This window comes from Brienomyrus brachyistius, chromosome 5, assembly GCF_023856365.1.
Source record: "Brienomyrus brachyistius isolate T26 chromosome 5, BBRACH_0.4, whole genome shotgun sequence".
In the NCBI taxonomy this organism is placed as follows: domain Eukaryota; kingdom Metazoa; phylum Chordata; class Actinopteri; order Osteoglossiformes; family Mormyridae; genus Brienomyrus; species Brienomyrus brachyistius.
This window is the reverse complement of record NC_064537.1, coordinates 35642182-35929169: the sequence shown is the minus strand read 5'-3', so window position 1 is coordinate 35929169 and position 286988 is coordinate 35642182. Positions and strand designations below refer to the sequence as shown.

Genomic DNA, 286988 nt, shown 5'->3' with positions numbered 1-286988 from the left:
AGGGACGTCACTGGTGGTGGTCGGGTGTGCTGGATATCTTGATAGATTGAGGTCTCCAGGCATCACCCCCAGGAGGAGTAAGGGAAATAAAATGTACAATTAGGCATAGTAGAGGAGGCTATTGGCAGTGCTAAAAGCTAGGTGAGTACAATATGAAGTGCAATCTGCAAGCTCCGGCAGATATGGCTATGGCAGCATCAGTAGGAGGGAGAGGCAAGTGGGAATGCCGGCATGGGGAGTCCCTGAAATGTCAGCACTCCAGTTCCACAAGAGATTGGAAAGCTAGAGTGACAGCACTGACAATCCAGTTCATCCAAAGCCAATGGCACCGATCCCCACCCAGCTCTACACCTCACACTACAGGTCTGACTGGGAGTGAAGAGTTAGCTAGGGCTAGAACTAGTGTCCCTATACGCTAAACTAAACAGGTGTGTTTTTAGTCTGGACTTGAATATTGAGAGTGAACCTGAAACCCGCACATCCGGTGGAAGACCATTCCACAGCAGTGGAGCTTTGTAGGAGAAAGCTCTGCAGCCTGCCGTAGCTCTTTCTACCCTAGGCACTAACAGATATCCCATGGCTTGAGAGCGAAGCAAGCGTGGAGGGTTGTATGTGGTCAGCAGTTCACTAAGGTATTCTGGTGCAAGGCCATTTAGTGCTTTATAAGTTAATAGCAGTATTTTATAGTCAATTCGAGACTTAACTGGCAGCCAATGAAGAGAGGATAAGACCGGTGTAATATGATCAAATTTTTTAGTGTTTGTTAGAACTCTGGCTGCAGCATTCTGTACCATCTGAAGTTTATGCAAGGATCCAGACGGGCAACCCGATAGGAGGGCATTACAGTAATCCAGTCTGGAGCTTACGAAGGCATGTATTAGTTTTTCTGCATCATTAAGTGAGAGCATCTTACGAAGCTTGGCTATGTTCCGTAGATGATAAAATGCAGTTCTAGTAATACTTCTTATGTGAGCATCAAAGCATAGATCTGAATCGACAAGAACGCCAAGATTTCTAACTACCATGTTAGGTTGTGTAGGAAGGTTACCAACGTTGAGGTGGTGGAACTTATTTCTAGCAGCCTTGGGACCAATTACCAGAACTTCTGTTTTTTCTGTGTTTAACATAAGGAAATTTTTTGCCATCCAGCACTGGATATCTAATAGACAGTCTTCTAACCGAGATAGCAGTGATATATCATCAGGGTTAACAGATATGTACAACTGTGTATCATCTGCATAACAATGAAACCCAATACCATGATTTCTAATAATGTTACCAAGAGGTAGCATGTATAGGGTAAACAGTAGCGGGCCCAGGACTGATCCCTGTGGGACACCATATTCAACTTTAGTGGCCTTGGATGATTCATTGTTTACATGGGCATACTGATAGCGATCAGACAAATATGAGCGGAACCAAGAGAGCGCTGTCCCTGTAATGCCAACTACACCTTCTAACCGGTCCAAGAGGATATTATGGTCCACAGTATCGAACGCTGCAGTTAAATCTAGCAATACCAACAGAGATACACAGCCACGGTCAGAAGCCACAAGTAGATCATTCATTACTTTGACTAGAGCAGTTTCTGTGCTATGGTTTGGTCTAAAGCCAGACTGATATAATTCATTGGCATTAGTTTTTTGTAGGAAAGAGGACAACTGACGAACTACAACCTTTTCCATGATCTTTGAAATGAAAGGAAGATTTGAGATAGGTCTATAGTTTCCTAAAACACTGGGTTCAAGATTTGGTTTCTTTAGGACGGGTCTGATAACAGCCATTTTAAAAGGTTTTGGAACATATCCAAGCCTAAGAGAAGAGTTTAACACATTTAACACGGTAGTGCCAATCTGTGGTGCAATTTCCTTGAAGAATTTTGTAGGAATTGGGTCTACAAGGCTAGTAGAGGATTTACAGGAGAAAATTAAGCTCAAAAGTTCTGAGTGTGTAATAGGAATGAATGATTCAAAGGTCTCATTATTGGTAGGCATAAGACTAGCAGGAGGCAGGCAGCCGTAAGTAGGTAAAGGTGTGCACTGTATAGTCTGTCTAATTGTAGTTATCTTACCATTAAAAAATGTAAGAAAGTCATCACTCTTAAGAGCTTGTGGGATTTGCAAGTTTAATGAGGAATTCTGTGTTATCCTAGCCACGGATTCAAATAGGAATTTAGGATTGGTTTTGTTCATGTCTATTAATCTGGAGAGATACACAGACCGAGCAGTTACTAGTGCTTGTCTGTATTTAGAGAGGCTCTCTTTCCAGGCAGATTTGAAAACTTCCAGTTTAGTTGAGCGCCATTTTCGCTCTAGCTTGCGTGATGCCTGTTTGAGTTCACGTGTATTATCAGAGTACCAGGGGGCAGGTTTGTTATTGCTATGCTTTATACTCCTAAGTGGAGCCACAAGATCTAGAGTGCTGCGAAGGGATTTTTCCATGTTTGAAGTTGCCTGTTCAAGTTCATTTACACACGATGCTTCAGATGTAAGGCTAAAGGACTGTGGAAGTTGTTTCATAAATGTTGTTGTAGTTAGTGCCTTAATAGAACGTCTGATTCTATACTTTGGAGTGGTGGTCAACAGGAGGCTATACTGGATTTCAAATGTTAACAAGTAATGATCTGAGAGCAGAGGACTCTGTGGCATAATAGACACATGTTCTACCAGGATGCCATGACTAATGATCAAATCAAGGGTATGGTTACAGACATGAGTAGGCCCGACTACATTCTGACATACACCTACAGAGTCAAGAATAGCTGCAAACGCTGTTTTTAAAGGATCATTATCCTTCTCCATATGAATGTTAAAATCACCCACAATAACGGCTTTGTCAGTACTGACCACCAGGTTTGTTAAAAAATCAGCAAATTCCTTAAGAAAATCACTGTACGGCCCAGGCGGTCTATACACAATAACCATGGTGATTTGGGGTGATGAACTAGAAAGAGATGAGCCAGCAAGGCTTAGAACAAGAGTTTCAAATGTGCTGAAACTCTCACCACATTTCTCAGACACTCCTAAGTTGGACTGAAAAATTGCAGCAACACCACCACCTTTGCGATTTGGTCGCGGGTTATGCTTATAACTGTATTCCGCTGGAGTAGATTCATTTAGTGCCATGAATTCATCTGGTTTAAGCCAGGTCTCAGTAAGGCACAGGGCACCAAGACTAAAATCAGTAATTATTTCATTTATTAATAGTGCTTTAGGGGCCAGTGATCTTATATTCAGAAGTCCAAGTTTAAGTTTAAATATTGCATCACAACTGTTTTCTAGTAACGGATTCATTGTGATTTTAATTAAGTTATTACGGCACACTCCACGGTGGAATAGTCCTCCATGATTAAAGACGCGGGGAGCAGACACAGTCTCAATGAAATGAACCCTAGGCGACGACTCTAAGCGACTAGCAGGCGGTCGGTTATGCCGGTTTGCCTGCCGCCTGGACTTGGCTCTAGTTAGTCAGCGATTTGCCTGTAGACTACGAGCTATGCTTTTAGACAGGAGGTCGGCACCAGCCCGCGAGGGGTGAATACCGTCCCTCTTCAAAAGCCCAGGCCTACCCCAGAACATCCTCCAGTTGTCTATATAACCTACACCATTTATCGGGCACCATTCCGACAGCCAGCGATGTAGCGACGATAATCTGCTGTACATTTCATCGCCACGTCTAGCAGGGATGGGGCCAGAGCACGTTACTGACACACACATCTTCTTCGCAATGTTGCACACCTCTTTAAAATTTGCCTTTGTGATCTCCGATTGCCTCAATCGGACATCATTAGTGCCGACGTGGATAACTATCTGAGAGTATTTACGTTTACTTTTAGCCAGCACTTTTAAATTTGCCGAGATGTCGGTCGCTCTGGCACCCGGGAGACAATTTACAATGGTCGCTGGAGTCGCTACTCTCACGTTTCTTAGAATAGAATCACCAATTATTAGAGCACTTTCAACAGGCGTCTCAGTGGGAGTTTCACTGAGTGGGGAGAACCTGTTGGAAACGCGGATAGGCGAATGGTGCCGGTGTAAGTTTGGTTTGGATTTGCGACTATGCCGCCGGGTCGTCACCCACTCGCCTTGCTGCGAAGGCTCTGCTGCCGGAGTACACTTCAGCAGCTGGTCAGATCGATTACATAGAGGGGATTGCTCATGTGAAGGACGTCTTGACAGAGCTCAGAGCTGTTAAGGACAGGCCAGAGGATCTGTTGTCACGGGCTACTGACATCTTTGGCGCCAATTTGGATGCATCAGATGCCATCCTGGAGAAATTGCGGGAGCCACCAGTTGATGCTACCCTGTTCAAGGACACTATGGAAAGATGTCTCTCGGCCATCATTGAAGTTCTTGAAAGACAATATAAAAAATATTTTGACAGAGATCTCCCAGAAAAACTAAGAGCAGAAACAAAATCAGCCAGAAGTCATAACATCGACGCTGAACAGATGATGGGAATGTTCAGTGCTGCACAGAAAAGAGCTCCAAATGCAACTCTGTGCTATCTGTCATCCAAAATGAGAGCACAAAAGAACAAGACCATCCAGTACCTGGATGCAATGAACAAGGAGAGGAGAGAACTGATTTTGAGAAAAGTGGTAGCGTTTGCACAACAACAAAGGAAGAGACGAAGGAGGAGGCAGAAAAACTTGATGCTGGAATTGCAGAAACGACATGCAGACAAACTCCAGGCAAAGGAGACTACTGACAGAAAAAAAGTTGAAGCCAAACTAAAGACCATGATTGGCGATGTTAGTAAGCTTGCCGAAGAATATCCTGACATGGAAGAGTTGGAACTCGAAAAGCTGACTGATCTAATTACAGCAAAAGCAGTTGGTCAGAACATTTGCCACGTTTGGTATGAAGAGGGGGAACATGTTAGATACTATGGGAGGATTGAAGAGGTGCATGGTAGTGGGAAGAGAAAAGAATATGTAGTTGGTTACTGGGGTGAAGAAGAGACCTATGATAATGCTGTGGATTTTGATATGTCAGTGTTTGCTCTATGGGTAGATCTCATCCTTCAAGACTTGACTATGTGATGTTGCATCCTTGTTATACACAGCATGGACTGTCTTGTTTCATGATATTTGAAATGATTAGAGGATTTATGTGAAAATACTTTAATAGAACTTTAAAAAGCACACCAGGGGAGGCCTTACTTTGATTATGCTGGCTGTTAGGACTTTTAAATCTTGAATTCATTGAAACGCTCTTACCAACCATGACCAAGGGCAATACAGTCTTATTCAGGAAGCTTGACAGCGACAACAGGTAAATTAATGATTTCTCTTAACATTCATCAGTTAATTACTAGGGGTGGGAATCTTTAGGTACTTCGCGATCCGATCCAATTACGATTCTGGGATCCACGATCCGATTCCAAAACGATTCTTCATATACATTTTTTTTTGCAAATATGCTTAATTTAAAATTTAAATTATATGTTTTTTGTTCATAGTTAGAATCTCTGTTTGACAGTATTTCAATTTTTAAAATGACAAAGTGAAATAAAGACTTTTATTGATTTTATTTTAACAAAATTATATCAGGATGAACAATTACTAAGAACAATTGTAACAACAAATCAACAAATGTGTTGTTTTCAGTTTGTTTAGAACCTTTTAACAAAGGAAGGAATGTCTTTTATTTATTTTTGTTTAGAACCTTTAGAATTATCTTCAGCCGCGAGCTTAAACTCATCCGTGATGTAGTGAGCCGTAATGGTGACATACGAGTCTGTTGAAATTCATGTCCATGCATCGCATGTTATTGCAATCCTGTCCATATTACTTATTGATTCTAAAATTTGAGCTTTAGTCTCCCTGTAGAGTGCGGGTATTGCAGTGTCACTGAAATAACGTCGTGACTGCACACTATTTCTTGGCTCAAGCACCTGTAACATTGAGCGAAATCCTTCGTTCCCCATTACAGAGTAAGGCCAAATCTTTGGCAATGAAACCCGCCACTGACCGTGTAATTCGTTTTGCTTTTTTAGAATTGGATGGAAGCTTTGCTACTTGCTCAAGGGTCCTTTGAGTGAAACCGGTGCTGGGCGCGATCGGGACCGAAGTCCGTTCCTGCAGCTCTGAGTGGAACCGTGTTATATGCTTCTTCATATTAGTAGTGTTCCCGAAATACTTAAATTTGGCGCGACAGACTTTGCACACAGTATGGCTTTTATCAACGACCCCTTTCTCTTTGTCTTCACAAAATCCAAAATGTTGCCACACAGTCGATTTTAAATTTGATGGTGCAGGATGTAGTTTGTCCACTGTTCAAATGAAGAGCAGCATATGTAAGAGGCGAGCGTTGTAATGTTTATTTTTCCGGCGCGCAGTCGCAATTTGATAGAACACAGAATCGATTCTGAATCTTTGAGAATCGATTTTGAATCGTTAGAGAAAGAAAAAAGATGCATCGATGCATCGATTTTTTCTCTCACCCCTATTAATTACTATATCAATTAACTATTTTTTTCAGTTTTCAGTGGCTTAGCTTACAGGAATTATGACTTGTCTTTTCCAGTCTTTCTTTAATTCAAAATACTGCCTTCTTTTTCAGTCAGCAGTTGCAAGAGGATGCCTCTGGGCCCGGCTTAGGCAAAGACGCTCAGTCTAATTATACTGTTTAACACACTAATTAATGATAACTAATTACAATTATTTGATTGTCTTAGTTGGAATGAGCAGCAGAGACTGACATCAGTCTTTCCTGAAAATTTCATCAAGATATCTTGAGTATTAAGGAAGGTACAGCAAAAAATATTTAAGAAAATGCAATTTTCGGTCACAAATTTTTATTGTTTTCTAATGGACTAATTAGGACAAAAACAATAGCCAACTTCTGGAACTAAAAATGCCTTAACTTCCTTAATATTTAACATATTCACATGATTTTTTTTTGTTTTAAATGGTTTTCCATGTACTATCCTACTGATGTACTTGTTTTCAGTTTGGTGGAGTTTGAAATTTTTGTCCACATACCTAATACTAGTATGCGTTGAGCCAGAATGAAAAGGCAGTTCGTTCCAAAAATTATTACTATTAGCCATAGTTAATTTTCATATGGAGACGTATGAAACACGTATGGTGCTTAACTTAACTATGCTAGGTTTTCTCACGGTAAAACGCAGAGAAATGGCTTGATAACTTTACCATGCGACCGTCGCGGGCAGATCCACTCACAAGCAGTCCACTTGTTGCGTGAAGCAAGGTGAAAATCCACGTAAAATAGAAAGGTAGTATTCACAATGTCAGTCTCTGTTACTCGCGAGCATGAACGACAAAGTTCGTTTATCTTCTTTAATCCACAACCGACTGACTTAGTCTCCGTTTTGCTTTAGCTTGTAGCCAGCAGGAGCAAGTCACGGCGAGAGAGCAAGAAGAAAAAAACTTAGAGACAACTTGTTAATCTCCGGCCAGACTTAAACAAAAATTTGTAATCCACAAACCCGCTGCCACCAGTGTAACGCTGACTTTGGGAACTTCAGCGTTAGCTATGTTTCAGGATGTGGGTACAGAGGTGACGTGGAGACAACATACCGTGCTAAACATGAAAGACTGACTTCTCCTTTATTCTCCTTCTCCTTTATTTTTCATACAGACAAGTAGTACCCGCTAGTAATAACAAGAACTTTATCGCTCCACTCCCAAAGCGTCATATAGTTCCCTTATCTTTAGGTAATATATATAAAAGGATCAATACTAAAATAAACATGAAATTATAAAGTAATTAATCTTAATGAAAATAAAAAAATATCGGGTGGCATGGTGGTGCAGTGGTTAGCACTGTTGCCTCACACCTGGGACCCGAGTTCGAGTCTCCGCCTGGGTCACATGTGTGCGGAGTTTGCATGTTCTCCCCATGTCGTCGTGGGGTTTCCACTGGGTACTCCGGTTTCCCCCCAGAGTCCAAAGACATGCTGAGGCTAATTGGACTTGCTAAATTGCCCCTAGGAATGCGTGTGTGAGTGTGCCCTCGGATGTCAGTGGGATTTAGGTCTTCAAAGTACTCTTTCCACCGACCCACTACGTCCCGAGCTGAGGTCAGCGGCACCCCATCCCCACCAAAAACACTGTTGATGCTGCACCACTTTCCCGCATTGAGCCGCCGGATGGTGGACCAGAATCTCCTCGAAGCCATCCGGAAGTTGTTCTCCATGGCTTCTCCAAACTCCTCCCATACCTGAGTTTTTGCCTCAGCGACCGCCGAAACCGTGTTCTGCTTAGCCTACCAGTACTCATCAGCTGCCTCCAGAGTCCCACAGGCCAAAGAGGCCCGATAGGACTCCTTCTTCAGCTTGACGGAATCCTTCACCGCCGGTGTTCAGGGATTGCCGCCGCGACAGGCACTTTACGGCCACAGCTTCGGTCAGCCGCCTCCACAATGGAGGTGTGGAACATGGCCCATTCAGACACTGTCCCCCGGGCCATGGGTGAAGTTCTACCAGAGGTAGGAGTTGAAGCTTCTTCTGACAGGGGATTCCACCAGACGTTCCAAGCAGACCCTTGAATACTCTTGGGTCTGCCAGGTCTGACCGCTTCCTCCCCCACTAGTGGAGCCGACCCACCACCAGGTGGTGATCAATTGACAGCTCCGCCCCTCTCCTCACCCGAGTGTCCAATACATGCGACCGCAAGTCCAATGACACGACCACAAAGTCGATCATTGAAATGCGGTCTAGGGAGTTCTGGTGCCAAGTGCATATATGGATTCCCTTATGCTTGAACATGGTGTTCATTATGGACAATCCATGATGAGCACAAAAGTCCAATAACAAAACACCACTCGGGTTCAGATCGGGGGGGCCGTTCCTCCCAATCACGCCCCTCCAGGTCTCATTGTCATTGCCCACATGAGTATTGAAGTCCCCCAGCAGAACAAGAGAGTCCCCGGGAGGAGTGCTCTCCAACACCCTTCCATGGACTCCAAAAAGGGTGGGTATTCTGAACTGCCGTTTGACACATAAGCGCAAACAACAGTCAGGACCCGTCCCTCCACCCAAAGGTGAAGGGAGGCTACCCTCTCGTCCACCGCGGTAAACTCCAATATACCGGCATCCAGCCAAGGACCATTAAGTATGCCCACCCCTGCTCAGCGCCTTTCCCCGTGAGCAACTCCAGAGAGGAAGCGGGTCCAACCCCCTTCAAGGAGATGGGTTCCAGAGCCCAAGCCATGTGTCGAGGTGAGCCCGACTATATCTAATCGGAACCTCACAACCTCGCACACCATCTCAGGCTCCTTCCCCACCAAAATTTGACTTTGGACAGGACTGTGGAATTGTGTAGGGCAGCGCAGAGCTCTCACAAGTAAGTCAAAGAGCTTTGTAAAACGAAAATGGCAGTGCACACTGTAAAATGAAAGGAGTGGGCCAAGAAACATCAGGCTAGACAAAATAGAATAGAAAACAGAAAAGGGGGGAGAAGGCACTTGTAAGAAATGGAAAAACAGGTAATAATTGTGGTAAAAAGAATCATTATGCAAGATGCTGCACGGCTAGTGACACAAAGAGAAAAGTCCATACAGTGGAAGAGGAATCAGAGGAACATTTCGTAGATGTAGTGCAGGCATCCCATGCAGACAAAAAGAAATGGATCGTGCCAGTTACTGTAAATGAGACTATAATACTATTTAAGTTGGACACCGGAGGCCAGGTTAACCTGTTATTATTGGCTAATTACAAAACTCTCAAAGTGAAGATTAAATACATCCAGAGAAGATAAAGGTGACTGGGTACACTGGAGAAAGCGTGCCAGTCAAAGGCAGCTGTATAGCGACATTTCAACACAGGGGCCAGATCTTAAAGGCACAGTTGCTGATTGTTGAAAAGAAAGTGCAGGCAATATTGGGCCTAACTGCATGTTGTTGGAGTACGCCAACTCCTCCAGGTCCGTAGATGAGAAGAGATCACCTAGAGGCGTGGATGAGTTAATCCAATAACCGTTTATTCCAATAACCTTTTATTCCATTTATTCCAACAGATCTGGGAAGTCTGTGATATACCGTATCCCAAGAGTTCAACTTCCTTACTATTCATGTGTGTCTTATACCCTTCTGCAAGCGGCCCCCACCCCTGTCCGTACTTTTCCACTTTCTGGAAATTTCGCCTTATCTGGTACACCATGTTATTCAGTACGTTATCCTAGCAGCTGCCATGTCTAGCAGCTGCCACCACAGCCTGCGTCAATAGGTTAATTTTGGGTACGCACAGAGCCTCCCTACGTGTCCTTGTTCCCCTGCAGTTATTGCTCTCCGCAATTCCCCCTTTTGATCTCTGAAAAGAGATCACCTGTGCGAATGGGGAAATTGCAACTCCCCCTTTTGATCTACGCTAGGAGATCACCACCTATGGTAGAAGTCTTCCTCCCTGAGCCCCTCCTCTCCGTCCAGAAGGGCGATGAGGGGCATCATGTGTGGTACACTTGGATCACACTTCTCTATGGTGGATGTGATCAGTCGTACAGACAGGGCTCGGAGGCAGGGGATGCAGCAGCACCCACACGTGACCAATATGGCAGCAAATGTAGCCAGCGAAAGCAAGAAAGAACTCATTAACCCTTTCCACTGAACGAACATTGAGACCATCCACTTATCCCAGAGGCTGCCTATGCCCGAGTACTCATGCATTGTTTTGGACAGCGTTTTTACACCAGTTTCACCTAGTCCAGATTGTCATAGCACACATACACGTTATATCCTCATATCCTCTCCATGAACTGTTTTGGCCCCTGCAGTCAATTACGTCGCATAGATCGAAGGTGAACGAGGTGGTGGAGCTCCTGGGATAGTTAAGCTCCAGGCCTCCATAATAGCTCAGACAGTCTGGCGGATTAGGCGACTCCGATGTTCGGTCAGTGGAGAATCCTAAAATCATAAACAAAACCATAATCACATGCCATATAACTTCCCCCACAATCCCCCTTTTTTATCTTAGTCGTCTCCATCCTGGTCTCGGTGGCGTGATGTCAGATGGGGCCGTCTGCTTCTTCGGCCGGACAGGGGTAGACTACCCTGCCGATCCATTATTTTTTATTTTTTATTTACCTTTATTTAACCAGGCAAGACAGATTAAGAACATGTTTCTTATTTACAACTGTGGCCTGGAAAGGGCAAAAACTATTTTAAGAAAGATACATATATACAATATAAACAAAATTACGAAAGGAAAAAGGAAAAAGAAAATAGAAAAAAAAAATAATAATAATAGTAAATAAATAAATAAAGAAATGAAGCAAGAAACAGTGAATAAGTTGCATGATTACGAAAAATGTCATAAAATATTATATAAACAATAAGAACGTTGGAGCAGCAATGAAAAGAGTAGCAGTGAGTTGGAGCGGCTAGTCTAAATAACAGTGACACAGGTCTTTATAATAAGCTGAAATCCGAGATTGGAAAGCTGATTTAGGAATGAAATTATCCAGTTTTAACATTTTCTGCAGGTCATTCCAGTCTCTAGCAGCAGCGTTCTGAAAAGACGACAGGCCAAGTACAGAAGTAGGAACTGTCCTTAGAAGGCCTTAGGAACTGTCAACAGAATCAGATTAGCAGATCGAGTATTATACACAGAAGTAGAAAAATGTAACAATTCCTGTAAGTAAGGAGGGGAAAAACCAAGGAGAGTTTTGTAAATAATCATAAGCCAATGGATTTTACGGCGGGTGTACAATGAAGACCAGTTGAGAGAAGAATACAGGGTACAATGATGGTTTTTGAAAGGAGCATTTGTTATGAACCGGATGGCAGAATGATAAAGAACGTCGAGCTTCTGAAGCAGGCCTTTGGATGCTGGTCTGTAAATAACATCACCATAGTCAAACATGGGAAGGATTGTCATTTGAACCAGAGTTTTCCTAGCAGATGATGTAAATGCAGAACGCATTCTATAATGGAACCCAAGTTTTAATTTGATCCTAGACTTCAGATTGTCAATGTGTTTTGAGAAAGATAGAGTATTATCCAGCCAAATTCCCAGATATTTGTATTCAGTAATCTGATCCAGTGGTGTCCCGTCAAGGGAACAGATACCTGGAGAGCTTGATGGAATATGACCTTTTTTACCGAACCACATAACTTTAGTTTTAGAAGTATTTAACTGAAGGTGCAAATTGGAAAGAGTCTGTTGCAAACTATTAAAACTAAGTTGGAGTTGCTGCAAGACTGTAGCAGGGGAAGGACCTGTAGAGTAAAGAATTGTATCATCAGCATAAAGATGGACAGATGAGTCTGTAACTGAATTAGCGACAGTATTAATATAAATAGAAGAAAGTGTAGGCCCAAGTATTGATCCCTGCGGGACACCATTGGTGACTGGGAGAGCCTGGGAAAGGAGTAGTTCAGATTTTACAGACTGCACTCTATCAGTAAGATAATTGGAAAACCAAGACAAGGATTTGTCAGAGATGCCTGTGTCATGAAGCCTATCAATGAGACGTTTATGATTGACAGAGTCAAAGCCCTTGGCCAAGTCAATGAAAATAGCAGCACAGTACAATTTAGAATCCAAAGCAGAATAGATATCATTTAAGACTTTAAGAGTAGCTGTTATACACCCAAACCCAGTTCTAAATCCTGATTGAACAGGTGATAAGATGTTGTGTGCTTCCAAATAATCAGTGAGTTGACCATTTACGAGTTTTTCCAAAACCTTGGAGATACATGGCAAGACAGAAATAGGCCTGTAACAATTGGGATCTGACCGGTCACCACCCTTAAAGAGGGAACACTAACGCTGACTTCCAAGCACGAGGAATTTGCCCTGTACATATAGACAAATTGAATATATCTGTGATGGGAGCATCACAGACAGTGATAATGGAAGCAGCCAATTTAAAAAAGACAGGATCCACCTCATCAGACCCAGCAGATTTATTGGAATCCAACCTGAGCAATTCATCCAGAACCTCTTCCTCTGAAAAAGCCCGCAAGGTGAAACTATGAGAGGAGGACGGAAGTATTGTAAGATGAGGGAGAGTTGGAGAAGATGCAGTAGAACAGTTAGTAGAATATATAGGTGATGAAGCAGAATTAGAAAATTCAGGGGTTAGACCAGAAGTTATAAAGTGCTTATTGAGGAGCTCCAACATACACTTCTTGTCTGATACTACAGTGTTCTCTAAGTAGAGTGAAGGAGGTAGCTTACAAGATGGTTTATTTTCCATCTCCTTTATCGTATTCCAGAATTTATTAGGATCAGAGCTACTAAGAGAAAACTGCTTCTTAAAATAGTCTGTTTTAGCCTTGCGAACGGCTTGTAAGGATTTATTTCTGAGTTGCTTAAAAACCAAACTATCTGCTGGGGATCTAGAGTGTCGTGCCTTGCGCCAGAGAGTATTTTTTTGTTGTAAGAGCATAGTGAGCTCCGGGGTAAACCACGGACTATGTCGATCCTTTACTCTAAGTCTTTTCATCGGGGCATGTTTATCAACAATAGCCCTGAAAAGCTTATAAAATAAATACCAGGCCTTGTCTACCGTTGGAACCAGCCTGATTCTTGACCAGTTAACATCAGCCGTGTCGTGTAGAAAAGCTTGGTGATTAAAATTTTTAAAAGCACGTTTGCAACAGAATCGAGTTGGTTTCTTGATGGAGCAACCATTTCGAACACATGCAGTAAAACAGTGGTCACTGATATCAGAACAAAATACCCCAGAGTTATACTTGTGAGGAGAATTAGTTAAAATAATGTCAATCAGCATAGCCTTGTCTATAGATTTGGTGTCATACCTAGTGGGGGAGCAGATAATTTGATGCAAGTTTAATGCATCGAATTGTTGAATGACTTTATCGGGTGGTTTGATCATATCCCAGTTTAAATCACCAAGAAGCACGAATTCAGTTTTGATCAAGGGCACCAACACACTGGACAATGTCGTTAAAGTACAGGTGAAATTGTTAGTGAATTCAATGTTTAGAACAAGCAAATCGAATTGCTTGGGAACTGTCTTAGATAATGCAATTGAGCACCTGAGGTGTTCTTTGATATAAATTGCCACGCCGCCACCTTTGGAGGACCTGTCCTGTCTAAATAAATTGTAGCCAGATAAATTTAAATCAGGATAAGAAATAGACTTTTTTAACCAGGTTTCAGTGATTACTAGGAATTCAGGATTTGAGCTCTCTACCCAAATATTTAAGTTAGCCATCTTTGATAGGAGGCTTCTCGAGTTTATATGAAGAAACCCCAGGCTCTTTCTGGCACAGAAGTCGTTAAAGGACAAGTCATTTAAGGCTGGGTCAGGACCAGGATTAGCATGCACGTTGCCTGAAATTATGAGTAAAAGGACAATTAGAGCCCGGCCTAGAGCTTTTAAAAGACCATATTGTCTGTTCTTAACCCTTGATCTTTGCACGCAAGATGGTAACTCAGTAGATAGACACAAAATTCTCATAAAATGACAGGAGAACAACCACAGAGGAACAGAGTGCCGGGAAGAGAACATACCTTGTGTAGATACAAACAAATCAGTATTTCTCGTTACTGATGGATTGAAATGAACAGGAGTAGTGACGGAATAACACGTAAATATCTCATTAGGTATATTGTGATCATAAAAGTGAGAGATTAAGTTTAGTGTGATGCTACTGGAGCATAAGAACAATAAAAATGGTAAAAATGCATTGTTCTTGCCAATTACAAAAAAAAATAATCAACCTGGTGGATGGGCCCGGAGGCTGACGGTGGATTACAGCGGCAAAAGGCTACTGCTGAACGGCAGGGCCCGAAGGCGGGTGGCAAAGTCTAGATGTGCTGGTACTGGATGACTAGCAGCCGGAGAGCTGGAAAGCTTGCGACCGGAGACCCAGAGAGCTAGCAGCCGGAGAGTTAGAGAGCTAGCAGCCGGAAAGCCAGAGAGCTAGCAGCCGGAGAGCCAGAGAGCTAGCAGCCGGAGAGCCAGAGAGCTAGCAGTCATAGAGCCAGAGAGCTAGCAGCCGGAGAGCCAGAGAGCTAGCAGCCGGAGAGCCAGAGAGCTAGCAGGCAAAGAGCTAGCAGCCGGAAAGCTAGAAAGCTTGCAGCCGGAGAGCCAGAGAGCTAGCAGCCGGAGAGCCAGAGAGCTAGCAGCCGGAGAGCCAGAGAGCTAGCAGCCAAAGAGCTAGCAGCCGGAGAGCCAGAGAGCTAGCAGCCGGAGAGCCAGAGAGCTAGCAGCCGGAGAGCCAGAGAGCTAGCAGCCAGAGAGCCAGAGAGCTAGCAGCCAGAGAGCCAGAGAGCTGGAAAGATCCACTCAGGTCAGGGGATTATTCTGCCCCTTTGTGGAGACCTGAGGTGGTTCTAGTTCCTCCGAACCAGAACTCTGTGCTCTCCTGGCAAGGTCCTCCTGGATCTCCGCTGCAGATCTGCCTGGCTCCTGCGTCGCAGCACACTGGCTCCAATGGAACCACGTGTCTCCTTTCCCTTTCAGCCGCACTGCGTGGGAAGTCCTCTCGGTGACTTGGACGGGGTTGGTCCACCGGGGCTCTGACCACTTCCTCTTGATGACTCTCAGGAGGACCCACTCCTCCATGTGAGGCTTGCCGGTCCCTGCTGGTGACTGCTCCTCTTGGACCTGGCAGGAAAACTCTGAAACGAGAACTTGCAATCCATCATAATATGCTTTGGCATTCCTGCCTCCCTTTTGTTCTGGCCCCCACTTCAGTTCCCTGTGGAGACCAGGGAATTGCCTCCCTGTCTGTAGCTCAAAGGGGTTGAACCCCATTCCCCGATTTACGGAGCATCTGATGGACATAAGGGCTAGGGCTAATGTGTCAACCCAATTCATTTTAGTCTGTGCACAGATTTTTGCCAATTTTTGTTTGACTGTTTGGTTCATTCGCTCCACCTTACCCTGGGATTGGGGATGGTACACTGTACCAAAAGAATGTCTGAGTCCTAGCGCAGTCTCTACTATGCGCAAATCCTTATTTTTGAAGTGGGAGCCATTGTCGGATCGCACTCTGTCCGGAAACCCATGTCGTGGGATGTACTGGTTTATCAGGAACTTGATGACTGATTGACTATCCTCCTTCCGCGTTGGCCACGCTTCTGGCCATCCCGAGAATGTGTCTACACACATTAGTACATATTGATATCCCCGCGCCGGAGTCACCATGTCTGTATAATCTATAACTATCTCCTGTCCTGGCCGAGAACAGGCCGGAAACTTTCCCTTGTCCGGTTTCACCGTTGGTCTAGGGCTGTGTAGTACGCATGTGGTACATTGGCGGACATAGTCCTGAACCATGTCCTTCAGGAAGGGATGCCACCACCCCTCCAGATTTTTTAACATCTGTCTCGTACCTACATGACCTATGCCGTGTGCCTCCTCCAGCACACCCTGCCTGATTCCTGGGGGAAGCGCCAGTCTTCCATCCGCGCTCTGCCATAACCCCTGTTCCTCCTGCGTTCCATTCTGCATCCACACTGCCTTCTCCTCTGGTGATGCCTTCTCCTGCACTTGTCCTACCCTCTCTCTCGTAAGCTCCTGTTCTCGCTTGATTTCCTCCTCTACACTCACCATTTGCCTCACCGTTTGATAGCCTACAACCCTTTTGGCCTCCTCGTCTGCGGCCTGATTTCCTCTTGCCACCATGGTCCCTGATCCCTCATGGCCTTTGCATTTGACCACCGCCACTGTCCTAGGCAGCTGTAGTGCCTCCACTAGTTCCCTCATCTCAGCCTCATGCTTAATGGGCTTGTTTCCTGCCGTTAGGAATCCTGCTCTCACCCACTGGCTCAATTCCACATGCACTGCCCCTACTGCATAGGCTGAATCCGAGTAAATGGTCACATCCTTACCTTCCCCTAATTTTAGGGCCTCAATCACAGCTACCACCTCAGCCCATTGGGCAGATTGTGGTCCTTCTAGTTGCTCAGCTTTCAGGGTCACAAAGTCATCACCCTGCCGTGCCACTACCGCATATCCTGCCTGCAGACCCCTTGTCTCATGCTTGAAGCAGCATCCATCAGTGAACCAGTCCTCCGTTCCCTCTATTTTCTCTGCCTCCAGATCTGGTCTTACTTTCTCTTCTCTGAGTACTTTATATTCACATTCGTGAGGCTCCCCCATTCCCCATCGATCCGCCATGTTTATCCCCTCATGTACAAATGTCAAATGAGGTGCCTCCAATATTTTGCTGAGTCTCTGTTGCCGGAGGGATGTCATGGTGAACATCTGCGAGTTCACATATGCCACCACACTGTGTGACGTCAGGATGTGGAGTGCATGCCCCATCACTATGTGTGCTGTCTTCTGAATGATTTTTGCCACCCCCGCTGCGTGCCGTGTGCATGCTGGGTGGCGTTTCTCTGTTGCATCTAAGCCTATGCTGACATACATCAGTACCTTCCTCTCTCCCCCTTTTTTCTGAAACAGCATGCTGTTCGGCACATTCTTTGTTTCAGAAACATCAAGATAGAAGGGGAGGGAGTAGTCTGGCAGAGCAAGGTCAGCGGCCTGCGCCAGGCACTGCCTCAGAGAGATGAACATCTCTTTTGCTGCAGTGTCCCTGTTAAGGGGGGCAGTCAGACGTCTCAGCCCATGTTCTTTCACTAGGGCCCAAAGTGGCTGTGTGAGACCTGTGTAATCAGGGATATATGTGCGGCTGAACCCTGTGAGCCCCAGGAATGACAGCATGTCTTTGACTGCCACTGGTTTTGGGTGATGCAGGATGGCAGATCGATGGGCAGGGGAAAGCCCTGTCCCTGTCCCAGAGAGCACCCTCCCAAGAAATGAAACAACCATGCGGGCAACCTGTAATTTCTCCCGGCTGACTTTGAACCCCTTCTCTGCCAAACGGCACAATACTGCCCACGTGGCCTCCAGAGCCAACTCAGGGGAGGGTGCGGCAATGAGGAGGTCGTCTACGTATTGGACCAATGTGACCCCACATCTATCGAGAAAGGTCTATATTTATCCGGCATCCGGCCCGTACCTCTTAGCAAAGGTAGTTGATGCTTTGGGAGCCTTGAGACCTTGTACTGACACGCCCCTTCGCTCTCTCCCTCTTCATCGAGGGCAAAGCCCTGAGCCTGAGCCCTCACCCTTTCCTCTAATGCTGAGGTTTCCCAGTGTAGCGCCGCCTCTATTTCGGCCATCCACTCCTCTATCTGGTCTGAGAGGGCCTTGTGCTGAGCCCTGTACTCTGGCTCGTCCTTCCATACCCCTGAAACGTGAGCCCACATTTCCACCCTTTTACTGTCCTCTAGTTCCCCTGTGTTGGTCCCTGCCCGCTGATTAGGCAAATCTACTCTCCCTTGTTCCCCTACTTGCGCTCTCATTACTCGAGCTGCAAACGCCACCTGGTCCTGTCTGCCTTCCGCCCCCACCACTTTTTGCTTTTTCCTTATCTCCTTCCTGCTTGCTTGACTCCCCTTGGGTTCCCTGCACTCCCTGCACTCAGTATCTAAGTCCGAGTCCATCTCTGATCTTTCACCTAATCCGGCATCTGAGGGGGTCGAGGTCTCCCCCCCAGCCGGATGCCCCCCTTGTACATGTATCTCCCCGGATGTAACTGTGATCATAGGGCACATATGAGCAGGTGGGGCAGAAGGGGCGACTCCTGCTCCAGTCACCTTTTTACACGCATAGGCAGGGGGCCTGTCTCCCTCTCTCGGTTCCCCCTTCTCGGGTTCTGGCTGACCCTCTCCTCTGCTCTGACCCTCACAATGTAAATGATCTGTTCCCTGCCAAAACAGGGCCAATTTCCACCATGCCATTCACTCCTGTTCCTGTCTCTTCTCCTCTCCTTTCCACTTGCTTTTCCCCATTATCCCAGCCCGATGCCTCTGTTTAGCCGCCTCGTCCCTGTGACTAGCGTGCTCCCTTTCTTTCCTCCATAATAACTCGCCCAAGGACTGTCTATCTTCTGGCTGATGCACCGAACCACAGTACACATCCTGTCTTTTGCTGCAGCTCCCGCCCTATCTCTCTCCTTCTCCTTTACTGCCTTTGGCACCGCTACTTCTACGACTTGCATTTGCCTTGATAGGGGCCCTTTTTCGACTGGGGGTGCCCGGCCCCCGTCGTCCACTTCCCTTTCGAATTCCCTGTCCATTCTGGCCTGTCTTTCTCCCTTTGCAAAACCATACATTCGGGCTAGGTTACTCCAACCACAGTCAATCCAACCACACTTTCTACACTGCTTTTTGGAAAATACAACTAACACACCACCAATACATAAACTCACACGCAACACAAGATAACACAAAATACACTATTACACTTTTTGGTATTTTGAGACCCCTAAAATACTTTTTGGTATTTTCCAAACCGGTGCTTTGAGGGCTCTATACCTCGGGATTCCAACCCGTTTTAGAGAGGCGGAACCTTACTCCTCTAGCCAAACTAGCTTTTCGGGGGTCCTGAATCCCCCGGGCCGCTCAGACCCAGCTTATCTACCGCTCGTCAGCGAATAGTGGGGTTGCCACACCAAGGACACCACAGTGGGACCCTAACCCACCGTCCTGGGACTTCAACCCAGCCTTAAGGTTCCTTTACCTAAACTCATCCGCCGCCTCAATTTACTGACGGCCCTGATAGACACTTCGGACTACTTTATTTAGTATAGCCAATATGCAGATTTTGATAAAACAGGCTCTGCTTACCTTTTATTAGTGGCGCCTGCAGCCTTCCGTGCCCATTCAGGTCTCGTCTGGTATTTGCCGAATGCCGACCTCTATCTCATCCCGGACGAGCCCCCAAATTGTTGGAGTACGCCAACTCCACCGGGTCCGTAGATGAGAAGAGATCACCTAGAGGCGTGGATGAGTTAATCCAATAACCGTTTATTCCAATAACCTTTTATTCCATTTATTCCAACAGATCTGGGAAGTCTGTAATACACCATATCCCAACAGAGTTCAACTTCCTTACTATTCATGTGTGTCTTATACCCTTCTGCAAGCGGCCCCCACCCATGTCCGTACTTTTCCACTTTCTAGCAATTTCGCCTTATCTGGTACACCATGTTATTCGGTACGTTCTCCTAGCCACCACAGCCTGCGTCAATAGGTTAATTTTGGGTATGCACAGAGCCTCCCTACGTATCCTTGTTCCCCTGCAGTTATTGCTCTCCACAATGTGAAAGGCTAAATTTAGTGAAAAGAGTGTTTGTGATTGCTACAGAGACCAATAATTATAGGGAAGTGCTCATGATTGAATATAAGGATGTTTTTGAGGGACTCAGCTGCTTACCGCTTTAACACAAGATGCGCATTAATGAGACAGTTACACCGGTAGTGCATGCCTGCCGGAAAGTTCCATTTGCGCTGAGAGAGAGACTAAATGATGAAGTTGCATGCATGGAAAGGCTGAAAATCAGAAACAAAACAATGATGAACCGAATGATTGGGTGAGTTCACTTGCAATAGTGCAAAAAAAAAATGGTGCATTGCAGATATGTTTGGATCCCAGAGATCTTAATAGAGCAGTAAAGAGAGAGCATTTCAAGTTGTCAACACATGAGGAGATCATGTCCAACTTTAAGAAAAACCATTGTGTTGTTCATCAAATTACCATGTGAATGCGATTTGAATACATGGAAATGCGGCTATTTATAATGTGAATAGCGATCTTCAGGTGAAGGCGGCACTACACGCCCCGGTTCAGGTAAAACAAATAAAGGTGACATGCTTTACTTTTTTGCCAATTTAACCTAATTTTAAAAACTTTAATACTTCTAACCATTGACATTTTGAAAAGAAGACAGATTACGGATTTAGTCGGCGTTTTTTTATGTTTCTACAATAAAATTTCAGCGAGTTATGAACTGAAATACATGAGAAAGATACGAGGCATCGCCGACAATGCCATCAACTCCAGAGGGTTAACACACCAGAGGGGAGATACCGATTTCTCCATCTTCCATAGACGGCATCATCGTCTGGGGGTCAACAAGAAAGGAACATGACACACGGCTGAGACAGGTTTTGGAGCGAACAAAAAGTGCCAACCTAAAGTTGAACATTGACAAATGTGAACTGGCTGTAAAGTCACTGACATTCATAGGAGATGTGGTGTCTGAGGAAGGGGTGAGTCCTGACCGGAGAAAACAGCCATAGCAATACGGAGAGACCTCAATATAAAGATGATGAGAGGTGTTTCTTAGGGATGGTGACTTACCTGGCAAAGTTCATCCCTAGGTTGTCCACCATATCAGCACCAGTTAGGATGTTGCTGGAACAGAATAATGAGTAGATGTGGCTAAAGCAGCAAGAGGAATGTTTTCAGACAATGAAAAAGATTCTCATCTCAGAGCCTGTGCTAAAGTTCTATGACCCAAAACGAGAGATAAGAATTTCAGCAGGTGCATCACAGATCGGACTAGAAGCTGTCCTTCTGCAGCTGCATGAAGAAACATGGCAACCAGTGGCTTATGCATCTTGGGCTCTCACTGGGGCCGAGGTCAATTATGTGCAAATCGAGAAAGAATTGCTGGCCACCATATATGCATGTGAACGTTCCCATCAGTATGTATATGGACAGGCCATTGAAGTAGAGACTGACCATAAGCCATTGGTCGCTATCATGTCCAAGCCATTGACGGACTGCCCATTGAGGTTACAGCACATGTTAATACGCCTACAGAAATATAATGTGAAGATGATGTACACACCAGGAGAATACATGTATGCTACTGGCACCCTCTTCAGAACAGTCGACAAACACGAAAGACCTGACAAAGACAAATGTGCTGACATACAGGCATATGTGGATATGATTATGGCATCACTACCTGTGTCAAGTGAAAGAACAGAATAGATCAGACAAGAAATTGAAAAGGATGAGACATTGAAAGAACTCAGAAGGATGACTGCAAGTGCATGGCCTGCACACAAAAGTGACTGTCCACTAAAAGTTCAAGACTATTGGATAGCAGCTCCACTAACGGCCCTAACCCGGGGTCCCCCTGCACGGCTGTCCTGGTCGCCGGAGGCAGAAGCCGCCTTCGTGAGGCTAAAAGAGGCATTCTGTTCAGCTCCTGTTCTCGCCCAGCCTCAACCCGACCTCCCTTTTGAGGTAGAAGTGGATGCTTCCGAAGCTGGGGTAGGGGCCGTCCTAATACAAAAGGACCCCCAGACAGGGAAACGGCACCCTTGCGCCTACTTCTCTAAGAAGCTGACCGCAGCAGAACACAACTACCCTGTGGGGGAGAGGGAGTTACTGGCCATCCGTCTAGCCCTAGAGGAATGGAGGCACTGGCTGGAGGGAGCACGCCATCCCTTCTTAGTGCTCACAGATCATCGTAATCTGGAGTACCTCCAGTCAGCTAAACGCCTCTCAGCTCGTCAATCCCGTTGGGCACAGTGGTTTTCACGGTTTTCGTTTCAGGTCCAGTATCTACCAGGGAGTCGAAACGTCAAAGCAGACGCTCTCTCACGTCAGTTCGATCCCCCTTCCTGCCCGGAAAGGACCGACCCCATCCTGAGTCCCTCATGTTTTGCGGCCACTATAACCTGGGATCTAGAGGAGAACATCCATCGGGAGAACGAGGGGAGGACCCCTCCCTCCGGCTGTCCGCCGGGGGTCCAATTCGTCACTCGTGAGTATCGCAGTGCACTACTCCTCTGGCTGCACTCCCAGCGAGGAACAGGACACCCGGGAGTGGCAGCGACCCAGCACTTAGTCTCACGCCGATACTGGTGGCCCCGTTGGAGACAGCAGGTGCAGGAGTTTCTGGAGTCCTGCCCCGAGTGCGCCCAAGCAAAGACGCCACCCCAAGCACCAGCTGGTCTACTAGTTCCCTTGCCGACCCCCGCTCGTCCGTGGTCCCACATTGCCATGGACTTTATTACGGACCTCCCCCGGTCGGCTGGAAAAACTACTATCCTAACCATAGTAGACCGCTTCTCTAAAATGTGCCGGCTGGTCTCGCTCCCAAAGCTTCCCACGGCCACAGAACTAGCGGAGATCATCATAGAGAACCTCTTTAGGTACTACGGGCTCCCCGAGGACATCGTTAGTGACAGGGGACCCCAGTTTAACTCTCGAGTGTTTAAAGAAATATGTCGTAAGCTTACCCTTAGCCTCTCCTCAGCATACCATCCTCAGTCAAACGGCTTAGCCGAACAGACAAACTAAGAGGTGGCCAAGGCCCTACGTCTGATGTGCCGGACCAACCCCTCCGAATGGGCAACTCACCTCGTTTGGGCGGAATACGCCCTCAACACTCGGGTGAGTTCAGTTTCTCACCTCTCACCCTTCCAGTGTGTCCTAGGGCACCAACCCAGGCTGTTCCCGTGGGACTCTCCGGAGGGGCCAGTCCCTGCAGTGGAAGACTGTGTACCATCGGAGCCGCCAGACATGGAGACGAGTCCAACGAGCCCTGCAGGAGCAGGCTAAAAAACGAAAGACTCAAGCGGACCGAAGACGTTGCTCTGGACCCACCTATCGGGTGGGCCAACTGGTGTGGCTCTCTACGAGGAACTTCCGCATACCTGGGTGTCGGAAACTAACTGCTCGTTTCATCGGTCCCTTCCGCATCTTGCGTCGGGTGGGACCAGTGGCGTTCCGTCTCCAGCTGCCAAAGGTATATCGTATCTGCCCCACCTTCCATATGTCTCTCCTGAAGCCGGTCAAGTACAGTCCCCTGCGTCCAGAAGCTCCGCTAGTGGTGGAACCCCCCCTGTCCGTGCCGGAAGAGGGTCCCTCCGACCGCATTCGCTCTCTTCTTGACTCCCGCTGACGTAGGGGCCGCCTGTACTATCTCGCCGACTTGGAAGGTGGGACGGCGGAAGAACGCAGCTGGCTGCCCGCCAATGCCATTCCCGACCCGGAGCTCGTAGCCGCCTTTCACCTCGCCCACCCTGCCCGTCCCGCTCCTCTCCCGCGGGGGCGTCCCCGCAAGCGGCCCCGGCCTCCAGGTGGCGGCCGTCAGGGGGGGGGTACTGTCACGCCCACACCACCAGGTGCACGGCATTAAGGGTGACGACCAGGAACATATAAACAGTCAAACAACCCCTCATTCTTGCGAAGTATTGAGCCAATGTTTACAAGCCATACTGAGCGTTTTCTTGTCCTATGTCTTCCCTTACTACCGAACCCTCTCTGTTTACCTTTTGTCCATTCCTTAACCTCCTTCCTTTTCCGTTCCAGGCCCATTCCCGATCCTGACCCTCTTGTCCCGCTGAGCCCGGCACGTTTCGTCCCCACTCCCCTGTGTGGTCCCGTCTCGTGCTTCTGTGTAGGACTGACCACCCGGCTACTGACCTTCTCGCCCGTCCACCGACCTCGCTTCTTGAACATCCCTTTTAGTACTTGTGCTTCACCAGAGCAATTAAACCTGACACTGGTTTGCAACCCTGGACCCTTGTCTTTCTGTCCTAGGCCGCCTGACACCCTCATTCTTCCACGTTTTATTTACCGCACTCTCTGAACACCTAGATGGCGCACTTGTTTTGGGGGAGACCTCAACTTTGGACTAGATAAAGAAATGGACAGGCTCAGTACAGCTGCTCAGCGCAATTGGGAATCCACAAATATAGTTAAACAGTACATGAGCAACTACGGACTTGACGATGCATGGCGTTCTCTTCACCCCACCCGTAGGGAATATACTTTCTTCTCACATGTCCATCACTCTCGTCTGGATTATTTCCTAGTCAGTAGCTCACTGCTGAGTGACATTTCAGACACAGGGATACACCCTATAGTTGTCAGTGATCATGCTCCTGTTTCTTTAACCGTAATAAATAGGAAGGCCACTCCACCAAGTAGAAACTGGAGATTTAATGCATCATTGCTTAAAGATGGAGACTTTATTAACTATTTTAAAAAAGAGTGGGCTTTATATTTAGACTATAATGACCTGCCTGGAACATCAGCATCTGTTCTCTGGGAAGCAGGCAAAGCTGTGATGAGAGGTAAAACAATCTTATCCTCATCATATAAAAAGAAAAAAGAAAACAAGTGTATTCAGGAATTAGAAGAAACCATCAAATCCTTAGAAGAAGCCTACGTTTCATCCCAGGAACAGGAAATGCTGAATAAAATATGTAAAGCAAAACTAGAATTAAATGAAATTATTAACAAAAAAACTCAATTCTTAGCACAAAGGCTTCGCTTGCAAAATTATGAATATGGTAATAAATCAGGTCAATTTTTAGCTAATCAGTTAAAAATAAATAAGGAAAAAACAACTATATGTGCTGTTAAAGACTCAAATGGGGATACAGTATATGATCCTGACAGAATAAACAATATTTTCAGGGACTTTTACAAATATTCATATTCACCACAGACAAACCCATCTAAAGATGAAATTGATCAGTTTCTTGATAGTATAACCCTTCCGAAATTATCAGACAATCAAGTGATGGCACTGGATTCTCCGCTGACTCCAGGTGAACTCCAGGAAGCCCTGAACGGTATGCCCAATCAAAAGGCGCCAGGTCCAGATGGATTTCCAGCAGAATTCTATAAAGAATTCTGGACAATTCTGGCACCAACATTCCACAGAATGTTGCAAGAAACCAGGGAAAATGGTAGGCTACCACCAAATATGAATTCTGCTAACATTAGTCTCGTGCTAAAACCAGGCAAAGACCCTACATTGCCTACCAGCTATCGTCCAATATCCCTTATTAACGCTGACCTTAAAATAATCTGCAAAGCTCTCTCAAAAAGAATAGAGAAGATAACCCCTCTCATAATTCATCCTGACCAAACTGGTTTCATAAAAGGGAGGCACTCATCAACAAATACACGAAGATTACCTAATCTGATAGACTATTCATGCAATAAAAACCTTCAAATTACAATATTGTCTCTAGATGCAGAAAAAGAATTTGATAGAGTTAACTGGAATTTTTTATTTGCAGCTTTATGCAAATTTGGTTTCGGAAACTCTTTCATGAACTGGTTAAAAATATTATATAGTTCCCCAACAGCATATGTTACGTGCCGTAAGGTTTGGGGGGGGATTGTCCTGATTGTTGAACAAGGAAGAATTAAAGAACCACCCCACAGCCTATTTCTACCGCAACCAGGTATTAATGAGGAAATGGACCCCTCCGGACTCGCCTTTTGAGTGGGCTACTGTATTTCAGGTGGTAGTCCCTGGGTTATATCGGGATTATGTGTTGTCTCTCGCTCATGACCACCCGTGTTCGGGGCATCTTGGAATTAGAAAAACCTTAAATCGACTCTTAGCATATTTTTTTTGGCCAGGTGTTAATACGGATGTGAAGAGATATTGTAAAACCTGTCAGCTGGTAGGTAAACCGAACCAAGCTATTGTACCGGTTCCATTACATCCGGTACCGGCTATTGGCGAACCTTTTGAGCGTGTGTTGATCGATTGCGTAGGTCCATTGCCAAAAACTCGTTCGGGTAACATGTATTTGTTCACCCTCTTGTGTGCCGCCACTCGTTTCCCGGAAGCTATTCCTGTCCGTAGTCTCCGGACTCCCGTCATAGTAAAGCAGTTAATTAAGTTCTTCACTACTTTTGGGCTGCCTAAGTGTGTGCAATCCGACCAAGGCACGAACTTCATGTCGAAGTTATTCGCACAAGTTGTTCGCGAGCTAGGAATACGTCATACCGTCTCCAGCGCCTATCACCCTGAGAGCCAAGGGGCGCTGGAGCGTTTCCATCAAACCTTCAAAAATATGCTTCGTACCTTTTGTTTAGATGCAGGGAGAGAGTGGGATGAGGGAGTGCCCCTTCTACTTTTTGCAATACGCGATGCTGTCCAAGAATCGACCGGGTTTAGTCCTGCTGGACTTGTCTTTGGCCACACTGTTCGAGGTCCCCTGAAGGCGTTACAGGAGCAGTGGTTATCCCCCGATGCGTCCTCCTCTACGCAGGATGTGTCCAAGTTTGTGAAATCCCTTCGGGACCGGATGTCTACAGCTAGGGAATTGGCTCGACAGTCTCTGGGAATAGCACAGAAGAAAATGAAAGGGCAATTTGATAAGTCTGCAAAACCCCGGTGTTTCCAGCCTCGTGATCGTGTCTTAGTCCTTCTCCCGTTGCCCGGTTCCTCCCTTAGCGCCCGATTCTCAGGTCCATATGTGGTACTAGAAAGGCTTAGTCTCACCAACTATGTTGTAGAGACCCCAAACCGCAGGAGGAAGACTCGCGTGTGCCACATAAATATGTTGAAACCGTACCCTGATCGCTCGGTCTCCGTCCCCTCGCCTACTTCTGTTCCGGTCCCCGCTCCTGTGGGCGTCGTGTCTCTCAGTAAGTACTCGCCAGAGACTGATGACTTGCACCTTGGTAGGAATTGTCTCCCCTGTGCTCGCCTTCCTAACTCAGAGGCTCTGCAAAACCTTACGTCCCGGCTCAGCCACTTACCTGGGTCAGCCCAAACTGACATTTTGTCCCTAGTAGATCGCTTCCGACCCCTGTTCGCTGATACCCCTTCGCGTACCCCTGCTGGAGAACATGATATCGATGTTGGTGATCACGCTCCCGTTAAGCAGCATCCCTACCGGGTCAACCCCCGGAAGAGAGCTGTGTTATCTCGAGAGACCGCTTACCTGGTAGAGACGGGTCTTGCTGTTCCCAGCAATAGTCCTTGGTGTTCCCCGTGCCTGCTTGTTCCCAAACCGGATGGGACGTTCCGGTTCTGCACGGATTATCGGAAGGTTAATGCCGTGACTCGTCCAGATGCTTACCCCCTGCCTCGTATGGAAGACTGTGTTGACCGTATCGGTTCTGCAAAATACGTGACTAAGTTGGACCTATTAAAGGGCTATTGGCAAGTTCCACTGACCCCCCGTGCTCCAGAGATTTCCGCGTTCGCTACCCCTGACACCTTCCTCCAATATACAGTCATGCCCTTCGGATTACGGAATGCCCCAGCCACCTTCCAGCGGCTGATGCATAAAGTATTATGTGGTGTCCAAAATTGTGAGGCTTACCTAGATGATGTGGTGATTTATTCCGACTCGTGGGAACAGCATGTGAGTTCCCTTGAACAGGTGTTTGTTCGGTTACAAAAGGCTTCGCTGGTGCTCAACCTCGAAAAATGTGAATTCGGACAGGGCAGGGTCAGCTATTTGGGGAAATTAGTGGGTCGAGGCGAGGTTAAGCCCCTGGACATAAAAGTCCAGGCTATCCGTTTATTCCCCGTTCCGAAGACGCCGCGAGAGCTGAAGCGGTTCCTCGGGATGGCAGGGTATTACCGTTGTTTCTGCCGAAATTTCTCAGAGGTTGTCATGCCCCTTACTCACTTGCTTCATAAGGGGGTGCCATTTGTGTGGTCCCCAGACTGCCAGAGTGCTTTCGATTCGGTGAAAATGTTGCTCAGTAGTTCCCCCGTCCTAGCTGCCCCCGACTTTGCCAAACCGTTCAAGTTAGAAGTAGATGCCAGTGGATTGGGTGCTGGTGCCGTCCTCCTGCAGGAAGACAGTCACGGGCTGAACCATCCTATATGCTACTTCTCCAAGAAATTTTTAAAACACCAGTTAGCGTATAGCACAATCGAGAAAGAAGCCCTAGCCCTCCTTTTAGCTTTACAGCATTTTGAAGTATATGTAGGGGACAGTGCTCGTCCGGTAGTGGTGTATACAGACCACAATCCTTTGGTTTTCCTCGCTCGGATGTGTAACACTAACCAGCGGTTAATGCGTTGGGCTCTCATTATCCAGGCGTTTAATTTAGAGATCGTACATAAAAAAGGGGTCACTAATCTCGTGGCTGACGCCCTCTCCCGAGCCTGATTCCGGTTCTTCCTGTCTATTAGTTACTTGTTATTTATTTTGTATGCCCGCAGTTATGGAGGATTGCGAACACCTGGCAGGTTCGCTCTTGTGTGGGGGGGTGTTACGTGCCGTAAGGTTTGGGGGGGGGTTGTCCTGATTGTTGTTCGGCTGCCTTCGTCTCCGCCTCCCGGACCTGGCCACGCCCCAAGCCTCGACGCTACTTCCGCGTTTGTGAATTGAAAAGGCCGGCGCGGGAGAGTAGCGGGAGCTCTGCTCATAGTTGGTTTTTGCGGTATTGGTTTGCTTGTGTTCTTTTGATTGATCGTGTATGACAGTTTTTGGTTTTCCGGTTTTCGTCTCTTGCCTTATCCCTCTGTACCTTTGCCTTTGGTTTTGACTGCTTTCTGGTTTGTGATCTATTGCCTTCCTCCTGACTCCTCTCTTGCTTCGCCCCTCGGATACTGTGTTTCGGCTTTGGTGTTCTGTATGTCCGTTTCTGTTAAGTGCGTAGGGAGTGACGGCTGTTTTGGTTTGCGTACGTGTTGCTTATTCTGTGTTTTGGTTAGGGAGTTAGGATTAGTCTGTGTCATTTTCTTTTCGTTTAGAGTTAGCTTAGTTTGGGACGTATTCGTTAGTGGTGTTTTGTTTATTGTTTTGCCGGTGTCACTCCCGAAGTCTGTTGCCCTATTGTGTGTGAAGGTCTTTGTGAATAAACATAAAAAAATACAAAAAAAGATCCCTTTGTGTCCCGTGTTCCCTTTTCCCATACCCTGGTTGTCTCGTTTTCCCCTCTCCTTTCCCTTTACCTTTCTGGCGGTCCTCAACCCTAGACTGAGGATCGTAACACATATGTCAGGACGAATGATCAAACATCCTCCAGTTTCTGTCTCAAGAGGGGCACCAGGCAGGGATGCCCTCTCTCCCCCTCACTATTTGCAATTTTTATTGAACCACTAGCAGCAGCAATTAGACAGGCTATAGTGATCAAAGGCATTAAATGCAGGAATATAGAACATAAGGTAAGTCTTTATGCGGATGATGTGTTACTTATTCTCCAGCATTCACAAACCACTCTTTCTGAGGTAATTACATTAATAAACTCTTTCTCAAGAGTCTCAGATTATTCAATAAATTGGTTAAAATCTACAGTTCTTCTAATTAATTGCTCCTTCCAGAATAATTCTCCCACTCCACTGCAGTCTGGAGATATTAAATATTTAGGTATTAACGTTTCACCTAGGCTGGCAGATTTAACTAAACTAAACCATACCCCACTTTTAAAAAAAGTAGAGGATGATCTGGTTAGGTGGAAGTCCCTACCCATATCACTTATGGGAAGGGTCGCCTCAATAAAAATGATGGTTTTGCCAAGAATTAATAATGTATTTGCAATGATCTCGAGCAAACCACCACCTGACTGGTTTAGATCTCTGGACTCCGCCATCTCTAAATTCCTCTGGAAAGATAAACCCCCACGTATTAGCTTAAAAACACTGCAAAGGACTAAGGACAAAGGAGGACTAGATCTGCCTAACTTTCACCACTATTTCTTAGCCAACAGGCTCCAAAACATCTCAGGATGGTTAAAACATACCCTCTTAGATGAGCCTTGGCTAGACGTAGAACAAGCACTATGCAATAATATAAAGATTTCGGATCTACCATTCATTAGCTCAAACATTAAACGACACGAATGCTTCAAAAGCATCAGTATCAGCTCTTCTCTGACAGCTGAATCTTCATTAATCCCATGCAAACGTACTCCCATCTGGAACAACCCTGATGTACTACTAAATAATAATATGATAAACTTCCCAGATTGGAGTTGTAAAGGTATTAAATACTTGGAATATATATTCGAAGGAATAGACTTTATTCCCTTTGACATATTAGTTACACGATATGGGATTAACAAGAACAAATTTTTAGAATATCAAAAAGTTAAATCTATAGTAAAAAAGAAATTAGGGTTTAATCAAATCAAATTACAAATACCACCAAGTGTGGCAGAATTCCTTCATCTAAAAACCCCCAAATTACTGTCTAAAATATACAGGACACTTTCTAAAATGGATGAGTCAATATCCCTTCCCATTGCAAAATGGGAGGCAGATCTATCAGTCAGCTGGGACCACAACTTCTGGTCTAAGATATGTTTAAAAACCTTTAAACTGATTAGAAATCCCAGTTTACAGTTAATACAATACAAAATCCTGCATAGAGTGCACTATACAGGACATCGGATGTTCAGGATGGGTTTTACGTCTTCTAACAACTGCTCACACTGTCAAGGCGACACACCTGACAGTTACATCCATGCTTTTTGGTTCTGTCCACCTACTCAGATGTTCTGGCTCAGGATCTGTGAAGACTTATCAAAGTGTCTGAAATGTACCATTCCAGCATCCCCTTCAGTCTGCTTGTTGGGCGACCTAGATGGTGTCACTACAGATTTTAACACAACCCACATGGCTTTCACCGCCTTATGCATTGCTAAGAAAACTGTCCTTATGAACTGGAAGAATAAAAATAACCTTAATATCAACCAATATAGAGACAGTTTGTTGAACCATATTAGTCTTGATACAGCTTCTGCCGCCACACTAGATCAATCTCTCTGGGCTCCTTTGATCAGCTCCATCACCTAGTGGGGGTGGGGGGTCAGGGTTTTGTCCTGCTTTGGTCAGTGTCGTTGGCATGGGGGGGCGTATTGGCTCGGGGCGTCTGGAGGTTCCCTGGGGGTGGGTTGCTGGGGGGGTTCGGCGCTGGGACTGCGGTCCTGGCCTGGATGGGGCTTTGGTGGCTCTTGGGTGGGGTCCTTCTGGCGGCTGCAGATGGCGCTGCTGGGGGAGCCTGTGCCGGCGGACGTAGGTTACCGGCCTGGCGGCCGTGCTGCTCCTGGGTAGATCCGGGGGAGGGCTTGGGGTTCTGGGGGCGCTCTGCCTCCGGGCAGGGGTTCCGGCTGGGCTGGGGGAGCTTGGGTCCTGGTAGGTGTGAGTTTGGACCCCCCGCCCTGGGTGGATTTCGGGGAACGGGGCGTGCCTATGGGGGTCAGAGGGGGAGCTGGCTCCAGAGGGCTTCCCCCCCCATTCCTTTCCTCCCCATCCCGAAGTGCCTCCCTCCTCCCGCTCCATCACACCACCACACACGTAGGGTTTTGAGGTGCAGGTGCGTGGCTGGGATACAGGGGAGGTATCCCTCCTCTGTCCCCTCGCGACCACATGTACCTCATTCATACACTACAACGTAGATACTCTCATTACTTACTCTCTCACGACACATACATTTAGGGCCTTGGGGGTGGGCACACAGAATGGCATCCAGAGGGCGGTCTGTTCATTCAGCCTTACCTCTGGTGCCAGGGCCCACATCTCAATTTTAATCGCACATAGACGTTGAGAGTTCTGGGGAGGGGCCAAGCTAACACCAACTGTTGGTCAGCAGAGGGTGGTTAGCGCCATGCCCTTCACCTGTTTTAAAAGCACTTTAGAACAACACGCACCAACACCACATCTGAGCGGGCGAAGGGAGGCATGGGGTCTTTTCACACCCCCGTTCTCTGTTCGCCATTTGGAGCTGGGGGCTGAGAGGAAGAGCTGGCCGTCTGGTCGGGGTCTGGGCTGGTGGGCTTCTCGGCTGCTGCGGGGTCCGGGGTGGTCTTCTGGTCTCCTCGCCAGAGAAAAAAATGGGGTCCACATAGAGTATATATGGGGAGTGAGAGTATGAGTACAGCGTTCATTTCTGTGTGTCTCTATGTTGGGTGAATGTGTAAATATTTGTTTATGTGTGCATGAGGATGGGAACGTATGCTTGTATATGTGTGTGCCTGTTTGTCTATACGCATGTGTCAGGTTGGGTCCTGGACTCCACCCAAAACAACATCTCGGGCTCTATTCCCCCCCGCCACACTCCCTGCCGGTGGATGGGGCCCCCGGCTGCTGGTGTGTTGGTGGTTCTCGATGTCCGGGGCTGGATGCTCGGGTGGGTGCTGGCTCACCCTCGGCGGTTGCCTGACGGGATCTGTCCCTCCTGGCTCTATCGGGCCCTTGCTGGGGGGTGGGGGGGCCCTTGGATCTCTGGGCCCAGGGCCTGGTCTGCCCAGGTGGGGCCGGCCGCCGGTGGAGCCTGCGGGCTCGCCGCCACGGCTCCCTGGGGCTCCTGCACTGTGGCTGCTGGATGGCCTCTGATTATTTTGATTGGTCGAGGGCTTATCTCTATATACCATACATGCTTATGCCAATAGGGGGCCATATGGTTTGGGAGATTGTCGTTAAACTTTAATAGAATAAAAATACATTACGTTTTTAAGGAATAATAAAACATATAGCAGGATGAATGCAAGCTAGCGCATACACGTCCAGCGGGGGTCTGTCCGGCCGTAGCCACATGTTGTTAGTAGACACAAGCGCCACGGCGTATCTTAAAAGAAGAAAGGACCAAAATGTTTTAAAGAAGAAGAAAAACTTTAGTGTTATTTTAAAAGAAAAGCAGACGGAATTTAAACAAACATGCCCGAAAGAAAGAGAAGAGCAAATTTAAACAAGCACAAGCGAAACCAATAGACATACAGCACGTAGTTGTAAAAGGAGAGCACTCATTACATTTAACCACCATGTCAAAAGAAAGGCTTTAGTGATATTTACCAGGTTGGAGAAAGCATTTAAGCAGCAAACTTTTAGAAGAAATAGGACGAAACGAGCTGGAAGCTTGGCCACATGCGACTACTCTGTTTGAACAACGCGGTCGAAACGAAAGACCGGGGTCCAGCGCTTTGCGCATGCGCACCCACGCCGACACCCACTTCAAAATGGCGACACCGGCAGAGCGCCAGTTATTTCAAATAAACCCCTACAACCATAACGTTTTTAAGTAATGAAGCACTTTTCTGCCAATGTGAATAATAAAGTAAAGCGCTCTGAGCATTTTTGACAGCAATAATCAAGGAATAACGCGGTTAATTCTTGTTTAAATGAGCGCATGCACTCTTTCTCTCTGGCTCACTCTCATGTAGCGCATGCGCGTAGATCCACACAGCATTTCCTTCAAAGAGCCAGCTCATTGCGGCAAGCAGCTGTCAAATGGCTACCAGCGGAAATTGTTGTCGTGATGCTAACCGTTGGCCCAGGACTGTGAGAAGCAGACAGCCAGCAGTTCCATCATGGCAGAATGTACACTAATTCTATATTTTATATGTTTATTTGTAAATAGTATAAAATAATCTATTTCTAATTTAAATAAAAGTCGATCTCTAACACAACACCCCCGGAATGTTTAGCTACATTTAGCGACGGGGTGGGCGGTGTAGGAACGGCCAAGAATTTAGGACACATTTAGCTGTTTGTTATTGCGCTATTTTTAATTAGTATGAGTGGGATATAAATCATTTAGACAATGGGAATTGAGGAAGAACCTAAACATCAGTGTAAACATCAATGTTTCAGCCTTAGTAATGGTTCGACAAACAGCGCAGTTCTGGTACGTACGACCGGCCCGTTTAAACAACGTGGCTGAAATGTTTGTCCGAGACTTGTGCATGCGCACTGACGCAGACACACATTTCAAAATGGCGACAACAACGGGGACACATGCTGCTCTTTTATTTCAAATAAGCCCCTTTAACCACTTCGTTTTTTAAGCAATGAAACTCTTTTCGGGTAATGTGTTATTTAAAATAAAACATCTTAAGCATTTCGACAACAAGAATAAAGGAATAACGCGGGTGATCCTTGTTAAAATAACTCTCGCTCTCTCTCTCCATGTCGCGCTTGTGCGTGCAGCAACGATACCCACGCACCACTGTCTTTTATTGAAAACAGCTGAGGCAAGTCGTTTTCTGAACTTTAAAGTGTGTATACAATAAGTAAACGTGTGTAAAAGAAGTATAAAATGTGTTATAAAGCACATAGCCAACGATAATTAATAAGTAATTTAAGCATAATAGCCCAGACGTACCATGGCCTATTGCTGGTAGAAATGGAGCTATCTTACGGCCTACAAGATAAAAGCATATGGCACCAAATTGGAATCAGTAGTCTTTAAAAGAATAAAATACATTATATGAATTTATTAATGCGATATTCTAAATGCGTTTTAAGGTATAATAATTTTAACAGGGTCACCGGACGCGTCGAGCTTTTCTAGCTAGAGAGGAAAGAGAGTCGGCCAGTTTTGAATGGTAAAAGCAGTAGTTGTGTATTGTTAACGGTTTATTTTTAACAAAATGTCCTGTTTTATATCTGTAAAAACACAGCAATTCTGTTTTTAGGGGTGATTTATGCGTATTGCATGTCTAGACATGTCGGTCAGCTAATGTCCGCGGCATTGGGACACGGGGCCTCGGCGCAAGAGCTTTTGGAGCCGTGAGCGATAAGCCTATGAGAAGGAAGCGTCAATTAAACGAAATGGCCGCCGGTTGACAAATTGTTGCAGAGTGCCTGTAACATCTCGTTTAACCGCTGGTCCTGAGTGTGAGAAGCAGAGAGACAGCATTCCCACCCCCGGCAGAAAGCACATTACCTTTATTTGTTAATCTGTTTTATTTGTAAATAGTATAAAATAATATATTTCTAATTGAAATAAAAGTTGATGTCTAACACCACAACTCTGGGACTCTAGCATAGCCCCGGACGCCCTGCTGTGGGCCTGTGGGGCTGGATGAAGTATTTAACTTCAATTGCTTAATCAGCGGGATAAAATGCAGTAACTTAAATGGGCGTATGACATCCATCCATCCATCCATCATCTTCCGCTTAATCCGGGGTCGGGTCGCGGGGGCAGCAGTCTCAGCAGGGAAGCCCAGACTTCCCTCTCCCCGGCCACTTCATCTAGCTCCTCTGGGGGATCCCGAGGCGTTCCCAGGCCAGCCGGGAGACATAGTCTCTCCAGCGTGTCCTGGGTCTTCCCCGGGGTCTCCTCCCAGTGGGACATGCCTGGAACACCTCCCCAGGGAGGCGTCCCGGAGGCATCCTAATCAGATCCCCGAGCCACCTCATCTGGCTCCTCTTGATGCGGAGGAGCAGCGGCTCTACTCTGAGTCCCTCCCGAATGACTGAGCTCCTCACCCTATCTCTAAGGGAGAGCCCAGCCACCCTGCGGAGGAAACTCATTTTGGCCGCTTGCACCTGCGATCTCATTCTTTCGGTCACTACCCATAGCTCATGACCATAGGTGAGGGTATGAACGTAGATCGACTGGTAAATCAAGAGCTTTGCCTTTTGGCTCAGCTCTCTCTTCACCATGACAGACCGATGCAGCGCCCGCATGACTGCTGACGCCGCACCGATCCACCTGTCGACCTCCCGTTCCATCGTTCCCCCACTCGTGAACAAGATCCCAAGATACTTACCCACTTGGGGGAGGACCCCATCCCCAACCTGGAGAGAGCATTCTACCCTTTTCCGGCTGAGAACCATGGTCTCGGATTTGGAGGTGCTGATTCTCATCCCAGCCGCTTCACACTCGCCTGCGAGTGAGAGCTGAAGGTCACGGTCCGATGAGGCCAACAGAACCACATCATCTGCAAAAAGCAGAGACCTAATTCTGAGGTCACCAAACCGGACACCCTCAACGCCCTGGCTGCGCCTAGAAATTCTGTCCATTTAAGCTATGAATAGAATCGGTGAGAAAGGGCAACCCTGACAGAGTCCAACCCTCACTGGAAACAAGTCCGACTTATTGCCGCCCATGCGAACCACACTCTGGCACCGGTCATACAGGGACCGAACCGCCCTTAAAAGGAAGCCCGGTACCCCATACTCCCGGAGCACTCCCCACAGGACTCCCCGAGGGACACGGTCGAATGCCCTCTCCAAGTCCACAAAACACATGTAGACTGGTTAGGCAAACTCCCATGAATCCTCCAAAACCCTGCTGAGAATATAGAGCTGGTCCACTGTTCCACGGCCAGGGCGAAAACCGCACTGCTCCTCCTGCATCCGAGGTTCGACAATCCGGCGGACCCTCCTCTCCAGGACCCCCGAATAGACCTTACCAGGGAGGCTGAGGAGTGTGATCCCCCTGTAGTTGGAGCACACCCTCCGGTCCCCCTTCTTAAAGAGGGGGACCACCGCCCCGGTCTGCCAGTCCAGAGGCACTGCCCCCGATGTCCACGCGATGCCGCAGATGCGTGTCAACCAGGACAGCCCCACAGCATCCAGAGCCTTGAGGAACTCCGGTCGAATCTCATCCACCCCCGGGGCCCGGCCACCGAGGAGCTTTTTGACCACCTCAGTGACCCCCGCCCCAGAAATAGGCGAGTCCACCCCCAAGTCCCCACACTCTGCTTCCATATCGGAACTCCTCCCACACCCGAGTTTTTGCCTCAGCAACCGCCAACCACTTGGCCTGCCGGTAGCTGTCAGCTGTGTCTGGAGTCCCACAGGCCAAAAAGGCCCGATAGGACTCCTTCTTCAGCTTGACGGCATCCCTTACCACCGCTGTCCACCAGCGGGTTCGGGGATTGCCGCCGTGACAGGCACCGACCACCTTACGGCCGCAGCTCCGGTCAGCTGCCTCCACAATGGAGGCACGGAACATGGCCCATTCGGACTCAATGTCCCCCGCCTCCCCCGGGATATGGGAGAAATTCTGCCGGAGGTAGGAGTTGAAGCTCCTTCTGACAGGGGATTCCGCCAGACGTTCCCAGCAGACCCTCACTATACGCTTGGGCCTGCCAGGCCTGGCCGGCTTCCTCCCCCACCAGCGGAGCCAACCCACCACCAGGTAGTGATCAGTTGACAGGTTTGCCCCTCTCCCCACCCTAGTGTCCAAGACATGTGGTTGCAAGTCCGATGACACGACTACAAAGTCCATCATCGAACTGCGGCCTAGGGTGTCCTGGTGCCAAGTGCACATATGGACACCCTTTTGCCTGAACATGGTGTTCATTATGGACAATCCGTGACGAGCACAGAAGTCCAATAACAAAACACCGCTTGGGTTCAGATCAGGGGGGCCGTTCCTCCCGATCACGCCCCTCCAGGTCTCACTGTCATTGCCCACGTGAGCATTGAAGTCCCCCAGCAGAACAAGAGAGTCCCCAGGAGGAGCGCTCTCCAACATCCCTTCCAAGGACTCCAAAAAGGGTGGGTATTCTGAACTGCCGTTTGGCGCATAAGCACAAACAACAGTCAGAACCCGTCCCCCCACCCAAAGGCGAAGGGAGGCTACCCTCTCTTCTACTACGGTAAACCCCAATGTACAGGCACCCAGCCTGGGGGTAATAAGTATGCCCACACCCGCTCGGCGCCTCTCCCCGTGGGCAACTCCAGAGTGGAAAAGGGTCCAATCCCCCTCAAGGAGACTGGTTCCAGAGCCGTATGACAAATTAGTATAAATTTTGAAATTAATAAGATTTAAGGAACAAAACAATTTAGTTATATTTTGTTAGTGTAATTTTCAATAAAATGCACCCAGTGCATTATTAATTTAATAGATGCAGGAACTAGTGAGCGGTATTTAGCAACATACATCAAAAACATCTTCAAGATTCCAATATGGAAGGTAACTGACAAGGTTTTCAAGCAGAATTCATAAAACAAGGCACCGCAAGGAGTCCGTTCGATTCGGAGATGGCACCGTAGTTCCGGATAGGAACTATGGTGAGCGGTATTTAGCTATGTACTTCAAAAACATTTTAAAAACTTTGTTAGACTAATACCTTAGTTATTTTAATAATTTAAGGGATAAAAAACATTTGTTGTGTTTGCCAATGTGTTATTTTAAGTAAATGCGTTATTTTCTAACAGCAAAAGCCCTGTCATGTTTTAGGTGTGAAATTATATGGACTAGCAACTGTCTCTGGGGGAGCAGCCCCGGTTAGGTACTATTAAGCAGCATTTACTGACATGCATCAAAACACATTTTTAAAAACTTTGACAGAATAAAGTCTTAGTTATTTTAATTAAACATTTACTGAAAAACGTATTTTTCACGCGCATGCACACAAACACACACCCCGGAGGTCGGGGGGCTTTAGAGTTTAACTTTAGGTTGCTGATCGCAATGTGTGAACAAACCCCAAAGCACCCTAACTTAGTCGTTTACTAACTTATCGCGAAAAAACAGACAGAAATATACTTGTAAATTTTAAAGAAAAGACATTAACTGTTTTTGTTAATGTTTAAAGGTATACAAACTACAGTTGTATCGGACATGCACACAAAAACACAAAAAAGAGTTTTCTCAATCAAAAAAACACCAGACATATATAGTTCATGTTTTTTATTAAAATGTATAAGAGTTGTTTTGTTATAGCAAAATTTTAAATTAACATGAGTGTGATATAAGTCATTTAGGCAACAAGATTTGGGGCAGAACCTAAGTAGCGGCTTGAAATGATCGATCAGGCAGACAGAAGTCTGCTTTCCTTATCTCACAAGTCGTGGAAGGGTGGGATGGGGGACACATAAGTGTGGGATAGGAACTGTGGAATCAGGCAGGGGGGTAAGAATTACCCCCGAAAAAAAAGCAAGCCAATGATATCCAAATAAAACAGTACTTTATTACAAATAAAACATGTTTTATTTGAAAGACAGAGCTGATAGCCTGTTCTAATAATCAATACAAGTATTCACATTCACCTTACAGGCAGTCTGATGAAATGCATGGACCCAAAATGAAAGTTTGTGGATATAACTTGCATTGAGTGGACAAGCACAATGCCACTCTGTATTCAAAGCTGCAACCTTGGGTATGGGAGGCAGGCAAGGAGGCTAAAAGGCATGGGTGGTAATATCTGTCGCTAGCATGTCTCTTAAGGTGTCAGGGAATGAGCTTCACTCACTGCACATCACTGTACCCACTGGCTACCATTACTTGGAATAGGTAATTTGGTGGCATATAAATTAATGAATGAAGTAATTGTGAATTAACACTCCTTAACAGATGATCTAGTAAGTGTGAAATAATCACATAAAGTAAGTGTGACTTTATGATTAGTTTGTGGTAAGCAATAGGACTTCATGATACATTTGTATTAATTTATACATGAAATCATAATGAGTCGTGAATTAGATAAGAATTACTTAAGTATTTGATTTGTACCCATACAAAGTGTTACCAATGAAACCAAGTAAGGTTTTATTTACAAAATTGTAAACTAGATGTACATTTTCACAAAACTCCAGGACAATTCGTGTCCAAGAAAACAATGTTAATTTTCTGGGACAATCCTGGGAAAAGCAGGACAGGTGGTAACCCTAGGGTATAGACTGCTCTGAAGTCTAGATGTTTTGGTACTAACACTCTGGTACCTGTCTGATTTGGTGAGCAGGATGGGTGGGATAACTGATAACACTGCTAGCCCATCTGCAGGTTCTCCTGTTATAAATATGCCACAATGGAGCCCAGATGAATCCAGATAAAGTAGAACCTTGGAACTGAAACGCCTCTTAACTCGACCAACTCGGACATCGAACAGGTATGTCTGTTGAATTTTTTTTCAACTTGTACCTTGACTGAAATCTTGAAACTCGACCGTTCTCGCTAAAACTTGATGAGTCGAGACACGTTCAGCTCTACTAATTTGGACCACGAACGAGTAACTGCAACTTGACCGAAAATTCAGAACACAATAAAACAAACCTGCTAAAACTTGTACGGATCGAGATGCGTCTCTGATGGGCTGAAACGGAGGCACACGGACCTACTGGGATACTGATGCCTTTGAATTGCTCTCAGTTTTGCGGTACCCCTCAAATGGGTTCGCCATGCGAAAGCTGTGTTCCTGTGTTCAGTGTGATTTTTTTTATGGTTTATTTACAGTATATTTAGTGATAGAGTAATCATGGCCCCTAAGTGAGCAGTGATAGCAGCAAACCAGACTAAAAGTGAAAGTAACTGTGGAACGTAAAAATGAAATTATAGCGAGACTTGAAGATGGTGCACACGTGTGTGCTCTTGCTTCAGAGTGTGGAATTGTAATTTATTTAATGTTTTTTGCTTTTGCAGGTGTGCTTTTTCATGTGTATATTAGCTTTATACTGATTGTTATTTTTTTCGTCATTAGTTAGGTATGCAGATAAGTTTAAATAGGCAATCATTTTGGGGGGGGGTGGTGGTGGAACGGATTAAATTCATTTACATTATTTTTTATGGGGAAATTTGACTTGGACCCCGACCAAATCATAACTCGATCAGTCTTCTTGAACGAATTAAGTTCGCGTTCCAAGGTACCACTGTACTAGCTGATTTGTGTACAATCAACAGCACAAGCTTTAATGAAAAGGCGTGTAGCTATACCTGGTTATAACCAATAGGGGGCGTCTGGCTGAAAACTGCTCTTTGACACTCGCAATGCATTGTGGGCCCACTGGCTCAGTCAAAAACAGACCGTGCAAAAATGGTGAGTACTTATGAGCTGATCTTAAGATACTATTAATGGCTCATTACTGCATTCGATTTTACAGACTATGCATTTATTGTGTATTGCGTAGTACAACCTTGGTCAGAGATGTTTGTGACAGATGTATAGTCTTTATTTGACTCCTTTGTTTCGCTACATGCTAGCTAATTAGCCAGCAAAACCGCCGAGATGGAGGTGGCTGGTTTGATGTCGCTCTACATGTCGCATATTTGTAAAATTGTTAATCTTCGTAGGCCTAAGCATGGCGCTCTTTGTGTGTGTTTTTAAAAGTTCATGGTAAGTTAGATGACTTTGCTATGATCTGGCGTTTATAGAGAATGCTGCGGTAGGATTGATTACCCACTGCTTACAACCTTGATGATTTAATTCGCGATCTAACTTTATTTAATTGATGCAGACAAATGAGAGTTGCGGACTGAATGTATAAAAACAAATAATCGTGTTCAGGGATGGTCATCCTGTCCGTAGCCACACGTCTAAAAACTATGTAGGGTACGTTTTTAAACACAGTGTCTGTGGTTTAAAAAGTCATTTTGAACATATGGTCTGTCGGAATTCGCCCTGTTGTTGACTCCTGATCGCGCTGAAGGCAACGATACCTCTGGTTATTAACACGGTTAATGTAATCGTAACGTTTGTTCATATTAAAAACACATGCATACATTTATGAATGAATATGAGAAATAAAAGAGATGGAATAAATGGCAGTTTATTTAATATCAAATTCAAGAGGTAATTTCAGTATTTTTGCTTACAGAGACTGTAATAAGTAAGTGCATTAACGCCTGCGGTATTTCGCCCCCAGGATGTGTTTCTTATGATCCGCCGTCACAAGACCACCATTTTCACAGACGCCAAGGAGTCCACCACTGTGTACGAGTTGAAACGGATTGTGGAGGGGATCCTTAAAAGGCCACCCGAGGACCAGAAGCTCTTCAAGGTAAAACGTGTGGGGGGGGGGGGGGGGGGGGGGGGGAGTTGGCTGTTTGGGATTTTTGTGATTCCCTGTCAACTTTTTCAGTTTCAGTTGTTTCACAGTACCCAGAAATGCTATTTAACCACACGGAGTGCTTGAAAATCTACTGTAAGTGCAGCGCACTTGTATTTATTTACTTGGCTGCTGCTTCTATCCAAAGCAATGTGTAATTGAGAAAGCGGGGTCAGTCGGTCCCTTGCTCAAAGACCCAATAATGATATCACTCTGCTGGCCAAAGTATTTGAATCAGCAGCCTTCCACTCCCAAATACAGAATCCTAACACACAGATCCACACTGCCCTACATTCAGTATTGCCCTGAGCAGTGTTCTACTCATGGTTGATGGACAGTGCTCTGGCATAACTGAATGCAATTGGTCAGCATTAATTGATTGAACCTCTTCTTGAGAAGCTACCCTTACTTAGGCTTGAAAAAAATATAACTTATTGCAGTAACACCAGTATTTCTGTTCCGGGTATGTCAAATAATGAGGTTACTGAGAATATTGTTTATTGTTTTTCTGCAGCTCTGAGTGGACATTTGCACACTTTATGGGAGATGTCTCTAAGGGTATTCATACAAGATTTTCTTTTGTGTTTATGCACAAATTATAGTATGGTTTCTGTTTATTAATTTTCAGATGGCCTGCAGTGTTAGGGTTAGTGCACACTGTCTAATTTAATGAATAAACTAGGGGTGTAATGGTATTCAAAATTAACGTTTTGGTACACGCCTCGATTATTGGGTTCAGTGTAATTTCGGTACAGCTTGAAAACAGATTTTTTTTTTAAATTATTATTAAAACTGCAAACACATAAACAGTTGTAAACCAAGTATAAGCTATAACAAAACTTAAGACACATTGTAAAAATACAAAGTGAGGGAATTTCTTTTCCTTGAACATTTCTCTTCCTCCTGTACTGATTGCTTTACACACACACATAAAAAATCAGCAATCTTGGGATTGTGAAAGGCGCTATATAAATGAAACTTATTAAGAATTCAACTAATGACTTTTTTTTTTTATCAGTTAATCTATGAATTATTGTACTGATTAGTCAATTAATCTAAATGATTTTATTGCATTGTGTGGCAAAGATAATATCTGTATAGTGCCGAAAAGCCAGCGTCCGTTATCTAAAGTCCTTCAATGTCATAGTTTGTTGTCAAAATAAAATTACCTTAAATGAAATGGTCTATTTGATAATCTGGAGGAAAATGAATCATTTAGACTAATCGAATTGGTAAAATAGTCACTAGATTAGTCCATAGAAAAATAGTCATTAGTGGCGGCCCTAGTTTGGATTTACATAGAATAGATCTGTTAGTATAGATATTAATATCATTATGAGCAGTTTATCTGGAAATATGGGAGTGTTGTGTCTGTTCTGCATTTACGAATAGTTATAAAATGTGTGTGTGTATATTTTATATATATTCTTGGCATGTTGTACTTTATATTCCATGACTTCATTTACTAACCTTTTTTTCCTGTTTTTTTTATTTTTTTATTTTTAAAGGATGACCAAATGCTTGAAGACAGTAAGACGTTAGGGGAGTGTGGCTTTACTAACCAAACTGCGAGACCCCAGGCTCCAGCCACGGTTGGACTGGCTTTTCGCCTGAGTGGTGCGTATCTATAACCTCTACTCTCTTAATAATAAACAATACCATAGGGGTGCAAAAAATTATTTTGATAGGCGATTAATCTTGTTATCAGATTATCCATTAATTGATGACTTTGGCCAAACCACAGGGTTTAATGAGAAGCGCAAATGCCTTATTTTATAAATATTGAGAGGTATTTAAGTCACACTTCTAATTAAAATTTTGGTGTGGAAAGTGTTTCTTTCTTTAAAGTGCCTTTCAGTAGTATTTTATCGGTACTTTTCCACTGTACCAGGTCTTAAAAAAATCAGTACTGCCCTTTTCCCTTTGATATCTGGTCCAGTACCACAGTACCATACAGGCTGGGGTACTGGTTTGGTACTTTAGTACTTTGGGGTGGGACTTGCAAACATATTTATAGTCGATTGGATATGCAATTAACCTGCCTCGCAAACACAAATTATAGCTGCCATTTTGAAAAACCATAGTTACGAACTTGGAAAACAATGATAAACAAAGTAAAAATAAAAAAATATTATAATAATGGATTTGTGAACAAATGAAGAGATTCAAAGATTAATTGTGATCTGGTCTGAAGAACTGCTTCAATGAGATCTGAATGGTATGACAAGAAATAAAGTACTTGTAGGGCTGCACTATTTGGACAATTTTTCTAAATATTGTGGTATGAGTTTTTTAGAACATAAGAACTATACAAACGAGAGGAGGCCATTCGGCCCATCAAGCTCGCTTGGGGAGAACTTAACTAATAGCTCAGAGTTGTTAAAATCTTATCTAGCTCTGATTTAAAGGAACCCAAGGATTCAGCTTGCACTACGTTATCAGGAAGACTATCCCATACTCTGACTACGTGCTGCGTAAAGAAGTGCTTCCTTAAATTGAGTTTGAAATGTTTTCCCGCTAATTTCCACCTATGGCCACGAGTTCGTGTATTTGAACTAATGCTGAAGTAACTATTTGGTTGAACAGCATCCAAACCTGTTAGAATCTTATATACCTGGATCATGTCCCCCCTCAGTCTCCTTTGCTTGAGACTGAACAGATTTAGCTCAAGTAACCTTTCCTCGTATGACATTCCTCTAAGATTCCTTTTGCAATATTGTGAAATTAAATTAATGCTAAATAAACTATAGTCAAATAAAACTTGCCTACAGATGTTCAATAAGTGGGTGGTGTTGCAGTGAGCCAACAAATAAACTGCTTTTGCTCAGTATCTCTGTGGAATCTAAAATGTTTCCGCACAACAGAAGGTGAATGGCTGAGTCACCAGTTCTTGTTTGCTTTCACCTCGCCCACTCATTTTGTTAAATTTCTCACAAATGCCTCTAGGACTATAGAGCCCCTAAGAGGTCAGGGTGAGAAAATATTTTTTTTTATAGTTTTTCGTTCCCACACAATACTTTTGTGATCGTCCAACCGTTGCCCACTTGCTATTTGCTGCAATGTGACGGCAAAGATAAACCTGAATAATACAGAAATGTCTTGTAAAGTGTAGTTTAAGCATTAAACTATGTACACCGTGTAATTTATATTATTATATGTTTTATGCATATTTATTAATAATTACACTGTGTCCATTTACTGCCAGTGACCTTAAACAAGACAGCTGGGCTATTAAACATGAAAAACACTGACAAACATTGAAATATATTACAAACACTGAAAGTTGTTGTTATAGCTTATAAGCATACAAAGCTAACTTTACGATGGTGTTGGAGTGAAGGTTTAAACTCAAATCCTCTTTCAAGAATATTTCAGTATAGATCTGCATAGCCACACATACATCATCAAGTAAGAATACCAGGGAGGTATACCCGAACGTGGGTTCAGATTTAAACTTTAATTTTGAGACCATGGTAAAGTTAGCTTATATTCAGATTTCCAGCTGTAATATCAAACGACAAAAGCAAGCAGTACCCCTTGGTTTTCCAAATTTCTTTGAAGGTGAATTTTAATTAATATTTCTGTGTGCACTTCACATTCAATAGCCTAGTTGGCTTGTTTGCAGTCAATGGAAGTGAGAGGACATGATAACTTTTTGGGGGGTGACAGACTTACAGGATTACTGACTGTCTCGTTGTTTTGATGGGTTAGCGATATGCTAATGTGATTTCCTATTAACAAAAACAAAAGGTGTGATACGCTGAAGTATGTCACTGCTGGTGGTTAAAAGGAGGTCACCGATTTTATTGATGATGTGACAGTTCTGAAACAATTTCAGCAAGAAGAAAATGCAGCATTTTCTTTGTGTTTCACGTGTTTGCCGTTTGTGGGCGTATACTCTGTTGTCTCGGGCCACTTCTGATTGGTGTGCATGACTGTCACATAGGAAGCATTGCATGAATTTGGAAAACTATACTCACAACAGTTTTAAACCCTGCTATATAATGTATGTCCTAAATCGCAACCTTTGCGATTTGCTAATCGCGTTGCTTCAAATCGCGATTTCGATTTGAAATCGATATATCGTTCAGCCCTAGCTTGGAGAGTGCATTCAGAGCTCATGCCAAGCAGTGGCAGTAAACTTTAAACTGATTTTTTTAAAACCTGTATCGTAAAATGGAACTGTCTGTAAAATTGCAAAGCTTGCTATATTTTCTTTTGTTGCTATGTTTTAGTTAAGTTTACTCCACATGGCATGCTTGGATTTCAACATACCGGAATTATATTACGAACTGTCATTGTTTTTCAAAATACCATATACTGTGGTATATTGTCTGGACAGTATGAAGGTATAAAAAAGATTAATCTTAGCCCTGCTGAGTATTGCGGTCTTTGCAATGTGAAAATTGCAATTTTTTTCACACCGGTGGAAAACAAATAGAAGTACCATTGACTTTGGTACTGTTTACAAGTACAAAATTATGCACTTGGTGCAGTGAGAAAAGTGCTCTACTGCAGCATATTTGACAATATTTTCAAAAGCAATGTTATTCTGGCATTTTGAAATCTTGGTGATTAAAATATCCCCAGGTGGTGGCCCTGGCTAAGTTTGTCACATGATTCCAAAATACCCCAGTGAAATGCATTTCCGTAATACCAGTCATGCCCAGTGAAAACTTAAAAGTTGTTCATAAAATTTTACCAAATTCACTATAGTGCTTTTATTTTTATTTGTTTGATTAGTTGTTGCAGCCTTAAACACAAGGACCATATGCAGCATATATATTTGTTTCACCTTTTTTTTACTTCCTAATTCTGATTTTGTTGGTCTCCTATTAATGAGAGTAGCTTTATTTTTATATCTGGAAAATTTGGCCTGTGACTATTACCTTGGCTGTATGTAATTATTTGCATAGATTGACCACAGTGGGGTTGTGTGTTGTGTGTAGCTGCAGTGTGGTTTAGCAGGGTGGCCTGTGGATGGCGTTCATTTACTGTAGTAAAATGTTGCTCAGCCGTTGGTGCAGCCACTGTGCATGTACCCCAACCCTAAACCTTAATGACCACACCAAATGGCTTCTTTTTAACCTAAACATACACTTGCTGTGCTTGCATCGTTTTTTTCTGTTCCTCTCCCGCCCAGACGAGGTTTTTGAGCCGCTGCGGCTGGATCCATTCTCCAGCCCCCCAGAGCTCCCGGACGTCATGAAACCACAGGATTCAGGCAGCACCACCAGCGAACAGGCTGTGCAATGAGGGGAGAGGAGCTAGTGAGGATGTGTGGGGAGGCTGGAGCGCGTGGCTGTCGGGGCTGGGGGAGCTCGGGTGAGGGTCAGGGGGAGCTGGAGAAAATATGGAAGAAAAGTTTTGAGAGACATGGGAGTGAGCAGCAAGGATTCAGTTGGCAAAGTTAGGTAACATCTCTGTGCTTTCTTGCTGTAGCCTTTGTATAGAGCAACCATTATTGTTTCCAAACATGTCTTCACAACCACACTTTAGAATCCATACCTGTAGACAGTTACTGTGTCTCTCATGCACTGGCATCCTGGCTAGACTTCTGTCAGCCTTTGGGATTCTGAGGAATGTGGGAGAATGTTCCAGTGCCAGCTAAACATCTACCTGTTAGGGAGGGCTGCTGTGGGGGGTGTGCGACTGTGTTCAATGTTTAATCTATTATTGTTTAGTATTGTTATGATTTGGGGGATTACTGGGTAGGTGCAGTTGTTGGTCCACTTTCAAGGTGTGCGTTTACCAACTATGGGGAGGTTAAGTGAGCCTACATTTGTTGCTGGACTGTACTTGGTGGACTTTTATGCATAGAATTTAAAATATTGCATGGCAAGATGCCATTTATAGAAATAAGGATTTTTTCCCCCCAGGCTTCCATGTCCCTGTTGTTTGGTGCCTTTTTTCCGCACCCTAATTCTGTGAGTTCCTTTTCCTTGTTTTGTTCCTTGGTCACTATTATACAATTTAGAAGGTAAAAAAAAATGTATAACAGATTTAAAGTTTCTTGCAGTATTTTGTTCTGTCAAACCAAAGATCTGGAATCTAACTTTATGTAAATTTGGAGTTAACAGTGGAAAAAATGCACTAGAACTCTAGGTCTAGGTGGTAAATTTATGGAATTCAGAACCATGACAAATTAACTCTTGACATTGACAGGGCTTGGGGATCGACTGGGATTGCCCTTAGCTGTGCCTGCTGTGTGTGAGATATGACACATGCTTTAAAAATAAATGTTATTAGTTGAATAAAGACTACTTTTTTAAAAACCTTGAGGCAGTTAAGCATGTTTTATTTGCATTTGTGTCATCTGTTGTAAGCTTTTGTGTTTTGATGAATCAAGGGAGTCTTAGTGATTTAACATCAAGCTAATTCTATGGTAGGCCTTGTTTTTTGATGCTGTGGTATTATTCAAGCAGTTTTTCATAATCCAAAAATTAAAGTGGAGGTTTTGAAGTCCATTATATTTGTCTACTCTGGTTTATGGCCATGTTTTTTTTTTCATTTTTTTCCTACATGTACATTTTTTTCCCTTCATTTTTCTATAATATACTATAATTTTATTACTAATATCAGTGTATGTAAAGTTCATATAATTGAGTCAGGCATGAGTGTACCAAGTTTAGAGTAGTTTTTGCATATTGATTAAATGGCTGTTTGTTATATACATGAAATGCATTGTAGAGTCAGTTTTACATGGGATTTTATTTTTATTTTTATTTAATTTTTTACCTGGAGTTCCCTGTTCATTATTTGATTCGCTGGGAACTGGGATGTGATGTCACTTTCTGTTTTACCATAAATATTCAATGGAGAGTTTCATTTACTGTGAGTGTGGGATGTCCCAGAAGTTTGCCATGCAGATGAATCACAATTACTCCCCCCCCCCCTTTTATTTTTGTTACAGGATACAGTGGAACACCACAGATGAATTGGTTTAATTCATGTTAAATTCAATGTCAACTAGGAAAAATTTGGGAGTCTTTGTCCCAATGGTTATGTGTTTCAGAGACTGACTGTAGATTGATGTGTTTGGTACACTCATTTAGTCTGACAGCACTGAGAAAATTCGGGATGCATTCCGTCATTGTGTCCTGTGGAAATTAAGCTTTTCTCATTTGAAGTAGATTTCCTAAATTCTCTTCGTATAATCATGGTTTAGTACATGCAGCCTTAACATTTTAATAAAATTACAGCGTTGACTATGTTTTACAAAGTTTTGAAATTATACAGTCATTTTGCATTCAAGATATCTTAAAATGTGCAATATTTAAATGTTATTTTTCAGCAGCTGATCTGTAGGCCTTGCTGCAGTTATTCAGGAAAAAAAATGAATGTGTGTTTTGTGGCTGATTTTGTCTGTTCTGAATGTAGGGTTAACTTGACTTCAATAAATTTTGTTTTGAAACAAATTTGAGTGTTTTTTTAGTTTGTCAGATGATAGCACACAGAGGGCTACAAAGCAAGACAAAATAAATTTGCCACGGCACAATTGGAGTAAATTTTGAGACTCGTGTATGCAGAGAACATAATGGAAATTATTTGATAATTAATGGACATTGACCCAGGAAATCTGATGAAGTCTGAAAAATGTAAAAAAAACTCTAGTCATAGTGTCTGGTTAAAATAATTCCCTGTAAGCACAATTAATTAAAAAGTTTTAGCCAGATAGGCCTGCATGTATTTTTTGGTTTGTTTGCAAATTGTTTTTTTTTTTTTAAATTCTGTTTTTATTTTATTTGGGAACATGTAGCTCAAAGGAATTTTGTGTTTATGTGATACACAGTAGGCTTGTGTAATATTTACTTATTTTTTGCATTATGCACCGGAGTCTGTTGATGGGACTTATTTTATTTGAAGAAGCATACTTTTAAATAAAAAATATAAATCTATTTGCCTTGATGATGTAATTCTTTATATAGCCTGCCGATAAATTGTTTTATATTGATCTTCCCGGTCACGTTGACTGGAACCAATGGAAACACTGAACATGGTGTACAGATATATTGTGAATGATCTAATGAAAAATTGCAACACATGCAGTAAAAAGTTTGTGTGGGCTTTTAAAACTAATCTAACAAGAATCAGAAATCCATGTTTGCCTGAGTGATATTGCAGGCATCTTAAAATTCAAACTTAAGTTTTTCTTCTAAATCCAGTTAGTAATATTCACTGCATACAGCATGAGTAATAAACCGAATGCTCTGAATCTTAATAGTGACTCTGAAGCTGCACCTATTCATTTAGGGGTCTATTCTTCCATCAGATGCCCAAGTCAAAAAAGTGCTTATAAAGTTATATGAGTTACGCAAATTCTTCCCTTATGAAAGTTCAAACAAGCTTACATGCTACCGCACAGATTGCAGTGTATTATTCCAAAACAATTGCTAGTCACTACCACTAAAAATGGACATTTTTACCATTAAATGTAGAATAGTTACCAATATGGATAGGCTGATCCACAGCTTCTGATACTGATATAGATTCTAATTAAAAATAAATATATTAGGGGTGTTAGATTAAAATATTTAATCGTGATTAATCGCACAACTGTCCATAGTTAATCGCAAATTAAATTGTGAATTTATCCTTTCAACATTTACCATAAAAATTTTGATGATGGGAATTTTTCAGGTGTTAATTTTCTTATCGATGTTAAAGTTGGCAAGACATGATTTCTTTAAGCAAATGTTTGCATTTATTATTGGAAATCAATTACCAACAATACACAACGACAAAGATCGTCCAAAGGTCATCAGAAACCCTCACAGGAAGAACATTTAGCGTTTTTTCAAATCATAACTTAAGAAAAACTCAAGCCCAACAACAGATTGACCCGTTGTCCTGCTAAATATTCCATATTAATTAGTCATGTAACTAAGTATAGATTATGAATCACACAATCCGCTAAAATATCCCTAGTTTTTATAAAGAAATCAAATAAAAAGAATGACTTAAATAATCAAAAAACCCACACAGGTCCAGCATTTACCAATGTTCTCATATCATACTCACCACACATGGGAACCTAAAACCCAAGAAATGATGCATCATTCAGCAATAGATACAGTAGGTGCACTGACCAGCTAATTTTTTTCATTACTTCAGTAAGGATCACTCTTGGATCCCTCATACTTCTAAAGCAAATCACACAAGAGAATTGTGTTCAATCTCACATGAGGAAAAATCTCTTTGTGCTGTTTGATAAAACCAGGATGAAAAATAAAAACAAAATGAGCCTGAAATACTGGAAAAGCAGTACAACAAAAAAAATTGAGAAACAGGATACTGGATAATGCCATTTAGTTCTCCCTCAATTTCTTTGGACACGGCAGTTAGGCTACACATCTATTTCTGTGCACCCAACCAGTTACTCAAACAGGCAAGCTGGTTTACATTGTCGGACGACAGGGCAGCTCACTACTTCTGCACAATATGCCCAGAAATGGAAGTTAACCTCTCACACGGTACTGATATGGCAGGTGTTACCAAGTACTTGCGTTCTAGGCAGGCCAGCTTAATGTGTGCCCTTTCATGTCTGGACTACCACTGCTGGGGACAATCCTCCATGCCAATAGCAGGCTCTGTCCTATAGCGCTCCAGTAATTTCTCATTAGAATCTTCCTCTTCATCAGTGTCAGACTCTGAAGCAACCATGAGAGCTGATCTTCTCTTAGGCGGCTCAGATGTCTCTGGTTGCTCTGGCTGTGTAGGCTTCTCCTCCGTAAGCATGGCATAGATTGAAACCCACACCTCAGCCTTCTCAGCTCTGTGCAGACACTTAAGGTCCTTAAACCTGGGATCAAGTGTTTTTGCAATCCTCAGTCATTCAATATTTGTTTTTTCCTTGCGTTTTTCCATGTCTCTTGTGAAAGTCCGCTTAAATTTCATTATGTAGGCTGGGTCATCCTCACAGGTCTCCATCACTCTCAGTAGATGGCACAAAGCAGGCAGCACCACTGAGCATGAAGCAAACTTGTTTCCTCCGAGAAGTTCAGTTATGTACCTACATTAATAGAGAAAAGTACTTCAGTTGGGAAATGAATCCTACCTTTATACCTGAAATCACAAAACTAAGCCACGATTTGCTCAACTCGACAGGCCTCACTCTCATTCAAAACTGTCACTCTCTACAGGCTAATTGCTTTCTCCCTCACTCACCCAGACAGACAGACATACACACACGCAGGAATGGGGACAGTCCATTTATTTCTATGGGAATAACCCTAATCCTAACTATGACAACCTTAACCCTTACCTAGTCCTAAGATCAATCATAAGCAATTGGAAAAAAATACAAAACTTTTGGCTATTTTTTTTTTTGACTGCATTCACATATTTTTATAAAATGCCCCAGTTTAAAAGGACATTATCTTCGTTCACCAGACTACATTAAAACCGACAGGTTATCTGGCTAAGCAAGAAATTCAGCTTCGTGATACAGGCCTACACATATGTGCCCTGCATTTTTTGGCCTGCTGGATGCTCCCCTGTGGGCATACTGTGAGGTGTACTGTGGGAACATTGGGCACACTGTGGGGTGTACTGTGGGCACATTGGGCACACTGTGGGGTGTACTGTGGGCATACTCTGAGGTGTACTGTAGGCACATTGGGCACACTGTGGGGTGTACTGTGGGCATACTGTGAGGTGTACTGTGGGCACATTGGGCACACTGTGGGGTGTACTGTGGGCATACTGTGGGGTGTACTGTGGGCACATTGGGCACACTGTGGGGTGTGCTGTGGGCATACTGTGAGGTGTACTGTGGGCACATTGGGCACACTGTGGGGTGTACTGTGGGCATACTGTGAGGTGTACTATGGGTACATTGGGCACACTGTGGGGTGTACTGTGGGCATACTGTGAGGTGTACTGTGGGCACATTGGGCACACTGTGGGGTGTACTGTAGGCATACTGCGGGCCTACTGTGGGGACATTGGGAGGGAGGAAAGCTGTGAAGCCACAGTGCTCCAGTGTCCCCATAAGCATCCTCTTTGGGTCTTTAACAAATAACAAAATTAATTTGGTCCTATACTACCAGTATACCACAACATTATTATTACTGCGTATGCAGAATATTTGCACTTATTGAAAGTAGCAGTAATAAATTACAAGTAATATGTTTCAAACACTTACATTTGTTCACAGACAGGTTAAATGTAAACGTAAATGTTAAACACGCGGACCCTCTTTTGTACAAGGTCTGCCCTCTATTGAGCTACAGATTAATTCTCGGTACCCTGACGCAACTTCATGTACCTACCGCCCAATCAGGTGGGAGCATGTCCATACCTATAAGTTATGGTAGGGGTGCAAACTGTGCTTAAAAGAAATGGCACTGGCACTATTTCCAAAGGGTACTGCTGCAGTGAGCGCACCTCAAATGTAACAGCAACATTATCTAAATTACTTAGTACTTAGAGCAAGCGTCCTCTCCAGCCATCTCCATACTGCTTACAACTTCCACCTCTCCCCATCCCAAGAAAACCACGACATGGAAAAATGGATGAAAGAGTAATGAATTATGTAATGAAGAAGATAAAACATTATTAATGATTATTTAATACTGTACAATTAAAAGCAGAATAACTTCTGATCATGCACTGTAACATCTCTAAAAAGGAAATGCAATGATATCAACAATGACAATAACGATTATGAGAACAGTTTTAAAAACCAACACATTTTTAAAACAAAATAATGTATAATTTAAATGTTTATAGCATACTTACATATAATATGTATACATTGTAGTAATTTGTTTCTCCGTCTATTCAATAATTTCGAGTTATTATTTTTTTGCACATAATTGGTCCAACATACAATACAACTGAAAACTGAATAACATGGCATTTGGTTGTGATTTAAACAAAAATCACACACACAACCAACAAAAAGCATTATGACAGCTTAAAACAAAAAAAAAGGCAAAATTATAAAGTACTGAGCCTAAGGAAGACCTAATAAAAATCTGTTTGGCTGCTTCACTTGGTGCCTAACCTACCAGGGTTTACTTCAAACCTCTATCATAACAAACATAACATAACATATCATAAATAGCTACTGGTGAACATAAAAAAAGTAAAATGCTTAAAATGATTGTACTGAAACCTCCTGAACAAGGGATCAAAACAGGCAGGTACACAAACACATATAATACTTAAATACAGGATTCTAATACAAATGCAGCACTGGGGTTGCTGCCCATCCCAAATCCAAGCGAGAGCAGAACATATTTTTTCTCAATATCAGAAAGCTTGTACACTTTGACCTCTGCATAAAGCTCACAAACAGTGTGGATGCCAATGTCTGAATTGGATCTGTGTACAGTGGGGCGAGATCTAAAAACCATCTCAAAAGAATGAAATTTTCATCTGTGGTGGTATCATACAAGATGTTCTCAACCAAACCAAGTTGATCAACAATCATCACACATCTTATGACAGCTAGGGATGTAACGATACACTCAACTCACGATATGATTTTCTCACGATTTTTAACAGAATTAGCTGCAGACAAATTTATTCAAGAATATTCCTTTATCTTTCTAAACTGTGCAAAACGTGTCCTCTTCTTAACAGTGCAACTGAAATTTAATAAAATACTGTTTAAAAGAAGATCCCAAATCAAAATAAGTAAATAAAAAAATATTTGCATAAATGGTAACTCTTTAAACTGCAGCTGCATAATGCTTTTATATTGCATTCCTAAAATGTTCAGTACACCTTCATAATTTATTCATTAAGTATTCAGAAATCATTCATAGACATCATGCATGTATACCTTTACATACTAACATACCTTAACAGCTGTAATATACATTAATAACAAACATTATATAATAATAACAAACATTATAATTGTATAATCATGTAATGTTTGTTATTAATGTATATTAAAGCTCTTAAGGGATGTTAGGATGTTAAAGTGTACTTGCATGCTGCTTATGAATGTTCTATAAATGCATTATGAAGGTGCACTGAATGTTCTATAAATGCGTAATGAATGCATTATGAAGGTGCACTTAATATAAAGCAGTTACCAAATAAACTAAGGCTTGCATGTGCAGCTTTTTAGCGTGGTTTGCCCTTTTATTAATTACAAAACCAACTGATGTCCGACATCTACATAAATATGTGGTGACATCTGACGTCTAACTCACGTCGTGAAATCAAATGTAATATTACACCAGTTTGTCTGTTAAAGTACTGTGAAGTACTCCTAAAGTAGCGATTCATTTTCCACATCAGCCGGTTTAAATCATCATACATTTATATAGATTTTTAACCGATTTGCGATTCATCGTTACATGCCTAATGACAGCATTTTCAATTGTGGCCCTCTTGTATTGTGTGGCTGTAGCAAGATGGTCCATGGCACTGTTGGTCCATTTAAGTGCTTTCCAGCAAGTTTATCTGGATGGTAAGTTGATTTTTTTTCTGTAAGGACTGCCTCTCTACAACATGTATTATTTGCTGGAGAATGTGTTGTGACTTTCTGACCTTTCTTTTAAGGTGGGCCAAGAAGTTTTCAAAAGGAAATGCAGACACACGATATAACGGTCCAAACCTTCTGACATCATCTGCCAGATAACATTGTACACCATCTCCTCAACCCCATACAACATCATGAACTGTCCAAGGAAGTACTTTAATATATTATCTGCATAATCACAGTAATGGACACATAGGGTAGGAGAAAGAATCAAATACATGTTTATAGACAATGTAAGGAAGTTAATATAAAGTGGAGTTGGGAGGACTTCTTTCAGTGCCACTGGACCAGTGTACAGAAGAAACTATCTAAACTCGGTAGCTTTCCAGCAGAATAATTCTGAGATCTCTGTCTTCGTGCAAACTCACAAGGTATGTGTCATGTTACGTGCTGGTTGCGATCGCTGGGCGAACGGGTGATCGCACAGGCAGGCGAGCGTGCAAGCAAGGAGCAAGCAGGCAGGCAGAATTCGGGGAACAACGGGGTTTATTCGCAGGACTCAGGGCAGGAAACATCAGACACTGACTAACATCAATGACAGACAAGGGAAACAGGTAAGACCAGGACTTAAATACAACAGGACTAAGCAACGTAATCAGACAGGGCTGGAGACAATCAGGGAAGCACACGTGGGTAATCAGGGGGTGTGGCACACATGAGGAGCCGACGAGCAGGTCATGACAGTATGTACAGTGACATCCCTATAAGTTTTTGTGAGATTGCATTGATCTTACGGGAGCCCAGTCTGTATCTCAGGTACTCTTTGATCCAAAATTTGAGCATCTTCCTTGTGACACCAATCCAAACAACATGTATATAGTCTAGCACAAATTGTATGACCTTACCCAAATTTAATTTACTTATTATTGATGATTTTCATCAAGCTGTTCTGCAAATGACTTATCTGTTCTCAGAATAGTATGTGTTTCTGGAAAAACCCCCCACATAAGAACCCTCCTGAATGCAACGATCACATCCATTATAGCCTCCATGCCCTTTTGTTTGTTTTATGAATGTCCGTGCTGGAACATCACAAATGAAGCAATCAAGGGACGACTGAAACATCCTCTCAGCTACAGTGCAGCCTTGTTCCAGAGTGAAAACCTCCTCAATAAAGTCATGCAGGTATTGATTGGGATCACGTGGTTTGCTGTTTCCACAAAAATACCCATCACAAATGGATCCCTTTCAAAAGGTAATTTACCCAAATCTGGCCAAAGCTGCTTTGGAGAACTTATTTTGGAGAAATAATGGCCGTCCATCTATGTTCACCTGCAACATGATTTTGTCAGTTTGTGATATGAGTCCTTCTTGGAACACAAATGTTCCAATATGCCAAAATGGACATATTCCCCACCATCAATTGTTTTCACCTGAATGTGAATGTGATGTTTTCATTAAAGTTCTTGAACATTTTGGAAATGTGGGGATGTGTTTATTTAAAATTTTAAAAAGGCTATCAGCTGCATTTTGTGTATCTCCGGACTCCACCCCTCAGGAGTACGTCAACGCTGTCCTTTTAAGAATCGCGTAATAAAATAGTCTGCTAATAACTGAACTTTACTGTCCACCTGATGATCTCTTCGCCACTTGAGAGCTACAATATTTTATTTATTGGACCTGTGGCATGGTTTTCCTTTACAATACAAAATTATTCCGCTAATAAGCTGGCTAGTTGTTTCACTGCTGGCATCGTTAAAACTATATTATAGACTGAATTCTGACATAGTTTTCTCTAATATTTTGTAAGGCATGCATGCACTTGCCACCTCTCCTGGTGCCGGCACCTTATCGTGGTGGAGGGGTTTGCATGTTCCAATGATCCTGGGAGCTAAGTTGCCTGGGACTTTATGTCACTGGTAGGGTCACCCAAGTCAAACAGGTCTTTGATGAGGAATCAGATGAAGTGTCGCTCATTAGACCCCTTATGATGAGTAATATCATAGATCCACATTTTCCCTCGCCCAGACGCAGGTCACCGGGGCCCCCTCGAAGCCAGGCCTGTGGGTGGGGCTCGATGGCAAGCTCCTGGTAGCCAGGCCTGCACCCATGGGACCTGGTCGGCCACAACCCATGAGTTCACCACCTGTAGGAGGGGCCAAAGGGGTCAGGTGCCATGTAAATTGGGCAGTGGTCGAAGGTGAGGACCTTGGCATTCCAATCCTTGGCTACAGAAGTTAATTCTAGGGACATGGAATGTCACCTCTCTGGTGGGGAAGGAGTCTGAGCTGGTGCGTGAGGTTGTGAGGTTCTGACTAGATATAGTCTCCTTGAGGGGGGTTGGACTCTCTTCCATTTTGGAGTTGCTCATGGGGAGAGGCGCCGAACAGGGGTGGGCATATTTATTGCCCCCTGGCTGGGTGCCTGTACATTGGGGTTTACCACGGTGGACGAAAGGGTAGCCTCCCTTAACCTTCGGGTGGAGGGACAGGTCCTGACTGTTTTTTGCGCCCAAACAAGTAGTTCAGGAGCAGTTCAGGAGTTCTTGGAAGGGGTGTTAGAGAGCGCTCCTCCTGTTCTGCTGGGGGACTTCACGTGGGCAATGACAGTGAGACCTGGAGGGGCACAATTGGGAGGAACGCCCTGATCTGAACCCGTGTGGTGTTTTGCTATTGGACTTCTGTGCCCATCACGGATTGTCCATAATGAACACCGTGTTCAAGCAAAAAGATGTCCATACGTGCACTTGGCACCAGGACTCCCTAGGCTGCAGTTCAATGATCGACTTTGTGGTTGTGTCATCGGACTAGCTGCTGCATGTACTGGACACTAGGGTGGGGAGAGGGGCAAACCTGTCAACTGATCACTACCTGGTGGTGGGTTGGCTCTGTTGGTGGGGGAAGAAGCCGGTCAGACCTGGCAGGCCCAAGCATATTGTGATGATCTGCTGGGAAAGTCTGGCGGAATCCCCTGTCAGAAGGAGCTTCAACTCCTACCTCCAGCAGAACTTCGCCCATGTCCCTGGGGGACATTGAGTCTGAATGGGCCATGTTCCGTGCCTCCATTGTAGAAGTGACTGACCGGACCTGTGGCCGTAAGATGGTTGGTGCCTGTCGCGGTGGCAATCCCCGAACCTGCTGGTGGACACTGGTGGTGAGGGATGCCATCAAGCTGAAGAAGGAGTCCTATCGGGCCTTTTTGGTCTATGGGGCTGTGGAGGCAGCTGATGAGTACCAGCGGGCTAAGCGGAACGTGGCTTCGGCGGTCGCTGAGGCAAAAACCCGGGTATGGGAGTAATTTGGCTAGGCTATGGAGAACTACTTCCAGACGGCTTCAAGGAGATTCTGGCCCACCATCCGGCAGCTCAGGGCGGGAAAGCGGTGCAGCATCTACACTGTTTATGGCGGGGATGGGGCGCTGCTGACCTCAGCTCGGGAGGTTGTGTGTTGTTGGAAGGAATACTTCAAAGGCCTCCTCAATCCCAACGGCATCCCTTCCAGTGAGGAAGCAGAGTCTTGGGACTTGTGCATGGACTCACCTATCTCTGGGGCGGAGGTCACTGAGGTGGTTAAAGAGTTCCTCGGTGGCCAGGCCCTGGGGGTGGATAAGATCCGCCCAGAGTTCCTCAAGGCTCTGGATGTTGCAGGACTGTCCTGGTTGACAAGCATCTGCAGTATCGCGTGGATATTAGGAGCAGTACCTCTGGATTGGCAGACCGGGGTGGTGGTCCCCCTTTTAATGAAGGGAGACTGAAGGATGTGTTCCAACTATAGGGGGATCACACTCCTCAGCCTCCCTGCTAAGGTCTATTTAGGGGTGCTGGGGAGGAGGGTCCGCCGAATTGTCGAATCTCGGATTCAGGAGGAGCAGTGTGGTTTTCGCCCTGGCCGTGGAACAGTGAACTAGCTCTAAACTCTCCGCAGGGTTTTGGAGGGTTCATGGGAGTTTGCCCAACCAGTCTACATGTGTTTCGTGGACTTGGAGAAGGCATTCGACCATGTCCCTTGGGGAGTCCTGTGGGGGGTGCTCCGGGAGTATGGGGTGCTGGGCTTCCTTTTAAGGGCAGTTTGGTTTGGTCCCTGTATGACCGGTGCCAGAACCAGGTCCGCATGGGAGGCAATAAGTCAGACTTGTTTCCGGTGAGGGTTGGACTCGGGGCAGCCCTTTCTCACCGATTCTATTCATAGTTTTTATGGACAGAATTTCTAAGCGCAGCCAGGGCGTTGAGAGTGTCTGGTTTGGTGACCTCAGGATTAGGTCTCTGCTTTTTGCAGATGATGTGGTTCTGTTGGCTTCATTGGACCGTGACCTTCGGCTCTCACTGGGACAGTTCGCAGCTGAGTGTGAAGTGGCTGGTATGAGAATCAGCACCTCCAAATCCGAGACCATGTTCCTTAGCTGGAAAAGGGTAGAATGCTCTCTCCGGGTTGAGGATGGGGTCCTTAAGTATCTCAGGGTCTTGTTCACGAGTGAGGGAACGATGGAACGGGAGATCGACAGGTAGATCGGTGTGGCGTCAGCAGTGATGCGGGTGCTGCATCGGTCTGTCATGGTGAAGAGAGAGCAGAGCCAAAAGGCAAAGCTCTCGATTTACCAGTCGATCTACGTTCCTACCCTCACCTATGGTCATGAGCTATGGGTAGTGACCTAAAGAATGAGATCTCGAGTGCAAGCAGCCGAAATGGGTTTCCTCCGCAGGGTGGCCGGGCTCTCCCTTAGAAATAGGGTGAGGAGCTCAGTCATTCGGGAGGGACTCAGAGTAGAGCCACTGCTCCTCCGCATTGAGAGGAGGCAAATGAGGTGGCTTGGGCATCTAATTAGGATTCCTCCTGGACGCCTACCTGGTGAGGTGTTCATGGCATGTCCCACTGGAGGAGGCCCCGGGGAAGACCCAGGACACGATGGAGGGACTACATCTCTCGGCTGACCTGGGTATGCCTCGGGATCCCCCCAGAGGAGCTGGATGAAGTGGCTGGGGAGAGGGATGTCTGGGTTTCCCTGCTGAGACTGCTGATTTTATGTTCATTTTGCAATTTGCAAGTTAATGGCGTGAGCGAGCTATATTTATGTTTGTCTTTGGTTATTCTTAGGAAAATGCCTGTGTTTTTACTGATTCATTTTATGATTTATGTGTTTTTTTTATCTAGTTTTCACGGCATGCTCAATCGAATGGATGTGCGAATAAATGTCTATGATCAGAGATCTTGTGTTCGTATTCGTTATTGAGGGGAGTTACAAGGGGGGCAACGCGGAGGGAGGGAGGGAGGGAGGGAGGGACTTGCCGCGGTGACCTCATAAGAAATTTAGGTATCATTATTATTATTATTACTACTACTACTTAATAGGCTTTGCTAGGAGCATCACTAGGGATGCACCCAGCATTTGATGATGTCTGTGCATTCCAGACTTCAGGCTGTAATTGACTGTAAAGGATTTGCAACCAAGTATTAAAAAGTGAAAGTCTGATTTATGATTGTTAATTTGTCCCATTACTTTTGGTCCCTTAAAAAGTGGGTGGCACATATACAAACTGCTGTAATTCCTACACCGTTCACCTGATTTGTATGTAAGTACTCTCAAATTAAAGCTGAAAGTCTGCAGTTAAAGCACATCTTGTTCATTTCATTTCAAATCCATTGTGGTGGTGTATAGACCCAAAAAGATTAGAATTGTGTCGATGTCCCAATATTTATGGACCTTACTGTATGTATATATATAGTACATACATATATATGTACTTCTGTTATTTTGATGATTGTTTAATGTCTATAATTAGTCTCTGTGAGAATATTCAGAGGAATTTATTTTATTTCAGATCTCAAGGCATGTTTGGTAGTGTTAAACTATTGACGGCTACCAATTAAAGCACCTATTAAAAGAAAACACCTTTTGCTCATCATTCACAAAGTCTGTTGCCTCAGTTTTTATTATGGCAATTTGCATATACTTCAGAATGTTACGAAGAGTGATCAGATGAATTGCAATTAATTGCAAAGTCCCTCTTTGCCATGAAAATGACCTTAATCTCAAAAAACAAATTTCCACGGCATTTCAGCCCTGCCAGAAAAGGACCTGCTGATGACATTTCAATGATTCTCTCATTAACACAGGTGAGAGTGTTAACGAGGACAAGGTTGGAGATCACTCTGTCATGCTGACTGAGTTAGAAGAGCAGACTGGATGCTTTAAAAGGAGAGTGATGTTTGATGATATTGTTTTTCCTCTGTTAAGCATGGTTACCTGCAAGGAAATACGTGCAGTCATCATTGCGTTGCAAAAAAAGGCTTCACAGGCAAGGATATTGCTGCTAGTTAGACTGTATCTAAATCACCCCATTTATCGGATCATTAAGAACTTCTAGGAGAGGTTCAATTCTGTGAAGAAGGCTTCAGGGAATTCAAGAAAGTCCAGCAACTGCCAGGACTATCTCCTAAAGTTCATTCAGCTGCGGGATCGGGGCACCACCAGTGCAGAGCTTGCTCAGGAATAACAGCAGGCAGGTGTGAGTGCATTTGGAGGATGGCCTGATGGCAAGAAGGGCAGCAAAGAAACCACTTCTCCCCAAAAAAAAAAAACATTAGGGACAGACTGATTTTTTGCAAAAGGTACAGGCATTGGACTGCTGAGGACTGGGGTAAAGTCATTTTATCTGATGAATACCCTGTCAGATTGTTTGGGACATCCAGAGAAAAGACTGAAAATGTGAGTGCTACCATGAGTCCTGTGTCATGCCAACAGTAAAGTCCTGAGACCATTCATGTGTGGGGTTGCTTCTCAGCCAAAGGAGTGGGCTCACTCACAATTTTGCCTAAGAACAAAGCCATGAATTAAAGAATGGTACCAAAACATCCTTGAAAGCAACTTCTCCCAGCCATCCAAGAGCAGTTTGGTGACGAACAATGCCTTTTCCAGCATGACGGAGCACTGTACCATAAGCCAAATGTGATAGATAACTAAGTGGCTCGGGGAACAAATCATCAACATTTTGGGTCTATGACCAGGAAATCCCCAGACCTTAATCCAATTGAGAACTTCTGGCCAGTCCTCAAGAGGCGGGTAGAGAAACAAGAACCCACAAATTCTGACAAACTCCAAGAATTGATTATGCAAGAATGGGCTTCTATCAGTCAGGATTTGGCCCAGAAGTTGATTGACAGCATGACAAAGCAAATTGCAGAAGTCTTGAAAAAGAAGGGCCAACACTGCAAATATTGACTCTTTTTGCATAAACTTAATGTAATTGCCAGTAAAAGCTATTAAATGCTTGAATTTATACTTAAGTATACCATAAAAACATCTGACAAAAAGATCAACAAATACTGCAGCAGCAAGCTTTGTGAAAACTTTTGGCCATACGTATACTGTCACTGATCAGTGGGTTCTACTTTGGATAAAATTTGCAGAACAGGAAGGCTAGCCACCAAAAATGAATATTAACTTTATTATACAATATTTTGAAAGTCTGAACACTGTTCTTGTTCATTTTAGCTAATTCTGTGTATATACTATCAATAACAACATTCAACTGAAAGTTGTTTAGATCTTTGGGAGTACTGCAGGAGGGACTAGAAAAAAACTAGGAAAAGCTCACCCTGATTCTCATCTTCCATCTACAATGTGGCAATAAAAAAACACACTCCCTGTAAAATCTGCAAGGTCTCAGACACACACTGACAGTACTTTAAAATACAGGATGCAGCAGCACGCTAAAATGTATTACTACTACTTAGTGCTTGGGTAGAACCTCTATGGCCAGACACTGACTCTGTGGCCTACAACACATACCACAGTCACGTTCTAAAATAGGCTACACCTTGATTTCAAAGGCTGCAGTACCTGGATATGATAAAATGTGAGAAGGCAAGCACAGCGGTCTTCATCACCTTCATAGAGCACATTTTTGTCAGGGTGAGACAAATCTTGCAATGGGTTACTGGGTTGCAGTATTAGAGGGAATGAAAGGAGGTCTGGTTACGTGAATGGGAGACAATGAGAGATGTACCTCATAGAATAACAGAACTACAACTTGTCAGGCTGATAAAAATGCACAGGAAACATAAGAAAAATAAGTCACATTAAAAAGTACTCATCAAGATTCATTAAAAAAAGTTTATTAAAGGGTAAAATGTACTGTTTTGGGACTTGAAATGTAAACATCTTTTCCCCCGAATCTCTGCATGGTCCTAATTTCACACTCTGGTTATGAACCAAAGAAACATGCAATATTTAGCACTTTTCAGCCACACACTTATTATGGCAACTCCATTTCAGAAAAAACAATACCATTGCTAATCATATTTCATAAAAGTGAATGGGAAGAAATATAGTTGATCTGTATTCAATTTGTATTGTATTTTGTACTTTATTATACCTCCTGCAACTCAAAGTAGAGCATCGAGCTAACAATGTAATGGTTGTGGGTTCAAATCCCAGGGAGCACACATAAATGGTAACCCTTCCCTCATCTTTAAATCAGTTAAATGACAATGAGTAAATTTCTCCAAGTAAAAAATGACGTTTTTTAAATCCATCAAAATAAAGTACACAGTCTTCCTAGGAAATTCTATTTCCCGTTGCATTGCTTACAATGATTTATTAAGACTGGTACATAAAAGACCACCTATATAATTATATTATATACATACATACACATGTATGTATATGTGGTTTCATGAGGCTTTTAGCCTTAGTAAGCAGGAGTAGCCTTATCTATAACCTTAATCTATATGGATTATATATAGAAATTATCTGGTAACACCTCAATGTTCAAAACAGTTTTTTTGGTTATTTGAGAAACTCAATCCAGCTCTTTAATACCTACTTAGCCACTGCTTTCTGTAACATATTGAGAGTTGCGATCTTCAGCCAAGCTAGAAATGGCTTTGGCCAGATTATTAATAGCTTCTATCTTTCTCTCTTCCAGAGCCTTCTGTTGTATCCAGAGATCCATCTTCCTCTCTTGCAATTCTAAGTATAACTGTAGAACATCCTGAGTAGGCTTTGTGGACAGCGGGGCAGGAGGTAAAGGAGGAGTGGGAAGAATAGGAGTGAATTTTTTATTGGCCATAACCGTGGCTAACTTTCCAGTCAGTTTGTCATCTCTCTGTCCATCCAGCTCATTACTGGTTTTCCCCAGGACATCATGCATGGCCTGAAAAAACTCCCAGTGAACAATCTGAGCCCCTCGCCTCTTGGCCCGTTCTGCATTCTTCCTGTAAGTCGACAACATATTCCTCCACTTGCTGTCGCATTCGTAGGACTTCACGGTGACGTCCTCCCCCGACTCTCTCAGCTTAGCGGTCACCCTTTCGGCCACAGTCGCCCACAATTTCTTCATTTTACAAACCGGCCGGCTAAACTCGCCATCCATGGACAGCCGTGTTCGCACCAGCAGCCAAGTGGCCTGCTGAGTCCAGACAAATTCTGAAAAGAGGGTGGAGATGGAGGAAGGATGTTTATTAGAGCAATTACACATTTAAAATTAAATTATACATGTTAAATTGCTGGATATTCAACCGTACGACATTTTACATTTTCATAGATATTTAATCATCACAGGTTGCAAAATAATGGGAGTTGTTAGTTTTCAGGAATATGAAATGCAGTTTACTTTATCAAATTAGCTACTCGCTAACCATTTGGCAAGACATTAAAATACATGAAGACATTAAAATACAGGACATGGATAAAATATAAATCATAAGTAAGTCAGTAGGCTAATGTACTCAGTTATCAAAACATCGTTTAACTTTTTTAAACTGTACCCTTTTTCGACTTTTCTATTTTGGCAGCAGCCGTCGGCACGTCAAAGTCGTTTTCACTTTCCATTGCCATTGTTTCGTTGGAAGCGACAATTAATTTAACTCGCCTGAGAAGGCTTATGATGTACTGGATCTTGCAAGATCTCGTCGTGGAATTTAACAACTGAAACACTACCAACAACCCTTCTGCAGAAACCAAAACGATTATTTTAACAACAACCAACTCGCTGGCAATAGTGCGACGACGCGACGGCTACGTGAGAGTCTTGAATACATATGGGGGATGTAGTTTGTAGGCCTCTTGTCGTAAGCGGAACGTAGAGAATTAAACTATACTCCCAGCATGCTTTCGGCAAACGAAGAAATGCTTTGACGTTTCATGGGAAATGTAGTACGTTTTGCCAGAGGCTATTTTTAATTATAGATTTTTTTGAGCAGAAGTCCGGAAAGTAGATTTTACACTTGCCCTGTCATTTCCGTTATCGTTGTAGTGATATCTTTTTTTGTTCGTATGGCGACTTTGTAAAATAAAATGCCTTAGCGATCGGGAAGATTGTTTTTTAACAAATAACTCAAGATTTTTATTTGTCACAGGCATGGATGTAGTTTTACATCAGCAGTGAAATGAAATTTCTGTGCAATAAACAAGTCAGAATTTAATTAAATTAACAAAATAAGTATATATAAAGAAACATAAAGTTTATAATAGTAAAGATAAAGTTATATAAAAAATATTTAAAGTGCAATCATAGGTTATTTTAGTTTTTAATTAGTGGTGTTAATGATCCCAATGACCTGGGGGTAGAAGCTTCTCCTCAGCCTTTCAGTCCCTGCTATAAGGCTCCAGAGGCACCTATCTGAGCATAGCCACTAGAACAGTGTGCAGCATGGGTGGAGAGTGTCTCTGATGATACCCAATGCCATGGACATCTGGAGGTAGATGTCCCGCAGGCTGGATAGCTCTGTCCTGGTGATTCTCTTGGCACACCATTTCACCCTCTGCAGGGCTCTACAGTCCTCAGGGTTGCAGCTATCGTGCCACACAATGATGTTCCCAGAAAGCACAGATCCCACAGTTGTGCTTTACAAAGTTTTGTTGGTCTTAAAGAAGTTCAGGTCCATGTTGTTAGCCTGGAACCACAGAGACAGTTCCTCCTTGTGTTCCAGACATTCCATCTCATCTCTGATGGAGATCAGGTCTGCCACCATTGTGTCAACCGCAAATTTCACAGTGGTATTGGAGCTGTATATGGTTGTACAGTCATGTGTACAGGGAGTAAAGCTGAGGGCTCAGAACACAACCTTGTGTGGTTTGGGTGTTAAGTATGAGGGTGTTAGAGGTGCAGCAACCAACCCTCACCAATTGCGGTCTACCAGAGAGGAATCTGAGAATCCAGTCATAGAGGGAGGAACTCAGTCCCAGCTCGTTGACATTGGTGATCAGTCTAGTAATTATGGTGTTGAAGGCAGAACTGTAGTTAATAAACATCAGCCTCGCATAGTTTCCCCTTCTGATGTCCCGGTATGAAAAGCTGGAGTGAAGGACATAAGAGATGGCATCATTCGTGCACTGGTTGGCCTGGTTGGCAAACCGAAGACGGTCTAAAGAGCTGGGTAAAGATGAACAGATGAAGTATTTGATGATCTTCTCAAAGCACTTCACCAGCACAGAGGTCAGTGTAACTGGGCGCTAATCATTTAGGCAGGCTGACTTGTTCTTCTTGGGTACAGGCACAATTGTGGATCTCTTGACTCTGTCAAGGACTGATTGAAGATGGAGGTGAATAATGGTAGAGTAGAATGATAACATGTACACAGACTACTGTTATTTCTATAGACATATCCTTAAAAACCATAATTTTGTAGCGTAATGGTTTGCTGGTGTGTCAAAAAAATGCAATTCTGCTTGATTTTTCAAGTCAGCAGTGTTGTGTGGGTATCAGGAATGGCAAAGCCACAGATAAAAGTGGCTCAATGATGAAAGAGGTGAAAGGATGCTCACTGAAGGCTGACAGTCTACAGTTAGTGAAATAACAGTCCATAAAAACATTAATGCTCACAGACCCATAAAAGAATGAACAATTGACTGATCTGACTGTGGTACTGCAAAAACAACTGCATGTGTCTTTCATGCCAGAGGTCAACATTGCTGGATGGTGGTACTGTAATGTTATCTTTTTATCGCACAATGGACCCTTTGATAAAATGAAGCCATGTTTGAATGCCACAGGACATGTGAACATCAGTGCTCAACTGGTGAATTCCTTCATGTCAGTAGAGTATTTCGGGATGATTTTTTTTCAGAAACATGATATGCAATGCTGCAAGGCTCAGATTGTCAAGGGACAGTTTCATAAACATAACTGTGAATTCAACATAATGAAATGACCTGCCCAATTATAATAACTGAACATCTAGTCAGACAAAATGGAAAGGGCAATCCAGAGGAAAAATTCATTGATAGCCAACTTGACATGGGATGCACTGTGTCAGTATGGGCCATCATGCTTGTGGAATTCTTCCTTCACCTTGTTGATTTCAGGAAGGTTGCAAGTGTCCACAAATTTATCCTCCTGGGTAGTTTCACTTCGCACCTGCTCTAAGTAGGCTCGTTGCGTGAAACAAAAGGGAGTTGTGAGTAGGATGCAATATTAGGAAGGCATGTTTTATACACACAATGTGTGTCTCCCAGTAGCAACTCCCAAGGTAAGCATATGGTAATTATATTCTCCTTTTATAGATTCAAGGGAACGAGTACGTGTTATCATCATCATTGTTTAGTCAATAAATACTGCTTTTAAAGCACAGTTATTCTATTGATTAAATTCTTAGTCACTGTTCCTGGAGTCATTTAGGTCTTAAACCAGTAAACTACACGTTAGAAGTTTTTGTTTCCATTTTAACACTAAGCAACTTATTGCATTACAGTGGGAAATTGAGAAACCCAGTAAAAAAAATTGCTCAATTACTCCTGCTACCTACTCATTTATATCAGTTCCAGTATCTCATGAGGAGACAATCATTATAATGTTTCCAGTACACTGAAACGGAAAGCATGCAGATGGGAGAAAAATATGTTCACAATTGCCTTGGAATGACTGGCCTGGTTCCTGCAGGTGACTAGATGAAAGTGAGCTCCTTGTAATGTGTGGTAGTGAAGATACCATGGGAGAATGCCTGAAAAGAAATGAGGCTGAGAGAAGCCCATGAGAGGAATTGACTCAGATTGTGTCTTGCATCACCACTAGACCGATCCCAATTGGTTCTGTAAACCACTTTGGGTGTCTTCAAAAGTGCTGTATAAATGTAACATTCATTCATTCATTCATTCATAGGAAGTAGCTCTGCAGAACTTGTCCTGTCTTTGATGCTCAGAATATGTGTGGAAACACAAGACCTTGTGCTGATTACAAATGACAGCAGAGGGAAATGATATTTGCATTAGATAAGGTATGTTAAAATTGATACCTGGAGAGATATATGCCAGTTCTGACAATTAATTTGTACCACTAGCTTGATAATCATTTGTTATATATTGACAGCTAACTCTGCTGATACTTAGGTTTGCGAGTGTATGTAGGCTGAGTTTCCAATGAATGATCAGTAACATGTGCAAATTAGCAATGTCTATGCAACACATTACATGACATTTTATGAACCTAATAGAACAGCTATTCAGAGAGAGAATTATGCTTTTTCCAGTCCATATAGTACAGAGCGTAAACGACAGACTGTTTGTCCGATGGATGCTTTAGAATGTGGATATGACAATGGTTCAAAGTTGAACTGCATGAATGTGTGGAAAACTGGAAATCACCCTTCTCTTTGCCGTCTGCTTTGGTGTGGTTTATACCTCCCCAAGGAGAGTAGCTAGACATTCTGCGCACCTTGAGAAAATGTGACCTTAGGCCCCCTGGGGGTTGACACTTTCAATTGCTCAGTTGATTTTGGGGCCCCTACAAAGTGCGGAGCCCCCTGAATTGGTCATGGTATCCATGCCTCTCTCACACCTGTACCCCACCTCCCTCTGGACTCAGTGAGGTATCCAAAGTGCTATAGAACAGAGTGTGTAAGTGGGCTGTCAAGATACAAGGAGCTGCCTTGGCACTGGGAGAGAGCCACCAAGGGAGATTATGCATAAAGCTGATGGAATTCTTAAACCTATGAATCACATCAGTGATAGAAAATTGTGATTTCAAGTCTCTAATCAAATTTGTTTTTAGTTAATCAGAGTTATCATCCATCCAGCTCACAGGAGGTGGTTTAATGAGTGGGAATGAGATTGATGATGCAGTCCAAATCAATGAACTAAGTAAATTAAGGAAAATGGTACAGTTATATCCTTTGTACATTCTCCAGTGCACAAGAGACAACTGTAAAAATTTCTACATTAGTTGTTTTCTTTTCCAATATCCAACAAACATCGGTAAAAGCCAGATTTTCAAAATTCTTCATACAATCCGCAATACCAACATGCATCTGGACCAAACAATTGATCTCACCTCCAAAACTCACTCAAACCACTTCCTACACAAAATAAGTTAATTCCACCTTAACACTGGCACCAATTCTCACTGAAAGTGTACATTGTCAGTCAACACACTAATTTAAAAAACACTAACAATAATGTAAACTGAAGCTTTCATGTTACCTCCTCTTGTAAGAACACTAAACACTGTCAGCAATTTCACTGTCAATACTGATGGCAATTCAGGTACTGATGGCAATTTGCCACAGCATCAGAGCTAGTTGAATACATATTTGCTAAGAATGAATTCCATGTACATTTGTATTTAAATATTCTTGAATCAGAAGTGGTTAGACCACTCTTCTCTTCTTTATGGATTTTCCAGCGTACAATGTGACAGCATAATTTATATTTGTGTGAAGTTCAGTGAACAGTTGAACTCTTACAAGAGTTTACAAAGGTATTGACTATGTTGTTATAATGTTCTTCATTGTTTTGTAGCATTTCTCAAATGACAATTAAAATTTGCAAAAAAAGCCCAGTTTAATCTTCACACCATACTGTCACTTCTGCACAGCAGAACATTATTTCTCATTGCTTTGTGCAAATTTCCAAATGTTTTAGTACATGTATGCAAATGGTTTTGTACAATTGTCATCATTTGGCACATTTTTCAGTTGCTTTAGTCTTGTGGGCCAAAATAGATTATGTAGTTTCCCACTGTTTTTTTGGGTGTAAAAATATTATAGGTATGGGGTCATCATGTTAAACGCTACAAGCTAAAGTTAACAAAGCTTTCAAAATGATTTAAAAATACATTCCATAAATTGCAGTGAGACGGCAATGCTGTGATTTTGCTTCCGATACAGAACATGACTTTGTAGTTTTGATGTCCTTGTATTGCCATTTTGCTGTGTTTGTGTTATGCAGCACTGTGCAGTGTATGCTTTGTTTGCTATTGTACTGTGTCTGGAGACCTGAAGAAGAAATTACATGTACATGCGAGTGCTTTCTCTTAACAATGAAATGCATATGCTGTAATGAAATGCTGTGCAATGTTGAAACTGGTGTCTTTGATGTGAATAATTATTATTTTACTACTGAAAACCAGTGTGACAATGAGAGTGTGAACCGACTATCATTCAGAATTTTGTAGCTCAGGAGCATACTTACACTGACATTTTGATAATACATCTAAGCATTATGATTGTACTTTTTACAAAACATTTGTAAAAAAAAAACATTTTAGTGGCACTGACAAATTCAAAGGTGGAATTGTTTGCTTTTGAGACAAGAGTTAATTGCTTTGGGTAAGTTGTTTTGAGAAATGCTCTTGTAGTCTTGAGAATGTTAAGCATGTTTCTTGAAAACCCCTCATCTGATATTTTAATGATACTGTTTATTCTGTACTTTATGTGTGTGTAATATTGGTGTGTTAAACAGTATGATTATGTGAAAGGACCAGTAGTACTCTATAATAATCTGTATACAAACAAAGTAAAATAAAATAACAAGAAACCATTAGTGCACTTCCAACGCATACCTGTTGTCAGGAATCCAGGCGGGATTGACACAAGGGCTTGGCATCATGCAGGCGAGGAACGGAAATGTGGACGGTCCACTTGCAGCTCGCAGGGAAACAGGGGTTTATTAAGAGAACATAAAACATAGGGAACTCTACAAATCAAAAAGAACCATGAGGGGTCAAAACTAAAAAGGGGAAAAACAAACACTAACTACAAATGGGGGAGGGAAACAAGGGACAGGTAGGTAGGTAGGTAGGTAGGTAGGTAGGTAGGTAGGTAGGCTACAAATAACAGAACATTCAACGTCAGTAACATACATCAGCAACAAACATCAATGACTCCAGAAGGAACACTGGGATCAGGAACTTAAATACAAATGGTTAACAAGGATAACGCAGGACAGGTGAAAACAATTAACAAGGACTAGTAAAACAGGCAATAGGTGACACTAATAATTAACTCAAAGAACTAAACAGGAAAACTAAGAACTGAAACAAAGAACGAACGAAAACAGAATCTATCACTGGGAATAACAAAGAATGGTAAAACACAACTAAGGCACAAAGCAAGAAACCAAAACTAAATACAAATCACAGAACTAAACTGATACAAATGAAACAGTAGGAACATAATACAAAAACAGAGGAGGTGGGATTCAAACACAAGTAGGGGAAACACTAAAGACTTGGACAATGAGAGAAGACAGGAAAGACTGGGACAAACCAGGTACTGACCTTGACACCTGTCTCTCTAACCAGTCGTGCACACAAACACTTTTCTAAAATGCACTGCTTAAACACTGTTTAATAATGTGGCACTGACTTCAGACATGGTTTTTGTTGGTCAAAAGCACAATGTTGCCTTAAAATAGCAACACGCCAACAATGTATCTGGCCATGCCTCATTTAAAAAACACCATGTCTATGAGTGGGAAACGGGCACCAAATCATTTACTGTTTTGGTGATGTACACACTTGGCTTGAAAATGGTATGAAACTAGCTTTCTGCCAGTGCAAAATAGGGCCCACAGAGTGATTTCCAGTAATAATTTCTCTTGTATAAGTTGTATGCCACATTTCCTGAGCATTAATGTTCAAGACCCTACATTATGTTTCATTTTCTTTGGCTAGACTTTTCATTATCTAACTGATGTACACACGTTTTATCTACATTCATATTTTGTTTATTTGTACTTTTATATTCTTTCTATTTTTATTTTTAATTGAAGGACCAGATACTGGAACATAAACTTAGACTCAGCTAAAATATACACTGTATGGACAAAAGTATTGGGACACCTGGCCATTACACCTACAGGAACTTTTTTGACACCCCATTCTAAATACATAGGTATTAATATGGAGTTTGTTCTTCTCCCTTTGCAGCTGTAAGAGCTGCCACTCTACCGGAAAGGCTTTCCACAAGATTTTAGCGTGTGTAGTAATTTTTGCACATTCATCCAGAAGAGCATTTGTGAGGTCAGGCACTGATGTGAAAGCATGGCCTCGCAATCTCTGTTCTACTTCATCCCAAAGGTATTCGATGGGGTTGAGATCTGGGCTCTGTGCGGGCCAGTCAAGTTGTTCCACACCAAACTCACCCAACCATGTCTTTATGGATCTTGCTTTGTGCACTGGGGCACAGTCATACTGTTCCTACAGAGGTGGAAGCATAGAATCGTCCAAAATGTATTAGCATGCTGAAACATTAAGAGTTCCTTTCACTTGAACTAAGGGGCCTAGCCCAACCCCTAAAGAACAACCCTACACCATTATCCCCTCTTTACCAAACTTTACAGCTGGCACAATGCTCTCAGGCAGGTAAGATTCTCCTGGCATCCGCCACACCCAGACTTGTCCATCAGACTGGCAGACAGAGAAGCCTGATTCATCACTCAACAAAACACTGTTTCAAGCGGTTTCCATTGCTTCAGAGTCTAATGGCGGCGTGCTTTACACTCTATTGTACACTTGGCATTGCGTTCCGTGATGTGAAGCTTGCATTCAACTGCTCTGTCGTCTGTTGTCTGAGGTGCTCTCCTTGTGCCTGTTCTGTGTGTCTGTGCTGTTCCCCGTGCTGCGTTGATGTTTTTGCTTTTGTTTCCCCAGGTTTTGTCGTGTCCTTGGTCTCGTCTCATCACTCTCCTTGCGTGCGCCCAGAGTGGGCGCCTTTAGGGGGAGGGGTACTGTCATGCCCCAATCGTCCGCTCCTTCCGTGTGCCACACCCCCTCGTTAACCCCGTGTGGATTCCCCGTGTTTACCAGCTGTTTCTGATTGTTGTCATTAGGCCAGTGTATTTAAGTCTGCATTAGATATGTTTTCCCCAGTCCGGTCAGTGAAGTCTTCCGTCAGTTTTGTGGTTTGCCTTGCATGTTTCTATAATAAATCCCTCGTTCCCCACTTCCTCACCTCCCTGCTCCTGTTTTCCTGGTCGGCGCGCATGACAGTGCACATGTTAGGAGGTGGATGAACAGTGGTAGCTAAATGTATCTAGGATCCACACTATTATGACCCAGACAGATAAATGTAAAGAAGAGAAGTATAAGATATGATAGTAGAATTAATCAGATATATAACAGAGGGGACCCAGTGTGGATTCTGATATGTGATTTGGTATTAATGGAGGTGGGGAGGCCTTCTGAAGTGGAAAAAAAAACATTTAAGAGATGTGCATAATGTTTGCTTTTTTCTTATTTCCCAATTCAGAAGATTTTTTTTGCCACAGCTAGAGCCACGAGGAGAAATCTGGTATATTCCTTATTCAACTGATAGATGTGTCCATCATCAGATAGAGTACAGGTGACAGAGGGATGCAGCAACTCAGGAAGAGTGATAAGGAATTTATGACTTCTTCACACAAATACTGGATGGGTGTGCATAGCCATAAGGCATGTAAAATAGTTGTCTGGGGTGTTAAATGTACATTGTGAACAAATATCAGACTACGCTAATCCAATTCTAAACATCCTGTGACCAGTGGGGTGGACTCCCCCCAGTCCAAATAATCTTGTTTTGTAAAAGCTGAATGTTTGCATTATTGCTCACTAAGAATGTGTTTTTACAGAAGTACAGATGTAGACATTTTTATTTCCTAAAATAATATGTAGCCTAGTTTTGAGTTTTTTTTCCTTTGGGGGGGGGGGGGGGGGGGGGTCAGGAATAAAATGTTTATTTGTAAAAACTGTGAAAATCAATGCAACATTTGGTTAAAATGGTAAACTCTTTGAAGTGACTTAAAAAATTTAAGCAGCACAGAGTTTAATAAGGTATATATTTCTTAAAATGAGATTTTTTTTTGTACAGTAAATGTCCTACCTCAACAATAGTGCGTTGATTGTATTCTTCTTGCATAAATATATGGATATTATTTTTACACATAGGTACACTGAATTATTGGATTACATGCACACATAATAAAGCAACAACTAAAGTATCAAAAACCGTGTTGATAAATTACTTATTTTACAATTAGTATCCTTGGTCTTGATAGCCATATGTCTCAGACAAAAAGTATTATTTTGTGTCTTAATGCATAGTAAAATGTTCATATTGCTTTCTATTTGTGTATATCTGTGAGCTCATATTAATTCTAGGTATGGTCTTTAATTTCGGTATCAGTATCAATTTTCACAACATTCAACAAAGGAATATTATTTTTATTCTTAATGGCTTTTCCATTAAAAAAATAGCAAGGCCAGTACTCTCAGACCATACACATTTTGAATGTATTTGACTATAGTTTGTATGCATAAAATTTAAAACACGTCATGTATGCCAAACTCACACTGAAATTCCTGAGAAATGCACAGCTTGACCTCAAATGTTCCTCCTTTAAAATACAATAGTATTAAAACAGCAGACAGTATTTGCTTAAAGATGACAGGAGGGGATTTGTGATTCATATGAATGGTTTACCATAAGCCAACCCACAACCTCTGGCCGCATCATATATGTACGAGTTGGGAGTTCAGAGCAATTCTTTTAATTTTGTATCCCAAATATGGTTTAGGAATGTATGTGGTGACGTCACCCGACTGGGAAACGGAGGACTGGGATGGACTAAGAGGGAGGGGGAGGCAACCGCAGTAATTACAACGCCTTCCCCGCTTTGTGGTGCTGCTTAGGAAAAGAAAGAATACGCCCTTTTCATATCAGAAGTTGGCGGATACCGCTATTTTAAAATCACACGGGAGCAACTCCGTCAAGCGTCTCTGCGCTATATTTTAAAACTTGCTAAAAACATTAAGTAATAATCATTGATGTCGTTGTACACCTCTTCATACATCGGGAAGAATAAAGTTTACAATTAAGGAGAATCAATGGATGATTTAGGTACGTAACATACGTTTTCTGACATGTAGTGTGAACCTTTGAATGCCACTTTGAATTAACGGGATCTTAATGCCAATGAAACCGAAAAGGAAAAGGGGTGGAGTACCGCTGCGATGGAAAAGTAAAAATCGGACTCTCTCTTTAGAGAAAAAAAAGTTTGTTTCACCTTGTGTAGGCTAATTGAAGCATATCAAAGAAGTTGTCCTTGATTTAAAACAAATTAACCCGAAGTGATTGAGAAATAAAATCCGACTGCTTTTTATGATGCATGTGTGTCTTTATGTGGAGATAGGGCACACTCGGTCTGGTACCTCGTATTTTCTAATGGAGGAAACGTTAGTCTTTCCTAACTTGCGGTCTTCATGTTCACATAACAACGCGGGATACACGTTTCAAAAGTCAAGCAATTCACATTTTATTACTTAATTTGTATCTTAGACACATTACAGTCCCTGTGGGTCTTCCAAGGCCGTTTCGGTTACACAGTTTGATGTTTATTAGAGGCTGGTATAACGGTCTTGTCAGGTTTCAGATATAAATATATGCAGATATGTTGATGGTCTAATGTTTTGGATTTATTCAAGAGAATGACATTTATTATACAAATAACGTATATACAGTTTTGTTTTGACCAGTTTTTAGTCCTTTGGTTCAACTAGCTTGAAAATGTAAAGAAAAAAAGACACGCAACGCGTTAACCTACTCAACAACTTAAACGTTTAACGTAAAAAGAATGATAAAAAGCGTACATGTATACATGTATATGTATGACAAACGATGGCAGTCTGTTTTCAATCCTAAATCGAAGGCCACCAACGACTGCTCTCACACTGAGAGGCAGAGAAGGAGAGTTTGATTTCTTTCCGTTTTGATGTTTGTATAAGTGAGCAGGAGCGAGAAGATACGATGTGAATCAGTGTCTGTTGCCCGATGAAGTGTAAACATTTCCGTATGCAATTTTGGTTGTGCTTCTGTTAGAGTATGAGGCCAAGTAAAACATTTTTGAGGCAACTCTAAATATGGTCAGAGTTCCTTTAGAGAGCGTTTCAGTGCCTTATATGAGCAGCACGTTTCTGCTTCTCTGAGTTTGTGATTCTAAACCCATGAATCATGCAGATGCTCGTGGTGCAACATCTGTGCAAAGCTGCACAAGACGGACTGTATGAGTGCTACTCATGTTTGTGTACTGATGTGCTTTTGACGCTGCAGGTTAAATACGGGAAAGCTCATTTTATTCTTGGTTTCATAAAACGCAATATACGAACAACAAAAATAAGCATAACCTCTACGACTTAATAGCATTTATGTAAGAATACTTTCTACAAATGTACAAACTACGACCAAGACATGAAAATGGCAATGGAACATTTCTGAACACTTCATTATGGTTTCTGGGAAAGGTCTGTATAATTATCATCATGTGGTAAAGACAGCTAGGGACATAAGAAACATGACAAGTGGTTACTATCAGCTGCCAACCAGTCCATCTTTCCTCCGCAGATATACCGAGCAGCCAAAATTGGCTGGAGAGAAGAGATATGGCCAGCGCTGGGTATTCAGGCGCTCTAGGCCCCTGAGCAGCATAAATCTAATTTTGTCAGTTCATTCATTTTAAAAGCATTTTAGTAGCACAGGGTATCTGGCTGCTATCTAGCTAGGTGACGTTTCATAAGAAAAGCACTGAAATACTAAAACTACTGTAAATAACTGTAATGTCATGGATGCAACCAGAGGTATTTCTTCTGATTTTTATTACTTGCTCTTTCGCGTCCCCTAAGCAAATGACGCCCTCAGCGATCATCTATGTTGGCTAAATGGTGGGCTAGCCCTGTGTTAGACAATGCCTGTATGTTGCTTAGAGATAATATTTGTTACCCCATAGATTGAAAAACATTTTTAACTTCTGCTTGAATCTGTGAATTTCACTGTATGTGTAATTTGTGGTTTATTTATAAATTCTATATTATTTTTTAACGGAAAAGTATTCAGGCACTCATATGTAATGATTTCTGCTTGCACTGCAACTGGCCAGTCTGTTTCCCTTTTTGTGTGTTTTTTTTTTATTATTATCCTTTTTTAAATTAACCTATTTCTCAGTGTCTTTTTCTCTACAATTGGCTGGCTGGCTGGCAAGCTCTCTTGCTCCAGGATTGGTCACTGTGTCTGTCTGTCTCGCCTGTCTCCCTATAGGAGTGCCTGACCTGCCTTACTCCCCTCTCAGTCCTCGTATTGTTGTGTTTGGTACGTAACTGTGCTTGTGAGAATATCTGCCTCTCTCCGTCTGTGAGTATATAATAAATGTACAGCTATTCCTTGATCTGTCTCTATATGGTTTTCCTTTTTACAGCCATCATATCTGACTGACTAGCTTGCTCTGGGTTTGACTGCATTCCTATACCAAGTGCTATTGCTGCCAAGCTTCTCGTAGTGACAGTATGAATAGGCTGTAGTATACATACTTGCGCTGGACATCATACCCACTTACCTTCAGCATTCAGAGTCAGTGGTAATCCTCTGCATCTCCTTTGCCCTCCTCTTTCTGAAGATGCACTCCTTGCTGATTTGGAGAGCTCCACCTCTCCTCTGGCCAGACGTCCTGTACTCCTCACATCTGACCCCCCTTCAGTGCCTGGTGACATTCTGGATTCTTCTATCCCAGCCTCCACTGGCATCCGGGACCCCATGCAGTCTCGACCACCACCCCCTGCCTATACTCCTCAACAGGTGAGCCAACCAGTAAGGTAGCATTAATAGGACATGTAATACAGACAGAGTGTTAAAAGGCTATGATCATTCCAGTGTATGGGTCAGCTTTCCATCCTCCTGTTGTTCTCTTTAGACTGTGTCTGCTGCAATGAAGTCCAATGCTTCCCAGAATCCAGATACAGACAAACTCTATAGGTAAAACTAATGTCTGTTTCTTCATGTCTTCATCTTAATTTCCAGTATAGCCATGTATATATTTTTTTACTTGCCGCATTTTAGTTAAGTGCTTAGCTGAAGGGCAGGGCTCTAAAGCAGGAATGACAGCCTTATTGTTGCAAATCTATGTCTGTAATGGCTATGCAGTAATGGCTAGAGCTGCAATTCTGTCAGTACACTCAATAAGAAACCGTAGTGTTATCCTTATGTCGGTGCTAGTTAATTAGCCAGGGTTTACAGCACATTGGTGTAGATACGTTTTCTTCTGGTTTCGGCCCAGCTTGTTTGTGAAGCTCCTGAAGTCTTTTCCTGTTCTTTTAGCATTGAATATTGTTCAAGGACAGTACAGTATTGGAGATCCCTCACGCTCCTTCTTACTCTTCCAGTACAGTATGCAAGCCACGCTCCCCCCGCTCGCCAGACCCCCCACCCTCCTCATCAGTATTAGGGGGCGGCCTCAGTGAACTGGACCATTTACTCCAGGAGCTCAATGCCACTCAGTTTAACATCACAGGTCAGTACCTGTAGTGACCATTATCTGTGTAAGAAAGTCTATGTGAGAATGCTATGTTTTTTTAACAGTTCTGGATTATCAGTGTCTTTATGTCACAGGTGTTGGAGGGAAATTTAAGTTGGTAATCAACCATGCAGAGGTTGTAACTTGTGACAATTAGGTAGCAACTTGTAAAATAGTTACTGCAGTATGAGGATGATGGAGAGATAGATTATGTATACTTACATCTTAGACCGATATCTACTGCACCATTTCATATCTACTGCAACTCCTTCCTTGGAAAAAAAGTTTGTTTAACCTTGTGTAGGCTAATTGAAGCATATCAAAGAAATGATCTTTTATTGATGGAGATTTGGTGTAACTGGTATTAACTATCTGACAAAGAATTCAGATGAACTGTGAACTAGTATATGGGACCCTATGTCAACCGGAAACTGGAGCAAAAATTCAACTGGAAAGGCTGCATGAGTTACACTGGGTAGCCACCTCCATCTTGTCATTAAAACCCAAAACAAAATCAAACCCCAACAAGTCTCTCTGCTCTCATTATACAGCCCCCTAAACCTGATATTTCTGGGCTGGGGCAATGGCACAGTGATGCTAGCTTTGATTTGGTTGTAGTCATAACAGAAATATTGAATACAATCAGTGTTTTGTTTCATGTTTGTTTTTAATGACTCATAAAAACGATCTCTAAATCTGTCTTGTTTTCTGCATGACAGATGAAATCCTTGCTCAATTCCCAAGCACTAAAAAGGTTGAGGGGGAAAAGCTGAAGGAAATCCAGGACTCCAGAAGTCACAATGAGCTGGGCAAAGACAAGGCCGTGCCCTCTGCCTCCATTACTGGGTACTGCAGCTGCAGTTAATACTCCCTGTCTGCATATTTCTCATACCTTCCCGAAACTATACATGTGTGCATGAGTGTCTGTGGCAAAATTTTTTATCATTGTGCGTGTTCTCAATTGCCCTGAGAAACAAGGTCCAGAAGTCCAAAGTTATAATATCATTCATTTTATAGCTAATTTATAGGAACTATAAAACTACTGTTATAGTTTTTTTTCTGGAACCAGAACCTTTTTCCCGAACCAGGGACTTTGGTCGTGTTCACGCCAGAGGAGTTCAGCCCAGCCATAGTTCCTTAGAAGCAGTTCCAGAACCTGTTTTTATTACCTACTCCAGACTAGGTTCATTCAAAAACAAACTGCTGGCAAGTCACTTGCAGTGATTGTTTGCTGATTGATTGACCACAAGCACTGGCACTAACTTGGAAGTTTTGCCGATGTGCAGAAAATGAGATGTGGCAGAGCAAAAATTGAGCAGATTTACTTATTTTGTACTGCAATTGCATTTAATGAATCAATTAATACATTTTTTGCTTGCGTCTCCATATTTCTGCATCTGAAAATTCAATATACTAATATACATTTGTCTAATATTGCTGGTGGTGAAAAGTGGTGCTAGCACTTATTAGTGGGATAGGGTTAAATTGTTTTTTTATTCTGTTGAAAACAAAAGATCAATCGCTGGCCAGATCAATCATGAACATGTTGCTGTTGAGATAATTAAAATATATGTTTTGACTGCGATCAATCCCCCGATATATAAATAGCTAAAAAAGCTACTTGTTTATCCTCCATTGTTTTCGCATGGCGGTGTAGTTTCATATGAAATTATGTGAAGTTTAAGCTAAGAACATTTTGTGTCTCCAATGCTTTTATAGCATAGGTCCCAGTTACTTTTGTCTGGTGTGAAAGCGTCACAAAGAGGTGGCCACGTGCTACAAAAGTTCCAGGTCGAGACCAGGTTCCAGAGCTTTAGTGTGAAAGCACCTATTACCACTTCGACATAATTATGTAGTTCTTAAGCTTGGTCTGTTGTGCATCATTTTTCATTCCTTTCAGTGCTGCTTTTTAGAGGTAATTTATTAAATTTAGAAATGATCGGCATCTCACTCAGGGTGTCCCCTATCTTGCGCCCTGGGCTTCTTGGATTATGCCAAAGGCTCACTGCGTAAGTGAATATGGAAAATGGGATAGATGGATGGGTACCCTATTGGGTTCATATACCTGAAATCCAAAGTCCCTCTCTGTACAGCCTGTTTTTATTTTTATTTGTGTTTATGTATATTCATGGCTCATTTGAGTCATGACCTAGTCTGTCCTTGACCCAATGGAAGCTCTGGATTACGGAGAACTGTGAAATCCATTTAAGTGACAGAGGAAAATAGTCATTCAGTGAAGTGTTGGTGTGATGTGGTGGCATAGTTAATGACACTCGTAGTGCTGCTTCCCATTTTACACACTCATGTAAAGTGTGCTTTGGGGATTCTGTCATGGTTGTGTATAATACCCTTGATCTAGCTGTGAGTCAGTGTGCACTGTTTTTACACATTCCTATACAGTATATAGGTATGCTCAGATTCGTGGTCTGTATTGGTGGTACAGTGATGTTCAGTGTGTTGGTGAGAGCCTTAATCATAAACACTTCCCTCTCTGTTCCAGACCAGTCAAGCCTTCAGCCACTTCTGCCACTTTAGAGCTGGACAAGCTCATGGCCTCCTTATCTGACTTCAGAGTACAGAGCTCAGTAAGCGTCTGTCACACTCACTTGTTTCTCTGTATGAATTATTAGTGCTTTATTCACATCAAGATGTTCATTTATCTCTCTCCCTTTCCTTGTTTCTGTCACATCCAGTAGTTTGTAATTGAACTCCCATTAACAAAGTCCTTATCTCACCCTCTGCCTGCCCCAGTCTATGTCTTTGCCCTGACAAACTCCTATAGTGGTGGGATACACATAAATTCTTCCAGCTATAGCATTTTTAGTTTGTGTCACCCCTGCAACCCTGACCAGGGTAAATGGGTAGAAGATAGATGGATAGGTAGATGGATGAGTGTAGTGTATCACTGATTGCTATTACATTTTCGCTAACATATATCAATGGTAACAAAATGGTGACAATTTAATTAAGCCAATGTCTGAAATTTCATCAATTATACAAAAAGGTCTATATTTGGATGGGTGTAGGGACCGAATGTAGACATAGTGTGTTTAAAAACCAACACCTGCAAGGTTTGATGTAGGTCTGTTTTCACACACCGAGCTTTTTGGCATCAGCTATCTCAAAATCTGTATCAGTAATTAAGTATTACTTTTCAAGATTACTTTGAGAAATTCCACAAATAGTAATTGTGCCTTGATAGGAACACCCTTTTCCTACCAGACATAATTTCTATCACTAACAGCCTGTTTTTTTGCCATGTAATTCGTAGAGCATACATTTACCTTCAAATGATCTTATATCTCACAAAGAAACAGTAGATCGAGTCTGCACGTTTTAAAAAGCTCTCTCTACTGTTCTCTTGGTACTTGGTACTCCATCCATCCATCCATCTGTCTATCTTCTAACCACTCATTGAGTATAATGATTAGTATGGCTGAACGATTTGGGGAAAATCTAATAGCGATTTTTCTGACAGATATTGCGATTAGGATTTAATTTACAATATTTTTATAATACTGGATTCAGTTTAATATTCAGTGTGTTATAGATATAATACACATGGAGCAGCATAAATCTACAAACATAAATGTAAATCAATCACAAACATAAATCTATCACAAAAGCTGCGACGGTGTTAACTTAAATAAGTGATAATAAAAACAATTCCAGTAAAATGCAAAACAATACCCCTAATAACACTAGGACCTCCGTTTCCCACATCAATGAACAGCAAACTTCTGCACTAATGTGCCATTAGTGTTAAACCCTGTTTCAGGCTTGCTGTATCCTAAATCCTAATCTCAATTTTTGCTAATCACGTTGTTTCAAATCGCAATTTTGATTTGAAATCGATAAATCATTCAGCCCCAATGATTAGGATATCTAAAAATATTAAATAAGTACCTTATAACCACCTCTAATACCTTGAAGGCTTTATTTGACTGCCAGAAGGGATTGCTCTGGTTTAAGGTCCACAATCCATCTCCCATCCTGTTTATCCACTGTTGAGGTCACCTTCACTGTGCTTCTGTGTCATCCATCTGTCTTGTGGTCACTTTTGTGTTTGTTTCCTCTTCTGTTTGTAACCTATTGTCACTTATTGAGACTGCCTGTAAGATTGATTACTCCAAACATCTCCTGTTCCATCAGCCAGTGCCTCCTGCCAAGCAGCAGGTAGTGCCAACCCCACGACAGCAAGCGATCCCCGCACCTTCTTCCTCGGGTGGCTCGTTGGACAGCATGCTGGGGCTCCTCCAGTCTGACCTGAGCAGACAAGGGGTGCCAACATCCTCCAAGGGAAACTGCTCTGCCTGTCAGAAGCCAGTGGTGGGACAGGTAGCTGAGCAGATGTTCTGCTTCTCTGTAGGGGGAACTGGAAACATCTAATATATAACTAGATGGGAGATAACAGATGTCAATGGGCTGAGTTCAGGTCTGGTCACCAAGTTACTAGGAGTAGTACACATAGAGTAATGTGTATAAAGCCATGAATGTCCAATGAATGTGGAGAAACGGTCATTGTTTGTAAATACTCTTCCTGCATCCATTGACTTATCTGTTGAAGCTAAGTAAGTGTCGTAAAAGACACAGACTTTACATGTCCAAAACCATCTATGCATGGAAAAGGCTGTCTGGAGGAGACAACCAGCTACAGCTTTAGCCAACATTATGTGAAGGCCTTCTCAAGTTGGCATTGACTGTTCTTACAGTAATGTTAATGGAATGTTATTTCCACATTTGACATTTAAAAGTTCTGTCAATGTCAACACAATAACATTATTACCTGAACATCCTTTTTAACTAAATTAATGCTGACAATTTTGTTTTATAGAATACTGTTTTTATAAAAGTGATCTATGTTTTTACTGTGATTGCCCCATCCAGCCTTAAACACGCAACCTTTGAGGTGTAAAGTGACAGTGTTACCTGATGCTCTAACATGCCTTTTATTTGCTTTTATATTATGAACCTTAGTTGTAGTAGTGGGATAATGTTCTGGGAGCATCAGGAAAACCAGACACTTTGAATATTTCCACATTTTAATCGTTAGTGGGCCATAGCTGTTAGTGGGCCATAGTTGTTAGTGGGCCATAGTTGTTAGTGGGCCATAGCTGTTAGTGGGCCATAGCTGTTGTGTCCTGATTTCTCCATCAGGTGGTGACTGCCCTGGGTCGGGTGTGGCACCCAGAGCACTTTGTGTGCATGGAGTGTGAAACCGAGCTTGGGAGCCGCAATTTCTTTGAGAAAGACGGCAGGCCATACTGTGAAGCTGACTACTTTTCGCTCTACTCCCCACACTGCGCGCACTGCAACAAGCCCATACTGAATGTGAGGCACTTTGTAATCACTGTGAGGTGCATGCCTTTAACATGTGTAGTATATATTTAAAATAATCATTTCACATATATTTTTTTTCATGTGCAAAATTAATTTTCAAGGACAGAAATAAAGTTAGTCTATTTTTTCTTGCTTCTTGTAGAAAATGGTCACTGCCCTGGACAAGAACTGGCATCCAGAGTGTTTCTGTTGTGTGAAATGTGGGGGCACCTTTGGAGATGAAGGTAAGAGCAGGTCCTATCATGGCTATATGATAATGAGGTCACCAAACAGGGCTAAGAACATGTTCCCTGCCTCTCATATTTCTGCTATATTCACCTCCCCAGGTTTCCATGACCGGGATGGACAGCAGTACTGCCAGCAGTGCTTCCTGTCCTTGTTTGCTTCACGTTGCCAAGGCTGCTCCCAGCCAATCCTGGAGAACTACATCTCTGCCCTCAACTCCCTGTGGCACCCACAGTGTTTTGTGTGCCGGGTGAGTTTCTCTGTGTTTTTCTGTCTGTGTAGATGACTTCCTGTTTGTGTGTGTGTACATGCGTGTGTCATGTATTTTCCCAGAGGTGGATTGCTCAAGTCCAGAAAGTAAAAATCCAGACAAAGATTTCGTTTCAACTAGCCAGTTAAGTATAAAGAGTCACAGTCACAGAGTATTCAACTGGTTGGTTAAAACAAAGTCTTGGTCTGGATTTTTACTTTATGGACCTGAACTACTTTTATATTTTCCTTAGTGTTTGTATGTACATAATTCTTTTTGTAAGTGTGGTTGATAGTAGGGGTCAGCAAGTACAGAATATCTATATCCATATCTGTTTAATCCACAGAATTATCCATGTCTGTATCTGGAATGGGCAGGGCTTAGTGTTGGATGTGGCCGTGGTTGAATCAAGAAGTTTGCAATTTTGTGGATATTCCCATATGAAAAAATAATGAAAGAATAAATATGACTCTTATTTGTTTTAGTATGACAGTATGAGTTTACATATACATATGTGGCTCATATAAATGTGACCACCAGATATGCTTGGACGTTATTAGTATAATATGATAGATATATTTTGAGTATACTGTAGCATTCAAAAAAAAAATTGTTGTTCATTTTGAAAATACCATCAACATACTACATGTACACTAGGTGTTCCCAGCATTTTGATGTTTGTAGAGCAGTCTACGTTGGAGTTGGGCTCAGTTGGTGATTTCACACGTCTAATCACTTCCGATGTGAACAAAATGCATGAATGCAAGGGGTCATAAAAAACTGAAAATATAGTACTGTGCAAAAGTCTTAGCCAGTCAAAGGAAATGTTTCAAACTATTTATCTGGGTGCTAAGTGTATATTTGCTCAGAAGAAAAAAAACCCAATTTAACATCAAAACACATGAAAATTAAGAGTAACACAACAAAAACTAACAATAATTTCTTCTGTTCTCCAAAAGTGACTAATATCTAGTTGTATGGTTAGATTCCCAATCAGTTCCCAAACCTCTCCTCAGGGGCACCCCAGCCATTCCAAGTATTTATTAAATTTCACAACCAATATAGTTAATTAACTAAATTACTGTTAACAAATCAGTGAGGTATCGACTTGGCTTGTGGTTGAGTCAAAAAATGCATGGGTGTATTTGATATTTATACATAATTCTCTTTGCCTGCCTAAGACTTTTGCACAGTACTGTGTGTAGTTTATTTTTTGGAAATTAACCAGCCCCTCCACAAAACCCTCAGTGTTGTACGGTTGAGTGAGATACTGGCCACGCATCAGTACCAGGGGTTGGGAACCCCTACTATGGTGTTTCTCAACCCGGTCCTTGGGAAACCCTGCACTGTCCATGGTTTCGCTCCCTCCCAGCTCCTGGATTGAGAAACACTGCCCACCATAGTATAATGTCTGGATTGGTATGACACTATGAAAAATGAGACACTAACCAGCTTACTGGAATGGCTTGTAACGGTGCATAATTGACAGTTGCTTGTTACTCATTCACCCTTGTTTGCATTTAAAATGTTAAGTCTTGGTGATAGAATTGTAGGGAGTCAGCTACAGTGTACTTAAAATAAAACTGCCCAGGCCTATATTTCACACATGTAATGCAAGTCAAACTAAAACGATCACTCAGGGATGTCTGGAAGACTTTCCCCTTCTGATGAACATGAGTGACTGGTGTCGGGCACGGAGAATATAGTGCAGTTAATGGTTATGTGGGAGAGACAGTATGTGTAGCAGGCCAGTGAGCGTCACTGCTTCCCTGAAATCCAGTGAGAAACTGGAAAGAAAACAGACATGGATATTTATCATTAAAGATCAGATGATAATCAGCATTGGAAAACCAATTTGTAGAAGATACTTGTTTCAGCCGGATGTTCAGCTCTCCCCTAGTTGATAGTACATATGCAGATTTTTTTATGTGTGTGCGTTTGTATGTATGTGTGTATTCAGTCTATCCATATATGTTTCTGTGTTTCTATGTTCCTCTGTGTGGCTTTCTGTGTTTGTGTGTGTGGGCATGCATAACTTTGGTGTTAGATGTGCATTTTTGTGCGTTTCTTGTATCAGTGTACAGCCTCCCTTGTCTGTGCATGTATGAGTTGCTCTGCGCTCTTACGGCTCCCCTTCAGGGCCAGCCGGCCTGCTTGGTAGCATTGCTGTTCGGTGTCTCCCCGCTTTCCTAATGCCACCTCCCCTGGTAAAGCCCCCCGCTCTGACAGCGCTGCTCTCCATAGGAGTGCTATACCCCTTTTGTGAATGGCAGCTTCTTCGAGCACGAGGGCCAGCCGCTATGCGAAGCACACTACCACCAGTCACGGGGCAGCGTCTGCCAGGCCTGTCAGCAGCCAATCCTGGGTCGCTGCGTCACCGCCATGGGGGCCAAGTTCCACCCCCACCACCTGGTCTGCCACTTCTGCCTGAAGCCTCTCAGCAAGGGCTGCTTCAAGGAGCAGGAGAGTAAGCCCTACTGCCATCCCTGCTTCCTCAAGCTCTTCGGGTAGGAGGGCTGGGCTGCTGTGGACCGCCGCAAGGGGACGGCTGTGGGAGTGCAAAGAAATTGCAGATGATCATGTGAGTGAGAGATATTGGAGACCATCCAGGGCGATGCTGCTGATGTTTCTGTAAAAGGCTGCCTTTATACCATATTCTTAGCCTGCACCCTTAGCACTGACCTGGGGTCAGTGTGACTGTTTGACACTAGACAGTTTAGGGTAGGCTTTGGGAAGGGTAACTGCTCTTCAGGTAATTTTTATATTCAGTAAGAAATAGTGTTTCCTCTGCTTTTCTTTTGTATTGACTTCCACTGTTTTTGAATGTGGAGTGAGGGCCCTAGATGATTGGTGTGGTTCAGACCAGCATTATAAGTTTCAGTATTAATAAGTAAATTAGTAAGATTCCAGTAATCTAGATGGTGATAAGTATATCTTTGCTACCTATTCTTATGAAATACTGTAAAGCAAGAAATATTTTTGAAATTGCAGCTAAATATGTTATTCATTTGCGCTTTTTAGTATGTAAGAATATCCAAAGTGCACTTATTTGTTGTGTAAGAAGCATGGATTTATGTTGTTTGCAATAAAAAATAAGTAGGCCTGCACATTTTTTACATGAGGAAGACTTGCCGTTTTAATTTCAGTTTGAATACAAACCCTGGATTATGCTATGATTCCTCAGTCACTTCAGTCAGTAAAAGACGCATATGAATTACATCCAAAACTGTTTCATAGGATGCTGTCTTTTCATTCACATCCATCCATGTCCTTTAGGGACTATTGTAGTCATTCTTTTTTCTGTCATATAATGTTTTAGATTATTACAAGTACAGTAAATAAAGTTAACCATCAACTAAGCATTTTCATGAACAAACCACATCAAAAATGGACTTTGTTTAAAAGCTTAATGACCTTTTTCCAGTAAAGGGGCATCTTCAGAACTCAGCATGGAGCTCTGCCTTTAAAAAACATTTTATTCACTTGTTTACTTATGTGATATTTGCGTACTAGTGACATAATTAACTGGCTATGGAAACCAAATCAAATTCATACTAGCTACCTGTTATTTATTGAATATAATAAGAATGTTAATGATATGATTTTGAGTCTTTTTCCATTTGAATAGGTTCACATTTTTACAGTAAAGATAAAGTTGAAACGTGTGTGTTCTTCCATTTCAAAGCTTTAAACCCTTTATGACTGTAGACAAACCCATACTTATGGTCTAAAGCACATTAGCCTGCATGGTGCTAAATTAGTAGAGATAAATGGGCCTATATGCCAAGCTCATCATTACTCTGCTACAGCTAAAGCGGCTGGAACAGAAACACATTAGAAACATGCAAAACGTGGCTGAGTCCAGCACAGGCAGGGGGAACGGTGTGAGAGGAGGATGCCGAATGTGACAATCGCAAAACCGCAAACTGCTACTTTGCCTTTGTGGTCAATCACTTCCAGCAGTAGATTTAGCGATAGTTACAGTCGTCTTTATTTTAAGCCATATTCTGTCAGCATTTATTGTTTTACTTCATGCTGTATCACCATGCATTGTTTTGATTATGCATTTTTAAGGAACTGGCAGCTTAGGCAGACTGAGATGTTTCCCGCTGCAGTAATTTTCCAGACTCCCTGTTTCCTGATATATTGCCATCTTGATGCAGTGCCAAAGACATTTTCAGGAAATATCCCATGTGGTTAGTGAAACATTGCTGTATATTATATGTTTTTTATTTAAGATGTGAAATTTTACTTAAAATATATTGGACATGTTGTGATGCAATTCATGATGTGGTGTACCAATGATGATAAATTTGTGTCAAAAGCCATATTTAAAGTCATACTGTTATTGATAATAAAAGATTTGTCAGTGATGATTTTATTACCCCTGAGTTGTATGGTTTATACGATATGATAGTCTGTACTTGATGGCCAAAGATGATAAAATAAACAGTTTTCTCTGTCATCATGCCTTGATCAGTACTTTATTTTCTGCAAAAGGTCAAATGATACATTATTGATTACAATTGAGGAAAAATTAACGTTTAGTATGTTTGAAATGTCTAAAAGTACTCTGTACCAAAAATCCACACATGAAATATAAGTAAAACAGATAGTGTCGATGCCGCCGCAGCTATACAGTTTCATTTTTATTAATCTAAACAATCTAAAAGAAAATACTGATCATGAAATTCAGGACATCTACACATTCCTGTTACACAGAATTTATTTGGGACATATATACTTCTTCCATCCACCCATCCAACCATTTTCTGAAACCGATTGTCATTCAGGGTTGCAGGGCGTCTGGAGCCTGCCCTAGGTGCAAGGCCGGGAATAACCCAGGACAGGGCGCCAACCCATCACTGGGCATAGACACACCAATCATTCACACAGGCATACTTATGGGCAAATTAGCAACTCCAGTTAGCCTCAGCATGTTTTTAGACGGTGGGTGGAAATCAGAATACCCAGAGGAAACCTCCTGACATGGGGAAAACATGTAAACTCCACACACATGGAGCCACGGAGAAGATTCAAACCCAGGTCCTAGAGGTGCGAAGCAACAGTGTTATCCACTGTGACACTGTGCTGCTCTGTATAACACTCTTATAAAAGGAAAATATAAAATTTAGCATTTATTAATCAAACAGCTGTATGAAGTATATCAGTAATAAAAATGGCTTTTTTTGTGGTGGTTTCCACTCACAAAAACACCATATTGGAGTTTACGGTCTTAGCAAAGCGTGGGAATTAAGTATGTTGTTGGAATTTGAATGTATAATAAGTGTTTCTGCAGCTGGCGTACTGGGAGACTGGCACCACGATTTTGGGTTTGTTGCAGTAGCTCTTTTTCTGTTTCAGCCCCATTTCTTGTTTCCTGAGTCCTGGTTCCTGTTTCTGCTTTTCCAACCCTCTGCAGTGTGTCGTACAAAGGTCTCAGTGGCTGGCAGGCAAAAGACCTGGCATTATGGATGGATGGTACAGTTTAGGGTGCCCTGTCTGTGAAAGCCAATAAATGTATTTCAAATTGTGGCATTTTCTTTGTGTTAGTATATAGTGAAAGAGTGTGTAACAGTAAAAATTCCTCCATACATCGATCCATCCACCCATCCATCCATGTTGAACTTGTAGACTATCGCAGGAATCAGAGGGCATGAGGTAAGTAGGGATGCCCTGTATGCGAAGCCATCTCAGCACACACAATCCTACACATACATTATTATACACAACTCAAACATGAGAAGAATGCAAAGCTCATCTTTAAAAATGTTACCCTTATTGATGATGGGGCACAGTGACTGTGTAGATATAGGGAGATGCTGTTTTACTATTCACAGATCCTGTACAGAATCCCCAATGTAGTGTCAATGTCCCTCAGTCAGACAGCAGTCAGACAGTGTGTCAGTGAGTTTGGCAAGATGTTTGCTTAAGGTTTGCTGTAGTGTGGCAGTAAAATACACATCCTTTCAGTGGTAAAAGGAAGCACTGTGCTCAAGGCAGTGAGAGGGGAACCGACCAGTGTGTGTTAGCTGGGGTTATGGGATAGGCTATTGGTGTCGTTTCCACGGTGGGGAGCAAGACAAAGACATGATGCCGGCTATCTCGCACTTCATCCTATGCCTGATATAACTCACAACTGTCTCCTATATAACCTCACTTGATACCTTTCTAAATTTTTATGATTATTCTATGCTCCTACTATGCTGAGAGTTATGCTTTCAGAAGGACTGGCAGCAATGTTGCCTTGTTGGTAGGGACTGAATTTCAGTCATAACATCTTGCATGCATCTTAATTTAGGTCTTCGTTATGAAAGACTACACCTTCTAAAACTGAGCTCTCAGAAGAGGAAACAAGTGACAGATCAAAGCCGAACTTATGGGGGTATGATTAGTGAATGAATTTTATAAATTACTAAACATGCTTAATGCAATTATGCAGGTGCCCTCATATGTGTGAAAACAACAAAAGATTTGAGTAAAAATTGAGACATATACACCGGTCCATCTTCTAGTTACTACTATTGGTAAGATTCACAGGGGGTAAGGGGGCTGGATGGAGCCAATCAATACGAGGTCACAAAGCAAGAGGCCCACTCTAGATGGGCTTCCAGCCCATCGCAGGGAATATAGTACAGATAGACACATGGGCGATGCTATCAGAACTATCACTGAACCATGGATTGACCTCTGCCCAGTTGTGGTTGCTATGGAGACCATTCTTCTTGAAAAACACATTTCTTTAGTATGTCACATTACTGAGGCAGTTACATATTTGCATTGTAGTGATATTTTCATTCCCACACGATATAATCTTTGCAGACCAGGGCAAATTTTTTTTACTTACTCATGGTCATGGTGAGTGTTTACAGGCCAATGCTGAGTCAGTATTGGGCCATGGTGAGTGAGTACAGGGCCATGGTAAGTGACTACAGGGCCATGCTGAGTGAATATAGGGCCATGGTGAGTGACTACAGGGCCATGCTGAGTGAGTATTGGGCCATGCTGAGTGAGTATAGGGCCATGGTGAGTGACTACATGGCCATGCTGAGTGAGTACAGGGCCAAGCTGAGTGAGTATAGTGCCATGGTGAGTGACTACAGGGCCATGCTGAGTGAGTATAGGGCCATGGTGAGTGAGTACAGGGCCATGCTGAGTGAGTATAGGGCCATGCTGAGTGAGTACAGGGCCATGCTGAGTGAGTATAAGGCCATGCTGAGTGACTACAGGGCCATGCTGAGTGAGTACAGGGCCATGCGGAGTGACTACATGTTTAACATGTGAGGGAGGGAATTAAACCTGCCACCCTGGCATGTAGCTGTGCCCTCCCAGCCTTATTTATGCATGTCATATGTAAGTGAGGATAGGCCTACTCCACATTGGACTGTTCCCAATATGGTTGCATGTTAGATGCATACACACATATCTTTCATTTAGTTTATCCTTAAATACCAAAAGATATATTTAAAGAAATGCTGTGCAGCATTGTAAAGCTTAATCTCCTCTTCACTGAATACCCCGTACACAAAGGCAGGGCAGTGCTAGAGACTTTAGGCCCCATGAAAGCATATAATATTTGGCCCCCAGCCCAGACCAATCCAATTATGTTCCAAATTTTTCTATCACCAGAAGCATCCTACTTACCCTCCCCCCACCTTTACAGTGGCTCTACATAAAGGATTTTCATTTTACTGCCTATTCAGTGCATACTTTGGCTTTGCAGTTTTGAGCTATTTTATGTTCTTTAATGAAAACAGTAACAGTCCAACATTTCTTGATTTTAGTTTTATTCCATAAAAAAATATCAAATCATGGGTCCTTATTTGCACTTCCTGGCTTACCCATTACCCTATTGGAATCTTTCTGTAAACTATATGTCCACAACTTTATGATATTTTTATTATAGCTATGTTTAGCACACAAAAACCTCCAGGATGTAATGGAAAAATAATAATATAACAATTAAATGGATTTTGATATGTCATTTCTGCATAACTTTACTGTAATATACCACATATCAATGCGTTCATTCACTATAATTATGTCTATATAATATATCAGAATAAGAAGAGAAAATGACTGCATAGCTCATAGGCTACACGTGGAGAATGCCCTGACCAGCCAGCAGAGGGCGAAAATTAACTAGAAAACTAACGACAGCTGACCAGATGCTCCTGTACTGCTCAGAAGTCAAAGGAACACACTCGGTGAAGTCAAAAGGACTGCATTACTTACATTACAGTGAAAATAAACCGCGCTTACACAGATTAGCCACATGTGCTGCTACAGGCAGATTTAACTCACAGAGGACACATCTGCTATACATCTGCACTTTATGTTATGTAATTGTTTACATACTGTAGTCTCTTTATAATGTATGTATTTCTTTGTTAACCTACATACATACAAATACATATAAATACATACAAATACGATTTTTAAAGCACTGAGATCATGAGCTGAGATCACGTACAATGAAACCCACTACACGGCCCAAGTGGAAAGTCGCAATATGGATAGCATTTTTATTTATTTGTCTTCTGTGTCTATCTTGTAATATTCTATTTACTGTAGCTATTATTATATAGTCAAGTCTCAGACAAATGCTATTTTGTTTCGTTGTGTGCCTGCATATCTTGAAATGACAAAACATATTTGACTAGACTGAAACCTGATGGTTTGTCTTGTAGTGACTTTCATAGCAGTAAATAGCTGCCCACTCCTCTTCCCCAGAATCATTACAGCAGAGCCTAGGAGTGTCACGGGCTCCAAGACCCTGTCTTAGAACAATGCACCTCAAGCCTGCCAAGGATGGCAGCATTTGTATCTGTCATGCGCTGCACACTCATCAATCCATCGCCAGTAGTCTACAAATGTGCACAAGGATCAGCAGGAAGTAGGAGAAGGAAACAGTCGAGAAAGAGGAGGACGAGTGAGATGAAGAGACCAATGGAGGAAGAGGAGTTTCAAGAATTTACAAGAAAAAAGTAGCATTCTTCTGACTTCTACTTTGCTGTTCAACATTGATTTACATATAAGAACATAAGAACTATACAAACAAGAGGAGGCCATTCGGCCCATCAAGCTCGCTTGGGGAGAACTAAACTAATAGCTCAGAGTCGTTAAAATCTTATCTAGCTCTGATTTAAAGGAACCCAAGGATTCAGCTTGCACTACATTATCAGGAAGGCTATTCCATACTCTGACTACACGCTGCGTAAAGAAGTGCTTCCTTAAACCCAGCTTGAAATGTTCTCCCGCTAATTTCCACCTATGGATTTTAATATAAACAAGGCAAAACCAAGTCAATGCTGCAGTTTATATCCGTTACTACTGGACACCTCCCTCAGCACACACTTGAGAAGCACATGGGTCCCCCTGCTGTCTGTGAAAAGCCTCCACTGTGTCCAGCGGTGGTCTGGGCTGATGTGCTGTGCCCATAGACCCCAGTCAATGGAATGTTCCAGAAAACGTAGGAACACTTTGATAGTCTTACTCCAAACTCTTGTTCCTCACATATTTCTGTGCCATCATTAGCAATACAACAATAATTCTCCACTGTATGTGCAGCACAAGCTAATTACACCCCACCCCTACTGTCTCCATTAACGTTATTGACAGACATATTAGGATTTTATCATTTTTAAATCTGAAGGCTGAAGGAATGTATTAAGGAACCAATGTGTATAGTTTCCACAGACACCATGGTTATCCACACAATCACATACACAAAGAAAACATAACTCAACAGAATGTTATCTCACCTTTCTACTCTGAGAAACCACAGACATAACATGGGACATCATACCTTTGTTCAATAAATACAAACTTCAGGCAAGTGAAGAACATAAACTTTATCTAAAAAGACTTGCAGAAACGAAAGTAATATTTCTCTTGAACTTTTTTCAGCAGTGCTCTTTAGGGCAAAAACTGTATGTGATGGACAGACATTAATAAACATTAAAATATGTCCATAACAGAAATAAACCACCATTTAGCAAATCACATGCAAAAGTCATTGAAAGATGGCACATCTGTAAAATCTATTTGTCTCTAAACTGCCAGATATGAGAGTGTGTTCTTTGGTGTGGCATCCGATCCAGGGTGTTCCCTGAATTGCTCCTGTGTATTCTGGGACAGATGCCAGTCTCATGGTGACTCTACAGTGAATAAGCCAAGAGGAATGTGGATGAATGAACATCATACTATTTAGTGTTAACAGGTACTCCAGGAGATCCTCTAATGAAGTGCAATGAGTACAAGAATGAGGCTGTACTATATTATTAATGTTAATAAACATAACTGTACATGTACCATGCCAATATGAAATGGAGATGGCATCTTTGATAAAGTATTTGCCTGATCACTGATGTCATTATATTCTACAGGCAGTGTCAAAATAGTAAATGCAGCAGAAGGAAACCTGCCTAACCATGCAAGAAAACAGACAGGAACTTCAAACACACATAACCAGGCCAGAAATTGAACCCATAATCCCTGAGGACTACCTGTGTGTGTGTGTGTATATATATATATATATACAGTACACACACACACACACACACACACACACACACATAGGTAGTCCTCGGGGATTATGGGAATTATATATATATGTATTGAAATGGTTGGCATATGTCACATTTCACATAAGTTGGTCATCACACCAGATGCATACAGTGCACAATGAGTGCAGCAAATGATAGGATGCAGGGTTTGAGAGAAAGTTGTAATACTACAGAAAATTACAGGGCAATTTTGGAATATTATTATGAGTGCAGTACATGGAGAAAAGGAATCTAATAAAAGATGTGCTATGTAGTTTAGAACTGTTATTAAATAAATTTTCAAATAAGCTGAGTTAGTCTATACAACAATATTAAGTTATATTTAGATATATGACTTTTACCTAGGGGTACCTATCAGAGTCTGGAATTGCAGAGGAAGACATTCAGGCAGATTAAGTGAATGCAGAGAAGAGCCGGACATGCTTTGCTCACTTTGCAGAGAGCTGAGATTTGATGTGATGACTAACCATGTTTCATGGTAGGGCTGCCTTTATCATCAGCTGCTATACCATCTAGACTAGACTAATCCATCTGAAGCTAAGTAGACCAGGCCCAGCCAGTACTTGGATGGGGAACCAGCTAGAAAAACTAGGTTTGTGCTGATGTAGTTGGTGTGGCCAACAGGTTAGCCCATCCAGTGCTCTATGTGGATCCCAAAACCCCAGTGCAGTGATGGGGACTCTGTGCTTTATAAAAGCTGCCACCCTTCAGAAGATACATAAAGCTGCAGTCCTGATTCCCTGAGGTTGTTAAGGACCTCTGGGTATCTTTGATTAGGGGTGGTACCCTGATGCCCTGACTAAAATTGCCCACTGTGGCCCTTTCAGATCTGACCTCAAACTCATCCCCTAAATCTCTTTTATGTATTCTCTCCTGCCCCTTCACCACTTTAGTTACTGTATGGTGATAATACCGGTCCTCTCTTCCAGACTTTTTCCTGGATTATTTCACATTTTTCTTCATGCTGATTTTTCTTCTCAGTGGCCGAGCCTTTGAGGCTTAATACACACACTTTATTACTTAACATAAACTCCATTCTGATCCACCTATCTGCCATATCTGAATGAAACCCTTATCTGGGATAACTTCACTACTGATTCAGGCTGAAATGAAAAAATACAGCCAGGCCAAATAGCAGAGAATGAGACTGTTTTACATCATGCTGAACAAGCACCTTTGCCTCCTCAGCTGAAATTTGGCATTTATTTCAGCCATTGTTACAGCCCATGAATTGAACAGCAGCTCGTCCAGTTACAATTCAGCTGTGAGCTTAATTAATACTGTCTCCCTGCCATATTGACATTCGATATGGATACTGATAATTGATAATGTTTGCTTCTCGCTGCCTTGAGACGGCTTTACCTACAGTAAATATCCTTCTCCATTTTACTTAATGCAATTCATAGCTAGTGAACAAACACTATTTGAAGGCAACTCTTTTCAATAAACCTACAGAAGGACGGACCCAAATGAGAATTCTAACTGTTCTATCTGTAGAACTTCGGATGACCTTTGTCAATTAGAAAAATACAATATGGCAAGAAAAAGATGATAATTATATAATCTTTAATTCTTTCAAGACTGAAGAGTGGGACATGCTTTTATCAGGGTCGATGCCCATCCAACCCTGCCCTTTGTGTTTATTCCCTGTTTGGCCAGCATATGTCACTGGACATCCCGCTTTCCCCCCCCTTTGTCTCATAGGCCTTCAGTCCTAGAGTGTTTTCCCTGTTCCCCAGACCACCACATAGCTCAAAGGATTGACCGTGCTGCTCAGAGGTTGAAACCCACCAGTTGTGGTATTTCAGCTGTTTATTTGTAATTATTGGTTTTCTGTTTCCCCAGCATTTATTATTACAGTATGCCTCCTTTTCCCCTGTCTAACGTTTACCCTGCTCGTGTCCTGTTCACTTCTGGTTCTGCTTTTACTTTTGTTATGTGTTAAATTATCTTAGCATGGTAAGTATATGGCTAGTTTTGGTGTTTGTTAAAGTTCATTGGTTCTGTGCTTATTAATTATGTTACTCCACCTGTTGTTTGTTGCCCAGTGCCTTTGTTGTTTGGTTAATTGTGTTATGTTCCACACCTGCCCCCTCGTTAACCCAGTTTTCTGTGTGTATTTGAGTGCCTACTTTCACTCTGTTCTTTAGTTTGTCATTGTCTATGTTACAGTGTCTTTGTTCATATTAATGTGTGTTGTCACTCTGCTTGTTACCCAGTCCTGTTTCCTGTGTTTGCTTAGTTCCTTAACTGTTAATTAATTACCATTCACCTGTGAATATTTACATGTATTTAGCAGATGGTTTTGTCCAAAGTGATGTACATGTGAGGGTCATGGAGCAGGGCCACGCAGTGTCTGTAGAACAATTGGGGTTAAGAGTCTTGCTCAAATCACTCTGCCAGCCTCAGGATTCAAACCGGTGACCTTCTGATCACAGGAGCAGAGTGTTAATCTGGAATGGAAACAAACATAATCGATTCACCACAATTTGCATTTTTGTGTTCTTTTGCACCCTGAATATGTTGAGCATGTAAAGTGAGTGCAATGTCATCCAGTTTTGCTTCCCTGCTGCTATATATTGTCCCCTGATGCTGTACACTGTCCCCTACTGCTAAACACTGTCCCCTCCGGCCTCACACTGTCCTCTGATGCTATACACTGTCTCCTACTGCTATACTCTGTCCCCTCCTGCCTCACACTGTCCCCTAATGCTGTACACGGTCCCCTACTGCTATACACTGTCCCTTACTGCCTCACACTGTCCCCTGATGCTGTACACTGTCCCCTACTGCTATACACTGTCCCCTACTGCCTCACACTGTCCCCTGATGCTGTACACTTTCCCCTACTGCTATACACTGTCCCCTACTGCCTCACACTGTCCCCGGCTGCTGCACACTGTGTTCCCTACTATCACATGGTAATAAGTAAGTAGCCCGACAGTGTGACGCTTGTGTGAGATACCCCCCGCCCCCACCCCAAGCTGTCCAGCTCTTCCTGTAATTACCAGGCTTCGTTTAAGCTTTAACACACATCTTGGTCAGTTGTATATGTCAGGCAGGTGTGCTGAAGTCACAAAGATGAATATCACATACCGCTGTCACAAAGATGAATCAGGACTCCAGCGCAGCCAAAGGTAGAGGATTCTCATGTAGGCTTTGTCCTTATTTGATGCAGACATTTGTAAATGACTCTCATGTCTTTGTATCTCATTCTCATGAGGCAGGGCATCTTGGTACAGACACCACTGTTTTTCAATAGGATAAAATGTGTGCGTTCATAGCCATATGACTGTAAAAGTCAAATGATTGTAAAAGATTTTATTAGTATTGCATTCCTTGTCAGAGGAATTGTTTATATGTCAATTGGAATCGAGAGCTACTGTACTTGCTTGCACAGAGACTGCAACAAGGCAGCAAACCTATCATTTAATATACTTTTGTTTTATCCTACTTGTATTATCCAGCTCATCCAGTTAAGTCTATAATTTAATGTTACGTATGTATTTCTGTTCTCATGTTCCATTGTCTCTGTCTTTCTGCCATGCGCCTCCTCTCTCTCTCTCTTTCTCTCTCTATATCCATCCATGTTTACAGACAGTAAAGATAAATTTAAAGCAAGCTGACAATGCCAATTTTGTGCTGTTATTGGAGAGGGGGTAGGAATGCAGGGGGAGGGGGCTCAGGGCTTGGGGCTCAGCTTAGGTTTCTGAAAACAACCACAGTTTTATATTAACATTTAAACATACAGTTCACCTAGTGGGTAAAATATCCTCATAGCTTCATATGAATTTAAATTTACTTATCTCCTTAGACATACGAGGTAGTAGACATAGGACACAGGATGATTTCAACTTTAAATACATCACTTATATAGCAGGAATACAAACACTCAACCAGGGCCATTGCTAGACATTAATATCTACTGGGGCTCAGGCCCCCCATTACTAAAATACCATCATCTTCTTGAATGCCAGCTGCGTGTAAGATATGTGCTATACAATGTGCTACTTCTTTTGTATAGTTCACTATTAATGCGACTTCCATATATATTGAAGCTGTACAGTAGGCATGGACATATAGGGCAGACTCTCAGATTTAATTTTAGGTTATCCACATTCAAAATGGATGAAGGGTTTAGGAGTTTCATCTCGTTAACATGTGCCATCCTGTTTTTAATGGGGCCAAAAGTAATTCACAATTCACTTAAAAGCTATTTCATGGACAAGTGTAAGCAATTCCTTCATTCTTTCATTATCAATTAAGCAGATAAAAGGCCTGGAGTCGAATTTGAGGTCTCTTGTTTGCATTTGGAAGATTGAGGTGTGAACATACAACATGCAGTCAAACGAACTCAGTATGCAGGTGAAACAGGCCATCCTCAGGCTGAGAAAACAAAAAAAAACATTAGAAGTGGAAAAATCCAAAGTTTGGCACATCCTGAGAAAGAAAGAAAGCATTAGTGAACTCAGCAATGCAAAAAGGCCTGGACGTCCACGGATGACAACAGTGGTGGATGATCACAGAATCATTTCCATGGTGAAGAGAAATCCCTTCGTAACAGCCAACCAAGTGAACAACACTCTCCAGGAGGTAGGCATGTCAATATCCAAGTCCACCATAAAGAGAAGATTGCATGAAAGCAAATACAGAGGGTTCACTGCAAGATGCAAGCCACTCATAAGCCTTAAGAATAGAAAGGCTAGATTGGATTGGATGAAAGTCAGCACAGTTCTGGAACCGCATTCTTTGGACAGATGAAACCAAGATCAACCTGTATCAGAATAGAATATATGGAGAAGGGCTGGAACAGCTTATGAGCTTATCATCTGTAAAACATGGTGGAGGCAGTGTGATGGCTTGGGTGTGCATGGCTGCCAGTGGCACTGGGTCTTTAGTGTTTCTTGATGATGTCACACAGGATGGAAGCAGCCGAATGAATGCTGAGGTGTTCAGAGACATCATGTCTGCTCAAATCTAGCCAAATGCAGTTAAATTCATTGAGCGGCGTTTCATGATAGAGATGGAAAATGACCCAAAACACACAGCAAAAGCAACCCAGGGCTTTATTAAAGCAAAGTGGAAATATTCTTGAATGGCCAAGTCAGTTACCTGGGGCCTGATATATAAATAGTACGTACGCACAAAAATGTTGCATACATCCATTTCCACGCTCACGTCGGGATATATAAAAATGAAACTTGGTGTAACGATACACACATTCTCACAGTAGCTCCATACACGGCGTATGCACATTTCTGCTTGGTTTTGTAAACAGACGGCACCCAGTGGCAAGTCATTGCTACTGTGGTTTCCCTTTTTAAATGCACAATTATGATGCTGACTTTATCCAATACACCAACATTAATTGTATGTTGTTTACAAATGTATGGCATGTGATTTTAATCAATTTGTAACAATAAAACAGTACAGAAAATGACCAAAATATTTCAACTGCCATGGCAGCTCTTGTGTTATTGGAAGATGTAGCTTATGGAAGAATTAGAAGAGAGCGCGTATTCAGGGATCATAGTGATTTCTTGGCCCATGATGATGACTAGTTTCTAAGTTCAGATTTCCAAGAGCAATCCTTTTGGAGTCATGTGCTGAACCGGGGCCAGCATTACAATGGCAGATGAAGAGGAATTGCGCCATACTGTATCTATTCCTTTACAAATTCTGTCCACTCTCGGGTTCTTAGCCACAGGTGCTTTTCAGCAAGAACTTGCGGACCGATCGGGTATTTCCCAGTCAACACTAAGTTGCGCCATGCCAGCTGTATGGGATGGCATAATCCGCTTGTCACCCAAATTTCCTTACACTGTGGATGAACCATCGACTGCACGCACATTGCTGTAAAGACACCTTCAGAGAACGAATTTGCTTATGTAAATAGAAAGCACTTTCACTCTATTAATGTACAAATTATTTGTGATTCAAACATGTGTCTCATTAATATTATGGCTAGATGGCCTGGCTCAACCCATGATTCGTTTATTCTCAGAAACATTAGTGTTCGAAACAAACTTGAAAAAGGGGTGGTACGTGATGGCTGGCTGCTCAGTAAGAACATTTTTCCCATTTTATAATTTGGTCCAATATTGTAAGCTTTGATTGATTTAACCATTTTACAATTCCTTAGGGGACAGTGGGTACCCACTGAAGTTGTGGCTTCTCATGCTGCTCGCAAACCCACAGAATGAACAAGAGCGGCACTATATGATGCCCAGTCTCGGGCTCGGGCGGTGGCAGAGCGCACTGTAGGGCAGGTTAGAGGCCGCTGGCGCTGCCTGGATATGACCAGTGGGGTGCTGCTATACAGTCTGCAAAAAGTGTCGCATTGTACATGCATGTAGCGTGTTGCATAATATCGCACAAAATCGTGGCTTGCCGGTATCTGAACAGCTTAGGCAAGATGAACCTGACTCTGAGTCACCAAATGGAACAGCTTTACAACTTCCTTTGAATGTACTGTAATAGCACGAATGTAAAACAGGTAACCAAACACCGCATTTATTTTTTAACAGTCTTTTAATGTATTGTTAATATCACACAGCGTATCATTTAGATGTTTTAATTCATTGGCAACATCTCTTACAGCATTCACGTTCTGGCCACTGTCTTGCAATTTGTGACTGCAGCACAGCTTCAGTCAGCACACGGCCAGACGGTCACGCCCCGGTTTCCGAGGCACGGGAATGTGTGCAGCCAGCACCCAAAGATGTGCTCGGCACAGCAGCACCATCACCGCTTGTGTCGTCCTCGGCACTGGGGGCACCTCTTGTACTACTGAGAAAAACTCACCCGCGCTGACATCGCAGGCAAAATTTCTGATAAAAGTGTGTCTTCAATCATTGCAGCAACTCATTGCTTAAAGAGTGTGAGACTAGGAATTCCGCTACCTCTACACCCTGTGGTGTTAAGACTCTTGCGGTGAGTGCCCACTCATTTTTTCACATCCACTTTAATGTCCGACCACTTCTTTTTCATTTCGGCCACCGTGTGAATTTCGGAACCAACGCTTTTAACTGACTCCGTCACTCCGTCTACTTTCGTTTATTGCTGATGCCACTACTTAAACCACCAAATAATATTACTTTTCTCGATTTCTGTTAACATGACCTCTACTTTGCACTCACTCAAATACTTCTTTTTCCCACGTGGTTTATCCATTGTTGTTTAAGAAAAACACAGAACAAGGCAGGTATTTGTACAGATTTACATATGCAGATATACATAATTATGGGTGGGTCGGGGGGCTGGCTGTGGGCTCGTTCACGTGCCTAAAATTTCACACTGATTTGGATTTATAAAGGGAATGTGCGTAGATCTGTGCTTATGCACAGTTTTGTGCATCTGGATTATTTCTTGCGTACGCACATTCCTAGTTTTGTCCGTACGCCATGTTTTAGTTTGAATTCTAGGCATATTGTTATATATAAGGCCCCTGATCTCAACCCCACTGAACATGCATTTCACTTGCTAAAGACTAAATTACAGACAGAAAGACCCTCAAAGAAACAACAACTGAAAGCTGCTGCAGTAAAGGCCTGGCAGAGCATTAAAAAGGAGGAAACCCAGCGTTTGGTCATGTCCATGAGGTCAACACTTCAGGCAGTAATTGCTTGTAAAGGGTTTTCAACTAAGTATTAGAATTGAACATTTTATTTGCAGTTATATTAATTTGTCCAATTACTTATGAGCCCCTGAAAGGAGGAGATTGTGTAGAAAAATTACTTTAGTTCCCCACATTTTTATGCATTTTTTTTGTTATATCCACTAAATTAAAGCTGAAAGTCTGCACTTCAACTGCATCTGACTTTTTTCTTTTAAAATTTATTGTGGTAATGTACAGAACTTAAAAATTGTAATACTTGGCCTTTGCCTTATGCTCCTGACTGTATATTAGAATTAGGTGATCATTGTTCACACACCCCGGCACATAGTGCATAGCAACAAAATGCATCCCCTGCTTTTAACATTGTGACATTGTGACATAGCAGCAGGCAGCCAATTCAGTACCCGGGAAGCAGTGCTTTGGGGCGGTACCTTGCTCAGGGTACCTCAGTGGTACCATGCTGGTCAGGAATTCAAACCAGCAATCTTTCAATTACAAGTGCACTTTACTGATGTCCATCTACAGGAGTCAATAATGTCCAAGTCAAATTAAAATCAAATCAAGACCTGTATTATTTAAAAGCTTCAGTCTGGTTGTGTTATCATTCTTCAATCCCAATTCTTGTTCCATGTGCCAATACACAGATTGCTGTGTGCTGGCTGCAGTGCACTGGGTCCGAAATTGATACTGCAGTGCACAGACTGTAATGTGCATGCTATGGAGTATGGACTTGGACCACAAGCTGCATGCCTCAGCTTGTATTCTGGGTTGAACTGCATTTCTTTGACATTGAGAATCAGAAAAATAAAATCCATTCTTTTCCTGTTATTATCAATCTAAATTGATAATGCCAAATGTAGGAGTTGCTAGAACTTGCACATGAGATTTTACTGGGGCAGAGCAGATCAATACTGGGGCACATGCCCCAGTAAAAGGGGTCTAACAGCATCCATGCACTCAGCAAATGCGCTTTGTGAGTCATTTTACTAAGAGCTATATTTGGCAGCCAGAAACAGCAGCACAGGAGTCCACCGTTAATGTCGTCTCTCTAAGTGACCCACACTCTGTAGGTACTTGAGGGCCTTATTCATGCTGAGAATACTTGGCAAAGTCTTATGCCCAGATACATGTTATAAAAGAACCCAGGAGCTTTGTACTCCGATTTGAAGAAGCGTTTAATGGTGTTATTTGTGTTTTAATTTATCTTCCAAATTTTCCATCCTGAAGAATATGCTTTTGTGAGTTTAGATGACTCATATCATTGAGGTAATGGTTGTAACGTCTTAATATTAAATGTAATACAAAAGTTATTGCTTACTCATAGTGCTTAATATATTATAATAGCAACCACACCTCAGATAGTCGTGTACTTAATATCTGTAAATGTCTTTCAGCAACGCAGGTTCGGGCTCTTCTGGGTGTGCTTATGCTCTTTGGCAGTAGTGGAATATCATCTCTGTGCATCTGGGGTGAGAACTGGATTTGGGGGGGGAACCCTCATGATAAATGTTTGGTATGACAGATGGCCAGTCCACCCCAGTCTGGGGTCCCAGACAGCCCTGGCAAGATGTGCACTGTAGCAGAGGCTGAATTTGTATATCTCGGGCAATGATTATGTAGATCAGGGTTGGCCAATCTTATCCGCAAAGGGCCGCTGTGTGTGCAGGTTTTTACTGCAACTCCCTAATTAGGTCACTAATTAGAGGACTGATTGGCTGAAGAGTCCTCACACCTGGGTTTGAACAGCTGACCTAAAGGTTATCCCAAAAACCTGCATACACACCAGCCATATGCGGATAAGATTGGCCACCCCTGAAGTAGATAAAGTATTTGAATTTCAAAGGCTGAAGCATTGCTGTGTTTTACAGAAAACTGAAAAGCTAAGAAGTGTTAATATGCTCCAGATTGGGCCAACATGGTGGTTCAGTGGCTGCTGTGTCTCACGCCTCTGGAGACCTGGGTTTGTGTTCTACCCGCTCTGGTTCTATGTGTGCAGAGGTTTAATTGGAGTTGTGAGAATGTTCTCGCAGATGAATGATGTGTCAGCCATGCGGTGGGTTGGTGGCCCGTCCTGGGTTATTCCTTGCCATGTGTCCATAGGCTCGGGCCCCCTACATAGGTCAACTGAGTATGGAAAATGGATGGGTGCCCAGGATGAGGCCACCATTTGTGCGATTTATAGTATACCTGCTACAGAACAGAGAGAAATGTGTAATGAATAAGACTTTGCTTACTCTCCTTATGGGACTTTGGGCCTGTGTTCTCCACCCCATCTTTTGTTGCGCTTCACCATGCAACACACTAATATCCTGTCTGGCGAGCCTCACAGCTGGATGCTTTAAGAATGAAACACAAATCAACGGCCCCATGCACTACGATTAACGTACCAGCAGATGCCAGCCGTGGGGCCCCTGTCAAACATGCAAGGTACCCAAATGCTGTAAAAGAAGGGGACTGTAAGAGCTGTGAGCGCAGGAAGTGGCCAGAATGAAGGGATCCATCTGTAAGCCTCAGCCGTGATAACGTACTACCAGCATGCCTGAAAACACACGCGAGAACACGTGTGGAAACACATGTGACAGTATGCATGAAAACATGCCTGGAAACAAGCCGGAAAACACGCTTGACAGCACACCTGACAACATGCTGGAAAACACGCCTGACAGCACACCTAACAGCACGCTTGACAGTGTACCTGATAACACACCGGATAACATGTGTGACAACACACCTGACAACACGCCGGAAAACACGCCTGACAGCACACCTAACAGCACGCTTGACAGTGTACCTGATAACACACCGGATAACATGTGTGACAACATGCCTGACAACACACCTGAGAACATGACTGACAGAATGCCTGACAACACAACAAACATTTATGACAACACGCCTGTCACTTTTGGACTGGCTCCTTTCCCTGGTTTTGTGTTCTTTATGTTTGTTTGGCAAGGAGTTGGCTTGAGGATACTTAAGGATGACCTGCAATATTCATTTTTCCTTTCTCAGCTGTATAATCTCAATACTAATCCGTGTGTGTTTCAAACAGTTTAGGTCATTTTAAAGTATTATAAAGGTTATTTATACACACACACACACACACACACACACACGCACACACACAATCACCGGCCACTTTATTAGGCAGACCTGTCCAACTGCTCGTTGACGCAAAAGTAAAACAATTCCCTAACAAATTCTTTACTTTATGTTGACATATAAAAATATGGCTTCCTGGTAACACTAAGGCTGCTATGTGATGTCCCAGGGCTACACAAAAAATATTGCAAATGCTTATCCAGCACTAGATTGCTGTGCTGAGCCTGTAACCCAGTGTTCTCCAACCCCTTTTTTTACACTTGGAGCTATTTTTAGAAATGGGGCAAAATGGTTGTTCCCCATCGATTTGTTTTACTGTTTGGGGGAGGGGCTTTATTTTGCTGACTGAAGGTGGGGGTGTTGGCTCCCCATCGGTGTATTTTGACACACAGGTAGTCGGGGCTTTGGGGACAGAAGGGTTGCCATCAACTCAAAATGTTTTGCTGAGTTGCCGGTCACTGCTGGGTGAACCCTGAATGGAAATCCAATACATCACACAAGATACAAATATGCAATACACAAAGACAAATTATACTCACTGGCCACTTTATTAGGCACACCTAAACGGTTAAAACAAAACTGTAGCACTAAAAAAAAAAAAGTTATGATGTCATTTACGACTTACTCATATGCAAATAAAGGAAAAACATTGTTCACTGATGGGGTGTGGGAGTGGGATATGCACTTCTCTGAAATGTTACAAATATCCTTGCGATCAAAAATTCTATGAATAAATGGAGCTTAATAAATAGAGTTAAAGTTAAGCTGCAGGAAAGATATAACAGAATAATTCATGCCCCTTACGTCAGGTGTGACTGTTTTATACAATAATAAGCAATGAAACACTGCCTTCTAAGACAGCCCTTTAGCATGCCAACCAAAGAGTAAATACATGTAGGCTAGTTCAAATTATGGTAATTGTTTCAAGCAGGTATTTGGTTTAATGTCTGGGAATGTGAGCTATTGGAATGGTGTTACATTAGAAAAATAGTGTTGTAGGTTTTTAGGTCAGGTATTAACCTAATACCACCTACTAGGTCTGCATTCATGGGACCAGCCTTCGCATTGTCCATTCATGGTGTTCTTGCAGGAAGCCTGGAGGACGGAGGCAGACATGAGCATATTTCAAGTGTTTGTTCAGTGAGCTGTACCCAACCCTCACCCACTCCCCATCACTCTAAGCTCCTACTTTCTATGTGTGAAGTCATCGGTCTGTGTTTACATGTCCTGTCCTCTATAAAGGAAGCATAATATATAAGAAAAACAAGGTACTGCATTATTCACCAGGCTTTACATCAATGTGTGTTTATACAGATCTCAAACGGGAGCCAAACTCTATTTCCTATTGTCCCATGTACCTGCCCAATTTGTCTTTGTGTATTGCATATTTGTATCTTGTGTGATGTATTGGATTTCCATTCAGGGTTCACCCAGCAGTGACCCAGCAAAACATTTTGAGTTGATGGCAACCCTTCCGTCCCCCAAGCCCCCACCAACCTGTGTGTCAAAATACACCGATGGGGAGCCAACACCCCCACCTTCAGTCAGCAAAATAAAGCCCCTCCCCCCAAACAGCAAAACAAATCGATGGGGAACAACCATTTTGCCCCATTTCTAAAAATAGCTCCCAGTGTAAAAAAAAGGGGTTGGAGAACACTGGGTTACAGGCTCAGCACAGCAATCCAGTGCTGGATAAGCATTTGCAAGATTTTTTGTGTAGCCCTGGGACATCACATAGCAGCCCAAAGCCCCCAAAGGCCTTAAGGTGGTATGATGGGTTAAACACTAACACAATCTATGTTGTTCTTTTACTGTTACCAGGAAGCCATAGTTTTATATGTCAGCATAAAGTAAAGAATTTGTTAGGGAATTATTTTACTTCTATTATCACTGTGTGACATTCCAGAAGTTATGAGGATCTTAAAGAATAGAGTAATACATGGGCCTGTAGACTGAACCAGCACAACGGACTCCCACATCCCACTCCCTGGGTATTTTCTTAGGCTAGCTTCCAAGTCGTACACATAGATGACATAGATGACCACATTCTCCCAGCTCAGCCATCTGAGCACTAGTGCAGCAGTGAGTGTACACTCACAGCACTTAGTTACACTCTGCTCCTCCATATGAGAAACGCTTCTCAATGTCTGTTTCTTATAATCATTAATTTCCAGAAGAATGCTTCACAGTTTTATCATGTTACCTATAAGTTTAATTTTATAATATTGGTCACAATAGAGAGCTTATTTCTTGTTTTTGCTTTGCCTTAGGAAAAAAAGGTTCAAAATCAAACCGTTGAAAGGTTTCTACAGATTCCTGCTGGATAAAATTCTAGGCTTCACTGCTTAAAATATTGCACATTACATGTTTTGCTTTTGCTGTATCTAGCATGTTATGAATAGTAAACAGAAACATATTCTGCAGTGCATGCTTTTGAATATGATGCTCACTCTGCAGTGTACTCAGCAGACTACAGTGAATACAGGCCAATGAAACAGAAGCATAAATATGCATCGTCCGGGAACCATAAATCCTCATTCTCATTTATTATAAACTGTGATGGATTAGCATCCCATCCATCCCTTGTGTTTGACCGCCTTGTTCCCAGTGCCCCTTTCCAAATGTAACCCTGCATTGGATAAGCAGTTGTAAGATGAATGGATGGATTTTTAATAAACAAATTGCCTTACACTATGAAGCAGACTGACCTGACCATTCTCTTCTCTGCAGTCTGTATGAGAACAGAAGTGTGACCATGGGACATGCTCTCAGGGGCTCTGCAAGAGCTGCAAGAACTGCTTCAGATGGATCAGAGCCTGAGGGAATGCTCCTCAGGACACTGATCTTTTGTTGGGGCATGATGAAAGCGAGAGGGAGAACACTGGAGTTTAATACTAGGGGTAGCTGACCATAGGTGAGAGGGGTTTGTCACATGACCTTGTCTCATATCAGAAGGTCCATGCCCTCCCCTCTCTCAAATGGTGTTTGGAGGATGCTTGATATGTTGCATTTATTCATTTAGCAGATGCTTTTATTCACATTGCTATCAGAGAGCAGGGTCAGTCAGTCCCTGGGAGCAACTGGGGTAATGGGCCTTGCTCTGTCTTCAAGATGGCGGCGCCCTGTTCGGCTGCGGCTGCATTAGCTCACGATAACATTGGACCACTTTTGGGTGTAAACTCAGTTAAAACTGAGACTTCGGTGATTAGCTCGCAGCATAATGTCAGTAAACTTGTGTAAGATCGCCAGCTCCTACTTGGATTATAAACATAGAGAAGCTTTCATGCCGTGGACCCAAACATCCTGGCAGAGCTACGCAGCTTTGGACTGCTACAGCCTGTGGCTGAGGCAGCAGTGGAGCTCCCTTCCCATACAAACCGGCACAGGAGAAGACGAAGACAGTGCGACAGGAAGCGCAAGCGGGGCTGTCGGGGCAGGCTAACGGCTAAGCAAAAGGTTAACCCGCTGCCGAACACCGCTTCTATCTGTTTTGCTTGCTAACGTCCGGTCCATGGAAAACAAATTGGGCTATCTAAGGCCGGATTTAACCACAAGACGAAAGGTGAGAGACTGCTGTGTTATGATTCTGGTGGAGACATGGCTGAACTCGGGTGTTTCCGACGATGCAGTTAGCTTGCCTGGGCTAACAACATTCCGGCTAGATAGGAGCCAAGTTCTTAGCAGTAAATCCCATGATGGCGGTTTACATGGACTAAATGTCCTTTGGAGTATATTTGACCCATTTCAGTTGGCTTACCAGCCAAACCTCTCCAGGGAGGACGGCATTTCCTCTGCTGTTCACCTGAGCCTAGCACATTTGGAGGACAAGAACATTCATGTACGAATGCTGTTTGTTGATTTTAGTTCAGCATTCAATACAATCATCCCCCAGCAGCTGGTGAGCAAACTGTACCCCCTGGCTATCAGCACGCCCGTGTGTAACTGGCTGCTGGGCTACCTCACTGCTAGGCCACAGTCAGTGAGAGTGGGTAACATCTTCAGCTACATCTCTCTCTCCATCGGTTTCCCTCAGGGCTGTGTCCTCAGTCCTTTGTTGTTCACGTTGCTGACTCATGACTGCTGCGTTGCATCTGCCTCAAATCACATCGTAAAATACGCAGATGACACAACAGTGGTGGGTATCATTAGGAATGATAATAACCTGCCCTATAGAGAGGAGGTGAAGCAACTGGTGGGATGGTGCAGGGATAACAACCTGATCCTGAATGTCGAGAAGACCAAGGAGATGATCATCGGCTTCAGGAGAAACCAGCCCAGTCATTCAGCACTCGTCATTGACAACAGTGTCGTGGAGGTTGTCAGCAGCATCAAATTCCTGGGTGTGCGGATAACTGGAAATCTGGACTGGTCACCAAACACAACTTCATTGGTAAAACGGGCTCAGCAGCAGTTGCATTTCCTGCGCAGGATGAAGAGAGTAAACCTTTCCTCTCCCATCCTCACCACTTTCTACCAAGGCACCACAGAGAGTGTGCTGACCAGCTGTATCTCCAACTGATTTGGCAGCTCGAACGCCTCAGACGGGAAATGGCTGCAGAGAGTGGTGAGGACTGCAGAGAGGATCATCGGGACTTCTCTTCTATCCATCCAAGACATTGCACTCAAACGCTGTCTCAGCAGAGCCCGTGACATCATCAGAGACTCCGTCCACCCCCACCACGGATTGTTCTCCCTGCTGCCGTCTGGGAAGAGGCTTTGCAGCATCAGAACCAGGACAGTCAGATTCTGTAATAGTTTCATTCCTCAAGCCATTAGACTGAACTCTTAACTCATTCCAGCCCCCCTCCAACCCCCTCCCCACACTCCATGCACATGTCACTTTTTCAAGAACTTTATGCAGTATATGTCTTGTTTTTTGCTGCTATACTGCAGTTATTATATTTTAATGTTAGTTCCACTTATATTCTATTGTCTATTTATTTATTTTTACACACTCTGTTCATCTGACAATAAAAGTTGCTATTCTATTCTATTCTATTCTATTCTATTCTATTCTATTCTATGGCTCCAACAGCGACACCATTCTGCCAGCAAAGGGATTCAGATCAGAGATTGTAAGATTAAGTGCACAAAGTCCTACTCTACTGAGCCACACACACCCCCATTGTTAAGGTGCCTATAAAATCAGTTAAGGGAGGGTTCATGCTAAGCCAAGGCTGTCAGAGATCACAGAGGTCAAGAGGTCAGACATTAACCCCACGTTGACCCCGTAAGATCAGGATTTGGGGAAACGGTGAGGAATGTATGTTGAAGGTGAGATATCTTGCATTTGTTTTCTTTTTCTAGGCAGACAAAGGGTCACTCTGTCTGTGCCTGTGCCAGGCTGCGTGTGTTGCACTGCAATCATGGAAATTCTTTGCTTCTGAAGCAGGCGGGAGGAAACATGAGTGACAGGAACTTTTAGCTCAATATTTAACCACCTTCTCAGTAATGTCCTTTGGGCTGAACTGTACATATCAGATTATTCATGAAAAATTATGCTTTTCTTTTTCACAAAAAACTTCATTGATACTGAGTTTGAGCAGAGAGCTGTAATACAGTATAATTTAATTTACATTGACGTTTGCGTTCAATGATATTTATATTTCTCTCATTTGTCTATAATAATCTTTAGAACTTTGATAGGTATAATAATAAGTAATTTATCAGCATATTATCATGTGCTATTAAATCATTTAAAAGACACCGGATGTTTATTGCTTAAATAACTATGTTTTACAATAGTTCTATCTGAAATGCTAAGTTCCAAAGAATTCAACTTGTAGTACTTTAAACTATGGTAAATAGTTTTCTGAATACTAGTAGGTTTTGCGAAAATAACTACTTGATGAACTACAGTGGCTCCCAAAGGTTTTGACACACTGTAAATACTGGTAAAATGGACACACCTTTACCTCATTGTGATCGAAACATTTTCATAACTGAGTTACAGTAAATATATTAGCTAATCCCCATGACCCAGGCCAATATAAAGCATAGAAAGCTGAGTGCACAGTAGTGCAAAGCTCTCAGTGATTCTCATATTTATGCATATTTATGAGAGGACACTTCTGTCCATTTTCCAGTGCTGGTAACACTTAATGTGTGTAGCCCTGTTTCACGTTGATTCCACACTGCTGAGCTGATGTCACCATGCAGTGCAGTGTACCAGCACCCTCTGACTAGGCAGCCGTATTTGTTTAGTCTATTCAGTTCTGACAGTCCTTCATTTGTTTTTCTTGGATCCCAGAGGTGTTTCCAACTAGGTTCTTAACCTAAGCTGATGTGATTGGATCACTGTCTTTACCCAGTCTTGGCTCTGCACTCTACCTTCTCCCCATGCATATCCATCCTTCTATGATTGTCATTTTCTCTGCCATTGTGTCCCAGTAGCCTTCCCTCTCCATTCACCACACCACTTACTGTATGTTTAACATCTGTGCACCTGAGAGCTGCAGATGTGGGGCCCTATTGAGCAGGAAGGCGGGGCTGTCTGAGCGATGGCCAATCGCAGCACTGCCTATAGAGTGACTTTCTGACCCAGATGGATATATAACATGAGGTTGAGTAGCGGGAATGTCTGTTTGAGCCTTGCGTTCCTCCGCCTGCCTGTCTGCATTTCCCAGTCTGTTCAGCATGCTAAGAAGCATGATCCTTCGATTCCTGCTCGTCTGTGGACTGGCACAAAGTTCGCTGCAAGGAGGTAAGGGTGCGAGAGCAGGTGACAAGGGAGAAGGGGTCCCGGGCTGGCCGCACTGGCGGGGCCTTCAAAGGGAAATACGTGAGGAGAAAGATTGGAGTGAAGAAATCACTCCCTCTGAACATTTTAAGAAATAACTGTATGATTTTGAAAATGTAACCTTAGTTCTCTGGTTTATTTTATACGTGTGAATACACCCTGTTGATTTGCATAATTCGAACCACTTTAATCATTTCACTGTAACCTAGAATCTTGTGAACTAAAAATCACAAGAGTAGACTGGTAAAAGTCTAGGAAAGTGCTGGATTGTTTTGTAGATAGCCAGTAAGATAAATTATGTGTGTGTGTGTATATATATATATATATATAATATATATATATATATATATATATATATAAACATCTGAGTACATATGCATTGTGTTTATATATAACATATATATAGAGTGTGTCTCGGTATCACTGTATATATATATATATATATATATATATTCACACGCACAAACACACACATATGTTTTACATATTCAAACATGTGGCCCATACAGATATATACAGGTAGTCCTCCAGGATTATGGATTCACATTCTGGCCTGGTTCTGTGTGTTTGCAGTTCCCTTGTGTTTTCTCAGTTGTTTAGGCAGGTTTCCTTCCGCTACATTTCCCATGGCATGTAAGTCTGCTTCCTGTGAGGGATGTGTCCCCTGCCCTGTGCTTCCTGGCATTTTTATACATGACGGACCAAATGAATTGTTACAATCATAGCCATAAGAGTACAGGAGCAGACTCCACCCTGGGGTTGAGGTGTCAGATAGGAGGAAACCTTAGAAAATGTAAAGAAAAGTTCCCACTGAAGCTTGTGTGTGCCTGCAACATTTCTGATGATTGTGTCAAAGCCGTAATAAAAGCAGCTTGCAGAGGCTGCTTTGTGGTCCACAGCATGCTGGCTCTTCTCCAGGCCATTGCATAACTCTGTGAAGTTGCTCCATAGTTAGGCATCTCCTCCCTTCTCACATCAAAGGAAGCAGGGCACAGGTAGCAGTGGCTGTCGAAATCTGACAGCGCTGTGAGAGGAGAGCACTAACTCACCACTGCCGCTGGGCCGCTTTGGCGGTCCCAGTATGAATGGCCTGTTATTTGCCAGGCTTCTTACTGAGAGGGGATGCAGTTAGTGCTGACTGGATGGCTGGGGAGGGGCATGCGCTTGGCTCCGCTCATTAATATAGTCGCATGTTTAATCAGCCCAATTCCAATAGTACAAGTGATGCAGTGAGATGTTATCTTTTCTCATCCAGTACAGCTCCTCACCCCTTTGGCTTGTCGAGCTGCTTAAGTGTCCTGTTACTATTTCAGAATACATGAGCACAATGATCTGTGTACCATGTCTCACATGTCTACTATGAAATGGCGGGACAAATTGAGATGAAAATAAACTAGAAAAAGCATCCAGCTCATCATTCACACCTCCGACGCGAAGTCAAACATCCTACATACAAATGATAAAATTTTTAAACTGTATAAATAATATATACACCTGTATGCATGTGTGCAGAACACAGATGCATACATATTTACACATTGCACAGGATTAGAACATCAACTCCTCTTAGCAGCATCAGCAAAGATTGTGAACAAATATGTACAAATATGTGCTCCTACATACAAATAAAAATTTTGAGAGAGAGACAGAGAGGAGACATTATTTCTGTGGGCTGTTGAAGTCTTAAGAAGCAAACAGGTATTTTATTAGTCTCTGGTGTATTTTTTGGGGCAGCAGAGAGAGCTGAACAGCCAAACAGTAAAGTAACTTCGCACCACCACCCATTGACTTTACATCACTACCTACTGACTTTTTTGGGAGTTGAGCTCTTTCATGTCTTATCCCATACAGGGTATACCCCAGCCTTTTGCCCTATAATGGACTGGCAGCCTATCCAGGGTGTACCCTGCCTTGTGTCCTATGATGGACCGATTTCCCATCCAGGGCGTACCTCAGCTGGGTGCCCTGTGATGGACTGGCATCCTGATCAGGGCGTACCCCAGTCGTGTGCCCCGTGATGGACTGGCATCCTGATCAGGATGTACCCCAGCCACGTGCCCTGTGATGGACTGGCATCCTGATCAGGGCGTACCCCAGTCGTGTGCCCTGTGATGGACTGGCATCCTGATTAGGGCGTACCTCAGTCATATGCCTTGTGATGGGCTGGCATCCTGATCAGGGCGTACCCCAGCCGTGTGCCCCGTGACAGACTGGCATCCTGATCAGGGCATACCCCATCCGTGTGCCCTGTGATGGACTGGCATCCTGATCAGGGCGTACCCCAGTCGTGTGCCCCGTGATGGACTGGCATCCTGATTAGGGCGTACCTCAGTCATGTGCCTTGTGATGGGCTGGCATCCTGATCAGGGCGTACCACAGTCGTGTGCCCTGTGATGGACTGGCATCCTGATCAGGGCGTACCCCAGTCGTGTGCCCCGTGATGGACTGGCATCCTGATTAGGGCGTACCTCAGTTATGTGCCCTGTAATGGACTGGCATCCTGATCAGGGCATACCCCATCTGTGTGCACTGTGATGGACTGGCATCCTGATCAGGGTGTACCCTAGCCCTGTGTCCCGTGACAGACTGGCATCCTGATCAGGGTGTACCCCAGCTACGTGCCCCGTGATGGACTGGCATCCTGATCAGGGCGTACCCTAGCCCTGTGTCCCGTGACAGACTGGCATCCTGATCAGGGCATACCCCATCTGTGTGCACTGTGATGGACTGGCATCCTGATCAGGGTGTACCCTAGCCCTGTGTCCCGTGACAGACTGGCATCCTGATCAGGGCGTACCCCAGCTACGTGCCCCGTGATGGACTGGCATCCTGATCAGGGCGTACCCTAGCCCTGTGTCCCGTGACAGACTGGCATCCTGATCATGGCGTACCTCAGTCATGTGCCCTGTAATGGACTGACATCCTGATCAGGGCGTACCCCAGTCATGTGCCTTGTGATGGGCTGGCATCCTGATCAGGGCGTACCCCAGTCGTGCGCCCTGATCAGGGTGTACTCCAGCTGTGTGCCCCCCATACTGTAGCTTTCCTCCCCGGCTGTAATTCTTTCACAAGGCCAGTTTCCATAGTAATCAGAGGTTCAGCACAGGCTCCATTCCTTATCTGATTCCCATCAACACTTTGCATATTTTTCTGGTGCATAGAGACTATTGTCTTGAGACATAACAGCCCAGTCTATAACTAACATCTCTTCATGCTGAGCCTCATAAACCCCTTTATCCCAAATGATCCATTATCACAAATGCCTTATGTTATCCCCAGCTGTACATCATTGTTTTTGTGTCACTCAGCTGTCAATATTTCTACAATATATGACAGCACATTCTTTTCTGCTTCTCAGGGGTTAGCCCACAGACTAGAGGTGGCGTGGGGAGGCAGCTGATGCCACCCAGAGGTGACTGTTGACCCATTTTCAGCGTTTATTGCATGGTTCTGTGTTTACTTTGAATGGGAATAAGTCACTGTGTTCATCAAATGTTCCTATAGTGGCTCTAAGGTATACAAGTGCATATTATTGCCCACCAAAAATGTTTCAACCTACAATACTGCATGTAACACTGTATGACATTTAACTATTATATTGATTGATTTATATAAATGATATTGATTTAATAATCCACACTTTAAACACAGCCACTACAATCCATACTTGTTTGTGGCATGTACCAATTGTGTAAATACCCTCAAAGTGTATAGAATAGAAAATAGAAATATTTCAATAAACAGAATTGCCTGCCATTAATAATGTTTTAATGCCTTTAGACGTCTGTTTACCTCTGATATATCTATGTGTTCCTGCTTCCTTTTGCAGGAGCCAGTGCAGCTCTTGGCATGCAGGGTAGTGCCGGGTATATGGGCAACCCCGTCAAGGCAGCAGGTGAGGCGGGACAGGCAGCTCATAGCCTCTATTATTACACCTATATAAAATATTGATTAAATAAAAATACTCAAGTCATTTATTTATGTTGAACTTTTAAAATATTATAATAGTTAGTCCAAAGTACTGCACAAGGCTAAAAAAGAATTAAAACTAACAAGACATGCTAAAACATCAAACAGAACCAACTGCTATTTGTCAAAGTACCAGGAATAATGAGGCATGATGTAAAAATACATAATAAGGTAGAAAAATAGGTCATAAAAAGAAACGTACAATACAACTAATATTAATATATACTAAATACTAAAACGTGCTATAATCATACTAAAATCTAAAGCATCAAACTAGCCCAAATGCTAAAGAGTAAAAATGAGTTTTAAGCCATGATTTACAGTAATATTGGTAATGCAGGGGGGCAGGTAGACCTGGAGGGGCCAGCTATTCCACAAAAACCCCATCACCTTTGTTTTTTAGACGACTGTGTGAGAAATAAGTGGTTTGAGGATCTAAGCCAGTGATTCCCAATTAATCCAATAAATACAATGCACAAAAATAAATATTAAGGCATAAATGTATTAAAGATGTTTGCAGGACTTTCACTTGCAGATGAATGAATAGATTAATGACAGAGTAGAAGCTTTAGTGAGGAATGAACATTTTGGCTTCAGCAAAGAGGAAAGACACAGGAACAGAAAGTGGGCATCAGGACTGGGCAGGTGCCATGAGCTCTGGGCCGTCAGGCTGCAAGGACAGATACATGAAAGTCTGTATTTTTATGAACTACCTGCAGGTGAATGCAGGGGTTTAGTTCGGGCTAAAATGATTAGCAACTGATGCTTGTGACAGTTCTGTCACTTGCTTCATATTTTGTGATATTTTTGGCAGACTAACTATTCATTATTCATCGCGTTTTTGAAATATTCAGACCTGGTGGATTTAGTGTGATTTGCATACTTGTACTTACTTTTCACTAATACTGTGATTTTCTTTTTTTTTGGTAGTAATATTTTATGGCCCTAATATATTGTATAGTAAAACAAAACCATTTCTGAATATGCAAGAACCTTTTTTTGTTACTTTGTTTGTCATTATATAACATAAATTAAAGTAATTCTGATTAGTCATGCCCTTATCCTGGCCCCGCGTTGGAATAGGTAAGTTACTGTACTGCTATGGCATGTATTTTTTCCTTTATTTGATTCCCACTGGACACACATGCTAAGGTATGCACTGGGCGCGTGTTTTCCAGGTGGATATGGGGGTCTTGGGAGGGGAGCCATTCAGCAAGGATACGGCGCCAAGCCGGCCTACACAGGTGACCTGTCACTGCCTGATTTCATTGAATGATTTTAGCCACTGTGGGTGTGCTGCTAAAATGATAATTGCTGTAAGTTTAGGTGCTGCATTTGGTTTGGGCACAGGAAGAGGGCTGGCTTTGGGCCCACAAGCGGGAAGGCAGGGACCAGGTGAGTGACTGAAACAGGACCCACACTCCAGGCCCAAGACAAGTGTGGGTACAAATGTGAAGCCTAACTGATGTTCTTTGTTTTTATAGGATATGGCAGCACTGGCTATGGATACAAAGGAAATCCTTTAGGCGGTAAGTTTGACTATAGCTAATCAAATTAAAACCACAAAATATATATCCATCCATTTTCCAAACCGCTTATCATACTGGGTCGCGGGGGGTCCGGAGCCTATTCCAGAAGCAATAGGCACGAGGCAAGGAACAACCCAGGATGGGGGTCCAGCCCATCGCAGAGCACACTCACACACCATTCACTCACACATGCACACCTACGGGCAATTTAGCAAGTCCAATTAGCCTCAGCATGTTTTTGGACTGTGGGGGGAAACCGGAGTTATAATATATATATGAGATTAAAAGAATACAGGTATTAGACTGACCCAGACAGTGATTATGATTAAATGCTAATTTTGGTGTCATTGTTAACACCAATTGTCATCGTGACATTATGGGTCATGCACACAGTGGGGAGCTTCACCCTCGTAGGCTTGTGCAGCCCAGCGTGTGATTCTGAGCCCTGCCTTGGCTTTCAGGTTATGGGCCAGGTGCTGGCGTGTTCCCCAGGCCAGGACTCGGACTCGGTGCAGGTGGGCCAGCCTGCATCACCTCGTCTGCAGTTTAATATCAACTGGTGACATGTTTTCAGAGGCTGTAAAGCTGGGCTCATTCACATACGTCTTTCTTTCAGGACTTGGAGCTGCTTTTGGAAGGAAAGGTCTAAATCCAAGTCAGTTAGATTCTTTAAGGCTCAAATGTCTGTTATTTTGTGGTTTTGCTTTGGTTATATGTTCTTTCTATTGGGGTGGGGCTGGTTAGCACTGGCAGCTTCACCTGCTTGTCCTATAGAAATGCCCCGGAATTAATGTAAAATTTCACGTGCTGTATGACTGGAGCACTAGCTGTGAAATCTGCCCCTCAGGTTATGGTGCTGCTGCCAGATATCCCAGCGGAGGCACCAAAGCAGGTAAAAAATACACCCCTGTTATCAGCACAGTCGTGTGGGTGAGGTTTGGGTACACAGAGTACAAACACCGCAGCCTCGATCTTTCTGAGAGCTGGACTTGGAGCAGGTGAGACAGCCTGGATCAGATGAGTAATTGTTTCAACTGGTTGCCACATTTCAAGAATAAAGGGAAGGATGGATTATAATTCATTTAAAAACTAATTTTATTGGTGTGTCATATTATGAGACATGTTGAAGTATCTGTTTTATGGTCTTTGTGTGTTGGTATAATGAGCATATGTAAATTACACAGTATAATGCCTGTGGTCTTCAGGTTATGCTGCTGCTGGTGGTGTGTCTGACAGGCAGGGGGCAAGACCTACTGGTAACGTCTTTTGCTTCTCGATTTTTCTGTGTATTATGCTCATAGAAAGTTTTGAGATGCTTCCTTAATTCATTAAAAAATATTACAAATTTATTGAGCTTTATAACAGAAATCATTACTTTTTTTCACTTGTTAAAAATATATTTCACATTTGAAGTGACCAGGACTTCTAAGTAAACATTAATTTCATGTAGCAATAAACTGAAACCCAAATTCAAGTTATAAAAGAGCTGTTCTGAGCTAAAACGTTCATTGATAAACTGTCTCATTGGGTGCTTCTTTAATTAGTAACACTTTTGCAATAGCATAATACATCAAACATTTCTGCTTAATATCCCTTTGGCGCCAAGGACTACAAATGCAATTAATATCAAAATGGCAAGAAAAGAACTGAATGAGACAAGTCAAAAAAACTATGACACTTAAAAAAAAGAAAATGTCTGCGAAAAATATGCAGATATGTTAAGCATTGCATTAGTTATGAAACTAATAAATTTGCAGCACTTTTACAGAATTAAGCGAGCGTCCCAAGACTTTCAGTGAGCACTGTACATATCTCTCTATATTTTTATACATATTTTTTTGTATATACAGTACTGTGTAAAAGTCTTAGAAAGCTAAAGAAAATGATGATTAAATATTATCATTAATCTTTATGTTGCTGTAAAACTATGCTATTATCCCTGTCAAAGTGTGTCAGCTTAGCCGTTTCAAAGCATCTGCTAAACTCACTCCATTATTTACATTAGTAACCATACAATACACCCATGAATTTTTTTACTCCACTGCTAACGCACCTCATATAGCTAATCAATATCTCATCGACTTTTTTAACTAATTAAGTTAATTGATTAAGTGAGCTGGTGGTGAAATTTAATAAATACATGTAATAATTGTGGTGCCCCAGAGGAGCGGTTTGGGAACTGCAGCAGTGTTCATCTAACTATCCAACTAGATACCAGTAACTTTTTGGAGAACAGAAGACATTTTTACTAGTATTTATTATCCATCCATCCATCCATCTTCTGAAACCGCTTAACCCCAAATGGGGTCGCGGGGAGGATCACAGCCTATCCCGGGAACCAACCTGGGCAGTAGCCAACGCACTGCAGAACACACACACACAGGGCCAATTTAGACTCACCAATCAACCTATCCTGCACGCTTTTGGAACGTGGGAGGAAACTGGAGCCCCCAGCTAAAATGGGGAAAGCGTGTGAACTCCACACAGAAAGGACCCAGCACTGAACCCCAGACCTTTTTCCTGTGAGGCAGCAGCGCTAACCACTGTGTCACCGTGCCACCCAAGTATTTATTACATTACTTTTAATTAGCATGTGTTTTTATGTTGAATAGTGTCTTTTGTTCTGAGCAAAGTGCATTTACTACCCAGATAAATAGCTTTAAACATTTCTTTTGACTGCCTAAGATTTTTTCACAGTACTGTATATTGTCTGATACTTTATTGTGCTGTATTAGGGAATGATTCAGTACACAGTACGGATGTCTTGCTACGTGAAATAATTTTTTTTAAGTATTAATAGTTTCTCCTGTAGTTTGAAGACACTCATTAGGCTCGCTGGCATCTCAATATTACCCACTGTGTGAGTGAGCACATGTGAGTGTGTGAATTCTGCTATGCATTGGCATCCCATCCAGTTCTGAACATTTTATATGGTTATATACATGCTTCCATAACTGCTTTGGTTGTCAGGTTATGGTGCTGGCGTTGGTTATCACAGTGGAGCTAAGGCAGCCAAACCAGGTAAAGTACAAACCAAGCAAAAGAAGAAAAGTGTTTTTTTTTGGTTTCTCTTAAGTTTGGGGTCTGTCCAGCTTACAAACCACTGATACTTATAGATATTTCATATTAAACAATTACTGAAATAATTTCACAGTTATTGAGAGAATAGCAACAAACAACAAACGGAATTTTCATATTTTTACTGTGTTGCTGCTTGATGAATGTTACATTTCAGACTGATTTGCTTTTTTGAATGTAATGTGCAATACGGTACAGTTATTTTTTAATATAAATTTTCATTTTTTTATGTGAATGAGTGTGCACATTTGTGAACAAGAGTCTGCACATTTGTGAATAGGGTGTACCCATTTGCAAAGGTCTGTATCTCATCCCCAGGTTATGGTGCTGCAGCTGGTGTTTCCAGCGGACTTGGGGTCACACCCTTTGGTAATACAAACTTCTGCACTGTTTCTCTCAGTACCAGTCCAGAATTTGAGAACACTTATTGAAAGGTTTTCGCAACTATTTTTACCAGTTAGAATATTCTGCAAATACCTTAAATAAGAAGAAAAACTAAATTAAAAAAGGCATAATATGAATAACAGGCAGGTTCTGAAAGAAAAATTCTGTTAATCTTTTCAAAATTCCTGAAAAGAGCCACTGCTTGCCTTGATAACATCTGCAGCCATATAAACCATTTGGGCTGGGTACTAGGAAGGTCAGCGGACTGAACAGGCCAGGTCTGTAGTTTGAGTTGTCCTCCACTTTTTTGTCAGATAGCTGTACATCATTCTGAGGTTCTTTTTGGATAGTTACTTTGCTGTAGAATGGAGGACTTTCCAGTGAGCCTTAATGCTGATGGAGTGCTATGCCTTTGAGGTTTGCTACAGCGGGCCGAGCTGGCTGAGATTGCCAAGGATTTGGTGCAGATCGCCAGCTCTGTCACCCCAGACCATGACACTGCCGTCTCCAAGCATGACAGGGGGGGCTGCTTCTGCTGAATTCATGTGTGTCTTACTAATTTAAATAGCTTATAGCAAATGATTGTGGTTTCAAGCAGGTATACTCCTTCTGCTACTACTGGTGTTTTGTGCCATCCATTTGATTCTCTGGATAGAAATCTTGATAAAACCCACACTCAAATCCACAATCAAATCCAAAGGAATATACAGTAGTTGTAGAATATACTTTAGAAGTAGTGTTTTTTATATCTCATCTTTAAGTCTTTTGCTCAAATTTTATATGGGAGTATTTTGAACTGTTGTATTTGCTGTTTAAAACATTTTATGGAACAAGAGACCGTTACAAAATAAGGTTTAGGTGTGGCACAGTGGTGCAGTGGTTTGCGCTGTTGCCTCACACCTCTAACACTAGGGTTCCGTGTTTGGACTTTGCATGTTGTCCCTGTGTCATCATGGGGCCAAATTGCATGTGTGAGTGAATGGTGATTGAGTGTGCCCTGTGATGGGTTGGTGCCCCATCCTGGGTTGTTCTCTACCCTGCACCTCCAGACCCCCCGATGCTCTGAATAGGACAAGCAGTTTCAGGAAATGGATGAAAATAAGGTCTAATCAAAGTCTTCTTTTTGTTGTAAATGTTAGCTATGTCCAGTAAGTCAAAGTTGACTCCAGCTATATGTTGCCTATGAGCACTGCATTTTCTGCAAGATTGTAGAATAATGAATAATGAGTGAATCAATGTTTAAAGACAGTACTGTGGTCCTCAGGGTATGGTGCTGGTGCTGGATACCCCAATGCAGCAGCTAGAACAGCCAATGCAGGTAAAACACACACTGTGGTTTGTGCTGCCACATGTCTGTTTCATAACCCAGGTCGAGCTCAAACCCTTCAGAAACTCTATAAATGATATGAGCTTGGAAGACGGATAGATTGATTGATGTTAATTCCCTTGTATATCAGTTTATGGCATTGAAAAAAAAATAATTAGTGATTTTAAAGTATTTGCAAGATAAAAATGAATTTGCTTTTGTGTTTATTGTAAATTAATTGTGTTATGTTTCCTCAAAATGACCCTTTGGTAACTTTTTTAAGTAAAAACTTCTTTTGTAAACCTTTTCGGAAACTTGGCAGATTCAGATTCCTAAGCAGATTGTTGATTGATGGTAAAGCCTGAGTGTACAGAAACTGGATCTCTGGTCCTCAGGTAACCCTGCTGCTGCTAGATATCCTAATGGCGGCAGCATTAAAGCAGCCAGTGCAGGTGAAAATATACTCCTTTGTCTATGCTGGTTTCATTTTCATGTCTGAGTAACATTCGACATTCGTAATGTTGTTTCATTTAAATTTCTCCTCAGGTTATGGTGCTGCAGTACCCCGTGTACAGGGGAGTAAACCTACAGGTAAACCCTTTCGACGTTCCTTTACTGTAAAATCTGTGAAAGTCTGTGCATTTACGTACAATCTATGTCATATGGCTTTTCCAGAATGTCAGCCTGTTTCATTATTTCTCATCTACCCCTAAGAATAAACTGCTATCGCTGTAATTGTTGTTTGTAATAGTTGTGAAAAAAATGTTATAATACGTTTACAATGATTAATGATTCATACCTTATCTGGAATTTTTCTAAAATTTTTGTAAATATCTACAGTTTGAGATTTTTTCCCATTCCTTTATGCCTTGTTTACTTTACATTTTTTAAATGTACTTTAGTGCTCTGATTGTGGAGCTAATTGCAGTATTGCTTCAATTTGTCTGTATTATTAAACTTCCATCTTTGTCCCCAGGCTCTGGTGCAGTTTCTGGATACCCCAGTGTTGGAGGTGTTAAAGGTAACTTTCAGTAATCTGCCCTTTGTCCATGTTGGGCACTTCTGATTAACCCCGCCTGATTTTTCAGTAATTTATAGTATGATGGGGGAAACCCTATACTTTCAGGTACAATGTATTTAATTTATAGAAAATTATTCTTTTATGTCTTCATGAATTCATTGTGTGCAGTTCATGGAAAACTTTGTATAACTTTTTCAAAACTGATTGTAAATCTACACTTTGCAGATTACTGAATCTGTTTTAGTTTATTCATCCCTTTATTGACATGGATCATTAACATGTATTATTTGCTCCTGAAGTTATTTAACTTGCAATGTAGCAATTTTTACTTTGTTCCTTTGATACAGATTAGCCTCAAATTCAATTTGGGGCTCATTTAACAGCAATGTCTCTTACCGGAAATTATGACCTATATACTCAAGATAATCCACAGATTTTGTAGTGAGCAGTTTAGTCTAGGACCCATTTCTTTCTTCTGAACTCCACACACCAATAGTATCATTGTGCAGAAGATACCAGCATAGTCTACCCCAGCGATATCTTCTGCACAGTGATATGATTGGTGTGTGGAGTTCAGTAGAAGGAAATAGTTACTACATTCAACTGCTCACTACAAAGTCTGTGGATTATCATAAGTAATGAAACTCATGATTTATGGTAAGAAACATTGCTGTTGAATTTTTCAAATGTACTTTTCTGGTGCTTTAATCACCACAGAAAGAATGTCATTAACTCCCAATATACTCAAGAGAAGCCTGAATCAGAACTAGGCAACTAACAGCAGAACGACCCAGATTGACAGAGTTATGAGTTAATTTATGAGTCACATCAATTTCCGGCATGGTACTGTAGATTAATAGCAACATGTCACGATCTGTCGAAGACGGGGAAGGCAAACAAGCAGGGAAGCAGGCTGGATGCAGGCAAAGTCGGGCAAACGGGGATATATTGGGTAGACGGGGAGCAGGAAACATCATACGCAGACTAACATCAATGACAGACACTGAACTGAGGCAAGACGGGGACTGAAATAGACCAGACAACAGGGTACAGCTGGGTACAATCAGGGAAGCACACGTGGATAATCAGGGGGCGTGGCATACACGAGGATCGTATGAGCTGGGCGTGACACAACGCATATTTTAAGGTATATTAGCTGTTCACAAAAGAAAGCGAAGGAGTAATAAAAATTGTTCTTTAGAGGATTAAAGATAATAGAAGATGAAGGTTGACGTAAACTAAGAAAATTTGTTTACTCTGTGAAGATACAAAAAACTTACAAATTTTTTCTCCATTTCATGTTCTGGTGGTAAAGTCAATAACACACCGGAGCCTGTTACTTTATATACACTGACATTCATATCATCCTCAGGTTATGGTGCTGTAGCGGGTGTCCCCAGTGGACAGGGGGTAAAACCCACAGGTAATAGCCCACATTCAACGGTGTGTTTCACTTATACTTGTACCCTGCTCTGTCTTGGGGAGAGTAGATTGCTGTTTCTAACTTGCCCATAAAGGTGAGTGTACTGTACACACCCTGCAATGGCCTGGTATGCCATCCAGCCCTAACACACAGGTAAAGCCCATTTACCATGCCAAGTGTCAGTTTTAAGTGCATGAAATGAAAATGGTGCGATTCTGTTTGTAACAGTGCTCTTTTCAACTGCCATATTTTGTTTCCATGGTCCAGAACATCACAGTGCATGTAGTAGCGGAAGTTTGGAATGATCATTTGAAATTTCAGTACTTGTGGCTCAAAAATTGAAGATATTCTTTGTAACTAAAGTAATTGATTTTTGTTAAGATTTTCTCGTATGCTAATAGAATATGTGTGACATGTTGCTGCGGATGTAACCTGTATATGAACCCTTGTTGTCTGCAGGTTATGGTGCTGCTGCTGGATATCCCAATAAAGGAGGGCTCAAGGTGGCCAGACCAGGTACAAACTCATTACTGTCAATCTTGCGAGCAGGTGCTGGAAAGGCTAATTCAATGTATATTTTCATGAAAGTGAATCAGGACTACAGATGGCTGATGTGGCATTAATAGAGTTTGTGGGAATGGAAGTACTGATAGCTTTGACCTGATAGTGCTGGAAGTTATGTACAACAATCATTACTTTGTGTTCTTTAGGTTATGGTGCTGTTGCTGGATATCCCAATATTGGAGCCAAAACAGCCAAGCCAGGTGGGATAACCAATGGTGAAGCAATCTTCACGGTTTAACTGATTTTTGGAGACTGATGTGTTTGGCCATTGGCACCCTTCCTTTGTCTCTTGAGTTGATATCAACTGCTATTGAATCAAACTTTGTTCTTATAAATTGAATGTTAATAAATAATTTAACTGGGGGCAGCATGTGGCTCAGTGGGCTACTCCTCTGTGCCTGTGGTTTAAGTCGGCCCTTGCCATGCCTGCTGGTCCTTGAGCAAGGCCCTTAAAGCCCAGCTCCTTGGGTGCTGCTATGGGTGGCTGCCCTTTGCAGCCAGTTTGCTCTCATCTACAGAAAGCCAGTGGGGGGAGGTGTAATGAGAATTTCCCCACAGGGATCAATAGAGAATCAATCAATCAATCAATCAATCAATCAATCAAGCTATCTATCTATCTATCTATCTATCTATCTATCTATCTATCTATCTATCTATCTAATAATTATTATTATAACAGTGTGATGTCATAAAAATTATACAGGTTCCTCCATGAGAATGAAATTGTAGTCTTCATTGTGTGTGATGTCTTTAATGTTATTTTAGCTTTCGCATACCAGTGAACTTCATTGAATAGTTAACAAATATCAGCACATAACCATCAGGCATCATTTGTAATCTTGTCAAAGGACATTTTGTGTCTTGAAATACAGTGAGAGTGTGCTTGAATAGTTGCATCACCATGTCTGTATCACCATAAATCATTACTTGCAACATGTGTTTCCTTGGAATCTAATATAATAATAAGAATAGAATGAACCAGTGGATGATGTTGCTATTCTGCTTACTAGGTTATGGGACGAAAGCTGGTCTACCCAAAGGAGAGGTGCCTGAATCAGCAAACACAGGTAAGTCATCAATGTCTCATATGAAAATCTAATGAATATCTTAGCTGTTTGTCATTTCATAACGGTGTATAGCGGTTTACCTTAATGAAATTACTCTATTTAACCTTCTACTTGGATTATGTTCAAATGAAAGACGACATCTACTTCATTGTTTTTGCAGAGCTTAAATATTCTTGTTCCCTCTATATAGAAATAATTTTATATTCACTGTCTGTTTATTCCTCAGTATGTTGGCATTCATTTTTAGTTACTCAACATGTTTTTTTTTTTTTGTTTAGACCTGCCTCACTGGGATTGTTTGTCAGTTGACTGTTTTGTGGTTCCCAGGTTATCATGTTGGAGGTTTTGGGTCTAAAGGACAGGTCACTAAGGGCTTGGGAATGGGCATGCCCACTGGAAAGAACTACAAAAATATGGCAATGTTGCCTCAAGTGCAGGGCACTCAGGGTCTGGTCTCTTCAGGTCCTCAAAGACAAAGTACTAAAGGTGTGGCTCCTGCAATGCCTGAAGCCCAGAGCACTAAGGGTTTAGGAACGGGCATGCCCACTGGGAAGAGATACAAAAATGTGCCCATGATGCCTCTGGAACAGGGCACTAAGGGTCTTGACTCTTCGGGTCTTCAAAGACAAAGTACTAAAGGTGTGTCTCCTGCAATGTCTGAAGCCCAGATGACTAAGGGCTTAGGAACGGGCATGCCCACTGGGAAGAGCTACAAAAATGTGCCCATGATGCCTCTGGAACAGGGCATTCTGGGTCTGGTCTCTTCAGGTCCTCAAGGACAAAGTACTAAAGGTGTGTCTCCTGCAATGCCTGAAGCCCAGAGCACTAAGGGCCTAGGAACGGGCATGCCCACTGGGAAGAGCTACAAAAATGTGGCCATCATGCCTTTGGAACAGAACATGAAAGGTTTTATGGGTCCTGAAGGACAGAATATGATGGGTGTGACTTCTGAAGTGCCTGAAGTACAGGGAACTAAAGGCAGTGGAGCTGGTGTGGCTGCTGGAAAGGGAATGGCTGTGGTACCTGAGGATCAGGGTTCAAAAGGAGTGGCCCAGGAGGCTAGAAGGACTGGGCCAATATTACCAGAGGGACAAGTGACTACTATCGGTAAACCTCCACTCCTATTTTGTTATTTGTTTGTTCTTTTCTTCTAACCTGTGTCCTAATCCATGTGTTAGTCCATGTGTCTCAATTTGTTGTCCCATTTGTTGTTATTTTATTATATTGTTGTTGCTTAATATATTAGCCTTCACTGTACTTGTAATTTCTATCTATACTATAGATAAGTTTCTGCTGTGAGAGAGTTGACTTGATTATCCACCCTTTACTACAGGAGTAATAAACATGCGCCATAAGAAGCTTTAGTGAAACTGATGGTATATCAGTCAATTGGAACTTCACACTAGTGAAGTGTTACTCTTAAATGGTTACTACTTCTAATCATATAATTTCCACCAGTTGAATGGCATCGTCGGTTGAGTAACATCTCTAAAAGTCTGTTGCTAGGCTTCTATTGTCTAAGTCAGTTTATTGCTAGATGCTTTCTCAGGAATCGCTGCCTTTGTACCCATGTTTAGAGAGCTGGCTATATTCTCTAAAGTTCAGTCAATAACATATGGTTTTAGCATTGGTCCGCTGGCGCTGTCTCCACCACTGCTGCAGACGTTTTAGTATGTAAAGCGACAACTCAAAAACCGTACGATGGAACTTTTTCAAATGCGCAGGCTTTGTGTGAGTGTATTTGCCAGATTTCTTTCAACCTTTGCAGAGATGTTGAACTGATCAAATTTTGAGACAAACTGCATCAAAACTGAAGCAACACCATATAGTGATAGCAAAGAAATGGTCAGCTCAGACATTTGATCTTGTCATCATGATAACTCAAAAATTATTTTCCCAATAATTTCCAAAATTTGCGCATATGACTGAAGATCTGGACTGGTTCAAATGTTGCGACAAAGTGCACCAAAATTGAAGCGATGGTGCTTAGTGACAGCAAAGACAAGGATGAGATGATTAGAGGCTTATCCTTGTAAATAGGATCAATCTCTCTGTTATTATTTGTTCTATTTACTATACTTGAACTTGAAGGATCTTATTACCACTTCACAATAACATTTTATGGATGAAAATCTAGCTAAAAAGTAATACTTGGTCAGATTCAAGTCACGTTGTAATTGCAGCAACAAAGGGCAGCAAAATAGGAACTGCAAACTAGAGGGCAGCCAAGAAACGTTATTGCTAGTCATCATCTTGTGAATGCAGCCATCTGCCATCTAAAGTTATTCTATAGATCATTATGTAAGCTTCCCAGGAAAATTGTGCGGGTCTGTAATAGTAAAACTGTGTGGAGCAAGATCATTTTATAAATATTCTATGAATGTTTGTTTTTTTCTTTTCTTGTTGCCAGCCTCCCCCATTTGGCATATTTTATTGGTTGTAATCCGGTACCTGGTTGGCTGGAAGCGTATCTTGGGGAACTTGGCAAAATTTATTGTGGGAGGATTTAATTGTGTTACAGTTTATTTCTTTTGGAGCTGTGAGGAGAGTGTGTAAGGTAGGCTTTTAATAATATTTTCTTTAGGTTGCAGTATTTTCATTCAAAAAAATTTATCACACATAATGCTCCAGAGTCGCCAGATAAATAGCTTGACGACCGTGCACTACGACCCCAAGCTTCACTCTCAACTGTGTGTGTGTGTGTGTGTGTGTGTCTGACAAAGGCAGTAATTAACCATTAAAAATGTGAGTTCAGCCATCAGGCAAGAAAAAGTCACTTGTGTGCTAATATCCCTTGTTGTTTTGTGGGCAAGGAATTGGTTTACTCTAAGTGAAAGAGCCAAGAGTAAAAATATTTTAATTGTAAATACTGTTCTTGTGGATTTTAGATAATCCAATGTATATACTGTAAATAAGAACATTATTTTTTGTTCAGTATTTTATTGTGCAAAAGGAAGTGTAGTCATGCAGTTAAGGGTCTTCGTAAACATGAGGATTTGAGTTGGCACCAGTCATAAATTATGCAATTTGAGAAATAAAATGTTACGCAAATTGAAAAGTAAAAGGTTATGTCAGGTTCAGCTAATATGGGATGAGATTTGTCTCATATTTTCAGATTGCAGTATTCTCCTCCGAATAAGTTAAATCGTAGTGGACTTGGGGAGGTAAGGGAGTGGCCTCTGTTATTTTTAAAAATCAAAAGTCATGATTGATAGTTTGATAACAAAGGTGTGCGTCTCTAGTTAGTCAAACACAACAACCTAATGAGGAAAAACTGAGATTCTGTAAAAGCTAATTAATGTAAATAATGTAATATAAAGCAAAAAAGTAATGTAAACCTCATTTAAATAAAAAGGGAAAATCATAAAAAATGTAAATATGTAAATGAGAGCTACATGACCACAAAGTGTAGTTTTTGTCCATTAAAGTGCAGGAGAAGAAATTTGGAATGGAAGACATATTATACATCATTATGAAGATATGGGCTCAGAGACATATGCATGTACTGTTATCAAGTACAGTGTTAAGCTTTAGATAACCATAACATCTAATTTCCACCATAGAATTAACTGAAGATTTATTTAAACAAGTGCTACTGTAGGTATAGCTGAATAACACCAAGTTGGATTAGGAGGCAGATTATGAATAATTACAGATTTTAGCAAATAAATTTACTATTGTACAACCCCAAGTATTCACACACTTCACTTCAGCTTTTAGCTTCGCAGTAAGATTTCATTTAACAAATAACAATGGTAACCACCTAGTAAGTGGGTAAAGATTCTGTAAATTGTCATATAAATGGAATGTGCAATAAATGAATGAGTATACTTTAAAACCTCCATATCATGACAAGGGCTCACAGCATTCAGGGAAAAACACAGTAACTTTTACATTTCCAGGCAATCCATGCAGTACTTCTAGAAATTGTACAAGTTGATCAGTGAGGAATGAGTATGGCTTTGATAGCAGAACCAAATGACAATACCATTTTTTCCTATGGCACCAAATCTAGTTGGTTAATGGTTTTAGCCTGTGGTCAACTGCCATGATAGTTGTTAAAGGTGTCTTGAAAAAAGTTGCTTTAACTTGCTCTACAACCTGGATTTTTGACATTGCTAACATTAGCAACAACTGAACACTTGGAACCTTAATTGATTTTTTAAATTTGCACAAGCTAACAGAGTTTGGCCAGTCTTGAAGATTTTTAGTGGTGTGAAACTTCAATTTCCTATGATGTTTTAATACTGTGATTGAATTGTTATATCAGCAGATGCTGTAACTGCCAGATACAATGGAGACAGAACATTTCTATTCTGTCTCCTGTTTTATTGTATGTGTTCTCCATGTGCTCTTGAATTGTTTTGTTATTGTCTATCTAAATTTTCTCTGCTTGTAAAGAAGCCTTCAATGAAATGTGGTTTATCAATGAGTCAGGACAATGATCATGTGGTAACAGGGGGCCAGACCAACAAAAGTGGTCTGTATTTCAACAAAAACTTCAAATCCAGTATTTTGACAAGGGTCTTAATCATTTTTATAATCAACATGTTGGTAATTTAGTCATTTGTATGTTTTGTGTGGAATATTCTCTCATGCCCACAATTTACGTTGTTGTGTACTTTACACATGGGGTACTTCATACCCATCAGGGTAATTAATGTAAATATCTATAAAAAGTACTTTCTTTTATATTTTGTGTCAGCAGCCTAGTTAGTATTCCAAATCCATGCATATAGCTGAGTTGTACTCAGCTTTGTCTGTTTAATGATGTAACAATAATTTGTGATTCTTCATGTTTCTACACAGCACCTGCTTAACACTGTTACTGGTATTTTAGATCATGATTTTATGCATTTGTACTTGTGTCAGTGTAGCTCTCTAAAGTGGTGGACTATTGTGTTCTCAAAATCCACAATCAATTTAAGCTTCTACTCTTTGGGAACTGGACACATTGCTGCAGATGGATTACTGTAGTGCTACAGTGCCACAAGAATGACAATTTAAAATTGGTAATAGTACTAATAATGTGTCATGTTAGCACTTAACCAACAGAGTGCTTGATCTCCACATGAAGGGGGATGAGGGAGTCAGACCAAGTGAAGCTCCACTTTTCTTTGACTTGGTGCCCCATATCATGCTTGATTCATCTGTCTTAGGCACATTTGTATAAGTCCTAGAAAGTTTTGGTGTCTGAACCAACTAATTTCTTTTTGTCATTCTGTCCCTCTTAAACATGTACAGGATGTTGTTTCATTTGTGTTACTTGGTGTGTGTCAATCTGTGTTTCACTGACCCTTCGATTCATTTGTCTTTTGTGTTGAGTGATAATGAAGATGCAGGCACCGTTTCTGCACCGAAGACAATGACTCTGTTCAGAGTCAAGTTGCCAATCTTGAATAGAGCTTACATGCAAAAGAAACATGAACTTCACACTGTGTTGTGTTTATTGTGTTCACTGCAGGATACGGTCCTGGAACCGGGAGCTACCTTGGCATGGCACTTGGCAATGGTTATGGAGCAGGTAATGATGATAGCCCGCCTGATAACTTAACAGCACCAGGCAGCAGTGAATGCTGTTGTTGCCATCATTCTGATTGCCCTCGGTTTGTATCATATTTGTAAAATAGCCATTGAATGTGAAGTAGAGAAGAGAACTTGTCAGTGTTCGTAGAACATATCAGAACGTATCATAATTACATCATAAGTACTTCAGTTAATTGAAGCTCAAGAGCTATTGAAGCTTTTCATGTCAATATTTAATAAATGCAGTATTCTTTCTGTTGGGATACTTCCTACCCATAGGGCCAATGAATGTAACTATCCATACTCATAATATATCCAGTCAGTCCTGAAATTATGATTTCTATGGACATTTTTTGTACTTTTTATGCTTCTGTTCATTTCCCTCCATAGTTACATAAAAGCTAATAAGTAAAGAATAGTGGAGAAACTTTTAATTCACTTCACTTCTACCAGTGCTGCTCAATAAAATACTTGCATGTGCATTCTTTCTGAATTACCTGCCTCTTACTAACAATAATCTGTTTGCTTGTACTCTATAAACATCCATCCATCCATCCATTTTCCAAACCGCTTATCCTACTGGGTCGCGGGGGGTCCAGAGCCTATCCTGGAAGCAATGGGCACGAGGCAGGGAACAACCCAGGATGAAGGGCCAGCCCATCGCAGGGCACACTCACACACCATTCACTCACACATGCACACCTATGGGCAATTTAGAAACTCCAATTAGCCTCAGCATGTTTTTGGACTGTGGGGGAAAACCGGAGCACCCGGAGGAAACCCCACAACGACATGGGGAGAACATGCAAACTCCACACACGTGTGACCCAGGCAGAGACTCGAACCCGGGTCCCAGAGGTGTGAGGCAACAGTGCTAACCACTGCATCACCATGCCGCCCCCACTCTATAAACAAGAACTCAGATTTATGGAATACCCGTCTAAAAATAACTAGAGTAAAGCCAAGTGAAAGGTTCTGTTAGAACAAAGGTTAAGCAGTGAATTCTACCTTATCTCTGTTGGGCAGCTCTTGCTCAAGGCGGATTTCCCCAGACCTGCTGCTATACCAGGATTTTTCCCTGAGGGCCAAATTCTATCAATAACACAAAGCCACTGCTAGGGATGGGTGATACCATTCACTTTCTTATCAATCCAATATTAAGTAAAATCAAGGTAGGAATTGCGATGTTGATCCCAATACCAAAATTCTGGGAGCTGACAATTAAAATGTCCTACTCCCTATAATATAATCATTTAAACTACTGGGTGAAAAAACATCAATATTTTGATACCAGAATCAACTCTCGAAATGAAACTGTCACAAAGAACACACACACTTACACCACTTAACCTAACTGCATACCTTGGAAGTCCCACATACAGAACATAAATTCCATCCGCACAGCACAGCGATGAGATTCATACCCCCAGCCCCAGTGGAGTCACCATTTCAACCTCTGTTATCATTCTTATTACATGTAAGCAAACTGACAGCTCACTTTGGGGTGATTTGCAGCATTTAAGTCCAACTATACTGATCTGCATGAACCATGTCCATGACCATTCCTCTGTATAACATGCCCCATTCTCCCTCCTGTGATTCTCTGACATCCCTCCAGGTGCTATTGCAGGTTATGGAAAAGGACAAGGTGCCTACCTTGGCATGGGTCTAGGTACTGGTTATGGTAATGGTAAGCACCCGACACCTTCTAGTTAGTTTAAAAGATCTATGTGGGAATGGTGAGTGCACCCACCTTCTGGATAGTTTAAAAGCTCTATGTGGGAATTTCACCGGCATTACAAACTACAGACATCTGCGTATAGTAGGTCAGCAGCAACTAATTGAATCTGAACTATTAACTACACTATGATACATTAATATTTGGCAATTTACTTTTATATTTAGAGAAAATGTACAAAATTGTTGTTCTATGTTGCAGTATTTTTTATTTTTTTTACAAAAACTAAAATATTCTTTTTTATTTATTTTTGTTTAAGGTCAAGTTGACTTAGGAAGTAAAGCAAAATCTAGAGGTATATCAGCGTTATTGTCTGTGTATTTTTCTTAAAAGGTTAATGTGAAATGATTTAATAATCAAATAGACATATAATACACTAATATTTAATATAAGGACAGGAAGTTTGTGCTGTTTAATGATTTTAAGGCTGATTTAGGTATGGAATACCCGTTTCCTCCTTATCTCAGATTAAAATGATCACTTTCTCTTGCTCACAGGCTATGGTGATGGTGTCAGCCATGGTATGAGTAAGTATTTCATTGTCATTACTTATTAAATTAATCAATCAAATATCTTTTGACTTGTGCTCCCAAGTTTATTGATAATTCTGATTCCAAAGTGTAATATTTTTCCAGGCTATCCTAGTGTGCCCACTGACCTTGCTGCACTAGGGGCTAAAGCTGGAAAAGGAGCAGGTAACTGAATAATACAATGTGTTGTTCCAGACTGAATTCTGAAAAGTAATTACAATACATAGTAATGATGGTAATAATTACAATTTCAGTGCACGATAGTAATTTTGTGCTGTAAATGCTGCAGGGACAGGCTATCCTAGTCTGCCAGTTGACCTCAGTGTCCTGGGGGCCAAAGCAGACAAGGGAGCAGGTAATTCAGTCTAATTATAAATCATATAATGTTTTCTCTTCTGCACTGTCTGCGAATGGCTTTTGTGACGTGTGGCTTATATTGTGCCAGGTGCAAGCCTCGATAACATAAATAAACGTGGGCATTATGTGTGAAAAGTATGTAGTGTATGATTTGTGGTTTCTGGTGTCACGTAGGTCTGGGGACTAGTGTCTACGATGGCCAGAGTCTCGGAGCTAGCCTTCTTGGAGGAGAGGGCAAGTCCACCAGTTATGGTGAGGGAGGACCAGAAACTGCAAGACAGAGAACAAAAGAAAGACAAGGAATAGGAAATTAATGTTCTGAAATCATTAGGCTTACCAGACTTTTGAATATCACTCATATCTTTGCATGTCTTAGTCTTTCACTCATTTTTGCTTACCAAGGATTCGGCCTTGTCTCTAGGCCCTGTTCCCTCATGCAGTGTTGTGTCTGTACCTCCAGAGGGCACTGCTAACAGCGCTGCTGCAGCTGAAACTCCTGCCCAGTTACCCTACGGGGGTCAGCCAGTGGTTTCGGCTGGGTTGGGACCTGAGGGCAAGGCGGGTGCTTACGGGGCAGGGCAGCTACCCTATGCAGGGCAACCCATCCAGCCAGCGGGGATTGGAGCCGACCCAGGACTGGCTGAATACGGTAAGAGAGAGGAGAGTCTCCAGCTGAGGTGGTATAATGGGAGAATAAAGGTTCCTATGAACCTGACCAGGATAGGCAGTTAGAAGGTGGATAGATGGTACAGTTGCTGAGCCAAGTAATTTTCTGTGTCTGTGTCAGACAGAAGGCTGGAAGTGGGTGTGGTTTATACTGGAAGTGCCATATTTTCTAACCTAATATTCACCACCAATTCAATTGCTTTGCCTTAACTTAACTAAGTTTTATGAACTGTCTGAACTACTCCCCCAGCCCCTTAACCGGGGGACATTGATCAATCAATAACTGAAAAAAAAGTTTTATAATAAAAACATTCTGTATGACATCGGACATAGAAACTGTATACCATAAAGATATACAGTCAGGCCTCGGACATTCGCGAGGTTAGGTTCCAGAACCCATCACAACTGAGAAGGATTGATGGATGTGTCACAAAAAATGGTAATATGTGTCTATTTCTGTAGTTTAAACACTAAAAAACCCTTACCAGCAGTAAGGTAAAATGGGTAAATGAATGGGACTGTAAACTTATTGACAGATGACAGAAGTCATAACCAAGGTACAATTCAATAAAATACGTAAAGGAAACATGTACTGTACGTACAGGATACAGGTATTCATTCGATTTAAAATTACGTAAAGACGTACAGAAATAATAAGTTGTAAAAATACTATCTGTGCACTTACCATGAAAAAAAGAGAGAGAACAAAAATGCATGCACACATTAAAAATATTTAATAAAACACAGAATGAAATTTTCACGGATTTGTGAATTCGCAAATCACCAAGCGCAAATGCAGGAGGGCTGACTGCATATAAAACATTCCTTCAGTTGAAGGGAATAATCATAAATTCCAATGACGCAGCATTCATGTTTGTTGATGATAATATTACTGCAATTTGCTAGGTAAACAAGAGTTACTAATGTACAACAGTAAATACATAACAGCAGTACAAGGTAAAACCTTTTCTATAATATTTCAGCAATGCATGTTTTTAACATGCAGCTAAAAATGACAAGTGATGTACAGGTTTAGGGGTATGGGATTGTATAGGGGTTTGAAAGAGACTCTTTGGGCTATACCCAGTCTCAGCACATCTGTGGGTCCTTGAGCAAGGCCCTTAACCCCCAACTCCCTGGGCGCCCCAACAGGTGGCTGACTTTCTTAGACAGCTTATTCTATGAAGAGCACATTGGATCAGTAAAGTATGGATGATAATTGCTATTATTATTTGTACATGAGGGGCGGCATGGTGGTGCAGTGGTTAGCACTGTTGCCTCACACCTGGGACCCGGCTTCGAGTCTCCGCCTGGGTCACATGTGTGTGGAGTTTGCATGTTCTCCCCATGTCATCGTGGGGTTTCCTCCGGTTTCCCCCCACGGTCCAAAAACATGCTGAGGCTAATTGGAGTTGCGAAATTGCCCGTAGGTGTGCATGTGTGCGTGACTGGTGTGTGAATGTGCTCTGCGATGGGCTGGCCCCCCATCCTGGGTTGTTCCCTGCCTCATGCCCATAGCTTACAGGATAGGCTCCGGACTCCCCGCGACCCAGTAGGATAAGTGGTTTGGAAAATGGATGGATGGATGGATGGATGTCTTAAATTGACTATCTTTAGTCAGATGTATTATGATGAATTATTCATACAGAAATATGAACTCTACTCCGAAGACATCTTAGGATTCAGAACAGATCAAGCTTTACTTTAAACAAACAAATGAGTGATCAGATTAAAACTAAAAAAGCACATGAGTGACATAAATATTTTAGCATTCCTAAAATATTATTGAGAGGTGTATTGTGATGCCCAAAAGTTAGTACTCTGTATAAATTCAGCAAATCCTTATGCTGATTAAATTCAGTCAGCAGAGCAGGGCACATGTGACTTTTGGTAACTCCTGGAAGCGATAAGCACTGAAGTGGAGGTGAAGAAAGGGACTGCTGAACAGCCACAACATCTTCTGGGAGAGGAGATATCATGGATAAGCAAGGTGAAAAGACATCAGTGGTGTGACGATACTTTTTGCAGTTTAAAGCAGGGTTGCCAACTCCCACGCATCTGGTGTGACATTCAGGCTTTCAGACTCTTTCTCGCAATAAATGTTATGTGAAATCTATATTATTCCACTATAAACCTAAAATTAGCTCATCAAAAAGTCTGCTAACCCTACATACTCTTACAAACATGAAAATGAGTGTGTAGACTTCTCTCACATTGAAAATCTCACGCCAGCCAGCTGAACATAGACAGTGACACTGTTAAAGGCCCACACATTTATTAAACAAAAGTATGTGCCAAATTTATACAGATTACTAATGTGTTAGGTGCATAGGCCAGTTCTGATAAACATAAGTTTTTTTGCACGGGCCGGATGTGTCCTGCGGGTCTTCAGTTGACACCCCTGTCTTAAAGTGACAAAGTGGCACATAAACAAAGATCTGCTGTCTCTGCCACATTTACAGTAGCTTGATAATGATTGTACTTCATGCTGCGGCAAACAGTATTTTGAAGGTCTTCTCAAGGTCTTCAAAAGCAATGCTATTCCAGCTTATGGATCTTGGCAATAAAATTTACCATGGGGGGAGGGGGGATCACTAATTTTGTTGCCAAGATTTCCAAATACTGTGGTGTTGTTTTATTGTAATACTACCTAAGCCTAGTAACTTTAAAACTGTTTGTTACAATAAATCTGCCTCTGCTGGTCTGGCGGTATGTACACAAGAGTCAGTCCACACAGTTGTTCATAGACCATAACGGAATGCAGAAGAGTGAAGTATGAACTGGGCTTAGCACACCAATGTTAACGTTGAAATGTGTTGATGTCATTATATGCAATTTATGCTGCAAGCCACAAAAATGTAACCAGGTCAACTTGGTTCAGGTTGGGGAGTATGCACTGGTATCCATGTTGCCATACACACGACACAATGAATTACCATGGCAACCCCCCCCCCCCCCACCCCAAGCTCACACACGGTCCCGTCCCACCCTCCGGAAATGGCCATCCATCCACTAGAGCCAGGTGGGTGCCCCCTTGGCCTGGTTCAGCTGCTGTCCTCAGCAATGAGGATCCTCCAAGCCAGATCACCCTCAGAGAATCGCGCCACATGGCCACAGTGTCGTAACTGATGCTCCCACACAATACAGATAATGTGCCTCATTCAGAACTTCCTGAGCAACCACTAGTTCAACACAAAGTCAAACCAACAGTACCCAAGTTCTCTCCAAAGAGACACAATACCAAAGGAGTCCAGTTTTCATCTCAGGTCACTGGATAGCGTCCACATCTCTCAGTTTGGACCAGTTTGGACATTGTCGGAAAAATCAAGATCTTTATTCACCAGCATATACCCCATAACGACTGGACCCCACGATTGACCACACCCTTGACGAACCAGAAAATCAACTAGGAAGAACGCAAAGGTTCTGTCTCCACTCTGCACAACCCCTCCAGTTCCAGTGTACAGACTGGTTATGACATTCAGCATCTTTGTGAGAATCCTGTAAAGTCTCAGGATGTCTCACTGGGCAGCTCAATCAACTGAGTTCAACACGCTTTATGAAAATTAAGAAAGGCTGCAAAGAAACTTATTCACATTTGGGTTCGATGAGAACCCTCAGTGCCAGGATGGTAGACTTCTTAGGTATAAAACCAGATGGCTCCAATTGCTGGAAGGCAAGTAAGTGATCATGACCCTAGCAAGGACCTTACCCAGCACTGAGAGCAGTGATATCCCTCTGTAGTTGCCGCAATCCAGGCGATCATCCTTTCCTTTCAAGATAGGGACAAGAAGTTTGATTTTCTAATCAGTTGGGATGACACCCGTCTCCCAAATAGAAGCAAAATGTCAGGAGGACAGTCTTATCACCAGCCTGGAGAAATTCAGATACCACCAGTCTGGCCTTTCCTACCCCTAGTGGTTCACCACTTGTGCAGTACCAGTGAGATTGGGTGGCTCACAGCTAATTGGAGGACCAGTCTCTAGAACTATGGACTCAAAGATGTCCAACATCCTTGGTGGAGAATCAACTTTAAGCAGCTGCTCAAAGGAGCCAGTCCAGCGGGTCACAACTGCAGTGTCATCCGTAAGGACTGTTCCATCACCCTCCTTGACTACGACTCTCTGAGAGAAAGATTTGGATTTGCATAATGCTTTGATTCCACTGTAAGCAGGATGTGGGTTACTAGACCATTGATGGTATGTCACTTGCTCACAGATTCTTCTAACTAATGTCTCCTTATCTGCGCTTAGGGCCCTCGCAGCCATACTTCTCAAATACCGTTATAGACCAGAGTTGCCTTCAAGCTGTGCACTGTGACTTCTCTTAATTATACCCTGCGAGATAAAACATCTCTTTCTGCAATCACCGGCAACACCAACACAACCTTCAGCAGCCATCAGTCTTGTCATGGAAGGTCTCCCAAAACATATTAGAATTCAAAGTTCTGCAAGTCTGCAAATTCCTCACATAAATTGTGCGCAAACTCATTAGGAACATCTTGATCTTGGAATTTGACCATGTCCAACATCATTCTCCTAGTACTGTAGGTGGTAGTCTTATGGACCTAAGCTAAATCTTAAGCTATTTACTTAGCAACCACAAGATTGTGGTCATAATTCACAAATTGGGCACTTTTACAGACCCTGCAGTTCTGTATGAGCCTCCAGCATCTGCCGATGAGGATGTGATCTATCTTCTTCATCACACCACCAGTATTGGAGTACCAAGTCCAACAATGCGGCTCATGGTGCTGGAATCAGGATCCAGCAACCAGTGACCCACAGCCCCAGACCTTTTGTATAGTTAAGTAACATGGAGCCACTTTCACCACAGTGGTCAGACCTACATTATGGGGACCAACACAATCCTCATAGCCAGCCCTGTCAGTGCCAGTAGTCACACTGAAAGTCATCCATGACCAGAGGACAGGACATAGGTACCCGTCACCCACCAAGCAAAGATCAGAATAAAATGTCTCCTTCATCGAAACATCACTCGGACCACAGTCGGAGTATACACTGAGACAAACAGTCACATAATCCAGAGAGTGCCCGAGTCTCATGGTATGCTTGTTGAAAGGGGTGACATCGAACACCATTGGCCAATCTGCCTTCCTGTGGGTGGCTGCAGTACAGCTACTTCCATGGATAGCAGAAAAGAGTCCTGTCTGCTTTGTCGGAGCTGTGTGAGGTTTTTATGGTGACTGGAGTGCCAATTCCTGCCACCAACCCCCAAATTTTTCTCTGCAAGTTGGAGGACTGCTTGCAAGGCCAGATGCAAATTAATATCATACCCAGGAAAATGTAGTTGTTGCAGTCCTAATCTCTATCCTCTTTTCGACAAAATTATGAATTGCATGGAGATAAAACACCAAATGAAAAGGCATTTCATGTTTACATGTTGTGACTGATTTTCTTTGTGTAGAAGACCTGGTAAATGATATATGTTTCATTGCAGGTGGAGTCAGTGCTGAACTAGGAACCGAAACTACAACAGGCAAATATGGTAAAGCCCTTATTTTATTATCCTTATTGTCATTTGCTCTGCAGGTTCTGTAATTCAGTTTAACCTACATTCTTGCAGTACATCTGTATAAAGTAATGGATATACATTTTTGAGGCTAAGCACAGTGCTCACATTTTTGTTTTCAAAAATAAATATATAAATGAAGATAATATCAAGAATAGATTTACACTATGGTGATGAAGAGAATATGCAGTATGCAGGAAATACTGTTTCATCGTTATATTTCTTTTCTTTTCTTAGTGGGTGGCAGCCAGCTCCTTTTCAATGGCGCCCCCATCATTCCCACTGGCCTGGATGGTAAGGACCACATGTCCCTCTTTACTTGACTTCTGGCCAGGAGGGTTCCTGCTCCTTTGACTTCTCCTCACATCCTCTGAAGTTTCCCTTAGCAGCTCTTCTCTGTCCTTGCTGATCTCCTTGTTCTATCAATGTCCACCTTTAGACTTCTCTCAGTAGCAATGTTTTGGCACTTTGAAGGCAGACATGTGCAGGCACTCTCCCATGTCAAGGTGTGTGACTTCTCACCTGCTCTGGAAGGCAGAGCTGGGCCAAAAGAAAACTAGGAAAAGGCCACCATCAGTCCAGCGCCAAAGCCAGCTAAACTAGATAGAATTACTGATTGACAGAATAAAATAGATGCCTAAGAGTCTCATGTTACCGTATTATCTCCAATTGGCTGATGGAAGAATATTGAAAGAAAATCAGAATAAACCCAATTTTGTTGTTCACTTCTTCAGAAACAACTTTAAGAGACGTACAATAGAATAATACTATTGTATGTATGATTCTTGTGGCAGCCCTCCTTTAACGGAGAGCAAGGGCTGTGTGGATAAGTACCTGTTGCCAAACCTAGTGAAAACATGAGAGCTTAACTGTAGCTAGATTTATTTACATAATAATGGATGTTCGGATAAACCGAACCTCCAGGTATACAATAAAATAGATGACTGCAAATGACTACTTCTTGTATAAGTTCAAGTTCAATGACGGGTAGGGAACAAATTATGGCACAGGAAAAAACAGCAGAATCAAAGGCAAGGTAACCATGATTTTTTTCCAACAATGCATTGCAGAAAAAATATTAATGTAAGGTCCATTTCCAACTTTCTGGCTACTTACATTTTCTATCCTTCTTATTCACTTTCCCAAAGGTTACAGTATTCCATATAGAGGAAACTCAATTTTATAGAAAAAAATCTGTGACTGCAATCAAAAAACTAAAAATGTTTAAAGTTGTATATTTTGTTTGATTACTTATGGTTATAATTATATCTGAGTAGGGGGTTAAGGCTGCCATTGTTGGGATTTTCCCATAGAAATTAATGTATGTGGGTGTGTGTGTGTGCATGTGTGTGTGTTTTTATTTTAATTGCATTGTGGTTGCAGTGTCTTGCTCCCTCAGTGTAATGCGTTGTATTCATTCAGGAAATGGTGGTTTGCAGTATGGAGCTCAACCACTTGTATCTTATGTAAAAACAGCTGGAAAATATGGTGAGCTCTTATTGTAATGTTTGTCCATGACCATTATAATATAATATATATCCTTAGATATACCACCCCTCTACTATTTGTACCAGCTGCCGCCATCAGGCACAGCAAGGACACCTGTTGGCATGGCCACCCTTACCCCCACCCTCCCCACGCTAAGAGCATGGCATTCGACCTATCTATGTATGGCTCTGTAAATCACATATCTATCTATCTATCTATCTATCTATCTATCTATCTATCTATCTATCTATCTATCTATCTATCTATCTATCTATCTATCTATCTATCTATCTATCTATCTGTCTGTCTGTCTGTCTGTCTATCCATCTATCTATCTATCTATCTATCTATCTATCTATCTATCTATCTATCTATCTATCTATCTATCTATCTATCTATCTATCTCACAGGTAACACTGGATTGCCATACAGTAGCCAGCCCCTCGGTTTGGGGGCTGATGGGAAATTGCCGAGCACATACGGTGAGCCTCGCCTTTCATTTTTTCAGTCTCTTATAAGCCACCAGGAGGCATTTTTCTCACTCTCCCGCCTCTCACAGGGAATGCTGGCCTGCCATACTACCTACAGCCATTTGGGCTTGGGACTGATGTGAAATCTGCAGCAAAATACGGTAAAGTGCACCAGTCTGCTTGCTGATGTGTCTGTTTTCGTTTCTTTGCCTTACTTTGATTTCTGATGATTATAGGGCTCAGTAAGGCAGGAAATGCCAGGCTGTCTTAAGGAGTGCAGTTATACGGTTATCATACCACCCGATGCAAAATCTGCTTTGAAATATTTAGCATTTATTTACTTAGCAGATACTTTTATCCAGAGCGATGTACAATCAAGGAAGCAGGGTCAGTGAATGTTCCTGGAGAAACTGGGATTAAGGGCTTTGCTAAAGCAACCAACAGGGATGCCACTCTGCCACTTATAGGATCTGGACCTGCAACCTTCTGTTCACTTCTTCAGAAACAACTTTAAGAGAAGTACAATAGAATAATACTATTGTATGTATGATTCTTGTGGCAGCCCTCCTTTAACGGAGAGCAAGGGCTGTGTGGATAAGTAGTTTGTCCTGATTGCAGTGTTACTCTTTTCTGATTACAGCGTTTCTGATTACTCTGCCCTGTTGCCAAACCTAGTGAAAACATGAGAGCTTAACTGTAGCTAGATTTATTTACGTAATAATGGACACCTGGCAGAGTCACACCCAAATACAGAGGCGTCCACCTATGACTGCATTTGTTTCCCAAATCATTCTAAATTATATTTTTTTCACTTTATCTCAGGAAACAGCGGTTTGACAACCCAGCCATTTGGATCGGAAGCAGATGGAAGGTCTGCTGGTAAATATGGTACGTTCCATGTCTGTTCTTCTGAATGGAGTCTGCTTGTGTTTCCACATTCTTCCACTTTGTCATACACATGAATACACGAGTCCCATGTGATGGCAGTTTGATGGCAAAAACAATGTTTATGTTACTATACACACACATCAAGATCTATAAACGCATTCAACAGACAGTATTCCCCTGGCAATTTCTCTTTCATACAGACACCTACAAGAAAGCAGATGACATGTAAAAATGTCAATTAGCATAAAGTCACTGAGAAAAAAACAAAATGTCAGATGGAAAGATATATTCATGCAGTTATTCAGATTAATATGGTCTGGTGCCAGCTGGCAGAATGAGCTGAATGATGTAACCAGCCAACCACATTGAAATATTTTGGTATGCGGTATAAAATTAAATAATTTGCATTTACGTTTCATCTTTTACTGTTCTTTAGTTAATTCTCTTTTGTTGTTACATGTTGCCTTCATGCATCCCTTCTTTACTAGATTTGTTTTAAAATGTGTTTCTTAACCTTTTACTGTCCTGATCCACGCATTGTGCATGACTGCATATTGTACCATTCCTCCCTTATTGTGTTTATTTCTCTCTTCTCCTTCTGTATGACTTCCTAACCTTATTTGTGACACCTCCATATATTCCTGGCATAATAATTTCTCACATGTCTCATTCTTCTTTCCTATCCATCTTCAAAATACTAACTCCCATCATCCCCTGCACCCTCCAACCCCTTAACATCTACAGATGTCCCCTTACCCACCCCAGTCCCCACAGACCCCTCTTTTTCCCCTGGAATTCCCCCATCTCCCACTGCTGCTCTAACACCCAGCGCTGACTCATCCTCCTCAGTAACCTCTCTGCTAGGTTCTGAGGTCCCATCTGCCTCTACGCTGCCCCTCACCACTGCCAGCCCCTCCCTCCCAGCTGCAGCTGCTCCAATGCAACCCCCGCTGCCTGTGCAGGTTGGCCGGCTTGAAATTCCGCAGCCTAAGCGCTGTCCAATAAGCCCCCCATAACATCTGTGGCTGTATGTTCATGTAGGGGGTAAAGTACAGAAAGGTAACCTGTAAGGAAGGCATAAGACGACACCCCAGCATGGTGGGGAAGGGGCTCCAGGCAGGGCTTAAATATAAATGGAGCCCAGCCCAACCGCAGTCTCCTTCAACATAAATTTTTTTTTGAATGTCTCAAAATTTAGTAAAAGATTCACAGTTGAATGACTTAATAAAAAGTCAGTTTTGCTTTAAGAATCATTTTTTTTCATCAGCTTTAATAATTTTCGTTAGTAGCCATTTCTCAGAGTCCTACATGATGCCTTGAGTTCTGTTGTGTGTTTTTGTATTTTGGCTTATTTTGCTTACTGTACTGCTAGCAAAACACTTACAAGCTAGACTCTCCTAGAGTTAAAGCCCGTGTAAGAACTTCTTAGAAACAATTCATGAAATAATTGATATTTTAATGCATTTTTACAAGGACATTGCGAATGAATAAGCAAGATTTTGCATTGTTTTAAAGTTGTAACACAGCATGCCAACAAATCACAACACATTGCACCTTTAGGATTGTAAGTATAAATACAAATGATAGCATACAGTAATGTGCCTGGTGGCACATTCAAGACCCCCCCCCCCTCATCTGACACAGCTTCTTTGATTCAGATTTAATCCTGCAGGGTAGGAAATAGGGCCAAAAAAATCTGTGATTAAGAGAAGGTAAAGTATACCAGGTGCTGAAGCAAGAAAATTATGGGGTGGCTGAGGGAGGACAAAGAAATAAAGGTGTGAATTTAATTCAAAAACACTTTAAAACACCAGGACCCTTTCAAGGGCACATGACTGAATGTTAAAACTATTAACAGAATCATAATCATAACTGTTAGAAAATAGCATTTTCAAGACAAACAGAACCCTGGGAATATCTGAATCCTCAGAAAATATCAGAACATCAGTATGTTTCTACTAATTCTGCTAATGACAATGCGGCATACCAATAGTACTGATGGATTTATTTACTGTGAGATTTTTTAACTTCAGATATCAGGAATGGTATTAATAAATACTGAACATTAGAAATCAAAATAATAGAAGAGTTAGGTAGATACAGTTAAAAAAAAATTTTCAACAAGCAAACCCCAATGCTGCTGATTTTGTGGTACAAGATTGCAAGATGTACTTTGCAAAATTGATCACGGGCAAAAAAATTGTGCCTGTTGTCAGAGATAAACCCATTCATTATTTTTGTGTGGGCCAAAGATGATACAAGTGTTTTGAATGGTTAAGCTCAAAATAAATAAATCGCAGGGCCCTGATGGCATCTTACCTATAGTTTTAAGAGATGAGGAATATTATTAGCCAACCTTTAACTTTACTATTCCAGAAATCGTTATCTGCTGGTGTGGTACCTTCTGATTGGAAGTGTGCTAATATAACATCCATATTCAAAAAAGGGGATAGAAGTAATCCAGCAAACTATAGGCCAATCTGGTTAACTAGCATAACTGGAAAAATAATGGACTCTATAATCCAAGTGAAAATAATAGATTACCTGGATGCAAATAACACTCTGAGGGATAGCCAACATGTGTTTAGGAGAGGTAGATCCTGTTTAACTAATTTGGTTGGGTTCTTTGAGGAAGGTACAAGAGAAATTGATCACATAAGTGCATGGAGATTTACAATTAAATTTGAAATCTGTTGTGTCGTTATTGTTGGTTGAAAATTTTCTTTCCATTTGATTAATGAATTGCACATTTACCATTCTGCTTAGCTGGATTCTAAAGTAGAAACAAAAGAAATCAATTAGGTTCACAGTATACCATCCTGGAAATTTTATTTTTAATTATTTGTTTTACTCACTTTCTTTTTATTTGGCTGAATATTAACTGTTTATTACAGAAATATATAAACCCATTACAAATTATTAAAATAATTGACTTTTAAAAATACTTTTTCTTTGTTTAGGTGGAAAGGAAAACAAATATGGATTGAATAGGTTTTTCAGCAATGGATACCAAGGTAAGAAAACTGAGCCACCCACTTACTGGACTAATTTGTGACTATAGTGTGTAATCATATGTAATCCGTGTCTGGTATATGTATGTAATTCTGTTTTGTCATTTAAAATCTCTGGTAGATGTCAGTAGTTCAGTTTAGTCACATTCAAGTTAATTTATTTTTACATAGCGCCTTTCACAATGAAGTTACCTTAAGGTGCTTTACACCTTATAGCTTCATTTAGACAGAATAATAGAAAAACAGCAAAACAGAGGACAATGAAAAGAAATAAAGCCAGCTGACAACATAGAGGGGCATAAAACTCCCAAATTTATAATATAATCATATAAAAATTCTGATAGATGTCAGTAGGTCAGTTTAATCATATACTGTAAACTTTCTAGGAGATGTCAGTAGTCCCATTTGCTCTTCATTGGATGATGTCTTTACGTAGGGTTTAAACTGTATTGCTAATCTGTCCAAATGATATTCATCCCTTTCTCCTTTTACCTTCCTCTTTAGGTTAATTCTGCTGGCCCCAGGAAGCAGTTTTGTGTTCTTCTGTTATCAATGTGTGTGTGTGTTTGTTTAATAAGTTGCATATGATGGTTTTGTTTTCTCTTAACTGCTTGTGTCATTGGTGTTGCCACTGATTCCATCCCTCTCTGCCCTTCCTGCCTATCACTGGGGATGTATGTGTTTCTCTTTCACGTTATCGTCACCACTGCAGCTCCATAAGGACCTGGCTCCCTTCATATCTTTCCGGTGCACAGAAACTCCCGATTCTTCTGCTGTAAATTGTCGAGCTTCGTCTCTCCCCCAGTCTTTTGTTGTACATGTAATAAAATGAGTACCTGAGCTGCAGAATGAGATTTCATCAGGTGCTTAATTAATGAGGCAGATCTGAACCTGCACTCGCAAGACTTTTTGGGATTAGAATGTCATTCCCCTTACTTTGGAATTCAATGTAATGGAGAATTTTGGATGGTAAATCTTCTGGAAGCCATTAAATAAACAGAAAACCTATTTATTCTTAGTTTTTCTATGTTATTACAGTTGATGGTTACTAGTACTCTATTGCTCTTCTCACCAAGAAAGGGGTATACAGTTGGCTATCAGCATCGTATCTTATCAAATGAAATCATCCATCCATTTTCCAAACCGCTTATCCTACTGGGTCGCGGGGGGTCCAGAGCCTATCCCGGAAGCAATGGGCACAAGGCAGGGAACAACCCAGGATGGGGGGCCAGCCCATTGCAGGGCACACACCATTCACTCTCACATGCACACCTACGGGCAATTTAGCAAGTCCAATTAGCCTCAGCATGTTTTTGGACTGTGGGGGGAAACCGAAGTACCCGGAGGAAACCCTACGACGACATGGGGAGAACATGCAAACTTCACACACATGTAACCCAGGCAGAGACTCGAACCTTCTTTTTGACTCAAATTCTTTTTAGAGACTAACTCCTCCATTTACAGAGCCTACAGTCAAAGTGTAAACTATTGTATTAAATGACCAAGTATTTGCTGAAACATTTATTACCATTAACACTTTTGAGGACGAAAACTTGCCTTGTTTTTCTTCAAAAGGACACAGGGCTGAACATCTGACAATCTCATTCTCCCTGTGTTTGGTGCAGAGCATTTCTGCGTCATTTTTTGTATCTCATCCACGTTCACCAGTGGCTTTCTTTCCTTTTTGAACTTGTTTTTTAAGGATTCATACAATGCATCCTAGAAAAAATTTAAATTCACATCAGCATTTCTAAATGGATATTTACAAATTAGGTACACTACGTCAACTGTTAGTAGCAACATAACCAACAACTAGAATGGTGGGCAGTCAGCCAATTAAAGATAGTGATACCTATTTTAAAAAAACTGATTTGCATATCTAACAACATTCATAGTATCTGGCTTGCAACAATGTTAGGGACCTTTATGAAGCATATACTTAAATTTAGCATTCTTCTTTAAGTCAGTGAGACAATACTTGCATATCCAGATCCATAGCTTTCCTTCAGAAAAGAGAAACTTAGCATTACAGACTTTAGGAGCTGCATATACTGCACGTGAGATGGATACCTGGAAGTTTTAGAAAGGTCTGCAAATGTGTATTTTGTCACCAGGATTCACTGTAACACACAAATCTGACACTTGATTAACAAGTAAACTTCTTTTACAGGCAACATGCAAGTACAGTACATAGAAGATATATCTTGTTTTGTAAGTGCTGTTGCTAAAATAAAGGAATTTCAGTAAACGCGCGCGTACAAACACACACACTCCCTCACATTCATACATATGTATGCGTGTGTCATTATTTATATGTATGTATGTACGTACATGTGTGTGTGTTTGTGTGTGTGTGTATGTTTATATAAATTTAGCCTTGTATATACTGTTCTTAACATAGGGAGTACTTCCATTCCATTCATTTGTGTTTGGAGGGCCACGTCAGATACGATCAGATATACAACCATTTAGTCACTGCAGCTGCTGGGCTGCCGCATGCTGCCAGATGTAAAACAGAGTCAGAGCTGCAACTCTGGAGATATAATCTCAGTGAAAAAAAAAAGTTAGGCACCTAGACGGAGTGGTGGAAATGAAATGAATCTGCATGCGATGAAAGATCATGTGACTGTATCGTAATGATCATAATATTAGATCAAACGGACAACAGAGTTGGCAGTATGAGCACACTGCTGCTGCCATGTCAGTAGGGTGTGGCAAAATGTAAAAGTTTAGCTGAACTTGAACAGATGATCCTATTGTAAAACCACTGTAATACCATGAATCAGTTCTTTAAAAAATGCCTATTATGGAACAAAGACATACATTGTCACTTGGCTCAAATAATCAAATAGAGCGTGAATAAGCATATTTTTTACTCTGTTTTTTGTATGTGACTTCAGAGTTGCATCCTTATTGGTCAATGCAGTGAAGACTGCTGGAGGAAACCGGACTTTGCAGTTCATCATAGGTTGGGCTGCTGGGGTTATTTGACTGACAGGGGCTCGGCTTTCACTGCAAAATTGGTAGAAATTCAGATTTTAAATAAAGCCAACATTTCAAAAAGACAAAAAAACAAGTAAACCTTTAGAAATCTCAATAAGTCTGAAATTACACGACAACCGTATAACGTAACTTACACCTTTAGATGGGCTAAAGCAGACAGGAACTCCACCTGGTCTTTTATTTTTCGAAAAATTCGCTCACTCATTCTTTCAGCCATCTGCAGAAGTGTAGGCCCATCTACTTCATTATCTACAGAAAAGAGAAACAACAGCAGACAAAGATCATGGTAGAAGTGGAGAGGATTACAGGAATTCCTAAATGTATTCAATCATTACTTGAATTGTCATTAAGACCAAAGCAATATTCCACGGAACATCAAACTACAACATCTGTTGGCCAAAATCATTCATTGTAAGGCATTCCAAAGAGCATGACATTCAAAAGCTTTACCAGAGAGAAAGACCACCTACCACTATATGAGTGAGATGTGAGCAACGTCACAACCGAGAATAGTGACAGACCGACAGTAATCTTCAAAACAGAAAACTATGAAACAACATAGTAATAAACAGTTATGCAGCTAGTCTATATATATTATATTTTTGAGCTACAATGCAACAGTAATAACCCTGTTGATATTAAGTGTCTCTGCTAAGCCGTTGTGTTATTTTTATTTTTGATTAATGTCAAATACATAAGTGGAGAGTTAAGAAGGGCAATCTGAACTCCTACTACTCCCTGTGATATCTTGGATTAACACCACAGGCAACCCACACATAAATGCATGGCTATAACTGTCCATTCACACCAAAGTAAGTTGGCTAACATACTCGTATTTCAGAGTTGTTAGCCAAAGCTGAATTAAACAACATATTTGATGTTTTAGATTAGTAGGGTTAATTTACTGAGATATTCCAAGAAACTGAATATTCAACATGAGACCATGGTTGGATATTTCAAATGACTGTACTGGCTTGTTAGCCATGAGATTGTTCATTATTGCTATATCTTATCACACCTCTGTGCCCATTTCCATGGCTCATGCCCACATTTCAGATTTAACATTCTTACCTTGCTTAATTTTGAACTTCCTTGAAAGGCTGATGGATGAGAGTTATGAAGTCTTTACCATCACAACTATACATATCCAAAGCATGAAAGTCCACCTCATCTCCAGGCTTGAACACCAACAGTTCATCTGTCTCTCTGATGTGGTATGAATGAAAATGGCTTACAAATTCCACTGTTGTGAAGAGTTTTCCTACAAGAAACCAGTTTGCAGTTTGCATATGCAGAATCAGGGTTATCTTCACAAACAATGGTATCTGCTCGGCATGTACTAGATCAAGAGGAAACCCTCATCAGCATACTTGACGGAGTTCAAAATGATGCATTTACACTTCCAGAGCTTCTCATCAACAGCAACAGGTATCTCCAAACTCTGAAAATGAGCTTGCAAGTTCACGGGAAGTTCTCCCTCGCAGCTCACTGGCTGCTACTGGTACAACATCATCTGTGATGAGATTTTGAGACTGCCACTCCCAACACTGCCAAAGCTGATTTGTTTTTGCTAGAGTCTGACAAATGTTTACAAAGTTATTAGTGATTCTAGCAACTCTCTTAAAATACAAATGTTTGGCCTCAAACCTCATGCACCATTGAGACCAAGGTGACCCATATTCAAGGATGAGCCGAGGATAATGCACCTGGAAATGCAGCTTAGGTGTGAAGGAACCAGGAAACAGATTACTGAAATCTGTCAAAAACAGATTAATGAGTGAATGCAGATGACTGATCCAATGAATGCTAATGGTTGACGAAAGAATTGTCTCTCCTATTTCTCTGACCACAAGGTACAGCTGCCAAAACTTATTTTTCTCTTCAGTCTTGTTTCCTATGAGGAAAGGAAGAGTCCTGAATAATGTCCATTTCTCAGCAGCTGTTCCAGAGATATTTCCATGAAGTGCAACTTTCTCAGGTACAGTATAAGAACAGGTTTGTAGGGGCGATCAGTCTGGCCAAAAGAAAACCTCTTCAGAATGTCATTAACCTCTTGGATACCAACAGTTTTTTCCCTATGCAAGACCTTCAAAACAGACTTCAAAATAAGAGGTACAATTAGGCCTGTCGCAATAAACGATAAATCAATTAATTGCACGATAATTAAAATGAGGTCAATAATTTTTCCGGCTGCGATAATTTTCATTTGCATACTTGTTTGTTTTCCTCATGTCTCTCTCTACCAAATGGGAATATCGCCTCTTTTTAGCAAACCGGCTCATTTGGCTCAGCTCACCAGGAAGAGCTGGCTCTTTCAAAAACTCGGACAATTCTATAAACATTAATAAAACGGGTCTTGAACAGGAGTCGGCTCCCATCATTCACTAAAAAGAGTCGGCTCAAAGAGAAGTCTTGTTCACAAATGACACATCACTAGTAATGAGGCGTGAACTCTTGTGTCAGTCGGCTCTTTGCACGTCAGCTTCCGCGTTCATGGAAATGCAGCTCACTCATTTCCGGTCTGTGAAAAATGGCATTGGTTTATACATCCCGTGTACATGACTTGTCCAAACTTATGATCAACAATGTTATGATCAATCGCTTTTGTAAATCCTTCTCCAAAGTACCAATGAGTAAATTAGAGAAGAGCTTTAAGATGTTTGCCTTGTCTTACATCCACGAATACGAAGGGGAGTCTTATTCGTTCAGCTTTGTGGCTGGCGTTAGACTGAGACATGAAGAAGAAAAAAATGGTTATGATGATCATCCGATTATAATTATCAATTTCGCCCAGGCAGACGTGTTCACTATAAGCGGTAAAGTAAAATGTGGCAATAAATTATATGAATATGATAATATGCAATAATTTTTTTTTCTTGCTCGGAATTTGCCAGACTAAAGTAGCTACGGATTTGCATACGGCCTGTTGAGGCACCTGCTTTTATTCCTATGGAGTGTTTTGTTGTTAGTTAGCACTTTTTGTTTACAAAGGTCCTAACTGGCAGTTTTGCCTGTTTTCCCTGTCTGAGCCTAATGTTTAATATTTTAAGGGTGATTTTGTTTACAGAGGCTTCATAGTCCATTTTATTTATTGTTTTTGGTTGTTTTGTTTATTTATTTTGGATATGAAAAATGTCTTCCACTCCCAGTGTTAAATGTTCTTTAGAAATTAAAGTTTATTGATCGTTGAAAGGGTGTACTTGCATTAATATGGCCATTATTATTACATCAGTTGAAAATGGTCTCACAATGGCAATATTATTGTTTATCGCAATAATTCCTGGGACAATTAATCGTCCAGCAAAATTTGTTATCGTGACAGGCCTACTCTAAACAAAACCTAATTGGTTACATTGCAAACTATATAAGTCACAACAGATTGTTCTCACTCAGTCTAAAAAACTCCCTATCGTCAAATTAGTAAAATCGTTCGGATTGTCAAAAAATTACTTGTGGGACTTTCTTTTTTAAATCTGATCCCCATAGTTATTAATTTTAGATTAATAAAATAATAAAATTAAATATTTTAAATTGCCTTCTGATGGTTAAATTATTTCAAAACATTTTCCCCCGTTTTTAAATTTTATTTTATGAATACCTTTCTGCCTTCCAAAACGCTCTCGATCGTCTTCTGAGAGTGCTCTCCAAAAACCTCGTAACCCCCTCACACGAGCTACACTCTATCCGGAGTCATAGCCGCATGCGCATGCACAGATTGTGGAAGCGACAAAACCATTGGGATTTTACTCTGATATTCTGGATAACAATTAAAAATGTATTTTAAGAAAACAATTACAACGACACTTCAAGTATCACACTGAATTATACATGGGATTCTGAAGTAGGAAGACTACAATAATATTTTTTTGTAAAACATACTTAAATAAGGTTCGTTGTATTTACAAATTTGAAAAAAATCTTCTCTTTTTTCAGTGCAGCTTATGGGGAAGTAGAATTATTTTGCAAATTTACACCCCCCCCCCACCACCATCACCATCCAATAACTCAAATAAGAATTAAGGACACTTTAATATCCCAAAGAACAAAATGACTAACATGTAGAACCATCCACTACATAAAATGGTTCTTTAGTAGGTTATGGTTCTTTGTGGAACCACACAGACTTCTAAAGAACCGTTATTTTTCTGTGTGTACCTTCAATTTCAAGTCAGGGGACAGGCTCTAACTGTTGTTTTTGCTTATGCAATGAGCACCAGTTCAGAGTATCTGATCTTGGAGAGATGGGGGTGGGGTGCTGGAAGGCGCCTCCTCTGGGGACTAGGATTGGGAACCAAAAGTAGGTTCCAAATTAGAACTTATAAGAAAACACCCAATACTGGGTATCCAATCTTTTGTTTTTAAACCGTACGTATCTGTAAAGACCTGTGTGGCTATATGCCAAGACCTGTTTTAGGTGAATATGTCAACACGCAGCAGCCATTTGCTTAAACACAATCTAACATACGTGACAACCGTGTGAAAGATAGATAGTGAACATTCAAAATAAACAAGCCTTCTTCAAGAACAGAAAGTACATAGTACAGTAAAATTGCTGAAATGACAAAAAAAGCTTATGTGTCTTTTCTTCTGTTTACTAGATACAGTTTACTTAGTTTAGTTTCAGGAAGGTACTTCTCTCCAAGATGATCCTTGCGTGTGTGTGTGTGTGTGTTGAACACTAAGAACAGTTCCTAACCAAACTGAACTTTTTACACCTTTTTAAATTCTTCCCTTGGGTTTTACCTCAATTCATGCCTTACACTCTCATTGGCTGTGGCTCGTCACCGCACTCATTACCAGTACTTTTCACACTTTAAGGATTTGGCATCACCAACAGGCCCATATATTTTGCCTACCTGATATCTGACGGGCATATGCGATACATCCGTTGGGTTCCGTTGCAAGCAGTTTACACATAGCAATAAAATGCCAATTTAAAAATTGCCTCCGACCTGGGGCTTTGATTGGCAGTTTCTAAAAATTGTTGGTGAATGGAAAATTCGGACTAAAATCGTGCGGTGTGAACTTAGCATTAGTTATACTGGAAGCTGGCATTTGCACAGACTTACACCAAGCGGGAAAAACAAATCATGCAATGAGAAAGATGCATGGTGGCAATGAGAACTGGAACGTGCTCTTGCATATTTATGCATATGTAAATAATTAGATAAAAAGAATAACAACCAATACTTGTGATCTGGGTTGTCTGCTCAAACAGGTCTAGCAAATCTTTACTCGCCAGAGCATAACGAAGATTTTCTTCTGATTTCTAATTTTCTTCATCAAACATTTTTTTCATTTTAGCCATGAAATAAAAGGTAAAATGTGGCGAGCATAGAAAAAAGAAATAATAATAAATAATAATAATAATAACAAAAACATGGTTGAAACAACCTATTGTTTATTCTTAAATCAGCTATTATTGCTGAAATATTGTAAAATAACGAAGTCGGAATTGAAGCGTGTGGCACAGGTAGAGCAGTTGCTTCCGGGTTGCAAAGGGGCGGAGTCCGCTCTGCCCTCATACACAATTTCCACGAAGAACAGAAAAGCACTAGCCGGTGTCATTTCTTTGTTTTATTCACCTGTTTATATGTTAGTACAGGGGAAACTGTCGCCCGTTATGTTTTTATTAATTCATGACTAATGTTTGTTTGATTAAGTATTTTAGTGTTATTTTGAACTTTTAAGTATAAAAACGGGGATTAGACGGGTTTTCATTGTATGAGGCGGCTATCTGAGGTAAACGGTGTAATATTCGTGCAGAATTCATTGCATAATTTGTACGGCACAGAATTGATTATTCAAATGATGTGTACACGTTTGCCAGAAGCTTGATGTTGATTGGTTGATGTACACGTGATCTGTTTTATGCAAACTCACTGACAGTCAGTCGGAGTAGTTTTACCTACCTGTGCGGAGTGCTCGAATGGGGGACATGTGGGTAATGACAGTTAAACTTGGAAGGGTGTGATTGGGAGGAACAGCCTGCCCAATTTCAACTTGAATGGTGCCTTGTTTTTGGACTTTTGTGGTAACCACAGTTTGGCCATTATAAAAATTATTTTAAAACATAATGGTATTCTGAAGTGCACTTAATACCAGAGTACCCTAGGCCACAATTTTATGATTGGTTTGCAATCATATTGTTGGATCTGTGGTTGCATATTTTGGACACTCAAGTGAAAAGCGGAGCTGAGCTGTCAGCTGGTCACCATCTGGTGGTGAGTTGGATTCATTGGTAAGAGTAAATGCTGTATAGACCTGGTACACTCAAATGCATAGTGACTGTGTGTTGGGAGCATCTGTCAGAGGCCCCTGTCTCTTCAACTCGCATCTCTGGCAGAGCTTCTCTTACATCCTGAGAGGGGCTGGAGAAATTGAGCCCAAATGGACCATGTTCCGGGCCTGCATTGCTGAGGCAGCTGTGCAGAGCTGTGGCTGTAAGGTTGCTACTGCCTGTCACGGTGGCAATTCTAGAAGCTGGTGATAGACATCAGCAGTAATGGGAGCGGTCAGGTTGAAGAAGGAGGTCGTCTGAGTTTGGTTAGCTAGTGGATATCCTGAAGCTATGTACCAGCAGGCCAAGTAGAATGCTACTTTAGCAGCTGCTGAAGAAAAGACTTGGATATAGGATTTAGTTTGTTGAGGCCATGGAAAAGGACTTTTGGTTCGCCTTGAAAACATTTTGGTAAACATCAGGTGAGGGTGAAGCATGGCTGTTTACAGCAGAGATGGAGCGCTGTTGACCTCAAATGGGAATATAGTCAGGTGGTGGAAGGAGTACTTTTAGGACCTCCGGAATGTCACAGACACACCTTCCTTGGAGGAAGTAGAGCTAGACAACTCAGTGGAGGACTTGCATATCACTAGGGCTGAGGTCCTGAAGTAGTAAAAACACCCATTGGTGGTAAGGCTCCAGGGGTGGGTGAGATTCACTCCGAGTTATTGAAAGTTCTTGATGCTGTTGGGCTGTTTTGACTGACATGCCTCTTCAGCATTCATGAAGTTTGGCACAGTGCCCTTGGATTGGCAGACCGGAATGGAGGTCCCAGTCTTTAAAGAAGGGGCCTGAAGAATGCATTCCAGCTTCAGAGGCATCACACTCCTCAGCCTCCCTGGGAAGGTCAATGCCAGGGTACTGGAGAGGAGAGTCCATCTGTTGGTCAAAACTCAGATCCAGCAGAACAATGCGGATTCTGTCCTGGTCATGGAAGGCTAGACCACCTCTTCACTCTCACAAGAATACTAGAGGGATCATGGCAGTTTGCCCAACCAGCCTACACGTGTTTTGTGAACTTAGAAAAGGCATACAGTCATGTCCCTTGGGGGGTCCTGTGGAAGTGCTTCAGGAGTGTGGGGTAAAGGGTCCATTGTTATGGACTATTAGATCCCTGCATAAATGGAGTGAGAGTTTGGTTCGCTTTGCCAGCAGTAAATCCGACTCATTCCCAGTGGGTGTTGGACTCCGTCAGGGCTGCCCTTTGTCATCAGTTCTTTTCATAACTTTTATGGACAGAATTTCTAGGCATTGCCAATGGCCGGACAGTGTCCAGTTTGGTGAGCTCATGACCGAGTGGATAGGTAGATTTTATATGTAGCTGAATTATTAACCAGGAACACAGCCTGCATTCATACAAAATCATATTAAAACACAAAATTTACATTAACCCCCCCAAAGTAAAAAAGGGTTCTCATTGTTTCCGTCATCCCCAAATGGTAAAACAAAAATAGATGCTCTGGTGTACTGGATAGCTCAGCTCCCCAGATAAACACATCAGTGTGTGCATGAAATGGAAAAAAAAGTTTTAAAAATAAAATGAGCAGCATAGTAATAAGAACAAAAAAAAATATTGAAGCAGTACATTTATTCAAGAATAATATAAGAACAGCTTTGTTACAAATACAATCCTGCTAAAAAATGACAATTAACACGTTTCTTTTATCATAAATAATATAATTTTATGTTGCCAGTCCAACTTAAACTTAGAACTTAAACAAGAAAGGTTATCGATATGTGCCTCAACAAGTGACTAGAACATGTAAATAAAACAATAATCTACCTATTGTGAAGATGCAAAATGATGTTTATAGAATGTGCATTGTCACGATCGCTGTGCAGTACGCAGGCGATCGTGCGGGCAAGCAGGAAGCAGGAAGGCAGAATACGGGGCAAAACGGGAGTTTAATGCCGAAGACGGGGACCGGGAAACAGCTCACGCTTACAAACATCAATGACGGACAAGGGAAACCGGGGAGACCAGGACTTAAATACACAGGACTAATCAAAGTAACTAGACAAAGCTGGAGACGATCAGGGAAATACACGTGGGTAATCAGGGGGCGTGGCACACACGAGGAGCGGACGAGCCGGGCATGACAGTGCATGATGCATTTTAACATTCCCCCAGCAGAGGTACAGCAAGTTTGCCAATGATTAGGGAGGTCCTGACCTGGCCTACCCCGCCAGAGCGCCCTCCCACTGATCGCTGGTAGCAACACTGTTCATTCTGACAATATAGTTTGATGCAGTTTTAGTTGTAGTGTTCTGACAAAAATGCAATAGTTTTAGTCATATTTTAGTCATTTTTTTTTTAATTTCTACTCTAGTTCTAGTCAATGAAAATAGGATATTTAGGCAACTACATGCACAGTATATACAGTTAATGAAACTGACAGGTTTAGTCATATCTAAAACATAATTTTCCACATTTCTTTGAAATTTTCACTTAATTTTGTGTGTACATGTGTATACATGTTCCTATTAATATCTTTGTGGAGACCATCAATTAATTTCTATGGAAAAAAACTCTAATCACAACAATGACAACCGCTACCCAGCCCTAAACCTAACCTAGGTAACCAAACAAAATACAAGACTTACGTCTTTTTCAGTTTTTTGATTGCAGTCACAGATATTTTATAAAATTGACCTTCCTCTTGTGGGGTCCAAAAAAATGGTCCCCAAAATGTCAAAATAACAAGTTTTTATCACATTGTGGGGACATTTGGTCCCTGTAATTTGACATATACATGACCCACCAACACTCAGACACACGTCCTCTCCCTCTTGATTCCTGAAGGAAACATGCACATGCTTGAAGCACCTCAGCTCAACATTATCCAATCATCAACAACTACAATCAAGACTAACTGAAGATGCTACTTCTGGTTGAATCGATTTTCATTTCTCTTGTTGACATTTTCATCTTGTTTTTATTTGCTGATGAAAGTGTCAGTACATTTAGACAGTTTATTACAAATTAATTTGTGTTTTCTTATCCAGTGGAATCAAGTGAATTTTTTCATGTGCATCTTTAATGAAATTTGAGCACATTCCACCCAAGCTGGAAATTTTTTATGTGATATGAGCGATACATTCCGACTGAGAAATGGAAAGCTATGTGTGATCACCAGCCAGAAAAAGTTAGTGTACTATGTGATACAAAAAAAAGATCCACAAAGTATGGAAGTAATTGCATAGTATGCTATGCTTTTAAAATCTCAATTCTGACCCCAAATCAATCTTAGTTTTTTGCTCAACCCATTCATGCCAATAATAATGATATTTTACCTTAAAGGGATGAAGTAAACAGCAGAATGAATGAAACACAGTTCAGTGTGAACTGAAAAAAGTGTGTGTAAACTAGATTTTAGTTTTGTTTGTAAGTAAGTATCAGGAAAGTGGTGCAGGTACAATGTAAGTTACTGAGACTTGGCATGGAAACCTCCTTAAGTTTCAAGAGGGCGAAAAACTGAATGAAACAAAAGAGGTAAATGCAAAAATATCTGTATGGAAATTGCAATAATATTTTTTAAATAACATAACTGTCACGCCCGGCTCGTACGATCCTCGTGTGTGCCACACCCCCCTGATTATCCACATGTGCTTCCCAGATCGTACCCAGCTGCACCCTGTTATTTTGATCTGTCTTGTCTATTTCAGTCCATGTCTTGCCTTAGGTTTGGTCCGTCATTCTGTCATGGTCGCTGGTAAAAGCGGGTGATCGCACTGGCAGGAAGCAGGCAAGGCAGGCGGAATACAGGGAAAACGGGGATTTAATAGGGAGCAGGATCGAACAGCGATCAGGAACCATCTACTGACGCTAACAAACATCAATGACGGACAAAACCTAAGGTTTAACCTAAGGTTAAAAATAGACAAGACAGAGCAAAATAACGGTGCAGCTGGGTACGATCGGGGAAGCACACGTGGATAATCAGGGGGGCGTGGCACACACGAGGATCGTACGAGCCGGGCGTGACAATAACATTACTTACATTTAACATAAACATAAATCCATTACTAAAATTACATAAAAGGCTTACTTTTTGTATAAGCTGGGTGACATCTGCACCCATGTCTAGAAGGTCATGAGTTCAAATCCTGTTGCTGCTTATTTCTGCTTTACGTTCAACAGTCATCGAAGTTAAGAATTTTTTTTCTTTACAGCCCATTGTACCATATACGACCCAGTAACAGTGACATTCAGTGATTACTGACTGAATTAACCAGATTTTTTTCCACATTAAATATGGCCCCCACCGCGTTTTGAGGTTTTTGCTGTACATGCTGCAAAGATTCATCTGTCAAGCTGTGAATAGGTAAGTGGCAGAAATTTTGCATCACCAGTCATAATGTTTAGATGTTGTAGAACACGTACAACTAGGTTTTGGATGTTTTAAAATTTTTCTGACAACTGTGATGATATTCCATGTGCTCAGCATCAGCCTCAGACAAAAACAGGGAATACAGGTGGTGCACCAGATCTTACAACCCACCACAAGTAAACTTTCTGTGTGTAGGACACCTTTTTGCAGGTCTGTTCACTTGACCCGTTTCTTGATGGGTTGGCATGTTTGAAGCCTGTGTTTTATTGTCAGCACATGGTGAATGATGAAAAGGAAAACTCAATAAATGCATTTTGAAAATGAGAAAATGTTTTTCCTTCTGTTCTGTCCTTATTTCATAGGTGAAATTAACAAGTTGGAACAGCATGAACAGTCCAGTGGGTCATTTATGGCACATTTCATAACATGGACTGGGAAAGGGTTAATTTTACAAAACACCTGTTTTTGAGTTCACTGAGTCTGTATGATCATTTTAGGCAATGGACATATTTTTCCTATATTAAGGTAGCCTGGGTTCCCCAGGGTTAAGCAAAGTCCCTATCCCTACTCTCTCATCCATACTTGCTTGTAAAGCTAAAGGTTTCTGCTTAATGAATGTAATACTAGGCCTGCATTCGGTCATGCATGTATTAATGTTGTGAAACAGAGATGGACAGCTCAGGTCCAGAAAGTAAGAATCCAGGCAAAAATTTAGTTTCAACCAACCAGTTGAGTACCCTGTGACTGGTTGGTTGAAACAAATTCTTCGGCTGGATTTTTACTTTCTGGACCTGAACTTTCCACATATGCTAAACTTAGCATTAATCACATTTTTAAAAGTAATACAAGTAGCATATAGTTTGATCCTCAATGATGGTACAAGTGTACTGGTTTAAATTTGCCCAGAGACATGCTGAAGTGGGAGATTAGACTGTGCACTTCAGCCTTTTGCTTGAACGATTGAAAGTGCTCCTCTTTTCAGGCTCCGAGTCACAAGGCTTCCTTCCTAATCTAATTGGTTTAGCCAAAGCCCCCCTTTGGCTAATTATAGCAGAAAGCTGTGGTCATGTGGTCATATACTGACGGGGATTAAGCCTTACAATGATGGACAAGTAAGGCACAGAGGGAGAATGAATATTGAAAGTGTCACTTTATTAGGTAGGCCTGTTGAACTGCTCATTGAAACAAACATCTAAGCAGCCAGTTATGTCAGCAGTACAATGCATAAAATCATGCAGATACTGGGGTGTCATCTAATGTTCACATCAAATATCAAAATGGGGAATGAAGATGATATAATTAACTTTGAATGTGGCACAGTTATTGGTGCCAGTCGGGTAGGTATGAGAATTTCAGAAACTGATTTACTGGGATTTTCACACAACCATCTCTAGGATTTACAGAGAATGGGCCAAAAAAAAAGAAAACATCCAATGAGCAGTGGGTGAAAATGCCTTGTTGATGGCAGAGTTCAAAGAATAATGGTTCAAGCTGATAGAAAGGCAACAGCAACTCAAATAACCACTCGTTACAACCAAGGTATGCAGAAGAGCATTTCTGAACTCACAACGTCGAATCTAGAAACAGATGGCCTACAGCAACAGAGGACCACACTGGGTTCCACTCCTGTCAACTAAGAACAGGAAACTGAGGCTACAGTAGGCATGGGCTCAATAGTTACACAATGGAAGACTGGAAAAATGTTGCCTTCTCCATTTTGCAACAGGAGTGGATGAGTCTCCATTTCTGCTGTGACATTCAGGTGGGACAGTCAGAGTTTGGCGTAAACAACATGAAAGCGTGGATCCATCCTGCCTTGCATAGACAATTCTGGCTGTTGCAGGAAGCGTTAGGGATATTTTCTTGGCACAGTTTGGGCCCCTTAATACCAATTGAGCATCGTTTAAATGCCACAATCTACCTTAGTATTGTTGCTGACCATGTTCATCAATGGCTGTTTCCAGCAGGATAATGCTCCATGTCACAAAGCTCATATCATTTCAGGTTAGTTTCTTGACAATGAGTTCACTGCACTCAAATGGTCTCCACAGTTACCAGATCTCAATCCAATACTGCACTTATGGGTTGTGGTGGACCAGGAGATTCACACCATGATGGTACATCTGACAAATCTGCAGCCACTGCATGATGCTGTCGTGTCAACAGGGACCAAAGCCTCTGATGAATTGATAAAGAATTAAGGCACTTCTGAAGGCAAAGGGGGGTCCAAGCTGGTACTAACAAGGTGTACCTAATAAACTGGCCAGTGAGTGCATGTATATGTATGTGCTGATTATACACATATAAGTATGTAATGCACTGAAGGGGGGTGCAGATGGTCCAGGACCCTCAATAAGTAAATGACAGAGCCACAATAAGAAAGAACATAGTAGTTTGTAGTTTATTATGACTTTTTGGGGGACAACTCCTGAGTGAAATTACCATTTCAATAAAATAACTCCCTCACGTAAAGCATTAAATAAATATACCAAATGTCACATATGCCACAGTTTCTGTTTTAACTGAAGTCAGGGCATATGCGTCTTGGGTTTCGGGGTTCCAACAGTTTTTTTTTTTTTATCGTGATCCAATTCTATTTCGTTCTTTTATTCATTTATTCTTTCATTCATTGATTTCCGCAGCCTCCCCACTTACCGCACAGGATCCGCCTCCACGTCTGTCTTTCCTGGTCCATGATAGCCGGCTTGATCGCCCAGTGACACCAGTGACATAAAGGAGAGATGTACTGGAGATAGCAGATGAGAAAAGTTATGTGCATGCGATATTCTGATGTTATGCAGCCGGGAATGAGCATGGGATATACAATCGGATACTGGACTGCAGCGCTACTGTGGACTATTAACACCGGTCAATTGACAATGCAATTTTAAAAGTTCATTTTAAAAGCTACAGAAGCAAATAGTTTGCGCTATCCACGAAGGAGGCGGTACGGAATATATACGTTGCAAAATTGAAAGAAGAATCCATTTAATTGACATCGTTTTATTTTTAAAAAAGGGCATTAAATGTTTTTGTTTTTTTTGTTAAATGTGTTTTTTTGCGTTTTGTCGTGAGGGATTTAAACCAGTATCCAGCGGGCTAAGCAAAATAGCTGGATTGTCGAAGAACTGTGCAAGTTAGTGTGTTAAAAAGCTAATTTGAACTACTTCTGTTCCGTTTTTGTTAACATGGCATTCTTTAACGGACCGAGGCTATTAGACTGGGCGAATTCACCTCCACACCTGCAGTTCAACAAATACGTGCTGAAGGGATACCGCCCAGTATCTTCCGCCCAGGACTGTGTCAGGAGCCTGTTCTACCTCCACAACGAGCTGGGCAACATTTACACACATGGTAAGCCAAATAACAAAACAAATCATGAAATTCTTTCAATGCACTGTATTTTATATTTGTGCGACTGATTTACTAGTAATAGGCTAAAACAACATATATACGGCGCGTGAGCTGTAGGCGACTTATAACGTATTTCTCATCTCGAAATGAGCGGCATTATATGTGTAATTAGACCTTGAAGTATTGTGATGGATCAGTTTAAACCTTGTCCAGTTCATCCAGATAATAAAAATGGAAATCACTGAAAGGCAACCTTGTGAGTTCTTTGAAAAACATATTACAGCCGAAAAATACCAAGTTCCCAATGAAATCTTAAGATGGTTGTAGTTCTGAATTCACACCTAGTTATATTGTATGTGCTTCTTGCACCATATGAATATTTATATTTTACTTAAATTACACTAATACCTCCTTATATGGATGTGATCGTTTTCAGAACTTTAAGTTTGGAACACTAGAACCAGTATTACACCCGAAATAAAAGTTGGTTGTATTGTAAAGTGTATACAGTTCATGCCAGTTTTCTGTTATTCTTTGAAAAGCTTTTCTGTAAAAATATTTGTCACAATTACAGGAAACATAATGCCAGCGTAATGTTCCACTGTTACATCATTCTAACAACTAATATACTTTAACCAGTATATTGGGCTTAGATCCATTTCCAGGGAGGCATCAACCCATATTATTTGTTGAAGTGGATGCAATCTTTTAATTAGAATGACAGATCTGCTTAATGTGTTTACGGTAATATGTCAAGTTAATTGATACTGTGCTTTAGGAACCTTCAAGGCAGCACAGTGTGGAGAGGAGAATGGGAAAGAGCCCATGTGAGAATGCTGGATGGTGGACACACACTCCTAAATAGCTGTAACAACAGTGCCCTTAAACACAGGGCCCTTTGTAAGGCTAGAGGCCACCACCATAACAGGCATTGATGAGACAAAACCACTACATTAATCAATGTGGATTCGGGTTTCTTCAGGTTCCTCGTCATTTGCAATCAGGCACTCAAGTGACAATGATGAGAGGGGAACTTTACTGTACTGGATTGCTGGGTTACACGGAGCAAGGCTATGTCCGCAGTAATACGTTAAAAAAATTACGGGAGTTTCTGAAAAACAAGATGCGTCCGAACTACTGTTATCACAACTGCTGAAAGAAACTTCTCTGTTCACACTGTTCTGTGTAAAAAGCAAATGACGTAGCTATGAGTGGTTGTTAGTGCATAAACTATATTTCTGACATTTTCATTTGCACATTTAACCAAAGCTTTTTATAATATATTTTTTAGAAGTGCCGTACTTTATATTTTGTTTGTTGTAACTCAAGCAGAACGTGTCATTTGCACGTTTTTTGTCCAACCACATTTTTTAATATATAATTCTAGAAGTACATATTTTGAATAATTTATTTTTACTTTGATTAGTAATAAAGTTCAGCTTTTACAAACGCTTGACTGTTGATTATTCTCACACATAACCATATGTTTAAAGTAAATGCTAGTATTTTAGCAAAGGAACCATCACAGGAACAACACAGTAATTCAGATATTTAGTCACTACTCGTTTCGCTCTGTTCCCCTCACTTTTCACTCTTGTTTTACTCTAATGTTCAATGGCTAGATGTCTTTATCATAAGCTAGAGCTGCACTTAAACTTGCCTCATGTCTCGTTTTGAGCTCCACAATAGTTGTAAAGCATACAATGTACACAAAAGGCGATTTAGCTGCACACAAGTAAGCAAAACAACATATGCCACGTAGAGAAAGTCCTGTACATCCTCCATGTTCAAATGTGGCTAACTTCCCTGAAAAACAAAGGCAAAGCATTCTTCATCCCCGTGAAGAATACACTGTAAGAATTTGACTGTAAAAATATAGTAAATTACTGGCTACTAGTTGCATTACTGTCACAGTATTTGAAGCAAAATAATTACAGTATAGTATGGTGCAATGACACCAATGTACTATGAATTCACAGGTAATAGTAGAACAAATTTACTGTGATTTAATGGTTTGCTACTTTAGAATTAGAGTGGGGAACTGTGCCTACATTACAGTATTGTGTTGTGTCATTATATATTAACTGTAAAAGTAATGCAATTTAGTAGCCAGTAATTTAATTACTGTAACTTTACAGGTAAAATTATATACCTAGTTAAAATGGGTGTTAGCTGCAGTTTTACTCCAAATATAAAAAGAAATACAAAATCAATGTCCAATTAACATATTTATTCAAATGTATTTTCTTAACGTGAAATGCAAACACAACACATTTTACAGAAAATACACTGGCCAAAACCATAATTTAATAAACATTTAAATGTTTTCACTACGGAAGTGATAGGAAATTGTGCCTTAGCTTTTTTAATCAGGCATATTACATCTGAAATGCAATGTGAGAAAAATATGTTTTTAAATGTATGTTTTCTGATTTTAAGATCGACAAAAGGACAGTGATCTGCTGATTTCAACAACAGTGAAAACCTTTAAAAGTCATCAGAAACAACTGTAAACAGTACAACAAACAAACATCTATGGGATCATTAAGAGTCCAATCAGCAAACGTCTACCTTGACAACCATTCAAAATCGAAAATTTTCCTCAGAAGTGTACAGACTTGCTGGTTTAAGCTCACACACTTCTTCCTCAAGGATTTGGTCCCTGTATCAGGGTTAATGCCCAAGAAGCACCTGAAACCAAAAGGACAAGGCAAAGACTTCCAGTTTTTATAAAATTTTCAAGAAGCTGTACTAATTCCCCTTTTAACAATTCCTGGAATAAATTACAGCCAAATACACCAATTACTTAAAGTAATGCAAACCAAGCGTGAGGTAGCAAGTTACCGTAATGTCAATATTTCCCTTACAAAAAAGAAGTTATGAACGTATACTTTAAGTACTTTATAGTGTATTCTGAGTGTACTTTTATGCTGGTTATCAAGTTAACACACACAGTTTACTTTAGGTATTTTGTATTTCAGTTACTTAATAAACCTGTAGTATGCTTATGTTATAAATTTATTTCTAGTGCATTTACGTAACTGGTGGAGTGGTGAAAACATGTCTTTCAGAATAAAGGTTCTTTGTTTAAATCTGTTTGGTGGAATTTCCATGTTCTCTGTAACTAAAGATATGTAGATTAAGTGGAATTGGCTGGGGTTGTGTGTGGTTGGTTAGACTGTATATGCCCTGAGTTGGAGATGTGACTTTGCACTAAGGAAAACAGTGTGTTTTCATTTTATTCAGTGAACATGCAAGGAAGTACAGTATACTGAAGTTTTAACTGGAAGTACATTTAGCTTCCTTTTAGATGAGCCAATTTATTACAAAAATAGTACATATTATACTACATTTAAAATTCTTAAATTTCAGCATGCCGTGCTGTAATACACCTAAAAATATACTAGGAAAATACTTTTTCCATAATGGTAAACATACTTTAATACGTTCTCTATATTGTTAATGTTGTTAGCCTACTGTACGTATTCACTTACCTTTAGATAAACTCTAGAGTGGAGGCATATTGTAAATTAAAGTTATAGTAGCTTGCAAACTTTTTTCAGTTTCTGTGAATAAAAGATTTATGGTAGTGCAGGCGGAAGGCTAAATCAGAATAAAATTTTTGTGTTACTAAATAAAAATGTATTTGTGTGGACTATCAATTGAATTTTCATTTAGATTTTTAGAATTTTTCCATTACAGTATTTGATTTTTTAAAATTTTGTGCTAAATGGCCACAGTATCATACCTGCCAGTATGTACAGTTTATGGGATGTAAAGCAGTTCCTTAGGAAACATAATGCCAAGTGAAGAAGAAAAGCCTCTTTTGCTGCTGTGGGGAGTCAGTACATCCCTGAGATTCCGCTTCTGCAAAACAAAGACATCCTGGTTGAAGAAGTGGAAGTATGCCAATGGTGAACAGGCTGGAGAGCTACTAGTGGCAGCCAAAGTCACTTGATGCTGACTGCAGTCACCTTAGTCTACAATACTAGCCCACACCCTATAAAACTGGCATGAACTGGAGACTTAACCCTTAACCTAAACCTAACCCTTAGCCTATGATGTGTGCCTGCTCCCCAATAATACTGAAATGAACTGTAGGACTTAACCCTAAACCTAAACATAACCCTTAGTCTATGATGCTACCCTGCACCTCCATAACATTGGCATGAACAGAGAACTTAACCCTAACCATTTAGCATGAGTCAATAGATACCAGTAGCAAGGCAGAGACCAACTAGCTTGCTAAGTGACTTTTTTGTTTGTTTTCTCTGTGTTTGTCTCTATTAGCCCATACAGTCTTGAGAGTTTTGACTGTTGAGGGATGCTAATGGTGTTTTTTAAAGCAGTCTGTGTGGACTATGTCAGAGCAAATAACTATATGCATAAACCAAATATAGTCATCTGAGAATTAAAACAAAACTTTCTGATAGGGCGCTTTCACACCCCAGGGAACTTTTTCAGTAACCAAAACATTTTTCCGGAACCAAGAACGTTTGTCATGTTCACAATGCAGGAACGTGGCCCAGTTGTAGAACACATTTTAGTCCCTACTCCCTTCTAGATTCAGGGGCTACATCCTTTGTAGGAAGAGGTCTACATAGCCTTTGTAGACCGTGCCCTTCTAAAACTCTGCACAATGAATTTTGGGATATGTTGGGTTTCAAAGGATCCATTGTGTAGATCCTTTGCAAATCAGCAAAAGAAGGACGTTTTTGAAGGAACCTTTGAAATGGCGCAGCCTTGTTGTGCCAATGTGACGCATTCAATCTGCAAATACAGTTTTACAAGGCTGCAGGTCCTGAATTAGGACATTGCCTAGGTATTTTTCATTTGAACACAAACAACGGAGGAGGGGCTTACTTAGAGTGATAACTTGCTGATTGGTTGACCACAAGCACCAATGCTAACTTGGAAGTTGGACGTGCAAGGAAAAGAAATAGAAGTAGTGGTGCAAAAATTGAGTGGATGGAATTAGTTTTGTACGTATACTTACATTTAATAAATCAATACCTTTTTGCTTGCATCTCCATATTTCTGCATTAGAAAATAAGCAAAATACTTTTGTCTAATGTTGCCGGTGCCAGTGATGAAACTTGCCAGTGCTTCCCAGCTGCTGCTGTGAGGTGTGAAAGCAACACACGTAAGTGGCCAGGAGCTACAAAAGTTCCAGGTCGAGACAGTCCAGGAACCCGAAACCAGGAATTAGGTTCCAGAACTTTGGTGTGAAAGCGTCCATTCTGAAAAATGGTTTCGGTCATAATGTTAGCCCTGTGAAACAGTTTCTGGCACCTGTATGTGAGTTCATTTAGGCCTATTTGTTTTGAGTATGTCTGAAAAGGATTAAGGTTTCATTTCCACCCTTTTCTCTGCCTATTAAATGCTGTCACATACTGCACTGCCCTGTCCTTGATCTGAAAATGATATGTCTGCACCTAGGTTCCCTCAAATACCTGATAAGTTCATTACATTAACACTCTTACATAAGAACTGTGAGGATTAACTCAGGGGGTTTAATGATGGCTGCAGACACAGTGATATTCTAACTGTTTGTAGTTTATGACTGAAGTGAATATTTAAGCATATACCTCTCAATGAGGTGTCTCGCACCTCAGGGTTTGTGGGTTCAGTTTCGGCCTCTGGCTCTGTCTGTGGAGCTGCCATGGTCTCCTCATGTGTCTCTTCTTCCATAGCCTAGTTGGATATTCAATTGTAGAATCATAATTCTTTACAACTGAAAAACGAAGGTGTGTCACCCGTGAACTAATTTACAATGGAGGACTTCAGATTCTGGGTTGTGTGTTACAAGGATCCCAAACTTCTTGGAAGAAGAGAGGAATAATTAGGGTGAATACTGCTATTCACAAGTTTTGCCCTGAGGTGACACATGATGAAGAAGAATGTCAAGTTTGCCTTTAATTAACGTGTAATTTGAATCAGGATCAGACTGTCATATTGGACTTAAGTTCATCGTGTCTCTTGCTTAGTGGTGATTGAGCTGCTCTAGAGTTTCGGGAGGGGGAAGGAATGACATTGACTAAATCAGACAGGGTGGAGTTGGCATTTGGGCACACCTGTTCTATGAGGTAGGTGGATTAGGTGACGAGTTTATCTGCCTGCTGCCCGTTTGTGTCTCAGTGTTGCTCCTCCCACAGCCCATTTCTGATGACTATTGTCCCCCCCCCACTTATATCCCTCAGGAATCCCACTGCTCTGCTTCATGGTGCTGCTCCCCTTCTCCATCCCCTGGTCTCAGATCAGCATCACCTGGCTGGCTGTGGTTCACATCCTGGCTTGCCTGTCCCCCCACATAGGCTCTGTGCTCTACCACCTCTTCATGAACCATGAGGGCGGGGTACAGGTCTACCACACCCTGCTGGCCCTCGACATGTGCGGCATCTGCATGATCAACACATTAGGTAAGAGCAGGAGGCCCCGTGGTGGGAGGAGGGCTGCTTTCGGCTAAATGCCAGGGCCAATTCTGACTTCTCCAATAAAGACCTAGCAGGCAGTTCTCAGACTTGTATTTGTCATACTACTTGCCAAAGGCTTTAGAATGCATAAGTAATTTTATATTTTGTTTAATCTTTTCAACAGAGGTCTATCCAATCTAGGTTATTTGGTTCCTTTTCTGGTACTTTAAAATTAAACTAAAGAACACTCAGTGGTTGGCTCATGTGTCTCATAATGCCCGGCTGGGAGCTTCAGATCCTGCCCCTGCTCTGGGTGTGGGCAGCTCTCATGTCCTCCTTTTGTCTGGCTTTTGCCTCCTGCAATCCAAAAACTGAGCATGTGTGTGTGTTCCCTGTGATGGGCTGGTATTGCATCCTGGGTATTCTCCTGTCTGCCCTATCCTGCTAGGGACAGGCTTCAGTCAAGCATTATACCATGGCTCTGTGGCTTAAACAGTCTGTTCGGGCCTTCTGTTGTCATCCTACAAGGGGCCTGTCATTATGTTTGTCTAAGGCCATGACTTCATCTCCCATTCCCATCTGGAACATCTGGAACCTTTGGACTGCTGGGAGATCCAGAATACTGAAATCAGCTCAGGGCAGGAATCTGTTTAAGTTGAGCCACCTTAAGAAGCTTAGGGAAACTTGTGACGTTTCTTGGGTAAGTGAAGTGTTGTGGTTGTTAGGAACAGACTTAGTTAACAGCACTTTAGACATCTACCCACCTGCTAAGCAGTTATGCAGCTCAGGGTCACTGTGGGGGGTGTCTGCACCCTCATCGGGTTACATCTCTAGGTGTGTGGAGTTTAAGTCAAGGGAGGTGATGCTACGATTATATAATTCCTTGGTAAGACCCCACCTAGAATATTGTGTGTAAGTTTGGTCACCATACCTTAAGAAGGACACTGCTGCCTTGGAAAAAGTGCAACTCAGGGCTACGAGAATGATTCCTGGTCTTAGAGGAATGTCTTATAGCTGAGCTGAATCTGTCTAGCCTCGAGCAAAGGAGACTATGGGGGGACTTGATCCAGGTATATAAGATTGTAACAGGTCTGGATGCTGTTCAGCCAAATAGTTACTTCAATATTAGTTTAAATACTAGCACTCGTGGTCATAAGTGGAAATTAGGTAGAGATCATTTTAAAATGAATTTGAGGAAGCACTTCTTTACACAGCATGTAGTTGGAATAGTTTTCCTGCTAATGTAGCACAAGCTAAAACCTTGGGTTCCTTTAAATCAGAGCTAGATAAGATTTTAACAACTCTGAGCTATTAGTTAAGTTCACCCCAAATGAGCTTGATGGGCAGAATGGCCTCCTCTTGTTTGTAAATTTCTTATGTTCTGATCTAGTCAGCACAAGGCACAGAGCTCAATGCCATTTTAGTCCACTATGGGGCACATACATACACACACACCCATACAATACAGGCAATTCAGAGACCGTTAACTGAAAGTCTGTGGACTGTGTGAGGAAATCTGAGCACTTGGAGGAAACCCAGGCCTCACGGAGAGATCATGCCAAAACCACAAGGAGAGGGAGGAGGCAGGAATCGAACATCCAACCCCGGAGATGTGAGATAGTGCTTCCCACTGAGCCACCATGCCTCCTACATCATTTTCTGTGCTTTTCTTTTCACATTGAAACACTTCATACACACTATAGTCATCTGTGAGATTCCTGTCCATCTGCCCTGTTTTCATAACTGAAACTTCCCTTCTCTCCATCCCTCCATGCACAGGAGCACTGCATATTGTCTACATCACACTGCTATGCTACCCCTCAATCCGCAGCGCCGCCCTGCTGGCCTACATCCTGCTGTCGGCCTACGGCATCTACTGCGCGGTGACAGCACGGGACAGCATGCGTCGCCTACGCTCCTTTGCCTGGCAGGCCCTGTTCCGCTTAACGCTCTTCCTGCTGCGCCGCCTCGGTCTGGGCGTCGGTAGTCCCAGTTCACTGCGGCACTTCATCGCCATGGACGCACTGGCTGTGCTAGGGGGGGTCATCAACATCAGCCGCTTCCCCGAGCGCCTCCGCCCGGGCTTCTTTGACTACTGGCTCAACAGCCACCAGATCATGCACGTGTTGGTGGTAGGTGCCATTGTGTGCTTGCACTGGGGTGTGGTCGACGACCTCGTGTGGATCAACGGGTACCTCTGTCCATCAGACTGACAGCAAGGGCTGAGCATGTTCTGCCTTATGGCGGGAGAGCGAACTTGATGAACTACAAAAGGGAATATTCCATCCATCCATCCTTTTTGTTCCTTGTTAATGTTCCGCTTACATTTCTCAGGGTTACATGGGGGACTGGAGATGCTGGAGTACACCCAGGAGGGATGCTGGTCCATCATACTGCGCAATCACAAACTATGGGTACTTTGGAAACACAACTGCACATTGGGTGGTAACTAATGTGGCCTATGTATGTTTTAGTTTGCTATGCACAGCCTGTCACCCGGGCCCTGATATATGGTTACAAAAAGGATGGATGGATGGATGGATGGGCGATTATGCAGAAATACCACACCTGTGGTTGGTAACCTTTTTTAAAAAATAATTACACCAGCATTTGTTTACATTACAGTTGTAATTAAATTTTTTGTACAGGGAAAATGGTTCCCAAAATCTACAGCTTCTCATGGGTTCATAAAACACTTAAAAACTTTAGAATAACGGTATAATGTTTATGTTTTTTCCCTGCTGGATTTGCCATGTCTTTGCTGGGGAAATGGTCCTGAAGTCATAACCAAATCAAATCAGAAGTACCGAGATGAAAATGATACAAAACTGAAAGACCAGACACTGAGCTGTAGACTGATGATTCTCCTTTACTGTATGTGTTGTCGGCATATTTTGCACTAAACTGTATTAACGAGCGATCACACTAATTGAAATTAATCCTTATCTGTATGATATAATAGTGGCTATAATTCAATTAGTGAAAGGTCTTATCTTGTTAATGCTATAGGGACAGAATGATTGTAAAAAAAACTTGTATTGTAATACACAATAAGCGGCTTAAGTCTTCCACGTGGCACTTGTCTACTTTAACTAATTTTACTGAACAACAGTAACTCAAACCTTAAATAAGTAATGGGACTATGAGATAAATGTTTTTGGGGGACTAGCAATAACATTAATGTAAGTGGTGCTATGATTTTCTTGCAGCTAAGCAAAAAAGACAAGCAAAAATATTTCTAATCCCCTTATTTAAATCTCAGTACCTCCTGCCTTTGGATAAATTTATTTAAATGTATAAATGCAGATCATTGGAGTAATTATAGTTTATCAATTAGATATACAGCATACTATGGCTCTCTAAAGCAGCGTTTCCCGATCTGGTCCTCGGGAACCTGTTCACGATTTTGCTCCGGGGAACTGGCAGGGAGCATGGACCCCATCTGTGGGTCACCGAAGTCTGGGTTGGGAAACACTGATATAAAGAGTCCAATGATTTCCTTGAGATAGAGCCAACCCAGATTGAGTGGATGATGTGTGACATCAGAGAAAATGCTCTACTTGTATGTGACAAGAATGGTTAGTAGGGATTCTTACAACAATAGATTAACAAGTCTATCATTGCTGTAAGATTAATATTATTTTTCATATAAAGTTTCCACTGTGAAGAAAAAAAAACTCGGATTGAGAACTGGACAGAGATAATTCTATAAGAAACTAAGTTGTTACGTTCTTTAAAAGGCTTCAGAATCAAATTAAAAACAAACACATTTTAATCGGCTTATGTATTTTGCTGAATTTATACGTCATCATTAAACCTTAGTTTTCTAATGTGTACATTACACAGTCATGCCATTAACTGAAGAACTTTGTGCACAACAATGTTATTCGTCTTTCTAACAGCATAGTTTTGTGCTTTCTGGCTAAAATGTCAGGTGAAAGGTAATTAAATGGCGCCCCCCAGTGGTATTCTGTATTGTGGCGATTAAAACAGACTGTGCCAAAGCATTTTCAGAGCTGAGAAAGGGAAAGAAGCAAAACATTCCAAGCATGTTCAGAAATGCTATTTTCTGATCGTGGTTTCCGCTCGGTATGCAGCACAGAAGTGGAAGCTGTTCTGCATACTATATGTTTTGTCCTGGTTACATTTAAAATAAAAAGATGAAAGACTGAATTACACAAAAGTGAGAATGACAGATCATACCAGATTAAAGGGCATAATTAAGCTAAGGTTCTGCATTTTCTTTCTGTTCAGAATTGAAATCACTTAAACATTATCTAATAGATACTGTAAAAACAACCTGTTGTGTTTTAACATTTACCTTCCTGAAGTATGACCAATTGCAATCGTATGGCAATCTAGACATTCTTTTAGAATTGTTGTCAACGTTCTTAACCAAAAAAATAGTCTACATGTGGTCACCATAAACATTCCTGTTTATTCTGTGTCTGTGTCATATCCAGCAAATGAGGTAAAATGTGATACAGCATCTCGTTATATTAGGGCTCAGTTTTACCCTGCCCAAAGCAGGGCTGCTCAATCCTTTAGGTCAGGGATGCCCAATAATTCGATCGTGACCGACCAGTAGATTGCAAAAGTAGTGGAGGTAGATCGCGCTACATTAAAAAAATGTTTTAGATGTTAGCCTCTATCATCTGTCAACCCCTTTGGCATTCGCCACTTGATTGACGTAACGGGTGGCCAGTCCGCTTTTGCTTAAAACTTTGCTATATTAGGTTACCGAAACAAAATGCGTATGTATTGCATGCTGGTGCAAATCTCCAGCAAGCAATGAAAGTGTCCCAGCTAACCTTCCAATCTATATATACTAAAAAAGGGATATAAAAATGAGTGGGGGCAGCCGGACAAAGTAATAAACCGTAAACATATTGAATTGTATTGTCCTGTGAGGGTTCATGCACTGATGCAAGATTGAATATATATATATATATAAAATTTAAAAGTAGCTCCCAAGCCAAAAAAGTGTGGGCACCCCTGCTCTAGGTGATATAGGCATCTGCCTTAGGCACCAACTTCTAAGGGGCTTGTCTGCTGTGCCAGCACTGAACAGCTATGCAAGGTAGGGCACCCCACTATGTCTATGCATTAAAGAAAAATTTGTGAAATTATTCATCAATGTTTTTGTCCCTGTTGTGTGTTTGATCGTTCCAGCTGATGGGGAAATAGATCTTTCTTCTTTGTCATTCAAAATCAACAGTGCAATAAAGTGTATGCTCTATCCTCATTTCTTATATTAAGCCAAGGGTGACATTAAAAACACTGTGTGAGGTACCTTCAGAAATGAAGGTATTCATGGCATGAACTCCATCCACTTGCTTATTACACATGTAGCTTTGGGGAAGCCCAGAGCAAATTACAAGCAGCATAGTAGGACACCCTGAAAGGATGCCAGTAAATCATAGGGCACTCTTAGGGTGAAGCCATGAAGGGATGCCAATGCATCATAGGGGACTCATAAGATGATACAATAAAGGGATGCCAGTCCACCGTAGGGCACTCGTGGTGTGACACCAAGGAATGTCAGTGCATCATAGGGCACTTACATGGGGGCACCATGAAAGGGTGCCAGTGCATCATAGGGCACTTACATGGGGGCACCATGAAAGGGTGCCAGTGCATCATAGGGCACTTATAAGGGGGCACCATGAAAGGGTGCCAGTGCATCATAGGGCACTTACAGGGGGGCACCATGAAAGGGTGCCAGTGCATCATAGGGCACTTACAGGGGGGCACCATGAAAGGGTGCCAGTGCATCATAGGGCACTTACATGGGGGAACCATGAAAGGGTGCCAGTGCATCATAGGGCACCTACATGGGGGCACCATGAAAGGGTGCCAATGAATCATAGGAGACTTACAGGGGGGCACCATGAAAGGGTGCCAATGAATCATAGGGCACTTACAGGGGGGCACCATGAAAGGGTGCCAATGAATCATAGGGCACTTACAGGGGGGCACCATGAAAGGGTGCCAATGAATCACAGGACACTTACAGGGGGGCACCATGAAATGGTGCCAGTTTATCATAGGGCACTTACAGGGGGGCACCATGAAAGGGTGCCAGTGCATCATAGGGCACTTACATGGGGGAACCATGAAAGGGTGCCAGTGCATCATAGGGCACCTACATGGGGGCACCATGAAAGGGTGCCAATGAATCATAGGAGACTTACAGGGGGGCACCATGAAAGGGTGCCAATGAATCATAGGGCACTTACAGGGGGGCACCATGAAAGGATGCCAATGCATCATAGGGCACTTACAGGGGGGCACCATGAAAGGGTGCCAGTGCATCATAGGGCACTTACATGGGGGCACCATGAAAGGGTGCCAGTGCATCATAGGGCACTTACAATGGGGCACCATGAAAGGGTGCCAGTGCATCATAGGGCACTTACAGGGGGGCACCATGAAAGGGTGCCAGTGCATCATAGGGCACTTACATGGGGGCACCATGAAAGGGTGCCAGTGCATCATAGGGCACTTACAGGGGGGCACCATGAAAGGGTGCCAGTGCATCATAGGGCACTTACATGGGGGAACCATGAAAGGGTGCCAGTGCATCATAGGGCACCTACATGGGGGCACCATGAAAGGGTGCCAATGAATCATAGGAGACTTACAGGGGGGCACCATGAAAGGGTGCCAATGAATCATAGGGCACTTACAGGGGGGCACCATGAAAGGGTGCCAATGAATCATAGGGCACTTACAGGGGGGCACCATGAAAGGGTGCCAGTGAATCACAGGACACTTACAGGGGGGCACCATGAAATGGTGCCAGTTTATCATAGGGCACTTGCAGGGGGGCACCATGAAGGAATGCCAATGCATCATAAGAAGTAAATAGGGTGACACCCTGATGGGATGCCAGGTCATTACCGGGGATTCATAACGTGCAAATTCACCAAACATTGCCTTTAACCTGCAGGAATGAACAAGAGAATGCTGAGAGACTCTGCAGGAGTGGGATTCATATCCAAACCTGTGAGTGTGAGGCAGACATGGTACTGAGCCACTGTGCCATCCAATGATTTGAACAACCTTCTGAACCAGAGACAGACATAAGAACATAAGAACTATAGAAACGAGAGGAGGCCATTCGGCCCATCAAGCTCGCTTGGGAAGAACTTAACTAATAGCTCAGAGTCGTTAAAATCTTATCTAGCTCTGATTTAAAGGAACCCAAGGATTCAGCTTGCATTATCATTATCAGGAAGGCTATTCCATACTCTGACTATGCGCTGTGTAAAGAAGTGCTTCCTTAAATCCAGCTTGAAATGTTCTCCCGCTAATTTCCACCTATGGCCACGAATTCGTGTATTTAAACTAATGCTGAAGTAACTATTTGGTTGAACAGCATCCAAACCTGTTAGAATCTTATATACCTGGATCATGTCCCCTCTCAGTCTCCTTTGCTTGAGACTGAACAGATTTAGCTCAAGTAACCGTTCCCCGCACATGGTAACATTGTGCTTAGAAGTCCAGCTTCTATAGATGTGTATAAGGTAGAAAAAGCCACACTCAACCGTGTGCCCCATCAGTATACATTTATTAGAATTAAATATCCTCCTTTTCAAACCATCACTATTCCGAATCTGCGTGCAAACATGGCACAAAGAAACATATACAACCAGGAAGACTGTCTCAAGTTGCACTGACTTGAAGAGCAAGCTGGGTAAAGTAATCCCTTAAAGTTGCAAAGACAACTGACAAACCTCCACTATTCACTTCTCTGGTGAACTGGATTCCCACCCCTCTCTCATATCGTGGAGGTCTTCCCACCAGCACACGTGTATGGCCCACACCTGTATGGACCTCCTGACCAAGCATGTGGCCTTTCCCACAGTGTCAATTGTGTGCCCTGTGTCTTTCCCTTAGTGTGTCCATCTGTATTGGTTTATTACTCAGTGTTTTCATCCATTGCTGCTTTGTTCCTCTCTGTGCCTGTTTGTGTGCATTCCCTTTCGATCCATGCATTCTGTGTGTTACGGATGTGATGCTGGCTATGCTCCTCCCACCCCGCCAGTCTCCTATTCTTCATCAGAGCTGCTATCATCTTCCGGCTCAGACAGGTCGGCGATGGGGAATCGCAAAATGCCTGCAACTCCACTCAGCTGGTTCAGTTCTTGGGAGAAAGAAGACGAGGTAGGTCACCTGAACTTGTCTGCAGTGGTCACAGCATTCCCATCCCAATGTCCTGCATTTAAAGACTAGATACTTACGCTCTCCAGATACATGAAGACTTGAAAATATTCTGGAACAGAAACAGTACAGGACATATGCAGTGTCCATTATTATTTTTTTACAGACTAGTGACAGAAAGGCATGTTCAGTTTTGTCAGCTGTCAGGTATAAAATACTACAAATACCAACACCATGCAAGGAAAGCTGTGGGCAGAATCACACATTTCAAAATATGTTATGTTAAAAAGGTTAAGCGCTGCCTGTCGTGAAGAACACAAATGGCAGGCAGCTGTGTTGCAATCAACCTTTAAATGAATGAATTAGAAAACTTATTAGTACAGACGCTCCTCTATTTATGAACGCGTTACGGTAGAGAATGCCCATTCATAACTTGAAATGTCCGTAAGTCTTTATTCAACATCATTTTAAAGGTATACGCAAGTACAAAGAACTAGGATACTGGGGAGTACGAACGCTACGCTGCTGCGCGGTGGGAATAGCCGGCAGGAGTCATACTAGGTAGAATTGGCATGCAGAAAAAAAATTGTTGCGGATAGGAAACGGGAGCCCAACAAATACAATTTGGACTTACGGTCCTCTTCGTTCATATGTCTGAAAGTTCATAACTAGAGGAGGGTCTCTATTACAGACCTGAGGTGATGACTTGTATTAAGCCAGCAAATACAAAGCTTTTCATTCTACTAATAAACAGTCTAAAAGTATACTGTTGCTATTGTAACTGTACATCAATGTTTCTCAACTCAGTCCCTAGGGACCCCTTTATATTTTTTGCTCCATCCCAGCAAAAATGTGAAGTCTGGTATGGAGCTGGGAGAGAGCAAAAACATGGGTTGAGAAGCACCACTGATGATAAATGTGCTACTCTCCCTCCAATGTGCTGTGGAAAAGAAGTGCTGCTTTGTTTCATACATCACTGAATAGGCAAGATAGTTTTTTTTGCCTAATTTTGTTTGTGTGTGTGCACACGCTTCACATATAAACAGAGTAATTGGACTATTCCCTTTTATAAAGGTACCACCGTCAAACAGCTCTTTCCCCACTGCACCTGTCATTACCTAACTGTCCCCGCATTGTCTCTCACGCTGTCCACAAGCTTCACGTATCGACCTCGGGTTGCCACATCCTGGTGCCTGGTGAGACACACATAAAGGCTGATGACCCGGAACTGAGGTCCACTCTGCTCTAGCCACAGGATCAGCACATGCTTACCTGAAAAGCTCATCGCTGATTAACAGGATGTCAATAGCCATCGCCTCATTGGCCTTCTCCACGTGTGCCAGTCTGAAATGATTATGGTGTGCAATGTAGTTACATTTCTGCGGAGGTGCGTGTCAGGCTATGGTACATATGACTATAATTGTCAGGCTAATTGTATGTAGGACTATAACTCAGGCTTGGCTATGATAGGGTATGCTAATGCTATTGCCCATTAACAAAAACAAAAGGTATGATACGCTGAAGTAAGGTGCTGCTGGTGGTTAAAAGGAGCTCGCCGGTTCTATTGATGATAGGACCTTTCTTAAACAGTCTCAGACCATGAAGTAGGAAGTCAATTCACTTATAGCTCAGTAGCGGAATCAGTATTTTTTCCACACCGTGAATGCAATGTTTTCCTTGGGTTTCACGTGTTTGCTGTTTGGGGGGCTATACGCAGTCTTCTTGGGCTACTTCTGATTGGCGAGCATGACTGGCACGCGAGCCGCACGGCCCTTGTGATTGGTGAGAATGACTTTCTCACAGGGAGCACGGCATGAATTTGTAAAACTATTCTCACAGCAGTTTTAAACCCTGGGTCTGATGTGCTGTATAATGCATATCCTAAATTGCAGCCGCCAAATCTAGACTCGTCCATCAGATTGCCAAACAGAGAAACGTGATTCCTCACTCCAGAGAGCACGTCTCTCCACTGCTCTAAAGTCCAGTGGCGGTGTGCTTTACACCGCTACATGCGACGCTTTGCATTGCACTAGGTGATATAAGGCTTGCAGCTGCTGGGCCATGGAAACCCATTCCATGAAGTTCTCCACGCACTGTTCTTCAGCTAATCTGAAGGCCATAGGAAGTTTGGAGGTCTGTAGCTATTGACTCTGCAGACAGTTGGTGACACACGGTGTGCCTCAGCATGCATTGTCCTCGCTCTGTGATTTTATGTGACCTACCACTTCATGGCTGAGTTGCTGTTGTTCCCAATTGCTTCCACTTTGTTATAATACCACTAACAGTTGACTGTAGAATATTTAGTAGCAAGGAAATTTCACAAATGGACTTACTGCACAGGTGGCATCTTATCACGGTACCACGCTTGAATACACTCCTGAGAGTGACCCATTGTTTCACAAATGTTTGTAGATGCAGTCTGCAGGCCTAAGTGCTTCATTTAATACACCTGTGGCTATGGAAGTGATTGGAATACCTGAATTCAATGATTTGGAGGGGTGTCCCAATACTTTTGGCAATGTGGGAGACCATCAGCAAAATCCTGCATCCCCCCACATAACGGAAGAATTGTTCGTTTGTACAAGGGTAATATTCCATTAAAACAGCATTTGCCTGGTACTCCTGCTGTGTGGTAACTAGGCTGTAATGAAAAGGTATCCCATAGCATTGAGTTTCCAACTGCAGCACAATGCAACGTGTGCTATCACAGTTCATTTAGCACAACAGAAAATAAGCACAGGATGGGAGGCAGGGGGATAATGTCTGCACATGGTGTGTGGGCCAGTTCAGGAGAACCGAAATCTTTCATACTCGCAGTCAGTAGCCAGGAAAATTGAGTGACCTCAGGGGCAGACTGTTCAGGTCCAAAAAGTAAACACTCAGACCAAGATTTTGTTTAAGCCAAACAGTTGATTATAATGAATGCAAAAAGAGGTTGAAAAAAGTTGGTTTGGATTTTTACTTTCTGCACCGATAGGGTGAAGTCTCGATTGTCCAATAGAAATGCTCCTAAACTCAAGAGTTATAGGTAAATTAAACCCAGATAACTGAGAAATCCTGCTTCGTGGAACCTCCCCCTGAACTATCCACTTCTGAGTGATGTAAAATGTAAGAACAAGCAATTGTATACACAAGCCATTATGTCACTAATAAGATAACACTGTGTACGGGAAGCTGGAGATATCTGACCATACGCAAGCGTGAAACAGTAATGTGTGAAACAAATGTAAAAAGAGGTACAGCAGCAGTGTTGTCCTTATTACTACTGTTGTAGTCATTATAAATAATAATAATTTTTTTATTATTATTATTAATAATAATAATAATAATACAAAAAACGAAAATCACACCTATGTCACAATTTGCAGTAAGACTAAAGAAATGAAAAGGAACTTTGGATATTTAAGTACAGAAAATAAATTTAAAGCAGCATAAAGCTGTCGTTTCCTACCCGTAAACAGCTCTGTCTGGCTCATGCTGCAGCATCTTGTGAAAATCCTCCAGAGCTTTAACCTCCCCTGCTGCCTACGAATGAGAGGTGTTACACACGCCGTTAACTCATGCAGCTAAACCAACTGTATCATTAGGAAATCAGGCAGTCAGTGAAATTATTTATTTACAAATAAATATTCAGAAGGCATTAGAAATACTGCCAGTAGATAAGATACTTACCTTGGTGTCAGAAAGTCTACTTGTGACAGCTGGGTCAGTCAAGATTTCTTCAGGAAAAAAACATCTTGTGTAAAAGTTTCATTCCTTTCAATTTTTTATTATAGATACATACTAAGCATTTGCTGGTGCTACCTTTGCTGCCTACCTTTCAGAGAGTATTTATGCCCAGAGGAGGAGTGGACCAGCATGAATTTGGGCCTGTTCTCCAGCAGCACCTTGCAGTCCTGCCGCACTGCCTCTCGGAATAAGTAGCTAATGAACTGATCTTTCACAAAACCGGGACTGGCCACCAGGACACATTTCACCACTAAGAGAAAAAAGAAATGCACTGCTGGAGATAAAAAGGAAGAACGACATTCGTATGGAAAGTCGCAACAGAAAGCATGGTTTACCATCAAAGTTGATGTGTCTAAGTATTCCTTGCATCACTGCTTCATAGAATCTCTCTAAGGCCTGAAAGTCAATATTAATCAAGTCAAAACAAAATTCAGAGTCAGACGTATTCACCAGGGACTCAACAAGTCTGACGATTTTGTTGTGGTGAATTTGTAACAATGACTACATTTAACTATCTAATAAACACCACACAAAACTTAACATAAAAAATATGCAAGACACACAGGAATCAGACTGTATAAAATATACAATGTATGCGATACACAATATGATATAACTGAAGAACTGACATGAAATGATATCTAATTAGGTGCCCTAACTAATGGGATAACCAAGATAAGTGAATGGTCATGCTGGCCGAAACTCATGGGAGAGAATGCATGTGTTTCTCGTCACACTTAATTCCTGTGACTTTGTCGTTACCTTGTCATGTTGGGCACAGCTGCCCTTCCTCTTGCGTGGGATGGTGACCTCCACCTTCGCTCTCAGCAGGGTCATGGCAGGAGTGACCAGCACCAGATTGGCCAGGCCCTCCTGCATCACCACGGCTGCCACGTCTGCCTTCTGAGCTGGGTCACAGGCCTGCTCTGCAAAGACCACATATCAAGTCAAGTCAAGTGAGCTGTACCGTCATACCATCCATATACAGGTACACAGTGGCACAAGACAGCATTCTCCCGGGGGAGGGGAGGTTTACAGTACTTAAATTGGAAAACACTGGACAGGGGAGCTGGACACAAGGAAAACACTTTCACCAGAAGACGAAAGTCAAAATCATTTCAATCAAGCAACAAAAGATTACAAATAAAGAACCTTCAAATGCAAATTACCCAAGACAGAGACATGTACCTATTCTGTCCAACACGACACTGTCCCAAACTTTCTTGGCCAGAGTGAATTTTCTGTTCAGTTCCAGTTCTATGGTATGATATGCCCCCATCTAAGAGTGAAAGGAAGGCATTAGACCAATATTACTTTGAACAGACAGATAGGGGGCAGACAGCAGCTTTATGCCAAAGCAATGTATGTATAAAAAGCAGTTTGCATGCTTTTTAAATATACTTTAGCATACATAGCACATTTTAAGCTGGGCTCTAGAGAGAGTGAGCTGTAGTATTTTTTTTTTTATTACATATGTATGTACACGTTATTTGGATGTCTTGACTGAAATTACTTGTTAATACACCTGAATTTACAATAAAACTATCAAGGTGGAAGTGTTTGATTCATCATATTTAATAAAATAGTAATATAATAAAAATTTCATTTAAAGAGCAAACGCTAAATCGACACTTTGTATTTGAAGATTCTTTTTTTTTTTTAAGCCAAAACAGCTGTTATACCTATTTACAGTATCCTTGTTTAGGAACATCAACTTATAACCATAGTCAACTCTTTGATACCTCTAATATGTAAGAAAAAAAGTCATAAATTAATTAAGGGCTTTTCCGAGACATCCGGTTCTGGTCACATCTGTTCTAATTAGAATCAAAAGTGTCACACAATACTGAACTCATGAACAACTTTTGCCATCAGAATTATTCACTATATACCCATAGTTAGCGCTTTCTGACCTTAACATACTGGTTCTCCTGAATGTTGGTCCCTTTCACTCTCAGCTGGCAAGCCTGGGAGTCAAAGTCAATAGTCTCCACACACAGGGTAAGGGTGGTGCGTACTCGGCTGCTGCCCACGCTGCCCGTGGACGACTCTGTCTGCACCTTCCTGGGATAAGTGGGAAAACATGAGCCTGGATTTGGCAGATATCCAGCTAAGATGATACAGGACAGGGGAAGATCTCACCTGAAGGTTGAGGCCCTTAGACTGTCTCCCACCTGGAGCAGGTTGTAGGTGTGCCACATGTCCTCTGCCTCCTCGGGAATCAGTGTCACCTGTCTGAGGCATTAGACATAACAAAAACATTTATGTGACATAGACAAAGATGAAAATCTTGGTGATGCAATAAATCAGTTTCACAATTGGGGATTGAGAAAAAAAATACAATAATAAAAGTTAACAAGAACCATGTCCCGTTTTGTTTTTGAAGTTTTTCTAATATTACTTATTTAGCCTGTAGTATACTACATAGCTTATATAATATTAGAGCTCTATTGATAAGCAATCTCTATGGAGAAAAATGCGACGCGATTAGAGTAAAACATACGTTGCCGCTGGATCGTCCAAATACTACATCGTAAGATGGTTTATATTATGCCTCGATTATTTATTTATTCGTTTTTTTTTTTTTTACCGAAACAATTAAGTCATTCCCAACATTACGGATTATTCCAATACACAGCTGACGTGGTTAGGTACCCTTCAGACTCGCCAATGAACTATGGTGTCTTTTAACACATTAAATATCTGACGCAAACCTTCAGTGCTTCCAAAACCGATTACATTTAGTTTACTAGTTTTCTAAAATGTTAGATTTAGTTTAAGTGAGTAATGAACAGCTAAATGCTAGCCACGTAAGCCTGTGAGGAAAATGAGTAATGCTACATGAATCGACTTACCCTCCATTATCTTTCTCTATATCTTTATGTAAGAGCTTCATGCTGAAATAACTCCGTAATGACGATAACCTGTTGTATTTGTTGTTTAATAGTTCGTCACTTCATTGCCTTTGCCGAGCGAATACAACTATAACGAACTTTTACTTAAAAATGAATCAGTCTAACATTACGTCGCGAAAATTGTACGTCATCCTGTTACAACATGCAGGAAGAAACGATGGTTCATTCTCCGATGTCCACTATAGAGGCGTGTTCCCGCTAAATCCTAGAGGGTTTATGGGTGTTTTACAATTCGTCAAGTGTATGAGGATTGTCTTACAAATAGTTTGAGCCTTTTATGCATACTTTTAAGTCCGCATTTCTGCCGATTTTGCTTGAGGTAATTACCCATAGTTCATAGCATTGTGACGTACAGCACGGGGTTACTAGGGGAAGTCCGGAAGTGTAAACGGTAAATTAATAATTTCTTTTAATTATTGCTTACTGATGCTGTTTTGACAAGAAAATAGTACATTTATTATTTGACAATTACCTCTCGTCCACTTTGACGTGATGTGCTGTTCCATTCCTATTAATATCATATCGAGCCCTTACAGCCTCTCGCACTCAGTCTGGGAGATTCAGGGCGTATGGGGAACTTTGGGATGGGCCTGATGCGGCTTTCATCCTTTGACATCTCCGTCGACTATACAATGCAGTGCCAGATTATAATTATAGCATAATATTCCAGTGCCAGATTGTAATTTACAATGAATCTACATGAAACAATATAGTTTATCCGGATAATTTCGGATATGATTTTTACAAGTCAAACAGAACTTTAACACTACAATTCCATCCATCCATCCATTTTCCAAACCGCTTATCCTACTGGGTCGCGGGGGGTCCGGAGCCTACCCCGGAAGCTATGGGCACAAGGCAGGGAACAACCCAGGATGGGGGGGCAGCCCATCGCAGGGCACACTCACACACCATTCACTCATACATGCACTCCTACAGGCAATTTAGTAACTCCAATTAGCCTCAGCTTTGGACTCTGGGGGGAAACCGGAGTACCCGGAGGAAACGACATGGGGAGAACATGCAAACTAAACACACATGTGACCCAGGCGGAGATTCAAACCCGGGTCCCAGAGGTGTGAGGCAACCATGATATGTTTATAATGTTTTAAATTTAAAAATTACAAAAAAAATAGAAATTGAGTTTAAAAAGTTCTTAATTTATACTAGTCTCTGTGTATAATATACAAAACACATTAATAATACATTTCTATTGTTTAAAATAGTCTGGCACGTTTTTTTCTTGTGTTCACACTTTATTATGTCATTATGTCACAATAACTCACTATAAGGTGAAAGTTAAGCTGCACAATGTTACCCATTGGCCGAAATCGTGTCTGTTATTTGATACCTATGCGGAATCCTGTCCAATAAAAATCCGAGATTTCTGTTCGAATTTAACCAGCAGACCAATCGCTTACGAGCGCTTACGTCATAGAGCGCTTACGCCCTCCGAATCACTGCTCTTTGGAAGTTCTGAAACAGGAAGAAAAGAAGAAGAGGCATTACAATACGCCTCGAAATATATTCTTAAAGTGATTCACTCGGATATCTTTATATTTTCGTTGTGCTGAAAGAAAAAAAACAATTCGTTGACTCTGTTCGCTAGTATCTGGCCAATTAAAGAGTTGAGCACCCTACCCCATTGTTGGGGTCGTAGCCTGTAAGTTCGAGATATTAACGATTAAGAATAACGAAACGCGAAAAACCGACTGAAAACTACAAAGTAGTAAAATGGCGGAGCCAGAAAAATTAAATATTGATTCCATCATTCAGCGTCTTCTTGAAGGTAGGAATCGTAAAATTTCATATAACCACTGTAAAATTTCGTAAAATGACCAAATTTACTAAGATCTTGGGGAGAGTGGAAGCGTACGACGATCCTACAAGTACCTCACAGCTCCGCGTTTTTAAGTCCTTGAGGGTCTCCTGAAATGAATCTGTTACTACTGTTTGCAGTGAGATGCCGCTGCTATCTTGCATGAAATAATTGCAGGGGGTAGGTAATGATGAAAATACTGAGGAAAACATTTTGATGTTGCACGTCTCCGTTAAAAGTAGCGAGGCTGTGGATCTTGGAATGACTGACGCTTTGGATGGGAAATCACTGGCAATGTTTGTCTGTCTGGGGTAGTTGTGAAAGACCATTGTATTGTTTAGTTGTCCTGCGTGCCTTTTTAGAATGTACGTGCTTTGGAAACGATTTAGGGTAAAAACGCAAACACAGTTGAGACGCTTAATTTAATACTTTGAAGTTTATTTTTTTATTAGATATTATAGTGTTCAACTTATCCTTAAGTCAGCACTGTTGCTTCACACCCTTGGAACCTGGGTTCAAGTCTGCCAGGGTTCCCCGTGTGGAGTTTGCATGTTCTCCTCATGTCGTCTTGCCCCCCCCTAGTCCGAAAAAGATGGCTGAGGCTGATTGAAGTTATCATATTGCCTATAGGCAGGAGTGTGTGAGTGTGCCCTGTAATGGGTTGGCACCCCATCCTGGGTTGTTCCATGCCTTGTGTCCATAGTGTCCAGGATAGGTTCTAGACACCTTACAACCCTGAATAGGACAAGTGGTTTCAGGAAATGGGAGTGTGGAATTTATTTAATTTTGACATTAAGCCAAGATTGAGGAACAGGTTGATTGGACAGAACCGCCACGCAGCATAAGTTTTTAGAACAAGGGTGGCAGTATAATGGAGGAAATTGCATGTAAATTCTGAAACACCCTTAACCAGAGGGATATGTGATTGTATCATTCTGATCGTTGTGCTTGTAAGCCCCAAATTAAGCAGCTAAGGTAAAAACAGTAAGGTAGCACTCAAAGCCTGAGAGGTTGGACTTCCTGGATTTGGGTGAATCCTTCAGGTAAACAACCAGGACAAATCCCGGGCCAAGAGCTTAGTGAAAGATCCACTCAGTCTCTTCTGGGCATCTGGGTGATGCACAGGATGCATTTTCTAAGAAATGTCTTGCACTTGTATATTCTGCTTACTCCACACAAGTTCAGAACATTCTGTCATTTCATTTTTGTTTTGTTTCCTTTCATTGCATGGGCAGTTTCCCATCTTACTGTATGTGTGGGAAGGACACCTGTTTTACTTGTGATGATATGGCAGCCGATGCCAAATTAAAAGAAATTACAAAAGGAATAATAGCATGTCATACCAAACCTAATACTATGTGCAGTGCCGAGTCGACAGTTCACCTCTCTGTGGAATGTGGGAGGGAACCAGATAAAGGACCATACAAACACTGGCAGTATGCTGTGCGTAAATGTAACATTAATTATGCCTGGAAACGCCACACCTTAGTGATAAGATTACATGGAAAATGCTGTGTATGCCTGATAGACAGTGAGTGATTATGGGATTTAACCACCCTAATCCAGGTTCCAACTTGCGTGCAATACTGTAATGCTATTCAGTTTTTTTTTTTCCTTTTCTTCTGAAGTGCATTGTTTTTATTTAATCATACTTCACTGTGGTGCTTGACCCTCTACAGTTAAAGGCTCCCGGCCAGGCAAGAATGTCCAGCTTACGGAAAATGAAATTCGTGGCCTTTGTCTCAAGTCCCGTGAGATTTTCCTCAGTCAACCAATTTTGCTTGAACTTGAGGCACCACTCAAGATCTGTGGTGAGTTGAAGGGCTTGTTGGGTCATCTCAAGGTAATGATGATGATGCCATCTGTAAAATAAAATAAATAATAACCCCCCTGAAAACGACAGGTGGATTTATTTATTCTCGAGTTGAATGATGGGGTAGTTGAGTGCCTTTTCTAAAATCTAAAATGTGTGCCTCTACTATGATGTAGTTTTGGGCTTTATACTGGTTTTAATTTTCCATATGGTATGAATTTTTCATACACCACTATACCTTAGCATAGATTGAATAACAGCTGTAACTCTTCAATAGGCAGGAAATTAAATATTATTCGCTGCTAGAAGTGCTATGGATTGCTGTGCAGAGTGTATTGCGAGGGGACCCCTGTTAATGGTGCGTACCGTTCTTACTAATAGTAAAACTTTATAATGCGATAATTCTCCATATATAACCCTTCAGTATTGCAGAATTTATAGTTACTGCTTCAGTTTGTGCCTGAAAACTTAGATTATGCGTAATGATAAATTACAGGTACCTTGTAATTCTTCTCTTCACCTACCCTATCTTGTGCTCCATATCTTGGGGTCACGGTGCAGGGGCAGCCAACATGTGGTGCCCTTGGAGCTGAGGGTTAAGGGTCTTGCTCAGGGGTCTAGAGAGATGCGACTATTCTGCCTAGACCGGGCTTGAACTGGCAATCTTTAGATCACGGGCACAGAGACTTAGCCCTCTGAGCCAATCTGCAATTAAATGCATCTAGGTAAAGCAAAATCCCTAATATTATTATTTTTTCATTGGGTTCATTGGGTAATTATTAAAATCATACCAATTTAAGCAAATATTTTACCAAGAAAAATATACTGTAGTCAACAAAACATGTCTCTATGGAATTCAATGCTGTATGCTGATATAATCAATAACGTGTGACTATCTAGCTATATACACATTATTAATCTAATAAAATGAGTGAAACAATTCTTATCCAGCTAAGTGTATGGTTATAATCGATAACACATATACTGTGACACCGCCAAAAACTAACAAAAAATATTGTGACACAAATTTTTGGTCATACTGCCCAACACTTCTATGATGCTGTCTATTGAAAGACCTCCAAAACTTAGAATTGACAATTAATTAATAATTAACAGATTTCTTACAGGTATTACTGAAAAAAACATCTATGTAGCTGAACTTGAAATATGTATCATACTGTTGGCGAATCTCCTGTTTGCCTGCCTCTTTCTAAATTAAATCTTTGTTGCTATGGCTACATAGGTGATGTCCATGGACAGTACTATGACCTCTTGCGGCTCTTTGAATACGGAGGCTTTCCCCCAGAGAGCAACTACCTGTTCCTCGGGGACTATGTGGACCGAGGCAAGCAGTCGCTGGAGACCATCTGCCTGCTGCTGGCCTACAAAATAAAATTCCCTGAGAATTTCTTTCTTCTGAGGGGCAACCACGAGTGTGCCTCCATCAACCGCATCTACGGCTTTTATGATGAGTGTAAGCGAAGGGTGCTGAGGCAGTGTGACTCCATCAGCCATGTGTGTGGCTATTATAAATGAGTGTGTGTGAAGGGTGCCAGGGCTGTGCTCACACAGTGCTCTGTATGGTGTCTCACTTTCACTGTTTTGATTTAGTGGTATGTAGTGAATTCCTTAGGTACTCTAATATTTACGCTTGTTGGTACCCTTCAGGTAAAAGACGATATAACATCAAGTTATGGAAGACTTTCACTGACTGCTTCAACTGCCTTCCTGTGGCTGCGATTGTGGATGAGAAGATTTTTTGCTGCCATGGAGGTATGTTGTCCATTTCTCTTTCTCTGTGTGTGTTTTGGAAGGGTGTCTGAATGCAGGCGAGTCAATAATGTTCCCCATGGGTGTGGATTCTCTCTTGGCTGTGTCACCTTATTTTTACCAAGCAAGGTAAATGTTTTGAGGTGTCTCCTGCTAGAAACGTGATGTTTATCTCCATTCTCATGTCCAGATGCTACTATAATCAACGTCTTTGGTAGAAATGGCTTTAGTGTAGCTATGAATTATGCCCACTGAATGTCAGTACAGTCCACTGGATCAGAAACTCTCCATTAGGTGTTTAGGAAATATATTCTTAGCTGGAACACAAAATCACATAATTTCAGGTCAGTTTTTAACGAAAACAGCTAATCGTTGTTTTGCATTATGTTGATTGCACTTGACCCATAGCATTTGAATACCAGTTTCCTTTACCTCTATCTCCATGTTCTAGGTCTATCCCCAGACCTGCAGTCAATGGAGCAGGTGCGCCGGGTAATGCGTCCCACAGACGTGCCTGACCAGGGTCTGCTGTGCGACCTGCTGTGGGCCGACCCGGACAAGGATGTGCTGGGCTGGGGTGAGAATGACCGCGGAGTGTCCTTCACATTTGGAGCAGATATGGTGGCCAAATTCCTGCAGAAGCATGACATGGACCTCATCTGCAGGGCACATCAGGTCAGTAACAAAAAAATGACATACAGTTATCTGGGGCTGGACAATTTATCGATTTGAAATAGAGATCCGATTTGAAACAACGCAATTCGCAAATCTGGGATATGCATTATACAGCACATCTGACCCAGGATTTAAAACTGTCCCAAGAATAGTTTTATAAATTCATGCCATCCTCCTTGTATCACAGTCATTCTCGCCAATCAGAAGTGCTGTGCTCCTCGGTGTGCCAGTCATGCTCACCAATCAGAAGTGGCCTAAGGCGACTGTGTATATGCCCACAAACAAGAAACAGCTGCAGAATCTCATATTTTTTTTCTTTTGGAATTTTTACTTTTATTACTGTAACACAGCCACCGCTTTTGTGGTGATTGATCTATGTTCGATTCTCTGCTAAATTAAAAATATGGTATGCACATACACTAACAAATATTAAATAGTATTAATATTTGTATTTTATAATTTTATGTGATGCAAAGAAAATTTTAGTTTTTTTTTTAATGTATTTTTGACTTGCACAAAAATGTTCCCTTAATTGTTTGCGGCCAACATCAAATTTGCGAATCTGGAGGGGCAACTATAGGGCTGCACAATTTGGAGAAAATATTTAATGGTCATTTATTTGGCAAAAAAGAGCTGGGTCGCTAGCACCCCAATTAATGGTAAAGTGACTGTGTGTTCACGTGCAAACAGCGCTCGACCACCTTTTTACCCTTAGTACTGTAATAGTGTTTCCTGAAAGTTCCATGTGTGCAAGGGTTAATATTAATAGATTTTTTTGGAAAAAGGAGAGGAAAAAAAGCACCTTGGCTTGGGTACACTGCGCATCTTTGTCTCTAAACAGCTTCACTCATGTTTTAGCTGTCTCTGTGATCATGGAATCTTGTGTTCCTCACAGTAACTTTTAAATTCTTCAGTGCTGTTAATTTTAGCATTTATAATAATGAACCTGAGTGTTATTTGCAAATATTCCCATCTGCTGGGATATTCTACCCCTAACCTTTTAGAATGTGAAGGGAGGACTGTATAGTATTTATGCTCAGTGACAAATCCTGAGCACCCAGACGGAGTAATGGAAATGAAATGAATGTGCACATCATGTGACTGTATTGCAATTATTAATATATCAGGTCAAACAGACAATCGAGTTCACAGTATGGACACTCTCTGCTGGTCCCATGTCAGTAGGGTGTGCCCCCCCCCGGCCTGTATGTATGTGACAATGCAGTGTGGGAGGGAGTCATACAGCTGTTGTATTTTCTCCTGCAGCAAGTCGGTCCACAGCTGTTGTAACTGGCCCACGAGATCCTGCAGATTGGAACTGGGTCTGACTTGATGTCCTAGCTGATCCCACATTGGGGAAAGATCGGGGGACCTGGATGGCCACGGAGGGAATTCATAGTCCATAGACACCTGTGCTGCATGTGGACAGGCATTATCTTGTTGATAGACTGTATCTGGGTGCTGTCTCAGGATGGGCAAGACATGTGGATGCAGGATGTCACTGATGTAGCACTGTGCCATCAGGGTCCCCCAAATCACTACCAGAGATGACCTGATGTCATACCCTATGGCTCCCTACACCGTGATGCCAGGAATAACACTGGTTCGTCTCTCCACAATATTGCCAGGATTGGTCCTCTCCCCTCGATGCCGCCATACACGGCGGTCATCCTTTTTTAATGCAGAACTGAGATTCATCACTGAACATGGTACAGTGCTTCTTCTCATTAGTCCATGTCTCCGGCTAACGGCACCACTCCAAACACTGCCATCCCTGTGCTGGTGTTAATGGCACCCTACACATGTAACGGTGAACCAGTAGTCCGGCTGGTGCCAGTCGTTGAGACATGGTGTGAGATGACATGGGGTGTTGTGCAGAGTCCTATACCTGTGTCTTGATAGCAGGTACAGATGTGATGGGGTTTTGTAAGGCTTGGTGCACGATACAGCGATCCTCCCTTGGTGCGGTCTGTCTTAGTGGACCGGAACCTTCACAACGTGTGTGGATGCTCTCATGTGCTCATTGGTTTCAACATCGGGTGACTGCATGCCCCACATGCTGGGCAGTTGCATGATACGACCACCCGGCTTCATCCAAACCCACAATACGACCCCTATCAAACTCCGTGAAGTGCTGGTAGTGCTGTGTAATGTGTCTGAGGCATCCTCTGTCTGGTGACTAGACGTGCCAGCTCCTTGCAAAGCAAATCATTTACATACACATGCAAACCAGGTATCAAATTACAGTAAAACCTTGGATTGAAAGTAACTCCATCTGCGAGTGTTTTGCAAGATGAGCAGAAACTAAAATTTTAACTTGATAAACAAGCACGGTCTTCCAATACGAGTAGTACGTGTACACTTCGTACGCGGAGCATCATATGATCACGTCTGAGCCAATGGTTGTTCTCTCTCTCAGTGCAGGATTGTGGGTAATCATTTCCCAGGCTAGGTGTCAGTCAGCATGCCTCACTCATATAGTCAAGATTTAGTAGAAAGGCACCACCCAAATAAAGCTGTAACAGTGCGAGCAATGAATCCGTTTAACGGCAATGCAATGTTACATTTCCGCGAAATCTTCAAAAGGAGGCAAAAGCAGCTGTCACTGGATATGTTCCTGATTAGTCGCACAAAAAGAAGATTCCAATGAGCCAATAGATAGCAGGGAATCCGTTAGTTATAGTGAAAGTCGTCCTACAAAATAACCCTCCGCCTGTCCTCTCTCTCTCGTCTCCCTCACATCAGCCACACTTCTTTTCAAAGGTAAAGTGCAGGTTAGTTTGTTTTATGTATTTTCAGTTATGCTCGCAAACCAAGGTACCACTGTACATCCAAATTGGACCATTACTTCTGGGTGCTTAACTTTTTTTTTTTTTTTTTTTTTTTTTTTGGTCAGTGTATATGCTTATATCCTCACTGCCTGCACTGCATTACACACAGGCCATACGTAATTGCCTAAATAATTTTTAAATTGCTTTGTTTTAAGGGGTCTTGATATAGCAGCTACACTGTTCCATTGTGTGACTGAACAAAGCTGCATGAAAGTTGCACTGTGGCTGGGTAATCTCTACTGAAATGGAAAATTATAGCTGTTGTTTTGAGGAAATAAACTCGGACATTATCCACAGTGTGCATTTTGTAATCCCTTGGCATGCACTGTGCATATCCCTTTTGTTTTGTTTGCATTAGGGATAGTGCCAACTGAATGCACGGTGAATCCTTGTGTGTGTGAACAGTGTATTGACCCCTGGTTTCTTCTGTAGGTGGTGGAAGACGGCTATGAGTTCTTTGCAAAGCGACAGCTGGTCACACTTTTCTCAGCCCCAAACTACTGTGGCGAGTTTGATAATGCTGGAGCCATGATGAGTGTTGATGAGACACTCATGTGTTCCTTCCAGGTAAGATTTATTCCTCTTCCTGACACGGCCTGCCCGTCATTCAGGACATTCAAAGTACACCTAAGTATCCTCTTTATCCCCCCCCCCCCCAATTTCCCTCCTGCAGATCCTCAAGCCTGCAGACAAGAAGCTGTATGCTTACGGATCAGGGGGCGTGGGCTCCGGCCGGCCCGTCACACCCCCTAGGAATTCAAAGGCCGCAAACACCAAGAAATGACAGCAGCGACTTCACCCTTGCCGTGATTCTACCTCTCTGCCCTCTTCAATCCCAAATAGCTGCCAGCATAACTGCCCTTTTAGTTATTACACACTTTGTAACTGTTTTAGAGTTATGTTGTGTGTTGGTATAGGGGTTAGTATGTTTTCTTGGCACTGTGCCTTCGTTCATCTTCAGGACTTTTTCTTTTTAAACAGGGAAGCTGGGCTACACAAAGATGTGGAGGAACTTGATCTCTTCTGTGTTAGAGGCTCCATGCTATTTTAATGTTAAGCAGTTTTATATAAAGCAGAATCTGTTGGTTTGTGTGCCCTTGCTTACTGTGAATGGCATACCGATGGCAGGATTATGAACAGTCATCCTAGCACTATGTTCCCCTCCCCCACCCAGAACCAAGGAATAAAATTCTAAGGGGAAATAATTTGCATATGTAAATTGGGAGAATTGGGGAGGACTTTAATAGTAACAATGTTGGATAAAGATTAGTTAGTTTTAGATAACAGGTTTGAAAACATCTTCCATGCTGTTCTCTACCTTGGGGTGTGAACTCCCCAGTACTGTGAAGACTTAATTGGTCATGTTTGATTGTAAGGTGAAAGCTTTACACTGACTCAGAATATACAATTCTGTACACTAGTTCGTACTTAATTTTTAATGGATGGATTGGATCACAAACACAGATTTCTTTTTATAAGAAATCTGATCCTCCTGAGGTTTTTGGAGGAAATTATGGGAAAGTTATGTTGTTCAAAAACTTTTTAGAATAGTTCACGTCGTTTTACAGGCTATGAATTTAACTCTTTATAATAAAGGCACATAATCCTGTGTTCAGCCAAAACAGTTCATCCCTGGTCCGCATAAGACAAATTGATATTTTGTAACTTCACAAAAAGAATGTATTGAAAGTTCTAATTTCTAATTCCTCCAAATTGAAAATATTAACTTTTGTCATGGATTTAAGTGACTGAAAATAAATGTGCCATTCTTTATTTTGAATACTGAAGCCACTGAGAACCATGTTAATTTTAGGAAAATGTGCCAAAAAAATAAAGCAGACTTTGTATATTAAGGTAAATATCCAGGCAATATTCATTAGACATAAATGTAAGTTTTTAATGATCTTCCATTGTGCTTTATACAATCAAAATTCAAACTACGGTAAGTGCCATATCTGTGAATTTGCCCCAAATTGGTTTAAATATTTGTTTCAGTTGTATTTTTATTTTATATTGGGTGTCTTGCGTGCTTTGGTTTCTTCTTATTTTCATGTTTTATTTGATTGAAATTAGTCTCTTTTTGTAACTGCAACACTTCTGGTTGCAAATGTCAAAACTGTAGTTAGGACACAAATAAAATCAATTCCATTCAAAGTTTTATTGTCATATATACAAAGTGCAGAGTAGAATGAAATTCTTACTTGAATGCTTCCTTCAGAGACTAGACAATTAACAGAGGAGAGCAACATTAAAATAACTAACATTAAACAGACAAACAGCTGACAAATACTGTATATCATTGACAGTGCCCCAGTTGATCTTAAGAGGGAAGGTGTGAAGTGCTTTTAAAGTCTGTAGCATGTGTATTGTGTGTTAGCAATATTGCACATAATTAGGCTGACCAGATAATCCACGTCAGGGAGAACACTTCAAGCTACACCAGGCTTTACAAACTAAAAGGTGCCTCATAAACTGAGAGGCACCCGTGCTTGGCTAAATAGTTCACTTCTTGTGCTTTGACTGATTTGATTGAAAAATTAATGCAGATGTTACACATTAACATTAGTGGCAAATGCATGATTATAGTAGTCGAACCAATCAACACGCAGCAAGAACTCGGTGTTTAACAAATCCAAGTTCTTTTAATTAAAACGGTATTTTAAAAATCCTGTCCTAGCTCAACGTGTCCTCCCTGACATGGATTATCTGGTCACCCTACACATAACTTTTGTTGAACACACTGCTAGCAATCCAAACCTCTGTGTGAAAAGCAGCTACATAATGCAACGTGTAGCTATGACTGTTTTTGCTACCGACCTTTTTTATACTGTATGCTGATGTAGGTTTACTGAGAATCAGGCCGCCACAAACCGTGCTTTGACGGTCACACACACGATTACAAGCTAATAATTCAACGACAGCAGCCCAAACTTTAGTTATGTCCGAATCATTCTAAGGCTGCATTCGAAGACCAAATGTGTCACAGCAGCTCGACAATACCGTCCAGTTTTGAAGGCTCCTTCACATGCACCCTAGACACGTGTTATTCTTATGCCGAGACCCCAAGATTCATTATGCAAACCACCGAAGAACGCACCCTTTAAAGGCTACATAAACGTCATCTTTCGAAGGACGCAGCCTCCAAATTTGGGTCCAACGTTTTTCCACACAAGTCTTTCTCTAAAGACTGCAATAGGAAACTTGTTCTGACAAACAGGTCATAGGAACGTTCCCGGCACAATACAGAATCACTTCCGTTATTTTGCGCAGGCGCGTAGATGTTTCCTCTATTAATCAACATGGCTGCGCTGGTAGGAATCCGCTCGTGTCTGGTCTCGGGTAATGTCAAACTATTTTCCCCCTAAGTAGTGTAAATATTTTAATGATGAATGAATGAGAACTGGGAAAACAAATGTAAAGGTTAAAACTTGGTTTTGGTTTGAATGATGTCCATAACGTACAGAATGAACGTTAGCCAAAGCCAACTTCATTGAATGCATCTCTGCAGCACTAGTCAGTGACTAAGGTCACGTTATTGGATCAAGTAAGAAATGAAGATGGATTAGATGCTTTCTGTGCAGTTAGGTCGGCTGCTTAAAAATAGATATTTTACCGTTTTATTTTACATATGTTTTTGGTGAAGGACCTAGTGTATTGAGAAATTTAAAATCTTAGGTGCTCCTTTTTCAGGCCTGAATGTCGCGCTCATATGCACAGTTTTTTTAGTGAGATTTTTATTCAGAGGTTTTCTTTGAAGACAACACAACAAAAACAAGTAGAATCAACATATCTGATGATATGGTGGGATTTTAAAGTGATATACCCTAAAAAAAACATTGGGTAATACATTCAATGGGTTTAGATCAAGTTGTTTATGCAAAAGCAACCTTTTGCCGTAATGTATACCGCTCACGTTTTCCCGTCGCTCACAAAAAAACGGCGTTTGAAGTTAGAGTAAACGTCAGGTGCGCCATTAAATTAATCACTTCAGTTATATTGAGCCGTTGACTCCCAATAAGAAGGGTGTGCTTAAACAGGGTTTTTTTATTTTTCTTTTTAATCTAAGCAAATAAATGGGAATTCGATAACTCGGTTTCATTATAATGATCAACAGGAGTACAGAACATCAACACAAAGCACTCCAACCTAGAATACACAACATCACATTTGTAATGATATTGCATCAAGTGTGTGGTCGCATAATGAATATGGAATAAATATTCATTGTATCCATTGTATGGATATTCATCATATCCATTGTAAATTCAACCATGGGCTCAATGAAAATGAAATATACCACTGGACATGAGGACATAACTAATCGCAGAAGACAGGGTGGTACATTAGTTGCACTTTGCATGTGAGTGATTAGTATCATCTACCAGGAAGGAACACTGAAATTAGTTATGTGCAGACTCTGAGTGTTCTACAATCACTCTTTTTGAGCACATTTAATTGTACTTTGGATGTACGGGGATACAGCTGACAGGAGGGCAGTACTAGTTATCTTTTGACATGCTGTAGTCTTTGAGGTTGGTGTTAGCACACCAGGCGACTGCATTATCTGCTTCCCAAGGGTATTGTGCTTCCTTCTCATTGGAGATGGGCCGTAGCATATTTCAGGGGTTTCTGGTGCTGAGCTGTAACATGAGGCTATTTGTGAACGAGGAGAAGAGATGTGGGGTTAATACACAACTTTTGCAAAGCACATGTACTGATAACCAGAGGATAGGAGATGAGCTTGCGCACCTTCACTGACTGACATTTTTTCATGTGTGGTATAGTTGTTAAGGAGGATGTTTTTAATATATCATATATTCATCATTTTCATTAAAATCCCTGCCTGTCTAGCTCTCCAGCTCTCAACATCACGTCATCTTCTGCATATATCTTATAAGCTGGTGAGTATTCTCCTCAGAATGCAATTTGCATCACACTGAACTTATTCTGTATATTTGTATGGACCTGAAGGTAGTGTTGATAAATGCTGTTTTGTTTCTGTACTAATTGTCTTATCTTTTTGAAGTGTTCAGTCCCTCTCATCAAAAGAGACTTTGCGGCTGATGCCAAGAAGGTGTTTTCTAGAGACAAGCCTCACGTAAACATTGGCACGATTGGGCATGTCGACCATGGAAAAACTACACTCACTGCAGCCATCACCAAAGGTAAGTCTTAAACAGCAAGCTGTCAGAAATACTTATTCAGCATACTACCTATGGCAGGCCATGAAGTGTTTTATGTTTCTGCATAGCTCTGTTTTAAGACCTCCATGATGATGGATCCTTTTTTAAAGTATTGGCAGAAGCTGGAGGGACACGTTACAAGAAGTATGAGGACATAGACAATGCACCTGAGGAGAAAGCTAGGGGCATCACCATCAATGCCTCGCACGTGGAGTATGCTACTGCCAACAGACATTACGCCCATACCGACTGCCCAGGCCATGCTGACTACGTTAAGGTACTGCCAGATCAGTGTTTCCCAACCTGGTCCTCATTTTTGTTCCCTCCCTGCTCCATGGAGTCTGTCTGGCAGGGAGCTGGGAGAGAGCAAAGTCATGGACTTTAAAGTGGAAAACCTAATTGCTAGTCTCTGTGACTGTAAACACTTACATTCTACTGGATGGCAATACTTCAAGTGGTGAAATAAGGTTGCAGTTTTCTGCACTACTTTGCAGCAGAGTTTATACTACACAACAGCAGCTTGTTGCATGTTGCACTTTAAACTGCTAAAAGTACCGCCACACCAGTAACACCTTTTTACCTTGATTATCCACAATATCTCCTTTTTAAAAAAGTTGATGCAGCTGCTGAGCTGTTGCTTTCTTCACCAACGCTTGAACCTCCCTCTGAGGGATCACTTATGTCTTCCAGGATATTACCAAAACAGTAGCATGTGGCGTGATCCGCTAACTCAGTCAACCTTGCAGTGTGTTTGTTGGGCTTGGTTGGTTTTCCTTATTGACACTTTATTGAAGTTCTTCATTTTCTTATCGTTAAAATTTTAAGTCAAAATCATTTATATTCCCCAACCATACTGTACACCTTGATCTTGACCCATCACGTTAGGCTGAATGACCTCTGACCTCCGAATTCCCTTGGTAGAACATGATCACAGGTACGGCACAGTTGGATGGTTGCATTCTGGTGGTCGCAGCCACAGATGGACAAATGCCTCAGACGCGAGAGCACCTCCTGCTGGCCCGACAGATTGGCGTGGAACATGTGGTGGTGTTCATCAACAAGGTGGATGCCGTGGAGGACCGGGAGATGGTGGAACTGGTGGAGTTGGAGATCCGGGAGCTGCTGACGGAGTTTGGCTATGACGGCGAAAATACCCCTGTAGTTATTGGCTCTGCCCTCTGTGCCTTGGAGGTGAGGCATTATGGATGCGCAGGGGGAAGCTGCCAGGAGTATGAGATGACAGGTTATAAAGCGAAGGCAATGATTAGGCTACAGGATGTCGTGGGCGGGACTACTTTTATGGAAAAAACTGAAGAGAGATTTGAGTAATAATTGCTTGCTAAAAATACATTTTATTGAATACGTTTCAGTTAAAAAGGAGATTAAAGGACATCTTGTAAAGAATAATCATCCAGAATGTGCTGTTAGCCTAGTGTAAACATAGGGATAGGGCTGTTGTGATCATATTACGATATAATCGCGATTATATGGCGCCTGCACAGTCATCACCTGGGCTTTAGATAAAGGGTGAAACATTTGTCACAGATTATATCAACACACCACAACTGTCTTTTTACCTTGTTCATCCGCAATATCCTCCTCTTTTGTAAAGATGTTGTAGCTGTTGAGTTGTTCTTTTCTTCAGTGCCTCATCGCATTTTTTTTTTTATAAAACAATAGCATGTGGTGTGCTCCACTAACTGAATTTAATAAGGATACGTTGAATTTATACAGACCACTGACTTTTGAGGGTCACAATATACATGTTATTAGTATCTTAGACACACTAATAATCTGCTTACCAGGTTGTGGTCATAAATAAATGTCTGTAAAATACGGAAAAGCTGGCATCCAGACAAATATTTCACCCGTCATCTAAAGCCCTGTTGATTATTGTGCATGTGCCGTATAATCGCGATGACATCGTGACAGCCCTAGATGGGGACATTCAGAAATCAGGAACTGCTATTCCAAAGGCAGCTCAGCAGGAACTCAAAGGTACGCCCATGTTGTTCTCAGGTTGTTGAGCATTAAGGCAGAAACTATGGCCTCTGTTTGAGCATTCCTGGGTTTCCCTCAATGCTGTCTGTCTGCTTGAAGGCTCTATGGCAGAATCAATATCAGAAATCCAAAGTAGTGTTTACTGACAGTGAGTGATTACGGAACATTTACTTATGCCTGTTTGTCGTGCTCAGGGGGTCTAGTTATTTTAGGTTCATTTAGTAGTTTCTGAGAAAATGCTCCTGAGTTTTGGAGGTGCATGTTTTTCGCCGGACAGCAACGATATGCATGTGTACATGGATCACACCACTGAGCACAGGGAAAGGAGCGTCCATATTTCTTTTTAAATCATTTTTGCTTCTCTGTCTGCTCTTTCAGAGCAGGGACCCTGAGATTGGCGCCAACGCCATTCTGAAGCTCTTGGAGGTGGTGGATGGTTATGTGCCCCTGCCTAAGAGGGAGCTGGACAAACCCTTCCTGATGCCCATCGACTCCGTATACTCCATCCCTGGTGCGTGTTCTGCTCTGTGCTGTCGATGTGTCTCTGCACACCATCCAACCTAGATGGGCTGGGCGTAGAACGCTTAAGACCATGAACATGCATAAGGAGTTTGTGCTGTGCTGTACTGAGACTACTGCTGAATCTCTCTCTCTCTCTGCTTCTCTCTCTCTCTGCTTCTCTCTCTCTCTGCTTCTCTCCCTCTCTGCTTCTCTCTCTCTCTCTCACTCTCTCTGCCCCTCTGCTTCTCTCTCTGTCTCTGCTTCTCTCCCTGTCAGGTAGGGGCACGGTGGTGACTGGTACACTGGAGAGAGGTATGATCAAGAAAGGGGATGAGTGTGAGTTTGTGGGACATAATCGCGCTTTCAAGTCTGTTGTGACAGGTAAGCACTAGTTAATTATTTTCTTTGCTGTACTCTGTACAATTTCTTATATGCCGATACTTCCAACAGAATCGAATTTAATTGTTCTAATGTAAAGTATGGCTCAATCTCTTTCGTAATCCATGTATATATTTCTCATTCTCTGATTTTGATTTGCGTTTCAATTGATTTGAGCTGGTGAGTTGATTTGTCAGCTACGGCCACAGCCAATATGAAAATTTTGTCTCAGATTTTCAGCAGCTAGCAATTATGATAACCGATAGTGTTAGACTATATAAAATCATATGGTGAAAAATTAGACACCTGTAGTTTTAGTTAAATGGTACATAACTAAAATAAGATTCTCAAACAGAAGAAACAAGTAGGACAATACATATAAAAAACAAGCCACCTTATAACTTAACCTTAGTTCTGCCTGGGCCAATATGTTTGTAATTGTTGGATTTTAATCGGCCATTCAGTATATTGGCCAAGCAAAATTGGCTGACATCATCAAAATGCAGCAGTTATCAGAGCTGAAAGTCAGTAGGTTCCACTTCTCACGCATGATGCCTGTTTGCTGCCTTTACTCATAATTGCTCACCTGAGGTCTGTGTGTAGCCATTTCTTGGGTTCTGATTGTCGAGGTATGTATATTGAGCACATTCTAAGTGGTATACTATAATGGGCTGGTTAACCATAAAAGCTCCACTGATCTGAGCATTGTTATCAGTGTAGCTAGTATGGCTTTGATCGGCTCCTTCACTGATATTGCACAAGTAGCTGAGAAGTAACTGAGGAACCTGTGAATTGACAGCTGAGCTGCACAGTGAAACACTTAAGAATCAACAAGATAGTGGTGATAGGACCTTTTAGGTTCCACAATATAATATGGGTTACTATTAAGATAAGTACTAAATCTGAAGTAGACTTAATAGAGCCAATCAGCAACCACTTGGTAATTGCAAAATTCCTCTTCGAATCCAGACCAACGGAAGGTTGTCAGCATCATAGTGTTGTTACACTAGCCGTTTATAATTCCATTTCAGTTTAAATTAAAGTTTATATAACGTTTTTCACAACAGTCGCCGCACACGCTTTACATGGGTGTGTTGTGATGAATTCCTTTTATAAAAGCGCAATTATAAAGTAGTATATGCTTCAGCAGTATATAGTAGACATTACATCAGTAGCACCGGAATATCAACAATAAATGAGAATGTGTTTCACTGGCTGTGTTCATCCTGCTCAGCCATCTCATGACATTCTCTAGAATGCTGCATTGTGTGTACACAAACTCCCTGTTTGTCTCAGGCATTGAGATGTTCCACCAGTCCTTGGATCAGGCAGAAGCAGGGGACAACCTGGGGGCTTTGGTGAGGGGCCTGAAGAGGGATGATGTGAGACGAGGAATGGTTATAAGCAAACCAAGCTCCATAAAGCCACACCAAAAAGTAAAGGCCCAGGTCAGTATCAGTGATGGCCGACTCGAAGCCAACTACATGTGCACGTTGTGCATGTGTACTGAAGTCCATCACCTGTGTCTGTCTCAGGTTTACGTCCTCAGTAAAGAGGAGGGGGGTCGACACAAGCCCTTCATGACCAACTTCATGCCTGTGATGTTTTCACTCACGTGGGACATGGCCTGTAGGGTAACCCTACCCAGCGACAAGGTATCGCCACCTACAAGTTCTCCTGTATCTTCAGAATCAATGTAATTTGCAAAATCAGTGCTGATGACTTTGTTTGCAGGAAATGGTCATGCCTGGGGAGGACACCTCCCTCAGCCTCACCCTCCGACAGCCCATGGTCCTGGAAAAGGGTCAGAGGTTCACTCTGAGGGATGGAAACAAGACCATCGGAACCGGGCTGGTCACGGAAACGCTGAGCCTTACAGAGGAGGACCAGATTAACTGGGGCTAGGAGACCAGCATGACTAAGAGATGATTTAAATGGACTAGAGATGGATTACATGTCTTACAGCCACCAAGACCTGGCCAGTGCTGTTCGTTCAGATATATTTGCAAGCTTGGGTTGGCAGTTTTTGTAAACAAAAAAATAAATTGGTGATAATTCCACAGATACGGTTTCTTTACTGATCCATTATGTCTCAGTGCAGGTATTGCACTGGTACCTTCAGTGATACAGTTTACTACCCACCACAACTTTTTTCCTCTTTTTTTTTTTTTTAAATGCAAATTTGTTCCATTCCTGTTTTGGGAAACATGTACATGTGTTGCTAATTATAATATAATTACCGATTAAACTCGCTCTCAGTTCTGATTGCCTTGACGGTAAATATTGTAATCCTGTATAAATATTGCTGTTTTTTTAATTCTGAGTTAATGTTTGCATTTCTGAAATCAGACCACTAATGAAATTATGTCATTGGTGAAGGTGACCCATAACTTGTCTGACTTGTATGTGGCTGGTTGCAGTAAATCCTTCATCCCCACCTTCTTTTTGTGTATTCGCTCTTAAGTAAAGCAAGTATTCTACTGCCAACATAAATGCAAAGTGAATGTCTCAGAAAGAAAGCCATTGGCTACAAATATATCTGCACTTACAATATGTATCACCTGGCTGTGTATTGGGTAACTAAGAGCCAAATTTCAGTGGTGAAACTGCTTGACTTTATCCTCAGGCTGAAATTATGTATAGTAAAATGAGATTTTTTGCCTGAAGAGGCATAAATTTTGTTGTTGTCCAAGGAAAATGTGTCCTCTCCTCCCTTGTTAGCTTTTGCTAACTCAGATGTGACAGTGGATGGGCGTCACGTCACGGGTCTGCGCCTGGTCTCAGGGTCAGTGCTTCTTGGGACAGATTTCATGCGTCTGACCACTGATGGGTGAATGATTATGGAAAATGGATGTATGCATTAGATGTAGCATTAAAGTGGTTTTGAATAGTTTCTCAACAATGAAAAGTGAAAAAAGTTCTTAACACTAGAAATTATACTTTTTATAAGGTAAATATTGATGGAAGCTTTGGTTTAAATAACTGTATTAGTGGAAATATGTACTTTTGACCATATCTAAAATGAATCCCTTTATAGGTCTAATGTGTGATGCTCAATGGGACTCTCATGGGGTGAAGAGTGTCCGCAGCTTCTTTCAAGTTTGTGTGCAGCAGACTGAGAGAATGACAAACTTTTAGGAGATTGTCTTGTAGATGACCACTAGGTGGCAGTAGATGGTAATGCAATAAGGAAATGTGCATCTTATACACCCAGTGATAAAGCTAGCCAGTTGATCGACTTTGGGATTCCTTGTCACAGAGGGTTAGTATGGTATTGCTAGAAGCAAACCAGCTGTCGGACACCCTGCAGTATCAACTGATCTTCTCACATTAAATTTGGCCACCCCTTGTTTAGGCTATTTCTTATCTGCATATGGCTGGTGTTTATACAGGTTTTTGGGGTAACCTGTAGGTCAGCTGTTCAAACCCAGGTGTGAGGACTCCTCAGCCAATCAGTCCTCTAATTAGTAATCTAATTAGGGAGCTGCAGTGAAAACCCGCATACACACTGGCCCTTTGCGGATAAGATTGGCCACCCCTTGCCTAAACAGACGATAGAGCGTGTAATGAAGAGTACATGACATTGTTATTAATTAAGAGATCCCAGTGACAAGAAGACAAACATACCTTGACATACAAGACATATAACTTACTAACGAGCCAGTGATATAGAGGAAACAGGAATGACAGTCAGGCATAATCCGTCAGTATAAAACGAAATACGTTGGGGACTGTTGCAGGAAAAGGCACAGACGGCAGACCGGACTGCCCACTCCAGCGCCGTGCAGGAGAAGCTGGAGAAGCTTGGGCATTTAGGTTGTTCTGGGTGATGCAGAATGTGTAGACTTTGCTGTAAAATGGTGGGGGTTCAGATGATTGTGAGGGAGAGTCAGAGCTATGGAAGGGAAACAGAGTGGTCTACGTCATCCACTTGCTGAAGTGGATGGAAAGATTAATAAAAAGTAAGCTAACTTCTGTGCTTTCTGTCATTGCTCTGACGTAGAAAATAAAGCCTTTGGTTTTACATTGTACATAGGGTGGGTTTTTGATACATTCCAAATACAGAAATTTGACAGCACGATCTTTAGCTAGAACTGAGCTCGCTTGATAGCTGTTAAGATTTCAGTGAATGTGGAAATAACAGTAAAATGGCCTTCTTGGTTGATCTTATCAGTCCCCTTCAGGATTCTGTACACCTGGTCACACTGTGAGCGGCTTTGTGGAATGTGTCCTCATTTCTGTTGAGACTGGAAATTGTATCGGACTTCACTAATGCCATTGTGTCCTTTAGGTTCGATGCAGCACTATAGACAAGGTCATTTCTTTGACTTGCTTTTAAACATGGAAAGATATTCTGTTCAGGATGTAGCAGTGATGTGAGAGAAGATCTGAGACTTTGTGAGAATGGGAATAGTGAGAAGTTTAACCAAACTGTGGGGAAGTGTGAATAACAGCCATTTGGGCTTCAGTTTAAGGGAATCCCAAGGAATCGGGATGGAAGGCAGAGCTTGAGAAGCATTGTAGCAGGTTTTGGGGTCAGGCACCGCCATTATTTTTTTGGGGGTCTGTGCCTCAGAAAAACTGATGAAAATTAAGTGAATGGATGGGATGGCCGCCACTCTGGGACATCCAAATGGCTTTTGGATTTTAGCCTGATTTTTTGAGTAGACCAAATCATTTTACTGTAAATGTGGATTGTGGATCATGCAACAGAATTTTAGGTCTGAAATGATTGTGTCGCCTAAAAAGTGCTTAATGAACTGAAATGAGGGTTGCCAGCTCTCACACGCCAGGCATGACACTCATGCTTACAGATTCTTGTGCTTATGCAAGAAATCTTACAGCAATCCTGCACTTGTGGTCAGAAGTTGCATGTTGTCAGGGCCATGAATGTCACATTAATTTTGGGCTTTTAATGATTTATTTTAACCGTTATTTTTCTTGGGTTGAATGATTATATATAAAACATACATTTTCAATGATTTTTAAAAACAAGAATTGGGTGAACAAATTTGAATTTATTTTGGATTTTCTGCAATCCACACAGGTTCAAAATTATACATACTGTACAGGCTCAAATATATACATACACCCCCTTTAATATTTGGTTACATGTCTTTTAGCAAGTTGCATCTCGACCAGATGCTTTTTGTAGCCATCAACAAGCTTCTAGCATAATTCTGGCTGCATATTTGACCACTCTTCTTGGCAAAATTGGTTAAATTAGTTAATTTCAATTGTTCGGTTTCCTGATACAGACACAGCTTTCAAGCATAGTCCACAAATTTTCAATATGGTTGAAGGTAGGGCTTTGGGAAGACCATTCCAGAACCTTAACATTAGCTTGCTTTATCCATTCCAAAACCAGTTTTGATGTGTTTGGGATCATTGTCCTGTTGGAATACCCAATTGTATCCAAGTTGCAACCGTCTAGCTGTTGATTTGAGGTGAAGATGAAGAATTTGGAGGTAGTCCTCTTTCATTATTCCGTCCACTTTGTGCAATGCACCAGTGCCACTGGCAGCAAAACAGCCCCAGAGCATGATGCTGCCACCACCATGCTTGACAGTTGGTACAGTGTTCTTAGATTTGAAAGCCTCACCTTCACTCCTCCAAACATACCTCATGTTATTGCGACTAAATAGCTCAATCTTTGTCTTGTCTAACCATAAAACTTAAGCTAACATAACCAGAAGGCATTTGTCTTGTCCATGTGGGCAGCTGCAGATTTCAGTTGAGCTTGAAGGTGTTGATTTTGGAGCAGAGACTTCTGTCTTGGTCGGCACCCTCTCAGTCCATGGCGATGTGAAACTCGCTTCACTGTGGATAGTGACACTGGTATTCCAGCAGTTTCCAGTTCATGGCAGGCTTGAGCCTTGGTGGTTCCTGGGTTGTTCCTGAATATCCTAACCAAATTCCTTTGATCTGAGGGAGACAGTTTGGGTGTTCTTCCAGACCTTGGCAAAGTGGTGACACATCCTAATAACTTGTACTTACATACAGTTGTTTAAACTGATTATCTTGGAATCTGCAGTTGTTTAGATTGTTAATATAGCATTCATGTCCCTGATGAGTGTAAATAAACTTCTGACCACAACTGTATATTATTCCACTACAAACCTAAAATTAGCTATAGCAAAAGCATTGGGGCTAGTTTGCAAACCCTACAGATTATTTACAAGGTAATAAAACTGTTACATGCATGTAAATGAGTGTGGAGACTTGTCTCGAATTGATTATCTTACTGATCAAAGTTGGCCACTATGTGAATTGCTCATTCAGTCCATTTTCTCCAACATGTCCCAAAGCATTTAATAACTTAACTAGCAAGAATAATACAAATAGCCATTAAACAATTACAATTAGTTTTCTCAGATAACATGAGGGTGAGCTGGTATCCCATCCTGGGTTATTCCCTGCTTTGCACCCGTTGCTTCTGGGATAAGCTGGGGGACCTCTGTGACCCTGAAGAGGACAACTGGGAATAGAAAATGGACAGATGGATAACATAAGATTATTTAACACAAAGCCGTTTTAAAAAGTCTGTCGGAAAAAATCAGGCAGGAGACTGTGGTGATGAGGAAGCTAAGATTCCTGAAGGCATGAGAAAGAAGCCCGAGGGGCTTAGGACCAGCTGTGCCGCCCGCACCCCAACTGTACCCAGCTTCAGTTGCCATGGACTCGTTCAGTTTATGTTACCAGTCTAAATATAGAACACACATTTCTATTCTCTCCTTCTCTTTGTCCTGCTCCATAAATTCATGGCATGACAGCTTCCTCAAGCGTATTTACACATTTATTAATTTATCTATTTCTTACAGTGAGCAGTTTATCCCTAATTAGCTAATAACCTAAATTTAATCTGTCATCATATAGTTTCATCATTGAGTATAACATTACACCTACTGTGTTTTCCGTTTAATAAATGTAATTATGATGTAATTTGCTCTATATGATATTATGAATATGAATGTTCTGTCAGTGCGGCTGTTTAAAATAAGAGCTTGTGTCTGGATTTCATTGAGCTGTCTGTTTGTATTTCCCCTTTTCACGCAGTAATATTTTTCTTCGTTAATCTTTCTCTTTTTCTGACCCCTATCTTTCTCCTCTGCTTGCAGCTGTTCCAGGGGACGATGTCAGGCCGTCTCTATTAGTCACATTCATCCATCTCTGTCTCCATCATTCTCGCCTCTCTCTCTAATACTGTGTAACCCATGTAGCAAATTCCCAATTATTATGCTTTCAGACTGAAATCCTGCTGCTGGTAACATCTAAGCTCTTGTCTTGTCATGCTATCACGGGGGCCTGATGGCATCTTACCTATAGTTTTAAAAGAGATGAAGGATATTCTTAGCCAGCCTTTAACTTTAATATTCCAGAAATCGTTATCTGCAGGTGCGGTACCTGATTGGAAGCATGCTAATATATAATAGAAGTAAAGCAGCAAATTATAGGCCAATCAGTTTAACTACCATTACTGGAAAAATAATGGAAGCTATAATCCAAGTGAAAATGGTAGATTACCTGGATGCAGATAACATTCTGAGGGATAGCCAACATGGATTTAGGAGAGGTAGATCCTGTTTAAGTAATTTACTTGAGTTCTTTGAGGAAGCTATAAGAGAAACTGATCACAAAAAGGCCTACAATGTGATCTACTTAGATTTCCAGAAGGCCTTTGATGATGTCCCCCATAAATTGCTCTTGCATAAGCTCAAGGCTGCAGGGATTTTAGGAACAGTAGCAGCTTGGATCGAAAACTGGTTAACAGACAGGAAGCAGCGAGTAGTTATTAGAGGCACAATGTCACAGTGAGCCTGCGTTCATAGTGGGGTACCGCAGGGTTCAATTTTAGGACCACTATCTCTCATAATTTACATCAATGATATTGACACCAATACATACAGTAAACTGGTTAAGATGGCAAACGACACCAAGGTGGGTGGTGTAGCAGATGCTAATCTAGCGGCAGAGAGGCTACAACAGGATCTGGATTTAATTAGTGACTGGGCTGATACCTTGCAGATGAAATTTAACATAGATAAATGTCAGGTAATCCATGCAGGGAGCAGAAATATAAAGTACAGATATTTTATGGGTTCCGCAGAAATAATGGTAACTGAATACGAGAAAGACTGCCGTGTGTATGTTGATTCTTCCATGTCCCACTCTCACCAGTGTGGGGAAGCAATAAAAAAGGCCAATAGGATGTTGGGTTACAACTCTAGATGTGTGGAGTTTAAGTCAAGGCAGGTGATGCTATAATTATATAATTCCTTGATAAGACCCCACCTAGAATATTGTGTGCAGGTTTAGTCACCATACCTTAAGAAGGACATTGCTGCCTTGGAAAGGTTCAACGATGGGCTACGAGAATGATTCCTGATCTTAGAGGAATGTCTTATGAGGAGAGGTTAGCTGAGCTGAATCTGTTCAGCCTCGAGCAAAGGAGACTAAGGGGGGACATGATCCAGGTATATACTGTAAGATTGTAACAGGTCTGGATGCTGTTCAGCCAAATGGCTACTTCAATATTAGTTTAAATACTAGCACTCGTGGTCATAAGTGGAAATTAGCAGGAGAACATTTTAAAACGAAATTGAGGAAGCACTTCTTTACACAGTGTGTAGTTAGAGTATTGAATAGTCTTCCTACTAGTGCAGCACAAGCTAAAACCCTGGGTTCCTTTAAATCAGAGCTAGATAAGATTTTAACAACACTGACCTATTAGTTAAGTTCTCCCCAAACGAGCTTGATGGGCCAAATGGGCCATTTGTAAATTTCTTATGTTCTTATGATGTTGTCATCTTTATTATTTTTGTGTGAAAATGGGGTGGCTGTCTGACATAAGGTATGACTAAAGGACCTGTTCTTATGTTAACATTAATTATAGGTAATTTAACAGGGGCATAGAGTGACCTGGTGTCCATCCCAGGCAGCCTCAGGCAGGAGGAAGGGGAGCAGCCTAGACAGGATGCCAGCCCATGGCAGGATGTACATGCAATCACATAAGCACACATTATAGGCAATTCAGAGCTGGCAGTTTGCCCAGCTGAGTGTGTTCAGATTGCGGAAGGAAAGCAAAATCACACACGACACAGAGATAGCATGCAAATCCCACACACACAGCTACGGGGGGGCAGGATCCTGGGGGGGTAGTAAATTAATGGTGTAAGAGTTCACCTTATAATAATAAGCAAGGGGGGGAAACTGCTATGGGCGGCACAGGGTTGCGGGTGGGGAATGCTGTCCGTAAGTGTGCCTTTGCTCATTCTGTATCTAACCATTTCCTTCTGTGTCACCTCCTACAGAAATAACCAAGGACAACCCCAACTATTCTTAGCGGCTGCTGGTGCCAGAGAGGCAACCCCTTACTTGGATCAAAAATATCTATAAGGCACAGTGCTACCTAACGTACATGCTGGCTGCCTGTGCCAGAGAGGCAACCCCTTACTTGGATCAAAAAAAATGGAGTGCTCACTAACATATCATTAATATTGTCAGCTGGTATCTGCCATAAACCATGCTGGATCCCTCCTTCACTGCTCCTTATATCTTTTAAAAACAAACACAAAACTGCACATAAATATAAGATAGGATTAGGGAAGGAATGTATTGAGTGATAATAGATCGAAGAGCTTGGTTTTCTTTTTGTCTTTTACTGGACTGTATCATGTGTAATGTAATTAGGCATGGTATTGTGTTCTTTCTATTGGCCATTGGCCAGCTTTTCTTCCATAACTGATGGCTACAGGTTAATATCCTGTCTCCACTAATTAGAGCTAAAATTAAAGCGTTACGTAAGAGAGCACTCAAGTTGCATTGTCCAGGCACAACACTATAGAGCCTTTATTTAATGTGTATAATATAATCCATGGTAATATAACAGTGTTGGCAGTGCAATAACTCGTTTGAATGCTTCTCTGACTCTGACTGGGTGCAGGGCAGGTTTTCTCTCTATTTATCCTGGCTACAGAACAGGCTTTCTCTGTGTTTATTCCAGCTACAGGACAGGTTTTCTGTGTATATATCCTAGCTACAGGACAGGTTTTCTGTGTATTTATCCCAGTTACTGGCCTGGTTTTCTGTGTGTTTATCCTGGCTACAGGGCAGGCTTTCTCTGTGTTTATTCCAACTGCAGGGAAAGGTCAGGTTTCCTGTTTGTTTGTTCTGGCTACATGGTAGGTTTTATGTGTGTTTATTCCAGCTACAGGGCAGACTTTCTGTATGTTTCTTTGTTCTGGTTACAGGGCTGGATTTCTGTATGTTTGTTTTGGCTACAGGGCAGGCTTTCTCTGAGTTTATTCTGGCTACAGGCAGGGCTTGTCTATATTTATTCCAGCTACAGGGCAGGGTTTCTGTGTGTTTAGTCAAGCTACATGGCAGGGTTTATCTGTGTTTTTTCTGACTACAGGGCAGGTTTTCTGTGTGTTTATTCCTGCTACAGGACAGGGTTTGTGTGTGTTTATTTTGACTACAGGGCAGACTTTCTTTGTGTTTATTCCAGCTACAGGACAGGGTCTGTCTGCATTTTTTCTGGCTGCAGGGCAGGATTTCTGTGTGTTCATTCCGGCTACAGGGAACATATTCTATATGTTTACTCCAGCTACAGGGCAGGCTCTATTTGTGTTTGTTCTAGGTGCAGGGCAGGTTTTCTGTTTGTTTATTCCGGCTACAAGCTAGGGTTTTTCAGTGTCTGTTTTGGCTACAGGGCAGGCTTTCTGTGTGTTTGTTCCAGCTACAGGGCAGGATTTGTCTGTGTTTATTCCAGATATACGATAGGCTTTCTGTGTATTTACTTCAGCTAAAGGTTAAGCCTTCTGTGTGTTTATTCCTCTGCGCAATTAGTGGATTACATTATTCCACTTCTGTGGGGAGTTTTGAAATGTTTGGTGTTCCTGCCTGCTGGGCAGAATACAGCTGAGTATGGAATTATTCTGCATACCAGCCTTGGTTCTTAAAAGAGGGAGCTGGGGAGGGCAGGGGGGCAGGGGACAGAAATAACTGGCAGGTTCAATGCTGTGGGGATCACGGAGCATCATGCCTTTCCTGTTTCACACCTGTCCAGCACGAAGAAATTACAATAGTAAAATAGTAAAACATACATGTTAGCTTAATTTTTAAGGTCTGATGTGTAAACATATGGCAGTGGTCATGATCTTTGCATTTACATGGATTAAACGCATTTGGACAGTATAATAATAAATGAATCTGGCGTCTGCTTTTCTATATGTATCATACACAGAATGTTATCTTTCATTAAGTATCATAGCATATATATTGGCCCTGGAATATTCCTCTTTCCTTCCCTGCTTTCCTTTTTTCCACCTTCTCATTTTGGGCCCAGTTTCTGCCTCTTGCTCTGCTGGTGTCTCCTTCCCGTTTCATTCATCTTCCCCCTGTCAGCGGCACCTTTCCCCCCAAGCTGTTCCATCTATCATGCCTCCTATACTCCGCACACCTAATAAGGTGAGGTATCTTTGGAAATGAAAAGCCGGGAAATGGTACATGCCTGCAATGTCCTTAGAATGTACAACACTGCAGGCAGTGCCACAAAAACCTGAATAATCTGCTGCATCTTAAGCCTTATTCTGATACCAATAAAACCCCTGGCAAGAATGTCCATATTTAAGTATAATTTGTATATCCCACCACATCTGTGCTGCTTTTTTCTATAAAATTAGGAGCCATTAAGTTATATCTATGCATTTCTATGCAGGACAATATGGTGCTGCCATTTATGTTTTCACGTTTCACCTTATTTCTCCATAGCTTGCTCTGAGAGTATCCAGGCTTGATGCCACTCTAACTCCATCATACACTTCATAGGTATAGAAACAAAACATGATTTTCAATGACCAGCTGCACATTGAAATTCAGGGCAAACATTCCTAAGTTTAAAAGTTTTAAAAAACTGTAATACTAACCAGATTTAACAATATAGTGAGTGTCCTCACTGATTCTTAAGAACAATATGCATCAGCAAAATGTGGACACTGCGAAAACTGGCAAAGCCGACTGTAAACGGAGATAAACCAGTGCATACGTCATAGGACGGCTGAATGGAGCAATGTCATCTAATCAGAATCCAGTATAAGAAAATGTAAAGGAAACAGAGAGTGTAGGTCTATTCCACGCTGTGCGAAGGACAAAGTCAGGCCAAAGGTTATTCTCCCAAAATTAGAACAAATATGTGACTATTGCTGCAAGACCAATGACAGTGAGCCTCAGTCTGGTTCTGGTTCGTGCTGAGCCCAGTTTGTGGTGCGTATGCTGTTTGCAGTCTGCCTGCTGATGGTTCAAGAACATCTGCCATTTCAGTTATTACTAGAACTGACACTTTAACAATGTTAAAATTTGCATGGTTGTGTAAATACTATCACCACAGCTAGTATTAAAATGTTCAACAGCATTTACTATTACATTGCGTGTCATGACCTCTGATATAAGTACACTGCTGCCCCAAAGCCAGTAGGACATTTGAAATCCAGTCAACATTCAGATGGAGGCAACACTTCCAAACTCATTTTCATTTTCATTTGACATACTGACAACACCCCGCGACCCAGTAGGATAAGCGGTTTGGAAAATGGATGGATGGATGGATGGATGGATGGATACTGACAACAAAAAAAGTATCAGTCACCTGACTTTTTAAAAATGATGAACACCTTTTGTTCAGTTATAATTCAAATTTCTTATTGTACCTCTATATTTACTATTTAAGTTTTTGTTTCATCAGATTTCTACAGAGATCTAGGTTTTATTCTACTCTGATACACCTCATGTTTTCCTACCTACAGGAAATTGTATTATTTATTCATGGCTGACATGGATACGTTTGCGTAAAATGTTACATTTGTGAATTTATTTTGCGATCGTAATAGGTACATTTATTCATGTTTATATGATTCTGTTAGGTGCAGTGTGCAGAGCATTACATGATGACGCACATGTAAGTTACAAAGGCTCAGAGCTTCGCTGAAGTCTTTAGCATACGATATTAAGCAAGTCAATGGCTTCAAATGAGAAAAACGATATGAAGGGGCAGCCCTAACTCTGGTGCAGACAGCAGTTTAATATAGCTACTGTCATGTCTTTCGTAGTGCAGTTGTCACATGTGAAACATGAACCTGTATGTGAGGCTAATGTTATAAGTCATAGCAGTTGTCCATAGATTGCTAGTTCTGGCTGCAGGAAAGTGTTTTCTCATAGCATGTTCTGCACAGTTCGCGAGATGTTTGCTGTGTGCCTCAGATTGGGTATGGCAGTGCCCGACGTAGCCTGATCACGCATGGGTGATCGACACTGTCACAGTGCCATGTCACCATGACACTGGTCAATGAGAATGGTGCTCAACCGTAAGTCGGCACGGCTGCATGACCGTTGAGCGATCCAGCAGGTGGAGTGGCCTGTTGGTGGACACTGTATCCACAGGGGTCACTCAGGGAGGTTATTGCAGATTTATTCGTAGCTGAACAGCTAAGTGGGCTGGGCAACGGGATACATTAACATTGAATCAAAGGGAGAATGAGCAGGAAGATGAGCGTGAAACCCTATCCTTCTAGGAGATTGAATTAAATGTCATTGAGCAATTCTGAGGAAGAAATTGACATGTGGCCTTGCTGACACCCCAAAAAGGTCATAGGTCAACCCCTGGGGCAACAGCTGAGAGAAAGAGTTAGGAAACAGGACCCTAAAGGAAGATGGAAACATTAGGGTATTAAAAAGATAATAATACAAGATAGAGGTTTAATATGAAACTGAGGCAGTAGACCTATAATGTTCATAGCATGTGACTAAGAAAACTGAGTAAGCATTAATTAATTTCTTGCCATGAAATCTCAATGGAGATTTGGACTGGATTTCGATTAGAATATTAGTCATTCTGGGGTTTATGTGAAATGTACTCTGTCTTGGCAGAATAATCACATGCCCATGGATCCTTGAGCAAGGCCCTTAACCCCCAGCTCCATGGTCATCACTGCAGACAATTGCCCTTCACTGCCAAGTTTGCTCTCACCTACATGTGTGTCATGGAGAGCAAGATAGGGCTGGCAAAAAGAGAATTTCCCTGCAGGCATCAATAAATTGTCATTCTTTCTAATATTATAATTATTATTATTGTTATTAATATTATTATTTAATAGGTTTATTCAAACCATTGTCTAGCTCAGTGGCCTGGTTAGTTATATTTGTTTCGACGATTGAATGGATGACCTGAGCCTCCTGATACAGAAAAGAGTTGAACCCAAAACCATGCAAGAAACCTCACCATTCTTAAATATTAGCATGATACTCTTACTGTATAATGCAGTGTTTGGTTTTCACCACACATTATAGGGCTTCTGTTGGAGAAAAAAAAATCTAAATGTTTTAGGGTTATATTATCTTGCTCTTGCTTGGGTGACCACTCTGGTGAAGAATAACTAATCCTCGTATGGTTCCCTTGAACACCATCAAACATGGGTAGAAATGCTGAAAAAAACACAGGAAGCTGTTTTTTTCCATTAATCCATCTTTCCATTCATCCAGCCATCTTTCAAATACTTTTCCAATACAAGGTTGCAGTGAGGTAGGAAAAAAGGAAAAAAATGTCATGTGGTTATTACCACACAAGTCCTGTGGTAGAGTACCACACATAGTATGCATTCTTCTGATATTTCTTTCTGTGGTACTGGAGATTTTCCTGTAGTATTACGGTGGTACTTTGGGGTTTGCGTGGTATTTTGTGACATTTTACCAAAGCATATTTGTGGTATTTTTGTGATATTCCTATAGTATTGTAGTATATTCCATAGAAGTTCTGTAGTATTCTTGTGGTATTACTTGTAGTATACTACATGGAAGTTCTGTAGTATTCCTGTGGTAGCATTGTGGTATTCCTGCAATAACCCATTGGTTTTATGTGCTTTTCCAGTAATTTAGGGTGCTTTTTCTCTGCACAAAGTATGGTACTTTTGGTACAGTAGTTTCCCTTTTCCATTGACTTCTGGTTGAGTATCCAAAGTACCAAACCAGCTGGGGTACTTTTTTGGTACCTTGGTGCTTTGGGATGGGACTTGGAATGCTTTCTTTGTCAATTGGTTATGGAAATAGCCTGCCTCTGAAACACAACATAACCGGCATCTTGAAAAAACTTACAAACTCAATGATAAACAAAGTAAAAAAATATATAAAAGTAATACGTGGAAAAATGAAGACATCCTTTAACTGCAATCAGGTAGGAAGAACAGATGCAACAAAATCAGGATTTTCAGATATCTGTGTGATTTTGCTTCTCACAAAAATGTTTCTCACAATCCCATCTAGGAGTGATTTAAAACAGCAAGGATGAAAGCTATTGAAATGCAGTACTCATGCAAAAGCAGCGCTGGTAGACTTTAAACATTTTTAAACAAATACTACAATATCTTGAAAAGGAATAATCATTAAAATTACAAAACTTGCTGCATTTTTTCCTATGAGTAAAAATGGTCTAGCTATTAAATCACCTGCAGTATAATGTCCATACAGAATTGAAGGTAAGAAAAAGCATATTTGCATGTGCATAACATGTGATGTTGGTAGTAATATCGCACATTGTTCAGCCCAATAATACACTACAGCCATTTTTTGAATTCAGTACAAAATACCCTGCTTCACGTTGTGATATCATGCAGCACCAGTACCAGTTTTTACAGCAGTGGAAAACCAGCATCTTGAAGTAGGCTACTTTCTTGAAGTACCAAAAGTACGGTACCTGGTGCAATGAAAAAGTGCCCTAATAGTCCTGTGGTGTATTACGGTGGTAATGCTATGTTCATTTTTACATTTCTTGTGGTATCTTAACATCCATCCGTCCATCCATCCATCCATCCATCCATGTGCATAACATGTGATGTTGGTAGTAATATCGCACATTGTTCAGCCCAATAATACACTACAGCCATTTTTTGAATTCAGTACAAAATACCCTGCTTCACGTTGTGATATCATGCAGCACCAGTACCAGTTTTTACAGCAGTGGAAAACCAGCATCTTGAAGTAGGCTACTTTCTTGAAGTACCAAAAGTACGGTACCTGGTGCAATGAAAAAGTGCCCTAATAGTCCTGTGGTGTATTACGGTGGTAATGCTATGTTCATTTTTACATTTCTTGTGGTATCTTAACATCCATCCGTCCATCCATCCATCCATCCATCCATGTGCATAACATGTGATGTTGGTAGTAATATCGCACATTGTTCAGCCCAATAATACACTACAGCCATTTTTTGAATTCAGTACAAAATACCCTGCTTCACGTTGTGATATCATGCAGCACCAGTACCAGTTTTTACAGCAGTGGAAAACCAGCATCTTGAAGTAGGCTACTTTCTTGAAGTACCAAAAGTACGGTACCTGGTGCAATGAAAAAGTGCCCTAATAGTCCTGTGGTGTATTACGGTGGTAATGCTATGTTCATTTTTACATTTCTTGTGGTATCTTAACATGAAGTAAAATAACCAGAAGGCAAACTGGGAAACAATTAGTATATTATACGAAATTTAATGTTTGATTGAATGTATTGCATCCTTTCCCAGCAGCCTGCGCTCATCTGAGAGCTTATCCTGTGTTATCCTGTCCACTAACTGCTTCTGCAAAAAATACAAAGAAAAACAACAATTGTACGTTAGACTAAATGACAGATCATGTGGAAGAGATGATTAACAGAACACTAATGAACTGGTACCACAAACTTATGAAGGAGTGAAGGAGCTGTCTCACCTTCAGTGGACCCAGCTGTGGTCATGGTGGGAGACCTTCTCCATTTGCATTATTTTTGCCTCCTCTTAAGGAATCAGATGCCATCTCCAGCCTCGTGAAGGTCTGTTCCATCAGCGTGAGCCAGCCTACCACAAGAGTGTCACACGTCATATTTTCAAAACTACATGACTATGTTATTAACACACGTGTGTACCGCAAAATGCGTAGTAGAATGTCCAATGACATCACGTTAGGATATGATATTTATGTGGTATTTCTTAACAGGAATACCACAGGACATTTTTGAAAGGGGGGAGGGACACCATACACAAACAAAAGGAAATTTAGAGATGATGATTTACCTACATGCACTCTTTTGGCTTGCAGGAGTACCTGAAGAAAACTCACATGACACACAGAGGAACTCCATACAGACAGAGTGAAGGGTGGAATCAAACTCCCAATCCTAGGGGTGTGAGGAGGAAGCCCCCCTCCCTCCGAAAAAAAATCCACCTTGTCAATTGATGTGACCCTCTTCCACAAATAGACTTAAATAATCAGCTAGAATCCACCCTGAAATCTGAGAATTTTTTGTTAAAACATTTCATAGGTATAATAATATAGGCAACCTATAAAATGAATCCCTGAACTTTCTTTAGTGACAGAATGAGTTTGTTGAGAAGAGGAGTGTCCTGACCTATCATAACTAATTCATCGTCAGTTCCAATCACCTGTCCGATTGGACTTAGGTTCCACATTGTAATCAGCCCCCACCCTCCTCCGCACCCCAAGCCCCACCCCACCTCCTTCATTGAAATATTGACAGCACTGTTTCATTGTAGTTTCAGTTTTGTTCATTGCCTGTCCTGTTTAACCGTTCTAGCTGGTTTCCTCAGTGAGAGGAATTGTCTGTTAATAGCAATTCCCTAATGTTCTTGACCCTGGCTGTTCCCGGTGTGTTTGCTACCCCATTTGTGTGATATAAGGAGTGTGTTTCTCTTGCCCGGTGAGTGTGTGACCCGACCCCAATCCTAGTGCGAGTGTGAGTCACACTTCTCCTATGTCTGCACCTGCCTTACCTCCAGGACAGACCTTCTGTTTTCTTGACCTCCACTTTCATCCCTGACCTCCACTCTTGCTTTTCATTTTGCTCTGTTTGTGGGTCACCTGGTGGAGCCAGTGGAGAGGATTTTTGTTATGTCACCATTAAACCAATTTTATTCCATCCATCCATCCATTTTCCAAACCGCTTATCCTACTGGGTCGCGGGGGGTCCGGAGCCTATCCCGGAAGCAATGGGCACAAGGCAGGGAACAACCCAGGATGGGGGGCCAGCCCATCGCAGGGCACACTCACACACCATTCAAACCAATCTTATTACTTTACAAAAATCATTCAATGTATGCAAGGAGAAGGAATAAATTACTTATCAGTTAGTTGTAAATATCAATACTGATTTTGTTAGGTGCACCTGGCAAATAACAGGTAGGATGCCTCTAAAATAGTTTAAAAAATGCCATGTATAGTCACCAGCTTGTCCAACATCTCGTTTCATAACCAAGGGTATTAACATGAAGTTGGTCAGCCTACTGTTGTTATGATAGCCTCTACTTTTCTGTGAAGGCTCTCCATTAGATGTTAGAATATTTACTGCCCTTTAGGTTGGGTCTTGGTGTTGGGTTATCAGGATCGACCCTTTCTGTGAGTTGACCAGGACTGCCCCAGCATAGCAGAAATGCAGAAACTGCCTTGTTAGAATGATGGTGTCCTATAGTGGTGCCAGTCACTAACCTCTTCTGTCCAACCACCCACTCTGATGGTTAGTGTTCGTTTCCAGATATTGCGTGACTGTGTTCTTAATTATACACCCGTGTCAGCAGAGTTGTGCACATACTAGTGATGGGAATTCCGGCTCTTTTAAGAGAGCCGGCTCTTATGGCTCCCAAGTGGCTCTTCAGATTATTAGTGAAATGAATTACTATGGTTGGAAATCACATGCAATCATTTTAGCCAATTCCTCATTAATTGTGTTCTGTTTGCACAAACGGTCTCATAGAGCTCTAGGTTGTAGGTCTAGGTGGTTGTGGTGCTGTACTGGATGACGATGTAGACACTGACAAATTGGCACTTTCAGTAGTTGTAGTAGACAAACTGTCACTTTCCTTAGTAGCCGGTTCACCTGCTTGCCTTTTTTCTCCCCACTACACTGATGGATGTACAGTTCTCATGTGCCAATGCAGGTTATTTGTAGAGCCTGTTCGATGTGAGATTTTAACCTTGCACGCTCTACACTCTGCCTTTGTATTATCAATGCAATTGAAACGTATCCAAATTTTACTCCGTTTCCTGCAGTCACTCATTTTGTTGCGCGCGTCTCCTTCCTTCCTGTTTCTCTCATTTTCTCATTTGCAGCACTGGCTTAAAGTAGTGCATTCTGGTCCCAACGCAATGCATCATGGTTAGATTTTTTTTGTCCGACTTCAGCCGGTGCTGCAAAACGTCACCATCCATGACCATGTCACATGGTACTAAATCCTCACGAGAGCAAGACGACTTAAGAATTAAAGCCCAAGTCGAACGCACCCTGCATCACCACCCCTCCCCCTCCTGCTCAGTGCAGACACGCACCAATCTGTGCGGGTGGAAAAAAAAATAGAGAAATAAAAAAAGCGGCTCTGACTCCGACTCACAGCCGTTTCGTTCGCGACCGACACATCACTAGCACATATTTTTGGAAATGTAAGTGTAAATGAATTATACGTTCAGAACAGCCTTTCTGCCCATCACAGAAGTACTGAACTGTTGTTTTACAACTTGTTCCTTCCAAAGGTTCCTTTTGGTATCATTTTCTGTAAGCTCTAGACACTGTTTAAGGAGGCTTTTTCTGAGAAACTGGAACCAGTGGCAGTGGAACCAGTGGAGCCATATAATTCAGTGTTTAGATGAGTATGTTTCTGTTAACAAGCAGATGTATCTAATAAAAAAACTGATTTACAGTATACAGCCCTGGCTTTTGAATCAAATTTAGTATAATTTTCAGGAGTTTGAATAAAAATGTGCTTTAATTTAGTCCCCTCCCCTGAAAGTGGGCCCATTTGGTCCTGGCTGGCTGCTGCTGGTTTGCTGGTCTGACTGCATTTTGTTTGGTTACTTTTGGTTGTGGTTAGGGCTAGGTAGGGGTTAACAGTGTTGTGATTGGGATTAAGGTTTTTCCTGTAGAAATTAATGGAAGGTCCTCAGTTTGATAGGCATGGTAACGTATGTGTGTGTGTGTGAGCAGAGCCTGGCCTGCCACTTGATTTTTTAGTTATATGTAAGCCTTCCCTTCGGCGCCCAACAAACAGCTGCAGTTTGTTATTATTCATAAAAATGCATGACAACTGGAGCAGACCCTCTGTCTCAGCCCACACTGGCTGCATGGAACTGCAACATCTAGAGTTCCATTGGCAAATTGACTGGTTGATAAGATAAGAAGGTCAAATAATGACAGGTTCTCATACTGATAAAATGAGAGGCCGAAGCTGCTAGGGAGCCTAAGACTTATGGCTGTCGCAGCTGCTGCTGTTACTATCAAGGCAGACAGACATGCATACAAACACACGGCGGACATGTGTAACTGTATCGCACCCTTTTATATGCCCGTCTTCACACTGAGCGACAATGCCAGTGACGCAATAACCAAACGGAGACTGGTAGTCACCCGTGAGGCAGCTTACACCTCTCTGCGTTCTCGGGGGGCCTAGGGAACATAGCGTCCTCCGGTGTCTCCCGCTTGCTATACCTCCGCGATTCCTGACTCTTCGGCTGAGTTTCAGGTTCTGTCCAGAGTGTGGAAGGGGGCTTAAGTGATCCCTGCTCTTGCATACCACCCCCTCCCCCTGCTATATCTTACCCCCCATGGCCCTGCCACTCTCTTTGTATCTCTCCATGAAGCCAGCGAGGGATCCTGTCAATTCTACTCAGTTACTGAATGGTCGAGTATTTAGAATTTTTGCTGTTTAACCTCATCTGTTGCTTAATGGGTCCTCTTATTCTCCGTGAATGTGCCACTTACTTTTACTTTTATGACAGTTTTACATAGCATATATATTAGTTTCAGTCTGCTAGCAGCAGCAGACATATCAGTAACGATCTGTCCTGAGGTGTGGACCTTAGCTTGCTTGGGTCGGCAGAGTGATTTCAGTTTTGGGGCTGCAAGTAAGTTCCTTAACCCCCATTTTCTACAGACACTGGCTGATCTTGCCTTGTCAGTTGTATGTCGCGTTCGATAAAAACATCTAACTTACTATACTTATATTTCATAGATTTCTTTTAATTGTTATTTTCATATACCTTTTGCGTGTAAGTAGCTTAAAATAGTAAATCATGGTAGAACATAGTAAATCAGTAGTAAGTAGTAAATCGTAGTAGTACGTAGTAAATCATTCCACTCAGCCCCATGTCATTGTGTTAGCATAACACTTATGTGTAGATATTGCATTAAGGCTTCATTAACATTCTTCTCCTCTCTGCATAAAACAGTTGAGCCATCAGTCAATGGCCTCCCACTACTCACTCAGCTCACCTCGCTGCCCCTTTCCTCTCACCCCATTCTCCTGACCATGCATGTTCCAAAAACAGACTGCCTTTCCAATTTACTGCGGCCCCCTCAACAGTTGTTGCCGAATTCCACCAACTCATTCCTCTTTTCTGTGGCAAAACTCCACCCCCGGCTACGTGTGGAGCTCCCCTGACCAATAGCAGCAGCCCTGAGGTGGTGCCTTCACCAAAGCGGTGCCTTGTGGACATATAAAACTCAAACTAAGTTACTGTCATCTTGTACTTTCTGTCAGTACGGCACTTCTGCTGGAAGGAGGGAGAGATTAGTCAGAGGGGAGAGTGAGCGAGAGAGAGCAAAAAGGGGCTTTCTTCCGTCCCAGTCCCACTTTTTTAAGGGAAGTGGAGGGCAGAAGTTGGAAAGAACGCAAATAGGACTTGGATAGATTTAGACTTTGCTCTTTTCTTTGACATCCCTTCACCTTTCTGTTTAGAAAGATGGAGAACGCTCACACAAAGAGCCCCTCTGAGTCCCTGGCCTATTTTGGGGTCAGCGAAACCTCGGGCTTAACTCCTGACCAGTTCAAGAAGAACTTGGCTAAATATGGCTACAACGGTGAGAGAAGTGAAGGAACAGGATGGGGAAAGAGATTCTGAATGGGATTTGAGTACAGTACTGGGAGATGGGTGTCAATTGAAGAGGGTGCACTAGGGAAGTCAGAGAGATTAATGTATCTGCAGGTAGCCAGAAAGGAAGAAAAACTCTAGAATGATGTTTATTACTTAGGTAGTATTCACAGTAATAGTAGAGAAAGGAACCATAAACTTGTAGAGTAGTGAGTGGGCAATTAATTTCATTTCAGCTTTGGATACAGTTGAGGATGTTGAGTGTATCCAGCAGTCCCAACACTGCATGACATTGTATTGGCCTGTGGTTTACAGTGATCTGTGCAGTAGCAGTTCTTTGGACACTCTTTCTGATACGTTCTGTGGATTTACAATGTCTGGCTACTGGCAGTTTGCAGGTAGAAGAGAATAAAGGTTGTGGAAGGGACCTGAGTGACTGGAGGAATAGGACAGAGTGTGATAGAGAGGGTGATGCATGGGTGTAAGGTAGGGGGACTATGCTCTGAATCTGTGGAACAGGAAACCTCAGGGAACCTGAAGAGGTTCTTAAAGTACCTAGAGGAAATAACTTTGTGAGCCATACATTATGTTAAATTTTCGTTTAACTGATGATCATTGGGTAACTTTATGATTGTTCAATGAAGATGAATTTAACTCTGAAATGTATTTCAAAGTAGAATGTAACAATTAAGTATGTGTACTGCTGTGATTCGTATTGCGGATGAAATAGCACAGAGTACAACTAAAACTCTCCAGATATTCCTGTTTGGGAAATATTTGTAGTATGTACAGTAATATAACACTTGCTGTTTTATATTTTTTGTCACAGAATTATCTTTTATATTGTAAATAAGATCAGTTTTGAGTAATATTGAGTAACTGAAGTAACTGAGTCTACTAATGTATTTTATAATTCTTTCTCTTACATCCACTTAAATTCGTGTACAGAGCTGCCAGCTGAGGAAGGTAAGATAGATTTTTTTCTTCAATATTGAAGCTTAAAAGATGCATAGATATTCCTCTATTCTTCTGATTTCATTACAACTGTGTTTTTTGCTCTTTCACCTTAATCCACAATGTGCAATAATTGCACTAATTACACATTGTATTTAATTATATAGGTAACAGGTCATTTTGCATTTGCAGTAGTCCTATTTAGTTTGGTTTTGTCTCTATGGCTCTGTCAGTAAATAGATTTTATGTGATGCAATAAACTAAGATAATTTAATTTACCAGAAAACTGAAGTGAACTAAATCTCTATCGCACCACCTTTCCCTGTCACAGGGAAGAGTATCTGGGAGCTGGTTATTGAGCAGTTCGAGGATTTGCTGGTCAGAATTTTACTGCTGGCTGCCTGCATTTCATTTGTGAGTAAACCAATTTTATTTTTTTTTTGCTTGCTGGTAAAATGGTTATTACTGGAGCTGAAACAAAGGTAAGTTTGAAACTTAATACACATAAAATTCAACTGTTAACAAAAATAATGTATATCTGGATGTCTCTATCCATTCCTCAAATAACTCCTGAAATGCTTTATTGAGCTTTGGAAACACATTATTGACAACGCAATCAATCGAACAATACCAATCGCAAGTTGGCCAGTTACTGAGCTGATAAAAGGTTTAAATCTCAGACCAGGGGTCACAGGTCTGAACGTTTTGATAACTAAACTAATCCCAACTAGCCGTGGCCCTCCACTACCTTTGATCTCTGTCCAAGTGTCTGCAATTTTGGCTCAACGTGAGTTTCCATGTGCTGTCTCAGTCCTGCTCAGGGAACATCACTGGAATGAGTGATGATCTTAACAGTGTGTCATCAGAGCTGACGTGACTTCTTGAGGGGCCCATCCAAGGCCTGCTGGAGTTACATTAGATCCAGGCTGCATGCTGCCTCTGATGTGTTTATTGATTTGAGAGTAAACGATGGTTTTGGCACAGGGTTTTCTTGGCAGAAATCTAATCTGGCTACAGACAGCAGTTGCTTGAAAGAGGAAGTGAGCTCTCCCCGAAATACCTGGCTGTGGAAATGTCAGATCAAGGAAGTCTGATGTTCACAGCAACCTAAACCTTGTTGCATGGAGACATATTCAACGATATAAAATGCTTTTGTCTGCTATGTATATCTGAATGGAAATGAACATTAGATTCCCTCCTAGTCATGCCATGAATTTTACTTCAGAGGACTGAAAGTTGAAAATGGTGGACATTAATTCCTACCTTGACCCTTCTGTCCTGAGACAGCTGTCATTATGGCCTTAGAAGGAGAGAATTGAGGAGAGAGAAAGAGAGAGGGCTAGAGCGGGAATGGGTTTATTTTAAGAAAGTCTCAAGCCAGGGAGAGAAACTATATCCTTCAGGAAAGGTCAGGGATGGAGGGATTGAGGGACTGGCAGCAAAAAAGGTAAAGAACGTAACGAGAGCACTGGGCTGGGAGATATAGATAGGGTTAATCCTACATAGCAGAAGTACTCAAAACAGTTACAGTTACACTGGATGACGAGATGATATGGTTATGAAAGGCCAATATAATGCCTTCAGATTAAAGACATTTTTAGGTTATCATTGAATATTGTTTTTAATTAATCAAAAAATTAAAAAACTGATGGATTTTTGTATCAGACAGAGGAAAAAAGAGCAGAGAACTAGGGAGGCTGGAAAATGTATAATTTTTTTTTTTAGTCATAATCCCCACAGTGTCCTTTACAAAATCTCGTAAATATAATCGTAATCTGACGGACAAGGTTCTACACACACATATATTGAGGGTATATGCTAGGATTAAGATTTGCCAGGTTTAATAAGCAGAATGTCCTCCTGGTCATCTCCTTATCAATAGCACCTGAAGAGTTTGTGCCTCGTACCTTTTCCAAACTGTCTTTCCCTTGGTCAGGTGCTGGCCTGGTTTGAGGAAGGTGAAGAGACCGTGACTGCGTTTGTGGAGCCCTTCGTCATCCTACTCATCCTCATCGCCAATGCCGTGGTTGGAGTTTGGCAGGTCAGTGGCATGGGACAGTGCTGGTTAAAGAGCAAAGGTTAGGGGGCACATAGTACTTTCTGACAGGAGTAATTGCAGTGTGCTGGGCATGACACAGTGTTTAGAAGGCGAACATGGCTAACCCACAGCAGATGAGGAGTCACTGTAAATCAAGAGTAGATTGCAGCATGAACTCAGAGCTTAAGCACAGCACGATAATTGGAAGGACAAGTGATGCAAACCAGTTAACAGAGCATTCAGAAGATCATTGTTTGCAAGTAAAAACACAGAAATAGGAAAAGAATTTTTGTCTGTTATTTTTACAGGAGCGTAATGCAGAAAGTGCCATTGAAGCTCTGAAAGAGTATGAACCGGAAATGGGGAAGGTGTATCGTGCAGACAGGAAGAGCGTCCAGAGGATCAAGGCCAGAGAGATCGTCCCCGGGGACATCGTGGAAGTGTCCGGTGAGGCACCTTATCTGCCACTGTATTTTACCATCATTTACCTCCTTCACCATATTAATTATAATTGTTCTCTTGCCTCAGAATATGACTGTGAAGTCATTAAAATGACACTGTAAAGCAGATCTGATTGGTTCATTGATGTTGGCTGGGAGATAATACAGGGTAACATGAATGGTACAGAGCAGTGAAAAAAAGACTCTGTCTGAGCTTGTAGGGATGTGAAAGCGGGGAAAGATTTAGATTGCTGAGTAAACTTGTTGAGAAAAGAAAAGGGAAGCTCTCTCTTTTCCATTCCAACTCCTTTTCTCATTTGGACACCTGCTATCCATCAAATTTGTTAATTTTCCACTGTCTCTCACTGCCTGTAGGTACTGCTTAGCTTTATCTCTCACTTTCAGCACCACTCCGTTGGAATCAAGCTGTATAAATACCTTTTCATCATGCTTTCAAAGAGTTTGCTTTACATTATAATAATTTGAGCATTTTAATAGTACCACAAAGTAATCTTCAATTATGCGTCTTGAAAATCGTTGAAAATGAAGAATTGAAGCAGTGTTATGTTGCTGAGCTTTTACATCATCGCAATAGTATCGTATCTAAAGGAAATGGACTAACGACTCTGTCCATGGTTCTTCTAGTTGGAGACAAAGTTCCTGCTGACATCAGGATTACTGCTATCCGTTCTACCACTCTCCGTGTTGACCAGTCCATTCTTACCGGTCAGTCAACCACTTTATTCTTTCTCTATGTTGCTTCTATAACATTGTCACTGCTTAAAAATAATTTGAATACTATAATATCCACATTGCAGCTAAACTTTACTTAGCTCTGTAGTCTTTGACTAAATAAAACAAAATGCCTTTACATCTGCCACACGTTCTGTGTGTCTGTGTGGTATAATGCAATCACGTCCAATATGGCTCTCCATTAGGTGAGTCTGTCAGTGTGATCAAGCACACTGACGTCGTTCCTGACCCCAGAGCTGTGAACCAGGACAAGAAGAATATGCTGTTCTCCGTGAGCATCTTCCTGCTTTTCCTTATTGGCCTTACATTTGTACCGATGGTCTCCTTAAGACAGTAACTCTTTACAGTGTCATATTTCCATCCCACCACCTCTTTGTCTTTCATTTGTACAGATCTTATCCCGGCCTCTGTTGCTTGATGTCTTTTTGACTTTCAGGGTACCAACATTGCGGCAGGAAAGGCCATCGGAGTAGCTGTGGCCACAGGTGTCTCCACTGAGATCGGCAAAATCCGTGACCAGATGGCAGCCACCGAGCAAGAGAAGACCCCACTGCAACAGAAGCTGGATGAATTTGGCGAGCAGCTTTCCAAAGTCATTTCCCTCATCTGCGTCGCCGTGTGGTTGATCAATATTGGCCACTTCAATGACCCCGTCCATGGCGGCTCATGGATCCGCGGTGCCGTCTACTACTTTAAGATCGCTGTGGCTTTGGCCGTTGCTGCCATCCCTGAAGGTATGATGCTGTCTGCGAGCTGGAGGGTGCATCTTCATACCCATACCTCCTCGATGCCAGAACACATTCCAGTTGCCTTAGACATGTAAACATAGGTTCTAATCCATATAGTTTAATCTAATCTAATCTAATCTAATCTAATCTAATCTAATCTAATCTAATCTAATCTATCTAGCTAGTTAACTAGCTAATTTTTCTATCTTTCTAATCACCAAAGGATGCTTTTTATGTCCATCATCAATGCTGCAGAAGTACTCCTCTCATTCTCTCAGATTACTCTTCCTTGTTGGCCATCCATATGCATGTGCACGCATGTCTTTCTGAACGCAACATTGGGTTGCTGTTCGCTGCAGGTCTGCCAGCTGTCATCACTACTTGCCTGGCTCTGGGCACACGCCGCATGGCCAAGAAGAATGCCATCGTCAGGAGTCTGCCATCCGTGGAGACTCTGGGCTGCACTTCCGTCATCTGTTCCGATAAGACCGGCACCCTCACCACCAATCAGATGTGTGTGACCAAGGTGAGCCAGGATTGGCATGAGTATTCAATGGGCTCATTTTACTGCCAGACTCCATTAAACTGTGGCACACGAGTCACAGGGAAGCTGAGCAAATGGTCGCCATGTGTCTCATTGCAGATGTTCATCATTGATAAAGTGGAAGGTGACAATGTTGTCTTGGAAGATTTCAATATCTCTGGGTCCAAGTATACCCCCGAGGGAGAAGTGTGAGTACTCTATGCATTGGTCTCTCATGTATATACGCAATGTTTGTACTGTAGCCCCTCTAATTACGGCCAAATATTTAGGGGCAATATAGGGACGTCATGATCAGAACGTCAAAACTCATGATGGTATTGAGAGTCTATGACTATTTGTGGTATAATGGCCTGATACCCTTATTAACAAAAGTCAAATAGCAGTGATGTGTTCTCCCTCCAGCACCAAGGGCAGTGCCCCCGTGAAATGTGGCCAGTACGATGGCCTCGTGGAGCTGGCCACCATCTGTGCCCTGTGCAATGACTCCTCCCTGGACTACAATGAAGTGAGTATGCCTGCCTACATAGTAATATTAGCAAGATTAGTGAATAAATATCAAATCTAAGCTTAATAACATTCAATTGATATCAAAATCATCTTGGTAACACAGAATAGATTCGTTATTAATGTTACTCACTGGGCTGGAAATTAAGCTCACCTGAGGCCCTTTAGATGAAGGGAAGGTACAAACACAAAATACTGAACACTAGCCTGCTGGCTAGTACAAAAGAAATGCATTTTATACTGAACTAGCCCAGTTGGCTAGCAGAAAAAATTCTTATTAAGTTCCTAGGTTACATGGGTACTGTCAGTTCCAGCCAGCTCTTTTTCCTTTAGTGGGTTTTGTGGAAAGACATTGTATTAGCGAAATACCAGTATGGGCAGTTATTTCTACACAAGGAGCCTGTACTCTGTCAGGACATATTGGTCTTTCCTAATCTTTTTGAGCATTCCAGACATGCTACCAGATCCTGCAGTAATCTTTCTTTTCTGAGGGTGACAGCAAGAACAATTATCAGGTGTTTGACAGTTTAGTCTTGTGGAGCCTGTCTAATGGACTGCAGGGCAGTGTACAGGCAGCAGACACAGGCTCTTTTAAATACAATATAAGTCCTTACTTTTCCTAATGCCGTCTTTTCCTCTCCTTTTCACTCTTTCCCTTGCTGCACCTTCCCTTCGGCTTTGAAATTCCTTCTCCTTTTCCCACCCAGTCATTCTATCCTGAGTTTTATTCATTTATTTTTGCTCATTAAAATGTGAGCATGCCCTGAGCCCTTAAGTGTACTCATGTAAATGCACAGGAGTGTGCACACTCACCCATGTAAATTATAGCCATTATGGAGATGTTTATGAAATAATATCATTCCCACAGATCATGACACAGATTCTAGTACTGTATCGTTTACAGAACACAATAAAAATGTGCAAGATACAAATAACACTAAATAAAAATATTACAGTACTACTTTTTATAAATAAAAGTATTACTTCCGATTCAACATGAAAACATAAAATCCTAGGATTTTAACCTTTTTGTCCATACTGTAAGAACACTTAGACTCTTCACACATGCCTTTCGCTATTGCTTGCAGGGTCGACACACTTTTCTGACCTCTTGGCTTCCTTATCTTGTTCTACTTGTTGCTGCTCCTTCAGCTGCTAAGTTCCCTCTAAATTCCCTCTGAACTTCTCCCCCCCCCCAGTCTAAGGGTATTTACGAGAAGGTGGGTGAGGCTACAGAGACTGCCCTCTGCTGTCTGGTTGAGAAGATGAACGTGTTCAACACTGAGGTGCGTGGGCTGTCCAAGGTGGAGAGAGCCAACGCCTGCTGTACTGTAAGTAACACAATAAGCACCTTCTATCATCCGACTGGTGCAAGAATTTGAAGAATTTGAGTATGAAAAACGTATATGCCTGTGTCATACCTTAAGTTCTAAGCTTCCTACATTGATTCTGCACCAAAGGTGATTAAGCAACTGATGAAGAAGGACTTCACCCTGGAGTTCTCACGTGACAGGAAGTCCATGTCTGTTTATTGCTCGCCGGCCAAATCATCTCGTGTCGCTGTTGGTAACAAGATGTTTGTGAAGGTATGTATTCTTCAACTCAGTGTGCATGTCTGTAAAACACATTCATGGGATGAATCTATGGGTAGTGCGAGTGTCTCACTCATTTTCCTGTCTGGGTTTTCAGGAACTGCTATCCTCCCTTTATCCAAATACACCCTGTTCAGATTAATTTGTGACATTAAACTGCTTTGTTATGTGTGAATGTTTTGGATTGATGTGTGTTTTTAGTGTAGGCTTTCAACAATGTTGCCAAAAATAGTTTTGTTTTTAGTATGTTTATAGGGTAAATATTGCACAAAATGACAAAATAATACATAGTGTGAATCCAAATGTAAATCTGAAGTTGATAGTACCCCGTAAAACTATTATAACTTACAGAACTCAGTAAAAGCAGATTTGCCCAAGCTGAGCACTTTGCTGCCTTTGCCCACAGGGAGCCCCAGAGGGTGTCATTGATAGGTGCGCCTATGTGCGTGTTGGCACCACCCGGGTACCCCTGACACCCCCTGTCAAGGATAAAATCATGACTGTAATCAAGGAATGGGGTACTGGTAGGGACACCCTGCGCTGCCTGGCCCTTGCCACCCGTGACACTCCTCTGAAGATGGAGGAGATGAACCTGGAGGACTCAACCAAGTTTGCAGAATATGAGGTATGGGAATGGAAGGGGGTCCGGATGGAGAAACACATGACGCGAAACAGAAATTGGACACCTTCTATTTTGCAACTGTAAGATAAGGTCCTAAAAGTCCGAGGAGGAAAATGTTGAATATTTGTCAAGTTTCTGTTTTTGATCGTTAGAATAGATATATTAGAGTAGATTAGGCAGAGTAGCACATTAAAAGCAGATGGGAAACAGTGTGGAACATAATAGTACTGTAGATTTTGAACAAAGAATGGGTAACATAATAGAGACATAGTCATCTGGGTACATGGGCTTTTTGCAGGTAAGCCCTCACAGTGATATGCTCTTTCTCCCCTCAGACTGACCTGACCTTCGTTGGCTGTGTGGGTATGCTTGATCCTCCACGTAAGGAAGTCTCTGTATCTATCGAGCTGTGTAGGGCTGCAGGAATCCGCGTCATCATGATCACTGGTTAGTACGCCTTCTTCCTGTCTCCCTATCTCCTCCTTTCACTGCTTCTCTCTCTTTTTCTCATCCAGTTCTTCCGTTTTCACTTGACAGTGTCTGTTATTTAGACAACTTTTGGTTGTGCCTGATTGCTCCTCTATGTCCATCTTTCATTGTCTTCAGCTGATATCAGCCTATGCCCTGTCTCTCAGGTGACAACAAGGGGACAGCGGTGGCCATCTGCCGTCGTATCGGCATCTTCGGTGAGGATGAGGATGTCACTGGCCGGGCCTTTACTGGACGTGAGTTTGATGACCTTCCCACATCCGAGCAGAGGGAGGCAGTCCGCCGGGCGTGCTGCTTTGCCCGTGTGGAGCCTGCTCACAAAAGCAAGATCGTGGAGTACCTGCAGAGCTACGATGAGATCACCGCCATGGTGAGGGAGGGGCCAATTTCCTCCCATTAGGCAGTCTGCTCGCTACCACCCCCTCCTGCATAACTCTTCTTCCTTCCAGACTGGTGATGGTGTAAATGACGCCCCTGCCCTGAAGAAGGCTGAGATTGGCATTGCCATGGGCTCTGGCACAGCTGTTGCCAAGTCTGCATCAGAGATGGTCCTGGCTGACGACAACTTCTCCTCCATCGTGGCGGCCGTGGAGGAGGGTCGTGCCATCTACAACAACATGAAGCAGTTCATCCGCTACCTCATCTCCTCGAACGTGGGCGAAGTCGTCTGGTGAGCTGAGTTTCCTTCTGTGTGCTAACATGCTCTCCTGGATGGTGTCCATTGCCATCATAACCCCTTCTCCCCTCCCCATGCTTCCAGTATCTTCCTCACAGCGGCTCTGGGTCTGCCTGAGGCTCTGATCCCGGTGCAGCTGCTGTGGGTGAACCTGGTAACGGACGGCCTTCCTGCCACTGCCCTGGGCTTCAACCCCCCAGACCTGGACATCATGGGCAAGGCCCCCCGTTCCCCGAAGGAGCCGCTTATCTCTGGCTGGCTCTTCTTCAGATACCTGGCCATTGGCGGTATGTGTGTGCCGTTGAATCCTCTTGGCTGACTCAGTTGGCCGTGGAGTCCAATTTGAGTCCATTCCTTTCCCCTTTCCTCCTAGGCTATGTGGGCGCAGCTACAGTTGGTGCTGCAGCTTGGTGGTTCTTGTATAGTGAAGATGGTCCCAATGTCACTTTCTACCAGCTGGTGAGATGTGCACCTTAACTCTGTTACTACTCTACTATGCTGCTTTGCTTGAAGAGCACAATTTCAACTGCAGAGATTGACTAGTCATGGAAACTTGACAGATACAACACAAATACGCCTAAGGTAATATAGGCATTCTCTTATTAACCCTGTATCTCTTCTTCAGTCCCACTTCATGCAGTGCCATGATGAGAATGAAGACTTTGCTGGTGTTGAATGTGAAATCTTTGAAGCTGCTCCACCAATGACCATGGCCCTGTCCGTGCTGGTCACCATCGAGATGTGCAATGCGCTCAACAGGTCAGTCTGTGATTCTTTGTTAGCAGAATAAAATTGGTTATATAATAGCAGGGGGGCGGCATGGTGGTGCAGTGGTTAGCACTGTTGCCTCACACCTCTAGGTCCCAGGTTCGAGTCTCCGCTTGGGTCACATGTGTGTGGAGTTTGCATGTTCTCCCCATGTCGTCATGGGGTTTCCTCCGGGTACTCTGGTTTCCCCCCACAGTCCAGAAACATGCTGAGGCTGATTGGACATGCTAAATTGCTCGTAGGAGTGCATGTGTGAGTAACTGGTGTGTGAGTGTGCCCTGCAATGGGCTGTCCCCCCATCCTGGGTTGTTCCCTGCCTCGTGCCCATTGCTTCTGGGAAAGGCTCCGGACCCTCCGCGACCCAGTAGGATAAGCAGTTTGGAAAATGGATGGATGGATGGATATATAATAGCAGAGGTAATAAATTAATAAAACAGCTCCCACTAAACAAGGAATACATCTGTGTTTATACTGTAAAATCTTGCTATCTGGGAGTCATGTGACCAAACGCTCTCCTTTAGCCTTTCTGAGAATCAGTCACTGCTGCGCATGCCTCCCTGGAGCAATTGCTGGCTGCTGGGTGCCATGACCCTCTCCATGTCCCTCCACTTCCTGATCATCTATGTGGACCCTCTTCCCGTGAGTCTACTTGCTTTGCAACCTTCTCCTCGCTCTCGCTCACCACAGCTCTCCATGAAGGCCATCTCTTAGCCCTTAGCTCATTCCATTTTCAGAGCACCTTCATCTCTGTTACTCTTTTACCCATGTTCTTTTTCTACCCAATAATTCTATGTGCCCGTATGCTATGTTTTTAAAATAATATCCTAACTGTAAACGTGCTATTAGTTAAGTTCTCCCCAAATGAGCTTGTTGGGCCGAATGGCCTCCTCTCATTTGTAAATGTCTTATGTTTATATCTGTGTCTACACAACACATTCTGTAACTGTGTTTATGCCCAATGCTGCCATATCAATGTGTAATTGTACTGTCTGCTATTCTCATTCGCAGATGATCTTCAAGCTGACTCATTTAAATTTGACTCAGTGGATGATAGTGCTACAGCTGTCCTTCCCAGTTATCTTGCTTGATGAGGTGCTGAAGTTCATGGCTCGCAACTACCTGGAACGTAAGTTATAATAGCTGAGTATCAGGTATCTGATTCACATTGGCACATGTCAAAATTACATTTTCTTTTTTGACCTCTAGTACCTTCTTGAATTCTTGTGTGGATTTTGGCAGCAACATGTACTGTGAAGTGCCAATTCGTGCATTAGAACATTTTGAGTTTGAGAAATTAAAACAAATGTCTGAAAGTAGATCTATAGCGGAGTTCTGAGCATCAGGATTTGGCTAAATGGGATGAAGGTATTTGCAAAATTAAAAGCATTTTTTGTAGTTATTTTCAGAGATTCTTTCATTCTTTAATATTCCCTTTATGGTACCGTGACGTGTATTATTCTGATTAAGTTGAATTTCACCTGTATTTATTGATTCGCTGTCAATCCTGTTAATACATTCCCTTACCTTTCCTCAGTCCTTTTAAAATGTCACCAATTGATTTCCTAATATTCTGTTCTTAGGTACCCTGCTACCCCTCATTATTCAGTCATTCGTCACTTCAGCCTCTAATTGTTCCTCCATTCTCTCCCATGATTTTCCTCTCCAAACACTCACTTGCCGTTTTTTTCCCCTCCAGCCTAATCACATTTCCTTCCCTTCATTTCCCTGTAACAAAGCAAGGTATCCCACAATCCTATGCATTTGCCCTTGTCTGCACCCCGTGTAATGGCACAGTTTGCTTTGTGTAGTTTAGGTATTAATGTACAGCTGGTTTGTGTCAAGAGCTTGTCTCTGTTTTCATGTGAAAATGTCTGGTTCACTTTCCCAGTGACATAATATGACACATAATAACACAGCTCTTTATCTTTATTCACAATAAATATTTACATAGCTCGATTTACTGGCATATGTTGTATTACATAGCTCGATTTACTGGCATTTGGCATATGTTCAATTAATATTCTTATTAACAATTACCAATATTTAGACAATACTAGTGCTACTACTGGCAAATTAGCTGATAAATATTACTACTTAATAACAATAATACTAATAATAACAGTGGCCGGTATACCAAGAAAAAACGTGATACTGGATTATTGCTTTATTACTGATATGAGCTACTAACAGTTACTAATAACAACTAACAAATGAAGACATACTCCTGTTTGACTCCATCCTATGATTTGACTCCACCACAGAGAAAGATGACAATCTAGTGGCGAAAAAGTGGAAATGAAGAAAAAGTGAGGAAGGAAAAAGGGAAGATGACTGAAAGCATGCATCAAGCAATTCAAGGAGCAATATGAAACAACAAAAACGGGAGAAAAAAAAACAATTCATACACTATTTTAATAAGGTTTTCATTCTTAAAATGAGAATAACCTTTTCCACATACTTGAGGCCTTGTTTTCGCAGAACCTTGATTATTCTTCCAATTCTCATTTCTGTTGTTTCGACTGTTTTTGGTTCCTTTCTGAAGTATTTTTCCTCATGTTCTTACACAATTTAACGCCAACTTGTGAAGCTCAGACCTTCGGAAGAGATTACCATAGAGCTTATCTCTGACTCTGATACACATCAGTATGAAAAGACTATGTTTTTTATTTTTATTTTCATCATTTATTTAAATGGACATACATTCAGCTGTGCAGGGCATTAAAATTATACTGGCAGTGGGACTTTTACTCACTTATACACTTTTCAATACAATAATGATGAAGAAAATAGATTGATCCATGGGAAGTGATGAAACTAGATTTTATTTAATTAACAGTAATTAACAGTAATTTATTTAATTAACAGTAAATAAAAGAAATAAATGACAAAACAACAAGTGAAATTTTATTTTACATTTGAATTTAAAGTAACACACCTTGTGAATTATACACCTTCTATAAGTTATGATCCATGTACACATGGGAAAGCTTGTTAAAATGAGGTAGCAAAAGACATCAATAGGGAAAAACAGTGACACATAGCAAGGCTCGGACTGCCGCCTAATGGCCCCAGTGTGGAAGCTCAGAAATCACCCCTGGTCTCTCCCAGGCAGTTTGGTGTCCTCCGGCAGTCCAAAGACCCTAACCCGAACCTGGTATTCCATCTAGGGGGCATCCCCGCCTTGTGCTCTGTGGAAGATGGATGAAACTTCTAGCACTCACTCCTCTGTTAAAATTCAAATATTCATTCATCCATTTTCCATCGCTATTTATCAAGTACAGGATCATGCTGAGGATCAGAAAGCAGGGGACACTCTGGATAGGACGGCAATCCCTTTAGGTTATGCACTTTAATAACAGACCTAAATAACTAAATAAAATTTAGAGACTTCAATTCACCTCAACTGCATCAGGGAGGAAACTGGAACACCATACTACATATTGCATCACTGGAGGCAATTCATATATAAATAAGAACATAAGAACATAAGAACTATACAAACGAGAGGAGGCCATTCGGCCCATCAAGCTCGCTTGGGGAGAACTAAACTAATAGCTCAGAGTCGTTAAAATCTTATCTAGCTCTGATTTAAAGGAACCCAAGGATTCAGCTTGCACTACATTATCAGGAAGGCTATTCCATACTCTGACTACACGCTGTGTAAAGAAGTGCTTCCTTAAATCCAGCTTGAAATGTTCTCCTGCTAATTGCCACCTATGGCCACGAGTTCGTGTATTTAAACTAATGCTGAAGTAACTATTTGGTTGAACAGCATCCAAACCTGTTAGAATCTTATATACCTGGATCATGTCCCCCCTCAGTCTTCTTTGCTTTAGTCTGAACAGATTTAGCTTAAGTAACCGTTCCTCGTATGACATTCCTCTAAGACCAGGAATCATTTTTGTGGCCCTACGCTGCACCTTTTCTAATGTCCTTTTTAAGATATGGTGACCAAACCTGCACACAATATTCTAGGTGAGGTCTCACCAAGGAATTGTACAATCTTAGCATTACCTCCCTGGACTTAAACTCCACACACCTGGAGATATACCCCAACATCCTATTGGCCTTTTTTATTGCTTCCACACACTGGCGAGAATGGGACATGGAAGCATCAACATACACACCAAGGTCTTTCTCATGATCAGCTACCTTTATTTCAGTGACACCCATGAAATAACTGTACTTTATATTTCTGCTCCCTAGATGGAGTACCTTACATTTCTCGACGTTAAATTTCATCTGCCAGGTATCGGCCCAGTCACTAATTAAATCAAGATCCCGCTGTAGCTGCTGAGCCGCTAATTCAGTATCGCTACACCACCCACCTTGGTGTCATCTGCAAATTTCACCAGTTTACTGTATATATTGGTATCCATATCATTTATGTAAATTAGGAACAATAGTGGTCCTAAAATCGAACCCTGCAGTACCCCACTATGAACGCAAACCCACTGTGACATTGTGCCTCTTATAACTACTCGCTGTTTCCTATCTGTTAACCAGTTATCAATCCAGGTCGCTACGGTACCTAAAATACCTGTCGCTTTGAGTTTAAGTAGGAGCCTCTTGTGGGGGACAACATCAAAAGCCTTTTGGAAATCTAAGTAGATGACATCATAGGCCTTCTTATCATCAACGTCCTGAGTAGCTTCCTCAAAAAACTCCAACAGATTTGTTAAACAGGATCTACCTCTCCTAAATCCATGCTGGCTATCCCACAAAATGTTATTGGAGTCCAGGAAATCTACCATTTTCTCTTTGATTATAGCCTCCATAACTTTACCAGTTATACAAGTTAGACTGATTGGCCTATAGTTAGACAAATTACTTCTATCCCCTTTTTTGAAAATGGGCGTTATGAAGGCGTGCTTCCAATCAGAAGGTACCACACCTTCAGATAAGGATTTTTGAAACAGTAAAGTTAAGGGTCGGCAAATAATATCCCTCATCTCTTTTAACACTATAGGTAAGATGCCATCAGGGCCCTGTGATTTATTTATTTTGAGCTTAGCTAGTCTTTGCAAAACATCTGCTTCAGTTGCTGGATAGGTAATAACTGGTAAATTACTAAGGTCCTCAACAGTGAATACCCGTGCAAAACTATCATTGAACTCATTTACTATATCAATGTCGTTTACTATTATAAGACCCTTACTATCCTGCAGATTAGTAATTTCAGGTTTTAGAGCTCTTTTAGAGTTAAAATACTGGAAGAAACTTTTAACGTCATCCTTAGCTTTCAATGCAACCATCCATTCGACATTTCTTTTAGCTCGTCTAATATCATTTTTTAACTCAGCCTGTAGACTTAGATATTCCTGCTTAATTCTGTCATCAGTTATTTTCCATTGCTGGAACAAAGCCCTTTTCCTCCTTACTTTATACTTTATTTCCCTAGTAAACCACCTAGGTTGCAATTTCCTAGATTTATTCTTGCTGGAAACAGGTATGAAGTCCTCTTGCACTTGCAATAATGTGCTTTTAAAAAATTCCCAGGCCTCTTCAACAGTTTTGTTATTTAACTCCATCCAGTTCACAGTTTCTAGTTTTAGTCTCATACACTTAAAGTCAGCCTTCCTAACATTATATATTTTTGATTTGGACTTAGCTCTTTGAACACTAAACTTAACCTCAAATTTGACCATGTTATGATCGCTACTGTCAAGTGGTTCTAAAACGTCTAATTTACCAATCCTGTCCTGGTTATTAGAGAGAACAAGATCAAGAATGGCATCTCCCCTGGTAGGGGTGTTAACAAACTGAGTAAAAAAAGCAATCCTGTACTAATTCCACCATCTCCAGTTCATTTTCTGAAGAGCCAGTGACAATGTCCCACTGCATTCCTGGTAGATTAAAATCACCCATAACTACCGCATCATTTTTATTGCTCATAGTCCTAATATCACTGTATAACAATCTGCTTTCCTCAGCAGCTATATTAGGTGTTCTGTAACAAACACCGACAATTAGGCTATTTGAGTTTTTAGCATCTAATTTTACCCATATTACTTCCGTAGTTTTATTTATATCACTAAGTTCCCTTGCCTGCAAGTTTTCCTTTACATATACTGCAACACCACCTCCCTTTTTTCCTATACGATCCTTACGGAACAACGTGTAACCCATCCATATTATATTCTTGTCCATCCTTTTCACTCAACCACGTTTCAGTTATTCCTATAATATCATAAGAGTCCGATGAGATGAAAGCCTCTAAATCATGAATTTTATCCCTAATACTCCTGGCGTTTAAATACAGACAACAAAGGGTAGCCCTATTACGGTGCCCACTTACAATATGATTATTTGGGGCTTTCCATTTCCCCCCACTGACATAGTTAACTAACCTCCCTGCCCCCCCAGTCCCTAGTTTAAACATTCCTCAACTACTCTACACATACGCCTCCCCAATACACTGGTTCCCCTCTGGTTCAGGTGCAACCCATCCGGCTTGAACAGGTCCCACCTGTTCCAGAAGGTCCTCCAATGCCCGAATATACAATAAACCGAAACCCCTCTTTCCTACACCATCCTTTTAGCCACGCATTTAATTTCCTTATCTCAGTTAACTTAGCCTGACTTGCATGTGGCACGGGGAGTATTTCGGAGAATACCACCGTGGACGTTCTGCTTCTAAGCTTATTGGCGACTTCTATAAATTTATCCTGCAGAACAGCCCTTCTACCCTTGCCTATGTCGTTGGTGCCAACATGCACCACGACAACTGGATCCACCCCAGCTGGGGCCAAAAGCTTATCCACACGATCTGGAAGGTCTCCTACCTGGGCACCAGGCAGGTAAGACACCGTACGGGACCCTCTATCACGCGTGCACACATAACTGTCTACTCCCCTAATAATGGAATCCCCCACTACCACAACCTCCCTCTTCCTGGGGGGAGGGGGCTCCTCAGTGCCCAAGGGCTCACCTGCCTCCCCAGTCCCTTCCGGCTCTAAAGCTGGAAGAACCTGAAACCTGTTCGACACAGTCACCTCAGGTGATGCCGCCTCTGCAACGTGTGTACGCCCTTTCCTGCGTCTACGACCTACGGTCACCCAGCTCTCTCGACCTCTCTGCTCTTCATTCTCCCCCCTCCCGGCTAGTGGCGTACACACCTTCTCCCTAAAAGGCGTATTAACTTGCTCCTCTAACTCACTGTTGCATTGGATGAGAGCCAGTTGCTCCTCAAGGCCGCGAACCTTGACCATGAGCGAGTCCACTAGCTTACATCGCTCGCAGATGAAGTCCGACTGGACACTAACGTCCAGAAGGGCAAACATTATACATATATACAATTTTTAGGAATATTTTTACATTTTCACGTTCACAGGAACATTGAATCCATTAACCTCAATTAGAAATACTGTTGAATGACATTTAGCCTTATAATCTAACCTGGATGTCAGGCACATTTGAAACAGACTCAGACTGGTGAGTTTCCTGTAATGTGAAATATGTCTGACATTTAAGATCTTAGGTTTGCTTCTATATCAAAATTAATTGGGTGCCTTAATGGTTAAGTGTTATTTACAGAAATAAGTCAAAGTAACTAAAACACAAGAAATAAAAATGAACTGAAGTGATCTGAGGTGACCAAGCAATGGAAGATAGCTAACACTACTAAGGATTACCTAGCTTCCTTACTTTCTAACTAGTTATCTAGCTAGCAAACCAATATTGTTAATTAGTAAGCTACACACAGAAACACATTGAAATTTTTAAATGATGCAATAATATCGGAGAACTCAGCCTTCTCTTGAATGGTGTGATAGAAAAATTCTAAATCACCTGTCTAATAACTCTCAGAATAACCCACTCAGAATAAAACAACTCCAGATTTCTCAGTTGGTGAGCAAAGTTATCTCCTTTATTCAAGCAATCCAGCAAAGTGCTTCAGTCACACTCTGGCACCAGGTACCCCGAGCACAAAGAGCAACTAGTTGATAAACCATAACTCCCAATTCCCTATAAGAACTTCCAAGTCCTGATCAGTCACAAAACACCAACAAACCAAGCTGAAACGTATAATAAACACAATTCTCCTGTTATGTTGGTTCACCTTGGTTGCAGGGTACATCCACTCATTTTGCACAATTTTCCAAAACATGTCAACAGATTCCTACCTGAGATATGGGTATAGATATTGATTATATGGACATTAATGTGACAAATACGCTAGTACAAATGTAGTAATATAACATATTGCGTATGGCCTACTGCGTCTACTTTATAACTACAGCTTTTTGTGCACCAGTTGGGGCAGCTTTGAATCCCTTCTTGCTGCAGTTTCTCCTTCCCCCCTTCTCCACTGTTTGTCTCTCCAAGGTCTGATCTCTCTTCAGGGTCTGCAGAACTACCCGCATGCACCTATCATGAGGTGAGGACACACAGTATTCAAAACAAACAAATCCCTTCTTGCCTAAGGTCTAAGACATAACAGACCCAATAGGCCTCCCCTCCCAGGCCTACCAAGGTCAAATTTTCTTTACACAATGACATGCACAATATTAGAAATAAATGGAGACAGCCAGCTTGAATTTACATGCTTTTATTTAACATTGACAACTGTTATAAAAGTGAAGTATGTTTTTCAGGTATCAGCAGTAAGAATTTGGTTTCATATAGCTAGAAAAGTTCTCAAAAATTACATGGAAATTGGTGAGCAAAACATTCACAGAGGACAAGAGTAGTGGAGTGGCAGCAGACTTCAGTGCGGAAAGTTCCATCGTTATGGCAGCTCTTCCTTTCTTCACTTTACAGAGTCTATATCATAATCCCCAATACTCTGACGGAGGTAGTCCTCATAGAGCGTTTTCTGTCAGAAATGGCAAAATCACATGGTGATTTGTCAATAACAGACCTTAGCACATTCAAAAAGCACATACACTGCTGGCATCTCACAAAATACACCAAACGCAGGAATGAAGCAGGGGATACAAAATAATCTAAAAACAAGTATTATATATGGGTTGGAGACTATGTGCCACTTTTTGGGTCATGTGTAAAAATGCTGGTTAGATTTGTTGCCTTTCATTTTAGCAACCAGGGAACTGAAGTGCCACATATACTGGGAGTTTCAGTGAAGTCAATTCAACTTGCAGTTTCCTGAGAAACAGCGGCTAAGCTGCTGTTGGCTGGGAAGTTTCGCTGTAGCGTCAGATAAGGGCAAGTGAACAAAAGCGTACACTCCTTAATCACCAACAATCGTGCCCTGCTTTGAGTCTCATGGAAACGCAGGCCAGGAACTGCCAGAGTTACATAAAAGAAGAAAAATGATACAAGTAAAATGACCCAGGCAGTGGTCTAGTGAGAAAACATGGGCATTTTCAACAGGGAAAAAATAAAAATAACCAAATAGTAGATTGACTTATGGAAGAAAGGTGTCACATCCCTCACAATTGTGGGCTAAGCCTGGTTGAAGATGCTCTGACCGCTGATAGTGACTCAAAACCCCATTAAGACACTATCTTGCAGTTTAGTTTAAGCTGGTTTATGGAGACTGGAACCAAAGGCAGACACTGAACCGCCCTGGCATGGCAGGCTACCTTCTTATTTTTCACAGCTTCATCAATGTACTCCAGCTTCTCCTGTAGTTGCCTTTTCTGTCTTCCAGTGAGAGTCGGCTGAGTGCTGGAGAGGCAAAGCATGCAAAACCGTCGAAAACCAAAACACCCAGAGTGGAAAACAGAGTAATGTACTTGTGACTGAGGGGGAAGGTGGAAATGAGTGGGAATTGATGTAGCCAACAAGCTAAAAAAACTGAAAGGGTCGTCCCTGTACTTTTACCATTGCTATGTCATTGTAGACTTTTGGTATATGTGCAGCAATGTACAGAAACACACAGATCCAGGACAGTCACCCTTAAAGGAACGTTACACAGGGAAATACAGTTTCCCTGCTGGGCGGGGAATGAGCTGGTCCTCACCGGAAAGCGAATCGTGCCAGGAGAAGAAGAATGAAGGAAAGCAGGATGAGGCCGCTGCAGAAGTAGAACTGCTGCTGGACCGAGAAGTTATCAAATGCCCACAGCACAGGCAGCTGTGTGAAGGTCATTGCCATTAGGTCATTAGGCATTGAAGCAAATTTCTTTAATGGTCATTTAAATAAGTTCACAAACATCCTACATACAGTTATTTAAATAAAAACACTAAGCAATAAAATAAGAGAAAAAACACTGAGAAAAGGGAAAAGATTGTGTACACCTGTTTGAAAGCATAGTCACCTCTGCTTTAAACTTCATATTCATTTCCATTTACAGGTGTGGATATCGATCCTATGGACAAACTCAAAATGAGGAATATTTGGGCCAAACCATTGACTTTGAAAGATGCTAAGAAAGGGAGAACTTGAGTTATGCTTGTGAGGTTCCTACTGTCAAGTATGAAGGAGGCAGCATCAGGGTCTGGACTCGTTTTGCTTATCAGGACAATCTCATTCAGCAGTGCCATCACAGCACGCTTCAAAGGGCATGTCATTACCATTAAAATTATGACTATGGAATTCGTCAGCAATATAACCCAATACACACCTGAGAACTGAGGAAGTAATATCTGACACAGAAGGAACGTGAAAGGCAGGTCAAGCTAGTGACCTGGCCTGGACAGAACAGCTGAAACAAAGCAAGTCAGAAGCACCATACATCTATTGGAATGTATAATAGAAAACCGTAAATGTAGTCAAACGTTTGACTGGTATGACAAGCTTAGCTTAACTCACTTTAATTCAATGGCACACTTCTGTAATACATTGTGGATTGTCTTATATGCCCTAGGCAAAGACTGTCTCCAATACAGTCAGAAATGCCATACACAATACATCAGTGGTTCTCAAACTCGGTCCTCGGGCCCCACTACCCTGCTTGTTTTCCTGTTATCCCTGCCCCACACACAAGTCCCAGCTGTCTTTCAGCTTCTGATTGACTGAAAACACCTGATCCAGGTAATCAGCAGTGTGTAGGGCAGGGATAGCTGGAAAACAAGCAGGGCAGTGGGTCCCAAGGGCCGAGTTCGAGAACCACGCCAATACATGAAGTTTTAGGGAAATCACAGCTAGGAATAATTTTAAATCAGAAATTAATGATCTCCCATTTTGTTTAGAAAAAAACACCCCACTGGTATTTGGTCTGTATGTGATATTTAGTCTCCCCCATTTGGGTGCAATAAAACCATGAAAACTGATACTACATGATACCATAATTTCAGTTGGTATTTCCCAAACTAACCTAAAGAATTTTCCAGCACAAAAATGGACCAAAGTGAAGATTTATTTCTAAAGTTAACCACATATACCTTGCTGCTAGGGCCCGAAAATGCACTTTCTAATCTTACAGCAATAACAGCAAACAATAGTTTAGTTTAACTGCAATGGATCTTAAATGTTCAGGAATTAAAAGCTCAGCCACCATACATGCAAGCGCTATATGCAAAGAGCTATACAAGTGTTTTTGCTGCAGTTCCCCAATTAGATTACTAATTAAAGGACTGACTGGCTGAAGAGTCCTCACACCTGGGTTTGAACAGCTGACTTAAAGTTTGTCCTAAAAACCCGCACACACAATGGCCCTTTGTGGATAAGACTGCCCACCCCTACATTACAGGGACCCCTGGACCTACCAGGTACATGCTGAGAGCTTCTGTTCCCTCCTTGCCCAAAGTTAGTTCCACAGTCTCCCTGGACAGGCTGCCCAGCAGCAGTAACATCAGCAACGATAGCGGCACGGAGAATCCCATCAGGCCGAGCAGGCAGCCCTTACACTGTGCACGCCACTTCTCTCGGCTGCGCTCCCTTGAGAAAAATGAAGGACGGTCATGATGTTTCATTCTGTATTTCAATTCAGATCTATTCACATTTTGTTTGCAATTTACTACAACTCAATACCATTAATATTTTCATTACTGTCCTTCATGTTTCCACCGGAATTTCTCAACCATTTACAAAGCCATTCTACAAAGTACAATGCCACTTTAACTCTTAAAATTATATAAGTACACATTGCTCATTTGTAGAACATACTGTATTTTGTACATACTGCTTATTTGCTATTCATATATCTTTCCTTTCCTTTCCATTCTATTATATTCTATGCCACTTATCCGGGGTTGGGTTACGGGGGCAGGAGTCTAAGCAGGGATGCCCAGACCGCACTTTTGCCAGCCACCTCCTCCAGCTCCTCCAGGGGAATACCAAGGTCGACAGATATAATCTTTCCAGGGTGTCCTGGGTCTGCCCCAGGAACTCCTCCTAGCTGGACACGCCTAAAACACCTCTCCAGGAAGCTGTGCAGGACATATTCTAGATAGATACCGAACCACCTCAACTGGATCCTGTCGATGCAGAGGAGCAGCAGCTTTGAGCCCCTCCTGAACGTCTGAGCTCCTCACCCTGTCTCTAAGGCAGAGCCCTGACACCCTGTGGAGGAAACCCATTTCTGCCGCTTGTATTCACGATCTCTTTCATTCGGTCACTACCCTGAGCTCATGACCATTGGTGAGGGTTGTAACGTAGATCAACTGGTAAAACTTCACTTTCCATCTCAGCTCTCTCTTTGCCACGACAGAATGGTAGTGTCTGCGTTACTGCCGACGCTGCACTGATCTGTCTGTTTATCTCCTGTTCCCTTCTTCCCTCACTCTTGAAGACCCCAAGATACTTAAACTCCACCACTTCAGGCAGTAATCCATCTCTCACCAGGAGAGGGCAATCCACCCTTTTCCGGTCGAGAACCATGACCTCAGACTTGGTGGCGCTGATCCACATCCCAGCTGTCTCACACTCAGCTGCAAACCACCCCAGTGCATGCTGCAGGTCACCAGTCGAGGACACTAACAGGACCACATCATCCGCAAAAAGCAAAGATGCGATCCTGAGGCCCCCGAACTGGACCCCCTCTGCCCCAAGGCTACGCCTAGAAATTTTGTCCATAAATATTCTGAACAGAATCGGTGACAAAGGGCAGCCTACCGAGAATGAGTCCAACTTACTGCTGGCAATGCGATCCAAGCTCTTGCTCCATTTCTACAGCAACCTGATAGCCTGGAACAACAGACCCCATACCCCAAAGTCCTGGAGCACCCCCTACAGGATCCCCTGAGTGACATGGCCACATGTCCGCAAAGTATTCCTTCCACCGCCTGACTACATCCCCCGTTGAGGTAAACTTTTCTCCATCCCCACTGTTAACAGTATGGGTAAAGCCCTGCTACCCCCACCCCGAGTCACCTGATGGTGTGCCAGAACCTTATTGAGGCCTTCCGAAATGCCATAGCCTCAGCAAATTCCTCCCAGACCCGAGTTTTTGCTTCAGCAACCACCAAACCCACTTTCCACTACGCATGCTGGTACCCGTCAGCTGCTTCAGGAGTCCCATGAGCTAATCAAGCTCGGAAGGACCCCTTCAGCCTGACAGCTCCATTTACCACTGGTGTCCACCACCGGGTTTTGGGGATTACTGCTTTTACAGGTGCAGCTCAGCACTGCCACCTCAGCAATGGAATCCAGGAACATGGCCCATTCAGGCTTCATGTCCCCTGACTCCCTTGGGAGTGAGTAGTAGTTCTGCCAGAGGTGTGAGTTAAAGATCTCCTGGACAGGGACCTCTGCCAGATGCTCCCAGCATACCCACACTTTACGTTTGGGTCTACCAAGTCTATCCGGCATCTTCCCCCACCATCGAATCCAACTCACCACCAGGTGGCGATCACTTGACAGCTCAGCTCCTCTCTTCATCTGAGTGTCCAAAAGATTCGGACGCGGATCCAGTGATACAATTACAAAATCGATCGTCGAACTGCAGCCTAGGGCGCTCTGGTGCCAAGTGCACTTATGAACACGCTTCATGTATCCGTTAGACTTAAGCTATTACATTTTTAGTTTTTTTTAGTTGTTTTTATTGAAACCAAAGTGCAGTCTCAGCAGTGATTCAGGGTTATATTTCACTGCATGTTGCACATGTATAACTATGCATGCGACAAAATTCCTGGGCTTGATGAACTTGATAGACTTGATGCAGCTAGCTAGTCACTGGGCTACAGAATACCTGATAGGGAGGCCCTTCAGTGTCTTTTTAGACAGTGAAATTCTGAATGGTAAGTACATGCTTTCACTAAACTTAAAGTCTGGCATCTCTCCAATCCAACAACTTATCCAGAACATGATCACAGAGAGCCTGAAGCCTGTTCCAAAAAGCAAGGAGCAGAAGGCAGGGAAAGCCTTGGATACATGCACAAACACACACCAGGTAATTTAGAGATGCCTGGTTTATGTGGGAAGAAACTGGAGTACCTGGAAGACAGTCAAACACACAGAAGACGGATGGAATTCGAACCCTCACCCCTGAAGGTGTGTACTGGCAGCACTCCCTACATAGGATGCCTCAAGTTATATTCATTTCTTTTTCTTTCAAGAGGTCAAAACCCACCTACAAGCTGTTTCCGATGTCGGGCTCATCAGTACCTGTCAATGCTTAGCGTGTTACGGATGGCGTCTGTGATGAGCTCGCAGTCCTTCTCCAGTGAATTGAGAGTGTTCTGTACAGTCTGGTTAATAGTCTTCTCAATGGTCCGGCACACGTCTTCAATTTGATTGACACAGCGACTGGGCTGGGCAAAGAAACAGGAGAGAACACAAAAGGTGTTTAAATGTACACTTCAGTTTTGGAAAAAATTGAAACAAATGTTTAATGAACATCACACAGCACTCAATACACATCTTAGAACATCCTCTACTATTCTTACATCTTGTGTTCGACCAGATACAAAGAATTCTAGCATTGATGGCACTGAGTTTCAGATTTAACCAAAAACCAGAGTGAAATGCAAGCGCTTGAACATGCATACATTTGTAAGCAGGGAAAAGGTTTTCTCATATTATTACTTTATTGGGGTTTGGAATATAAATGGTAGGCATGTCAAATCCACATTTGTTGAGTCCTGGTCTCTTGCACAGCTCTTGAACAATCTGCATCATCACTCTCTGCAAAACAGCACATCACTCACTGAATGAACTGTTCACTCCTGCAGGACAAAGTAAACAGTTGCAAAAATTTACTCTCTCATTAGCTGGTGGAGTATTCAGTTCACAACAGAATGCTATGCATTATACATTTCAGTATTACGGGGAAGTGGAAAGACCTCAGGGTTAGAGGACAGCCCCATGAGAACCCAGACCTGCCAGCTGCCCCAGATACCTGTCTGTCTGACTCACTGCCCGCTTCATCTGCTTTGCTCAGGTAGAACCGCAGCTTGTCACCATGGCTCTCATTCAGCTTCTCCACAATACTCAAGGTGCGTTTGCACAATGCCTGGCCCATTGGGTCAAAGAAGACCAGAATAAGGTCACACAGGTTACCTGAGGTGAGAGGAAAGGGAAAAACACTGATACACTAGAAGCATGACATAAGCCGATTCTCAATGTAAATATATATGTACGTATACATACAGGTAGGAACCAACCCTGAACGGAGTACCACACCATCACAGGGTGCCCAGTCATTCACTCGCACATTTATACACTCCTGTTTACTTAAGTAGAATGTTTCTTGGGGGGGGGGGGGGGGGGGGGGGGGACACGGGATCTGGTATTAACCCATACACACACAGGGTGAACATTAACTTCCTACATACACACACACACACACACACAAAGCGGTGATGTGCAGCCACAGTGCTACTCACTGTACTGCCCTGAATACTAGTCCGGCACAATGTGCGAGATTAATATCGACACTGCGTGTTACTCACATGCAACTGTCACATGAGAGGAACTGCAATAGTCAGCTGAGTAAAGACGATAAGTTGTGCTAAAACATTTTTTAGGTTTGTTATTCATTTTAGAATTCCATGTAGAGCCAGATCACTTGGATTACGTAGCATTTTTAGGGTTTGAGAAACAACAAACAAGAGTGAAAGTGAATAAGAACATTCCAGAGACATAACTGAGCAAAAGCAAGTGATTTGTCAACACTGCTTTATGTCAGCACAAAAACCACAAGCTTATTTAACAGACTTTTGGTATACATGTTCTGTTCAAATATGTTTTCAACACATTGGATGAATTTCCAACCTAATATTTTATAAATATTGTAATATATATCCCGAAAAAGTCACAAAATCTCATATTCCTACTCAATACAAACAATACAAAATAAAATTATCACGTTGCAAAATTAAATTATACACAAATCAGATGAGTATTTGATGTTATGTATACACAAACGCACACAAAATGGTTATTAATTCATATAATATGGCAATTATTATATATATTATGCAAGACGAGGCAGCTAAGTGATGGCGTTAGCCCTCATTTTATGAGTGATTATCAAGAGATACTGGAGTCATAAAATTATTTGGCTCAAATTATTTAAGTCAAAAATTACGACTAGGCTACTCCACAGCAAAGACAGGCTAGGCTACTCCAAGAGGCGAAAGGCTTCACAGCTTATAATTATTTATGGCTAACCTTAGATCATTGGGCAAGCCCATAGACACACACACACACACACACACACACACACACACACACACACACACACACACACACACACATAAAATCGAGATTACAATCAAGTAATTGTGACAGCTCTACTAGCGAGTCTACATAGTGTACTAGAGAGTCGGCATTGAAGAGGCTTCCGACCTGTAGTATATGAAAATGATGGATGCATTAAATCCTCATTCCCTGCAATTTCCTCACCCAGCCAAAGAAGAGCCTGATCCACATCAAACGGGTACTTCATGTCCCCATCCACCAGGCCAGGCGAGTCCACAAAGGTAAGGAGACTGAAGCGCTTCTGTCGAGAAGTGCAGATCTCCGTGCTGAGGTACTCTGACACCCCTGATCCGGCATGAACCAATGAACACCCAGCATGCCAGCTGATATTTATAAAACAAGAGGGCTTTTTTCCTGACCTGCAAACTCTTGTAGAGGTTTGAAGTGAGGGTAGAGATGTAGAGTTGCATTCCCCTAAAGATAAATAAATCTGAGACAATTAAACTTTGTTTAAAATGGCAGTACCCAACACATCTATGTACTACATGTCATTTCCAGAGTGGGAGAGAAGTTGGAAGATAAGGCACAGTTCATCAGTATGTCAGTAAAGTGATAAGAATGCATTAGCAACAAACCATACAGAACTATCAGTAAGGATCAGAATATCTGCACCACAGGTATTGAGATTAGCAATGGATTGGCAATGGATGACTTCAGGTTATAAAATAAAGACAAGACAGCTGCAGAAACATTTCATCCCCCAAATATTCCCATATATGTGAACACCAGACTGCAACTTGGTGTATTTAAATTGCATTTTGCTTCATAATTTGCTATTCATTTTAGAATTCCATGTAGAGCCAGATCACTTGGATTATGTAGCAATGAACAGCCCCGGCATCACTGGACAGATGTAAACCAAAACGGATGGGCTTTTTCCCAAGATAAAGAGATGCTAGTTGCGCACTACACAGCTAAGGTGCCAAAGTCTTATATATAACGTCTTCTCACGGTAAGAGATTCTCTCTTGCGACCACTGGTAATGAAACTGAAGCCTTGTGTTTCAATGGCCACTCCAGTCCGCAGGATGTGCTCTTCCACATACCTGAAAGAGACAACAAACAACTGAAAACAGCAAATTGTTTACGGATGGCGTCAAAAACATACCGACTTTATTCACTAATTGACATGTGTGTATGTTATACGATACTTAATTAGGTCCTTCATTTGCATTAGGGAATCATTCCCCATCAGGCATCAGATCGCAAATGCAGGATTTTAATTATCAGACTAAAATTATAATACAGGAATTATTCTCAGTTGATTACTTTGGCTGGGGAATCCCTGACAACCTGCAAACACGTGAGAAACATTTGTAAACCATTACGACGCATTAGCTACCAGTTAATGAAAGAACTCTTGCCGGCAGAGTGGTTCCCCATTAGCATGACCGTGATCTTCTTTCGCGGCGGTAAGAGAGTTACTCCAACTGACTGAGCCAAGGAAATCAAACCTAAAACAGGAATACATTGCACGTTAAAGCATGCACAACAAGTCTTTGAGTGCGTCCTAAATAAAGTAAATGTTTACGAAACAAAAATAACTTTGTCCGGTGTAATTAGAACAGCGTAACACGCAGATATCATAAATACGCAACAGGTGACAGTACGGAAATGCTAATGTATGAAACACTCTGAAACAAAATCAATCTTTTAAATAAATTTAAGCAGGCTAAAACAGCGCACCGTTATCCACTTCTGTGTACATCTGGTGACATTCCTGTAAGATGCGCTCGTCGCAAGAAATTGAAATTAATTCTGCATTTGTTGCGCTTCGGGTTTTAAGTTTTCCCGACATGTCTTTAATCCTAACCCGCAAACAAACAACTGCTGTCAAAGTGGCGTACAGAAGACGGTGACCAGGTTAAAAGAGGACCGCTGTTTGAATACCCCGGTCAGCTGGCAGCCGCGCTGACTCCTGGGAATTGTAGTTTCTTCTTTTTTTTCTTTTTTTCAATGTTTTACTGCCATATGCCATACGGTTTAGCAGGATTGAGGTTTGTATTTATGATTGTTTCGAAATCAATGCTTTACTTCATTGCTGGCCAAAATATATCAAAGGGTGAAATCTAAATTCCTGTTGCCAGTCCGCCTCTGGGTTATCCTAATTAAAACCTTCAGTTCGTCTGTAAGTGACGTGTCGGTAGGCGTGAAGGAGCGTGGCAGTCAATATATTGTTTAACCGTGCGACAACCGAGTCTTGTGTATAACCGAACTGCATTCCCATCTCGTTGTCATTATCATGCTTGATGTGTGATAGTTTAAAATACTTTTTTAAAAATGCTTGCGTGTTTTAAAAGCTTGCACGCTCTGGATTGGAATGCGTTTGTGCGAGCTAATATTTTATTTTGGCGGATCTCTATAATGTGGTACTTGCGGTTTGTGGTTGGGAAGTGAGAGGACAACAAAAAAAATTGTTTGGGGGAGCCACCAGTTTATGGGGTGGCGGCGCCGAACCATGTATCTTCTGTGGATACGCATAGAAAATAAAGTAATCTAAATTTCGCATTTATTATTTTGATGTGGGGTGACAACAGGGATGGCCGCATATTTACTCGGGGTGAAAGGGCCCATTTCCACCCCTGGTGGGCGCACAGTCTTTGCATATTTCCTGCTGTCCGTGAGAACTTTCGCGTACTCCTCCACGTCGGAGGCGGAGTTTCTGAACATGTGCCAGTGTTCACCCCTCTGGCTCCCGGCTGCCGCACTTTACCGATCCCGTCACAGACGCTTCATTCAGTGACACTTAAAAATATAATTAACAAACATAGGAAGCCTGGATACACTCATATTGCAAAGCCAAAATATGAATGGATTATCACTTAAGATATACAGCCAGAGCTTACGACGCATCATCAAACTCATATGTATGAATACAGAATTTGAATGTAGGAAAACGGCAACATCCTCAATGAGCCAGACAATTAAAAAAGTAAATAAGTAATGTAGACCAAAGTTTTACGATTTAATGTTTCAGTTTAAACCCCCGCCCCCCCCCCCCCAACACCTTCAGACAGCACAGGGCAGGGGGAGGCAGGACACATGCCCCAAGATATTAGTGCATTGCAGGACACACTCTCCCCCTCCCCCCTTCTCTCTCTCTCTCTCTCTCTCTCTCTCTCTCTCTCACACACACACACACACACTTATTTCATGCTTCCTTACATTAGGGTAAATTATATGAGAGAATTGAAGAAACAGCACTGTTGTAAACAGGGTACTGTGCAGATGTAGAGGAAAGAAAATGGAATGAGGCCCATACTCCATATAAGCACCATACACATTTATTGAACAGCCAATATAGCATCCCACTGAATCTCCATCAGGTCTATAAAATGAATACGTACAGCAGCATTTAGTGTGAACCTTCTTCATTTAGTAAAGGCATATGCATGTCCTTTACGTTCCATATACAAAACACATTAAATTCATGTCCTATATTTCACTGATTTAGAAAAATAAGAACCGTCATGAGATGTCAAAGCGCTAAAATATGATAATCATCCTTCCATTTTCCAAGCTGCTAGTACAGTTAGTTCCCAGGTTAAGAATGTCAGATTTACAGACAACTCATGTTTACAAACTGACTGCCATAAAGCCTATTATATAAAACACTGAGTTAAACACAGTGGTTTGTAATCATGACCGCACACACTACTTTACGACGCTCATAAAAACATCGCATGGTTTAAGTGGTCCGTCAGCGCTGCCATTTTAAGCCAGATCACATTGCAGTTAACTTACCTAAAAATTTGACTTAAGATGGACTTAGGAATGGATCTCATTCGTAACCTGGGACTGCCTGTACTTTACAACTTTAAAGCTTTAAAATTAATATTTTTAATAAAAAAAATCCAGAAATTTCGTGTTGCATAAATGTTAACCACTGAGTACATAGTAATTTCTGTATTATAATGAAGTACAATTTAAAGAGCATAAATGCTGCAATTTTCACGCATTTCATCAGTGTATTCTCACAGCTCCATGCGAAACGACGGGCCCCGGTCTGACATCAGCTGGCGGTATTCCTTCTCAAATTTTTCATTTTGTGCTACAGTGAACATATTTTTCCAGTCACCAACCTCGCCTGACAAAGGAAAGGAAGGTCTCAGATATAACTGCTACCTGCACCAATGATCAAAAAACAGAACACAACGCATGGGCCGCATTTTAAGGATACTCACCTTTCCTCAGAAAGGGGGATACCGATTGGTCAAAAATATTTCCAGGAAGTAAGCTAAAATTGGTCATTGGATTTTGTTTCATATTTTTGAAGGACGTGTGCTCAATTATCCGGTCAACTGCTTCCTGATCAAGCTTCTTGCCGAGGAAGTCGGACAGCTTCACGATCTCCCGTGCAGGGTTCTGTTATCAGGAGTGAGAAAAGACGGCAGAGGAACAGACAACAGAGTAAAAGGCAATGAAGATGCATCTTAAATACTTAACGGCTCATTCCCCCTCGCCTTTCTCGCACCTCTTTCATGTCTTCATAGAAGAGGTAGAGTATCCTGTGGTTGTTCTTCTCCTTCCACCAGCCAGTCACGTGGTCAAACCATGAACCCCAGGCCACTGAAAGGAGTGTGACACAGGGGATGCTTAGCAGAAAATACTGTGTATTTTGGCAGCATATAGGGCATATTGGGAGTGGTGCATGGGTTAGTGGGTTAGAACTTTGTTCCTATGATCTCAGCGTTTTCCATTCAAATCCCATGGTCAGCAGAACAATTTTACACTGTGGCTTTGTACAAGGCCTTTAACCCCAACAGCTCCAGGAACTGGCTGATCCTGCTCTCTCAAGTTCTCGTTGCTTTGGATATAAGCTAGTATGTGATGTTTGCATGAACATAATGGCATAATATGTGCATTTGATTTATTTTATTCAGATGGCTGAACACCTACACCGCTAGGGCTGCAATATATGCCAATAAAAATATGGAAGCATCTAACCTTGTCCAGTGAGGAAACTGTCAAAAAACTGGTTCCAGTCTCCAGGTTCTGGAAGTTTCTTATTCATTCGGTGGAAGTGAAAATAACTCACTGCTGTGTCTTTGGCATTGCGTGCCACATACACCATCTGAGTGAAATACAAAAAAATCCCAGCATGCTCAGTGTAAGAACATGCACAGCTGATGCACAAAGAACTCATGCATAAAGTTGGTGGTCTTCCTACCTTGCAGTTCTGATCCACAAATGAGGGAGGCAGGAGATGGAAGGGGAGATGAGTTTTTATTAGGCGTGGAGAGGGTTGATTCTGCAAAATATCTATCCCTGAAATAGAGAGATTGGGAGGCAAAAATATAAGGAAACTACTGATTAGGTTAATGCAGACTTGTGTACGTGCACTTCATTATTAAGTATTAGAAATATGTAGACAAAATCAGTTAAAAACTGCAAAGTTATTTGGCAAAGGAAAGATACTCAAATGCCAAAATGCCAAACACGGACAAAAGGTATCAATGAACAGTGGTCACTAGTAGAAGTTTAACGAGAGGGATGGATGGTCACCTAACAGGACAGTGGCTAAACACTTTAAAAGTATGGCCTCAGAAATGACCAATGAACTGAATCCACACCTTCTGTGACCTTGCAAGCTCCACACATCTGGAATATATTACAGAGCTGCCATTCAGAAACCCCTTTGTATAAGAGACCACTGCACCAAAGAACCATTATAGAACCTGCACCCCAAAAAAATGTCTTGAGCCATTTTTGACCCTTTTCTTACATCCAGATAAGGTTCCCTGCCAAAAGAAACAATATCAGTTGTCAATTCATGAACAAAAGGGGGGGGGGGGGTCTGTGCAGCTATGTAGAGGGGGTCATCAGGACCCATGATCATTCAGCATAATTGCATAACAGCAAAGGAATATTAGGCCGCATTACAAGACTCTCCCTTCATGATAATGCATGTTAAAAATTATATAAATATAAATAATAAATAAAATATAAATTTTTATAATATAAAAATTATGGATTCTGTGTATTTAGTGCTTCCGTGTCTGTCTTACCCCTGTCTGGTCATTGATGTTCGCTCATGCCTTTCTGTCCTGCGTTTTGGAGTTTCCCAAAATAAAACCCATATACCCGTCTTTTGACTCCAGCGCCTTTTTCCCTGGTCTGTGCCCAAGCGCACCGTAACATACATACTACTAAATAAATCCAAACAGTTATACACCATCGCTCAGCCTAAATGGAGGCATTTCTTCCTAAAAAATACCCCCTGGACACAGTTAAATATATTTATGACTACATTCCAAGGAGGCTTGAAGCTGTTCTCAAAGCAAATGCTTGCCCTGCTCCCTATTATGTCCTAGTGAGTTTTTGTTCTGTCCACTGCTTGTATATGCAAACGCCGAACATTAGAACCAGCATGTGTAACTGACCAGAGGGAAACGGCGGGGGTGGGTTCAGTTCCAAGAAAGGAGCTCTCATCATGGAAGGGATCTGCAGGCACCCTGATATGTCACCCCCTCTCCTTACGACGTCCACCATCTCTATTGCCCATGATGTCCCTGTACAGAAAGTGCAGAGAGACATGATTAATGCAGCATTAAGCAGGGGGGGACCCTACCAAATGAACAGCACAAATTTAGAAACAACTGCAAAGAAGCTAAGAGTCCTGCTACTGACCCAGAATGGTCAGATAATATAGATTAGGGACACTCGCCTGCTTTAGGGAATGTGGCAATAAGAGTATCATCCGGTCTGGCCTGGAATTCCTGGAGCTCCCTCCACCGCTCCACCACAGAAGGCACGAAGCACACGCCTCCCACGCCATCAACAAGTTCCTCCCTCCCCCCTGCATCAGTTCCTTGGCCCTGCATCTCTTGGAGGGACAGGAAGCAGCGAGAGGTTAATGGAGTGCCTTGTTGTGGGGGCATGTCCCACAAATCAGTCAACTGCATTACACGATGATTACAGAAAAGAGTGTTTAGCAGAACAGAGCAACAGCAACATCATCTATATTCAGTACATCAACACCGACATTTGATAGTTATATCAATTATAGAGAAATTATAGAAATGTATGTATATAGAATTTTACGTTTTCGAACACTTCTTATTCCTCATTAGGCGCTTACGCTGGCACGAATCAAACTATCTAAATTATGTCATTTTAAAAGTAAAAAAAGAGCTAAAACTTAACATTAAACAGTGATCTGGCATCATAAAGAGTAATACGTTATTTCATAGGAATTTTCCTGTGTGCAAAATTTGTTACAAATTGAAAAAATGCCAAACGAATTATTTATTATTTGTAACCACTATGTTCAAATATCCATTTCTTGCAACAAATGAATAAACTTACCGTTTTATTTCTCCTCTAACCTTCTCCAAACACATCTGCCACCCTGCTTTTAAAGTAAAACAGTGGGAGGGAATAAGTGTTTTTTCGCCCTTACAGCTACGTCAGCGCGGCATGTTTCCCTGGGCAAAGCGGTGTATTTTCCGGCCAATCAACAGCGAGTGCGCTGATCGCTTGTTGCTAAAGTCCGCTGAAGTACTTCGTTGCGTGTGAAGGATTTGCGGTTGCGTGACAGAAGGAAAACTAGGCAGACTCGGGGGGTGCGTAAGGTGACTTGTTGCGTGAGAATGGAAATATTCGCTTGCGTGCCAAAAGATACGCTCGAACCACGAAATGTCTAAATAATCAGGATTTGGCGGTGCACGTTATAGGCAAATTAAAATGATTCTAACTTACCAATGTAACCGCTAAAAGGAAAGCACGAAATAACTCCCGCATAGCTGATTCATATCTGACATTCCATAAACATCGCATGGAAAAGCCGTGCGACACAGAACGTTACTACAACCTTCCTGTAAACCTCTAAGCTTAATATCGTACTGTTGCAAAGAATCCCAGTCCAGTCTGAAGCTGACCACTTTACCTATGTCACCTGTGTTCACTGTACTGCTTAATGACCAAGAAACAGGATTTCTGGGTATGTAAGTAATAAACTCATTACTATATTTATTATTTTAACAAAAATTCAATGTAAGTGATAAATGTCACATAAGTACATGAAACATAGCTACACATTGAACTTTGTGCTGGATGTTTACATTGTGAGGATCATATAGGCCTATTAATTCACCTGGAGAGGGATTAGCCTGTTAGTGATGTGGCCAGTTTGCTGTTCTTGGTGTTGGGGGCCTGAACCCAAAACCACCCCAATTAGAGCAATAAAAGTGAACTTACAACCTACAGGTGGCTGGTATGGCTAGGACTAATTTGCCTGTGGATGCTTAAGTAATGTCACAAAGTGAAATGCTATTTACAATTTTGTATAAAAAAATAAAAAACATAAACTTCGTCTACTTCCATGTATTTTTGATAACTACTTATCAACTTAAGATTTTTCTATATCCCAAGAACTGGTGCAAACCTATACGCATTCCTTGGTTGATAAAATAAAATCAGAAGCACCCTTTGCATTCCAAACAGCTTCAATTATGTGCTGTTCCATACTGGACCATTCTTCCACAAAAAACGGTTTTGGTTGTTTGAGGAATGAAGAAAATTGATATCTGCTATTCACTCTGCACTCCCAGGGCCCGTATTCACAAAGCTTCTTAGAATGCTCTGAGAGAGCTCCTATCTTAGCCTAAAAAGTCCTAGCTGGGAGTCTTAGACTAAAAGTGATTTAGAAAACTTCTTAGAGCAACTCTGAGTAAGGAAAGTACAAAAACCTTTATCTTAGTGAGGAGGTGTGGTCAACTCCGTTGCTAGGGATGATGCAGCAATTCAAGGACTGTGATTGGTTCATAACAAAAAAAATCTGTAAAGGTCTTAAAATGAACTTTTGGTAAAAATAGAATATATGATAATAGAATAGACAGTGAAATCATAATGTTTGTATATAAAGAAATTGTATAATCATGACTACAGTATACTTTATGCAAAGTTTCTGTTATAGGCAAAATATATTAAAGGTAATTAAAATAGCGAAATGTTGAAAATTTGTCTACTTTTAAAGCAACCAATTTCCACGCAGCAGTTACTATAATTATGTTCTTACATTTATTTACCATACTGATTTTATTACTTGTAATCCATTTCAGATTGATTGGAGCAAAATGGCTCAGCTTTTACCAATGTACATGATTGCAGGCCAGTCTATTCAAGATGCACTTTTGGATGGTATGTAGCCAACAATCCAAGAGAGATGGAAGGAAGTAAAAGACCACGAAAACCAAATTGGACAGAAGAGCAGTGTTTACTTTTAGCTCAGTTAGTTGAAGAAAAGAAAGCGATTTTAAAAGGTAAATTTGGCTCCGGTGTCACAGCTCAAGGAAAGAGGCAGACCTGGGAGAAAATATCTCAGCAGATAAACTCCTCTTTCCCTCTGGTTGTGCGCACCAGTGAGGAATGTGAAAAGCGGTGGTATGTGTTGCAGTCTCAAGCCAGGAGGGAGATTGCAGCACACAAACGGGATTCTTCAAGCACAGGTGAGTGATTATTGCAGTTTGTTACTATATCTGGCTTGATTGAATATGCCTACAGGACTGTACACCTAAGCTACTGTGTTTTTAGGTGGAGGACCACCCGCTAAACAACTGTCTCAGGTAGCGGAAACTGTATTTAATGTACTTGGACACTCAGAAATATCTGTCACTGGGCTGAAGGAAGGCACAGACAGCTCAATGATCCAGCTAATGGGAATACAACAAAGGTAGGACAAAATTTTTAAAGTGTACAATAGGCAAATAAATAGATATTTTTATTTTTTATTTATACTAAAATTTCAATATTTTCTATATTGTACAGAATATTTTTATCCTAGCTAAATGTATTTTCTATTGTATTTCTTTTTATTCATATTTATTTCCTATTAATAAGCTTTTATTTTTAAGGTCACGGGCGGTCGTATAACCATTTAACTGCATATCGTACAGTGTATGACTGTGTATGACTGTGTATGTGACATTTCAAATTCAAGTCAAATTTTATTTGTCAAGAACAAGTGCTGTTTAATAGACAATGTGCCATCTTTTGTGCACTCGCATGTGAACAACAAACAAAACAATAAACAAAAGAATTGTTTTCTGCATTTTTTGCAGCATGGAACCATCAGAGGAACCGCGACCGTCAACGTCGCAGATGTGTGACCCTCGGCCAGTGTATCAGATAAGCCAGCCTGCTGCAGCCACCTCAACAGCATCCCTACTGGACAGAAAATTGGAGATCGAAATTGATACTCTCACACAGCACAAAAAAGTTCTCTGTTCACAGGAGGAGTATTATAAGCTAAAAATTGAGCTGCTAAAATGTAAAAAGAATGAAAAATAAAAAGTGTATCATGGTCATGTGGTCTTTATAACAGCATTTGTGTTCAACTATAGTTGTATGGAATATTTGTTCAGTGGGCTACAGACAGCAGTTACTGTCACTTACCTAAAATGCAAATTTGTAAATTGAGCTCTGTGACGAAGCCCACTCTGGGACATGTCTCTCCCCTGGGTAAACTGAATGTCTTCATCATATTCATTGCAATCACCTTCATCACTGTTACCATGGCTGCTTTCGAGAGGTTCCGGGATTTGTCGTACTTTGCAGATGTTGTGAAGCACTGCACAGGCTGTAATGACTTTGCAGACCTTAGCTGGTGACAGGCGCACTTCTCCATGCAACACATGAAACCTCCTCTTCAGCTGGCCAATACCCCGCTCAACTACTGAACGTGTTTTCTTGTGGGCTCTAAAAGAGAAAATATCAAAAGATATAAGTTAAGGTGGCCTAATGTACTCAACAATAATGTGGATATGTTTGATTAAAGAGCCTTCTCTTGTTTGTGGTATATTCGAGCACATTTGTAACTACACTTTATTTTCATGCACAATGATTCACTGTTAGTCTACTGTTTAGTACCTGTTGTAGTTTAGCTGTGGTCCTGGGTCTGGGCGGAGGTACGGTGTGAGGAGCCATGGTTTGCATGGATAGCCACTGTCCCCTAACAAATGACAGTTAACTGGCACATAATGTCCTTCAAAAAGCTGTTTCAGGCCACTCTCGGACAGTATCCTGGCATCATGTGTTGAGCCTGGCCACTTTGCAACAATGTCTAAAATCTTGTAATCTGCACTGAAAACAAGTTGCGTGTTGATGCTGTGGAACCTCTTTCTGTTGACAAAAACATCTTCATTTTCCGATGGTGTGATTATGCAGATGTGTGTCCCATCAATTACACCGACAACACCGGGAAACCCCGCTATGTCCATGAATGCCCTTTTGTGAGCCTGCAGAGTGCGAACGTCCAGTGGAAATGAAATGAACTGTTTCACTATATGAGACTGTGAAAGCGCTTCAATAGTTTGTGTGATCACTCTGCTGATGGAAGGTTGTGACAGACACAAGTCATCACTACTGCACTGTTGCATTTTTCCAGTTGCCAAATACCTCAGTGTTGTAATCACTTTCATTTCTGGCATTATGGCATTACTACGTTGAGTGGGAGATGTGAGCGCATCTCTAATAAGTTCGACCACAAACATTATCCCATCATGATCCAATCTGTAGTGTTTAATTAACTCATGATCATTCAGTGTTTGGAGAATATTTCTTCTGTCCGCCATTTTGTCCTCTGCTATAGAAACTCTTAAGCCTCTTAAAAGTCCTCCTCTCTACTCTTAACAAATTTTACCTTAGGAGCTGTTTTTAGGGCTAAGATGTTTTGTGAATCATTTTTATCTTTACTAAGATTGAATCCTAAATTTAAGGGGAAATTCTAGGAAAATGCCATAATTCTAAGATTTTTCTTAGAATTTCATCACTAGGAGCAACTTTTAGGCTTAAGAAGCTTTGTAAATACGGGCCCTGAACATCCCATAAAGACTGATTGATGTTCGTATCGCAGATATTTGAGGCCACAATAAATAATTTCATAGCTTTTCCCACCTTTAATATGACCTTGTCAAAACTACAAAACAAAACGACCATGAGGTCTAAAAAAATGAGGAAAAATAACAGCTGTCATGCCCGGCTCGTCCGCTCCTCCTGTGTGCCACGCCCCCGGATTACCCACGTGTTCTTTCCCGATTGTACCCAGCTGTGTCTGCTTCTTTTCAATCAGTCCTGTGTATTTCAGTCCGTGTCTTACCTTAGTCCTTCGTCCGTCATTGATGTCTGTTGCCGTCCTGTGTTCCCTACCCCTGATTTCCTGGTAATAAACCCCGTTTGTCCTGAAATCTGCCTGCCTACTTCCTGATTCCCCGCTTGCCCTCACGATCGCCGCTTCGCCGAACGCGTCCCGTGACAGAATGACGGACCTCAAAAAGAAAAGCAAGCGGGCAAGACGGATCCCGAAGGAGCTGGAGATCTGCCTGGGAGCCTGCGCGCTAGCCAGGCTATGGCTCCCGTCTGAAGACGAGGAGGAGGAACCCGTCCTATTCGCGGACTCCGAGCGGAGAAGTCCAGTCCTCCTACCGCCCCTAGAGCGGTGCAACTACCGGCCGGAACGCCTGGACAATTGGGGAGGAATCCGGAAGGGAAGAGACGCTATTCCGCGAGTACCCCGGCGCCTTAAAGGGGCCAAGCCCGTCTCACCTGCGCGGGACCTGCCCGTCCCGCCGCCTGCGGCAGCGGCGCTCCCGCAGGAGGTGATCCTCCTTAACCTCGCCACCCAGTTCTTCACCCTCCAGGGGTTATACTGGAGGGTGATGGATGAACTGGCCGGGCAGGGGTCGCCAGAGGTGGACCAGCTCGCCAGGCAGCTTGGGGAGGAGTTCGCCGCGTTCACTCCCGCTTCCCCTCCAGCTGACCTGGAGAAAGTAACAGAGGATCTCCGGAGGCTGATCCAGCTCCGGAGAGCTGCGGACCCCGCTCCCGTGCGGCCGCCACCGCCCTCGGACTTTGCTCCCGAGCAGCCGCCTACGCCGCTCGCGCAGCCGCCTTCGCAGCCGCTCCCCTCTCCTCTTGCTGCAGCCGCTCCTGAGGCGCTCCCGTCTTCGCCTGCTGCAGCCGCTCCTGAGGCGCTCCCGTCTTCGCCTGCTGCAGCCGCTCCTGAGGCGCTCCCGTCTTCGCCTGCTGCAGCCGATCCTGAGGCGCTCCCGTCTCCGCCTGCTGCAAACTCTCCCGCAGCTACCCCGTCTTCGCCTGCTGCAGCCGATCCTGAGGCGCTCCTGTCTTCGCCTGCTGCAGCCGATCCTGAGGCGCTCCTGTCTTCGCCTGCTGCAGCCACTCTCGAAGCTACCCCGTCTTCGCCTGCTGCAGCCGCTCCCAAGGCGCCCCCACTGCAGTCACCTGCAGTTCCCGGGCGAGCGCCCCCACGACGGCAGCCTGCAGTCCCTGGACCGGCGCCCCCACTGCAGTCATCTGCAGTTCCTGGGCGAGCGCCCCCACAGCAATTGCCTGCAGCCCCAGTTCCTGATCTCACCCCAGTTCCTGATCTCGCCCCAGTTCCTGATCTCGCTGCAGCTGCTTCCGAGGCGCTCCTGTCCCCGCCTGCTATAGCCGCTTCCGAGGCGCCCCCACTGCAGTCACCTGCAGTTCCCAGGCGAGCGCCCCCACGACAGCGGCTTGCAGCGCCTGGGCTGGCGCCCCCTCTGCAGCCACCTGCAGTTCCCGGGCCGGCGCCCCCACGACAGCGGCTTGCAGCGCCCGGTCCGGCGCCCCCACTGCAGCCACCTGCAGCTCCCGGGCCGGCGCCCCCACTGCAGCCACCTGCAGCTCCCGGGCCGGCGCCCCCACTGCAGCCACCTGCAGCTCCAGGGCCGGCGCCCCCACTGCAGCCACCTGCAGCTCCAGGGCCGGCGCCCCCACTGCAGCCACCTGCAGCTCCAGGGCCGGCGCCCCCGCAGCCTGACCGCGTTCCTGTCCCGGCGCCCCCGCAGCCTGACCGCGTTCCTGTCCCGGCGCCCCCGCAGCCTTACCGCGTTCCTGTCCCGGCGCCCCCTCTCCCTGCTGCAGCTCCAGTGGCGCCCCCTCTCCCTGCTGCAGCTCCAGTGGCTCCGTTCGTCCTGAAATCTGCCTGCCTACTTCCTGATTCCCCGCTTGCCCTCACGATCGCCGCTTCGCCGAACGCGTCCCGTGACAACAGCAATCTAAGAAACCAATAACACAACCAGGGAAACAGAACTAGCTATAAGAAATCGAAAGGAAACAAGGTTAGGGAACAAGGCAACACCAGGAATGAGACCAGGCAAGGGAAGAGAGCAACCAACACACAGGAAGACTGGCTCTGTCCAGCTTTGTACTCATGACTGGAAGGAATGACAGTCTGAGACACACACACTGAGCTATGCTGCAGTCTGGGGAACAGGGAACACACACTAGGCACGCTGGGTCTGAAGGGCAAGAGAAAGAGAAGAAGACAGGATGCCCAGCAACACCTGCTGGACAAACAGGGAGGAGACACAAAGGGCAGGAAAGGACAGGTGCTGACCCTGACAGACCTATAATCTGCAGATTATATATACAATTCAATTGAAAAACAAACAAATCCGTTACGGGGAATAATATATTATAAAAAAAAAAAAACGTACAATAAGCTGGTTGCATAAGTGTGCACACCCATAAACTTTGTTGAAGCATCTTTTAATTTAATTCCAACACTCAGTCTAATTGGGTAGTAGTCTACCAGCATGCTGCATCTTAACTTAGCAATATTTGCCGACTCTTCCTTGCAAAAGTGCTCCAAATCTCTTAGATTGCAAGGGCATCTCTTGTGCACAGCCCTCTTCAGGTCACCCCGCAGATTTTTAATTGGATTTAGGTCTGGGCTCTGGCTGGGTCATTCTAAAACTTGAATATTGTTTTGTTCTTCAATCTTCTTTTGTTGATTTGGATGTATGCATGGGGTCATTGCTGCACAGAAAGGTGAAATTCCTCTTGATCGTCAGCTTTCTAGCAGACACCCGCAGGTTTTGGGCTACAATTGACTGGTATTTGGAACCGTTCATAATTCCCTCCATCTTGACTAAAGCCCCAGTTCCAGCAGAGGAAAAGCAACCCCAGAGCATGATGGTGCCACCACATTTCACCATGGGTATGGTGATCTTTTGGTGATGCGCAGTGTTGTTTTTGCCTCAAGCATACCTTTGGGTACTGTGGTCAAAAAGTTCAACCTTGAACATATGGAGAATATGGGAGATTGTTGTCACATGTAATACCCAACTAGTACTTGCCAGAATTTCCTGCAGCTCTTTCAATGTTGCTGTAGGCCTCTTGGCAGCCTCCCTGACCAGTGTTCGCCTTGTCTTTTCATCAATTTTGGAAAGACCTCCAGTTCTCAGTAACGTAGCTGTTGTCCCATATTTTCTCCACTTCATGACTGTCTGCACTGTGTCCACGGCATATCTAATGCCATGGATTTTTTTTCCCTTCTACTGACTGACACTTTCAACAGTGAGATCCTTTTGATGCTTTGTAAGCTCTCTATGAACCATGGCTTTTGCTGTAGGCTACAATTGAGTAAATATCAAGAAAATCGTACTAGGACAGCTGAACTTTATTTAGGGTTAATCAGAAACACTTTAATAAAAGGCAGGTGTGTCCCCAAAAAGACTGATTGCTGTAATTAAATGAAAAGGTACTTCAACAGAGTATTAGTTTAAGGGTGTGTATACGTATGCAACCAGCATATTGTACATTTTCATTTTTTTATATTTTTCCCTTAAAACATTTGTTTGTTTTTCAGTTAAATTGTACAGGTTAAAGGTCACATTAAAGCATCAATGGTGGGAAAGTTTTTGAAATGATTTATCAGGTGGCATGGGATTCTGTGGGTTAGTACTGTGATCAGAAAGTTGCCGTTTTAAATACTGTGGATGGCAGAGTGATTTCAACTGAGGGCCTTCAGCAAGGCCCCTAATCCCAAATGCTCAGGAACTGGCTGACCCTCGTTTCCCAATTCCAAGACATCACATCACGCTGGATAAAATAATGTACTACAAAAATACATTTAAATTTCGGAATATCATGATGCAAGAATATTTGCATCATAGGGTGCACCTGGTTCATAAAATGGTCTTGTATTCCTGTTTTTATATAACAGAACGGATCCTAATGTTTTCCACAACATGGCTGCCCATACTATCACAGCTCTCCCACCATGTTTAAAATTTGGCGACAGATGCAGTGGCCTGCTTTAGTCTTTCTCATCCAGATGTGCAGGGTTTAGGTTCTGTGCTTCTTACCCCAGGTTATTATGTGTACTGACCTTGAATATGAGTTCAGTCGGGGTCACAGCAGTGCTAATTCGGTCCTTTTGTGATTGTGGAGGCTGTGCCTTTGTGGTGTCCAGCATCTTGTGCAGCAACTGCTGTTGCTCTTTGCTGAACTGTGTCTAGTCTTTGCATTTCTGATTTATGACTCTTGGTTTGACACTGGCCTCGTACATCCTGAGTTGTTGGTGCCAGTCTGTGCTTAGGTCTTTCCCAGGGATAAATAGGATTAGTTTTGAGAAATGAAGAGGAGACAGGATTCATGAAGCAAACATGAAGATGGATTGGCAGTCCCTGGGATAAGAATTGCCACTTATGAACAGCTTGTACTTACAAATGGACTGCCATAAAGCCTATTATATTAAGAATTTGCATTAAATACCATGGTTCGTAATAATGAATGTCACACTCATGAAAACATTGCATGGTTTCAGTGGGTTATTGGCTCAAGGTACAGTACAGGTATGTAGTTAGGTCTTCCCCATTTTTTTTGGGGTGGGGGGGGTTGCTTCTGCATGCTTAAAACTTGCAGTATAATAATTCAGTTTTGCTAAATGACTCCATACAACTCACTTTGCTTAAACATTCACAAAAAGTCCCTGGACTGTGCCACATTTTATATATTATTTTATATTAAATCTGCCATGAAAACCACTGCTTGCATTCAGGAAATATAATTTTTATTACAAACTTTTCCTTCATCATCAGTTAAAAACTGCACTTTCTGCACAGGTGTAACAGCATTTATATAAAACATCTTTTAAGAAATTCTTGTCATTAGCTGGGTTTTCCATTATAGTACAGGTTTTTGAAGTCAAGGTAGGAGATGCATCCAGCCATCTGAAGACTACACTGACAGACAATGTACCTCATGGTTCTCATTCTACTTTCGTTCTGAGTGAATGTGTCAGGCTGAAGTGCTAATTGAGAGATGTACACGTGAGGAGCCTATATGAGCTCTGGCCTGGTTTCCCTTCAGGACCTTGGGCACTGATAACCCAATAAGATATCGTGAAATTGTGAGCCCCATCAGAGTGTGATGTAGATATAGTCTGTGGGTACTCCTCGTGTCCTCAGAGAACACTGATTTCAGTATTTTACTGATTTCTTAGTATTTTAATAAGGCGTCAAAGACTTTCTTCTGAAACCTTCTATACTGAGATAATGAGTTTGACTTTGTATGTTTATCACATGTTCATGACGACGGCTAATTACGTTGGAATGTACTGTACAAGTTTACAAAATAAAAAAGAAAGCTGTTTTTTTTTTCCTTAAAAACGTACATTGCTCCTTGCATTTTGCAAATACGTATGCAAGGATTCCCTGGACTGCACCAGATATTAGAAGTCCACTTTGGTTTTGGTCTTAAAAGGAATGTTTGTGCTTTTCATTTGTCTTTCATAATCTTCTTCAAATAACTGCAGCTGGTCTGGGGAGAAATGATTGGCCCAGTCACCCACTTCACCTGCAGAACAGAAGAAAGTGCTGTCAAAATATACACTGGCACTCATCCGAGTCACTTTGTAACAAACCTCAAATGCATGTAAAAAGGAAACAACTGGAAAAAAGAAAAGGTGGGTATCCTAATATGGAATATTATGTAACTATCTGAACAAACGTCATAGTTATTGAAATTGTTTCAATATACACATGCAATGTAACATTTTTCAGCAAACCTGAATTACTTATTCATTAATTCACTATAATGCTTGTCTGCTTGTCTCCTGCGGACAAGAAGGAATAGTCATCACACAACCACATGCTGTGCCACACGTGCCAACTCGGCTTAGTGCCATTTCTCCATCTATTCCATATGGACTGTGCCTGCACCTGCTTCTGGATCATTCCTTTATTTACCCATGTGAGAATTGCAACAGGCATCTTCTGTAAAAATCAAACATTTCATGCCAACATCTGTGGTATTTTGAAATAGCTCCCAGCTGTTTTTTGGGGTGTTGTATGTAACTCGTTAATTTATCCCATTGAAATTCTGCACTAGATGGGACTGAATTTAATATTGGTGACACATCGTTGGGTGTGTGTCTGCTCTATGGGTGGAAGAGGGAATGCTCTTAAATGGACAAAACAGCAAAACGGGGCTGAGAAACCATTAAATGGGAAAGAAAAAAGCAAGGAAAACAAAAATGATGGAATCATAAGACAGAGCAGAGCAGTCTAACAAAAGGCAGGCTTGCTAATCTGTCTTCGAATTCGCTTTATGAGTCTTGTCTCCTGTTCATTTCACACAACTAATCCCATTCATCCGTGACTTGTGATTATGCTATTGAAAACAATCACCAAGGAAACACAAAACAACCACAGGAGTTACACAAATCATCTGTTCCTCTGTCTTCCAGTCCCTTGGCCAGGACAGGGTCGTGGGGACCTCAAGCCCGTCACAGAGAGAGAGGAGAGGTAAGCAGCATACACTGATTACAGTGCATTGCCACACCCACCACACTACCCCAGGGATTAGAGCCTGAGTGCAGCAGGCGATACCTCAGAACCACACCAGTCCAAATGGAACAGTGCAAGTTTTTTTCCAGTGGCTGGAATGCCAATCCTGCCACCAACCCCCAAATTTCCGTTGTAAGGTAGAGGACCTCTTTGCAGGGCTGGCTGTAGATTAATGTTATACCCAGGATGAAACAATTGCAGGTTAAGGGCCATATGCAAGGGCCCAATGGAGTAGGATCACTCCTGGCCTTCATAGGATTTGAACCAGCAACCTTCCAATTGCTGGCATGGATCTCATCCGTAACCTGAGTACTACCTGTATTTACGGTCTTTAGGTAGTTTAAATACTTTTAGCATTTGAATTTAGAATGCATGGAGACATATTTTACACACCCAGAGTACAGGGATCGGGGGAAACTGGGGGTTGTAATTTGATTTCATGCACCCCTGCTCCAAGAAATAGACTTTTGCATTTAAATGATTAAATTGTGTCCCCCCGCTATCAAACTCACTCCCATGCCCTTGTACTCAAAAATGGTTTCTTCCATGTGAGCATTAAACATACTATGCAACCCAGAAAATATGCATCTGAATAACCGATATATGTAGGATGCTGAAACATGGCTTTACAATAATTTTTAATAGGATATTTTTAGGATATTTAGCAACAGGACCATTACTACAACGCATGAAATGAATATAAAACACTGAAAGAAACACCAACCTTTCCTCATAAATGGAGAGATGGAGTGGTCAAAGATTGGCTTGGTGATAAAAGTATAGTTAGCCATTGGGTTGTCCTTCATAACCTTGAATGACGTGAGCTCCACAACACGCTTTATGACATCATCAGAAAGCGACAGATCCAAGTACTTCATGATGCGTTCCACCTCACGGCGAGGATTCTGCAGAAATGACAGAGAATGGAAAGGACCTCTTATTGACAATGAATCATTGAAAAGCAGCGGTAAAAGAAAACATGGGATGTACTTAGTAATTTGAAAATGATATGTTCATATTAATATTTTTTATTTAAAATGTTTAGCTAATACAAATTCAAAATTAGATATATAAGCCATTTATTTTGCAGCTACTAATGATAAAACCCTAATGATTAGTTGCAGCACATCTGGCTCTGGCCATGACTAAAACCAAATGTTTTCTACAGTTACTAAACTCCTATAATTAGTGAGACAGTTTTTAATCTCTGCTTAAAGAACAGTTCTCCACAGTTCAGAAGGATTCTCTGAATCTTGGTAGAAAATGGAAGTTGTGCTAGGCACCTCAACTGTTAATGCTTTGCAATACTTGCATTGTGCAGTGTACTTCTTTTTATTGGATGTTTTGCACAGAAGCTTCATATATGGTTTATGTACAGAAGCTGGATAATCGCAGACTTCACATACATGGCTTGAGTGGGTGCACAATGTTAAAAAAACACTGACGTTAATAGAAGACTTTTGGTGGGTGCTAAAGCTGCATAAAGACTGGAGACTAATACCCACTTAGTTCTCCTCATTCATTTCACTCTTCCCAGTGACATTAGTCAATGGCACCCTACCTCTTTCATGTCTTCATAAAATAAATAGAGTATATTCCTCTTCTGTCTCTCTTCCCAGTAACCCTTCACATGATCATACCAGGAGCCCCAGGCCACTGTGATGAGTAGAAGGCAACAGCAGCATATTAGCAAAGCTTCAGTATAGTGCTGAAACTGAAAATGAGCATTATACATGAGTTGTGACACTCTCCTTTTCTAGCTGTCATATTTACATAGCAGCAATAAGACTAAATGAATTGAGCATTAATGAAATTTCATAAATAATGTAGGGGGGATTATTTCTCACATTGACTTCCTTGTAACAGTAATATGTTGTGGTTAATAAAGATGAATCCTTTGCATATCCATTACATTGCTGTCTACTTTCAGGTCAGATGGATGTCCTTTTTGATGACAATACATCACTCCATATGGAAAATGATATCCACTGAGAGTTACATCAGTACGCTTTGGGTCTGTGTAATTACTATTTTTCATAATATGGTACCATATATTTACTTCTCTCCTAAAGATTACCAACAATCTGTCCAGCTTCTGTCCATCTATCATGATAAGGGTATTGCACAAATTTGGTTTTCTGCCCACAATTCCACCTGCACATACATATCTTTAAAAAGAAACATTTGTCTTACACTCTCCTTTCATAAACTTGTGGATGTAGCCGTCCCAGGGACCTGGGTCAGGGTGAGTGAGGTTCATCCTGTCAAAGTAGTAGTAGCTCACCAGGTTATCTTTAGCGTTTCGGGCCACATAAATCACCTAAATCAAATGGGAAAGTAGAGGCATTACAGGAGTGATACATATCATAAGGGATAATCAACTTTAGGCTCTTTCTACTACCTTGCATTTGTTTTTCCAAAATCCTTCCGGTACCAGTTGGATTGGGAGATGGGTCTTGATTACTCTAGGGGGATCCATTTTATTGAGGAGGTCCAGACCTGAGAGATGAAAATACTCAATATATAAAGTTTTAAATGAGCATAGAGCAGACTTGTATCCAATAGACTAGTCACTAGCTCCACATATTACTGACATAGAAGTATAATGTCGTAACTGGCCATAATATAAATAAAGCGAATACCAGAGGGAATTGGGGGTGGGGAGAAGATCTCAAGAAAGGGGTGCCGCAGGATGGTGGGGGCTCGCCGGCACGCCATCGCATCTCCGTCGTGCAGCAACAGGTCCACAATCTCCTGGGTCCATGTAATTCCTGATGTCATTAAAATCATGATGGAAATCACTAACTGAATATAGCAAATGCACAGTAACCTCTAAGGCTATGTAAGACTGTACAATTCATGTTTAACAACCTGTTGGCTACATTTTTGTCTTATTAACCCTGTCACATTGTAGGTCACTTTGACTGATGGTCAAATATTATGCTGTCATTACTTATTTTTACCTAAAGAGCACCTCTCACTGGGTGGTTTAATTCTTGATTACATTCCCTTTCATTCCCTTCATTTCAGATACATTCCTGCCTTTTCATGAATTATTGCCAAGATGCAATTTCTCCCCAGCCATTGTCTCTTCATTGTGTCTTACCAGCTTTGGGATAAGCAGCCATGAGAAGATCTGAGGGATCAGGGCAAAAGGTGCAGACTGATTCCCAATTTTGGACAATGGCTTCCATTAGCGGAACTCCCCCGACATTCTTCAGAGGGAAGCGACGGAAAGCATCTTTAGCGATTTTCATGGACTCTTCATACATCTGTCCCTCCATCACTATTAATTCAGAAAGATTTAAAGAGTATAGATAGGTTGTAAGGTGGAAAGAATGTTAAACAAAGACCTATCCTATTACATTTATCTAATTTGTGTTCTTTTCCACCAATGGAATATACTACACACAATGGCAAGAATATTTGTAACCTAGCTAAAATGTGAAGAACTCTGTGGTCTGCCCACCAAATAACTGTAGATGTGAAGATTCTGCAGCTATTATTTGAAAACAAATGCAGTTTGACAGCGCCCTCTATAGGTAACAATGAAAAAAGGATCCTTCAGTTTAATAGTTTTAGCAGCCTGGACAGCAGGGATCTTTGATTTTACAGGGAAAAACCAAGAAAATCCACAAATAATAACGTGTCTCAGGACCTTGATATCAAAACAACAATCCATTTACGTGCTAACAAGTAACGGTATATTTATAATATTTGGATATAGCAACAAACTGTGAGTATGAGAGCTTCTAAATTATCTTGGGTAAAAAAAAAATCTTTTTAATGTTACTGTGCAAATTAGTTTAATATCAGTCAAGAATTATTAAAGAAACAATTTCTAAGGCGAAATGTACAGGGACGGTTCTGGGGGGGTGGTGGTGCCTCCGCGACAACATGCATGACCCCCCAGTGGCCCCACTAACTATGTATGCTATTTGGGTCGGAAGTACATTTATTATTATTATTATTATTAACATTTATATATGTGGGCTAAAATTTTGTACGCTGGGAGAAGGTGACACACAAACATAAGCACATTTTATTGACAGACTCAACGCAGGTGCGCCAGGTGGTCGAGTCGCTTCAGGTGGTGAAAAATGGTGAAAAGCGAAGTTAATGACAGGAAAAAAATAATCAAGCTAGTGGAAATAAAGATAGTGAAGAAATCAGAGTGAGCTACATGTAGAGGAAACCGTTTATAGTGATCACGTCTGTCTGGATGAAATTGATCACTACATGCGGAGGATTATTATATCCAATTTTTTCCTTTTTCTTTGTCTCAGGCAGATTATCAGCTAATTCACATTTGTATATTTATTACATGAATGTAAGATAATAAGACAGCGTCGCTATTTAATTTTATTGATTTCAAAATAGAGTACAGCTGTTTCAAATGCTTTTCAAATTACAGTACTGTACAAAATGAGAACTGTGCATAATTTGAATACTTTATAATACAGTACATTTTCAATACAATTTATACAGTGCATTTTCACAATGCTACACTATGAAAGCGCTTATAATTACTGTAGTTTCGCTGCTATAATTTCAGCGACTCGTTTTTGGCGATTTATCATAAGCTTTGATGAGTCTATATTTGGCATTGAGAGAAAATTACTTTTCCCCATCATGTTTTCTATGCACCCAGGATTATAACCTTAAGCAGACGGGTTATTGCAAGGAAAAGTAGGGCAATCAAAGTAAAGTTTAAAAATAAAACTCTCATGCTTAAAAAGACCCAAAACAAAAACAGTCTAAGTGGACTACTTGATTACTAAAAGCGAATTGTTTAAACAGTATTTGTACAGAAATGATTAATTCTGTCCCAAGCATTTTGATCCATGTAGCCTATGGTAAGCGGTTGATCACTATAACCGTGACGACTATAAGTGATTTACAACTTAACTGCAAAGCATTGCATAACTGACGTCGGTTTCAAAATTGTCTTTTGCTTCTTAATGCTGGCGATCTAGCGTAAATAATTGTTGGAGGACATGCATCGGGCCCACCTAACAATGTAATTGGTAAATGTGTATTGACTATACAGCAACTTTGCACTGGATAAACGGTCTGGAAACCTGATGAGATGGATGTATTGAATTTAATCTATACTAACTGTATGTTTACTGAAATAACCGACTAGTCTTCTTTGGAATTTCCCTTTCAGGTACTTAATGGATCCTTATATTTCCCGTTTTGCACACAGTTCATACAATATTGTCTTTCATTCGTTAAATGAATTGCGATAGCTTAAAGGAGTACTACAATAAATCAGGAAAAAGTTATGTCCATCTAAACTTCAGCAAACAGTCTGATTACGTGATCAGGTTGAAAAAGGAGTCGTCAGTATCTTTATGCCTACCGTTTTGTTTCTTCTTTCGTCTGGTCATTAACTTAGTTCACTGAAGCATTTACATGACTGAGATATGTTTTTACAATAATCGTTTAATTCGCTCGAAGGCGATTGGCTCATTTCTGAGTTTGCGAAGCATACGAGCCAATCGGCGTTGAATCAGCTGACCTTAGCATTCGAGTTCATTCACCGTTCAGTGCACTGGCGCTGCCTTTATGTGATAAAGATACGAGGAAGTCGGGTGAAGATGAACGACAAGACGCGTAACCAGTTTTACCAGAAAAAGAGTATGCGGTATCATGAGAACAAGATATTACCGACTTGAAGTTACACTAAAGCAATCACATTAGCAAAATTGACTGTACAGACAATTAATAGAAAACCACGAAGGTTTTGTTCAAGCTCATTAACAAAATAATTTAGTATCATATTGGTTACCATAAATATTTCAGTCAATACGTTATGCATTTAATTTTATACTGAATCAATAGTCAATATGAATAATTTAAGTTAATTTGTCCGTTGTGCTGTTTGAAGATGGTGAATACGTATGAGGAATATATTCACATAGCATAGTGGCTATATGAGAAAACTTCTTGAATCAGAATAATTAATATGAATGAGTTTAGACATAAACTTAAAATGTTTATCAGTTTAATATCTTTCAAACAAGATCAGTTCCAACAATTTATCTGTCACAAGTGCTTGGTTAAAATACAATGCCTTTCACAATAAGACTCCAAAACAGAGTACTCCAAACCATACATAACGTCAGGTCTTTTGCCCACTGGCCCATGAGACTTCAAAAGCAGCTCACTGCAGGAAACAGGTAACGAAACAGGCTGCTGACTAGCTGGACTGACCCAAGATTCAAAAGGCAGATTCAGGCACAGTAGACTGGAAAAACAGGATCCAGGACCAAGGAAACCGGAAATGGGGTTTAAACACAAAACCAAGATAACCACAACTGTTATGGCGGGACATGGCACATTTGGTGACGATCCACTTGGCCTCTCTAAGACAATAAGGGATTTATTAAAGAAACAAAACATTACCAAAAAACCATGTGGACATCACTTACAACATGCAGGAACACACCACATTCTGACGTACTAATGAACAGAGAAGGCACGGGCACATAAATAGAAACAGGTAACCAACTAACGAGACGGCAGGTGTGGAACATGATAATTATTCAACCAGCGGAGACACTAAACAAGCAACAGGTGGGGCGAGTTACAATGACAAGCACAGAACTAGGGATTTCTAACAAACACTGAAGTTCTGAAACACAAACCACACTGGGAATTACTACACCAGGATAATTTACAGAACCAAATAATACAAGCAAGAACAGAAGTGAACAGGAAAACAGAAAAGAAAAAACCAATAAACAGCCCACGGCCAGAGGGTTAAGAGTCTCTAAGCCACACACTCAACCTACTGTGCTATGCAGCAGTTTGGGAAACAAATAGAACACACTATGGATTAGACACACTGGGACTGAAATGCATGAGAAAAGGAGGAGGACATTATGGCCAGCAACTGGTCAAACAGGGAGGAGACACAAAGGGCAGGGTGGGACAGGTGCTGACCCTAACACACAACAAACCTACCAACAAAATTCTAGTTGCCTGGCACACTGGCTGTAGCATTCCAGCTAATCCAGTCCATGAAATAAACATCAGCATAGACCAGCAAACTCAATACAAAGATGTTTTAAGTTATGAGATTCTGGCACCCAGAACTATATAGCCAGTGACAAAGCCAGCAACTCTGACCAAAGCTCAGGAGTAAAACACAAACAAACAAAAAAAAAACCCCAGCCCCATGAATGACGCTTTAAACTAAACAAAGGTCTTATCCCTATGCACTAATAGCAACTGATGACGACTGAGCAATGACCAGCACTCACTGCTCTGTTTGACTAAGAGTCAGAGCCAGTTACGACTGGCACACAGCAAGAACAAACAGACCAGACTCACATACCTGACAAATGGAAGACAGATGTGACAGTATTGTATTGAACATAGATCAAAATCCAGTGACTTACTACTCAACCCACTTCACCCATATTCACTCCCTTTATCTTAGTATTTGATGAGGGTTCCCTGGAAAAACAGTTAATATAAGGAAATTCTCCAACCCTCAGCTAAATGTTTATCCTGAAAGGAATGTTTGTGCCTTTCATTTGTCTTTCGTAATCTTCTTCAAATAACTGCAGCTGCTCTGAGGAGAAATGATTGGCCCAGTCACCCACTTCACCTGCAGAAAAGAAGAAAGTGCTGTCAAAATATACACTGGCACTCATCCGAGTCACTTTGTACCAAACCTCGAATGTATGTAAAAAGGAAACAACTGGAAAAAAGAAAAGGTGGGTATCCTAATATGGAATATTATGTAACTATCTGAACAAACGTCATAGTTATTGAAATTGTTTCAATATACACATGCAATGTAACATTTTTCAGCAAACCTGAATTACTTATTCATTAATTCACTATACTGCTTGTCCACTTCTTGGTAACAAGGGTCTAGAGCTTATCCCAGAAGCAAAAGATGCAAAGCAGGAAAGAAACCAGGATGGGGTGCCTTTAAATAAATAATTAAAGATCTGTTCTAAAAGGAAGGCAAACCTTTTCATATTTTACACACCCAGAGTACAGGGATCGGGGGAAACTGGGGGTTGTAATTTGACTTCATGCACCCCTGCTCCAAGAAATACACTTTTGCATTTAAATGATTACATTGTGTCCCCCCGCTATCAAACTCACTCCCATGCCCTTGTACTCAAAAATGGTTTCTTCCATGTGAGCATTAAACATACTATGCAACCCAGAAAATATGCATCTGAATAACCGATATATGCAGGATGCTGAAACATGGCTTTACAATAATTTTTAATAGGATATTTTTAGGATATTTAGCAACAGGACCATTACTACAACGCATGAAATTAATGTAAAACACTGAAAGAAACACCAACCTTTCCTCATAAATGGAGAGACAGAGTGGTCAAAGATCTCCTCGGGTAGAAAAGTATAGTTAGTCATTGGGTTGTCCTTCATGGCCTTGAATGATGTGAGCTCCACAATGCTCCCTATGACATCATCAGAAAGCGACAGATCCAAGTACTTCATGATGCGTTCCACCTCACGGCGAGGATTCTGCAGAAGTGACAAAAAGAAGGGAAGCTTCATATATTTGTCACATACACAGACTTACGCTGTGCCACTACAGTGAAATACTTGAATACCACTGAGTGATCATGAAAGGAAATATGTGGCAATGCAAGAGAAAATGAGAATTAAATTTTTAGATGTAGATTTAAAATTTTTAAAGTGATTCTTGCTATATATTGATGCACTGTTTTAAATGAATCCTTCATGAATGCTTATGAATTGCTACCTAATTTCTTGCATTTGATGAGGATAACCTGCACACAGACACATGCAAATACATACAGGCACACATACATACAGACAAACACACACAGATGCATATGTTTCTCTAATATAAAACTGCATGCAGAAGTAAATTAACCATTTATTTTAATAAGCTGTCTCATATCTCTAGTATCGGAAGATAAAGAAAATCATGGAGATTAAGGGCCGTACAGAGGAACAAGATAAGCTGAAAATGGGTATTGGTTCATTTACTGCGCAAGACTACAATAGAACCTGCAGTGTTTTTGATGATGCGGGGTATGACATCTTACCTCCTTCATGTCTTCGTAAAACAGATATAAAATGTTCCTCTTTTCTCTCTCTTCCCAGTAACCCTTCACGTGGTCATACCAGGAGCCCCAGGCCACTGTTGGTGAATATGGTGAGAATCACATACTGCGTAAGATATGAAGTAAGACACTTGCTAGTGATGCATTTATTACTTTTAAGGGGCAATTCTATCATTAGCCAATGAAATGTTTTGAATGGGTGAATGACAGGGAAGGGGGCGCTCTGGGAGTCAGTCAGCTTTCAGCTCGGCTTAGCACCCCTGTGACCATACCCAAGAACATGCCTCTAAGTATTTTCTAGATAATTTTGCAACCAATATGAATGTGACCTATGCCAGGACTCTTCAAAGCTGGACCTCGATTCTAGATCCAGGCCTTGTTTTCAGATCTCCCAGGTAGTTAGTTTAATAATAACTGATTCTGATTCACCACAACGGCTTCACACCTGGCTCACAAGTAAAGGAAGGCTGGAAAATCAGCAGTGCTTGGCCGTTGAGGATCATGATTTGAATAGCCCTGATTTACGCAGTATGGGCATTTGGGGTATATTTTCAGTACCAGTTTCACAATTTCTTTTACAGGATAGTGTTCTTAAGAAGAAATGTTTCTCTTACACTTTCCCTTCATAAACTTGTGGATGTAGCCGTCCCAGGGACCTGGATCAGGCTGGGTATGGTTCATCCTGTCAAAGTGGTAGTAGCTCACCATGTTATCTTTAGCATTTCGAGCCACATAAATCACCTACGGGTTAAATGAAAAATCCATAAAGTTACTTTTTCATTATCACCATTGCAAGTGTGATAGATTACAGGACACTACTACTGTCTCACTCCTACCTTACATTTGTTTTTCCAAAATCCTTCAGGTACCAGCTGGATTGGCAGATGGGTCTTGATTACTCTAGGGGGATTCATTGTATTGAGGAGATCCAGACCTAAATCAGAAAGAAAAGTTAAACCCCAGCTTAACACCTTCGTGAAGAAGAACATTTAAGTGGAGATTTGTGTTTGTACATAGACTGGAACACCTACTGTATAAAATTTTGAAACTTTTTATAGAGCAGCAGGGTCATAATAAACAATAATTTTAGTAGATTAGATTTTGAAATATTTTTTTTGTAGAAAAGAAGATAACAAAATATCACATCTAAGGGTGGCATCCCATCTAGGCTGTATGCCTCTCTTGTGCCCTGGGATGCCTAGGAAAGGATGCAGGTAAGGTAGTTATTAAATGCAACTATGGGTTCCATAATCCAATATTGACATCGTAATAATATACAGTATATATACTGTATGTACAAAAGTTTTGGGACACACCTCTTAATCATTGAATTCAGGTGTTTCATTTAGACCTATTGCCACAGGTGTATAAAATCATTCATCTAGCCATTCAGTTAGGTTTACCAACACTTGTGAGAGAATGGGTCATTCTGAAGAACTCAATGAATGAATTCAAGCATGGTACTGATATAGGGTGCCACCTTTGCAACAATTCATTTCCTGAAATTTCTTCCTTGCTAGATATTCCAGAGTCAGAGTCCAGAGTCAACTGTAAGTGGCATTATTGCAAAGTGGAAGCATTTAGTAATGACAAAAACTCAGCCACAAAGTGTAGAGCTGCAAACTTCCTCTGGCATTAACCCCAGCAAAAAAAACTGTGCACTGTCCGATGTCCCAGCAGTTGCACACAAACCTTACCAAGTGCAATGCCAAGCCTCAGATGGAGTGGCGTAAAGCACACCACCATTGGACTTTGGAGCAATGGAAATGTGTTCTGTGGAGTGACGAATCATGTTTGGCGATCTGATGGACAAGGATTTGATGGCGATCTGGATTTGACAGATGCCAGGAGAATGTTATCTACCTGTCTGCATCGTGCCAACTGTAAAGTTTGATGGAGGAGGAATAATGGTATGGGCTTGTTTTTCAAATGCTCTTCTGGATGAATGAGCAAAAATTCTCACAGAAACATTCCAAATTCTTGTAGAAAGCCTTGCTATTATAGTCGCAAAGGGGAGACCAACTCTATATCAAAGCCTCTACATTTAGAATAGGATGTTACAAAACATTGTGTAGGTATAATGCTTAGGTGTAGAGATGAACCTTAGGAGAGAAATACCAGAGGGGATTGGGGGTGGGGAGGTGATCTCAAGGAAGGGTATCCGCACAGCCACAATTGCTCTTCTGCAAGCTTCAGCATCTCCATTATGCAGCAACAGGTCCACTATCTCCTGAGTCCATGTCGTTCCTAAAGGAATATAAAACAGGAATGTTGATTTAATTAACTGACTGCAAAGATCCATCATTGTCCAGCTACAGTGATGAAGTTTGATTTTAAGGAATAAAATCACCCGTTTTTTTCCTCTGTTTGATGAGGTCATGGTAGTGTTCACACAAGTATTAGGCAAAAAGATCTTAGAAACCACAACCATCTACTGTCTCACTGCAGCCAGCTTGTACTGCTCTTTGAGCTGTTCTGTGGATTTAGTAGTTAGTGCTGCAAGGAGCCAAGCCTTTATTGGACCTCTGGCAGATGGAATACATCTCTAGCTGTATAAGGATGTGCCCAGCTCTTCCATCTACTTCATTACATGGTGAAGGAGGGAAAAGAGTGACGATCCACAGAGCGGCCCCAACGAAAAGGGGTTTATTAACAAGACAGAGCATGCAGGTTGTCTCTTTGCTTGCCAGGCTCACCTGGGATCTGTCAGCCATAACCCCAATCTACCAGCCTGAGGAAGTGAGCTTACTCATAGAGAAGATAAGACAGGTGGTCCGCCTGTGACAAGAGATAGACCGACCCTCTGAACCACTACTACAGAAGAAAAAATCTGCTCCCATCTCTTCTGCCCTTTTCCTCGAAGGAAGCAGAAAAAGAGACAAACACCAAAAACACCAACTGGTCCAGGTGAGAGCCCTGCCGTGATTTAACTATTTCACTGCCCAGGAGGAACTGACACTGTGCCTCCGGTTACCTACCCCATCTACCCGGCTTTCTAACCTGCCACATCTCCAGTTTTCTGCCCAGGTAAAGCTGCCACGGCCATGCCAGACCTAGGAGAGACTGTTGTCCTTCCCAGCCCTGGAGAAGCTGGCCTGCAAGTGCCTGGCCCAGAAGAAGCTTCCACTGCTCTGCAAGCAGCTGGTCCTGGTGAGGCCTCCGCTGCCCCACTAACATCCAGTCTGGAAGAGTCTGTCGTTGCTCTACTAGCATCTGGCCCAAAAATAGCTGCTGCTCCACTAGCATCCATCCCAGAAGAGGGCACTGCTGCACCCTGCCCAGGAGAGGCCGCTGCCATGCCCAGTTCAGGTGCCCTGGTTCTGTCCCACCCTCTGGATGGCTCAACTGCAACTTCACTGTGCTTTGCTCGAAGTTCCTGTTGTGTCTTGCTCATTATCCAAGGCTCCTACTGTGCCTTGCTCACTGCCCTGCCCTCAGTGCCAGGATGCGGTCAAGACTTCTTAGGTATAAAAACAAACTGCTTTGGTCACTGGTAGGCGAGTAAGTGATCACAGATCCTGTTGAGGATTGGAGGATGAGCCTCATCAATCATGGACTCAAAGACATGCAACGTCCTTGCCGGCGGATCAGCTCCAAACAGCTGCTCAAAGTAGACAGCTCAGTGGGACACAACTGCAGTGTTATCTACAAGGACCGTTCCAACACCGTGCCCTAACTGCGACTTTCTGAGGAACAGATTCAGATATGCGTTTTTCTATAAGCAGGATGTTTGTCAGTAGACCATGGATCGTGTGTTACTTGCTCACAGATTCCTCTAACAAATGTCTCCTTATTTGCCCTCAGAACCCTTGCAGTCATCCTTCTCTGTTCTTGGTACAGACCAGAGTTACCGTCAAGCTGTATGCTACTCCTCTCAATAATTTCCAGCGTGGTCTGCAAGATGAAGCAGCTCCTTATGGAAAGACCAGCAGCACCAACACAACTTTCAGCAACCTTCAGGGTCTTATCATGAAGGTCTCCCACATCACATCAGGATCATCAGTCCCACCTAAGACTGCAAGTTCCTCACACAAATTGCTTGTAAACTCATTAGAAACGGCCTGATCTTGGAGTCTGGCCTGGTCCAGCCTCATTCTCCAAGTAGATGGTAGTCTACTGGACCTAAGCTGAATCTTCCAAGTAGAAACAAGTATGTGGTCAGAATTCACTATGATCACCAGACATATAGGGAATGTCGTCATAGCCCACCCTGTCAGTGCCAGTAGTCACACTGAAGTGCCCCATGACCAGAGGAGTGTCACCTTGTGGGCACCCATCAACCATCGAGCAAAGCTGTGAATAAAATGTTTCCCTCACTGCTATCGGAGCATATACTGACAGAATAGACAAGAAATCCACAGAGTGCCTTAATCTTAGTTTCATAATCTGGTAATTGAAAGGAGTGACATCAGACACCATTGGCAGGAGTCCATCCCCCACAACAACAGCTACTCCCTGACAATGGCGGCCATTAGAGAGACCAGACCAATAATAGGTGTACCCATCTATAGAGATCTGGCGACTCTCTGGTCTGCGTACCTCAGGGAGTACCGCCACTGAAATGCGGAGTTTATAAGGCTCCTTTGACAGCAGAGTGCAGACAGTCATCATGCCAGAGAGAAAAGGCATCCCACACACCTACCTGGATAAGACACTTCCTATTAGAACCCAAGAGCTCCCATGCAGCAGGTGACACCTCAATAAAGTAATAAAGTTAAAAAAAGTATAAAATGTATGAAAAAACAAGTCTGATAACAAGCCGGAGGAAACATGCTGAGAACAGCTATTAGCCAGACAATGGCTCTGCTTGTTCAAAGCAATGGGCACCTAACCCAAGTAAACCTCTGTCCAAAGCAAAGTGCAGTTTAATCATTGCACAACAAACAATCTAGCTACTCAAGTGAGACTCTTAAATGAATAAAAATTCTCTGAAATTCAGTGCCTGACAAGGAAAGAAATGAATGTAAATAACCAGGATTCTCCACTCAGAGAACTGAATTTTTCAACAGCACTGCAGATTTCTTATAAACTAGCTTTTTAGTAACAGGTTCCCAATTTTTAAAAGCAATCTGTATGTATTCTTATATAATCAATGGTGCTTGGGCAATCACAATGAATATTGGATATGAAGGTAAAACATTTCTCACCACTAACTGACTGGTTGTTTTGATTTTCAGTCTATTTCTGATTTCCCTCCTTTTAGATGAACCACGATTGCATGAATCCATCCAACCCCACCACCTTTCCTCTGTCTCACCTGCTTTGGGGTATGTAGAGATGAGAAGATCAGAGGGGTCAGGACAGAAGGACCAGATTGATTCCCAATTCTGAGCAATGGGCTCCATTAATGGGATGCCCCTGACGCTCCTCAGGGGGAAGCGGCAGATCATTTTGCTGGCTCTCCTGATGGACTCCTCGTATGTCAGCTCCTCCATTGCTGTTACGAGCACAAGCTCTGGCTGGGAATAGATGTCTTCTGGTCTTTCTGTTCGTGATTATTAGGTCCTGGGTTACTTTTTGTATTTGTCCCCTCTTCTTATGGTTAGTCTGTTCAACACCAGTTTACTTCTTCCCTTTTGAGGATGTTGTGCAACTTCTGCGATCTTGTGCAACTTCTTGATTCAGTTCCAACTGCTGGCTTAATAAACTGTGGAAAAGGTAAGGGAGCGTCTGGATTTTTTACATCACAACAAAAGAAGGAGAAAAGTCATAGTTAAATCACTGAACTTGGCAAACCGCGTATTTGCAGACATTCCCTAGGGACTTGAGTTTGACTTTACATTCTCTAGATGCCACGGGGAACTTATTTTTACAGGTGAAGGACATTGGAATGCAGAAATAGTCATGTTTCTGATTTTCTGAAAATAATATTCATACATATCCACATTACTAAACTTCTAGCTGCAAAAATACAATTACACTGAACTGCACAGATATGTTAATTCATACTGCACTCACTAAAATAAAACACAATAAAAAGCAAAGAGAGAAATTTTAATGTAACATGCTAGCAAAAGTTTTTTTTTATTACTACAAAATAAGTAGCTGGATTAACTGAAATAAAGTTCTATAATCTCTAAACACTGGAATTGTTTCCACAATTTTGGCCACTAGTGTCGATGTCCAGGTATTCATATAAAATTATTATTATATATTTAAACATCTATGCCTGTCATTGACTGGGTCATCGTTACATTATAAGAGCTCTTAGCCACATTGAGCCCTGGGTAAACATACCAACACACAAAATCTTGATGGACTTTGATCTGTTGTAAAAGTATAACATTGGTGGGTGTATCTTGCTTCTTTTGCTTGCATCCTGGTTGCCTTCCCTGTCCTCAACCGGGGAGGGGGGGCAGAAAACTACCCTTTCAAAGTACTTCCAGTCACATTTCATATATTCACATTTATTATTGGAGTTATTACTGCCTTTATTAAATTATAGAAAGAAAAGAGGATGTGAACTAACACTTGACCAATAAGTGTAGCTAGTCCTCCCTCTTTTTCTGGTACTGGTGATGTTGACCTAAAAACAAAGTATTCCAATATTTTTAGCATATCACTGCACAAAACTGAACATGTGTGTTATTATGTTTAGATATAATCAACAAACAAAGATTAGGGTCTGGTTTCCTTGTGAAATTATATAATCACAACTGTGTAATTTTAGCAAGTGCAGCAGTTCACAGATCTACACTTCACTTATTTGGCCAGTTAGCTTATGGTTGGCCAGTTATCATCAGCTAAGAAATATTCATTCACAATAAGCACTGGCATACTGGCAGAATTTATTTCTTTATAACCAGTTATATTAAAAAGGCACCTGTACAAAATGTGTTTGTAAAGTTTCTTAGCCTTTATTGACTCACAGCTATCCAAAAGCTTTTTGAAATGCTCTGACCCTGAGCTAAAATAGTGGATGCTTCTTGGGGTGGTAGGAAAGCCTTGGTGGCTTGGTGCAGAGATCCACATGATATAAGCGTTTATTTGAGGGATTTCCGGTTCAAAAGGGAGGAGGGTATGAAGCAAACAGGAAAAGGGAAATCCTGTGTATTCAAGAAATATAACATTGCTGGGTTATGCAGGGACAAAAAAACTGTACATTGACCACGGAAACAAGTAATACATAAAAGTTTATGTGTGAAAACAATCTTATTTGTACATAAACTGATACTTTTATTATGTCTCATCCCATCTAGGGTGCACCTTAGCTATTAAAGAGTTGTGGTCTGTAGTTGCTGCCAAACCAAAAGCAAAAGATGCTAAGTTACAGGGATGCCAGTAGAGGGCAAAACCGTGAACGATGGTCCCCCATCTGTCTCAAATGACGATGGTCCCCTTTCTGTCTCAAACGACGATAGTGCCCTATCTGTCTCAAATGATGATGGTTCCCTTTCTGTCTCAAACGACGATGGTCCCCTATCTGTCTCAAACGACGATGGTCCCCATTCTGTTTCAAATGACGATGGTGCCCTATCTGTCTAAAATGACATTGGTCCTCTGGCTGTCACGAAAGACGATGGTCCCCTTTCTGTCTCAAACGACGATGGTCCCCTATCTGTCTCAAATGATGATGGTCCCCTATCTGTCTCAAACGACGATGGTCCCCTATCTGTCTCAAATGACGATGGTCCCCTTTCTGTCTCAAACGACGATGGTCCCCTATCCGTCTCAAATGACGATGGTCCCCTATCTGTCTCAAATGACGATGGTCCCCTTTCTGTCTCAAATGACGATGGTCCCCTTTCTGTCTCAAATGACGATGGTCCCCTTTCTGTCTCAAACAACGATGGTCCCCTATCTGTCTCAAATGACGATGGTCCCCTTTCTGTCTCAAATGATGATGGTCCCCTATCTGTCTCAAACGACGATGGTCCCCTATCTGTCTCAAATGACGATGGTTCCCTTTCTGTCTCAAACTACGATGGTCCCCTTTCTGTCTCAAATGACGATGGTCCCCTTTCTGTCTCAAATGACGATGGTCCCCTTTCTGTCTCAAATGACGATGGTGCCCTATTTGTCTCAAATGACGATGGTCCCCTATCTGTCTCAAACGACGATGGTCCCCTTTCTGTCTCAAATGACGATGGTCCCCTTTCTGTCTCAAATGACGATGGTCCCCTTTCTGTCTCAAATGACGATGGTGCCCTATTTGTCTCAAATGACATTGGTCCCCTATTTGTCTCAAATGACGATGGTCCCCTTTCTTTCTCAAACTACGATGGTCCC

General features: G+C 41.9%; 14 protein-coding genes and 3 long non-coding RNA genes across 28 annotated transcripts; 9 read left to right on the top strand and 8 right to left on the bottom strand.

Annotated features, from left to right (window-relative positions):
* The first annotated feature begins 40840 nt into the window (after window positions 1–40840).
* LOC125741681 (elongin-B-like) lies at window positions 40841–49879 on the top strand. 2 transcript variants are annotated; one of them, XM_049012898.1, is made up of 4 exons: window positions 40841–40972; window positions 41799–41933; window positions 43490–43598; window positions 47125–49879. In XM_049012898.1, exons 1-4 carry the CDS (start codon window positions 40970–40972, stop codon window positions 47235–47237), a joined length of 360 nt encoding a protein of 119 aa, XP_048868855.1. In that variant the 5' UTR covers window positions 40841–40969; the 3' UTR covers window positions 47238–49879. The 2 variants fall into 2 exon arrangements, with proteins under 2 accessions (XP_048868855.1, XP_048868856.1); XM_049012899.1 differs by lacking the exon at window positions 40841–40972 and adding an exon at window positions 41092–41269.
* A 13641-nt stretch (window positions 49880–63520) lies between these two features.
* Window positions 63521–65426, bottom strand: LOC125741679 (uncharacterized). The gene is made up of 2 exons (XM_049012895.1): window positions 65190–65426; window positions 63521–64848 (listed from the first exon to the last, which is right to left on the bottom strand). The coding sequence occupies exons 1-2, from the start codon at window positions 65257–65259 to the stop codon at window positions 64247–64249; spliced, it is 672 nt and encodes a 223-aa protein (XP_048868852.1). The 5' UTR covers window positions 65260–65426; the 3' UTR covers window positions 63521–64246.
* A 9864-nt stretch (window positions 65427–75290) lies between these two features.
* On the top strand, window positions 75291–89231 carry LOC125741662 (transforming growth factor beta-1-induced transcript 1 protein-like). 3 transcript variants are annotated; one of them, XM_049012862.1, is made up of 12 exons: window positions 75291–75512; window positions 77703–77753; window positions 78058–78236; window positions 78352–78413; window positions 78821–78948; window positions 79671–79797; window positions 81452–81536; window positions 83104–83289; window positions 84109–84282; window positions 84434–84515; window positions 84618–84766; window positions 87011–89231. In XM_049012862.1, the coding sequence occupies exons 1-12, from the start codon at window positions 75500–75502 to the stop codon at window positions 87275–87277; spliced, it is 1503 nt and encodes a 500-aa protein (XP_048868819.1). In that variant the 5' UTR covers window positions 75291–75499; the 3' UTR covers window positions 87278–89231. The 3 variants fall into 3 exon arrangements, with proteins under 3 accessions (XP_048868819.1, XP_048868820.1, XP_048868821.1); XM_049012863.1 differs by lacking the exon at window positions 77703–77753; XM_049012864.1 differs by lacking the exon at window positions 75291–75512 and having other exon boundaries at window positions 77719–77795.
* Window positions 89232–109565: 20334 nt separating this feature from the next.
* LOC125743167 (fibroin heavy chain-like) lies at window positions 109566–134376 on the top strand. The gene is made up of 22 exons (XM_049015887.1): window positions 109566–109616; window positions 109803–110029; window positions 110228–110394; window positions 116623–116688; window positions 117941–118006; window positions 118089–118157; window positions 118247–118291; window positions 118753–118806; window positions 118908–118946; window positions 119139–119183; window positions 119497–119547; window positions 121262–121312; window positions 121688–121738; window positions 123018–123071; window positions 123606–123650; window positions 124036–124080; window positions 125453–125503; window positions 125963–126019; window positions 126214–126267; window positions 127078–127134; window positions 132599–132658; window positions 134279–134376. The coding sequence occupies exons 1-22, from the start codon at window positions 109566–109568 to the stop codon at window positions 134374–134376; spliced, it is 1503 nt and encodes a 500-aa protein (XP_048871844.1).
* Window positions 134377–134900: 524 nt separating this feature from the next.
* On the top strand, window positions 134901–148285 carry LOC125741678 (elastin-like). Its single transcript, XM_049012894.1, has 12 exons — window positions 134901–134925; window positions 135034–135093; window positions 135218–135283; window positions 135460–135537; window positions 135746–135934; window positions 141412–141459; window positions 141721–141777; window positions 143382–143453; window positions 143531–143602; window positions 144264–144329; window positions 147290–147343; window positions 147845–148285. The coding sequence occupies exons 1-12, from the start codon at window positions 134922–134924 to the stop codon at window positions 147847–147849; spliced, it is 771 nt and encodes a 256-aa protein (XP_048868851.1). The 5' UTR covers window positions 134901–134921; the 3' UTR covers window positions 147850–148285.
* A 2022-nt stretch (window positions 148286–150307) lies between these two features.
* Window positions 150308–155269, bottom strand: LOC125741685 (uncharacterized). The gene is made up of 3 exons (XR_007397833.1): window positions 155200–155269; window positions 150545–150592; window positions 150308–150352 (listed from the first exon to the last, which is right to left on the bottom strand). It is a non-coding gene; the product is annotated as an uncharacterized LOC125741685 (long non-coding RNA).
* An 8349-nt stretch (window positions 155270–163618) lies between these two features.
* On the top strand, window positions 163619–174966 carry LOC125741675 (progestin and adipoQ receptor family member 4-like). Its single transcript, XM_049012891.1, has 3 exons — window positions 163619–164308; window positions 170509–170727; window positions 172501–174966. Exons 1-3 carry the CDS (start codon window positions 164143–164145, stop codon window positions 172932–172934), a joined length of 819 nt encoding a protein of 272 aa, XP_048868848.1. The 5' UTR covers window positions 163619–164142; the 3' UTR covers window positions 172935–174966.
* Window positions 166331–170502, bottom strand: LOC125741683 (uncharacterized). Of its 2 annotated transcripts, none has more exons than XR_007397830.1 (3): window positions 169897–170502; window positions 168057–169427; window positions 166331–166999 (listed from the first exon to the last, which is right to left on the bottom strand). It is a non-coding gene; the product is annotated as an uncharacterized LOC125741683 (long non-coding RNA). The 2 variants fall into 2 exon arrangements; XR_007397829.1 differs by having other exon boundaries at window positions 168057–168175.
* Window positions 174967–178277: 3311 nt separating the features above from the next.
* On the bottom strand, window positions 178278–185851 carry pelo (pelota mRNA surveillance and ribosome rescue factor). Its single transcript, XM_049012873.1, has 13 exons — window positions 185472–185851; window positions 184759–184851; window positions 184530–184680; window positions 183805–183895; window positions 183379–183542; window positions 182952–183012; window positions 182705–182866; window positions 182560–182606; window positions 182339–182412; window positions 180160–180231; window positions 180006–180080; window positions 178968–178999; window positions 178278–178870 (listed from the first exon to the last, which is right to left on the bottom strand). Exons 1-13 carry the CDS (start codon window positions 185510–185512, stop codon window positions 178776–178778), a joined length of 1158 nt encoding a protein of 385 aa, XP_048868830.1. The 5' UTR covers window positions 185513–185851; the 3' UTR covers window positions 178278–178775.
* A 1114-nt stretch (window positions 185852–186965) lies between these two features.
* Window positions 186966–196593, top strand: LOC125741673 (serine/threonine-protein phosphatase alpha-2 isoform-like). The gene is made up of 7 exons (XM_049012889.1): window positions 186966–187320; window positions 189030–189161; window positions 190407–190637; window positions 190832–190936; window positions 191385–191608; window positions 194872–195006; window positions 195113–196593. The coding sequence occupies exons 1-7, from the start codon at window positions 187266–187268 to the stop codon at window positions 195221–195223; spliced, it is 993 nt and encodes a 330-aa protein (XP_048868846.1). The 5' UTR covers window positions 186966–187265; the 3' UTR covers window positions 195224–196593.
* A 1057-nt stretch (window positions 196594–197650) lies between these two features.
* tufm (Tu translation elongation factor, mitochondrial) lies at window positions 197651–204939 on the top strand. The gene is made up of 10 exons (XM_049012867.1): window positions 197651–197778; window positions 199291–199340; window positions 199466–199604; window positions 199733–199899; window positions 200544–200813; window positions 202002–202134; window positions 202401–202505; window positions 203799–203950; window positions 204038–204157; window positions 204237–204939. The coding sequence occupies exons 1-10, from the start codon at window positions 197718–197720 to the stop codon at window positions 204405–204407; spliced, it is 1368 nt and encodes a 455-aa protein (XP_048868824.1). The 5' UTR covers window positions 197651–197717; the 3' UTR covers window positions 204408–204939.
* Window positions 204940–224062: 19123 nt separating this feature from the next.
* On the top strand, window positions 224063–237235 carry LOC125741658 (sarcoplasmic/endoplasmic reticulum calcium ATPase 1-like). 2 transcript variants are annotated; one of them, XM_049012854.1, is made up of 24 exons: window positions 224063–224381; window positions 225341–225358; window positions 225678–225760; window positions 227283–227387; window positions 227693–227831; window positions 228470–228550; window positions 228763–228848; window positions 229014–229311; window positions 229665–229831; window positions 229949–230037; window positions 230252–230354; window positions 231553–231684; window positions 231814–231939; window positions 232352–232570; window positions 232903–233014; window positions 233203–233426; window positions 233506–233726; window positions 233817–234019; window positions 234106–234191; window positions 234358–234491; window positions 235022–235139; window positions 235509–235626; window positions 236197–236240; window positions 236762–237235. In XM_049012854.1, the coding sequence occupies exons 1-23, from the start codon at window positions 224264–224266 to the stop codon at window positions 236199–236201; spliced, it is 2985 nt and encodes a 994-aa protein (XP_048868811.1). In that variant the 5' UTR covers window positions 224063–224263; the 3' UTR covers window positions 236202–236240; window positions 236762–237235. The 2 variants fall into 2 exon arrangements, with proteins under 2 accessions (XP_048868811.1, XP_048868809.1); XM_049012852.1 differs by lacking the exon at window positions 236197–236240.
* Window positions 237236–243035: 5800 nt separating this feature from the next.
* On the bottom strand, window positions 243036–253264 carry LOC125741665 (uncharacterized). Of its 4 annotated transcripts, none has more exons than XM_049012869.1 (12): window positions 252941–253264; window positions 252393–252504; window positions 252003–252096; window positions 251411–251465; window positions 251196–251336; window positions 249688–249848; window positions 249375–249473; window positions 248955–249100; window positions 246116–246287; window positions 244429–244541; window positions 244049–244133; window positions 243036–243318 (listed from the first exon to the last, which is right to left on the bottom strand). In XM_049012869.1, the coding sequence occupies exons 1-12, from the start codon at window positions 253026–253028 to the stop codon at window positions 243253–243255; spliced, it is 1332 nt and encodes a 443-aa protein (XP_048868826.1). In that variant the 5' UTR covers window positions 253029–253264; the 3' UTR covers window positions 243036–243252. The 4 variants fall into 4 exon arrangements, with proteins under 4 accessions (XP_048868826.1, XP_048868825.1, XP_048868829.1 ...); XM_049012868.1 differs by lacking the exon at window positions 252941–253264 and adding an exon at window positions 252737–252934; XM_049012872.1 differs by lacking the exons at window positions 246116–246287; window positions 252941–253264 and adding an exon at window positions 252737–252934.
* Window positions 253265–254318: 1054 nt separating this feature from the next.
* LOC125742239 (sulfotransferase 1C2-like) lies at window positions 254319–258466 on the bottom strand. The gene is made up of 8 exons (XM_049014070.1): window positions 258359–258466; window positions 257718–257876; window positions 257434–257562; window positions 256221–256318; window positions 255998–256124; window positions 255525–255619; window positions 255235–255415; window positions 254319–255137 (listed from the first exon to the last, which is right to left on the bottom strand). Exons 2-8 carry the CDS (start codon window positions 257872–257874, stop codon window positions 255025–255027), a joined length of 900 nt encoding a protein of 299 aa, XP_048870027.1. The 5' UTR covers window positions 257875–257876; window positions 258359–258466; the 3' UTR covers window positions 254319–255024.
* A 251-nt stretch (window positions 258467–258717) lies between these two features.
* Window positions 258718–261214, top strand: LOC125742240 (uncharacterized). The gene is made up of 4 exons (XR_007398052.1): window positions 258718–258992; window positions 260113–260499; window positions 260585–260723; window positions 261112–261214. It is a non-coding gene; the product is annotated as an uncharacterized LOC125742240 (long non-coding RNA).
* A 227-nt stretch (window positions 261215–261441) lies between these two features.
* LOC125743166 (putative nuclease HARBI1) lies at window positions 261442–262269 on the bottom strand. The gene is made up of 2 exons (XM_049015886.1): window positions 261920–262269; window positions 261442–261748 (listed from the first exon to the last, which is right to left on the bottom strand). The coding sequence occupies exons 1-2, from the start codon at window positions 262267–262269 to the stop codon at window positions 261442–261444; spliced, it is 657 nt and encodes a 218-aa protein (XP_048871843.1).
* A 5599-nt stretch (window positions 262270–267868) lies between these two features.
* LOC125742238 (sulfotransferase 1C1-like) lies at window positions 267869–284393 on the bottom strand. 4 transcript variants are annotated; one of them, XM_049014065.1, is made up of 8 exons: window positions 275033–277173; window positions 272774–272953; window positions 272310–272438; window positions 272069–272166; window positions 271861–271987; window positions 271229–271323; window positions 270392–270572; window positions 267869–268675 (listed from the first exon to the last, which is right to left on the bottom strand). In XM_049014065.1, exons 1-8 carry the CDS (start codon window positions 275058–275060, stop codon window positions 268551–268553), a joined length of 963 nt encoding a protein of 320 aa, XP_048870022.1. In that variant the 5' UTR covers window positions 275061–277173; the 3' UTR covers window positions 267869–268550. The 4 variants fall into 4 exon arrangements, with proteins under 4 accessions (XP_048870022.1, XP_048870024.1, XP_048870023.1 ...); XM_049014067.1 differs by lacking the exons at window positions 271229–271323; window positions 271861–271987; window positions 272069–272166; ... (1 more) ...; window positions 272774–272953; window positions 275033–277173 and adding exons at window positions 278742–278836; window positions 279374–279500; window positions 279596–279693; window positions 280878–281006; window positions 284017–284393; XM_049014066.1 differs by lacking the exons at window positions 270392–270572; window positions 271229–271323; window positions 271861–271987; ... (2 more) ...; window positions 272774–272953; window positions 275033–277173 and adding exons at window positions 278010–278190; window positions 278742–278836; window positions 279374–279500; ... (1 more) ...; window positions 280878–281006; window positions 284017–284392.
* Between the last annotated feature and the right edge of the window lie 2595 nt (window positions 284394–286988).

What these genes read in the sequence shown, in the direction of transcription:
- LOC125741665 (XM_049012868.1), bottom strand. Translation starts at nt 252,848, where the DNA reads ATGTCGGGAAAACTTAAAACCCGAAGCGCAACAAATGCAGAATTAATT. An exon ending in ACCTCTACAAGAGTTTGCAG is followed by an intron (nt 251,337 to 251,410) that starts GTCAGGAAAAAA and finishes ATGCCGGATCAG; the next exon opens with GGGTGTCAGAGTACCTCAGC. An exon ending in ATATTCCAAACCCCAATAAA is followed by an intron (nt 249,101 to 249,374) that starts GTAATAATATGA and finishes TTCTTTGCCCAG; the next exon opens with CCCAGTCGCTGTGTCAATCA.
- pelo (XM_049012873.1), bottom strand. Translation starts at nt 185,512, where the DNA reads ATGAAGCTCTTACATAAAGATATAGAGAAAGATAATGGAGG. An exon ending in TGTCGTGTTGGACAGAATAG is followed by an intron (nt 183,543 to 183,804) that starts GTACATGTCTCT and finishes TGGTCTTTGCAG; the next exon opens with AGCAGGCCTGTGACCCAGCT. An exon ending in GCATAAATACTCTCTGAAAG is followed by an intron (nt 182,607 to 182,704) that starts GTAGGCAGCAAA and finishes TTTTTCCTGAAG; the next exon opens with AAATCTTGACTGACCCAGCT.
- LOC125741681 (XM_049012898.1), top strand. An exon ending in AGGACCAGAAGCTCTTCAAG is followed by an intron (nt 41,934 to 43,489) that starts GTAAAACGTGTG and finishes TTATTTTTAAAG; the next exon opens with GATGACCAAATGCTTGAAGA. An exon ending in ACTGGCTTTTCGCCTGAGTG is followed by an intron (nt 43,599 to 47,124) that starts GTGCGTATCTAT and finishes TCTCCCGCCCAG; the next exon opens with ACGAGGTTTTTGAGCCGCTG.
- LOC125743167 (XM_049015887.1), top strand. Translation starts at nt 109,566, where the DNA reads ATGGAAAACAAATTGGGCTATCTAAGGCCGGATTTAACCACAAGACGA. An exon ending in AGCGGGAAGGCAGGGACCAG is followed by an intron (nt 118,158 to 118,246) that starts GTGAGTGACTGA and finishes TTGTTTTTATAG; the next exon opens with GATATGGCAGCACTGGCTAT. An exon ending in CAGTGTTGGAGGTGTTAAAG is followed by an intron (nt 124,081 to 125,452) that starts GTAACTTTCAGT and finishes TATCATCCTCAG; the next exon opens with GTTATGGTGCTGTAGCGGGT.
- LOC125741658 (XM_049012852.1), top strand. Translation starts at nt 224,264, where the DNA reads ATGGAGAACGCTCACACAAAGAGCCCCTCTGAGTCCCTGGCCTATTTT. An exon ending in CCGCGTCATCATGATCACTG is followed by an intron (nt 233,015 to 233,202) that starts GTTAGTACGCCT and finishes CCTGTCTCTCAG; the next exon opens with GTGACAACAAGGGGACAGCG. An exon ending in ACGATGAGATCACCGCCATG is followed by an intron (nt 233,427 to 233,505) that starts GTGAGGGAGGGG and finishes TCTTCCTTCCAG; the next exon opens with ACTGGTGATGGTGTAAATGA.
- LOC125742239 (XM_049014070.1), bottom strand. Translation starts at nt 257,874, where the DNA reads ATGCAGGGCCAAGGAACTGATGCAGGGGGGAGGGAGGAACTTGTTGAT. An exon ending in ACCCCCGCCGTTTCCCTCTG is followed by an intron (nt 256,319 to 257,433) that starts GTCAGTTACACA and finishes TCTCTATTTCAG; the next exon opens with GGATAGATATTTTGCAGAAT. An exon ending in TTGTGGATCAGAACTGCAAG is followed by an intron (nt 256,125 to 256,220) that starts GTAGGAAGACCA and finishes TATTTCACTCAG; the next exon opens with ATGGTGTATGTGGCACGCAA.
- LOC125741675 (XM_049012891.1), top strand. Translation starts at nt 164,143, where the DNA reads ATGGCATTCTTTAACGGACCGAGGCTATTAGACTGGGCGAATTCACCT. An exon ending in GGGCAACATTTACACACATG is followed by an intron (nt 164,309 to 170,508) that starts GTAAGCCAAATA and finishes TATATCCCTCAG; the next exon opens with GAATCCCACTGCTCTGCTTC. An exon ending in CTGCATGATCAACACATTAG is followed by an intron (nt 170,728 to 172,500) that starts GTAAGAGCAGGA and finishes CTCCATGCACAG; the next exon opens with GAGCACTGCATATTGTCTAC.
- LOC125741673 (XM_049012889.1), top strand. Translation starts at nt 187,266, where the DNA reads ATGGCGGAGCCAGAAAAATTAAATATTGATTCCATCATTCAGCGTCTT. An exon ending in CATTCAGCGTCTTCTTGAAG is followed by an intron (nt 187,321 to 189,029) that starts GTAGGAATCGTA and finishes GACCCTCTACAG; the next exon opens with TTAAAGGCTCCCGGCCAGGC. An exon ending in GGCACCACTCAAGATCTGTG is followed by an intron (nt 189,162 to 190,406) that starts GTGAGTTGAAGG and finishes ATGGCTACATAG; the next exon opens with GTGATGTCCATGGACAGTAC.
- LOC125741662 (XM_049012862.1), top strand. An exon ending in GATACAGACAAACTCTATAG is followed by an intron (nt 78,414 to 78,820) that starts GTAAAACTAATG and finishes TTACTCTTCCAG; the next exon opens with TACAGTATGCAAGCCACGCT. An exon ending in ACTTCAGAGTACAGAGCTCA is followed by an intron (nt 81,537 to 83,103) that starts GTAAGCGTCTGT and finishes CTGTTCCATCAG; the next exon opens with CCAGTGCCTCCTGCCAAGCA.
- LOC125743166 (XM_049015886.1), bottom strand. Translation starts at nt 262,269, where the DNA reads ATGGACATAGCGGGGTTTCCCGGTGTTGTCGGTGTAATTGATGGGACA. An exon ending in CCACAGCTAAACTACAACAG is followed by an intron (nt 261,749 to 261,919) that starts GTACTAAACAGT and finishes TTTCTCTTTTAG; the next exon opens with AGCCCACAAGAAAACACGTT.
- LOC125741678 (XM_049012894.1), top strand. An exon ending in CAAAGCAGACAAGGGAGCAG is followed by an intron (nt 135,284 to 135,459) that starts GTAATTCAGTCT and finishes GGTGTCACGTAG; the next exon opens with GTCTGGGGACTAGTGTCTAC. An exon ending in GAAATTGCCGAGCACATACG is followed by an intron (nt 143,454 to 143,530) that starts GTGAGCCTCGCC and finishes CGCCTCTCACAG; the next exon opens with GGAATGCTGGCCTGCCATAC.
- LOC125741679 (XM_049012895.1), bottom strand. Translation starts at nt 65,259, where the DNA reads ATGGCAATGGAAAGTGAAAACGACTTTGACGTGCCGACGGCTGCTGCC. An exon ending in AATAGAAAAGTCGAAAAAGG is followed by an intron (nt 64,849 to 65,189) that starts GTACAGTTTAAA and finishes CCCTCTTTTCAG; the next exon opens with AATTTGTCTGGACTCAGCAG.
- LOC125742238 (XM_049014065.1), bottom strand. Translation starts at nt 275,060, where the DNA reads ATGACCAGACGAAAGAAGAAACAAAACG. An exon ending in GGCTGCTTATCCCAAAGCTG is followed by an intron (nt 272,439 to 272,773) that starts GTAAGACACAAT and finishes TAATGACATCAG; the next exon opens with GAATTACATGGACCCAGGAG. An exon ending in TTTGGAAAAACAAATGCAAG is followed by an intron (nt 271,988 to 272,068) that starts GTAGTAGAAAGA and finishes CATTTGATTTAG; the next exon opens with GTGATTTATGTGGCCCGAAA.
- tufm (XM_049012867.1), top strand. Translation starts at nt 197,718, where the DNA reads ATGTTTCCTCTATTAATCAACATGGCTGCGCTGGTAGGAATCCGCTCG. An exon ending in TGCATATATCTTATAAGCTG is followed by an intron (nt 199,341 to 199,465) that starts GTGAGTATTCTC and finishes ATCTTTTTGAAG; the next exon opens with TGTTCAGTCCCTCTCATCAA. An exon ending in TAACCCTACCCAGCGACAAG is followed by an intron (nt 204,158 to 204,236) that starts GTATCGCCACCT and finishes CTTTGTTTGCAG; the next exon opens with GAAATGGTCATGCCTGGGGA.